Source organism: Eumetopias jubatus, unplaced genomic scaffold (genome assembly GCF_037043125.1).
Source record: "Eumetopias jubatus isolate StellerSeaLion01/CBP00866 unplaced genomic scaffold, mEumJub1_p1.0 scaffold_14, whole genome shotgun sequence".
NCBI lineage: Eukaryota > Metazoa > Chordata > Mammalia > Carnivora > Otariidae > Eumetopias > Eumetopias jubatus.
In genome coordinates, this window is record NW_028274820.1 from 9,612,011 (window position 1) to 9,848,094 (window position 236,084).

Genomic DNA, 236,084 nt, shown 5'->3' on the forward strand with positions numbered 1-236,084 from the left:
TGCTGCTGCTCGCGTGGCTGGCGCACCGGGGGCAGAGGACATCCGCGGAACCTGTCGGCTGGTGAAAATGCAGACTGATGATGGCGCGTCTAGGGACGCGCTTTCCCTGGTCTGCAAACGGCACACACTTGAGTGACAGCGAATTATTCTCTACAGGCTTTTCCTGCGGGAAGCGCCACGCGCGGTCCTTCGGCTTTCTCTGAAAATCTGGAGAGGGTCTCGGACGCAGAAGAGGAGCCGGGCGCGGCGATCACGGGAGCGATTCCAGAGCCCGGAGACTCCGACCCCTGCCGTGCGCGTCGCCGCGGACCGGCTGTGCAAGCCGCGGGTCCCTGTCCCCGCGGGGGCCGCAGCCTGAGAGCGGGCGGCGGCGGCGAAGGGGCGATGCGGCCAGGCGTGTGCGGACTCTGAGCTGCCTAGCGCCGCGGAGGCTCCGGCCTGAGCGCCCCCCGCGGAGCCTGCTCGCTCCCCGCCGGGCAGCTTTACCCGAGCCCGCGCCACCGGGCATCGGCGGCCCAGTCGGCGTCCGGGCGGGGCGGGGGCAGCACGTGCAGCACAACAGCTGCCGCCAGATGTGCCGGCGCCCCGCCGCGAGGCCGGCCCCCCCAGAGAGGCTCCCGCCCGCTCCGAAGCCCCGCTCGTCCTCGCAGCTGGCAGCCTTCGTAGAGAAAGCCGTCGACCCCCGCCGCGCAGGGTCGCGGAGAGAGGGCGCCGGGAGCACTCCCGGGCTCCCAGAGCGTTGCTCGAAGCGAAGCGCCTCGCCAGGAGGTTTGTCCCCGCCCGCTCGCCGTGCCGCGCGGCCCCAGGGGTAGGGAAAGAGCGCGCGGCTGAGATGGGCGAGACCATGTCAAAGAGACTGAAGTTCCATCTGGGCGGGGAAGCAGAGATGGAGGAGCGGGCGTTCACCAACCCCTTCCCGGACTACGAGGCCGCTGCCTCCGCGGTGTTCGCCGCCGGAGCGGCCGAGGAGACGGGCTGTACTCGCCCCCCACCCACCACCGACGAGCTTGGCCTCCCTTTTCACAACGACGGAAAGGTGAGTCGGCGGTCGGCGGTCGGCGCCGGCCGAGCCTTGGGCCGCGCCAGGTTGGGGGGGGTGGCGATGGTAGCGTCCACCCGTCCCGCCCCGCCCCCAAGGCGCGCTTACGTCACCTCTCCGCGCCGGGCGCCGCGCGAGTCCCAACCTGGGAGCGCGAGGGAATCGGGAAGAACGGCTTGTGGGCGCACGTTCTGTTAGCAAGCCCTGCGTCCTGGAGGAAGGGTTATGGATTTCTGTTTTGTTGACAGCTTGCCTTTTGATAGGCGCCTCCTGGCCTCTCATGCCTTTGAAATACATTGATGAAGCCTCTGTTTCTTGGCACGTGGAAGCGAATATCAGGGCTGTAGTGGCGGTTGACATGCAGCTTTATTTCTATCGGGGGCCCTCGCACGCGCTCCAGCCTCTGGAGCTGCAAGCGTACCCCCTGACAGTCTCTTCCTCGTCTCCCTGAGACCGATTTTATCATCAGGCCTGGCCCCTGGTCCCCTGCCCTTGGGATTTACGGCATAGGAACAACAACAACAAAAGCGTTGTTCATGAACAGTAGTGTCATTCGGATTGGTCTTGTTTGAGTGCCCAGGACTTTGAAACGGGGTATTTGAACAAACGTTCATTTCGCAGGGGAAAAGTGAAAATAAAGGACGTGAATATCAGCATAACTGTTCATGTTTGGTAAAAGCAGACGTTTACCAGTTAGGTTATTGTTTTTTTCACTGACCTAAGTGTTCCAAGTCCCAATTCCCCTCCCTGGTTCCCCAATGTATTTTGTATCTTTAAGTCACAAGTAGCGTAAGAGTAAAGAGGTTTCTTAAATCTGGAGGAAAAAAAAAATATTAAGGAACCAGCAACGCTTCAAAGAAAAAGTTGTAAGAAAAAATTATAATCTTCATCAGTTCATTCAGTCCCATGTTGTTAATTCTTGTTCTGCTCGAGTCCAGTTTTTTTCATTAGTTTTGGAAATTCTTACCTAGTTCAGTTTTATGATCTTAAAGTTAGGTGAAATCTGTATTCTAGACTACTTGCCAGAGTTTTTACCATTGTGTAGCTCTCTGAAGATGAAGCACATTTGCAGAAGGATCAGAGTAAAACAATGACTGTAAATGACAAAACACTTAAAAAATGGCCATGGTTAAAGATGTGATGAGAGTTCATTTGATAAAGAAATGTAGTTATTTCTGTGGTGTGAAACAGTTTAAGATAATTGGACATATTGGAACATATATCCATACACATACACCTGTTGAGGAGGAAGATCTTCCTTTGCCCTGTGGTCCTTCTAGCTGGACTTAGAATCAAACCCACGTAAGAGAGATTAACAGGAAAAAATCAAATTTAATAGGTGTACTTACAGGGAATCCATACAGACAGGCGATTCCAAAGACAATTAGGCACCGGGAAGCTTTTAAGAGCTAAGGAGAGGCGTGTGTGTGTGTGGGGGGGGGGGTGTCTGAGGACACAAAGGGGGAGAGAGACCATTAGCAAGGAGGTGAAAGGGGGTGTTTGGGAAAACAAGGTTGCCATATTATGCAGATGAGTTCCTTAGGTAAAAGGGAGTGTTTTTTACTAGCTTTCTTCCCGTTACAGGCTCTCCGTTACAATGTAAATTTAGGCAGTTGTGGGGGAGGCAGAGAGCTTTTCCTGCATCTGCTTGGTTTTGATTACTTTAAAAAAAAAAAGGTTTAATTTTAGAGCATGGGTGGGGGGTGGGGACAGAGGGGTAAGGAGAAGCAGATTCCCCGCTGAGCAGGAAGCCCAATGCGGGGTTCCATCCCAGGGCCCTGGGATGGTGATCTGAGCCACTCAGCCACCCCTGGGTTTTGATTACTTTTAACTCAAAATAATGTTTATGCCAAAGGGGCCCATCTTGGGGTTGCCTCCTCTTGCACCCTAATACCCTAAGAAGGTTTATCATCACTTATTTGTCAGTGCTTCCCATGTAATTTAACATGCCCAATAAATGTATTTCGTTCTACATCTATTTTTTACAATGTAAGAGACAAATCCTTTGAGATTTTTCAGGGACCCTCAGAGAAATCTAGGTTGTTATAATGGCAAAGACACCATTTAGAATTTGATTTTGGAAAGTTGTCAAAATGTCAAAAATTTTGAGCACTTGACTAAATAGGATCGTAGATCGTTATGAAATAGTGATTCACATAACCAAAGTGGCAACACAAGATTTTAAAGGCAAATCCAAAAGGTTACATAGTTGAGAACAAAATTTAACTCGGAAATATAGAAGACTCCCTTCGAAGTAATTAAAATCTTGATACAGATGACACTTAAGCACAGAAAATTACTTTGATAAGACACAAAATCTTTGCTTTCTGGGCACATTACTTAAAAAGTAAAGACAAACCTTTCACAGCCTCTCTATAGACCAATATTTCAAGAAAAGTTTGTCCTTTGAACAGGGAGAAGACCGAATTCTAATTTTGCATGTGTACTTGTGATATTTAGACTCATTCTTTAAAAACTTAAATTCATTCCAGTCTTAGCCTGCTTGCTCACGCAGAAAATTCCTTTCCCAAGACTCCTTTTCTACAACCTTCCCATCCATTCAGGTTTTACCTCTTTCTTATCCTGGAACAACCAGTCATTTTACTCTAGGACACAGTTACACTTTTTTTCTTTTTTTTAAAAATTTTTTTATTGTTATGTTAATCACCATATATTACATCATTAGTTTTTGATGTAGTGTTCCATGATTCATTGTTTGTTCATAACACCCAGTGCTCCATGCAGAATGTGCCCTCTTTAATACCATCACCAGGCTAACCCATCCCCCTACCCTCCTCCCCTCTAGAACCCTCAGTTTGTTTTTCAGAGTCCATCATCTCCCATGGTTTGTCTCCCCCTCCGACTTACTCCCCTTCATTCTTACTCTCCTGCTATCTTCTTCTTTTTCTTTTTTCTTAAAATATGTTGCGTTATTTGTTTCAGAAGTACAGATCTGTGATTCAACAGTCTTGCACAATTCACAGCGCTCACCGTAGCACATACCCTCCCCAATGTCTATCACCCAGCCACCCCATCCCTCCCACCCCCCACCACTCCAGCAACCCTCAGATTGTTTCCTGAGATTAAGAATTCCTCATATCAGTGAGGTCATATGATACATGTCTTTCTTTGATTGACTTATTTCACTAAGCATAACACCCTCCAGTTCCATCCATGTCGTTGCAAATGGCAAGATCTCATTCCTTTTGATGGCTGCATAATATTCCATTGTGTATATATACCACTTCTTCTTTATCCATTCATCTGTCGATGGACATTTTGTCTCTTTCCATAGTTTGGCTATTGTGGACATTGCTGCTATAAACATTGGGGTGCACGTACCCCTTCGGGTCCCTACATTTGTATCTTTGGGGTAAATACCCAGTAGTGCAATTGCTGGATCTAATGGTAGCTCTATTTTCAACTGTTTGAGGAACCTCCATACTGTTTTCCAGAGTGGTTGCACCAGCTTGCATTCCCACCAACAATGTGGGAGGGTTCCCCTTTCTCCACATCCCCGCCAACATCTCTCGTTCCCTGACTTGTCAATTTTAGCCATTCTGACGGGTGTGAGGTGGTATCTCATTGAGGTTTTGATTTGGATTTCCCTGATGCCGAGCGATGTTGAGCACTTTTTCATGTGCCTGTTGGCCATTTGGATGTCTTCTTTGGAAAAATGTCTGTTCATGTCTTCTGCCCATTTCTTGATTGGATTATTTGTTCTTTGGGTGTTGAGTTTGATAAGTTCTTTATAGATTTTGAATACTAGCCCTTTATCTGATATGTCATTTGCAAATATTTTCTCCCATTCTGTCGCTTGTCTTTTGGTTTTGTGGACTGTTTCTTTTGCTGTGCAAAAGCTTTTTATCTTGATGAAATCCCAATAGTTCATTTTTGCCCTGGCTTCCCTTGCCTTTGGCGATGTTTCTAGGAAGAAGTTGCTGCGGCTGAGGTCGAAGAGGTTGCTACCTGTGTTCTCCTTTAGGATTTTGATGGACTCCGGTCTCACGTTTAGGTCTTTCAACCATTTGGAGTCTATTTTTGTGTGTGGTGTAAGGAAATGGTCCAGTTTCATTCTTCTGCATGTGGCTGTCCAATTTCCCCAACACCATTTGTTGAAGAGACTGTCTTTTTTCCATTGGACATTCTTTCCTGCTTTGTCAAAGATGAGTTGACCATAGAGTTGAGGGTCCATTTCTGGGCTCTCGATTCTGTTCCATTGATCTATGTGTCTCTTTTTCTGCCAGTACCATACTGTCTTGATGATGACAGCTTTGTAATAGAGCTGGAAGTCCGGAATTGTGATGTCGCCAGCTTTCCTTTTCTTTTTCAATATTCCTCTGGCTATTCGGGGTCTCTTCTAGTTCCATACAAATTTTAGGATTCTTTGTTCCATTTCTTTGAAAAAAGTGGATGGTATTTTGATGGGGATTGCATTGAATGTGTAGATTGCTCTAGGTAGCATTGACATCTTCACAATGTTGGTTCTTCCAGTCCATGAACATGGAACGTTTTTCCATTTCTTTGTGTCTTCTTCAATTTCTTTCATGAGTATTTTATAGTTTTCTGAGTACAGATCCTTTGCCTCCTTGGTTAAATTTATTCCTAGGTATCTAATGGTTTTGGGTGCAATTGTAAATGGGATCGACTCCTTGATTTGTCTCTCTTCTGTCTTGTTGTTGGTGTATGGGAATGCCACTGATTTCTGTGCATTGATTTTGTATCCTGCTACTTTACTGAATTCCTGTATGAGTTCTAGCAGTTTTGGGGTGGAGTCTTTTGGGTTTTCCACATACAGTATCCTATCATCTGCAAAGAGTGAGAGTTTGACTTCCTCTTTGCCGATTTGGATGCCTTTGATTTCTGTGTGTTGTCTGATTGCTGTGGCTAGGACTTCTAATACTATGTTGAATAGCAGTGGTGAGAGTGGACATCCCTGCCGCATTCCTGACCTTAGGGGAAAAGCTCTCAGCCTTTCCCCATTGAGAATGATATTCACTGTAGGTTTTTCATAGATGGCTTTTAGGATATTGAGGTATGTACCCTCTAACCCTATACTCTGAAGAGTTTTGATCAAGAAAGGATGCTGTACTTTGTCAAATGCTTTTTCTGCATCTATTGAGAGGATCATATGATTCTTGTTCATTCTTTTGTTAATGTATTGTATCACGTTGATTGATTTGCAGATGTTGAACCAGCCTTGCAGCCCAGGGATAAATCCCACTTGCTCCTGGTGAATAATCCTTTTAATGTACTGTTGGATCCTATTGGCTAGTATTTTGGTGAGAATTTTTGCATCCATGTTCATCAAGGATATTGGTCTGTAATTCTCCTTTTTGATGGGGTCTTTGTCTGGTTTTGGGATCAAGGTAATGCTGGCCTCATAAAATGAGTTTGGAAGTTTTCCTTCCATTTCTATTTTTTGGAACAGTTTCAGGAGAAGAGGTATTAATTCTTCTTTAAATGTCTGATAGAATTCCCCTGGGAAGCCATCTGGCCCTGGGCTTTTTTTTCTTGGGAGATTTTTGATGACTGCTTCAATTTCCTTAGTGGCTATAGGACGGTTCAGGTGTTCTATTTCTTCCTGGTTCAATTTTGGTAGTTGATACATCTCTAGGAATGCACCCATTTCTTCCAGGTTATCTAATTTGCTGGCATAGAGTTGCTCATAATATGTTCTTATAATTGTTTGTATTTCTTTGGTGTTGGTTGTGATCTCTCCTCTTTCATTCATGATTTTGTTGATTTGGGTCATTTCTCTTTTCTTTTTGATAAGTCTGGCCAGGAGTTTATCAATCTTGTTCATTCTTTCAAAGAACCAGCTCCTAGTTTCGTTGATCTGTTCTACTGTTCTTTTGGTTTCTAGTTCATTGATTTCTGCTCTGATCTTTATTACTTCTCTTCTCCTGCTGGGTTTAGGCTTTATTTGCTGTTCTTTCTCCAGCTCCTTTAGGTGTAGGGCTAGGTTGTGTATTTGAGACCTTTCTTGTTTCTTGAGAAAGGCTTGTATTGCTATATACTTTCCTCTCAGGACTGCCTTTGCTGTATCCCAAAGATTTTGAACAGTTGTGTTTTCATTTGCATTGGTTTCCATGAATTTTTTAAATTCTTCTTTAATTTCCTGGTTGACCCATTCATTCTTTAGTAGGATGCTCTTTAGCCTCCATGTATTTGAGTTCTTTCCGACTTTCCTCTTGTGGTTGAGTTCTAGTGTCAAAGCATTGTGGACTGAAAATATGCAGGGAATGATCCCAATCTTTTGGTACCAGTTGAGACCTGATTTGTGACCTAGGATGTGATCAATTCTGGAAAATGTTCCATGGGCACTAGAGAAGAATTTGTATTCCGTTGCTTTGGGATGGAATGTTCTGAATATGTCTGTGAAGTCCATTTGGTCCAGTGTGTCATTTAAAGTCTTTATTTCCTTGTTCATCTTTTGCTTAGATGATCTGTCCATTTCAGTCAGGGGGGTGTTAAAGTCCCCCACTATTATTGTATTGTTGTCAATGTGTTTCTTTGCTTTTGTTATTAATTGCTTTATAATTAATTGTTATTAATTTGTAATTAATTAATAATTAATATAATTGGCTGCTCCCATGTTCGGGGCATAGATATTTATAATTGTTAGATCTTCTTGTTGGATAGACCCTTTAAGTATGATATAGTGTCCTTCTTCATCTCTTATTACAGTCTTTGTTTTAAAATCTAGTTTGTCTGATATAAGGATTGCCACCCCAGCTTTCTTTTGGTGTCCATTAGCATGGTGAATGGTTTTCCACCCCCTCACTTTCAATGTGGGGGTGTCTTTGGGTCTAAAATGAGTCTCTTGCAGACAGCATATTGATGGGTCTTGTTTTTTAATCCAATCTGATATCCTGTGTCTTTTGATTGGGGCATTTAGCCCATTTACATTCAAGGTAACTATTGAAAGATATGAATTTAGTGCCATTGTATTGCCTGTAAGGTTACTGTTAACTGTATGTTGTCTGTGTTCCTTTCTGATCTTTGCTGCTTTTAGGCTCTCTCTCTTTGCTTAGAGGACCCCTTTCAATATTTCTTGTAGGGCTGGTTTCGTGTTTGCAAATTCCTTTAGTTTTTGTTTGTTCTGGAAGATTTTAATCTCTCCTTCTATTTTCAATGACAGCCTAGCTGGATATAGTATTCTTGGCTGCATATTTTTCTCGTTTAGTGCTCTGAAGATATCTTGCCAGTCCTTTCTGGCCTGTCAGGTCTCTGTGGATAGGTCTGTTGCCAATCTAATGTTTCTACCATTGTAGGTTACATATCTCTTCTCCAGAGCTGCTTTCAGCATTTTCTCTTTGTCTCTGAGACTCGTAAGTTTTACTATTAGATGTCGGGGTGTTGACCTATTATTATTGATTTTGAGAGGGGTTCTCTGTGCCTCCTGGATTTTGGTGCCTGTTTCCTTCCTCACATTAGGGAAGTTCTCTGCTATTATTTGCTCCAATATACCTTCTGCCCCTCTCTCTCTCTCCTTTTTCTGGGATCCCAATTATTCTAATGTTGTTTCGTCTTATCGTATCACTTATTTCTCGAATTCTGCCCTCGTGATCCTGTAGTTGTTTCTCTCTCTTTTTCTCAGCCTCTTTATTTTCCATCATTTGGTCTTCTATATCAGATTCTCTCTTCTGCCTCATTTATCCTAGCATTTAGTGCCCCCATTTTTGATTGCACCTCATCAATAGCCTTTTTGATTTCGACTTGGTTAGATTTTCGTTCTTTTATTTCTCCAGAAAGGGTTTCTCTAATAACTTCCACGCTTTTTTCAAGCCCAGCTAGTATCTTTAAAGTCATGATTCTGAACTCTAGGTCCGAAATCGTACTAATGTCCGTATTGAGTAGGTCCCTGGCTGACGGTACTACCTCTTGTTCTTTTTGCTGAGGTGATTTTTTTCGTCTTGTCATTTTGTCCAGAGGAGACTAGATGAACGAGAGAACAAAATGCTAACATGTTTACAATGTCCCCAGCAAATATACTGCATACAAATCAGAAAAGACCTGAAACCAGGGGAAAAGAAAGGGAAAGAAAGAAAAAAGAAAGAGAAAAAAAAAAGAAAAAAAAGATAAAAACAAAAACAGAACAAAACAAAAAAAGCAGAATATGATCAAATATGATCAGGCTAGTGCATAGATCAGTGCCACACACTAGATTTTGGGCGTATTTTGGTCTGTTAGAAAAAAGTTCCTCCTAAAATTTTAAAGGAAGAAAGACATATATGTACAAAATAAGGGTTTATACAATGAAGGGATGGAAGATGACTGTAAAGATGAAAATTATAAAAGATTTTATAAAAGGACTTGATAAGAAGTTGTTTGAAAAAAGAAAGAAGATTTAAGAAAAAAAAAAGGAAAAAGGGAGAGAATTTGACCAGGCAGGAGACTAGAACAAAGCCATACACTAGTGATTTAGGGTATATTTTGATTTGTTAGAAGAAACTGTATCTCAAAATTTTAAAGAGGGAACAACTTATATATATATGCCAAAAATAAGGGTAACTACTATGAAGGGATAAAATATGATTCTAAAAATGAAAAATAAAAAAAAATTTTTTTTTTTAAAAAGGGATTGATAAGATGTTGGTTGAAAAAGGGAAAAGAAAAATAAAAAAAAACAGTTAACAAAAATTAACTTTGATGAACTAATGAATCATGGTAAAAAAAAAAAGCCATGAATTCTATGTGCAGTAATCCCCTAGCCCTGGAGTTCTCCCGTTCTCCTTGATCGGTAAACTTGGTCTTGGCTTGCTGGCTGTTCGTGCTGATCTTCTGGGGGAGGGGCCTGTTGCTGTGGTTTCCAAATGTCTGCCGGAGGCGGAATTGCCCCGCCCTTGTCGGTCCGGGCTAAGCAAGCTGCTCGGGTTTGCTCTCAGGAGCTTTTGTTCCCTGCAAGCTCTTGGTACAGCTTTGGAGGACTAGGGCAAAAATGGTGGCCTCCCAATCTCCGCCCGGAGGAGCTGAGAACTCGGGGCCCCGCTCCTCAGTGCGCCCCCAGAGAAAAGCAGTCACTTCCGTGTCCCCGGTCTCCGGCCGCACTCCGTGCTCACCCGGCCTGTGACCGAGCGTTGCTATCTCTGGCACCCGACCCCGTGTGGAGTCTGCAAACCCAGCAGATCCCTGCAGTGCGCTCCCGCGCCGCTCCTCCCGGGGGAGGAAGGGGAGTCTCCCCAGCTCTGCCGCTTGTTGGGTCCCTGCTGGAGGAGCAGTGGCCCAACTGTCACTGATCACAGTTTATGGCCATCCCGAGCTTAGAGCCCGCGCCTCGGCTCCGTCTCTGTAGCTGGCTTCCCCGCTCCGATCCCTGGGAGCTCTGCCGCACTCAGGCATCCCCGGTCTTTCTGTGACCCCGAGGGTCCTGAGACCGCACTGTCCCGACAGGGTTCCACCCCTGCTTAGCCACTGGAGCGACGTGCCTCAGCGGAGCCGACTTCTAAAAGGTCCGATTTTGTGCTCCGCGGCTCTAGCACTTGCCAGAAGCGGCCACGGAGGCCCCTCCCCCGCCGTCTATCCTCCCGAATATCGCCTCGGATTCACTTCTCCGCACGTCCTACCTTCCAGTAAGTGGTCGCTTCTCTGTTCAGAGAGTTGTTGCTACTCTCCTCTTCGATCTCCTGTTGAGTTCGTAGGTGTTCAGAATGGTTTGATCCCTATTCAGCTGAATTCCTGAGACCAGACGAAATCTAGGTCTCCTACTCCTCCGCCATCTTGCTCCGCCTTTACACTTTTTTTCTTTAACAAAAATATGTTCTTCATATCTTTCCTTATCCAAAAGAATTCTACTTTTTCTTAGCCTTTTAATAACAGTTGTTTCCTTTTAGTCTTGTTATTTCTATCAGTTTTAATGGCATGTATTGTTTAGAATTCTTAACCCTTAGGGACCTTAATTTCTAGTGAAAACTAAGAAGTAAACAATTACGGATTGTCTGTTCCACAAGCATTCTGTGAATTGGCTATTTTATGAATACATTTCACAATTCTAGAAGTATATTCTTCCTCATAGTAGATTTTTCAGTGTGGCAAACCTGTTTACCAATGGACCCAGATATTTTTAGTTCCTTGGTAATAAGAAGCCAAAAGTAGATAAACCTGTGCCCAGTAATCATGTCTCAGAATTCCAGCACTTTGAATATATGATCCTAGTCTCTCCTAGACTGTAAGATTTCTGCTGAGAAACCCCATCGGAGGTTCCTTTGTAGGTTATCTATAATCTTTTCTCTTGATATCTTTAGGTTTCTCTCTTTGTGTTGTGTTAGAAGGTAGGAGAAGGACAGTAAAGTATCCCTGATGTGGGAAACAGAGACAGAAGAAAAGAAAAGAAATTATTAAATTTCCTTATTACTCACAGCCCATGGACAAGTCCTTGAAACAGGCAGAGTGACAATTTCTCCAGGGACTCCACTGCCTCAATGTCAACACCTTGCTAAGGGCAGAAGGCCCACTTAGCCCAACCCCCTGCCCCCCATAAGTCTGCTTTAACATATAAAAATTCCTTCAGAAACTTTCCTTTCTCTCTAAACCCTGCAAGATATGTGTTGGCAATCATCCCCCAAGCATATGACCCATCTGAAGGGTCTCAGGACTAAGATTTTATTAAACGGTAATAAATGACCTTTTCCCAACAATGGCTAAGTCCCTTCAAGGTCCTGAAAACCTTGTTTTCAAAATTCCTTAGAGACTTACACTATCCCTAAACCTCCTCCCAACTTGTGGGTATATAATTGCCATCCCTCACGACCTCTTTGCAGCTCTTTCTGCCCACAGATCCTGTCCCCGGCTTTAACAAAATCACCTTTTTACACCAAAGATGTCTCAAGAATTCTTTCTTGGCCGTCGGCTTTGAACCCTGACGTCTTTCCTACATCATCCCCCAAGTGGAGAAGGGACTTTGAGACTGGGAAGCAAAGCAGGCGACTTCATACAGTTTACAGTGCTTTATTCAGGGGAACTTACTGTTGGGGGATCGGGTGGAGAATGACCCAGACATTAGTCCAGAGATTTTATAGAGGGAGGGGACACAAAGAAGGGCATTGTAGTGAGATTACAGAGGGTTTGCCTGCATTTCAAAGGGCTTGCCTGTATCTAATTGGCGGTTAATCTTTAATTACATCTTATGCCACCACCTGTGCATCAGGAAGGGGTGAGACTATGTTATCTCTAACAGATTCATGGGAGGTCAAAGCAAGCCTCCCCCCATCCTGGCCTTGATGGGCATTTCTAAGGTATGTATGTTAATCTTCCGGGGCCCAGAACATGTAGCTTCAACAGAGGTCATCAAGTGAACATGAAGAACAAGATGGAGGGCCAAAGATCGAGTCAGTGTTGTCAGCACTCCTACAGTTTGATTTTTGCTAGTTTTATTATAGTGTGTCTTAGACAGGGACATTTCAGATTAAAATAATGGGGTGATCTATTTATTATGTCCAGATCTTTTAAGAGGTTTGGGAAGTTCTCTGCTATCATTTCTTTAAATAAGGTTTTGCCCCCTTTGTGGAACTGATGCAGATATTGTTGTTTTGTTTTGAAGGTGTCCTGTAGATCACATAGGTTTTCTTAAATCTTTTTACTGTTTTTTTTCTTTTTTGTCTTCAGGCTGGGTTGTTTTGAAGTTCCTATCTTCTCAGTGATTTTATCTTCTGTTTGGTCTACCCTTTGCTGTGTTTTCTATTTCATTAAATTCTTCAGCTCTAGAATTTATCTTTGATTCTTGTCTATGATTCCCATCTCTTTGTTAAATTTCTCATTTTGGTCATGTGTTCTTTTTCTGATTTCATTAAATTTTCTTTCTGTATTTTCTTTTTTTTGTTTTTATTTTTATTTTTTGAAGATTTTTATTTATTCATTTGACAGAGAGAGAGAACACAAGCAGAGGGAGCGGGAGAGGGAGAAGCAGGCTTCCCGCAGAGCATGGAGCCCGATGCGGGGCTCGATCCCAGGACCCTGGGATCATGACCTTAGCCAAAGGCAGATGCTTAACGACTGAGCCACCCAGGAGCCCTTTCTGTATTTCCTTGTAGCTCACTGAGTTTCCTTAAGACAGCTATTTTGAATTCTTTATTGGATAAATCATACATTTTCATGTCTTTGGGTTTGGTTAGTGGAAGATTATTGTGATCTTTTGGGCATGTCATGTATCCTTGATTTTTCATTAACCTGATTTTTCATTAACCTGCGTCTGAGTCCAGAACACATTTGCAGGAACTGTATCCTTTTCATGCGCTCTCCTCTGGGAATCTTATATGCTATTGCCCCAATTTTCCTTTTCTCCCCAGTCATAGAGCTCTCTCAGTAATGCTCTGAATGCCATGAAAGAAGAATGAGTCTCTTCAGCAGAGTCCTGCACAGATTTGAAAACTGGGCATTCACTCAAGGTCTCTCCCTTTTCCCTGTGGGAGAAAACATGGGCCATATATTTAGTCCTATACTGTTCCACCTTTGGGAAGCAGTAATGCTGATAAAGACAAGCTCTTTCCCAATTTAATGCATACAAACTCATTTTTTTTCCTCTAATGGACTGTTGGAACATTTCCTCTGAAAATCTGGACTTCTCCAAAGGTTTTCTGATCTGAAAGTGATTGCTCAACTTGGGGTTCTGCATGCACTCTCAGATCACAGCTTGGGGGTTGGGGGCGACAACTAGTTCCCAGTCTCCTGTAGGTTCCACAGCCAGTACCAAAATCTCTGCTTATTACCTAATAGACTGGTGGGCGAGACCTCCCACGGGTCCCTTGGTGTAAGGTGCTGGGTTCCACAGCTCACACAAAAGCACTTCTGTTTGTGGATGGATGCCTAATTTTTGTTAAAGGGAGGACAAAAACAAGGGATGCCTAATCCTAATGCTGCAGTGACGCTGATGTCACCCTGGTTTAGGTCTTTGATCTTTATCTGTTATTTTTTTCCTGAATGTACACAAGAGGTTTCTGGATCAGAGATTTGTTATTTATCAGACAGACTATAACCAGTGTCTCAGCTCTTCCCTGTGGGGCAACACAATGAAACCTATGCCAAATGTCCTCCATACACAACGTCTGTGTATTGTAGGCAAATAAGGGAGAAAAGTAACCTTTCTCTGCTTTTTACAAATGGAAAAGAGGCAACTGTCTTCCCTTCTCCTTCTGGGAGAGTTTCATTAAAAATATCATACTCTAAGTCTTTGGAATGTAAATCGATTTCTCTATGAAAAAGATAAGCGCGTTACTTTTCAGTTATACAACTCAGAAATGTCTCCCTGTTTTATTTTTAATTTTTTTAAAGATTTTATGTATTTATTTGATAGAGAGAGCACAAGCAGGGGGAGTGGCAGGCAGAGGCGGAGGGAGAAGCAGGCTCCCCGCAGAGCAGGGGGAGCCCGATGCGGGGCTCCATCCCAGGACCCCCGGATCATGACCTGAGCCAAAGGCAGTTGCTTAACCGACTGAGCCACTCAGGCGCCCAGTGTCTCCCTGTTTTAAGGCCTCATCCCCGTCAAATATAAACACACACCTCCAGGGTTAAGTAAACCTCTCTGGACTTCTTACAATGTATACAATTGTAACTTAATTCCTAAGGGTTGCTTTTAGTCTAGAATCCCAAGTTTCAGGAAAATTTGCCCTGAAAGCGCTAAACTGTGTGGTAACACAAAAACATTTTCTCCATAGTCTCATAGAGGGACATTTTTATAACAAGTCAGTCCTTCAGTAAGACGCACAGTCATAAATTTGTGTCTAATAACAGAACTACAAAATACATGAAAGCAAAAAATAGTAAAGGGTTAAATAGAAAATTCCACGATCATAGTCATGGATTTTAATATATCTCAGCAGTTTCTCTCTCAGCTAGATTTTTCAGAAATCATCAAAGACAGAAAAATCTGAACACTAATGGGGTGCCTGGGTGGCTCAGTCATTAAGCGTCTGCCTTCGGCTCAGGTCATGATCCCAAGGTCCTGGGATCTAGTCCCACATCAGGCTCCCTGCTCAGCGGGAAGCCTGCTTCTCCCTCCCACTCCCCCTGCTTGTGTTCCCTCTCTCGCTAAATAAATAAATAAAATTAAAAAAAAAAAATCTGAACACTATCAACTACTTATTTAAGAATGCTGCTAAATTTCTCTTGAGAAAGGCTACCAGTGAATAAGAATACTTGTTTCCTTAGCTCTTAGCAGCCTTGGGACTTAATATTTTTAAATTTTTTTATTATTTGTTAATCTGATAAGGCAAACTGTGGTACTTACATTTATTTGCATTTCATTAATTGCTAAGTAATTTAACATTTTTTATATGTTTGTCATTTCATATTTTTCTTTTTGTAAGGTACATTGATAATTTTAGGTCTATTTCTGTATTGTTGTGGTCTTTTTTTACTTATAATGTTTTATATTGCAGATGTTTCCCCCTTGTCATTAATTTTTAAGCCATCTTTCTTATATTCTTTAACTTACAGAAGTTAACATGTTTGTGTAGTCAAATCCATCTTTTTTTTTTTAATTTTTATTTCCTTTGGTTTCTGCAACTTATTTTTTGTAATCCTACCAATGCCTATAGTCCATATAGGGCATTATCTCATTTAAAAACTTACCTTATGAAATCAAGGTAGACACCAATGAAGCATTGAAATGGGCCAGGTAATATAATTTCTACCTCTTACGTTCTAACGTCTTATTTAAGTATTTATTATATATTAAATAATTATTTAAGTATTTATTATAATATTGCTCATTCTTATGCAATATAAATTTCTGTGTTCTTTTGGTTCTCAGATCATTCATAATTTCACAAGGCGAATCCAGACCAAAATCAAAGATCTTTTACAGCAAATGGAGGAGGGGCTGAAGACAGCCGACCCACATGATTGCTCTGCTTATACCGGTTGGACAGGTGAGAATGTGGGATACAAGTAATTGGTATGTTCTATTTTGGATTTATAATTATAAGACTTGAATTAAAATTTTTCTTCTTTGAAAATAGTCAAGTTTTATACCCTTCAAATGATACCTTGAACTTCTTCAGTGATGAGTGCTTTGGAGTTTTATTTCTAAGAAATATTTTCTGCTTGAAGTTTGATGTTTAGTATGTCAGATTTTTATAGCATATATGACCTAATATATGGGTATCTATGAAAATGCATAATAAGAGAACACTTGCTCTAGGGTCAGTTTTTTGTTTGCCTTTATTACTTTGATCTTTGGGACAAGTTGTAGTATGTGATTTCTCTGTTATGCATAAACTGTTTAACCCATTGCTTGTACTCATTTGACTCATTTGTACACATAAAGATTTCGATTTTGAATTTAGTGATAATAATTGAATAAGCAACCTGTAGTACACATTACATCAAAAAACTTAATTTCAAAATTAGCTTGCCTTAACTATTCTTTACATTCTTATTATTTTACCATATAGCCCGAACATTGTAATAACTATTTAGGGAGTATAAAAGAAATAAAAGACCTTCTTCTGAGAGATGAGACTGCAGTATGGTTACTGCTAATAACAATTTACGTATCCATTTACAGCCCTTGTTAAGTTTTTATAGTGTAGTCAATGAACAGCATAGACATAAGTATTCATGTTAGAATTACTGAGAACTGATTGATACCTGCTTTTGCAGTGCGCAACCAAACATGATGGCCCTGATCTTTTTTTTGTGTTCATTTTTATATTTATTTCTGTGATGCTTTATTTGTATTTCCCTATTATGAATACAACATTTACATAATGACATTAAAATTAAATTTTTCAAAACTATTAAACTCAGAAAGACATGAAGCTAGTTCAACTTACAGAACCAAAGAAATTTACCTTAAATGTAAATTCAGATAATTTTAGCTAACTTGAATTACAATGCAAAGAAGGATTTTTAAAAAATATTTATTTTAGAGAGAGTGCCTGTGAGTGGGGAGAGGGGCAGAGGGGGAGAGAGAGAGAGAGAACCTCAAGCAGACTCCCTGCTGAGTGCAGAGCCTGATACAAGGCTCGATCTCACAACCCTGAGATCATGACCTGAGCTGAACAAGAGTCAGATGCTCAGCTGACTGAGCCACCCAGGAGCCCCAAGATAATTTTAGCTAACTTGAAGTAAAAAGCAAAGAAGGATATTTTTATTTATATTTATTTATTTATTTTAAGATTTTATTTATTTGAGAGAGAGAAAAAGAGCGTCAGCTGGGGGGAGGGGCAGAGGGAGAAGGAGAAGCAGACACCCACTGAGCAGCGAGCCCAATACAGGACTGGAACCCAATGCAGGACTCAGTCCCAGACGTAGAGATCATGACCCGAGCTAAAGGCAGATGCTCAACCTGACTGCACCACCCAGGCGCCCCAAGAAGGATATTTTTAAAGGAAAAATAACTTAGTTATTTTTTAGGGGAAATCACAGATTTCCCCTAAAAAGTCTTTTACTTAAAACATTTCTTGTTCAAATAGGGGTTTTAAGTCCATGATTAGTAGGTTCTAAATTAGCTATGCATCAGAAACAGAGGGCTTTATAATAACATATTATCAGCCTCCATCCCAGAATGATTACATGAGGATCTCTGGCAGAGGAGTCCAAGAATCAGTATTTCTTAAAAATCCCCATTTGTTGTCATCTTTTGGAATCAATGATAGAGCCATCATGGAGGTATTTGGTGTGAATGGTTAAAAATAATATTTAGGGCTTTGGGATTCAGGTAGCACTATGGAATCTACTTACACCCATACCTCCTATCTTTTCTCCTAAAACTGTACAGTACAAGAAGAATGAATAAAGCACCCACAACTTATTTTTTTTTTAGCAAAATTGTGAGATAGAGAATACACCGAATAATAATGTATGAAAAACAAATAGAATCCAAAATAACTGTAGAAAGTGAGAGTGGTGTCCAGGTGAGGAAGCCAAATGACCCATGGGTGGCAAAATATATTCTGCACTTCCCCCTCTCCCAAATCAATTAATAATTATCCTCGGAAGGATGAGACACACCTCTGGGGGAATTTTTGAGGGCATATCTGAACACGAAGTGGGCAAGGAAGAGAGGCAGAGAAAAATGGTATGGAGAGCATACAGGGAACAGATGTTACAGAATTTTTTTAAACAGCATTATTCAGGAACTTCATCCCTGGTGGCACTGGCTGGTAGTGTAGTCAAAAAGGAAACGTCAGTGAGTCAGTGGTAGGAGCCCTTGTGAAACATAAGGATATGAGAATCAAAGGAAATCTGGTCACCACAAGTCACCATATACAAATAAACTGTCACTTAGTAAGAAGAGGATGCCCTTGAGATTAAAAAAACAGGGAAAGCTATCCTAACGTTTTCCCTCTTTTAGAGAGTCCTCCTGTTAATAGTTGATTCAGAAAAATTCACCTAATTGAAACTTAAGAAAAAATTCAGTTGTATACGTAATACTAGAAACAAAGGAATATCAAATTTTGTCAGTGGAAGAAGAAAAAAACACCAGGAAAATGCCATTACAATGTGGAGAAGAATTGCAGCATTTTCAACATTAATTTTGGAACTTAATCAAGCAATTGTATCACAGAGTGGAAATAAAAGGAACCCAGAAAAGAGATGGCAAGACGATAAGATGATGTGAAATAAGAACTGAAAGAACTAAAAGAAATTGAAGGACAAGAAAAAAATCACTTCAGAAATAAAGTCCAAATGATAAGGGGCTGAAGAAAGAACTGACACTACAGAAAGCACAGCAATACCATAAAAATGAAAAAACATAAAATGAAGAGAGAACTCTAGTTTCTGGTCTGGGAAATGAGTTTAGAAGTTGTCACTGCAGGGCACCTGGGTGGCTCAGTCGGTTAAGCAACTGCCTTCGGCTCAGGTCATGATCCTGGAGTCCCGGGATCAAATCCCACATCAGGCTCCCCGCTCAGTGGGGAGTCTGCTTCTCCCTCTGACCCTCCCCCCTCTCGTGCTATCTCTCACTCTCTCTCTCTCAAATAAATAAATAAAATCTTTAAAAAAAAAAAAAAGTCAGGGCAGAGTAAAGAGCTGAACAAACTGAAAGATAAACAATTCTTAGATCCATTAACGAAGTGAGGTCATAGGGCAGATGTCTACACCAAAAATAGGAGAGATAGACAGGGAGATACAGAAAATCACAATTTACTGGAGCAGAGATCCACACAAAGGAACATCCATGGGAACGAGTGTGGGGATAAGAAATTTAAACCTTAATTGATGAATTGCTAGAGGCTGAGTGTGAACAGTTATGAGAGTTAAATGCCTCTAAATGGACCCAGTTATAAGGACCCTTCACTTTTTCAAGTTTAACTCCAGGAGTTCTCTCGGGTTCTCACTGAGATTGGAGAAGAATCCCTTTGTGCTTCTGGAAGGGCTGGAAAGAGGAACCATTTTGAAATATGTGAGAGCATTGTTTTTCTTCACCAGATGGGCCCTCGGGAGAAACTGTTTCACCAGAACCTAACCTACTGGAGTTTTATTGAAGCCAGACTTCCCTGCAGGAAGGGAAGTACCCAACTCCAGCCCCCTGTAACTGTCCTGTCCAACCTACAGGAAAGAACACTGAAAAGCACTAGTAAAGGTCATAGTCCAGGGGCACACCAAAAGACTGAGACCTAATCATAGGACCATAGAATGCTTCTACTCCCCTATTCCTTACCACCACATTACTAAAGGACGGGTTACTGCAGTTTCTTTTACCCAGTACATTATGTTCACCTTGCAATAAAAATTTACAAGGAATACTAAAAGGCAAAAAAGTAAAACAGAATTAAAACAGTTTGAAGTGACTTAAGTAAACGTCAGACCCAGAATCAGATACGGCAGGAATGTTGACATTATCAAAGCGGGAATTTTCAAATACTATGATTAATAATGCTGAGGATTTTAGTGGAAAAGGAAACATGTAAGAATACATTAATAATGTAAGTAGAGAGATGGAAATTCTTTTTTTATTGTTTTTATTTAAATTCCAATTAACATACAGTAGTATAATATTAGCTTTGATATATAATATAGTGATCCAACATTTCCGTACAACACCCAGTGCTCATCACAACCAGGGTACTCCTTAATCCCCATCACCTGTGTAACCCAACACCCCCACCAACCTCCCTACTGATAACCATCACTTTGTTCCCTGTAGTTAAAAGTCCGTTTCTTTGTTTGCTTTGTTTGTTTTTGCTAAATTGCACATATGAGTGAAATCATATGGTATTTGTTTTTCTCTGACTTATTTTGCTTAACACAATACCCTCTAGCTGCATCCATGTCAATGCAAGTGACAAGATCTCATTCCTTCTTATGGCTGAGTAACATTCCTTTATATATATATATACCACATCTTCTTTATTCATCAGTCGATGGACACTTGGGCTGTGTCCATACTTTGGCTATTATAGATAATACTGCTATAAGCATTGGGGTGCATGTATCCCTTTGAATTAGTATTTCTGTATCTTGTGGGTAAATACCTAGTAGTGCAATTGCTGGGTCGTATAGTAGCTCTATTTTTAACTTCTTAAGGAACCTACATACTGTTCTCCAGATTGGCTGTGCCAGTTTGCTTTCCCACCAGTAGTGCAAGAGGGTTGCCCTTTCTCCACATCCTCACCAGCATCTGTTGCCTCTTGTGTTATTGATTTTATCCGTTCTGACAGGTGTGAGGTGGTATCTCATTATAGTTTTGATTTGCATTTGCCTGATGATCAGTGACGTTGAACATCTTTTCATGTGTTTGTTGGCCATCTGGATGTCTTCTTTGGAGAAATGTCTGTTCATGTTTCTGCTGGGATCTCTGCCCCCCCACACACATTGTTATCAAAAATCTGCCCATGTTTTAATTGGATTGTTTGTCTTTTTGGTGTTGAGTTTTATAAATTCCTTATATATTTTGGACACTAGCCCTTTATCACATATGTCATTTGAAAGTATCTTCTTCCATTCCATTGGTTGCATTTTAGTTTTGTTGATTGTTTCCTTTGCTGTACAGAAGCTTTTTATTTTGATGTAGTCCCAGTAGTTAATTTTTGCTTTTGTCCTTGCTTCAGGAGACATACCTAAAAAGAAGTTGCTATGGCTGATGTCACACGACTTACTGCCTATATTCTCTTCTGGGATTCTTACGGTTTCAGCTCTCACATTTAGGTCTTTCATCGATTTTGAATTTATTTTTGTGTATGATGTAAGAAAATGGTCTGGTTTTATTCTTTGGTTTGTTGCTATCCAGTCTTCCAAGCACCCTTTGTTGAACGGTCTTTTTCCCATTGGACATTCTTCTCCGCTTTGTCAAGGATTAATTGACCATATAGCTGTGGGTTCATTTCTGGGTTTTCCATTCTGTTCCAATGATCTGTGTGTCTGTTTTTGTGTCAGTATCATTCTGTTTTGATTACTACAGCTTTGTAATATAAGTTGAATTGAATTGTGATGCCTCCAGCTTTGCTTTTCTTTTTTAAGGTCACTTTGGCTATTCAGGGTCTTTCGTGATTCCATACAAATTTTAGGATTGTTTGTTCTAGCTCTGAAAAATACTGTTGTCATTTTGATAGAGATTGCATTAAATGTGTAGATTGCTTTGGGTAGTATAGACATTTTAACACTTTGTTCTTCCAATCTATGAACATGAAATATCTTTCCATTTCTTTGTGTCATATTCACTTTATTTCATCAGTGTTTTATAGTTTTCAGAGTACACATCTTTCACCTTTTTGGTTAGGTTTATTCCTAGGTATCTTATTATGTTTGGTGTAAACTGTAAATGGGATTCATTCCTTAATTTCTCTTTCTGCTGCGTCATTATTGGTGTGTAGAAATGCAACAGATTTCTGTACGTTTATTATGTATCCTACAACTTTACTGAATTCTTGTGTCAGTTTGAGCAATTTTTTGGTGGAGTCTTTTGGATTTTCTATATAAAGTATCATGTCATCTGGAAATAGCGAAAGTTTGACTTCTTCCTTGCCAATTTGGTTGCCTTTTATTTCTTTTTCTTATCTAATTACTGTGGCTAGGATTTCCAGTACTGTTATAAATAACAGTGGTGAGAGTGGACGTCCTTGCCTTGTTCCTGACCATTAAGGAAACGCTCTCAGATTTTCCCCATTGTGGATGATATTAGCAGATGATATTTTCCATAGATGGCCTTTATTATCTTGAGGTATGTTCCCTCTAAAACTACTTTGCTGAGGGTTTTTATCATGAATGGATGTACTTTGTCAAATGCTTGTTCTGCAGAAGATCCAATGGTTCTTATCCTTTCTTTTATTAATGTGATGTATCATGCTGATTTATTTGTAAATATTCAACCACCCTTACAAGCCAGGAATAAATCCAGCTTGATGGTGGTGAATGGATTAGGTCGGATTGGATGAATCGGTGAATGGATTTTGTTGGATTAGGTCGGCTCCTATTTTATTGAGAATTTCTGTATCCATTCTCATCAGGGATATTGGCCTATAGTTCTCTTTTTTAGTGGAATTCTTACCTGGCTTTGGTAGCAGGGTATTGCCGGCCTCACAAGATGAAGTTGGAAGTTCTCCTTCCATTTCTATTTTTCGGAATAGTTTGAGAAGAATAAGTATTAACTCTTCTTTAAAAGTTGGGCAAAATTCTCCTATGAAACCACCTGGTCCTAGACTTCTATTTGTTAGGAGATTTTTGATTACTGATTCAATTTCTCTGCTGGTTATTGGTCTGTTCATATTTTCTATTTCTTCCTGTTTCAGCTTTGGTAGTTTATGTGTTTCTAGAAATTTATCCGTTTCTCCCAGGTTGTTCATTTTTTTTGGCATATACATTTCATAATAGTTTGTATTTCTGTGGTATTAGTTGTTATTTGTCCTCTCTCATTTCTGATTTTATTTATTTGGATCCTTTCTCTTTTCTTTTTGATAAGTTTGGCTAGGGGTTTATCAACTTTATTAATATTTTCAAAGAACTCTTGTTTTTTGTTGTTGGTGTTTAGTTTCTATATCATTTATTTCTGCTCACATCTTTATTATTTCCTTTATTCTGCTGGCTTTAGGCTTCGTTTGTTGTTCTTTTTCTAGCTCCTTCAGTTAGGTTATGTTGTTTCTTTGAGATATTTCTTCATTCTTGAGGTAGACATATATTGCTATACACTTCTCTCTTAGGACAGCTTTTGCTGCATCTTAAAGGTTTTGGACTGTTATGTTTTAATTTTCATTTGATTCCATTACTTCTTTGTTTTGTTTTGTTTTTTAAGATTTTATTTATTTATTGAGAGAGAGAGAAATAGTGAGAAAGAGCACAAGTGGGGGTGGGGAGAGGGAGAAGCAGTTTTTCCACTGAACAGGGAGCCTGATGCAGGGCTTGATCCCAGGACCCTGGGATCATGACCTGAGCTGAAGGTAGACACTTAACCGACTGAGCCACCCAGGCGCCCCCCCCCCATGTACTTCTTTGATTTCCTGGTTCACTCATTCATTGCTTAGTAGCATGTTGTTTAACCTCCATGTATTTATGGTCATTCAAGATTTTTTTCTTCTTGTTCACTTCTAGTGTCATAGTGTTGTGGTCAGAAAAGGGGCATGGTATGACTTCAGTCTTTTTGTGTTTGTTGAAGCCTGTTGTGTGATCTAATACATGAAAAATTGTTTTATATATTTGGGTGCTCCCATGTTGGGTGTATAAATATTTACAATTATTATATCTTCTTATTGGATTGTCCCCTTTATGATTATATAGTCCCCTTCTTTTTTTTTTTTCTTTCAATTTCAGTCTTAATGAACATGCAGTGCAATATTGGTTTATGGAGTAGAATTCACTGATTCATTCACTTACATACAACAACCAGTGATCATCACAACAATTGCCCTCTTTAATCTCCATCACCTGTCTAGCCCATCCTGCCCTCTTTCCTCCATCAACCCTCAGTTTGTTCTCTATTGTTAAGAGTCATTTATGACTTGTTTCACTCTCACCTTTTTTTCTTGCCCTGTCCCATATGTTTGTTTTCTTACTTGAATTCCATATATGAGTGAGATCCTATGGTATTTGTCTTTCTCTGACCTGTTTCACTTAGAATAATACACTGGAGCTCCATCCACATTGTTGCAAATGGCAAGATTTCATTCTTTTTGATGGCTGAATAATATTTTTTTCCATTTTACATATAACTCACACCTTCTTTATCCATTCATCAAATGATGGACATTTGGGCTCTTTCCATAGTTTGGCTATTGTTGATAATGCTGCCATAAATATTGGGGTGCATGTGCCCTTTCAAATCTGTATTTTTGTATCCTTTGGGTAAATACCTAGTAGTATAATTACTGCCTCGTAGGGGTACTTCTATTTTTAACTTTTTAAGGAACCTTCAAACTGTTCAGATTGGCTGTGCCAGTTTGCATTCCCACCAACAGTGCAAGAGGGTTCCCCTTTCTCCGTGTTCTCACCAACATTTGTTGTTTCCTGTGTTGTTAATTTTAGTCATTCTGACAGGTGTGAGGTAGTATCTCATCATAGTTTTGATTGTAGTTCCCTGTTGATGATTGATGTTGAGCATCTTTTCATGTGTCTGTAAGCCATCTGGATGTCTTCTTTGGAAAACTGTCTGTTCATGTCTTCTGCCCATTTTTTTCTTTTTCTTTCTTCTTTTCTTTTTTTTTTTTAATTTAGAGAGAGAGAGAGCAGGAGCAGGAGGGGCAGAGGGAGAGGGAGAGAGAATCTGAAGCAGAATCCAAGCTGAACACAGAGCCTGAAGCGGGGCTTGATCTCACAACCCTGAGACCACAACCTGAGCCAAAACTGAAAGTTGGACACTTAAGCGAATGTGCCACCCAGGCACCCTGTCTTCTCCCTATTTCTTAACTGGAATATTTGTTTTTTGGATGTTGAGTTTGATAAGCTCTTTATAGATTTTGGATACTAACGCCTTATCAGATATATCATTTGCAAATATCTTCTCCCATTTCGCCAGCTGCCTTTTAATTTTGTTGATTGTTTCCTTTGCTGTGCAGAAGGTTATATCTTGATGAATCCTAATAATTCATTTTTGCTTTTGTTTCCCTTGCCTCCGGCAACGTGTCTAATAAATAAGTTGCTATGGCTGAGCTCAGAGAGGTTTCTGCCTGTGCTTTCCTCTAGGATTTTGATGATTTCCTGTCTCACATTTAGGTGTTCCATCCATTTTTAATTTATTTTTGTGTATGGTGTAAGAAAGTGGTCCAGTTTCGTTCCTTTGAATGTGGCTGTCCTGTTTTCCCAACACCATTTGTTGAACAGAATTTTTCCCATTGGATCTTCTTTCCTGCTCTGGCAAAGATTAATTGACCGTATAGCTGTGGGTCCATTTCTGGTTTCTCTATCTGTCCCATTGATCTATGTGTCTGATTTTGTGCCAGTACCATACTGTCTTTATGATTGCAGCTTTGTAAAATAGCTTGAAATCTGGAATAAGTGATACCTCCAGTTTTGTTTTTATCAGAATTGCTTCGGCTATTTGGGGTCTTTTCTGGTTCCATACACATTTTAATATTTTATTCTAGCTCCGTGAGAAATGCTGGTGGTATGTAGATTGCTTTGGGTAGCATAGCCAAAACATTTTAACAATGTTTGTTCTTCCAGTCCCTGAGCATGGAAAGCTTTCCATTTCTTTGTGTCCTTTTCAATTTATTTCATAAGTGATCTATAGTTTTCAGAATACAAATTTTTTATCACTTTACTTAGGTTTATTCCTAGGTATCTTATTTGGGGGGGGCATTACACATGGGATCGATTCCCTGATTTCTTTTTTTGCTGCTTTGATATTGGTGTATAGAAATGCAATAGATTTGTGCACATTGATTTTATATTCTGCAATACTGATGAATGCACATATTAGTTCTAGTGATTTTTTGGTGGAGTCTTTCAGATTTTCTTTTTCTTTTTTTTTTTTTTAAGACTTTATTTATTTGAGAGAGAGGGCAAGTCTGTGCACAGAGTGAGAGGGAGAAGCAGACTCCGCTGAGCAGGGAGCTCGATCCCAGGACTCCAGGATCATGACCCGAGCTGAAGGCAGAGGCTTAACCAACTGAGCCACCCAGGTTCCCCGTCTTTTGGATTTTCTACATAGATTTTCTCTATGTCATCTGCAAAGAGTGAAAGTTTGACTTTTTCCTTGCAATTTGGATGCTTTTTATTTTTGTTTTCTGATTGCTGAGGCTTAGACTGCCAGTCCTATGTTAAATAGTAATGGGGACAGTGGAAATCCCTCTCTTGTTCCTGACAGTAGGGGAAAAGCTCTCAGTTTTTCCCCATTGAGGATAATATTAGCTGTGAGTCTTTCGTATATGGCCTTTATGATGGTGGGGTATGTTCCATCTATCCCTACTTTGTTGAGAGTTTTTATCCAGAATGGATGCTGCATTTTGTCAAATGCTTCTTCTGCATCTATTGACAGGATCACATAGTTCTCATCCTTTTATTAATGAGGTGTATTGTGTTGACTGATTTGCGAATATTGAACCACCTCTGCAGCCCAGGAATAAATCCCACTTGATCTTGGTGAATAATTCTTTTAATGTACTGTTGGATTTGATGTGCTAGTATCTTGTTGAGAATTTTTGTATCCATGTTCATCAGGAATATTGGTCTGTAATTCTTTTTAGTGTCTTTGTCTGGTTTTGGGATCAAGGTAGTGCTGGCTTCATAGAATGAATGGAACTTTTCCTTCCATTTCTATTTTTGGGAACAGTTTGAGTATTCACATTTAAATGTTTGGTAGAATTCCCCTGGGAATCTGTCCGGCCCAAGACTTTGTGTGTTGGGAGATTTTTTGATGACTGATTCAGTTTCTTTGCTGGTTATTGATCTGTTCAAATTTTCTATTTCTTCCTGTTTTAGATTTGATAGTTTGTAGGTTTCTAGGACTTTGTCCATTTCTTCCAGGTTGCCTAGTTTGTTGGCATATGATTTTTCATAGTATTCTCTTATAATTGTTTGTATTTCTGTGTTGTTAGTTATGATCTCTCTGCTTTCATTCATGATTTCATGTATTTGGGTCCTTTCTCTTTTCTTTCTGATAAATCTGGCTAGGGGTTTATCAATTTTATTAATTCTCTCGAGGAACCAGCTCTTGTTAAATTGTTCTACTGATTTTTTTTTGTTTCTATATCGTTTATTTCTGCACTCATGTTTATTATTTCCCTTTTGCTGGCTTTAGGCTTTATTTGCTATTCCTTTTCTAGTTCCTTTAAGTGTAAGGTTTTTTTGTGTATATTTGAGATTTTTCTTGCTTCTTGAGGTATGCCTGTATTGCAATATACTTCTCTCTTAGTCTTTGCTGCGTCCCAAAGGTTTTTAAATGTCTTTTCATTTTCATTTGGTTCCATATATTTTTTTTATTCTTTCTTTAATATCCTGGTTAAGCCATTCATTTTTTAATAGGATGTTCTTTAACCTCCATGTATTTGTGGTCTTTCCAGTTTTTTTCTTGTGATTGACTTCTAGTTTCATAGCATTGTGGTCTGAAAATATGCATGATATGATCTCAGTCTTTTTGTACTTGTTGAGGGTTGATTTGTGACCCTGTATATGATCTATTCTGGAGAATGTTCCATGTAAACTCAAAGAATGTGTATTCTGCTGCTTTAGGATGAAATGTTCTGAAACTATCTATTAAGTTCATCTGATCCAGCGTGTTATTCAAAGCCATTGTTTCTTTGTTGATTTTCTGCTTAGATGAGGTGTCCATTGCTGTTAGTGGGGTGTTAAAGTCTCCTTTTATTGTATTGTTATCAATGAGTTTCTTTATGTTTATTATTAATTGTTTTACATATTTGGATGTTCCAAGTTGGGGGCATAAATATTTATAATTGTTAGATCTTCTTGATGGATATAGATCCCTTCATTTTGATATACTGCCCTTCTTTGTCTCTTGTTACAGTTTTTATTTTAAAGTCGATTTTGTCTGATATAAGTATGGCTACTCCCAGCTTTCTTTTGATGCCCATTAGCATGATACATGGTTCTGCATTTCTCACTTCCTATCTGCAGGTGTCTGCACTCTATGATCAGGAAGCTTAGTGCGAGCAAGTTGTTCGTGCTGGTCTTCTGGAGGAGAGGTCGGCTGTGCTGATTCTCAGGCTGACTTGTTTCAGTGGAAATGCACCTCCAGGGCACGGGGTGCAGGGCTTGGTGTAAGCAGCTCCGGCCTCCACTAGGTGGTGCTGTTTTCCTCCCTGAAGGCTTTCAGCACTGATGGGTAGGATGAATATGGCAGTATCCCACTTTCTAGCCTGGGAGGTGAAAGTTCATGCCCACACTCTTCAGTGAGGCCTCACAGAAGAACAGTCAATCACTCTTGTGTCCTCTGTTTTCATCAGAACCCTACATTCACCTTGCCTGTGTCTGAGGTTTTTCTTCCTCAGGTGCAAAACTGAGTTTCAAAACTCCAAATTTTATCGACTTCTCTAGCGCAGATCCATACTGTTCCTCCAGGGAAGGGTGTCACCATGCTTTTGCCATTTGCTGGGCCATGCCAGGAAAGTGGTCACACAACCATCCAGCCTTTCTAAATTTATGTCCAAACAGAGCAGAAAACTGGCACCAACACTCGCTGTTCTCAGCTGGCTGCCATACTCCAGTGCCTGGGAACAATGCAGCACTTAGGCACCACCCGTTCTTGCAAACCAAGGGATCCTCAGACCACGGTGTCACACCTGGGATTCTGCCCCACTTCACACCTGAGCACCTTTGAGCCTGGCATGTTCCCCACTGTAGCAGACTTCTGAAAGTTCAGATTTTGCTTATAATGCTTTGTGGTAGCTTCTGTGAGTAGGCTTCCTCCCTGCCACTGTTTCCATAGCTTTATCTCTCCCAGTTCAACTCTCCGCACCTCCTAACCTCCAAAAGATGGTCGCTTTTCTGCTTGTAGACTTGCAGTTTTCGTTCTCTCAGACTTCTGACTGATTTCTTGGGTGTTCAGAATGATTTGATAAATATCTAGCTGTGTCTGAGGGACGACACAAGCTTAGGGTCCCCCTAATCTTTTGCCACCTTAACTCCTACCCTATAGTGTCCTTCTTTGTCTCTTATTACAGTCTTGGGTTTAAAATCTAGTTTGATATAAATATTGCTAACTCTGGCTTTCTTTTGTCATCTCTTTGCATTATAAATATTTCTCCGTCCCTTCACTTTCCGTCCCTTCACTTTCAATGTACATGTCACTTTAGATCTAAAGTGAGTCCTTTCAATTATATGGTTCCACTTATATGTGGAATATAAGAATTAGTGCGGAGGATCATAGGGGAAGGGAGGGAAAACTGAATGGGAAGAAATCAGAGAGGGAGACAGACCATGAGAGACTCTGGACTTCGGGAACCAAACTGAGGGTTGTGGAAAGGGAGGTGGGTGGGGGATGGGGTAACTGGGTGATGGGCATTAAGGAGGGCACGTGATGTGATGAGCACTGGGTGTTATGCGCAACTGATGAATCATTGAACACTACATCAACAACTAATTATGTACTATATGTTGGCTACTTGAATTTATATAAAATAAAGTCAGTCTTTTGTAGGCAGCATATGATGAGTCTTGTTTTTTTTTTTTAATGCGTTCTGTTACTCTGTGTCTGTGGATTGGAGCATTTAGTCCATTTACAAATATTCAGAGTAATTATTGATAGATAATGTATTTAGTGCCATTTTATTACTTGTTTTGTCATTCTTTCTAGAGATTTTTTTTCTAATCTTTTCTTGTATTTTTCAATTTTGGTCTCTCCTTTCCACTCAAAAAGTCCCCTTTAATGTTTCTTGCAGGGCTGGTTTAGTGGTTTTAGTTTTTGTCTGGAAAACTCTTTATCTCTCCTTCTAGTCTGAATGATAGCTTTGCTTGATAGATTATTCCTGGCTGCATACTTTTCCCATTCAGCATGTTGAATGTATCATTCCACTCCCATCTGGCTTGCCATGTTTCTGTTGAAAAAAAATCTCCTGCTAGCCTTATGGGGTTTCCCTTGTAAGTCAAAGACTTTTTTTGTCTCACTGCTTTTAAGATTTTTTTCTTTATCAATATGTTTTGCAAATATAGTTACAGTATGTCTTGGTATTGACCTTCTTTTGTTGATTTTGCTCAGGGTTCTCTGTGCCTCCTGTATCTGGCTTTCTGTTTTCTACCCCAATTTAGGGACGTTTTCAGCTATTATTTTTTCAAATAAATTTTCTTTCCCCTTTTCTTTCTCTTCTTCTGGGACCTCTATAATAAAGATATTACTACATTTGATGGAGTTACTGAGTTCCCTAAATCTATTCTCATGTTGCATAATTCTCCTTTTTCTCTTTCATGCAGCTTCATTTCTTTCCGTTACATTGTCTTCTGGGTCATTAGTTTGTTCCTCTACTTCTTCCAGCCTGCTCTTTATTTCTTAATTGTGTTTCTGATCTCTTTTATTGCACTCTTCATCTCTGATTGATTCTTTTTTAACTTTTGTCTCTATGGTAAGGATCTCACTGATGTCTTCTGTGCTTTGCCCCAAGCCCAGTGAGTATCCTTATAATCATTGCTTTAAATTCTCCATCAGGCATGTTACTTATATCTGTTTCACTTAGATCTCTGGCCATGGCCTTATCTTGTTCATTTGTGACAAATTCTTCTGTCTTCGCATTTTGTCTAAATCTCTGCCTTCTTCTGTGTGTTAGAAAAGCCATTTATGTTTCATGCTCCTGAATGTAATGGCCTTATGAAAAGTGTTCATGTAGTGCCCAAGGCCTGGCACTTCAGGGAGTGTGTCTGGTGTGTGCTGCATGCACTGTACTGATGTTTTTGGCTTCTCTGTCCTTCAGACCAGTCGCTTGCAGAGGCTGTCCTTGCCTGCTGTGAGCAGTGTTTGGTGCCTGGCCTGAATGTGGCAAGTTTTAACTAGGCGTGCTCTTCTGCTTTTGAAATGAAGCCTGTCACTACCTCCACTGGAACTGAGGCCCTGCGGAACTCCCTGTTTGGGAGAGGTGATGTGGGCATGAGTTTTTGCTGGTCTTTGGAGGAAGGACCCACTGGGACTGAAGGAAGTGTGACTGGAAGGGCAGTCTCACCAGAGCACAGGGGGGTAGGGCTTCTTGGTGCAAAAGTTAGGCAGCCAGTGTTTGCCACTGCACTGCTTCCTACAAGTGACTCTCTTTATGCTTCAGGTCAGGAGAGAGAAATGGCACCAGCTAGCTCCTTTGTTCCTGGAGAGGCATCCGCTTAAATACAGCTCTTCAGGGGCATGTTCCAAGAAGAGCAAATAATCTCTCCACTGTGTGCCCCAGACACTCTTCAGATCCGTTTCCATGCTGTCTGTCCCTCAGGTTGTTTGCTTGTCTTCCTTCTAGGATTTGGACAGTGCCCTCTGGGCTCTATTGCAGCCAAGTCCGCTGACCTCTAAAACAACAGATTTTAAGCCCTGCTGATTTCAAGAACTCACGAAATTTAGCCCCTCTCATTTTCCAAGTCAGTGGCTTTGGGGAAATGTTTTTTGTCCGTCCCCCTGTGTGCTCCTCTCTCTTGCCCTTCTCTGCCGCCTCTGCTCCCTCCCTCCCACAACACTCATGATCGGTTTCTCCCCTAAACCATGTCTCTGCACTTCCTACCTCTTCGATGTGGCCTCTTTTCTTCCCTTCGTTTTGGAGTTTGTTCCTTCAGTCTTCAGGTTGATTTCTGAGGTGTTCAGGATGATTCAATAGTTACCTAGTTGTATTTTTCAGGTGAGGCAAGTCTAGGGTCTGCCTACTCCACCGCCATCTTTGAAACCCTAGGAGAGATGGAAATTCTAAGAAAGAATAAAACAGAAATGCTTAGAAATCAAATGTACTATAACAGAAATGAAGAATTCCTTTGATAGGTTTATTATAGACAAGACACAATTAAGGAAAGAATTAGTGACCTTGAGAATGACATAGAAACTTCCAAAACTGAAAATGAAATTGAAAAAAAGTCTAAAAAATATCCAATAGAGAATATTCAAGTACTGTGGGACAGTGACAAAAGGCATAACATATATGAAATGGGAATATCAGAAGGAGAAGGAACAGAGAAAAAAACAGGAGCAATATTTAAAGCTATAGTGACTGACAGTTTCTAGAAATTAACATCAGACACCAAACCATAAATCCAGGAAGCTCAGAGAACACCAAATAGGATAGATGCCCTCCAACCAAAAAAAAAAACCTCCACAGGTAGACCAAAAATAAAAAACTTCACATAGGCCTATTATACTCAAACTTCATAAAACCATAAATAATCTTCAAAGACAGAAGGAAAAAAAATGTCCTACTTATAGCAGAGCAAAAATAAGAATTACACCAGACTTCTTTTCAGCAACCATGTAAGCAAGGTGAGGGTGGAGTGACGTATATAAAATACTGAGAGGAAAGAATCAGGGTCCTAGAATTCTGTAACCTCCTCGGTTAGCCTTACAAAGTTAGTGAAAAATAAAAACCTCAAACAAAAATTAAGGGAATTTATTGCCAGTAGACCTACCTGCAAGAATGTTGAAACAAGTTATTTTGAGAAGGAAATGATATAGGTCAGAAACTTGGATCTACATAAAGAAAAGAACATCAGAGAATGAATAAGTGAAAGTGGAATAATAATTTTTATTTTTTTATTCTTAATTACTCTAATGGGTCAAACTCTATGTTCAAAATAACATTTGTGTAAAATATTTGTTCAAAATAATAACATTACTCAATCATGCATGTTTATGTGATATATATGCTTAAATGTGTGTAATATATATAAGTAAATTGAATGACATCGAGATACAAGGGACGAGAGGGAGGAATTAGGAATATTTTGTTATTATGAGGTGCTGGCTCTATCCTTGAAATGATACAGTGTGATATGAGAGTGGAGTGGGATTAAATAAGAAAAATCACATCATCATATCAATAAATGCAGAAAAACATTTGACAAAATCTACCACCTATTCTTGATAGGAAATCTCTAGAAACTTAGGAATAGTTCTTCTATTTAGTGAAGAACATCCACAAAGAGCCTAAAACTAACATCATATTTAATGATAAGACACTTGAAGCTTTCCTGCTAAGGTCAGCAACAAGACAAGAAGGTTCTCTCTCACAACCACTTTCATCATTGTACCAGAAGTTCTAACTAATGCAATAAGACTGTAAAAGGAAATAAAAAGGTATACAAATTGGGAAGGAAGAAATAAAACTGTCTTTGCAGATGACATGATCATTCTATGCAGAAAATCAGAAATACCAAAAAAAAGTCAAGCAGTTATTGCAAGGTTACAGGATATGAGGTTAATATAGAAAAGTGAGTCACTTTCCTATGTAAGTGCAATGAGTAAGTGGTATTTGAAATTAAAAACAATGCCATTTGTGATCATTTTGGCAGCACATATACTAAAGTTGGAACGATACAGAGAAGATTAGCATGGCCCCTGCGCAGGGATGACACACACATTCATGAAGCAGTCCATTAAAAAAAAAAAAAAACACAATACCATTCATATTAGCAGTCTGCCCCAAATGAAATGGTTAGGTATGAATGTAACAAAATATGTACAAAGTTTGTGTGAGGTAAACTACAAAATCACAACATATCTAAAAGGCCCTCACCAAAAAAGATAATACAGATGTGAAGTAAGTATATGAAAAGATGTTCAGCATCGTATGTTATTAGGGAATTGACAAACTCCAAAACACTGACAATACCAATTCCTGATGACAATGTGCAGCAGCCAGAGCTTTCACTTATTGCTAGTATATATTTATATTCTTTTTTTTTATTCTAAAGAATTTTGAGATAAACAGAAGAGTATGCAATGAGACTGAATGGGGACATTAAAGAGTAACATAAAGTTGCCATCTGGCCCTTTACAAGAAAAGGGGGGGTGGCCAACCCTGTAGTAGAGGACCATATCCAAGATATGATTGAGGGAACGTAGGCACAAACTTATAGTGACATTGATTACTTTTAATTATATAATTAAGATCCAAACAGAAGTTTGCAGATAGGGGAAGCAGGTACAGAAACATTATAAATGAGGTAGATAAACCATTGAAACAGGAAATTTTAGAAGCCACACTCCTTTTCACCATGTATAAATTTATTTCACAATGTAAATGAAATGGATAATTCTCTGTGAATACATAATCTACCAAACCTCACCCCAGGAGAGGTGTAATGTCTAAATAGACAAACTTCCAAATAAAAACTTGAGAATGTTGTTCAAGATCTACCCCCAAAATTTCACTGGGAAATTTTACCAAACCTTGGAAGAACAGGAAATCCAAGGAGAATGGCATCAGCAAGCTGGTGGAACAGGAGTTTTCTACCATCTTTACCCCAAAGAACACTGATGGTGGCAATCACACACAGGTGAGAGTACCTTTGTGGGACCCAGGAATCCAGGAGAGAACTTCCAGCACACCACTGGGAGGACAAAAAAATCTTGAGATTGGGAACACTGAAGAGAGTAAGCAGAACAGTTTCACTTTTGCTATGTCACCCCATTTCCAAGGTGACACAGCTCAGTGCGAAAAGACGAACTTGGCCTGCAGTTTCTCCCACAGGGAAGAGTGAGAGCATGTGAGTGAGCTTCCTACTTCCCCAGCTGTGAAGGATGCTGTCAAAGACACTTCTCTCTCACTCTTTCACAATACAGGGGTGATCTACATGACTGAGGGGCAGGGAGAGACTGGGAGCATAACAGCCAGTGTTCAGAACTCAACAAGGAACACAGATCTTACTAATCACACACTCCATTAGGAAGCCTGGCCACTAGCTGATGGGAACACTTGACCTGTGAATCCCCCCATCTGACCCACGGGCATCTCTGACATTTCATTCTCCTTACCCACATGGTGCTCCACCCTATAACTGCAGAGTACAAGTCTTTGAGGACAGTTAGAATAAGTAGAAAGCCAGCTCAACCCTGTTGAAGTGAAAGAGAACATACAAACTTGGGCATTTAGCACTGCTGTAGGGAAAGCAAACAGGAGACTCATAGCATGTAGCCTGGCTTCGTGGAATTAGGAGAAGGCATACAATCATAAGAATTCACTCCTAAGAGGGGACAAGAAGTTTGGAGTAGGCATATTCGTAGAGAAGGTATGATAAAGCCTCAGAATCCCTAGCAGGGCTGACAGAAGGCATTTTTCCCCCCGAAGGCAGTTAGTAAAGACTGGAGGAGGTGAGTAGTTCTTCAAATGCTAAGACGACAATGTAAGGCTTAAAGAAACATGAAAAATCAAAGAAATAATACCAGTAAAGGAACAAAATAATATTCTAGTAACTACTCCAAAAGAAATGGAGATCTACAATTTGCTTGAGAAAGAATTCAAATTAGTTGTTTTGAAGAAGCTCAGTGAGCTTCCAGAAAACACAGAAAGACACCCCAGCAAAATCAGGAAAACAATATATAAAACAAGAAGTTTAACAGAGAGATAGAAATCATAAAAACAAAACAAAACAAAAGAACCAAAGAGTAATTGGGGAGCTGAAGAATACAATGAATGAAATGAAAATAATGCAATAGAAAGCATCAGCAGTAGAAAGAAACAGAACAAAAGACTCTGTGAACTTGAAGACACGTAATTTATAATTATAAAGTCAGAGGAGAAAAAAGTAAAAAGAATGAAGAAAAAGTGAAGAAAGCCTATGTGAATTATGGGATATCATCAAGTGAAACAATGCATACGCATTAGAGGAATCACCGAAGGACAAAGAGGGAGAAAAGACAGAAAGCTTATTTGAAGAAATAATGGCTGACAGTTTTCCAAATCTGCGGAGAGAAATGAGCATCAAAGTTCATGAAGCCTGTAATTCCCGTATATTTTCAACCCAAAGAGTACTTCACTGAGACACATTATAATAAAATGTCTAAAATCAAAGACACAGATAATTTTGTAATTTTGAAAGCAGCAAGAGACAAAAAACTCCTTATGTCAAAGGAACACCCATCAACCTACCAGTGGATTTCTCAGCAAAAACCTTATAGGCTGGGAGGAGAGTAGGTTGATATATTTGGTCCTTAAAGGATAAAAATACCAAGTAAAAATACTATACCCAGCAAAGCTGTCCTTCCAAAATGAAGGAGAGACAAAGATTTCCACAGACAGACAAAAGCTGAGGGAGTTCATTACCACAAGACCTGCCTTCCAGGAAATGCTGAAATTAGTTCTTTATGTTGAAATGAAAGGATGCAAACATGAAAATATAAAACACTGATAAAGCAAGTGTATAGTCAAACTCAGGCACTGTAATAATGTAGATCACTTTACCACAAAAGTTAAAGGACAAAAATATTAGTCATACTATAGCTATGGCATTTTTAAACGCATATACAATATAGAATATGTAAATTGTGACATTAGAAACAAAATGTTGAAGGGAGTAGAGTTTTTGTATGAGGTCAGAGTTAGCTTATCAGCTGAAAATAGAATGTTATATGTTATAGAAACCATAAGGGAAAAACTTATAGTAGTATTCAAGCAATTTTTAAAAAGGAACCAAAGTGTACCAATACAGAGAATCATCAGATTACAAGGGAAGACAGCAAAAGAGGAAGAAAGAAAATATAAAATAGCCAGAATATGAATAAAATGACGTGTAAGACCTTACATATTAGTAAGTACTTTAAATGGGTTATCAAACCAAAAGAAATAGAGTGATTGAATGGATAAAAAGCAAGACCTAACTATATGCTGCTTACAAGAGACTCACGTCAGCTTTAATGGACTGCTGAAAGTGAAAGAGCTGAAAGTAAAGAGATGGAAAAAATAACATTTGATGCAAATGAAAACCAAAATAGAGCAGGGGTGGATATACTTATGAAGAAATACACTTCAACTTCAAAAACTTTAACAAGAGACAAAGATGGTTATTATGTAATGATAAAGGAGTTAGTTCATCAAGAGGAAATACCAAATATATACATGTACCCGGAGCAGTTAGGGAAGAAAAAGAAATAAAAGCTATCCAGATCAGAAAGAAAAAGTGAAATTGTTTCTGTTTGCAGGTAACATGATCTTGTATACAGAAAACCCTAAAGATCCTACCAAAAAATTGTTAAAACTGATGAACAAATTCAGTACAAAATTAATATACAAAAATCAGTTGTGTTTCTATAGACTAACAGTAAACTATTAGAGAAAGAAATTAAGAAAACAATTCCATTTATAATAGCATCAAAGAAAAGTCCTTAGGAATAAATTTAATCAAGGAGGGGAAAGACCTATATGCTAAAAATTGTAGGACATTGATAAAAGAATTGAAGAAGATGCAGATAAATGGAACAATATCCCATTGTTGTGGATTGGAAGTATTAATGTTATTAAAATATTCATGCTTCCCAAAGAGATCTATAGATAATATAATCTCTATTAAATTTTTTGGTATTTTTCACAGAAATTGAAAGAAAAAATCCTAAAATTTGCATAGAACTACGAAACAACCAGAATAACAATAGCAGTCTTCAGAAAGAACAAAGCTGGAGGTATCACACTTCTGATCTCAGAATATATTGCAGAGGTATAGTAATCAAAACAATATGGTACTGGCATGAAAACAGACACATAGCAGAATGGGACACAATAGAGAGCCCAGAAATAAACCCAGCATAAATGGTTAATAATCCTTGACAAAGGGAACAAGAACACACAGTGGAGAAAAATCATCTCTTCAATAAATCATATTGGGAAAACTGGAGAGTCATATGCAAAAGAATGAAACTGGACCTCTGTCTTATACCACTCTCAAAAATTAACCCAAAATGGATTAGAGACTTTAAATGTAATGCCTGAAACCATGAAACTCTAAGGAGAATACATAGGGGTAAAGCTCCTTGACAGGGGTCTTGGCAATGGTTATTTGTATACCCAAAGCTTAGGCAACAAAAGAAAAAATAAACAAGGGGGACTACATCAAACTAAAAAGTTCTGCACGGCAAGGGAAGCAATTAATAAAAAAGGTAGCTTACAGAACGGGAGAAAATGTTTGCAAACCATATTTATGCTAAAGGGTCATTGTCCAAAATATATAAAAAATTTATACAACTCAATAGTAAAAATGATCATCATCATCATCCAATTTAAAAAATGGGCCAAGGACCAAAGAAGGCAAATCAAGACCATAATGAGATATCACCTCACACCTGTTAACATGGCTTTTAATTAAAGATAGAAGAGATGACAAATGTTGGCAAGGATGTGGAGAAAGGGGAACCCTAGTACACTTTTGGTGAGAATGTAAATGTAAAAAATTAAAAATAGAACTACCAGATGATCCAGCAATTCTACTTCTGGGTATTTTTCCACGGGGAGAAAACTTAACTCGAAAAGATACATGCACCCCTGTGTTCATTGCATCATTCACAATAGCCAAAATACGGAAACAACCTTAGTATCCACCAGTGGTTGAATGGATAAAGAAGTTGTGGTATTTTTTATCTATTTCTATCTATATTTACATGTACCTGTACATCTGTATCTGTACCTACATCTATGTGGATGTAATGAAACAGCCATGAGAAAGAACACAATCCTGTCATTGGTGACAACATGGACGGTCCTAGAGGACATTATGCTACGTGAAATAAACCAGACGGAACCATGATCTCACATATATATGAAGTCTTAAAAAAAAACAAATGAACTAACAGAAACAGAGTTGAATGGTGATTACCACAGGTTGCGGGGTGGGAAAAATGGAAGAGATGGTGGTCAAAGAGTACAAACCTTCAGGTACAAGATATAGCAGTTCTTTAGGTCTAATGTAGAGCATTATGACTATGGTTCATGATGCTGTATTGCACACTTGTAATTTGCCAAGAGAGTAGATCTTAAGTGTTCTCATCACACACATTAAATAAATGGTATGTGAGGTGATGGAGTTGTTAACCTGAGGGTGGTAATATTTTCACAGTGCATAAATATATCAAAGCACTCTGTTGTACACTTACATATACAGTTTTGTCACTTATACCTTAATAAAACTAGGGGGAAGCAAACAATAAACTAATTAAGAGACAGTTTCTTTCAAAGAACAGGATATGCCAGTGCTACTCTTTTTGTGGGACTACATCAAAATAAAAAGCTTCTACACAGCAAAGGAAACAGTCAACAAAACCAAAAGACAGCGTACAGAATGGGAGGTATTTGCAAATGACTTATCTGATAAAGGGATAGTATCCAAAATATGTCAAGAATTTACACAACTCATGGCACCTGGGTGGCTCAGTCAGTTAAGCATCTGCCTTTGGCTCAGGTCATGATCCCAGGGTCCTGGGATCAAGCCCCGCATTGGGCTCCCTGCTTGATGGGGAGCCTGCTTCTCCCTCTTCCTCTGCTGCTCCCCCTGCTTGTGCTCTCTCTCTCTGTCAAATAAATAAATAAAATATTTTAAAAAATTTACACAACTCAACACCAGATAAACAAATTATCCAATTAAAAATGGGCAGAAGACATGAAGAGACATTTCTCCAAAGAAGAAAATAAGGAATACTTCCTATTATCCTATGAAACAAGGATGATACTGGTACCAAAACTGACATAAAGATTTACTAAAAAATATACCACAGCTCAGTCTCACTTACTAATTATTAGTTTGGTAGTTATAATGCTATAATGCTATTTTGGCTTTATATATTTTAGATATCCATACTGAAGTATTCAAGGGCAGAATGTTAGGATGACTTTTTTAAAAAATATTTTGCCTATCATTTACTTTAAACTATTTAAGCACTGGGATGCCTGGCTGGCTCAGTTGGAAGAGCATGCGACTCTTGATCTCATGGTTGAGAGTCCGAGCCCCACGTTGGGTGTGGAGATTGCTTAAAAATAAATTAATTAACTTAAAAAAAGACCTGGCTATAACATTTAAAAAAATAAATAGGGCGCCGGGGCGGCTCAGTCAGTTAAGCGTTCCACTCTTGATTTTGATCTCGGGGTTGTGAGATTGAGCCCCACATTGGGCCCTGTGCTGGACATGGAGCCTGCTTGAGATTCTCCCTCTGCCCCTCCCCCCCAAAATAATTATTTAATTAATTAAAATAAGCATTGAATGCATATATAACTATAGGTTTTAAGGTTCATAGGCTGACCACATCATCATTCTATTTTTTAAGGATTTCTGAGTCAGTCATGAAGTACTTATTTGTAAACCTTTTAAAATGAGCATGTTTGAAATTTCTAGGTACTTAACTTTTAGCCTGCTTTCTCTATGTTTGTAATTTCAATTTCTTGAATACAAAAACAACTTAAATACAGGACCTCAAAAATAATTCATATGGAAGGATACTTTTCCAAGGCTTACAAATGTGGTACTTTTACATTTGTCTGACTTAAACAACTTTCAAGAATTGGATAATGAGAAAAGAACTTTCCAAATACATGTAGAGAGAGATGTGGAGCATTTGAAAGGGAAGTAGGGTACTCTGAAGTAGAGAATTAAAGGACCAAAAGAAACCCTACCTATTTAGAGAAATTTAAAAAGCAAAGTGCCTAGCAGAACATAGATGGTGTGTTGTACACGTGAAAGTGCTGTAATATTGTGTGTCGGTTATACGCACGTGAAACAATTAAAACAACACAAACTAAAAAGCAAAATGAAAAATAATAGAAGTGAGAGTAGGATATTAGACAAAGAACATAATATTAGAGAATCCCAGTTCAAACATGAATAAATGTTCTGTTTGGCCTTTTCACCATCATATCCTTTTCTTCAATACTTTCTCTGTAATATATTTTATTAAGTATATATTTATACAGGTTTTTTTTGTTGTTGTTATTGTTTTTACTTAGCCATCAGAGTGACTGGAGTCCAGGAATAATAGCAGGCCTCTTTCAGAAGCTTTATAGGTCCTCCTCTGTAGATTTTCAGAAAAAGACCCCTCTCTGGTTCACTTAAGTGTCTGGATTTGTTCTTTAAAATAGGAAGGTTATGGGGCACCTGGGTGGCTCAGTCGGTTAAGCACCCGACTCTTGATTTCAGCTCAGGTCGTGATCTCAGGGTCGTGAGATTGAGCCCTGCGTGGGGCTCATGCTCAGCTCAGAGTCTGCTCTCTCCCTCAGTAATAAATAAATAAAATCTTTAAGATAGGAAGGTTGCATAGGTGGTAAACTCTGTCTTCTGTGTTTGTTACCTTACTCTGCATCATATGGCTGTCGCATAAACAGTGAGTTGACTAACTCACTGGTTGGTTGTTCATTGGGATAGCTTGGTCACTAAAGAAGATTGCAAACTTGTAAGAAATAGAAGAATTAGAAAGAAAGGGGTGTACAATTTAGAAAGTAATGATTTAATTTGGAAATGATTATATGAGAAGTAAAAAGAAGAGGATCCAAGTTAGCTTAAAATACAGTGGAGAAGGAATAAAATCTTGAAATGAACGTACAGAAAATGGGAATGTGTGGGAAGTCTTAATATTTTACCTTGTCTAGGAGGTACTGAATCACTGTAACAGAGCAATTAGCAAGATAATGGATTTAAACTTGGTTTACGCCTTTTCTACCCTGAAGGGTTTTTTTTTTCTCTTTCTGTTTTTAAAAGATGTATCAGATGTAACTTGTTTGATGATGCCCCTTCAGAAACTTAGAGTTTATGTAAGTTTTTCATGTGATCATAAAACAATGTCGCGAAGGTGGAAAAAGAAAGGTAATGATGCTTTTCTTTGGGGCCGGGTGGGGGGCATTTTCCAGGCATAGCCCTTTTGTACCTGCAGTTGTACCGGGTCACGTGTGACCAGACCTACCTGCTCCGATCCCTGGATTACGTAAAGAGAACGCTTCGGAACCTGAATGGCCGCAGGGTCACTTTCCTCTGTGGAGACGCCGGACCCCTTGCTGTAGGAGCTGTGGTGTATCACAAACTCAGGAGCGACTGTGAGTCCCAGGAATGCATCGCTAAGTGAGTTTTTCAAACTGGAAGTATTTTCTCTAAATTCTCAATTCGAGGTCTTACTGTAGAAAGACATTCAAAAAGGAAATTATTTTTTAATTCATCTGCTGTTGGCAACAGATCTTTCCAAGAAGTGAAGGAGGTTTGTGTGTTAACGCTGAGCGTAACGAGATCACATGCCTCCTTTCTATCCAAGCTTGTGTCTGCCTTAATCTGGGGAGAAATAGACATGTTTCTTCGTGTTACCTTACTCTTTTTCCTAAATAATTTTTGGTTGCCTTCATTGCATGAAAATTAGCTTATATCTATGCCTTAGATTCACTGTCCTAACTAAGTTATTTTTTAGGTTCTTTTGTTTTGGGACAGTTAGAGAGTGTAAAACTTTTATTGCACCTATTGGTTTATATTCTTTTTCGAAGTAGAAATCAGGGCCTACTCCCATGGTCTGGTGGAGTGTCTGGCACACGCTAGTCAGTTGATGTTTGTTGAAAGAATGAGTCAAGCTAATTCCCAAACATTGACTACATTTTAGTACTATTTCTTTTAATTTCTTTTAAGTTTTAAATCACTTTCTTCTAATTCTTATTTCAAAATTGAGTATCATCTCTTACATGGTTTAGACTAGGTATCAAGGTAGATAGTCTGAACAGAAAGGTGTGTTGTTATTAATGTGCTGTCTGAGAGGGAAATTAGTGTAGTGGTGAAGTTTTTATTGTTTGAGTTTTGTTTGTATTTCTTAGAATCAGTTTTAAATTAAAAATAAATAACAGGTAGTTTCTAAAGTGATAGGGTTACTAACAGTTTCAGGAAGAGGAGTTTCACAGGAATTTCTCCAGGAAAACAGAATTTTTCTTATTGGGTAGACTTTTGCAGCTCCAGAGAACCATCGTGTGCCGAGATTCAGACCTCCCTGATGAGCTGCTTTATGGACGGGCAGGTTATCTGTATGCCTTACTCTACCTGAACACGGAGATCGGTCCAGGCACCGTGTGTGAGTCAGCTATTAAAGAGGTACTGTGGGGTTGCCGTCAGCCCATGGGCATCCTGTCGTCTCTACCATCCCAACCTATCTGTTAGCACAGAGCTATGTTAGTGGCTGGACTCTGTTTCTAGCTAGGAGTAAAATCTTAAGGCATCTCATAAAAGCAATAAATAGCTGCTTTTTTTTCCTTTCTAGGAAGGTTTTGTTTTTTTTTTAATCTGTCCTCCTCTTAGGCCTATTAATTCACCTGTTTTTCCTAGTACCAAACAACAGCAGCTTCAAAAAGATAGAATCTTTATTTCTCTTTCCTGAAGCATCTGCACTGGTAGGCAGTCGCAGCGAATATGGCTAAGGAGCTGGGTTCTTCTCTTGTCTCCTACCCTATCCTAGGCGCATGCCCTTATCTGCATGCCCATAGCTAATTGAGCACCCCTCGGCTCAAGACCGGGGAAAAGTAGAGGATAAGCAGCTCCTTTTCTTTTTTTTTTTTTTTTTAAGGCCACGATCCAGAAGTGGTCTACTTCACTTCTGCTCACATCCTACTTCCAGAACTTAGCCAAAGGACCATCCGTGTCTTTCTGTAGCTGAGAGGCCAGACGCCCAGCTAAAACTTGGAGCACTGTTACCAAAAGGATGGAGGGAGAAAGGATATGAGGGAACGATCGTGTCTTTGCTACATAGTCGTTACAGATATGATATTCGTTTGACTTAACTAAAATCTACATGCCACAAGAGACCTCATTTCATTAGCCTTTCATAAATACGGCTAAATTCCTCCAGCCTTTCCTAGAAGATGTACTGCCAGTCTTTTGGAGAAAACATTGCAGTTACAAGGCAACTAAGTAGTCTAGGGTAGTTTTTATAGGAAGTTTTTCTAGATTCTAGTAAACTGTTCATACAAAGCACTTTTTTTAATGTTCTTTAAATCTATTTTTTTATTATTATGTTAATCACCATACATTACATCATTAGTTTTTGATGTAGTGTTCCATGATTCATTGTTTGCGTGTAACACCCAGTGCTCCATGCAATACGTGCCCTCTTTAATACCCATCACCAGGCTAACCCATCCACCCCCTCCCCTCTAGAACCCTCAGTTTGTTTCTCAGAGTCCATCGTCTCTTGTGGTTCATCTCCCCCTCTGATTCCGCCTCCCTTCATTCTTCCCCTCCTGCTGTCTTCTTTTTTTAACATATAATATATTATTTGCTTCAGAGGTACCGATCTGTGACACAAAGGACTTTTAACGTTGTGGTTTGACTTCCTAATTTCTTTTTGTCTTCTGAGATCGTCTTCTGATTTCTCTCTGCGTGTATTTATTAATTTATAAACTAAAGATAACGGGGTGGCTACTGACTGCTTCTAGATTTTTGGGTTAAGAAATCTGTATAGAATTGTTAGTGTTAAGTAGACGAAAGCAGGATACACGTCAGTTCTTTAGGCATATGCTGTCTCCTTATCTCCATAGGTAGTCAGTGCTATCATCGAGTCCGGCAAGACTCTGTCGAGGGAAGAGAGGAAGGCCGAGCGCTGCCCGCTGCTATACCAGTGGCACAGGAAGCAGTATGTTGGAGCGGCTCACGGCATGGCTGGGATTTACTACATGCTAATGCAGGTAAAGAAGGGTACTCGGAAACACTAATACAGTGACTATGGTATACAAATATTCGGCCAGATAGGAAATGGGGACTGAAATTTTAGTATAAGTCAAGCAGGCTGAAATAAGGATCCTGCATTGAATCGTGGATACTTAAGCTCTGCTTCGTGAACCCCAAGCACTGAAGTGCTAAGAGCGCATTTTTTTTTTTTTTTATTTGAGAGAGAGAGAGAGAGCACATGACGGGGGAGCAGGAGAGGGAGAAGCAGGGAGCCCGATGCAGGACTCGATCCCGGGACTCTGGGACCTGAGCCAAAGGCAGCCGCTTAACCAACCGAGCCACCCAGGTGCCCTAAGAGCACATTCTACGTGTGGTTTTGTACTGGGTTAGTTGTCTAGTGGCCACATTTTTCTTTGGTCCATGTCCTTCTGCTCATCGGAGTCGTTAACTCTTTGAATAGAGGGGAACCTTCAGGGAGCAGAAAGGGCCTCCAGGATCCCGACTGAGGCAGAGACTTTTCCTATTCACATACCCCCAACTTGCTTTCGGTTGTGTTCTAAACTTTCAACTAGTTTATTGTTGTGGTTGTGATCTTGTCTCTCAGTCATGCCTGACATTGCGTGAATTGAGTAGTCCCCGATCCGTCAAGCGGGCAGAGACTCCACCCCAGATCGTGCTTCAACCTGCTTCCAGCCTTTTGGCCCGTGGTGCCCTTCCCTGCTGGGTACACAGACTTTTTTTTTCCCCCCCAATTAAGCCTTTCTTTATCGACCACACCCATAACAGAGTGACTAATGCTCAAAAATCACAAAGCTAGCAAGTCAAGGACCCTTCTCCAAAGAAGACATACGAATGGCTAAGAGACACATGAAAAAATGTTCATCATCATTAGCCATCAGGGAAATTCAAATCAAAACCACATTGAGATACCACCTTACACCAGTTAGAATGGCAAAAATTGACAAGGAAAGAACAAATGTTGGAGAGGTTGTGGAGAAAGGGGAACCCTCTTACACTGTTGGTGGGAAGGCTGGTTGGTACAGCCACTTTGGAAAACAGTGTGGAGGTGCCTCAAAAAATTAAAAATAGAGCTACCTTATGACCCAGCAATTGCACTCCTGGGTATTTACCCCAAAGACACAGATGTAGTGAAAAGAAGGACCACATGCACCCCAATGTTCATAGCAGCAATGTCGGCAATAGCCAAACTGTGGAAAGGGCCGAGATGCCCTTCAACAGATGAATGAATAAAGAAGATGTGGTCCATTTATACAATGGAATATCACTCAGCCATCAAAAAGGAGGAATACCTACCATTTACACTGACATGGATAGAACTGGAGGGTAATTATGCTAAGTGAAGTAAGTTAAGCAGAGAAAGACAATTATCATATGGTTTCACTTATTTGTGGAACATAAGGAATAGCATGGAGGACATTAGGAGAAGGAAGGGAAAAATGAAGGGGGGGAATCGGAGGGAGAGATGAACCATGAGAGATTATGGACTCTGAGAAACAAACTGAGGGTTCTAGAGGGGAGGGGGGTGGGGGGATGGGTTAGCCTGGTGATGGGTAGTAAGGAGGGCACGTTCTGCATGGAGCACTGGGTGTTATATGCAAACAGTGAAGCGTGGATCACTACGTCAACAACTAATGATGTAATGTATGGTGACTAACGTAACAAAATTTAAAAAAAAACTTAAGAAAAAATAAATGTTTTGTTTTTTTTTATTTGTTTTAAAGCCGGCAGCAAAAGTGGACCAAGAAACCTTGACAGAAATGGTGAAACCTAGTATTGATTATGTGCGCCACAAAAGATTCCGATCTGGGAATTATCCGTCATCATTAAGCAATGAAACAGATCGCTTGGTCCACTGGTGCCATGGTGCACCAGGTGTCATCCACATGCTTATGCAAGCTTACAAGGTCAGTACCTCCATTTGTATCATAATCATTTAATGTTTAGAAATCCACTTTTCTCCACCAGGTTCTGAGTTTGATTTTGGCCAGCACATTTGCTTGCAAACTAAAAACCTTTTTGAATTAATGTGTTTACAAAGTAAAGTCTCCCTGTTTCACTTTATCATCCCTGTAGTTGGAGCTGTAAGGGTATGTATGTGTGTTTTAACAGGGATTATATTCATATGTAAAAAGAAAACCTGGGGGACAGCATAGTAATGATTTTTATTCTGCGTGTGAATATCCGAGAAGGCCGTAGGCACTATTATAACTAAGCGCTTTTTTGTTTGACTTCACGTCATTTATTTTCTTGGTTGAATAAGCCTTTATTGTTGGATGAGGATGCTTATTTGGGGCCCTTTAAGTTTGAGTTTAAAATTGTTATAAAATTATTCATAAGGGAGAAGTGTGATGTTCAAAGTTTTACACATATGGGGTATTATAGAAAAATAGGCAGTCCCTTTACTGAATAATTCTGGTAGTCTCAAGATACTATTTGGGCACAATATTAAGAATGCATTCGATTTTTCTCCTGGACTAAGAATTAACCTTGTAAGTTGAAAGCAAACAATGCTTCTTTTTTTTTTTTTTAAGTTGTCTTTAAATGTGTTTTCTTTTTCTTTTTCTTTAAGAAGAGAGAGAAAGAGCGAGCGTGAGAGGGGGGAGGGTCAGAGAGAGAAGCAGACTCCCTGCTGAGCCAGGAGCCTGATGGAGGACTCCATCCTGGGACTCCAGGATCATGACCGGAGCCGAAGGCAGTCGCTTTAACCAACTGAGCCACCAGGCGCCCCATAAATGCGTTCTCTTAATATTTTATTACATAGAAGTTGAAATTACAAACAGCTTTACTGTATCCTGTAACATTTAAGTTTTTTAACATTTCTTGGAAAAATAATTCACGTTTAAAGAAAACAATGTTTTCAAGCAAGTTTTTTAGAACACTATGCCACATTTGTTTTTATTTTTTAAATTTCTTATTTGAGGGCGCCTGGGTGGCTCAGTTGGTTAAGCGTCAGCCTTTGGCTTGGGTCATGATCCCGAAGTCCTGGGATTGAGCCCCGCGTTGAGCTCCCTGCTCAGCGGGGAGCCTGCTTCTACCTCTGCCTCTGCCCCTCCCCTCAGGCTCACTCTCTCTCTTAATAAATAAAATCTTGAAAAAAATGTTTTTATTTGAATGTAGTTGACACACAATGTTGTATTAGTTTCAAATGTACAACATAGTGATTCTACAAGTTTATACGTTATGCTGTGACTACCACAAGCGTAGCCACCATCTGTCACCATGCAGTGCTGTTACGGTATCATTAACTATATTCCTTATGCTGTGCCTTTTATTCCTGTGACTTTTTCATTCCATAACCGGAAGCCCGTATCTACTACTCCCTTCACCTATTTTGCCCAGCCCCCCCAACAACCATCAGTTTGTTCTCTGTATTTACAGGTATGAGTCTGCTTTTTGTTTGTTTATTCATTTTTCTGTTTTAGATTCCACATATGAATGAAATCTTATGGTATTTGCCTTTCTCAGTCTGACTTATTTCGCTTAGCATAATACCCTCTTGGTCCACCCATGTTGTACCAAATGGCATGATCTCATCCTTTTTTATGGCCGAGTGATATATTACAAACACACACACACACACACACACACACACACACACACACACACACCACATCTTATTCATTTGTCTGTCAGTGCACATTCAGGTTGTTTCCATATCTTAGCTATTATAAATAATGCTGCAATAAACAGAGGTGCATATATCTTTTTGAATTAGTGTTTTTGTTTTCTTTGGGTAAATACCCAGTAGTCAAATTAATGGATCGTATGTTATCTCTGTTTTTAAATTTTTAAGGAACCTCCATACTGTTTTCCACAGTGGCTGAACCAATTTTCATTCCCATCAATAGTGTGCACGGGTTTCTTTTTCTCCATATCCTCTCCGACACTTGTGATTTCTTGTCTTTTTGATTTTAGCCATTCCAACAGGTGTGAGATGATATCTCGTTATGATTTTGATTTGTACTTCCCTGCTAATCTGATTAGTGATGTTGAATATCTTTTCATTGTCTGTTAGCCATCTGTATGTCTTCTTTGCAAGAGTGTCTATTCAGGTCCTCTGCCCATTTTTTAATTGGATTGTAAATAATGCTTCTTTTGTAATTTTATCCTTTTAATGCATCTTTATTTGTAATATTTGATGTTGGAGGTGTTGTTCATATATCAAAGTATATAACAGTAACCACAATGATTGATTAGTGTTTTGGCAAAGTCTCTTAGTTTTGTAGAAATAGATAGAATTAATGAAGCAGAATTCATATTTCTACCTAGAAATAACAAAAGAACTAATCCCCGAATCAATTTTATTTTCCCTTTGTGACTAACCATAATAATTTAGAAAAATTGTGGGGAATCTCATGATTTTGCCTAATTTTTCAGAATTTTTTTAGTCCTCCTACAAGAGTAACACCTAAGATATTCAAATACAAAAGTCAGGTATGAGCATTTAAGAAAATAACTCAGAAAGTTATGATAAAAAGAAAAAGCATAGTGAAATATACTCTTTGGAAATCAAAAGAACTTAAGGATTCATCTTCTTAACAATACCTCAGTCTTTATTTTTATTTTGATTTTTTTTTTTAAGATTTTATTTATTCGTTTAAGAGAGAGCACGAGGAGGGGGAGCAGCAGAGGGAGAAGCAGACTCCCCACTGAGCAGGGAGCCGGATGCGGGGGCTCGATCCCAGGACCCTGCGCTCATGACCTGAGCCGAAGGCAGACGCTCAACCAACCTGAGCCACCCAGGCATCCAATACCTCAGTCTTTAAATTAAAATAAAATTCTGTTCAAATCAGTGCCTCCCATTTTTAGAGCCTTAGAATGATTGTTGTAACTTCAGTGACATCGAGATAAGTCTCTAATGTTATAATTGTCCAACCATGACGAGTATATTGTTGACAAACAAGGACCCTTCGATATTTAAAACAGATGTATGACTTCGAGAAAAAGTGAAAGCTTTTGTTTGTCAGACGCCTTTTGCTCTTTCACATTAAGGAGGGCAAGCAGTGCAGGTGGGTCCTCCTGGTGGCCAACGGTCTCGGCTTCTGAGGGTCCCGTCCGTCCCCCCCCCCCCCCGCGAGCCAGCGGTATGCAGGTAATCGGGAGCCAGCACGTCCAGTGGGGCCATCAGCCTAAGGAGATCCATTTCTCCTAGCCCCGTTGGCAGTCATGCCGTCTGTTTCTACGGCCGCTGGTAACACACGGGGAGCACACAAACCACCCATAGCAGAGCCTGCTCGCGGCAGTACCACAGATGCCTCCCAGCAGCTGCTGCCTATCCGGCTTTGGCTCAGAATATCATCGGAATGTCTGTCCCTGCCTTACTTCTTCTGAAACAGCAAGTTCCCTCTTCTCTTAAGCATAGAGCAAAGACATTATGATCCCATACTTAGTCACTAAAACTTAATTCTGTCCATTTACATCAAGATTCTCAAACACGAGGAAGGCAAGGAATATCAGAATCTTTGGGGGCAGAAGGCTTCAGTGGTAATTTAAAAAGGCATAAATAATATAATTTTACAATATATGAGTGACGTGTGAGATTGGTGTTCGGCCAAGGTGGAGGATGGGGTGGGCAGAGACAGGGTAGGGGGTGGGGTGGAAATGCAAAGCTAGAGAAACACAGCTCGAGGGTCCATTTTCTCTCAAGTTATTGTTAAATTAAGAGCAATATCTGCATTCATTGAGGCTGTCTCAGAATTAGGAAGTGCTTGCATTTTATGTAAGTTTTCAACATTTTCTCTTGCTGGCATGTGAACTCATAAGTTCTTCAAGAATGCTGATGAAAACATAAGGTTTTCAAGTGTTTGCAAAATTATTAATATCCTTCACAAATAAAACTATAAATTGAGTCTAGTTTCACTTAATTTGTTTTCCCTTCCTAGAGATGCCAATCATGTGTGTTAGTTGGGTGGACTTTACTTTGTATGAATATATACTATTAATTTAAAATTATATTGTATTCTAGATGATCCTTGAAAAATGTCAGGATTTTAATAGTATTCTATGCTATATTAGGAATTATATTACTTGCAAATGATTTTCTAGCAGAGTACATTTGTGGGCCCTATAACCGGAACCTATGTTGCTGAGCAGTTCTTGATTATCTGACAGTAAACTACAGGTGATGGTAACCAATTCTTCCTTCTAACTACACACATGGGCCTGCCAGCATTAGCAGTATGTGGATTCAGCCACTGTAAACAGATGCTAACACTGGTCAAATGAAAATTGTATTTGGAAAGGTATTTACAAATATGCGGCCCAGGAAAACCATGTAAGTCATACCAAAGTGATATTGATATAATCTTTTGATTCCGTAAAGTAGGAAACCACCACACCTTCCCCACTCCTGTACTTGCGTGCCTATGCTGAAAACCCCAAAATAGAGCTGTATTAGAAATGCTCTCGGAGGGCGCCTAGGTGGCTCAGTTGGTTAAGCGACTGCCTTCGGCTCAGGTCATGATCCTGGAGTCCCGGGATCGAGTCCCGCATCGGGCTCCCTGCTCAGCGGGGGGTCTGCTTCTCCCTCTGACCCTCCCCCCTCTCATGCTCTCTTTCTCATTCTCTCTCTCTCAAATAAATAAATAAAATCTTAAAAAAAAAAAGAAAGAAATGCTCTCCAATGGTCAGCCATTGACCAGACATCAGAAATTGTTTTCATATAAACGGTGTTCCAAAAGCTCATTTGTAAGTTGATTATTTGAAACATGGAATATCTTGAAGGAGTGCATATCAGAATCAGCTGGAGAGAGTCTTTCAAATTATACTTCTTTCCTTCTTCCTCAAGATGGTTGATACCTTCCTGAGTGTAAGCATCCCTTATATAAATCTACCACTTTATCAATTTGTTTTCCAGTTGTTTCTAGTTTTTTACTCTTACGAATAAGCTGCTTGGAACATTCTTGTACAGGTCTTTTTGTAGACATGTGTTTTCATTCCTTTTGGACCAGTACCCAGGAGTAAAATTGCTGGATCACAGAGTGAGTGTAAGAAACTGTCAAGACCTTTTCACAAAGTAACAGCTGTTCCATCAACAATGTAAGAGAGTTCACATCTTTGGCAACATGTGGTACTGAAAGGCTTTTTAATTATACTCTGGCTGATATTTCATTGTAGTTTCTAATGGATAGCAATTTTGCTTGTGTTCATGGCTCATTTATGTATCTTGCTTTGTTGAACGTCTGTTCATTCCTTTTACCCACGTTGTTTTATAGTCTTTTATCTTTTTATTATTGAGTTGTAAGGATTCTTCCTATGTTCTGGTTACAAGTCTTTGTCAGATAGATGTTTTGGAAATAATTTTTTTTTAAAGATTTTTCATTTATTTGGCAGAGAGAGACACAGTGAGAGAGGGAACACAAGCAGGGGGAGTGGGAGAGGGAGAAGCAGGCTTCCCGCGGAGCAGGGAGCCCGATGCGGGGCTCGATCCTGGAAATAATCTTGTAGTTGGCCTAATCGTAATCCTTCTGGTATCTTTTGAGGAATAGAGTTTTTAATTCTGATAAAGTCTGTGTTTTATCAAGTTTTTTATGGTAATTTCTTTCTGTATCTTGTCTAAGAAATTGTTAACCAAAAAAAAATAAACAGCCAGTTATTTTACCAGCAAAATGGGCTTATTCAAGAATAGCGGAGAATTACATTTTGGGATATGCAAGCTATGACAAAACCGTAGGCAAGTCCAACAAACAAAGGAGATGAACATTATTTTATGGAGGAGAAGGAGGAGTCGGGGAGAGGTTGTTTTGAATGTAAGTCCATTGGAAAAAAGCAGGAGTTCAGGGTCATGACAGTTTCTCATTGGCTGAGTTGCAGGGATAGTCGATTTCTTGTAGGAGATGCGGTGAACCTTTTTTCCCTGTTGGGGCCTATAATCGATGATTCTTTCCTGTTTCCTCTTCTGTTGGGGTCTGTAATTGACAAGTCTTTCTGGAATTGAGTAGAGTGGCAGGCTTGCCCTTCTAACCTCCCAACTCCACTTTAGTGAGGTTTCCCTTTATTAATTGTCACAAAATTTTACTTACCCCCAGGTTATACAGGTAGTATTCTTCTCCAAGCTGCACGGATTTCGATTTAGAACTATGAGCTATCTCTAACTACGGTTTATATATTACATGTGTATTTTGTATATTAGGTTTGTATATGTGATGTAAGAAGAGAGATTCTTTTTTGTAAGCATCAGGATATCTGATTGTTCCTACATTGTTTCTTGGAAAGACTTTTCTTTTCCCCCATTTGATTGATTTGGTGTCATTAATACTCATAACAAGCCACTGACTTGAAGAACCAGTATCCTTTTAGAGTTGAGAAAACTGAGACATTGAGCCACTTGTCCAAGGCCAGGCTGCACAGTTACAAGGTGACAGAGCTGAGATTCAAACTCAGGCAGTCTGACCCCAGAGCACACATCTCAGTTGCTTTCATGAGTTAGAGTCTTGCTTCTGACCCTGCTGAATAGATTCTACATCAGGAATAGTGAGTGAAATGCAAATGTCTCTCTGTTTCCCCTTCTACCCTCTGCATACACTGGTGCACATACTTCATCTCTCTTTTTTTTTTTTTTTTTTTTGTGAGGTCACTACTAATCAGTCACAGGTAGATGAATCCTGTTTGCTGCGCCCAAGGAGATCATCTCTAGGACCCTTTTGCCTCTAATTCATTTACGCTAGCGTGGAATGAGCTAAGCAAGTGGAGATTACTGACAGCAGATTCTGAGGGAAGGACTAGAGAAAATAAATGAAACATGAGGGGAAAGAAAGGAAAATTTAAAAGGGAATTTGAGGAGGCAAAAACAGACAGCCTCCTCCTGCTGGGCATTTGTCTTCGTCAAGCTCATCTGTCTCTTTACATAGAAACCACTCAGTGGAGACCGTGCCAGTATGTTGTGCATCCCAGGCATGTCTGCTCCAGGAACTGCAGGCAGCTTCGTGCTGGTTTCCGTGGGATGGATTATGACAGGTCTCACCAGCCCCGATAGTGCCAGGCCATCAGGGTCTTACTGATAATGTGGCTGACCCAGGATATTGAGTATTCTCGACCTAGCTGACAGGATATTGTGGAACCATCAGTCCCTCAGTTGACTTCACCAGGAGCGTAGTTAGTGCTGGAGGGCATGTTGCTCCAGGAATTAGAGAATGCTTCCTGGTTTCTGGTAGCTTTTGTTTTAATTTTTTAGCTAAATTTTAGAACTAGTTTTGCAAAACCATGAACTGGGAGGACGAGGGGAAGAGGTGGGGAGATTAAGGTTGTGAGGTGCGGTACTGTGGTGTTGGCTGGTGGTGTTTGTGGTTCCCCCCAGAGCGGTTTCAGGTTTCCTGATGCGTCATTGACTAGCCTGAAAGGGAAGCTGTTTGGCTAACTCATGATCGAAAACATCTTTCTCACACTCTTTTGCTTTCCACTGCGCAGGTCTTTAAGGAGGAGAAATACTTGAAAGATGCCATGGAGTGTAGTGATGTCATCTGGCAGCGAGGTTTGCTTCGGAAGGGCTATGGGGTCTGCCACGGGGCGGCCGGGAATGGCTATTCGTTCCTGTCCCTGTACCGTCTCACGCAGGAGAAGAAGTATCTCTACCGAGCTTGCAAAGTAAGGAGTCTTTTTTTTTTTTTTTTTAAAGATTTTATTTATCTGAGAGAGAGAATGAGAGATAGCACGAGAGGGAAGAGGGTCAGAGGGAAAAGCAGACTCCCTGCCGAGCAGGGAGCAGAGTAAGGAGTCTTTATCGAGACCACTTTGGAATACCCCCGAGCACGCACAAAATCCAGAACTACAGCTCCTCTCCTTCTCTTAACTGGTTTCTCCCAGCTCTGTGGTCTCCCCTGTTTCTCCTGGCCCAGCAGTACCCCTTGCCCGGGAATCCTTTTCCCTGAGTGCTTGGTGAATTCACTGCAGTGTCTCATTTGCTGCCTTTTCACCAAGCGAAATCTCTGCTCTTAAATATGTTTCCTCTTAGTTTGCAGAGTGGTGTCTAGAATATGGAGCACATGGGTGCCGCATCCCCGACAGACCCTACTCTCTCTTTGAAGGTAAGTGTGAGCAGAAAACGCTAGGTTTAAATATCTGGGTGAGTGAATTTGGTCCTTCTGTGTGTCTCTGCACTGGCCCTATTGCATTTGCCCTTCTTTGAGTAATAACTCCACAACTGTAAAACAACTGTGAACAAAGTAGTTTATCGCTGAAAATTATGTCGAGTCTCTGTGCCTTACCTATTTCGTGCACCCGTGAGCGTCCTTCCAATATTTCTGAAGAATATGTGCAGACAACATAGAATGTTTGCTGCTCAGTAATAGAAGAAATAATAAGGTTACTCCTCTGCATTTTGTCTATAACACTGTGTATATAATATTGATCTATTCACAGGAAACTTGTTTAGTTATTTAAATAATGTTTAATTATTTCAGATATATAAAGAAGTATGACTAATCGATATTAGTAACTTAAAAGTATTAGTAGTTAGGAAAATAGGTAGTTGGAAAAAATAGTAGCACACTCAAGAACAAGCAAAGACAGGAAATGAGCAAACGCAGTAAGTCTGCTGCAAAGCACCTTATATAGACTATAATTCAGGAAAACAAAATAGAAACCCTACAGAGAGGACTCATACATTTTTTGTATTTATATTGTGTGTGTGCCTCTGTGTGTGAATTAGATAATTTGTAATGTAAGCCACAGAAATCAAAGGGCAAAGGTTGAATGGTATTAGGATAAATTGGTGATAACTTTTGATTACTTTAGAGCTACATCTTGTACTAATTCCAAAGTAAACTTCAAAAGGAATAAATGATTGAATATTTTTTTAAAAAATCAAACAATAGATGGGTGTTGAACTTTGTCAAATGCTTTTTTCTGCATCAGTTGATAATGATCGTGTGAATTTTTTTTCCTTCTTTATTAACATTGTGGATTATATTGGTTGATTTTCAAATATTAAGCCAGCCTTGCATCTCTGGGATAAACCTCACTTGGTCTTCTTATATATCGCTGAATTGTATTTGCTAATATTTTGTTGAGGATTTTTGCATCTGTATTAATGAGGGATTTGGCCTAGAGTTTTCCCTTTTTGTACTATCTTTGCCTGCTTTTCGCATCAGAGTAATACCGACCTAATAAACGGTATTGAGAAGTATCCTTTGCTCTTCTGTTTTCTGGAACAGATAATGTATTACCTGGTGGAAGAATTGGTGTTGATTCTAACATAAATGTTTGGTAGAATTCTCCAGTGAAACCTTGGAGTAGAGATTTGGGTGGGGACTAGTTAGTTTATAGGGCTGTTCAAGTTATCCATTTCACATATGGTAAGTTTCAGTAGTTTGTATTTCTGAGACATTGTACTGTTTCACCTACGTGTCAAGTTGATGTGCGTAAAGCTAATCCTTTATTTCCCTTCTGATGTCTGAATTATCTGTAGTGATAGGCCCTATTCTGCTTCTGCTCTTGGGTATATTTTTTAATCATATATTAGAAATATAAGCAGAAAATAGAGCACTTGCCATTATCTTTTGCAGATTAATATCCTTTTAATATTCAAAGCAGTCATAATGAAAAAATAATCCTCAGAAAAAAATTTCAGTCTTTTACATCATTAAAATGCAGTGTATTTGCATTAGATAGAACAGAGTTAATACCTGAACTCTCAGTGGAGTGCATTCAGGTCTATTAATGGCAGCTCCAAAGTCCGAGTAGGTCAAAATCTTTGAATGTACAACTTCCTAAAGGCTGGGAAGTTAGATTCATCTGTTCCCCTATGCCTCCCAAGTGCCTGGAAGTGGGCTCTAGGTAGATCCTTGTGGGGTGGGTGGAGAGTACTTCTAGTGCCTTTGGGGAGGCGACTAGGCTGAAAGGGTCACTGACACCGGTAACCCCTTCTGGAGCTTTCTCCTGTCCAAGCGCCCCGTCGAGGGCAATCTGCTGCTCCACCCCACCAAAACAGGAAAACAAATGGACCACACTCTAGGGTGTCATGGGTCATCGTCTTTTTGTAATAGGTTCTAATAAGTCAGTGTTTTTCAGATTTCTTAAGCTACTGGAACCCTTTCTTCAAATAAAAACTTACAGGGTTAGTCTGAGAACAACCAAAATGTAGGAAAACAGCTAATGACACACACAAAATGTGAATGAATTGCAAAATCATTGAGGGAAGAAACCACACAGAGCAGGCTATATATACTGTGGGGTTCCATTCAAAGGACATTCTGAAACGGGCCAGACTACTCCGTGCTCGGGATGGCGGCAGGGGTAAGCTAGAGAGGGACACACAGTGGGGAGGCGATGGAGATGGTCCATATCTCTTGATAGGAGTTTGATTTACACAAGTGTGTGCATTTGTCAGACTCAGAGGAGTCCACTGAGGACTTGGGTGTTTCGGGGCATGTAAATTTTACGTCAAAAGAAAAGCTATAAACAAAAATCCAATAAGGGAGGAATTGTTCTGATTGAAAAGGGAGATAAGGGGCCTAGAGGCTGGAGCCAGCCAGCTCGCAGGCTTCCTCACCCACCTTCCTGTAGGTCTATTTAAAGCCCGATCTTGGTGCAGACTACAGTGATTTGCGGTGGGGATTTCGATGAAAACAAAGTTCATTTTATTTATTTTTAAGATTCTATTTATTTATTTGAGTCTCAGCGAGAGCATGAGCAGGGGGAGGGGCAGAGACAAACAGACTCTCCCCCCCCCCACACACACCCCCACCCCTGAGCACAGAGCTCAACACAGGGCTCCATCCCAAGACCCTGAGATTATGACGTGAGCTGAAGTCAGATGCTTAACCGACTGAGCCAACCAGGCGCCTCGAAAACAAAGTTCATTTTAAAGTAGCATTCGTGTGTGTGTGTGTGTGTGTGTGTGTGTGTGTGTGTGTGTGTGTGTGTAATGGAATATTTATTCAACCATAAAAAAGAATGAAATCTTGTCATTTGCAACAACATAAATGGAGCTAGACAGTATTGTACTAAAGCAAACTAAGTCAGAGAAAGACACCATATGATTTCACTCATATGTGGAATTTAAGAAACAAAAGAAAGGGAAAAAAAGAAAGACAAACCAAGAATCAGACTCTTAACTACAGAGAACAAACTGAAGGTTGCCGGAGGGCAGGTGGGCGGGGAACAGGTGACCGGGCTGAAGAGTACACGTGAGGAGCGCCGAGGAACGGAGAGAAGTGTTGAATCATTACATCGTACACCTAAAGCTATAACACACCTATAGTGTGTTAACTCTACTGGAATTAAACTTTAAAAAGTTTTTAAAAATTAAAGTGGCATTCTTAAAATTCAAAGAAGATACAAAATGCAACCTTTTTGTTTGGACTAGGAATAAAGCTCTGAGAGAGGAAGTTTTATAGTTGAAATAGCACAATAGCAGCACCCGTAACTTTTTAGGTGGCCATTCTATGAGATCATCTTAGAGTTGCAAGATACAAGATTAAAGCCCAGAACCCAATTTAAAAAAAAAAAAAAAAAAGAAGGGAAGAACAACTGGTATTGTTATCTGCTGGGTGCTAATATAAGGATTTCTTTGTGTTTTTTTTTGGTTTTGGTTTTGTTTTTTTGTGAAGTCGTTTGTAAAGTCCTCAGCACCTTTTCCATCATCCCTGTCGCCCCTGGTACAGGCAGTGATTACAGGTCACTTTGTTTCAGACGCTCCCCTAATGCCCTTGAATAAAAGGATCCACGTTGTATGTTGCAGGCATGGCTGGCGCCATTCACTTTCTCTCCGACATCTTGGCACCGGAGACATCCCAGTTCCCAGCATTTGAACTTGCTCCTTCGCAGAGGAACAAAAAGATGTGAAGAGACTACTAAGACACCTGTTTGGACCAAAAGCCAGATTGCTTAGTGCCTGACACAGAACCAACTGTGAATCTTGAAGAAGGCCAAAAAAAAAAAAAAGAGAGAGAAGCAGACACCTTCACGGGCCCCCTTTGTTGCAAAGACCCTCAAGTTAGAGCATGAATGACAGAAACCATCCCGTCAGCGTTTTGTAACAGTGTTCCCCTCACTGGTGTAAAATATGAATTCTTCACCTCCGGCCTTCTGTAGCATTTGCATGTTTCTTGGTGTTCGTTGTCTATAGGTGTAAGTTGTTCCAAACAGAAAGCCCTTCCCTTCCCATGAGCCCGGAGCCGACCGCACACGAGGGCACGGCGGCAGCCACTTCTCTGTATATGAGATTTCAAGGGACGGGTCTCCTGTGTTGACAGACGGGGAATAGGCAGGCGGTGTCTCTCTCATATACCACAAAGCGTCTCTAAGGTGATATCCTCATGATGCTTTGTCAGCACTCTCTGTGAGTACCTTTCAGACAAGCACGAGGGAAAGACCATTCCTAAAACCGAAAAGAAAGAAGACAGATTAAGAGGGGGGTTTGGCTGGAATGGTTGGGGGTGGGGGGTGTGGGTTGAGCCTTTGCACCAGGTCGCCAAACACTCCGCTCCCTCTTTGTGTTTTGTTCCCCCTTAGTGTTTTTCAGAAGCCAGAGGGCATGCATTGCAGCTCTGCTGGGGCGCTCTGTTCTCAGCTGAAGTTCCGGGAACCTGTGTGGAGTTCCAGAGGCGCCTGTCAGTCCCAGTCCAGACCAGCCAGTGCCCTGGGCGCTGGACTTCATGATACCAGAAAACATCCAAGGGAAGCCTCACCATGACCACATTGTAAATCAAGTAGGGATGACTAAGCATTGGCAGTTCTAGATTTGGCTTACATTATTAAAACAGACTACACCTCAATTTTATCATCATCATAACCTATTATAAGTTCAGTGGATAAAATTCCAGATGGAGATAAGCAGATATTCACCTGTTGCCATGTCCCTGCAATTACACTACTTCAAAATTTAATAAGTTATCTCAGTGTAAATTTGGGAGGAATACGGTCATTTTTGGTCATTGAAATCTCACATCTGATTGAAATATATGAAGCAATAAAAGGACTAGTCTGCATTTATACATATGGGAAACATAATCTAACCAAGAAAATTGTGCTGTTAATCTGCCTGACCTGTTTTATCTAAAAAGATGGACATTAATTTGGATTAGCATATTCTCAATAATCCTGTCGTGTGGATTTCAGGTTTTAGAAGAGTTTTGTCATCACCGTACCAGTGGCCTAGGACTTTCCAGGCACTTCTCCTCTTGTGAGCTAAGGCACGGGTCATAAAAGCCTAGATAGGTTTCTCTGCTGGTCTGGTCCTTGTCCGTAAGGGTCTTTCTAATCACTTATCAGCCCTAGTTTCCACTCCTTTCATAAAAGAGCAGGAATACCCATGCAGAAGACAAATCTTCATGCATATGCAGTTCGTCAGGTGTTGCTGAACCTTCTTTGTGGGCCTGGCAGCCAAACATGGGGACCTTCATTTTTTTTTATTTTATTTTATTTACTTATTTGACAGACACAGCGAGAGAGGGAACACAAGCAGGGGGAGTGGCAGAGGGAGAAGCAGGCTTCCAGCAGAACAGGGAGCCCGATGCGGGGCTCGATCCCAGGACCCCGGGACCATGACCTGAGCCGAAGGCAGACGCTTAACCAACTGAGCCACCCAGGCGCCCCGGGACCTTCATTTTCTAAATGAAGCCTCATGGATGCCTTCATTGCAGACACTGTTTCTAAGTCATGACTATCTTCTCTCAAGTTAGGTAGATGGCTTCCATGGGCATAAATGCTCATGGTTATATTTTAACCGACTTCCTGGGCCGGCCCAGTACTTCTCAGGCAGCCCAGTACCCCATTCCTAAAGTCAGGATATGCCGTCCTGAGTCAGTTGAGGGGGACTGTTTGGCAGGAGAGCCAAACAACCGTGCACCCTCCCTCCCTTGCCGCCCACCTCCTCCAAACCACACACACACAGCTCAGGAGGTCTTGCCTGCCTCAAGGCTTCGGCCAACAGCTTTGCCCAAACTGAATTCCTCAGGGGAAGCCAGTGGGACTGCACAGGGCTTGGCCCCAGACGCCCCCGGTACATCCTGCCTCAGCCAGGGGGAGCACGTCAAAGCCCCTGATTCTGGGCACATGTCTCCAGACCAGAAACAGCAAGGGAGACTCACTCACTTACCTGGGCATCTCACCATCTATGAGAAGTTAAGTGTCAGCCTTCTTTCCAGCTAATGTGCTGAGGGAAAGATAAAGTGTTTGTGGAATAAATGGAGCTTTTATTTATGGGGTTTCCTTTTTTAAGTCAACCGGGTCGACGCCTTCCTGCTTACCCACTAGATGTTAACAGATGCGCAGCTCTTGGACTCTCCGTTACCCCCCTTCCTAGCACCTGTTACGTAGCTGCTGCAGAAGGGACGGTTCCAGGGTCAGTCCCTGAAGGCAGAGAAGAAGCGGCATCCACTTCAAGGAACAGAAGACTTAATGGAGGTCGGTTCAGTAATTCTAAGTGTTGGAATTCAGATCTCAGAACATCTCACAGTGATCTCTTGATTTGTTTGTGATCTCCAAAATGTGTCTAAATTTAAAAACTATGTGTGTGCACAATACCATTTTAAAATTTGAAAGAAAAAAAAAGTTGATGGCCACAAAAAGTGTGTGGGGTTCTTTGGTTTCGTTAGTAAAGACAGTTTCACGGATGGCGACTTGCGGGCTCTTCATTCGTTCTCACCTCCGTCTGCATTTGAGAGTGAGGTTGGGTGGGAGCATTGGTCACCATTCTGAAGATTTCATTCTTCACTTAAAAATGTGGCAATTGCCCACATCACGAGGTACTGAATAATTCATTAGAACGATAACAAGGTATCCACACATGCGTTCTTTTTTTTTAATCCCAAGGCTTCCTGAAAGCTGGACGATGATGGTAAGAGCAGCCTATATTTAGCTGGCATAGTGTGACGGGCCTTTGCCCTCACCGTCCTTAACGGTGACAAATGGTGACAACACTGCTGGAGGTGGGCACTGTTATCCCTGTTTTACAACTGAGAAAGCTGACAGCCTTGCCCAGGATAACCGCTAGAATGGAGGACAGGCGGGTTTTGCCATTGGTCATACTCTCTTGCACCCAATACCCCTTCCCCTAGGTGCCCCCTACAGAAAGTAAGAATTGAAACCTGGGAGAGGCCTTGCACAAGAGCACATGCCTAGGGAAGGAGGAACAGGGCCTCTTTCTCTGTCCTTGTCACCTGCTCGAGCTTACTGCCCTCCAGGCTGGGTTGGGGGACTGCAACCGTTAGTGTAATTGTGTAGTGCTTTTAGCGTCTGTTACTTCATTTGCTGAATTCACAAGAGCAGTGATTCAAATTTACAGTCCAGGTTCCCTGAACATTTTGACAGACTGTCCTTACTCCATCCCAGGCTCTCTGCTGCAGCTTAGAGGGTCTCTTCCTTTCCTGGGCCTTAAGTCCGGCATGAGGCTAGGTTTGTAGGGGGTGCTGGGGCCATGGTTGTTTTGGGGATCCTAGGTGTGTGCAATGTTTTTTGTGCATATGCATATGAATATTTATCCGGAGAGAGGGTTCCTAGTTTCATCAGAGCTTTGAAGTGGCCTTTGACTCCAAAAGGTAAAAAGTTCAGGTTCTGGAGTAAAGAATGCATGTTAGCAAGCTGGGTTTCAAAACAGGGAGCAGGGACGCGGTGGAAGATGGGCATGGCAGGGGTATCTGGAATCACAAGGCACCCGCGCATTTAGGAAGACCCCTATCACGGTGGAAGATGCTACCTTCAGGTCTCAACTTTTCCATATCACGTTGACTTGAGGAGAGTCAGCTGTCAATTTTCAAAATGACTGTCACCTCCTGATGCCCGTCAGCCTGCTCTTCAACGGGCCCATGGCCCTGGAAGGCTGTGTTGCATCATTGCCCTTCCTGATCAGAGCAAGGTTGCAGTCTCCTTCAAGGCCCCGTTTTAACCAAGACTGGCTCCCTGGAGCTGGATCGCTAGAAGCACCAGTGATCCCAGATGCTTGGGGCTATTATGAGGTCCAGTTGCTTCACAAATACCACTGCACCCATTTTCCCCTCCCACTTAAGTGGTGGGAGGCTTGAGTGCTTCATTCAGCACGCGTTTAATTGCACACCTACAGTGTGCCAGGCATTGGGCTAAGTGCTGAGAGTGAACTGACAAACGGTCATGGATACTGGCCTCCTGCATTCACGGTCCTGCTTGGTGAACACCTGCTGGGAGCGAGTAGCATTGAGCTCAGATGCAGGGGAGGCCCTCCCTTAATAGGACATCAGACAGCTCCTCTGCATTGGGGGGTGGGGGCAGTAAGCCTCCTGGGTGAAGAAGGCGGTGTGCGTCTTCCAGGTACGGCAGGAGAGGACCCCAGGTGAGTAATCACCCAGCTGTGCAGTATGACGCCCTCTGGCATGATGATGAGGCTGGTCCCAGCCACCAAGGGGCATATGTACTGGGCGTTGGGAAGCTGAATGCCTATGTTTACCTCTGAATTCAACCACTTGTGTGAACTTAGACAAGAAATTTCCTGAGCCTCAAGTTTTGTTTTGTTTTGTTTCCAGAAAATCAGGACGATAATCAGGACAACTTCATTTGGTTGGTGGGAGGATTAAAATGAAATAAGTAGAGAAAGTGTCTAGCCACATGTGAGTGCTCTGCTGGGGCAAGTGAAGGTGTTGGTGTAGTGCTTTTAAAATGTGAGGAAACAGGCTCACTCTCCTAAGTAGTTGAATGAAAACCCAGAACTGTCCAGCTCCAAAATCCCATGCTTCATGACAATGCTGGAGCTTCCTGCAACCTGTGCGTGTGCGCGCGCGTGCACGCGCACCTCACTGCCCCAGGGTCTTTCAAGGGGAGGAAATCCCATAGGGGCAAGGAGTAACCAAGCAACAATTTCAGGCCTATGACAAATCTGAAAGGTGAGAGAGGTTGGGTCCTCTACTTCGCTGGCCTATTCTTTGTTTAGTGACCCACAGAGACCTTCCCAGTTCTGTATCAGGTGGCCTGTCGTGGCCTTCATAGGATCTTCACTAGACAGAAGCAGTGCAGGTCACATGTCAATGGAGTTCACCCCACCCTCTAAAGTACTGCCCGCAAGAGAATAAAACAGGTACCAAGCAACGCAATCACACATCCTCCCATAATCATAAATATTCCCCATGGTCCCAAGAATGGATGAGGCCGGCTTTTCAAACCATTTCTTTACAGAGGAAGTTATCACAGACTGTATCAGCTGTTGGGGACTAAAAGGGGGATAAGTTAGGCCCTGAGTCGGGAAGGAGTAGTGGGGAGGAGGAGCACATTTCCTCTTGGCACCTGGGCTAAATGTCGGGAGACCTTGCATGCCTGAAAGATGTCTTTGTTCTGCTCTGACACTTAAATCACAGATTGTTTATAGAATTCTGGACTGGAAATCACTTTTCTGCTGAAATTTCAAGGCATTGCTGCACTGTCATCTAGCTTCCGGCATTGCCTCTGACACTAAGTCATATCTGTCAGTAATCACTCTGAATGTAAATGGACTAAATGCTCCAATCAACAGACATAGGGTGTCAAAAAGGATAAAAAAAAACAAGACCCTTCTATATGCTGCCTACAAGAGACTCATTAAAGACATCTGCAGATTGAAAGTGAGGAAATGGAAAAACATTTATCATGTAATGGACATCAGAAGGAAGCCAGAGTAGCCCTACTTATATCAGACAAACTAGATTTTAAACCAAGGATTTTATTTATTTATTTATTTATTTATTTATTTATTTATTTATTTATTTATTAGAGAGAGGGGGAGAGAGAGAGAGAGGGAACACGAGCAGGGGGAGTGGGAGAGGGAGAAGCAGGCCTCCCGCGGAGCAGGGAGCCCGATGCGGGGCTCGATCCCAGGACCCCGGGACCATGACCTGAGCCGAAGGCTGACGCTCAACGACTGAGCCACCCAGGCGCCCTTAAACCAAGGATTGTAGCAAGAGATGAAGGAGGGCACTATATCTTCATAATAATCTATCCAACAAGAAGATCTAACAATTGTAAATATTTATGCCCCCAACTTGGGAGCACCCAAATATATAAATCAATTAAAAACGAACACAAAGGAACTCATTGATAATAATACAATACTAGTAGGGTATTTTAACACCCCACTCACAGCAACGGACAGATCATCTAAGCAGAAGATCAGCAAGGACAAAGCTCTGCACTCTTGTCCCATAGCCCACCGTGTGCGCTCTCATGGCTCCGTGTACGCCTTCGCTCTGTGCCTGCTGCCTGGGTTCTCTGTGGGGCAAGGTGCTGCTCATGGAGAATGTAGTGCCAGATGAAGGAGCTGTAGCGGGGTCTTGGGCCCAGGGCCTGGTCAAACTCGGCTTCCCAGGCAAACAGTTCCGGCATCAGGAGAATGCCAAGAAGGAAGAGATGCTGAATTCCCTCAAGTACATCCCACCCCCACCCAAGTGATAGTGGGAGCCAACCTGAACTCTTGCCCTGGTACAGAAGCACCTGCAGAACTCAGGGGGCAGGGCGTGGCATAAGAGGCTCAAGTCTCCACTGTGGGTGCTGTGCTGCTCACTGAAGTCTGTGCTGATGGGTGGGGGAGAAAAATGGTGCCAGGCGGCTCCCCTGTCCCAGAGCGGGGAGTTTGTGCCCTCCGCTATACAGGAAGCCCTCACAGAAGAGCAAACAATCTCCACTCGTGTGTTCCAGGGATCCCTCAGATAGATCCCTGCGTTCACCCTGTCTCTGTCTGGGCTGGTAGCTCAGTGCACTTGTGTTTTATCTCAGGCACACAGGCTGAGTTTCAAAACTCCACATTTTAGGGGCCCAGGGCAGCGTGGACCCATGCTGATCCTCTGGGGGGCGAGTCTCACGGCGCTGCGGCTGGTGCCAGTTTGTCCCAGAAGGGTAATCACACCAACACACAGGAGGTTGGAGTTTAGGGTAAAGCACAGCAAAACGCAGGCATCCAGGTTGGCTGCCGTTAGCAGGTGTCTCTGCCCTTGTCCTAATGAATGCAGGGGCACCCACTGGCTCTTCTGTCCCTTGAGAGACAGTGCCACGCCTCCCAAATGCACTCCAAAAAGGGGAACTATCGCTCCCAGTGTGTCCCAGGGGATCCAGAGACCATGCTGTCTGCTCCCAGGCCTCTGCCCTCTTTCTCCACAGGAACAACGCTGCACATCCCAGGCTCCACACTGGCCATGGCATGGACTTCTAAAACTTCAGTTTTTGAGGTCCACTGATTGTACAAACTCATGATAATCAGCCCCTCTTGTTTTCCCAGTCAACGGTTTGAGAAAGTATTTTTCTTGTGCAATTCCCTGTGTGCTGTGCATGTTTTCTCTCTCTCGCTCTCTCTCTCTCTCTCTCTCTCTCTCTCCTCTCTCCATGATCAGGGCTCCCTTCCCTCTGCAGCACCCATGATCCTTTTCTTCCCCAAATTATGAGTCTCTGCATCTCCTATCTTCCGCAAAGTGGCCTCTTTTCTCCCTCTAGTTGTGCAGTTTGTTCTCTCAGTCCTCAGATTGATTTCTTGGGTGTTCAGAATGACTTGATATTTATCTAGCTGTGTTTGAGGGACGAGGCAAGCATAGGGTCCCCCTGCTACTGTGCCTTCTTAACTCCCTCAACTCAAAAACTGCTGAGTTATGAAGAGACTGAAGCTGATGGAAATTCTGGTCCATGTGGTGTGATCTCATCGACCTCTCTGTTGGGGAACTGCGGGGGTCAGTCCCTACTAAGATGACCTTCTGCAGGTGGCAGAAGGAAGTAGGGGCAGGAAGCTGGGTGGCCACCGTCATCAGATGGCAGTCTGACCTTCAGCCAGATCTAGTGTCCTCTGGGCCAAAGACCAGAACTCTTTTCAGAAAAAAAGTTTTCAATTTTGTGCGAGGGTTGGGGAGGGGGCTGTGATGCCATTGGGTAGGTGCGGGAAGCACATGGAGAGCGGACTAGGTTTAAACCAACTAGACTCAGTCTCCTCACTGCCACCCAGAGGCCCTGGAGCTGTCAGTCCCACAGCCTTGAGCAGGGTCCGGGTACCTGACCAGGCACCTCTTGCTCTCCTTCCTGGGGACTCTGGACTCTCTTTGCTCCTCCTTCCCTCAGCCTTCCTCTGCTCAGTCATTAATCACTCATCCATCTGCTTTTTGGCTTCCCCAAATGCGTGGCTGTTTCCTCCCCTGCTGATCTCATTCTCTTTATCAAAATAAACTGGGGGTTGAGGGAGGGCATGCTGCACTCCAGCAGACCTTGGGAGGGAGCCCAAGTGTGCCCCTCAACCTTGCAGCTTCACTCTCCCAAGGTTCCCTGGCTGGCTTGAAAGGCCAGGAATGGCTCAATATTTTTGAGCCCCCGAGAGTTTTTATCTCCATAATTTTTCTGGGACTCTTCCTAAGCTATACTAAGCACTGCCCAGCCACCATGATCATCACAGATTGAGCAGATTTTAAACTTCTTTTTACTCAATTGTCAGCATCACTATCATGTGTTCAAACAGGGACTAGTGAAAGACGGGCGCTGCTTGCCGCGCGGCACACCCCAGACCACTCTGGCTTTCTGAATTTTTCTTACATTGAATTATCTTGCTAACATCTTAATTTTGTGATTTCGTCCCCTGTGGAAAACCTGCTAGTTTTGTCAAATGGGAAAATTCATAAATGAAGAAGTCAAGTGTTTGCAAAACACCGTAGTTTCTCAATCGTTTTACCATCACAAATATTAGCCATTTCTGAAAGAATAGACCTGGAAGGTCAGTAAGAACAGAAGCTAGGTGGCTAGGGGTGCGGGAAGCAGAGAGGAAATAGGAGCTGCAATGGGCCTGCAGCACAGCCGCAAAGCCAGCCACCCTCCCTCCCCCTCGACCTCCCCTGCTTCGAAAAGTATTCAACCTTACAGACATATGCTGACACCTGAAATTCCCGTATTCCACATCCAGAGAGAAGCTGTAAAGGTGAAGTGCCCTGGGGAGATGGCGGTACATTTTATTCAATATCTCATCAACATTTACAGGCCCTGAGATAAGAATAGTCTCTAATGCCAGACTCTCTGGGTTCCAGTCTGGGCTCTGCCACACTCAGTACTTCCTTACAGGGTTGTTGGGGGGGATTAAATAAAATAATCTGAGCAAAGCAGCTAACACAGTACAAACGTTCACAAAATCAATGTCACCTTTAAAAATTAGGAATGATTCTCTAAGGAAAGAAGTTTTTAATAATGCTTCTGAGCTGGCACTACCCCAGAAGTAAGCCAGGTAAGGCAGATGTCATCATCATTTGCCCATTCCAGCACCACTGGCCTGCTTCTTCTGGTAATCACAAGACCTTTTCTCAGGGAGTTGCTTGCTCCTCCCACTTAGGTGCTGCAGCTTCAGCACACACCCACCCCACATATGGCTAACTCTTTCCAGAAAGATGTGGTATTTAATTTAAAACTAGCACCTTCTGAGTTATTGGTAATGTTCCCAGTGGCCCACTCAAGAGATATAACAATAGGGATTCTTCACATTCTTTCTTCTAGGCTCTCATATCTTTAATGGGCTTAATCACTTGAGTGCATTTCATTTCTAATGTATGGTAGTAATAGCGATCATTTATTGAGCCGGGCACTGTGTGAAGCACTTGATAAGCATCATTGCATTCAATTACCCCACTCAGGCCTGACAAAAGTCTGTGCAGAGCTTTCTGAGCCACATTTTACTAGCTATGAGACAACTCAGGATCAGGAGAGGTGCCCAATGTAACTGAGTTGTAGGGCAGAGATTCAACCAGACCCAAATTAATGGGAGTAGCATCGGATATTTCAAGGTCCAGGATAAAAATGGAGCTAATTTCCATCCTTGCTGAAGGGTGAGGGTAGTGAAGGAAGACAAGCCGTTAGGATGAGCCGTACAGTGACAGCAAAGCATCTAAAGCTTAGTAAGCTTAGTGGACAGAGACAACAAAGCAGCAGCTAAAAGATGTGCTCAAAATTGAAGCATTTCAATCATGCACATGAGCTTCATATTCTTGTCTTATACCCTATTCAAACAAGCATGGTTCTCACAGATTCACCCTATTATACATTGCAGGGAACAATAGAATGTAAATGTTACTGCTTTGCCCCTTAATTACTTAGTGAGTCTAGGCAATGATCACCAATGGCTATCTGGAGACAAGTAGACATTTTATATACCTTCTGATAGAAATATACACCACCACTTCTCAAGTAGACCTTCATAACAAAACAAAAAAAAAGGATCTGAATCTTATCAAGCTTCTCTATTTACTAGTTTATAAGAAATACCAATATCATGGAGATGCTTTTAGCAAACTCCAGACTGTGGATATATCTGCAGGATAAATAACCTGGTTTGTTTTACAAAAAGATAAAAAAGAGATGGAAAGGAAACCTGCAGATTCAAAGAGATTTAGAAATCCATTTCATGGTATGACTTTATCTGAATCCTGATACAAACAAATTTATTTTAAGAAACTGCAAGACAATCAGGAACAATGTAAATATTCATTGGATCTTTAAAGATATTAAAGAATGATTGTTGAGTTTAAGTGTGATAATGCTATATGCTTAAATAATTATAGACAAAATGTCTGACATTTGCTTCAAAATAGTGTAGGAAAGGGTCACAAGTAATATAGATGGATAACACAAGATTAGTCATGAACTTATAATTTTTGATGGTTTGTGATGGGTACCTAAGAGTTCATAATTCTAATCCTTGTTCTGATGTATTTTTAAAAATTTCCTATAATTGGGATCTAACTGAAATTGGGACCATGGAGATACAATGATTTGGAGAAGAATGGTGCGAAACCAGGACTGTGACACAGAAGACTAGTGGCTGGACAAGAAGGAATAAGGTTAGAGAGGAAGGGACGTGTCTCTTGGAAAGAACTGAAAGAAAAGCAGTGTTCAGAGGAAAGCCAAGAATGAATGGCTCAGGATTCAGTGCCTGTGGAATGGAATTATAGTCCTTCAACCGTGCTTAAGGCCATGCCATTTTCCCAAACTGCTGTTTCTGATAATCTGTTTCAGTTGATCACTCAAGATAAGTGTCCAAACCATCATCAAAGCTCTAGACCAGAGCACATAATTTATCAAATATATAAGTGAACTTATTTATTCATTGAAAGGTATGGCCTTCCCGCAAGATCCTTACAGTATTACTGATCTATTGCTGTGTAGCAAGTTACCCCAAAGTTTAGTGGGTTAAAATAACAATAAACATATTTGTGTCCATAGGACAGAAATTCACGATCAACTTAGCTGAGCAATTCTGGCTCAGGGTCTCCTATGAGGTTGCAATTAGATGTCACCTGGAGCTGGAGGAACACTTCCAAGATGGCTCACCCACTTGGCTGTCAGTTTGGTGCTACTGCTGGCAGGAGGCCTCACTTACGGTCTGTGTTCATTTCCTGGCGCTGGCACACAAAGTTCCACAATCTGGGTGACTTAGAACAATAGCTTTGTTCTCTCACAGTTCTGGAGGCTAGAAATCTGAAGTCACGGTGTTTTCAGAGCCATGCTCCCCCTGAGAGATCTAGAGATCTGGTCCACTGCTTTCTCTTGGCTTCTGCTATTGCCATCCATCCTTGGCACTCTTGGCCTTGCAGACACATCACTCCAATTCCTGCTTCTGTCTTCACGTGTGTTCTACCGTGTGCATGTGTGCCTTTTTTTTTTTTAGACAGACAGTAATATGTGTGTGCATGTGAGTGGGCGGGGAGGGGCAGAGGGAGAGGGAGGCAGAGAGAATCTTTTAAAAAATTTTTTTATTTAAATTCAATTTAATTAACATATACTGTATTATTAGTTTCAGAGGTAGAACTCAGTGATTCATCAGTTGCCTACAACACCTCGTGCTCATTACTTCAAGTGCCCTCCTTAATGCCCATCACCTAATTACCCCATCACCCCTCCAGCAACTCTTAGTTTGTTTCCTATAGTTAAGATCTTATGGTTTGCCTCCCTCTCTGTTTTCATCTTATTTTATTTTGAGAGAGAGAGAATCCTAAGCAGGCTCCACACCCAGCACAGTGCCTGAGATGGAGCTTGATCTCATGACCCTGAGATCATGAACTGAGCCTAAATCAAGAGTTAGATGCTCAACGGACTGAGCCCCCAGGTGCCCCAGTCTGTTGCTCCTTTTTTAACTCTTACAAGGACACTGGTCGTATTGGATCACGGGCCTACCCTGCTCCAGTAAGACATCATCTTAACTAATTACATCTGCAATGACCCTATTTCCAAATAAGGTCATGTCTGGGTCTGGAAAGAACATAAATTAGGGGGGTGGTGTCTCTTCATAGAGCTGCTTGAGAGTCCAAATGACATGGCCAATGGATCTCCCAGAGCAAGGATCTAAGAGAGCCAAGGCCTTTCATTGATGGCCAGACATCAAATGTCATATACCATCACTTCCACTGTGTTGTATTCATTGTGGGGGGATTAGACCAAGGCACAAATATCAGGAGACCAGGACCACTGAGGGCCACCCTGGAGCTGGCTACATGATACACATTTCTTCAATTGAAAAATACACTCATCCCTTCCCCAGGCCTCCTAAATGCTCATCTCATTACAACATTAGCTTCTGTTAGGTTGTTAAATACAATGACCTTCAGGTTTTTAGCTCTTGTTTATCTGAACAATTGTCTGAGGTTTGACCCTAGAAGTTTCTTTTAACACAACTCCTAAAAAAAGATTTTATAGCTACACTCTTGCCTTCCATCTTTATACCATAGTTTTCTGACAATACCCTGAATTTTATCTTTGCTTGGAAACTATTTCTTAATTTTAACATTATTTGCCAACTAGAGGTCTGAGAATTTCCAAAACCAGCAAGTCCTGACCCCTTTGAGAGTCCTCTGTTTAGCTTCTTTCTCAGCTCATACATTTTGCAGGCATACCTTGGAGATATTGCAGATTAGGTTCCAGACCACTTCAATAAAGCAAATATCACAATAAAGCGAGCCAAATGGATGTTTTGGTATCCCAGTGCATATAAAAAATATGATTACACTATACTGAAGTCTATTAGGTGCACAATAGCTTTTTTTCTAAAAAAGATAATGTACATACCTTAATTAAAAATACTTTATTGTTGGGACGCCTGGGTGGCTCATTCGTTAAGCATCTGCCTTCAGCTCAGGTCATGATCCCAGGGTCCTGGGATCGAGCCCCTCATTGGGTTCCCTGCTCAGTGGGAAGCCGGCTTTTCCCTCTCCCAATCCCCCTACTTGTGTTCCCTCTCTCGCTGTCTCGCTCTCTCTCTGTCAAAAAATAAATAAAATCTTAAAAAAATACTTTATTGTTAAAAAATATTGTTAGCCATCATGTCAGCATTCAGCAAGTCAATCCCTGATCAAAAGTCACCATAACAAATATAATAATGATGAAACAGTTTGAAACATTCTGAGAATTACCAATGACCTAGAGATATGAATTGAGCAAATGCTACTGGTGCTAATAGACTAGCTTGACATGAGGTTGCCACAGACCTTCAATTTGTAAAAAATCCAATATCTGCAAAGCATAATAAAGCAAACTATAATAAAACAAGGCATGCCTGTACTCTAAAGAGTAAGAAGCAGCCAGGCAGCATCTTTAAGATTCTGCTTGGAAATCTTGTAAGTCACTCAGTTCAATAGATACATTTTCTACTCTCTTAGAAGAGATATCATGTAAGATAGGACTATTAAAAAAAATTTTATCTGCTTTAGGTTTCTCTCTCTCTCTTCACACATATGTACGCATACATCTGCTGCATCGTTTGAAAGTGAGGTGTAGACAGTATGACCCTTTGCTCATAAATGCTTCATTATGCATCATCTAAAAATAATATCCTGCCACATAATTACAATACCAATATCATACCTGAGAAAACTAACAATGATTTTGTAATACTATGTTGTGTCTGTCCTTTAAGTTTGTATTGTTGTTGTTGTTGTTTTTCAGTCAGGATCCAATCCAGGTGAATGCTTTATATTTTCTTCATCTCTTCTCACCTAAGATAATCCCCCTGTCCCCACCTGTTTTTTGTTTTTTGTTTTTTATTTTGTTTTTATGGCATTGACTTTCTGAGGACTCCTGTATTATTGTCTTACAAAACTTCCCCCTATGGATTTGTCTGATTCTTTCCCCATGGTGTCATTTAACATGTTCTGCCATCTCCCACTTCCTGTAACTTAGAAGATAGGCCTAGACTCTAGAGCTACATTTCCAGTGTGGTAGCCACTAGCCACATACAAATATTTGAATTTCAATTACTTTATGAAGATTAACTTAAATTTAAAAATTCAGTTGCTCCATCTCACTGACCTCATTTCAAGTTGCCCATAGCCGCATGTAGCTAGTAGTGACCGTATTGGACAGCGCAAGTACAGTACATTTCCATCATCGTAGAATGTTCTATTGGATAACACAGCACTAGACTGTTCTATATAGAATAAACTTTTTTGGCATGGCTACTTTTTTTTAAGTTTTTATTTTAATTCCAGTTAGTTAGCGTACAGTGTAATATTAGGTTTCTGTGTATAATATAGTGATTCAAAAATTCCATAAATCACCCTGTGCGCGTCATGATAAGTGAACTCCTTGATCCCCATCACCTGTTTAACTCATCTGCCCTCCCCACTCCCCGCTGGTAGCCATCAGTTTCTTCTCTACGGTTAAGAGTCTCTTTCTTAATTTGTATTTCCCTCTCTTTTTTCCCCTTTGCTCATCTGTTTTGTTTCTTGAATTACACATGAGTGAAATCATATGGGATTTGCCTTTCTCTGACCGACTTATTTCACTAGCATTATACACGCTAGTAGATGCATGTCACTACAATTGGCAAGATTTCACTCTGTTTTATGGCTGAATAATATTCCATTATGGATGGATATAGATGTAGGTATCTCACATCTTGTTTATCCATGCGCAAGTTCATGGACAAATGGGCTGCTTTCGTACCCTGGCCATTGTGAATCATGCTGCTATAAATAGGGCTGCCTGTATCACTTTGATTTAGTGTTTTTGTATTCTTTGGGTAAATACCCAGTAGTGCAATTGCCGGATCACAGGGTAGATCTATTTTTAACATTTTTTTTAATTCAAGTTGGTTAACATATAGTGCATTATTAGTTTCGGAGGTAGGATTTAGCGATTCATCAGTTGCGTATAACACCCAGTGCTCATTACATCAAGTGCCCTCCTTAATGCCCATCACCCAGTTACCCCATCTCCCCACCTGCCTCCCCTCCAGTTTGTTCCCTATAGTTTGCCTCACCCTCTGTTTTTATCTTATTTTATTTTTCCCTCCCTTCCCTGATGTTCATCTGTTTTGTTTATTAAATTCCACATATGAGTGAAATCATTTGGTATTTGTCCTTCTCTGATTGACTTATTTTACTAAACATAATACCCCCTAGTTCTATCCACGTCATTGTAATTGGCAAGATTTCATTCTTTTTGATGGCTAATATTCCATTGTCTATATGCACCATATCTTTATCCATTCAGCTGTTGATGGACATCTGGGCTCTTTCCATAGTTTGGTCATAGTGGACATTGCTGCTATAAACATGTGGGTGCATGTGTCCCTTTGGATCACTATTTTTGTATCCTTTGAATAAATACCTAGTAGTGTGTGTCATTCAAAGCCCTTGTTCCCTGGTTAGTCTTCTGCTTAGATGATCTGTCCATTGCTGTGAGTGGGGTGTTAAAGTTCCCTACTATTATTGTATTATTATCAATGAGTTCATTTAATTTTGTTTTAATTGATTTATGTATTTGGCTGTTCCCAAGTTAGGGGCATAAATATTTACAATTGTTAGATCTTCTTGTTGGATAGACCCTTTAAGTAGGATATAGTGTCCTTCTTCATCTCTTATTCTAGTCTTTGGTTTAAAATCTAGTTTGTCTGATATAAGGATGGTTACTCCAGCTTTCTTTTGATGTCCATTGGCATGATAAATTGTTCTCCACCCCCCTACTTTCAATCGGGAGGTGTCTTTGGGTCTAAAATGAGTCTTGTGTAGGCACCATATCAATGCGTCTTGTTTTTTAATCCATTTTCCTACCCCATGTCTTTTAATTGGAGCGTTTAGTCCATTTACATTCAGAGTAATTACCAAAAGATAGAATCTAGTGCCATTGTACTACCTGTAAAGTTGCAATTTCTGTAGATCATCTCTGTTTCTTTCTGGTCTTCTTTACTTCTGGTCTCTCTCTCCACTCAAAGTGTCTCCTTTAACATTTCTTGCAGGGCTGGTTTAGTGTTCACGAATTCCTTTAGTTTTTGTTTGTCCTCTAAACTCTTTATCTCTCCTATTCTGAATGACAGCCTTGCTAGATAAAGTATTCTTGCCTGTATATTTTTTCACACTTAGCACATTGAATATATCATGTTAGTCTTTTCTGGCCTGCCAGGTCTCTGTGGATAGGTCTGATGCCAGCCTTAAGTGTCTACCCTTGTATGTTAAGGACCTCTTGTCCCAAGCTGCTTTCAGGATTTTCTTTATCTTTGAAATTTGCAACCTTCACTATTATATATTGAGGTGTTGACCTATTTTTTTTTTTTTTTTGAGGGGGGTTCTCTGTCCTCCTGGACTTGAATGCCTGTTTCCTTCCCCAGATTAGGGAAGTTCTCAGCTACAATTTGTTTAAATAAACATTTTGCCCCTCTCCCACTCCTCATCTTCTGGGACCCCGATAATCCAGATAGTATTTTACTTTATGGAATCCCTGAGTTCTGTAAGTCTCCCTTTGTGACCTATAGTTTTTTTCTCTCTTCTTTTTAGCTTCCTTATTTTCCATCATTTTATCTTCTATATCACTGACTTTTTTCTTCTACTTCATTCATCCTTATTTTCATGGTCTCCACTTGGGACTGCGTTTTTAATTGTTCATTTCTGCCTGACTAGATTTACTTCTTTTGTCTCTATAGTAAGGGACTCTCTAGTGTCTTCTATGCTTTTTTCAAGCCCAGCTAGTATCTTTAAAATCGTTGTTTTAAATTTTAGTTCAGACATCTTACTTACATCCATGGTGATTAAATCCCTGGTTGTGAGTACTACCTCCTGCTCTTTCTTTTGTGGTGAATTTCTCTGTCTTGTCATTTTTCTAGAAAAGAAAGGAAGAAAGAAACAAGAACAACAACAAGAAGAACAAAAACTTCAGGAAGTGTTTCTGGTATAAGCTGCATACACCTGTTCTGTTGCATTTTGGCTACTCTTTCCCACTGGTCTGTCCTCTACAGAGTTCCTCCTTGCTTGTAGTGGGGAGAGTGTTTGGACCTTTAACTAGGTGTGCTTTGATTTGTTTGCAAGATAAGCCTGTAAAAGAAAAAAAGAAAAAAAAAAAAGCCTGATCCAAGACAAAAGGAAAAGGAGCAAAAATGCAAACAAACAAACAAAAACTACAAGCCTGATTTCAAAGCATAAGAAAGAAAGAATGAAAAAGAGTAAGGAAAGAAAAAAAGAGAAAAAAAATTAGAAACCTGATCCATAAAATAAGAGAAGGAAACAAACCAACAAATGAACTATAAGCCTGAATTATAATGAATTATAAGCCTGAAACAAACAAAAAAAGATGAAGAGAAAAGAAAAAAAATGAAAAAATACATATAAGATAAAATATTGAAAATATGAAATAGAAAAATTCAAAAATTTTAAATTTAAACATTAAGAGAAGAAGAAAAAGAAAAAAAAAAAAAAGAAGCAAGCCTAGTCCTATTTCCACCAGAAGCTGGTGTACTGGAGCATCCTTTAATCAGGAGACGCGGTGGATGCAGGGGCATGTGTTGGTCTTCTGAGGGAGAGGCCCGTAGGTTGGCTTACAAGGTTACTTGCCCTTGTAAAGATGTTCCTGCCTGGTACAGGGTGGCAGGGTTTAATGTAGGGGACTCCAGCCTCCACTGGACATGCTGTGTTTCTCTTTGCAGTCTGACTGTGCTGGTGGGGTGGGGGAGTGGTGAAGGAGGAAGAATATGGTGTCACCCCGCCCTTTTGTCCCTGGCAAGGGGAACTCCTTGCCACTGATGTTCAGAAGGCCCTCTCAGAAAAGCAAACAATCTCCTCTGTCCCGTGCTTTTGTCAGTTCCCTGCCTTAACCTGTCTGTTCCTGGGCCATTGGCACTCCTAGAGCCACAGATCTCCCGTACTTTATCTCAGGCTGGTCGCTGGGATCAAAACTCCGAGTTTTAAAGGGCCTGGCAAGCTGTGTTCCCACTCTCCACCCCCTGTCCCCGGAGAAGAGGCTCACAGCCTGCACTGTCCCGTCCGGTCCCCAAAAAGCAGTTGCATAGTGTGCACAAATAGGCTAGAGTTTATTGTAACGCTCAGTGCAAAGCTGAAACCAGCTTATTGGCCGTCTGCTCCCTACTCGGTACCCTACTCTGTTCTGTCCCAGAAAAGCAGTCGCGGAGGTTTGATTCTACTGTGGCAGACAGTGAAAAGAAGCAGTCAGGTTATCTGCAGTCTGCCACTGTCTCTGCTCAGTTCTGCTGCAGAAAAGCAGTCACTCTTGTGTGCACACAGAGATTTAGGCCTATTGTGGCTCACAGCGAAAAGTTGTTAAGAGGCTTTCTGCCCACTGTGCACATCTCTGACCCTGCTGTTGAACACCGCTCAGTGGCTCCCAGCTGGCCTTTTGTCCTTGGAGAAGCAAAAAACGCTCTTCCAAATGTACTCTGGGATGGGGAGCGATCTCTCCCAGCACAACCCAGGGGATCTCCTTGGTGTGGCTTATTGTGCAATCCCTGCCTGCTCCGCTCTCTCCCACTTTCTCCCTCTCCCTGACTTTGCTCTGCAAAAAGGGTTCCCTCCCCTTTGCAGCTGCATGGCTTTCCTCTCCCCCAATTCACAGCTCTGAACCTTGCATTTGCCATGTCTCTCCCTCCAACTGTGCAGATTGTTTTTGTAATCCTCAGTCCTTAATTCCTAGTTGTTCGAGATGTTTGGATGTTGATCTACCTATGTTTGAAGGATGAGGCAAGCTCTAGGTCCCCATACTACTCCACCATCTTAACTCTGCCCCGCCCCCCTCTTGTTACAGCCTTTGTTGTAAGTCTGTTTTGTCCCATATAAATATTGCTATTTTGGCTTTCTTTTGATATCCACCTGCATGATAGATGTTTCTCCATCTCCTCACTTTCAATCTTCAGATTTCTTCAGATTTCTTTTGGTCTAAAATGAGTCTCTTCTAGGCAGCATATATATGGGTCTTGCTTTCTTTTAATCCAATCTGTCAACCTATGTCTTTTGATTGGAGTGTTTAGTCCACTTACATTCAAAGTAATTATTGACAGATATGTATTTATTGTCATTTTTTAACTTGTTTTGTGGTTCTGAAGATTTTCTCTGATCCCTTTTTCTCTTTCATGGTTTGCTAATTTCTTTATTAATATTTGGATTTCTTTATTCTTTGCATGTGTATTAGTGGTTTTTGATTTGTGGTTAGCATTAGGTTTGTATATAACTCCATCTCATATAGCCATCTACATTAAATTGATGGTCATTTACATTTGAATCCATTCTTTATCCCTCTCCTCCCCATGTTTTAGGTATATGCTATTATATTTTATATCCTTTTATTTTGTGAGGTCCTTGACTGACTTTTCATAGAAATATTCATTTTTACTGCTTTTGTGTTTCCTACCTCTATGCTGTCACTTTTGGTCTCTCCTTTCCTTTCAAAGAGTCCCTTTTAATATTTCTTGCAGGACTGGTTTCATGGTCATGAATTCCTTCAGTTTTTGTTTGGGAAACTCTATCTCTCCTTCTAGTCTGAATGATAGCCTTGCTAGATTGAGTATTCTTGGCTTCAGATTTTTCCCATTCAGCACTTTGAATATATCATGCATCTCCCTTCTAGCTTGCAAAGTTTCTGTTTAAAAATATCCTACTTGTGTTATGGGTTTTCCCTTGTTAGTTACTCTCTTCTTTTGTCTCACTGCTTTTAAAATTTTTTCTTTATCACTATATTTTGCCAGTTTAATTATCGTAAGTCTTGGTGTGGGTCTGTTTTGTTGATTTTTTAAAAAGATTTTTTATTACTTATTTGACAGAAAGAGACAGCAAGAGAGGGAACACAAGCAGGGGGAGTAGGAGAGTGAGAAGCAGGCCTCCCGCTGAGCAGGGAGCCCGATGCGGGGCTCAAACCCAGGACCCTGGGATCGTGACCTGAGCCAAAGACAGAGGCTTAACAACTGAGCCACTCAGACACCCCTGCTTTTGTTGATTTTGGTGGAGATTCCCTGGGCCTCCTGGATCTGGATGTCTGTTTCCTCCCCCAGATTCAGGAAGTTTTCAGCTATTGTTTCTTCAAATAATTTTTCTGCTCCCTTTTCTTTCTCTTCCTCCGTGACTCCTACAATATGAATATTACTACATTTGATGGAGTCACTGAATTCCTTAAGTCTATTCTCATTTTGCCTAATTCTTTTCTCTCTCTTTTGTTCAGCTTGATTACTTTCATTACTCTGTCTTCTAGTCATTAATTCATTCTTGTTTGTTTCAGCCTTCTCTTCCTTCCATCAAGCTTGTTTCTGATTTCATTTACTGTGTCCTTTATCTCTGCTATGTTATTCTTTATCTCTGTATTAAGGGTCTCACTCATGTTTTCCCCTCTTTTCTCAAGTCCAGTGAGTATCCTTATGATCGTTACTTTAAATTCTTTATCAGGCATGTTACTTACATCTGTTTTACTTATATCTCTGGCTGTGGCCTTGTTTTGTTCTTTCATTTGGGATAAATTTCTCTGTCTTTTCATTTTGTTTAAGTCTCTGTGCCTGTTCCTGTGTTTTAGGAAAGTCAGCTACATCTGTTCTTGAGGTCAATGTCCTTATGAAGAAGAGGTCCTGTAGTGACCTATTATGTAGTGCCCCCTGTTCTCCAGGGCCTGGCACTTCCAGGAGTGTCTCCCGTGTGTGCTGCATGCACTCTGCTGTTGTGTCCTGGCCACTGTACCCTTAAGCCAGTCATCTGCAGAGGCTCTCTTTGTCTGTTGAGGGCAGTGTTTGGTGACTGGCCTGAATGTGGCATGCTTTAACTAGGTGTGCTCTGGTGTGTTTATGGAATGAGTTTTGTTGCCACTGCCACCAGAACTGAGGTTCTGCAAAACTTGCAAGTGGGGAGACACATTGTGAGCATTGGTTTGGGTGGTCTTCTGAGGCAGGGGGTCCACCAGGCTGGGACTGAGGTAGGTGTGACTGGGAGGGGCAGTTCCACAGGAATGTGGGGTATGCAGGCTTGGTGTATGCAAGTTAGGTAGTGAGTATCTGTGCTGTGCTGGTTCTGGCAAGTGGCTCTATTTATGCTGATGGGCTGGGGAAGAAAATGGCACCTGCCAGTTTCTTTGTTCCCAGAGGGATCTGTACATGAATGCTGTCTCTCTGGGACATGCTCTGACATGAGCAAATAACCTCCCCGCTATGTCCCAGGTACTCTTCAGATGACTGTTTCGATGCTGTGTGTTCCCAGGTTGTTTGCCTGCCTTTTCTCCAAGAGCAGTTCCAATGCCTCTGACCTCTCCCAGAGCTAAGCATGCTGACCTTTAAAACTCCAGGCTTTAAGCCCTACTCATTGCAAGAACTCATGAAATTCAGCCCCTCTCACTTTCCAAGCCAATTGCTATGGGGTTTCATTTTCCCTATGATCTGTGTGCTAGTCTGTCTCTTGCATTTCTCCACGACCACAGCTCCTTCCCCACTGCAGCAGCCATGATCTATTTCTCTCCCAAACCATGTCTTCACATTTCCTGTCTTCTTCCATGTGGCCTCTTCTCTACCGTTAGTTGTGGAGTTTGTCCTGCCAGTCTTCAGGACAATTTTGGGGATATTAAGGATGATTTAATAGTTATCTAGTTGTATTCATGGGACAAGAGCTTAGGGTCCTCCTGTTTAGCTGCCATCTTCTTTGATCCCATGATGACTTCTTAGCTGATATTTGGTACTTCATATTGTACCACATGAGGAGACCTGGCTGGGAGTTCTAATGTGCCCCAAGTGACTTATAAATTGTATACATGTAACTAGAAATATCACACTCTTCCCTACTCTAGACATCCTTCTCTGGTCGTGTCAGCCTGGATCTTACATCCTGTGATGGAAAAGATTTGTAAGGAAAATAAAACAGAATAAAAGAATTTTAGATCTGAAAGGGAATTTTGATATCATTTTTATAAACATGTGAGGAAACTGAGGCCCACAGAGGCTCAAGACTTGTCCTAGGTCACTGATGCTAGTATGAAGCAAAGAAATGACCTTCAACAAATATCTTCTTACTCCTGGCCAGACTCATACATCAGAGTTGAAAATATCTTGTGGCACCTGAGGTCAGTTGGTACTGCTAACCCCACAACTAATAATCATAAAATACCTTTTATTGACTACTTAGGTGTTAGGCACTGTACTTAGTCTTTTAAAAAAATTACTTTCCACAATTCTCACAACCACCCAAGAGGTACACTATGAACAGAAAATCTGATTAACAGGAATTTATTTTTTCAGGTAATAAGAAATGGCTCACTGGTTCAGCAATTCAACAATGTGAAAGCAGGTACCTCTGTGATTTTCTTGGTAATTATCTTTTCATCTTGGTCATAGGATAGCTGCTGCCGCTTTAGATATCACATCAATGATGAAAGCAGAATGAACTGGCATGTGGTAGTGCCAGCAACTTTGGTCTCATTCACGAGAAAAGTTCAATCTCTCCCAGAAGTCCCAGAGTAGACTTCCATAGTATCTTTCATTGGCCAAAACTGTCATGATCACCCATATGAATATGACGGGAAAATGACAATGATGTGCAGCTCATCCAGCTTCTGTAGAACAGACAGGCAAGGAAATGGTGGTAATGAAGGTGTTTCCTCATGGTTCAGATAAGGAAGCTGATGCTCAGAGTGGCAAAATACCTCACCCCAGGTTACCAAGTGAGTAAGTGGCAGAAATGTTTTGATTCCAAAGCCCATGATGAGTAAGGCATGCTCACTGAAGAATGGTGATGAAAACTGATGTTGCCTGAGTCTGAGGTGATTTGAACACTTAAGAAGAGGTAGGATCTGTGTAGTCTCAAAGAACAGAAGAGACACTGCTCCCAGACAGTGATGTTGACACTTGGATAATGAACTGAAGAAGGCCATTCAGTAGAAGAGATGCCTGCTAGTGTCCACAGGTATCTAAGTGGATACCTTAAAAGACTTCTATTTATTCCACCCTTAATATATATTTAATGTATATTTCATGTCTCTATATATTTAATGTTATATATATATATCCAGTGCTATATTTCACATATATTTCGTAAATACATATTTAATGCTATATCTCATATTCTTCCTAACCTTCTCTTCTCTCTCTTTTTTTTAAGATTTTATTTATTTATTTGTCAGAGAGAGAGGGAGAGAGAGAAACAGTAAGCACAAGCAGGGGGAATGGCAGGCAGAGGGAGAAGCAGGCTCCCCACGTAGCAAGAAGCCCAATGCGGGACTTGATCGCAGGACCCTGGGATCATGACCTGAGTCAAAGGCAGCCGCTTAACTGACTGAGCCACCCAGGCGCCCCTAAACTTCTCTTTTCTGTGAGAGCTTAATCTTGCCACTCTTTGTCTTGGCAACTACACACACTTCAAGCAGTTATTTTCCACAGTTGGTGAGGGATACATATAATAAAATAATGCAAACTTGAACAAAAAATGGGGCTTCTTGTTCCCCCTTCAAATTGGTAATTTTATATGGACTAACAATCATATACAGTATTGGCAAAGGCTGGTGGAATAAATCAGTATAATCTTTCTAAAGGTAATATGTATCAAAAGCCCTAAAATATCTACATATGCTTTGACCCAGCAATTTAAGGAAATAAATGTGGATGCACATAAAAAATAGTAACAAGCATACTCAGTACAATATTATGCACAATAGAGAAAAATGAGCAACAACTTGTGCGAAAAAGCAAGTTGGAGAACTATATTATTACCACAAATTTAAAAAGGAAGCAAAAGACATATATGGTAAAATTATAAAGAAAAGTAAGGGGATTTTAACACAAAATTCAGGATAATGGTAGGGGGCGCAATAAGGTAGAGAGTCCTAGGGACCTCTGTTTTCTTAAGTGGGAAGGCAATGTGGTGTGTTCATGTTATTATTGAATTTGGTCTGCGTCATCCAGTTATGCTAACAAACTATGAGCCATCACAATGAAGACTGATTTTCACTGGAGTCCCTTTCCTGGCAGTTTGTAGATCTCAGCCCCACGGCCATCCAGGGACCCCGATGCTGCCAGCTTCCACAGTGTGAGACTCTGAATCCAGGCTCCAGAACGGGGAGGGAGAGCTCGTAGGCCTGGGTTACCAGCATCCTCACTCCACAACTAGCATAGCCCCCTGCCTGGCTGCCAGGGAGAGGTGGGCACAGCTGAAGATGGATGCTCTCCTCTAAGCATCTAGCCAGCATCTACCACAACATCTTATCCTAAGTTACACTCATTCTTTGGAATGTGGAGAATATTTTCTTATTTAAAAATGAAAAACAGAGGAGGAATTAAGATGGCAGAAAAGTAGGGGGACCCAAAGCTTGTCTCATTCATCGACTATAGCTAGATGGTATTAATTAAACCATTCTGAACACCCAAGAAATCAACTGGAGGTCTGAGAGAACAAAAAGTGCAAGTCTACAAGTAGAAACACCTCCTACATTTCGGAAGGTAGGAGGTGTGAAGAGCTGATGTGGGGGAGATGTAGCTGTGGGTATGGGAGCTCTGCTTAAGGATACCACGGCCACCGCAAAACACTATAAGCAGCGGAGCACAGAATCTGAACTTTCAGAAGTCTGCTACCCTTGGGTGATGTGCCTGGCTTAAAGGTGCTCAGGTGGAGAAGCTGGTCAGAATCCCGGGAGTCAAGTGTGGTCTGAGAATCCCCTGGGTCACAAGAAGAATGGATGGTGCCAACCTGCTACACTGTTTCCAGGCATAGGAGTGAGGAGCCAGCTGAGAACAGCAGGTCTTGGTGCCAGCTTTCTGCTCTGTTTTGCCATAAACGGCAAACTGCTGTGTGGTTGTGTAACTGCTTTCCTGGGACCAGCTGGCAACTGGCAAAAGCTTGGCAAGACCCCCCCCCCATCCATAGGAACAGTACGGGTCTTCACCACGGGGAGTCCCTAAAATTTGGAGTTTTGAAACTCAGTCATGCTCCTGAAATAAAAAAGCTCAGACACAGGCAGGATGAACACAGGTTTCAGACGGAAACCAGGAACACAAGAGGGGTGATTGATTGCTCTTCTGTGAGGTCTCACTGAAGAGTGGGGGTGCAAACTTTCAACTCCTGGGCTGGAGACCAGGACTCCACCTTATTAATCCCACTCATCAGCACTGAAACCTTTCAGGGAACAAAACAGCACCACCTAGTGGAAGCCAGAGCTGCTTAAACCAAGCCCCATCCCCCTGTGCCCTGGAGGTGGATTTCCACTGAAACAAGTCAGCCTGAGAATTAGCACAGCAGGCTCCCTACCTCAGAAGATTAGCACAAACAACTGCATGACACAAAGTCTACTGGTCATAAAGTGCTGCAAAGCTTCAGCTCTAGGGGAAATGGGACCTAGTTTCCTTTTTACTTTTTAATTTTTTTTCAATTCTCTTTTTAAACTTTTTATTATTAATTTGTAAATAAAAATGTATACATTTTTATTTATATATTTTAACATTTTTAGTTTTTTTTTCCTTTTTTCTTTTGGGATCTAGATTCGTTTAACAAGCAGACCAAAACACACCCAGGTTCTAGGTTTTGTTGTTGTTGTTTTCTTTGTTTTTTTTTTGTTTGTTTGTTTTGCTTTTTTCTTTCTTCTTTTCTTTTCTGTACAAAATGACGAGAAAGAGAAATTCATTTCAAAAGAAGAACAGGAAGTAGAACTCATGGCCGGGGATTTAATCAATACAGAGATAAGAAATGTCTGAACAGAATTTAAAACAGTGATTATAAGGATACTAGCTGGGCTTGAAAAAAGCATAAAGGACACTACAGAATCCCTTACTGCATACATAAAAGAACTAAAATCTAGTCAGGCCAAAATTAAAAATGCTATAACCAAGATGAAATCCCAACTAAAAGTCATAAAAATGAGGATGGACGAATCAGAGGAGCAAATTAGTAATACAGAAGATAAAAGTATGAAAAAAAAATGAAGCTGAGAAAAAGAGAAAAGGAAAGGTAATAGACCATGAATGTAGATTTAGGGAACTCAGCAACTTATTAAAACCTAATAACATTTATATCATAGGAGTCCTAGAAGAAGAAGACAGAGATAAAGGGGCAGAAGTTTTATTCAAACAAATTATAGCTGAAAACTTCTCTAATCTGGGGAAGGACACAGACATCAAAATCCAAGAAGCACAGAGAACTCCCATGAAATTCAACAAAAGCTGACTATCGCCAAGGCATATCACAGTCAAATTCACAAAATACAGACAAGAATATTGTAGCAGCAAGGGAAAAAAAGTCCTTAACCTACAAGGGAAGACAGATCGGGTTTGCAGCAGATCTGTCCACAGAAATGTGGCAGGCCAGAAAAAAGTGGAAGGAAATATTCAACTTGCTGAATGGGAAAAATATGCAGCCAATAATTCTTTATGCAGCAAAGCTGTCATTCAGAATAGAAGGAGAGATAAAGAGTTTCCCAGACAGGGGTGCCCCTGTGGCTCAGTCAGTTGAGCATCTGACTCTTAATTTCTACTCAGGTCATGGTCTCAGGGTCATGGGATCAAGCCCTGTCCCAGGCCCCACACTCAGCAGGGAGTCTGCTTGAAATTCTCTCTACCTCTCCCTTTGTCCCTGCCCCCTGCTCTGTCTCTCTCTCTCTCAAATAAATAAATCTTAAAAAAAAAAAAAAAGCTTCCCAGACACAAACTAAAGGAGTTTGTGATCACTAAACCAACGCTGCAAGAAATTTTAAGGGGGACTTTTTGGAGAAAAAAAGACCAAAATCAACAAAGACCAGAGAACATCACCAGAAACACCAACTTTACAGGTAACACAATGGCACTAGATTCATATCTTTCAATAATCACTCTGAATGTAAATAGACTAAATGTGCCAATCAAAAGATATAGGGTATCAGAATGGATAGAAACCAGATCCATCTATATGCTGCCTACAAGAGACTCACTTTAGACCTAAAGACACCTGCAGATTTAAAGTAAGAATTGGAGAACCATCTATCATGCTAATGGACATCAAAAGAAAGCCAGAGTAACCATACTTATATCAGATAAACTAGATTTTAAAACAAAGACTGTAACAAGAGATGATGATGGACATTATATCATAATGAAGGGGTCTATCCATCAAGAAGATCTAGCAATGGTAAATATTTATGCCCCCAACTTAGGAGTACCCAAATATATAAATCAATTAATATTAAACATAAAGAAACTCACTGATAATAATACAATACTAGTTAGGGGACTTTTACACCCCATTCACAGCAATGGACAGATCATCTAAGCAGAAGACCAACAAGGAAACAGGGCTTTGAATGACACTCTGGACTGGAAGGACTTAACAGATATATTCAGAATATTTCATCTGAAAGTAACAGAATACACATTGTTTTCCAGTGCCTATGGAATATTTTCCAGAATAGATCACATACTGGGTCACAAATCAACCTTCAACAAGTACAAAAAAAATCAGGATCATGCCATGCATATTTTCAGACCACAATGCTATGAAACTGGAAGTCAACCACAAGAAAAAAATTGGGAAGACCTCAAATACATGGAGGTTAAAGAACATGCTACTCAGGAATGAATGGCTTACCCAGAAAATTAAAGAAGAAATAAAAAAAAAATACATGGAAGCAAATGAAAATGAAAAAAAATGGCAGTCAGAGAACTTTGATATATACTAAAGGCAGTTCTAAGAGGGAAGTATATTGCAATACAGGCCCACCTCAAGAAGCAAGAGAAGTCTTAAATACACAAATTAACCTTACACCTAAGGAGCTAGAAAACGACAGCGAATAAAGCCTAAAGCCAGCAGACGAAGGGAAATAATAAAGATTAGCACAGAAACAAATGATATAGAAACAACAAAAATCAGTAGAACAATTTAATAAAACTAAGAGTTTGTTTTTGGGGAGAATTAATAAAATTAATAAACCCCTAGCCAGACTTATCAGAAAGAAAAGAGAAAGGACCCAAATACATAAAGTCATGAATGAAAGAGGAGAGATCATAATCAACAACACAGAAATGCAAACAAATATAAGAGGATACTATGAAAAATTATATGCCAACAAACTGGGCAACCTAGAAGAAATGGACAAAGTCCTAGAAATCTACAAACTACCAAATCTGAAACAGGAAGAAATAGAAAGTTTGAATAGACTAATAACTAGCAAAGAAATTGAATCAGTCATCAAAAATCTCCCAACCCACACAAAAGTCCTCAGCCAGATGGATTCCCAGGGGAATGCTACCAGACATTTAAACAAGAGTTAATACCTATTCTTCTGAAACGGTTCCCAAAATAGAGATGGAAAGTCCGAAACTCATTCTACAAAGCCAGCACTACCTTGGTCCCAAAACCAAAGACTCCACTAAAAAGGAGAATTACAAACCAATATCCCTGATGAACATGGATGCAAAAATTCTCAGTAAAATACTAGCAAATCAACTTCAACAGTATATTAAAAGAATTATTCACCATGAGCAAGTGGGATCTATTCCTGGTTGCAGCGGTAGTTCAATATTCACAAATCAATCAATGTGATATACCACATTAATACAAGAAAGGATAAAAACCATAGGATCCTCTCAGTAGATGCAGAAAAAGCATTTGACAAAATACGGTATCCTTTCTTGATAAAAACCCTCAGCAGAGTAGGGATAGATGGAACATACAGCAACATCATAAAAGCCATATATGAAAGACCCACAGCTAATATCATCCTCCATGGGGAGAAAACTGAGAGCCTTTTCCCTAAGGTCAGGAACAAGACAGGGATGTCCACTCTCACCATTAGAATTTAACATAGTACCAGCAGTCCTAGCCTCAACAATCAGAAAACAAAAAGAAATAAAAGGCATACAAATTGGCAAGGAAGGAATCAAACTTTCACTATTTGTAGATGACTTGATGGTCTATGTAGAAAGATTCCACCAAAAAATTGCTAGAACTAATATATGAATTCATCAAAGTTGATAGATATAAAATCAATGTGCAGAAATCTGTTGCATTTTTATACACCAATGACAAAGCAGCAGAAAAAGAAATCAAGGAATCAATCCCATGTTCAGTTGCACCAAATACAATAAGATACCTAGAAATAAACCTAACTGAAAAGGTAAAAGATCTGTACTCTGAAAACTATAGATCACTTATGAAAGAAATTGAAAAGGACACAAAGAAATAGAAAAGCATTCCATGTTCATGGATTGGAAGAATAAACATCATTAAAATGTCTGTGCTACCCAAAGCAACCTACACACTTAATGCAATCCCTATTAAAATACCACCAGCATTCTACACAGAGCTAGAATAAACAACCTTAAAATTTGTATGGCCCACAAAAGACCCCAAATAGGCAAAGCAGTTCTGAAAAAGAAAAACAAAACTGGAGGCATTACAATTCCAGATTTCAGGCTATATTACAAAGCTGTAGTCATCAAGACAGTATGGTACTGGCACAAAAACAGACACATTGATCAATGGAACAGAATAGAAAACCTAGAAATGGACCCCAAACTATATGGTCAACTAATCTTTGACAAAGCAGTAAAGAATATCCAATGGAAAAAAGTGTCTTCAGCAAATGGTGTTGGGAAAACTGGACAGCAACATGCAGAAGAATGAAACTCCCTTACACCATAAACAAAAATAAACTCAAAATGGATGAAAGACCTAAATGTGAGACAGGAATCCATCAAAATCCTAGAGGAGAACACAGGCAGAGACCTCTTTGATCTTAGCCACAGCAACTTCTTACTAGACATATCTCCTGAGGCAAAGGAAACAAAAGCAAAAATGAACTATTGGGACCTCATGAAGAAATAACCTTTTTGCACAGTGAAGGAAACAATGAACAAAACTAAAAGGCAGCCAACAGACTGGAAGAAGATATTTGCAAATGACTTATCTGATAAAGGGTTAGTATCCAAAATATATAAAGAACTTATCAAACTCAACACCCAAAAACAAATAATCCAGTCATAAATGGGCAGAAGACATGAATAGACATTTTTCCAAAGAAGACATGCAGATGGCTAACAGACATATGAAAAGATGCTCAACATCACTCATCATCAGTGAAATACAAATCAAAACCATGATGAGATACCACCTCATACCTATCAGAATGGCTAAAATGAACAACCCAAGAAATAACAGGTGTTGGCAGGGATGCGGAGAAAAGGGAATCCCCTTGCCCTGTTGGTGGGAATGCAAACTGGTGCAGCCACTCTGGAGAACAGTTTGGAGATTCCTCAAAAAGTTAAAAAATAGAACTACCCTGGATCTAGCAATTGTACTACAAGGTATTTACCTAAAGGATACAAAAATATAGATTTGAAGGGCTATATACACCCCAATGTTTATAGCAGCATTATTAACAATAGCCAAACTATGGAGAGAACCCAAATGTCCATCGACTGATGAATGGATAAAGATATGGCATGCCTATATATATTCCATTATATATATATATATAATCCATTACATGTATATATAATTCCATTTTATATATATAATGGAATGTTACTCAGCCATCAGAAAATGGCATCTTGTCATTTGCAGCAATGTGGATGGAGCTAGAGTATATTATGCTAAGTGAAATAAGTCAGAGAAAGACAAATACCATATGATTTCACTCATACATGGAATTTAAGAACATATGGGAAGGTGGAAAAGAAAAAAAGGAGTGAGGGAAACAAACCATGAGAGACTCTTAATGGTAGAGCATAAATTGAGGGTTGATAGAGGGAGTTGGGTGGGGGATGGGCTAGACGGATGACGGGTATCAAAGAGGGCACTTGTTATGATGAGCACTGGGTGTTGTATCTAAGTGATGAATCACTGAATTCTACTCCAGATACCAATATTGCACTGTATGTTCACTAACTAAAATTTAAATTTAAAAAAATGAACAAAATGGAACAAAAACCTGAAAGTTAGATTATAGAGAATGGAGCATAAGTAAACTGTGTAGCAGCCATATGGTAGGCTACTATTTAATCTTTACAGGGAAGAGGAAGGGAAATGTTTTAATGCCATGAAAAAAAATGTTGGAGTAAAACAGGGTACAAAATATTCCTATTTTATTCCCATGTGTGTCCTTAAAGCAAGAGAGCTAGAAAGCCTGGAGAGGTACCCAACTGTTATCTTGGGACAGTTGCCAGTGATGTTCCTTTTCCTTAGTGCTTTGTGTTCAGTCTACATTACATTTTCTGTAGTGAGCACATATTACTTTCATAATTAGATTAAAAAAACAAATCCGTGGGTTTGGCTTCTTTTGAATGAAGACTATTAGCAGGGATCTTGTCAAGATGCATGAAGCAGGATCTTCTGTGGGCGCCCCCTTGGGCCCTTCCCCGCCCCCACCCCTACTTCCACCCCCGCCCCTGCACCCTTGCAGTGGCCCCAGGAGGCGTGGGCCCTGAGCTCAACTGGTTGGGGCCGGCCTGCCCACCCCCCACCCCCGCTCCCCTTGTGCCTCCCCCTCTCCGAGTAGTGCCGGTGGGACCCCAAGTGCTCTGTTTAGTCCTCACCCCACCTGTGTGCCTCCATAGCCCTATTTTCCAGAGGGCGAAACGGAGACATCTGGAGCTCCCAGGACCCCAGCGGTGGGGTGACACGCTGGAGTCGCTGTACCCAGGGACTGGCCCTGCCTCGCACCCCGCGGTCACATTGCGGCTCTGCCTGGGCCCCGATCTCTCTAGGACAGGGTGCACACCAAGAACACCTATCCCACTGTGTCCTCTCTCCTAGAGTGCAAAGCCGGTGTCTTTGCCCCGGCCCCGGCCTGAGGGCGATGAGGCCAGGCCTTCTGAGGAAGGATGACTTGAGCAAGAGCAGAAGGCAGGAAAATGGAGATGATCTCCAAGGTCAGCACGGCCAGCGTGTCCTTTGCAGGTTGTGGGGTTAACACAGCAGGCAGTGACCTGGGCTAGAAGGGGAGCTGTAAGGGGGACATGCCTTCCCCAGGACTTCCCAGAACGGAGATACCCCTTCAGGGCACTAGACCAACAGACTATCCCTGCTAGGCCTCCAAGTCTCTGTGAGGGCTAGGGGTCACCTAGAAGGGTCCCTGGCTTTGCCTCTTCCCTGGGGAGCACAGAGAAGGGGGTGGAGAGACCACAGTTCTTAGGTAATTGCTCGCACAGAGGGCTTTTCCACACAGGGCCTGTCCTGGCAGGTAGTAGCAAAGGACAGCATGGGGGACAGCCAGCCTGGCCCCAGGAGGCCGGAGCCCTCACCACCCATCAGACTCTGTTGATTCTGTCCCCCCCTTACTTAGTCCCCCTCTGCACCACCACCCCTTCTGTACCTGTATTCTAGGGCTTAGTCATAGAGGTCAGATGCAAGAGGTCCCGGACAACTTTTAGGTCAACCTTGTCATATTTTAGAGGAAACACTTGTCCAAGGGCACTCAAGTGGCCAGCAGTTTTAGGGATGAGCACTCTTGACGGGAGGGCATGATTTCTGCAATTTTATCTTAGATCTCTTTGTGCATCCACACTGTCACACTGGGAAGTTCTTCCAGACAATGACAAGCTTGAAGTGATGGAACTATGATTGCCTTGTCCTCCCTTCAGTTGCTGATAACAACCTGCTCCTTCCAGAGACATCCGAGCATCCGAGTTCCTTGGAGAACTTGGTGAGAACCAAAGGAGTGACAGACTTGTGTCTGGCACACGTTTGGGGCAGGAGACCTCAGGGCTGGTCCTGGCATCATCTACCAGACCAGGAACACATGATTTTAGAAGCAATTTTGGGGTCCCACTAAAGCTGTCTCTTGGGTATTCCTTAGCAGCACCTTGATGCTGTTTTAGGACTGACCATCCAGCACCTTTGGACATTGGAATGAAACAGTGAGCTACAATGGAGGGCAACAACCCTCATGCACAGTGTACAGAGTGCCAAGAAGCAGTTCAACCTTTCACCTCCCAAGACTGACTTGTAACTGTGTTGTTACAGGGATCTGCAATATCAGATACCCAGAGAATTGTGTTGGTTCACTACAAGTTGCAAACTAGGTCACAGGAGGTTGGATTTTACCTTCAACCTTTTTATAATTAACCTAATTTTTAACCTTACTGGATTATGCTGTAAGTAACCTGCAAGAACCTAAGAGCTGAACATTTTCTTATGCAGTCTTGTCCTACACTGTCCAAGAAAGTAGCCACTAGGGCTGTGGAGTTACTGCACACTGGAGATTGTGCTAGAGAGCATAAAATTCATACTGGATTTTGGTGACAGTGTGGAATAAAAAAGATGTTAACATTTCTTTTTAATAAATTTTCTATTATTATATGTTGACATGATGAAAATAAATTTCATTTTTCTTTTTTAACGAAAAGCTGTTGAAAATTTAATATATTTGGCTCACAGTATGTTTTTCATGGATGATGCTGGTCTAGAATATCTATCTAAAAGTATTTCTCCCTGTAAACTTTAAAGCAAAATGCAACATTCCTTTCTTCCACAAAACATGAAGAATTTTAAGTGTCCAGGCACTTTTCAAAGGTACATGCTTGATATCATTCTCCTGTTCCTGTACGATGAGTACCAGGTCCGTGGCAAATGATTTCAGGATCTCGGGACTGTTTGTGATTTCCAGAGTCGAGAGAGAGAGAGACAAATGCAGCTCACTCCAGCATTCCTGTTACTGTTGAAAAGAGATGGAGTGATGCTCCTCCTCTCTCAACACACTCTTGGGACCAGCACAAGAACTCCCTTCTTCAAGGATGGTAGCAGGGAGGGAAGCGTGTTGATAATCATCCCTGCACCCCCAGAGCATTTTAGGAGGGCTTTGTGCCCAGGAATGAGCAGGATCCTTCCTGGACAGTGCAAGACAGCCAATCCAAAACAGGAACATTACAATAAAAAGTTGTGGGGGGATGGAAGGCAGCAAAAGAAATACCCAAAGTAATATAAACATACAAACATATTGCTTGTAATTCATGGCTTATTCTGTGGTGCTCACAATCTCATCGTAAATAAATGGTGAGGGAAAACACACCCATTGCTGAGCAGTAGATAGATAACAAGTAGATAACCACTTGTTATCTACCTTTACGTAATCAAGGTCTGAAAGATGGGAACTACACGGAGGATGTATTCAAGGATCTTCTCCCCCACACCCCGGGTCTCATCAGACGGGCAAAGGATTAGGTGAGAGTTTTCTTTCCCACTGTGCTTCAATTTCTCCTGCTCAAGGAACTGTGAAGTGAGGGAGAACAGAGGATTTTAACTATTTGTTGACTCTCCACAATGTGCCGGGTACAAGCCTGGTGTAAAGTTGAGGAAACAGACTTGAGATCATTCGAGTGATTGAAACTTAAGTCATTTGTCTGAGGACACATGGCTAACAAACAGTAGACTCAGGACTGGAGCAAGGCTGTCCATCCTCAGAGCCCAGAGTCTCGCCATGATACCACAATGGGTAGTTATGCCCCTGTGGCTTGCCCTCATGTCTACTTTGTGCTGTCATCTTTGGCATTCAGAGTGTTAGCAGTTGAGAACTCAAATTATTAAGGATCATTTCAGCTGAGAGATGCTTGGCCAGTTGGGTGGAAAGGCTGGTGTAGTGCAAGTCAGGAGAAAGCTCGGCTGAGCTTCTTTCCTCTGGTGCCAGAGAAAACCTCCACATCTGTGGTGCTGGTGACTGGGTCATGATTTCTCACAGGTGCTTGGGTTTCCACTTTGCAGGCCTCTCTCTACAACGTTGCATCCAGGGGCTGTGGGAAAGGGATGGCAGCCCAGCTCATGAATGTTTTAAGTGACTGACACATTAGAAAATACTTGTTTTAATTGACTGATACATTAGAAGATGCTTAACTCAGTTTTTAAAAATTAAATAATGATACCACTTAGCCCACCTCCCAACACCTTGCAATGCAGAGCGTCCCCTTTGTGAGAAAGCAGGCTGCGGGGCCGTTAGTTCCTGCAATTGGCTGTCCCCCTTACCTGGGGGCCAGGGGCAGAGAACACGGCACACCCACAGGTCAACGTTACCCTGGCATAGGCCCCTTGCCCATGCTTGCTCTCGGCCCTTGCTGGCTTCCCTGTGAGTTTTTGTAAAGCCCTCACCTCCCCAGCCACCTTAACATTCCTGCTTCAGTCTTTATTATTCAACCTGACCTGCCATCTTCTATTTCAGAATTACTCAGAATTTCTGCCCTTGTACCTTTTTTTTTTTTGCCTTGAGAGCCATTATAGATTTCTTGAAGTTCAATGAAATTTGGGAGGAACAGATAAAAGTGAGCACTCAGTCACTGTTTGCCATCTCAAGTCATGACCTTTGACATAAATGAGGCTGCTTCCAATTTGCTGGGGCAAGTTGATAACCTGGTGGGGTGTCCTGTACATTAGGTAAGGTGTGTAAATCAGCCCTGACTTCGCCAGAGGGAGCTGTTTGACCCCCTCTGGCTTATTTCCTGTCCTGTTTTAAAATCATATGCTTCTTTATAAATACTATCTCACTTAGGGATTCATCTAAAATGCAGCCTGTAGCAGCTTTCTCCTTCAATAGATCTGCGAGAGAAATATGGTTTCTGACCCAGTAGAGCTGTATTTTTTTTTCCTTTCTCTTCTCTCCTCTCCTCTCCCCCTCCCCTCCCCACCCCCTTCCCCTCCTTCCTTTTTTTTTTTATTAAGTAGGCTCTACGCCCAGCGTGGAGCCCAACACAGGACTTGGACGCACGACCCTAAGATCAAGACCTGAGCCGGGATCAAGAGTTGGATGGACGCTTAACCGACTGAGCCACCCAGGCACCTGAAGAGCTGCATTTTTAAAATCAAGGCTCACCTACCTGTGGAAAGCAGATCCAGGCCCCCTGGATAACTAATGTCAGTGTTACCTGTGAGTTTATCTAATTAATGCTTCTGTCTTTCTACTTGCCTCAGATTATTTTTTCCTTAGCCAGATTTTTAAAATGTGTTGAGGCACCAAACGTTCCTTACATTCTTTGACGGCCTCTAACTTCTGGAGCTCCTGAGGCTGAGTGCACCATGCAGCCTCCTCCATGCCACCCCCACCTGGCTGAACCCATGACCCACTGTGGGCCCTTCCTCCTTAGAACCCTTACCTCTACCCTCTTCCCCACTTCCCAACAAAACAATCGGAGCATGTGCCCAAATTCATTTTTTTTATTTTGCACACATAGGAAATGGGACCCTATGAAAAGAGAACAAAAAAAGAGGTGTGAGCCAAATGTTGCAGAGGAAAAACATGCACAGATCTGCTCCCAGTTTACTCCTAACCACCGACTCTATAAGACTTCAACACACCAGGAGCTGGACTCACTCCAGGAGGGGGACACAGTCCACTGCCAGCACAGACGGAATGAGAATGGCCAAGAAATGTCACCACAAGTGGAATTTCTACACACAGTATCAGCGTTCACTGTAGAAGGGTTCTCACCCAGGTTCAAGGGAAACCAAAATTTATCTTCACAAACATGGAATACAAAATTGTTGAGCACTACCTAAATCATTCAATCTCTGAGATCATTTGCTATCAAAAAGATAAATAAAATTTAGTCACGGATATCTGGGTGCTTTTTCAACCGCACCCTGATCCAATTCCGGGGCAGCTCTTACTGTGCTTCGTTATTAAAAAAAAAAAAAAGTGAAGGGAGAAATTTCAGTCAAAAATGCAAAACGAATGACCCGGAAGAAGAGGAACCTTCTGGACCCATGTAGTTGTCCTTGGCTGTAAACAGCAAATGTTGTGCTTTGTTGCCTCATTTGGATCAAGGACCAGAGTGAGGAGAGGTACTGCCATCAGGGGCAGGAGTTGGGAGGTCACACGAGGGTAGCTGAAGACTCCAGCAGCACCATCTGCGTTTAAAAACTGTGTTTCCGAGGGTTTGTGTTTGGCTCCCAGCATTTCCTGTGGAATTCCCTGGGAGGCTTGCAGATTCTCCATCTTTGCAGGAAGGTAAGTCTGAGCAGTTGCTGCAGTCCTGTTCTGATTTCTCACCCTTACCCTACATAAACATCCCGGTAGCAAAGGGACACCCAGACTCCTGGTCTGGGGAGATGAAAACTCCAGCGAGATGTTCTGATGCTCAGGTTCAATGAGTAACAACTTCTCAAGAGGCTCCAATTAGTTTTTACAAAAATAAGCTCCCCCCCCCCGCCCATTCCACTACTACACACACAGGAGATCTACCCATCTTGGCTACGTTGCTTTGTCTTCCTATACACAACTGGTCAGATCTCAATCTGGGTTTAAATGCACCACCAGCATTATTTGCTGCAGAGGAACAGAACTTCCTTATAACCCGGTGACTACTTGTTAGATCCCAGGGTGACACATGTTTCTTAGCCAGGGTTTGCATTTCCAACCACATCTTTGATTCTAATTTTGATTACGTTGTCAGTGAATCCTATTCAGTACTTTTTGAAGAGATCTTCTGGCAGTCCTGGGATTTTGCATTCCTGTCTTTTTTTCAGCAAGCTTTTCCTCTTCAGAGGCTGACACACACACACACACACACACACACACACACACACACACACACACACACACACACACACACACACACACACACACACACACACACCCTGCTGAGATCAAACCACTGGCTGCCCGTCAAAACCGTTGGCCGGACCCTGCCAGGACACTCTCCCCAAGGGGCTGATGTGACTTCCCAGCCAGATGTGCCTCTCCGCTTTGAAAGTGTCCATCACAACCACCACCAGGGCTGCCACAGGGAAGGGCGTGGAGACCTCTGGTCAGGCACCAAGGCCAGACAGCTGCTGACGTTCAGAGAAGACACTCTGAGTCTGACTTTCAAGGACGGGACTCTACATGAGCTTCCACAAACTCACTAAAAAGGGGGGGAAACATTTTATTTCTGCCAAGTCAGACCAAGAGTTCATAAAATGCAATATCTCAGTTTGACGCAGGAAATCAATTTCCCACAAATTTAAGTAACTTTCCTTAGTGATTTTCAGGTAACTGTAGACATCCAACCTGACCTAACCTGGATCCTCATCTCCTCGATGATGTACACAGTCTTCTCCCAGCCCTGGCTTTGCAGAAGGGATGCCGCTCTCATCTCTAGGAAGTGAATGGACATAGAAAGTGCTATGAAGCTTCTCCCACACCGGAGTCTAACAGCTTCTTGAAGAGGAAGACTGACAGGACACGTGGGGCTCCAAGAGTGGACCCCGCGGGCCCTCACTTCTGTGAGCTGACTGCTGTGTGCCTGGGAGGAAGCTGCCTAGGCCAGAACAGCCCCTCCTTGTGCTCCGCCTACACACATGGGCCCTGCTGTGGCTCCTTCTCCTTAGTCTCTCTCCCGAGGATCTTGGGTGTCAACCCTTGGGGACTGTCCACACGCTGCCAGAGCTCAGATTACGTCAGAAACAGAAGCAACAGAGGAGACACAGGATAAATTCAAATACTGGTTCTCCACAGAAAACTTGAAAGGGAGCTGTGCTTGCTTTGAAGATATCAATGAGGAATTTGCCCTTAGTGGCTCAGAAGACAATTCCTGGAAGCGAACATCGATGGGGACAGAGAGGTGGGGTGAAAGCGCCCCTCCCTGTTCCCCTGTGAGGTCGCACAGGCCGTGCCCCCTGCTACTTGGCCTTCACCACCTGTTCATATGGGGGCGGGGGCGTATTGCAGTAAGAGGGGGGCGGAGGGTAGGCTGTGCTTCCCTGGGGTGAGCTGGGTTGGACCTGGAAAGCCATCGCCATGGGATTTCCAGCAGGATTCATCCCTGGTCCTCCAGGGTCGGTGTAATACGGCAGCCCCGGCTGCTGGGCTCCTGAAAAGACAGATGAGCAGATGTGAACAGAGTGGAAAAAAGGCAAACTGCCTATCACCCCCGGCCATCCCCTGAGCTGACATGGACTGAGGGCCAAATGCCCAGACACAGTGGGGCACCCGGGACATGGGAACGAACCAGAGCCACACATGAGTCCCCAGCCTCATGCTGCCCATGCTCTGGGGGTGCAGACGGCTGAAAGGGCACCCACAAACTCCCCAGGGTGGCTAAGCGACAGGACGGACATTAACAGGATCAGGTACAGTAGGTGGTGGGGCTCCCATGTCGCTAACCCAAAGCCTGAATGATAAACCAAGGAGGCTCTGCAAAGAGCTGGGGAAGTGCGTGCTGAAAAAAATTACCAACAGAGAAGGCCGTGTCCACTTTCAAGTGAAGAAGACCAGGGCCACAGTAAGGTAAGCCAATTCGAAGCTCCCTACTGGTTTCCTGACTCTTGCCAGAATTATCACTGGCAGCTCCATAAGCCCTTTGAGAACACAGTTTGCTGAAGTCCATTCCTGAAGTCTGGCCTCCATTTCCATCCGCTGGGCTAACATTTTATCAGGGTGGCGGATATTGGTCATCCAGGTGAGCCCAAGTTCACAGACAGGGAGACCATGGGAGCAAATGCCAGAAGGGTGGGTTGATGCATCTATGGAATCTCCATTTGTCTTTGGCACTGCTGGAGGAGACGGTTTTCTCCACGGGTGAGGCTATAGGATGCAGGCTGACTCCCCTGCTTCAGGCCAGGGTGCAGGACATGGGAGGGGGGCACCCAGAAAACAAAGAAGGTGACAAGCTGGCCACCCTGTCCCAGATCGAGTCGTAACTCTCATTTTAATGGGCAGGAATATTTGAGCTGCTACTTTCGAGTCTATGTTTTAGATTTGCTCACTCTGATCATGTGGATAATGCTACAGAGTACAGAATATATAAAGAAAGAATCGAGAAAAACAAAACAAAACAAAACTGTGAGCTTTGGGTGTGTCCCGGGCTAAGCTAATTTTGTGGGTAGACTCAGGTCTATTGGAGTTAGGCCTCATTTAACCCAGAAAGCTACTCGGAGTGTCAGAGAAATCATCCCTGTGTGTATATCGGTTAGGGCTTTTATTTTTTTTTTTCCTTTTTTCAAATGTCTCTTGCCACAGTTTAACTGAATAAAGGTCAGTTTACTAAGAAAGATGCCCACCAACCTGCGTAAGATGTTGCAAACCTGGCCTGTGTCAGATCTGGGAAATCTACAAATGTGCGAAAGGAGAGAATGTAAGACAGAAGCTGAAGACCAGAAATGCATTCCCGGGTGTCAGTAGGAGAGCCAGCAGCCACAAATGCCAGCTTTATCAATCACTGCCTCATCTCACACCTGTACGGCCCAGCAGTTAGCACCTGCTCCTATCTGTGCATCTTCCCACTGCCTTGGGCTGCATTTGCTTACAAGCCCATGACCAGCCACGACCATGAGTTTCCCAAGGGCAGAGATTGCAATTTATTTATCTCTGGATCCCTGTATATTTTATATAAACAAAAAGTTACTTAAAGATTAAAAAAAAAAAAAAAACCAGGCAATTGTAATAGTTTGGAAAAGACTGACTATGAGAGAAATCCGTGACTATGAGAGAAGGAGAGAATGAGAGGTATTCAGGGGAATAACCCAAAGGCCCTGGGGACCAATTCAGTGTGAAATGCTTGAGGATAGAAAGAGGCCTGCCTCGAACAGACCCTGGTTTCCCGTCTTGAGAAAAGGGCCCAACAAGAAAGACAGGGGATATAAGGAAAGAGGGGGTGCAGGGGAAGAGGGGGTGCAGGGGAAGGGCAGGGCCAATGAAAGCTCCATGCTGGGCCTGCTGGAGCCTCAGGACTCTCCTGTAAAAGTGGGGACAAAAACGTGGGTGTGGTTAAAACCAGGCAGGAATTGTGCAGGGAGGGAGAAAAGTCGGCTGAGGAGGGAACTGCAGGAAAGACCACCATTCAAGACAGGAAGAAAACACCAAGCGTGCAGGTGGTAGAATGCAAAGGAGACTGGGCAGAAATACTGAAGCACAGTGAAGTAGGGGCTGTGTTATGGCAGCAAAGGGAAAGGAGAATTTTTAAGGAAGAAGTGATTGGTCCTCTACAATGCCAAAGAGACAAAGTTTGCAAACCAAGCCAGTGTGACTGATCCTAAAGAACAAAATTGAAAAGTGCACCTATCACCAGAATGGAACCAGGTAAAATAAAATCCAGTGGAGCTAAGGGTTGACACAAAACTGAACAAAAAAGAACCTTTTCAAAAATGTATGCATGGAGGATAAAGAAGATTCAGAAAGAAAACAAATGGCCCAAAGAAAAACATTCAGTCTGATTCTCTTGTTAAAATGGTTTGAAATGTAAATGGAGATTAAAATGAGGGAAAATAAAACTCTAAGATAAGTAATAACAGGGTGGGTTTGGGGAGAACAATCGGATGGTCTGACTCTTGACAAAGTACCACTGTGTAGGAAGTGAGGAAGAAAACCAGCATTCAAGCCCTGCATTAATACTATGAGATGCGCATCACTTATTCCCGTTTTGCAGATGCAAAAGCTCAAGGCCAAAAATTGTACATAATTTGCCCAGGAGGATCTTCTTCTACTGGACGATATTTGGATCTGTAAGAAACAAGGAGTCCATCCCGCAGCAAGTGAGGGGAAGTAGCTAAGAGTGAGCTGGGGTGGGCAGCGTACTCAGATGGAAGGAAAGAGCTTGAGTGCCTGTATGCTGCAAAGTAAGCCACGGAGTTAAACCAGGAGCCTCCCTCTTTGTGACTTTTTATCACAAGAGGTAACTCTTAAAAACTGGGGTGTCAGTTGCTGCCAAAATACCAGAACGAATTCTTGCAGAGAACATTTTCGTGATTGATAGACAAGTCTCCCCCCGCCTTCATTACTTGCCCCTTTCTTTCTTCTTATACTATATCTATTCATTTTGCTAAATTGTCTCAGCTACTAAAAATATTTTTCCGTTCATTCTCTAGGATTTTTTTAGATATGTAATGATATATTGTTTACAATTAGAAATAGTTTTATGTCTCCTTCCTAATGGTAAAATATTATCTTTCATGTTAATACTTTAGCCAGAAGTTCTAGAACAACGTTAAATATTGGTGATAGTAAATATTCTAATTTTTTAATGGGGATACTTTTACTGTTGCACTAAAAATGACGTTGGCAGCAGGCCCAGAGTATAAATTTACTTCATCCTTACTGAACATCAAAAGGCACAGCTGGTAATACTGGGGGTATATCACTGAGGACTTGATCCTTGCCTTCCAGGACCCTGAAGGAACACAGTCTTTATTATATTAAGAAAAAGCCTTACAATACCAGTTACATTACTAGTTTACAGTACACTAATGGTTTTGAAAGAGTTGTGATAAGGGATTTATACTGAATTTTATCAAATTTTATCAACAGCTTTTTCAGCATCTACTGAGGTACTCATTTTTTGTTTTGTTTTGCATTTTTTATTGTGGTAAAATATACATAACCTAAAATTTACCACCTCGACCATTTTTAAGTTTACAATACAGTGGTATTAAATATACTCACAGTGTTGTGCAATCATCACCATGATAGGTCCCATAACTCTTTTCATCTTGTAAAAATGAAATCTTATACCCATTAAACAATAACTCCCCATTATCCCCTTTCCCTAGCCCTGGGCAACCACCAGTGTACTTTCTGTCTTTATGATTCTGACTACTCTAAGTGCCTCATATAAGTGGAATCATACAATATTTGTCTTTTTGTGGCTGACTTATTTCACTTAGGACAGTATCTTCAAAGTTCACCCATGTTGTAGTACATCATACTTCCTTTCTAAATTAATATCCCATTGTGTATGTGTGTACATGCCACATTTTGTTTATCCATTCATTTGTCAATGGACACTTGTGTTACTTCTATGTGTCAGCAATTGTCAATAACGCTGCTATGAACTTGGGTGCACAAATTTATCTTCGAAACTGCTTTCAGTTCTTCTGGCTTTATACCCAAGAAGTGAAATTGCTGGATCATGTATGATGGTAATTATATTTTTAACTTTTAGGAATTGACATACTGTTCCCATAGTGGCTATATTATTTCACATTCCCGCCAACGGTGCAAAAGGGTTCCAATTTCTCCACATTCTTGCCCACACTTGTTTTCTGCTTTTTGACAGTACCTATCTTAGTGGGTATGAGGTGGTTATCTTGTAGCCTTGATTTGCATTTCCCTAATGATTAGTGATCTTGAGCATGTATTCATGTGCTTGTTGGCCATTCGTATATCTTCTTTGGAGAAATGTCTATTCAAGTCCATTGCCTATTTTTGAATAGGGTTATTTGATTTTTTGTTTTGGTTGAGTTTTACGAGTTCTCTCTATATTCCAGATATTAATTGCTTTATTAGATATGATTTGCAAATATTTTCTCCTATTGTGGGGATAGCCTTTTTACTCTAGTGATAGTGTCTTTTGATACATAAAATATTTAAATTTTCATGAAGTCCAACTTGCATTTTTTTTTTCTTTTATCATTTCTTTTTCTTTTATTTCTTTCTTTGGTGTCATATCCAAGAAATCATCGCCAAATCCAGTGTTGTGATACTTTTGTCGTTTTCGTCTTCTTCTTTTTAAAGATTTTATTTATTCATCTGAGAGAGAGGGACAGAGAGAACACACAAGCAGGGGGAGAGGCAGAGGCAGAGGCAGAGGGAGAAGCAGGCTCCCCGCTGAGCCAGGAGCCCGATGTGGGGCTCGATCCCAGGACTCGGAGATCACGACCTGAGCTGAAGGCAGACACCCTACCATCTGAGCCACCCAGGCGCCCCTGTCCTTGTTTCCTTCTAAGAGTTTTATTGTTTTAGGTCTTACATTTAGGTCCTTGATCCACTTATTTTTTAAGATTTCTTTTTCTTTTTAAGTAGGTTCCACACCTAGCATGGAGCCCAACATGGGGCTTGAACTCATGACCCTGAGATCAAGACCTAAGCTGAGATCAAAAGTTGGTCATCTAACTGAATGAGCCACCCAGGCACCCCTTAAAGATTTTATTTTCAAGTAATCTCTACATCCAATGTGGGGTTTGACCTTACAACCCCGAGATCAAGAGTCACATGCCCTACCAACTGAGCCAGCCAGGCACCCCAAGTCCTTGATCCATTTTAAGTTAATTTTTGTACACAGTGTTAGGTAAGGGTCCAACTCCATTCTTGTGCATAGGGATTTCCAGTTTTCCCAGCATAATTTGTTGACCAGACCATCCTTTGCCCATTGAATGGCCTTTGGCACTCCTACTAAAAGTAATTTGATCAAATACGCATGGGTTTATTATGGGGCTCTCTATTCTTTTCCATTGGTTTGCTTATCTGTCTTTATGCCAATACCACACTGTTTTGATTAGGGTAGCTATTTAGTAAGTTCTGAAATCAGGAAGTGTGAATCCTTCAATTTTTGCCTACTCTTTCAAGACTGTTGGCTAATCAATGTCCTTTGAGATTCCATATGAATTTTAGGATGGGTTTTTCTATTTCTGTAAAAAACATCATCGGGACTTTGATAGGGTTTGCCTAGACTCTGTAGAATGCTTTGGGTAGTACTGACATTTTAACAATATTAAGTCTTCCAATCCATGGACATGAGGTCAGTTTCCATTTATGTCCTTTAAAATTTCTTGCAGCAATGTTTATAGTTTCCACTGTACAAGTCTTTCACCTCCTTGGTTAAACCACTAATTATTTTATGTTGTACTGCTACTATAAGTGGAACTGTTTTTTAATTTCCTTGTCAGACTGTTCACTGCTCATGTATAGAAATTTAACTGATTTTTCTGTTGATTGTTTCTTGATACTTTGCTGAATTCATTTATTATATCTTTTTTTGGTCAAATCTTTAGAATTTTCTACATATAAGATCATATCATCTGTAGTTTCCTTCCTTCCTTTCTTTTTTTTCCTCTCCTCTTCTTCTTTCCTTTCTCACCCCCCGCCCCCCAATCTCTCTTTCTTTCATCTCTGTCTGGTTTTGGCATCAGGGTGATGCTGGCCCTGTAGATGTATTTGGAAGTTTTCCTACCTCTCCCATTTTTTGGAATAGTTGAAAAATAGGTATTAACTCTTCTTTAAATGTTCAGTAGAATTCACCTATGAATCCATCTGGTCCTCAACTTTTGTTTGTTGGGAGTTTTTTGATTACCAACTCAAATTCAGTACTAGTAATTGGTCTGTTCAGATTTTCTATTTCTTCATGATTTAGCTTTGAAAAATTATACGTTTCTAGGAATTTATTCATTTCTTCCAGGTTGTCCAATTTGTTGGCATGATTTTTGTGGTATTCCCTTATAATCATTCATATTTCTATAATGTCAGGTTTTACTTCTCTTTTGTTTCTGATTTTATTTATTTGGGTCCTTTCTCTTTTTTTCTTGATAAATATGGCTAAGGGCTTACCAATTTTATATTTTCAAAGAACCAGCTCTTGGTTTCATTGATTTTTTTCTATTGTTTTGATGAGGTAGTTACCTCCTATTCCTAGTTTGCTGATTGTGTGTGTGTTTTATTATAAAAGGGTGTTGAATTTCATCAAATGCTTTTTCTGCATCAATTGAGATGATTATGTGGTTTTTTTCCTTCATTCTGTTGATGTGGTTTATTACACTGATTTCTATTTGTTGAACAGTCTTTGCAATTCAGGAATAAATGCCATTTGGTCACTGTGTATAATCCTTTAAAAATACTCCTGAATTCTGTTTGCTAGTATTTTGTTGAGGGGTTTTTCATCAATGTTCACTGAGGACAATGGTCACCTACAATTGTCTTGTAGTGTCTTTGTCTGACTTTGGTGTCAAGGTTATTAATGTTGGCCTCATATAATGCGTTAGGAAGAGTTGCTTCCTCTCCAATTTTTGGGAAAGTATGAGAAATGAAATCACCAGATTCAGGGCTTTTTTTGTTGGGAATTTTCTTTTTCTTTCTTTTTTTTTTTTAAAGATTTTATTTATTTCTTTGACACACAGAGAGAGATCACAAGTAGGCAGAGTGGCAAGCAGAGGGAGAAACAGGCTCCCTGCTGAGCAGGGAGCCCAGTGTGGGACTCGATCCCAGGGCCCTGGGATCATGACCTGAGCCGAAGGCAGACGCTTAACCAACTGAGCCACCCAGGTGTCCCTACAATAATACTTTCTTTAAAAGATTTATTTATTTGAGAGAAAGAGAGAGTGCCCGTGTGCAAGCAGGAGGAGGGGCAGAGGAAGAGGGGGAGAGAGAGAATCCTCAAGCAGACTCCCCACTGAGCACGGAGCCCAACTTGGGGCTGGACCTCAGGACCCTGAGATCATGACCTAAGCCGAGGTTGGATGCTTAACCGGCTGAGCCACCCAGGCATCCCCTATAATACTTTTTATATTGCCAAGGAACCTACCTTTACTGAGATGTTTATTTCTCCATATGGCTTCGAGTTACTGTCTAGTGTCCTTTCATCTCAACCTGCCGGACTCCCTTGAGCATTTCCGGCAGGGCAAGTCTACCGGTTGCAAAGTCCTTCAGCTTTTGTTTATCTGGGAATGTCTTAGTTTCTTCCTCACTTTTGAAGGAAAGTTTTGCCTAGATAGAGTATTCTTGGTTGACAGATTTATTTTAGCACTCTGAATATGTCAGCCCACTGTCCTGTCCTCCATAGTTTCTGATGAGAAATCTGCTTATATTCTCACTGAGCGATGATCCCTGTGGTTTTCAAGATTCTCTCTTGGTCTCTGGCATTTGAAAGACTGACTATAATGTGTCTTGGTGTGGCGGAGTTTGTTGAGGTTCTTGGATGTTGATATTCATGTCTTTCATCAAATTTTGGAAGTTTTCAACCATTATTTCTTCAAATATTCTCTGTGCCCTCTTTTCTCCCTCTTCTCCTTCTGAAACTTCCATGATGCAAATGCTGGTCTGCTTGATGCTGCCCTACAAGCCCCTTAGGCTCTCTTCACTTTTCTTCAATCTTTTTTCTTTGTGTTCCTCAGACTTGATCAATTCTATTGTCTTGTCTTCAGTTTGCTGATTCTCTCTTCTGCTTGTTCAGACCTGTCTTTGAATCCATGTGGTGAATTTTTCATTTCACTTATTGTACCTTTTAGTTCCAGAATTTCTTGTTGGCATCTTTTTAGGTTATCTCTTTAATATTTCCACTTGTTAATACGTCGTTTTCTTTACCTTCTCCACATATTCCTGTAGTTCTCTGAGTATCTTTAAAACAAATGTTTTAAATATCTGTTTAGCAGATATGGCATTAGGTCTTTTTCATGAACAGTCTGTTGATTTAATTTTTTCTTTGAATGGGCCATGCTTTCTTATTTCTTTGTATGATTTGTGATTTTTTTTGTTGAACACTGGACATTTGAATCTAATAATGTGGTAACTCTGGAAATCACATCCTCCTCTTTCCCCAGAGTCTGCTGTCTTTGCTACTATTTTTATTTTTATTTTTTAAAATTAATTGTTGTAGGCTGTCTCTGTGCTGAGAATCAGCCTGAGATATAAACTTATAGTCTTCTCCCTGGGATGTGCAGTCACGTTCTAATTTTTTGTATATGCAGTTGTTTTTGAACATCTTAGCCTTTAATGTCTGGCTCTAAAAGGAGAAAAAGTGAAAAATGAAGGGACAGGGAGAAGGGCACTGGCCATTTAAATTCCCCAGAGGTCACTTCAGCTGGAGGAGGAAGGCCTTGGAACAGTGTGGGGAGGTGCCTCTTAAACCAGTACTAGCAAATAGCTATCAGAGTGCAGAGCCCCCATATTTGGAGGGCAGGGTTCTTTTTGCCCACCCTGCTCCTGCACACTATGCACAAGCTCCTCAAGGAGTACGTGCTCATCTGCCTATCAAGTGGCCTGCATTGAGGATGGGTAGCTGCTAGAGTGCTAAGAGTTGAAATTGACCAAATTAACTGCAATTTAACCTCCAAGTCTTCCCCAAAAGTTACAAGCTTTCAACAGACTGAAAAATTCCAAGAAAACAGTTAAAATCCATGTATAACTTTTGATTCTCTCACAACTTAACTAGTAATAGCCAATTGCGGACTGGCAAGCTTACTGATAACATAGTCAATTAACACATACTTTGTATGTTATATGTATTATATATATATGGCATTCTTACAATAAAGTAAGCTGGAGAAAATGTTATTAAGAATATTGTAAAGAAGAGAAAACACATTTACAGAACTGTACGGTATTAATTGAAAAAAAAAAAAAACCCACACATATAAATGGACCTGCACAGTTCAAACTTGTATTGTTCAAGGGTCTTCCTGTGTAGTTACATCAGACAGTTTCTGCAATTTTTGGCTAGATGGGGAGAGAAGTTCCTGGTGCTTCCTACTCCAACTTCTTCCCGGAATTCTCTGCCAATCACGCTTTTTGATCTAACTTACAATGTTAACAGTTTGCCTAATATTAGACTATCCTTGCTCTCTTAGGAAGATCAATGCTTGGTTATGGTGGTTTCCTTCTTTGACACACTGTTTAATTTAGCTTTCTAGGACTTTTGTATTTATGCTCATTAAATGCATTTCAGTATAAGTTAATTCTGCTGTTGTTTCCAAGTCATACCAGCTTCATAAAGCAAATAATAGATTTCTATATTTTTTTCCATGATTTTCTATATACTTAAAAGTTTCAAAGATATCTTATGAATTTACAGCCATTTTAGAAGTTAATTCTTTGAAAAGTTCTTCAAACTCTTGCTAGGTCCACTGAAATTTTCAAGGTTCTGATGCCTCTTTGGTAATACACTTTCCTATCTTACCAAGGCTTTCCAATCTTACCAAGGCTTTCCATTTCATGAATACTTCCTTATAACGTTTAATCTTCTCTGTTTTAATTTATGATTTTATTTTTTCCTTGTTTTACGGATGAGATACATCAAGGGTAGGACTTGCAATGACATTTACTTTTATTGCTTTTGTACTGAGTACTAACTTTTAAATTTGCAAATCTATTCTTCTGCTTTGTGCAATTAATTTATATTTTTATTATTTGCTTCTTACTGCTTTCTGTGAGTTTATTAGTTTCTGAATCTCTTTTAAGGAGAGGTCAATTCATTTGCTTTCATATTTTAAACTTTTAGCAAAGAATAAGGCTATGAATGTACCTCTAGAAGTCAACTTACATACACTGCATATGTTTTTGTATTAACATTCATACTGATTCCTATATTCACTTGTGTATTCAACAAATATCGAATCCCTACCATGTGCCAGCACTGTTCCAGGCATTTAGGACACAGCAATGACAAAAACAAAATCTCAGTCTTTATGATGCTTGCAGCAAAGAGAGACAATAAGCAAGGTAAATAATAAAAAATACAGTACCTTGATATTAAGCATTAAAACTGAAAACAAAGCAGGGATGTTGGAAAAAAGCAAAGAACAGAGGAGGAAAGGGAATGCAATTTTCCACTGTGTAAACAGGGAGGGTCTCATGAGAAGGTGAAAGACCTAAAAGAAATGAAGAAATCCACCCTGAGTGTATGGGGGAAGGTAATGGAGAAGCATGCCGTGTGTATATGGCAGGGAGGGTTTAGATGGAGAAAGACCCTTTCAGGCAAAAGGAATCACAGTGCAAAAAACACCAACATAGCAGCCTGGAAGGTCTGAGGAAAAGCAAGAGGCCGGTGTGCAGTGGGAGTGGAATGAGCTGGGAAGACAGCAGCAGGAGAGGCAAGTGGGAACAGAAGAGCAGTAGGAGGGGGAGAGACAGGGAGGGGCCTTGTTGACCACTGTAAAGACTTCTGACTGTGAGCACAGTGTGTGGTCTCTAGAGAGCTGTGAGCCTTCCACTTAGGAAGCGCTGACCTCTCTGACAGTGTCTGCTTTGTAGGAAATAGACCAAAGCAGGGGAAGTGGGAAGCAAGAAGACTAGCTGGGAGGCTCCGGTGAGAATCTGAATAAAAGGTGGCAGATGGGAGAAAACGTCAAGATGGCTTTAGGACCAAGCAGCTGGAAGAACAGAGCTGCCATTCGCTGAGATGGGAAGACTGGGTGGGCAGGCTTGGGGTAAGGAGCGGTAAATACCAGGCCCTCACTCCTACCCTTCATTTGCTTGACAAATGATTTAGGGAGTATTCTTTTATTTCCAAGTGGGAGCAGGTTATTTATTTGCTCATTTGTAGATTTCTTAAAACTACAAATTTAGAACCACTAATAGTAGCAGTTACTGCCACTTATGGAGCGTTGCCTCAGGCCTGGAGCTAACCACTGTCTGTGGATCATCTCAGATGCAATCGCCCCTAGAAAGTCTCTTATGAGCTCAGCCTCACAGCTGAGGAGCTTGAAGCTTAGGGAAACCAAGTCACATTCCCAAGATGTGCTAGAGGGGCATGAAGTTAGAAATGAAACTGTGATCACCCTAGCCCAGACCCTGAGGTATATGATTTCTGCTTTTGTAAACTTATTTAGATTTTCTTGGTAGTGTACAACTCGACAAATTCTTTTAAATGCGCCAGGAACTTTTATACTTTGATCAGATTCATAGTAATACATGGGCACTCCTCCAGTTCACAGCATGCTTTCCCCTCATTTCTAAGTTTTCGTGTTATACACTTGAATTTATTCAATACATAACTCAAGTTACATCATCACAATACAAAATTATTTAAGATTTTTTTTTTAAGATTTTAATTATTTATTTGACAGAGAGAGAGACAGCGAGAGCAGGAACACAAGCAGGGGGAGTGGCAGAGGGAGAAGCAGGCTTCCCGCTGAGCAAGGAGCCCGATGCGGGGCTCGATCCCAGGACCCTGGGATCATGACCTGAGCCAAAGGCAGCCACCTAACGACTGAGCCACCCAGGCGCCGTCAAAATTATTTTTATCAGCGTTAAAAAGACTTCTTTTATATATGTGTATATATTCAGAAAATCACGGGTTATTTCTTGAAGGATAAACAAAAGACTGGGAATACTGGTAAGCTGCAAAAAAAAGAGAACCAGGGAAGAAATGGCTTTGTATACTTCCTCTTGCATTTATTACCCATTACAAAAAAAAGGGGGGGGGGGCCTTTTTCTACTGCTTCTTTGGGAGGAGGAGGAGGAGGGGAGGGAGTTAAAAGGAGTATCTGTATTAGGTACCTAATACCTTCATGCTGACCTGCCAGGGTTTATAGAGATTATGTATGGAGTTGAAATACAGCTGAGACACACATGAACACTGGGGCCCCAATGTCTCACGAGAAAAGGCAGCCACAAGCTTTGTGAGCAAGGTAAGTAGGAAATAAAACCCTTCCACCAAAACCCTTTCACTTTTTCTTTCCTGGCTGTATAAATCAGAAGTTGAGTGAAGAAAAGTTTTGCTCACTACTGAAAATTTTTTACAACAGAAGCCAAAATAATTGTTCTAAGAATACAGTGGTATTCCAAGGAGCAAATCCTAGAGCACAAGGCAGAAAAAGAGCAACAGTGATCACATCCCAACAGAGATAAGGACCAAATTCTACTCTAGTCCTGTGGATCTCGAAGGTTCTTACACAGGCTTTAATGCTTAGCTCGTATGAGATCGGTTATTACCACCAAGGCCCACCCCTCCTTTTTTGTTGTTGTTGTTTCTTATCAAACATCTAGACTCCTCTGTGTGGGTACTATTCTATAGCACCTGGGGATCTTGTTAAAATACAGATGTTGGTAGAGCATCTCTGCAGTACCACAGAGTCTGCACTTCTAACAAGCTCCCAGGGATGCACTTATGTCTCCAGCTCAAACTTTGAGTAGCAAGAACTAGACACTTTAGAAGTATCTATCGATCTTCCTAACATTATTCTTCCTCTTAGAAGAGAAATCTGAGTCCTAAAGAGATTAGGTCCCTCGGTTCACTGGAACTCTTCCGTAAGTCCTGTCAACTCTAGGCCCAGATGGACCCCCCCCCACCCCGGTTCTGTTGCCACCGACCTCCTGGCCCAGACCACCACTGCCTCCTCCTGAGATGGTGACAGCCAGTCTGGTTCCTCTTCTTCCATCTGTGATTCTCACGGAAAGTTCTCCCATGTGGCTATCAAATCACCTTTGATCATTCTCCGCTAAACACCCCCTAATGCACTCCTATTACTTTTCTGTTACATTCTTCAGCTGTCTCTCTCTAAAGCAGTATGTAATTGGATTTTTAACACAACTTGATGATATCTTAACACATTCAGAGCCACTGGAATATATATTGTAGGTAATCTTCCACTTTCATATTCTGCTTTTATGTCTCCTCAATGTTTCTCATCTACTCTGTTTTCTTGCCTTAAAAAATGTTTATTACTATCTTTGATGCTGATTTAGAATGCAGACATGTCACTTTTTTGGGGGGAGGGAACAGTGGCAGAGGGAGAGGGAGAGAATCATAAGCAGGCTCCACTCCCAGGGCAGAGCCTGACATCGGGCTTGACCTCACATCCCTGAGATCACGACCTGAGCCAAAATCAAAAGTCGGACGCTTAATCGACTGAGCCACCCAGATGCCCCAACATGTTACTTTTAATTCCAAGACTAGGTACTATAAAGATGAATAAGGCATCAAACTCAATGCTGGGGTTCCTTTTGTGGAAAATTAGCATTACTGACTTCCTTCTACCCCTTTGCCAGTCTTTAACTGAACCTGGGGACAAACATGTTCTTTCCCCTTTCCACCCCATCATGTGCTTCTCCAGTTTGTAGAAGCCTCATGAACAAAAATGCTGTGCAGAAGTGCCCAAAGATGGCAAAGGTAATGTTGGAGCTGGCTTCCTTTTACTGAAGCTTCTGGTGACAGGCGGGAGGCCAATTTGAGGGTGTGGAGCGAACCCGATGACCTACTGGTGTCTACTGTGACTTTCTACGATTTTTCTCTCTTGTGTGCCTATAATAAATCAAAAGGAACTAATAAAATATCCCTGCTTGGCTACATACCCACCGCTAAGCTCACTTTGTTTTCAGTAATAATAATTTGAGACCATTCATGGGTCTCAAATGAGTAGCCAGCCTAGCTTCCTACCAGACAGCTTTTCCTCCACAGAGATGTAAGGTTAAAATATTTTTTCTTTCAAATTTTTATTTAAATTCTATTAGTTAACATATAGTGTAATATTGGTTTCAGGAGATTTTAGTGATTCATCACTTACACATTACACTCAGTGCTCATCATAATCAGTGCCCTCCTTAATGCCCATCACCCATCTAGCCCATCCCCCACCCACCTCCCTCCTTCAACCCTCAGTTTGTTCTCTGTCATTAAGAGTCTCTTATGGTTTGCTTCCCTCTCTTTTTTTCCTTTGCATGTATTCATTTGTTTGTTTCTTAAATTCCACATATGAATGAAATCATATGGTATCTTACTCTGACCTATTTCCCTTAGCATAATACACTGTAGCTTCATTCACATTGCAAATGGCAAGACTGTATTCTTCTGATGGCTGAGTAATATTCCACTATGTATACATACCACATCTTCTTCATCCATTCAACGGTCGATGGACATCTGGGCTCTCTCCACAGTTTGGCTATTGCTGATAATACTGCTATAAACATCAGGGTGCACGTGCCCCTCCGAGTCTGTATTTTTGTATCCTTTGGGTAAATACCTAGTAGTGCAAATGTTGGGTCATAGGGTAGTTCTATTTTTAACTTTTTGAGGAACCTCCATACCGTTTTCCAGAGTGGCTGCATGAGTTTGCATTCCCAAAAACAGTGTAAGAGAATTCCCCTTTCTCCGCATCCCTGCCAACACCTGTTGTTTCCTGACTCGTTAATCTTAGCCATTCTGACAGGTGTGAGGTGGTATCTCATTGTGGTTTTGATTTGTATTTTGTAAGGGTTAAAATATTAATACACAACAAAGAGCAAGCAGAAAAACATTTTAAAGTATTTCCCCAAGACATTAAAAGTCTTCTAAAAAAAAGATGAAATGTATTAGAGGACACTGAAAGTTTATAAAAGGTCAACTGAAAAGGTAAAAGGCAGATCAGGTGGAAAATGCATGTTGTATTATTTTTGCTGAAGTTCCATATGCAACCCGAATATGTAAGATAAGAGAATAAAAATTTCAAACTTCATAATTTTTAACTTCAGGATCTACAGCTTCCACATTTTTCTGTTAGATCAGAGGTCAGGAGTTACTACTGCTGTCATTCTGCTTCGCTGTCCTTCTTGAGGAGCCCAGAGGCAGGGGCCGTCTGTTTGATCTCCACTGTATGCACTTGGCTAAGCACAGCACTTGGCACACAGTGCATGTGCTTGAAGCACACTGACAGGTGACAGAAGGAGACTTTGTGTGTACAAAACATCATTTGGGGACCTCTCTGCAACAAGGAGCCCTCTGTCTAGTTTGGCCCAAGTCTGCCCTTACTTCAGCTCTGAAAGGACTAATCACAGCCATTTTGAATACATTTAGGGAGAAAAGTTCATGATGACAGGCCTGTGAGGCAGTCGGGACAGATGAAACAGCAGACCTGAAAGGTAATCTAAGGATCTTAAATGCAAATGAAGTGAGTGGGAACAGTCTGTCCGACTAGCTTTGCACTTAGGAACCACGTAAGGAGCACACTTCAAACGCGTGTCATCTTCCCTTAAGTATGAGTGGTTTTTAAGAACGTGCACTGGGCAGGAAAGGGGATCAAACTCTGTCTTTGCTCTGTCATTGGCAGAGCAGAGAATAATAAGCATGTGCTAGAAGTTTCTGTCCCCGATGATCAAAGATTATAAATGGCAACATTGCTGTCATTAAAGTAACAATATGAACTGCCTACCAACAGGGCAGGCTATAAAAAATGCCTTTCCTTTTGCATTGCATTGCACTCTGTGTGAAGTGTGTCATCTATCTGTAGTAGCTAAGGATATTAAATGTTTTTATGGGGGGGAAAACCCTCACATTTTCAAATGGCAGGAAAAAAATTAAGCTCCCATTTTTATATGGTAGAACATTCTAGATGTATGTACTTTATATGAACTGAGTAATGCAAATCATACAAAATAGCAATTGAGTTGTCACAGAAAAGGAAAGGGTGGAATCAAAGTTAGAAAGAATTACCAGAGTAAGAATGACAGAAAGAGTAAGACACAGAAGCAGAAAATCAGAAAGACAGACACATGGAACTTTCTGGAAAAAATATTTCTGGTTAGCAAGGAGGAACTCCACGCTGTGAGGCCATAATCTCAAAACCACACCTCCTCCCTCGCCCTAATTATCTGGTCAACGAGTCACCTTCCGTCATCGGGGATGAACCGGTAAGGAGTATTCCGGTAGCTGTGAAAGTATGTATTAGGACACTGGCATTTGCGACTTTTAAACAAATAAATATTTCCAGTTATTTTCTTTTACCAAAACCATAAATTCTGAGATGACTTCATCCTGAAGGGGGTGCCCCAGAGCACCACAGTGGAGGGCCATGGGTGAGACTCCCAGGGGGCAGCTGGTAGAGCGTCTCTTCACCCAGTTTCTTCAGAAAATAAACAACGTAACCCTTAGAGCTGCCGAGGTTAGAGACGGCAACAGGCTGTCCGATCTCCGTCTCCACACACCTGAAGCACTGTCACACTGACGTAGAACCATGCTTACCCCACCTGCTCTAAAAAAAGAGATCGTCCCCAGAACCAAAGCAGCTCTGTTCGTGGTTCAGCTCTGTCACACATACTCCCTGCTGTTTCCATTTTCCTGCAGTTGGCGTCATGCAGTCGGACCACTAGAGTCACTGCAGGTCACGGCAAGTATAAGACTGAGCCATTAGAACTACCAGAAAACCATCAACAAACTCTCCATAAATGCAAATGACGCAAGTGTACCTCCTAATGGAACACTGGATGGAATACTCCATCTTCTTCTGTTTTATTATTTTCTTAAATCAGTGTTAGTCACATTAATCAGTATTAAAGGAAACCATTTTAAAAGAAAACAAGCCACATTAACACCGCAGATGTCATTATTGCTTATTCTCTCTGTGCGTTTCTGTGATTACACAGTCAGGATCCACACTCTAAATAACACACCGCCCACCGCCCTCCTCCCCAAATAAGGACAAGCTTTATTCGTGTCTTGCCAGTTACGTGGCCTTGATCTTCACTATTAACTCTGGTGACCACATAATATCCTATAAAGAAGAGAGGCCATAATTGAATCTTCTTCTTGGTGGCCCCCTTCGCCCCCCGTTCCCTACATGCATCTCGTGCACACCAAGGTCAGTTGAGACCAGCACTCAGGGTTTCCTGAAATCCAGCCCCCGCTAGCCTCCAGACCCACAGCCCTGCTCTAGCCAAGGTTTTTATGTTTTTTCTTTTCCCATGGTTCTAAAAGTTCTTCTTTTCTTCCAGTTTTATGGAGGTGTAACTGACAGAGACCCTCGTGTAAGTTTAAGATATAAACATAATGATTTGATACATACATGTTTATATTGCAAAATGATCGCTACAGTAAGTTACTTAACAGACCACCTTGCATGGCGGCATCTTTTTTTCTTTGTGATGAGAACTTCTAAGATCGACCCTCTTAGCAGCTTCCAAATATGCAATAAAGTATTAACTAGAGTCACCATGCTGTGCATTACCTCCGCAGCCCGTATTGAACTTGTTACTGGAAGTCTGTACGTTTTAACCCTCCTCCCCAGCCCCCCCTTTCTACAGGTTCTTGAAGGGCAGCAGTGACAGTATCTTGGTCCTGCATCTCCTCCTGTATGAACACAGTGGAGGCTGCCCGTCAGCTCGTTTTCTGAACGAAGGAAGGAAGTCTATCTTTCCTCTACCCAGGAGGACGTGTCCGTGGGCCCTGCCAGCTAGCATGATGTGGGAAGATTCGGGGGGGGGGGGGCTGCAGCATTTAGGGAGCTCTGACTTTCTCCGGTCACATGTCGGCTACCTCCGTATATAAAGACGAACTAAAGCGAGGAGTGCTGCTCTTCATCTGATTCCATTTTTCAGATTAAGCGCCTACCTAGACTCAGAAAGGACAGGGGCCCACCGTGATCTCAGAGGCCTGAGGCCCCCTAACGCCCTGTCCAGGTGCCTTTTTCTGTTCCCCAAACCACAGCTTCTCCAACAGTCCTCAGTTGGCTCAAGGCCCAAATGAGCCAATGGGAGGCCCTGGGCTGCAGCCTTTGTCTCTTTTGGGAGCGCTACCTTTGAACTTCAGTTGCATACCTGGTTTGTCTGTCTCCTTCCCCAGGGCCTTGCTCCCACCCGCATCAGCCCCCTAAAGCCACGATGCTGCCACAGTCCTCTCTGTGCCCCCGTCAGGAGCCACCTCTGCAATGTGTAGGTCTGCTTTTCTTCACTCAGCCGCACTGGACCGGGATGCTGGTCCGGATGGAACGCCGCCGTGTGCCCCTTCGCAAACCAGGATATGAGCCGCTACCCTCCCCCTGTCCTCCTGTGCATGAGTATGGGTTCTCCAAGACCTTCTGCTTGTTCTTCTTCACAAATAAGCAAAGCTCACCAGAATCCACTCCCCCCCCCGCAGGCCAACAGAAGAGAAATGGAGCCACCCCAGCAAATTCACAAACACGTGTGTTTCCCTGAGCACCCAGCAGTCTATTCCTGGGCGTAATATTTATCCTGTGAACCTACCGTGTAATGTTAGTTCACTGAGTTTCTCTTCCTACGCTGCCGAGACCTGCATGGCCTTCTCCCACTGCACATCCCCAGGGGCACAGTGCCCTGAGCGTTACAGGATCTCAACAAAGTGCTGCAGAGGGGATGAAGCCCACCGACAGCATGAGATGGGTATCTCCACCTGAATCACTAAAAAGCCAACAGACCCTATTTTTTTTTTTTTTTATGACTAGTTCTAAAGAATCAAATCAAAGGACTTACATTGCTTCCAAGCTCAGCGCTGTGACCAAATGACACAGACCTTGATCTTGTAGTGCAATTATGGAAACCACCCAACCCCCACGGAACACAAGCAAACCCTCTTCTCATTCGATGCCCTGCTATATTTTGGGATTGGCGATTGCATACTGCTACAGGCCCACATGAAGCGTACAAATGGAAGAAAGAAGGTGATGACTCACTGCAGAGACATAGGAGCACCCAAATCAGTGTCTCTCGACAGGTGGTGAATGACGCAGCTCCAGTGTGGATGCATCATGGGAGGTCTTGGAGAAAATGAATGGCCCCCACTTCTCTGGATGCCTCCAACCACAAGGTAGCACGGGGTCAAACCACACTCCCCGAGACGCTTAAGTGCCTGTGCTTCATCCCCAACAGCTGCTCCCTGGCGTTTCTGATCTTTCTCTGCTGTCTATAAAGGGACAGTTTTGTACTGGGGACTCTCCTACATTTATGCCACCTTCAGTAGTATCCTGCGGGGGTGGAAGGGGGGTGTTGTGGTCACAGGACAGACAACAGCTGTTTGGAGCTCTGCAGCTCCAGAGACCTGGAGGGCGTGTTAAAGGCTGGTGGGAAAAGAAGACCACAGGGGCCTCTCTGCCCACCTCCTGGCCCCTCACTACTCCCCTGCTCACCCCCACTTACACATTCATTCCCATCTACCCATACTGCAGAGAGCCTCCCACATACATGGCTTCCCCGCATCCTGACCTTTTCTGCCACAGGTCTCACCGTGGCTGGTGACTAGATAGTCATTTGTGCAATCACACAGGCTCTCACACACAGTTGTGCAAACGACGCAATGCAAAAGCGGGTGGGTGAGCGCTGGAACCCAGGCTCGCTGCGGTGTCCCATGCCCCTGTTGCACCTCAGCAGCTGTGCAGTATATATGGGCTGAAGGAGCACTTCAAGCCGGCCAGGGCTCCAGGCTCTGAGGGCGGCCACAGTAAATCCTGACCCCAGGCTGACCAGTTCACTCAGCTGCCTGGTGCCTGAGATGTAAATCCTACTGAAGCAGGGCTCGGTGGGGGGACCAAAGTATACACAAGGGATTAAAACTCACCACAATCAATGCTGTTAAAGCACTTGGCAAAGCACCCACGAGAGAAAGGCAATGAAGGGCCTGGGACAATTTCACCCAGGGGGCATTTACCAGGCAAACAGAGGGCATATGCAGCATCTCATAAGACGGCAGGGCTTGACAGAGCAGGTGGCTCACACAGGGCACTGAGCAGAAGCAAGGCCATGGGGGGAGGGATGAGGTTGTAAAGGCTTCTGAGTCCTTGGCTAAGGAGTGTGGACTTGCAGGGAGCAAAGTGAGCTGGCAGAGAACCTTAAAGCCGAAGAATAACATGACCTACGTGCTTTTTAATTTTTTTATAAAGAACTTTCTGGTCGCACTGTGGTAGACAAAGAGCTAGAAGATATCAGTGACTGGGAAACTTTCAGCAGCCATTGCTCAGGGGTAAGAGTCTGAAATAAGACCTGGTAGGATCTGACACCTATTTACTGGGTGTGGTTGATAAGGGGACTGAGGACCCCAGGCAGGGAGCACCGAGATGCAGAATGAGGAAAGATGGCACACACAGAGCGTTCTCATTTGGAAAGACTGAGACACCATAGACATTCAAGGGGAGTATGTGTCAGGCAGCTGGGGGCTTCACCTGCTCACCGCATTCACCCTGACAGGAAAGGAATGGCAGACCTGACACTTGGCCAGCACTGTGGACAAAGGACATGTGGCATCTTGCATCTGTGGCCACGTGGGACATGGACTGCTTTTCCCTGCGCGCTACAGATTGACATAGTGATCACAGACAGAAGAAGAGGAAATTTGTGTTTGGCCCATTTCTCTGATTTACTGTTTCGTTCTTGGAAAAGAAAAAAAAAAATCAAAGGACTGACTCAAATTAATCCAGATGAAATCTAATTTTGCGCCCTCCCCAATTTTAACGGAAAATTTGCACCTCACCCTATGCTAGGGAGCACATTTAAAGCTATTCAGATATTTCCAAATATGAAAGAATAAAGTCCATTTACACGTGAAAAGTCATACTATCCTGACTGAAAGTTCAAGTACAGCAACCTCTGAACTGTTATGGAAAATCCATATTCAGATCTTTTAGTAACATTTAGAAAAATAATAAAGATTATTCTTTAAAAAAAAACTGGGGAGTATCTGGTGTAAAAGAAGTAATCAACAGATGTCCATCTCCACTCCCTTTGCATCTTGAGAACAGCACGTCCTCCATGCGAACAGGAGAGAGAAAACTTTTTACACTAAATTCCCCTAATTTAAAAAAAACAAAAACAAAAACACTTTTTTGAGTTATGCCTGACATACAAAAAGCTGAATGTATTTAATGTATACAATGCGGTGAGTTTGGAGATAAATATATATTGTGAACTCATCAGCACAATATATGCCATAAATCTATTCACTACCTCCAAATTTATTATTATGATAAGAACACTTAATATAAGATCTACCCTCTTCACAAAATCTTAACAGTGCTGTTAACTATAAACCCTACACTGTATAGCACATCTCTAGGATGTAAAAACCATGGCAGGAACTGCTCCCAGAATTCTGTCTACTTGTCGTGTGCAATCAATAGAGAGAACCCCTGCCCTCCACTCCCCAGGGGGGCAACTGTGACAGAGAGCAGGAGAGCAGGGTGCACGGGAGTGATGCCTGCCACGTAGCCTCAGCACACAGTGGCCGAAAGACAGGACCTCGAATGAGCAATGCCTCACCACCCCTCTATCCCTTCCTCCTCAGGAGGTTCCCTCAAAGGGAAGGAAAACATCTCACATCTCACATCAATGTCAAAAATAGGGAACCAGCCTATGTCCCAAGGGAAGCTTGAATTCACCCACCACCGTCCCTGAGAGTTTTTAGATAGTTAAAGCAATTTTGTAAGAATTAAGAAACCACCAATTTTTTTTGACTCTGTGGCCTCACTTTGGGTAATGTTCCCTAACTAGGCCAAATGTAACTTGTACAGAAATGTCTCTAGCAGCACTGTTTATAAGTATTCAGAATACGAGCAAATTGCATCAATACTTGTTGAATGAATGAAAAAACAAATGATCAGCAATGACAGACTATCTGAGCAAATCACCATTTAAAGTGGCATAATTAATATTTAGTCCAGATGCATTATAAATAACAGGGACACTACTGTTTGTACATAGGAATTTCTACACGGAATGATTTTTAAGGAAAAAGAGCAAACGACATGCATATGTGAACGGCATAAATATGCATAAAAGGCACACCACTATTTAGGTAAGAAGATGAGGTAACAGAAATACAATCCAATAGATGCTGCATTTTTCCTTAGCACAAATGCACGGTAAGGCTGATCCTCAGAACTTAAATGAATAAACATGGCCTGAATTTTTTTCTTCTAGCAGACATGGCAGCAGGGACCTTTTCAAATGCTTGCAGGGGACACAAACACTGCAGAGAGGAGACAAGGACAGACGGACGGGCTGACCTGGCGCGGGGTTCGGGGGCTGCCTGGTGTAGGACACGTTGAACGCAGGCTCCTCGATCAGCGGCGGGGGGTACATGCGCCTCCGGATAAAGAAGCCAGCTCCGCAGCAGAAGAGCACGCCCATCATCAGGAGGAACCTGAGCAAGAGCACAGTGGTGAGGTGGTGCTTGGGGCAGGCAGTGGCTTGGCCCAGGCTCAAAGGCCCTAGGACTCGGGGGTCCGCCAGCAGGGACTCGCGATGCAGGGGTCACAGGGGCTCAGCACCTGGCTCCTCAGGCTGGCCTTCCCTTGACGTTTCTACCAGGACATTCTTGGGTGGATAACACCGGGGAGACTTCTAGCACACCCCTGAACAGAGCTCTCTTAGCTTCTCAGTGTGAGTCAGCTGTGTGCAGGGGTGTCCCAGAAGTCTCAAATGCTCCAAATGGTTAGCTGCCTTCAAAGGGTTGGTGCAATCACTTCCCGTCCATGGCGCTGACCTCAATTCAAAAAGTTCCGTCAAAACGGGAGATGCCTTCTCAATCTCGTTGGACGCAGGCCGTGGCTGATCCGGCTTTGCCTCACTGTCCATGCCCCCCACCTCCCATGTTTCACCGGGAAAGCCACAAGGATAAGCACTTTTATCCTTCCTAGCAGTTTTCTCTCCATTATTACAGGAATATTGACAAAGAGATTTTAAATGGTGGCCTTCCTAGAGCACACCTTAATTATAGAAACACTACAGGACTAGAGGAAATACAGTCGATAAAAAAGCTGCAGATGTGAAATCTCTAAGGATGGCTGACATTCTCCTACCGTGACCTTAAAGTCTAACAAACAGTAGAGCTGACTGCTTTAATGACAGAATCTTCGTCCAACTCATCTAAGACTTCTCAGAGACTGTCACGTTGCTGGCATTCGATAAATGACTGACAAATGAATAAATGGCTTCTTCCCACCTCACATTTGCGCTGTACCTTGTCTTTCTAGAAACAAGGGGAGTCATTCTGAGAAGAGCCAAGCTGTCTGTCCTGCACACACATAGCTGGGAAACTCTGACATTACTATGGGACTCATGGAATCTTCCAGAACCTCACCCAAGATACCCACACTATGTGGGCAGCTTACTGCCTTGTGAAAGATGAACATGGGGCAGAGACGCTGCATCATGGTTAAAGGCATCTGACCACACATGAATGAAATTTAGGAAAAAAGCAGACAATAAAGATTTTAAGAATATTAATATGATGCTAGGTGTAAGTCCATCAGTCAGTCAATAAGTATTTACTGGACAACCTTGGAACACGGAGTAGGAAGAAAGATCAGAGGCACAAGACAGGAAATGATTCAGGAAAGGGCTGAAATTGTGGCTTGCTGACCTGTCTTCTAATTCATTATTCATGCAACAATTTTTAAGCAGCTGCTCTGCTCCCAGCACCATGTTGTGCATTATAGAGAGTAAGGTGAGTCCCTCCCCACCAGTTAAACCTGAGTTCTGGTAGAGGAGGGAAACAGCAAACCACAAAGTTACAAAATCAGTGATTTACAACTCTGGTAAGTGCTATGAAAGAAAAACGAAGGTGCAATCATAGGGTGTGTGTGTGTGTGTGTGTGTGTGTGTGTTATATAACGTAAAATTGACCGTCTCCACCAGTTTTAAGCATACAAGTCAGTGCAACAAGAGGTTTTAAACAAGGGTATGTGTTATAGTGAGGCAATCGGAAAAACTTCTTTCCCTTCAACATCCGAGCTGAGTTCTGAAGGATAGAAAGAAAGAAGCAAGCTGGAGAAGAGGAAAGGCACGTTCTGGGGGGAAAGAACAGCACCTGAGCCCCAGCAGGGAGCTGGGTGAGCAAGAGGCCCCAGGGGGTGGCTGTGGGCTGCAGTCTTGGGGAGCTAAGAGATCCCCACTGTGCAGGGGCCTGCCATCTCAGCACTGGGATGCTGGAATCACAAAGGGAACTGTTTCAGCTCTTAAAACTAATTTCCCTCGGGGGGACTCAATTATAATCTTACATTCAACAGTGGGTCCAACTGTAAGTATCTGAGCAGGAATATAAAGCACAGAGAGGCTGACTGTATATAAGGGTTTACCTTTTCAAATAACACTACCACTCACTCCCAAGAGACTCACCCCCTGGCTCCCTGGATTGGAAAATGCAGAAGCCATCTGAGATATGGGTCTGTTCCAGGAGATAAGCTGACATGCGGATTACACTATCAAATGGAATTCTTCTTCTCCTAGCCAAATAAGAACGATATTGCACCTGAGACTTTAGACGGATGGCAAGTAAGTACAAGGCAAGGACAGGACAAAGTCACACGGCAGGAGACCAACGGCCAATATCAATCATCATCAGGTTCATTCCTCATTGAAATATGAGTCTGAAAGAACTTATTTTAAGAGACAAACTGGTAAGGGACAGGGAAATGAGCTTATAGAACAACGAAAGAGAGGAAGCAGGACTTCAGTTAGGGAAAAGGAGTGGTAGAGTAAGAAAGGCAGTTCTTTGAAGTACCAGAGATTGATTGCTGAGCGGGTTTGGGGAGCTTTCCAGGGATTAAGAGAGGAACTTTCTGCCTTCTCTATCATCAAAAGTAAGCTGGTTTGTTCAATTCACAATTTGTTTTTTCCAAGCTCTTTCTGTCCTCCCCCTAGCATGTGGTTCTCTCCCTGAACTACTACGCAGACCCAGGTGCATCCAGATCTCCTGAGTGGGAGCCCCCAGCAGCAGGGCTCATGCACGGTGCTAACCCTGCCAGGTTTTACTTTCTAGTGTGCTTCCCAGCTCTAGCAAGGGTGCTACCGGTCTAGTTTTTCTAATCCCAATGATTTCATTCAGACTGTGTCGGTTAAAGATTACTCAAGATTTTAGAACTGGCAGGGACTTTTGAAAGTATTTTCCTCCAAAACCTTTGTTCTATGGTAAGGAGACAGACTTCCTCAAAAACAAGGTGGGACCCAGGTTGGAGGCAGCCCTTCCTTCCCTCCACGGTTCGCATCCCCTGTCCCTCTCCCCCAAACACTTGCCGCCCACATGAATTTCCTGCCACTCTCTTACCACATTGGCTCTTCTTATGTCTCTGTCCCAACAATGTGCTGGTCCCTTTGCACAGAACACCCTCTCTTGAGACCCAGTCAGAAGCTTTGCAAGCTTTCCTCAACTTCTCTGGCATCAGAGGCTCCATCTTGTGTTTCCAGAACACTGGTTTACAACTCTCCACCTGGGTGGCTCAGTCGGTTAAGCATCTGCCTTTGGCTCAGGTCGTGATCTTGGTCCGAGGACAGAGCCCCGCATCGGGCTCCCTGCTTAGCAGGGAGTCTGCTTCTCCCTCTCCCTCTGCTCCTCCCCTCTGCTCATGCTCTCTCTCTTTCTCAAATAAATAAATAAAAAATCTTTAAAAAGAAACAAAACTTTCCACATATAATTACCTATTTAGACCTATCTGTCTCTTTTAGGAGACTGACTACTGTAAGTGCCTCTCCATGGGGCCCTGGTGCATACAGACACTTAATGTTTACCAAGAGAAGGAATGCATTGAGCAGAAAGAACCCAGGCATCCTTTGACTGCAGCTGGGGCACCTCAAAATTATACCTCAAGGTGTTCTCTGGCTATATCCCCACTTTAGAACCTCTTGTCAGAATATCAACACTAAGAGCTTGGCCACATCTTCTGGCATCTGGCACCCCTCATTTGATGGCACTTACAAGATGTCTCTGTGTAGGGATCCCACTAACTCACTGCATGCCATCTTACTAATGTGCCCCAACTCTGACAAGTGACTCTGGCCAGGAGCTCAATGGTTCAGGTAAAGCTTCCTGGGAAAGCCAAAAGAAAATGCTCTAGCTTCTAGGCCCTCACATTTTTCCTGGACTCTCAGTTTTTTTTCAAGAGAGAGAACAAGCAAGCGAGCGTGGGGGTGGGGGGGGAGAGGGAGACAGAGGGAGAGAGGGAGAGGGAGGGAGAGAGAGAGAGAGAGAGAGAGAGAGAGAGAGAATCCTGAGCAGGCTCCACATCCAGCACGGAGCCCAAGGCAGGACTCAATCTCATGACCCTGAGAGCGTGACCTGAGCTGAAATTGAGAGTCAGATGCTTAACTGAATGACACTCCCTGGTGCCCCTTGGACTCTCCATTTTTTAAAAAAATCACATAATACCTAAACTTTGACGAGTTTTTTTCATTTTTAGGTCAGGTTTTCCGCTGCTTGAGGCAACCTGGCATAACTTCCTAACTACTTCAGGATTCTTGCCCCAGATGGTCCTGTCTCCTTCTACTACACAAGGCCCCATGGAGGAAAATTCTGAGGGCAAGTATGCATGAAGCTAGGCAAAGCTCTGAAAGGTCACCCCCCCCGCTCCTCCTTTCCCCTGCTTTGGTACTAGTCCACTCCACCTTAAAGTGCACCCAGAGATGTTCACATTTAGAAAATCTTAGGCTAAAAAAAATTTACCTTCTACTACAGAGTTTTAGGCACCAACATGGCACTTGGTTCAGTAGGGCTTGCCAGAAGCAGTGACATCAAGACAAGGGATGTCCAAACCAGCTGTTTGGGAGGCCAGGCCAGGGCCAGATGTGACAGGTGAGCTGAGCCCCCAAGTGGCTGATGCCCCATCAAGGAGGTCGTGACAGTAACAGGAAAGCAACCTTTCCTATCAAAGACAACGTGACATGTGGAATCCCCACGTACTGGTGTTTTCCCTGATGAAATGCTCTTTTGGTTTCATGCAAACCCTCTCCCGCCCATGCCCTGCCATCCCTGAGATCTGAAGCAGTATCTCTCATCTACAGAGTCAAATACATTTTCAGACATACCCCCAAACGGGCATCCCCTGAGGAGAGCAACACGTGGGGGGTTCCCGTTAACGGAAACAGCACCCCTATCCTTCTAGGATGCTCTGTCAGCGATACTCCCTCACTCCCTCTCAAGGTAGAATTTTAAAGACTGCAGACAGCTCCTGATCTCCCTCAGCAGAGCTGGAAGATCATCAGCAGGCTGTCTGTCCTGAAAGGTAGGATTCGGCTGACACGGCGTGAATGGGAACGGCCTTCAGGCAGCAGAAACGTTGTACCAAGATTCGCTAACTCTGAGTCCTCCAGACAGTCATCCTCAGTTCCATCCCAGCACCTGGCGAAGCAGCTGCTGAAGGACAACACTGTCATCCCTCCCACCTTCCAAAAGATTAACTCCTCTTTCCCGGCTGCAGCCTGTGAAAATGGGAACGAGCTTTCTGCAAACTCTGTGAGCAGAAGTGCTTGTCACGAAGCCAAGCTGAACATACCTGTTTTCCTGACAGAGGCTGTCCCTGAGACTGAGAGCTCAGGTGAAGGTGATGTAATAATACGGAGTGTGGCAGAGCCCCTGGGGGGGGGGGCGGGTATGGGTGACGGGTGGGAGAGCAAAGCATTCGAGACCAGGAAGAGTTGTGACCTACCAAAAATACCACAGCCTCTGTATGGAGAGGGCCCGCACGCAGCACCTGGAACCACAGCAGTCCTCGTAGGGGCGGCATCTGTGGAGAGAGGGGGCAACACGGGCGGGTCAGTGTCCCGGCTCGGAAGGAATACCGAACCAGTCATGAGGTCCAGGCTGATTTCAGAGCAAAGGACGGGACTGGCACCGTCTCATCACAAACTGGCGGAGCTGACTGCTGTCAGTTCGGACGCCCAGACAGGAAGTACTCAGATGGACGCAGTGAGCGTCATTCAAAGTGCCATGTCTCCTATACATCTCCATGTGCTGGATCACAGGGGCTTCCTTCTGGTGAGGCCTGTGACCAAAGACCAGCACGAAACCCATCAGCTCTGCAGCTGGAAGGAAGCTCCACCACAGACCCGCGTCCATGCGCCCTAGATCCTGCTCAGTGCCCGATCCCTGATGAGGGTCACGAGACAGCCCTACGGCACTGGCAAGTCCAGTGAGGTTAAAAGCAGAGGTTACGAAGTCAGACGACATAGGAGGGGTAGTCCTGGGCTCGCCACTTAATGGCTGTGGGGCTTCTGACAAGTCACTCAACCTCTGTGAGCCTCAGTTTCCCGTAACGGAGTTTTTGCAGTCCCAGTAAAGTGGGTGGGAGGCCAGGCCCCCTTACAGTGCTGCTTTAAGTTTTAAGGCCATCATCCTTGTACAATCTGCTGACGGGACTGTCCTTGCCTTTGCTGCCCCTGCCCCTCCCCAGTGCCTGAGGCTGGGGGCCCTGCGGGACACAGGCTGTGCTCAGGGGCTGTTCCTCCCCTGGAATTGCTCTGCCCATTCAAGGCCCTCAGGACTCAGTGTGGACTCTAAAGAGTTACGTTAGCTTCCTTTAATACTCCACTCCCCAACCTTTTTTTGGAAAAGAGAGACTACCATGAAAGCTGAAGCCCCTTGGTTCTGCACGTTGGTATTTATAGAGACACTTTCACTACAGTGACTTGAGTCCAAGCGGTAGTAGGTGGGGAAAGGGAGCAAGGTGGGTTGTTTCTCAATAATACTACGTGATCATATAGTTGTGATCTAGGTTCCTGCCAGTTTTCTTCTCTTAAAAATTTAAGGAGGAAACATTCCACGTGTTTGGAGGAAGAGAGTGCTAAATGTGATTTTTTTTTTTAAAGCAAAAACACAGCTTCCTCTAGCTGAAATAGTTGCCAGTTCAGAAAATTTTTTTTTCCTTTTGGAATAAAATAATACTTCAAATAAAAAAAAAAAATAGCTGGGAGAAACACACAGTTTGATCCAGGATCTTGGACACTGAATTTGTAGATAATTCCAGTACAAATTGGCTTGTTTTATGAAGAAAAATGTGTAGAAGATAGCTCCCTAGGAAATATAAGTGAAGACCAGTTGAGATGGAGAGTTATGAGTTCAGTGAAACTCAGCAAAGCTGAGCTCCAATGCCGTTTCTCCTTGGTTGGCTCCCAGGGTTTGTGTCTGTGTTTTTAAACACCCAGCACCCGACTGCTGCTAAATCCTCTATCATTTCAAGGACAAACTGAGCTGAGAGACTCCCGCTGAACCACCACCACCGCCACCACCACCACCACCACCACCACCACCAGAACCACGCACACACACATTCTCCACATGATACACGTTTTCACATCCAATCCTCCCACAGCCCACAAACATGAACTTGTACGTACTAGGTAGAACTCGTTATGATTCCTACGAGATGCTCCCATAAGTTGGTGACAGAAGGTAATCTGTTTAACTTGCTTTAATCAACCAACAAATAGCAGAGCACCGAAGTGTGTGCTCAAAAATGCTGCCAGTCGAACAAAGAAAAAAAGAGACAAACAAAAAACAGGCTCTTATCTACAGAGAATAAACGGGTGGTTGCCAGGGGGGAGCTAGGCCGGGGAATGGGGGATAGGTGACGGAGATTTCGAGTACACTTATCGTGATGAGTAATGCGTAGGATTGTTGAATCATTATATTGTACACCTGAGACTAATGTAACACTGTATATGAATTCTACTTGAATTAAACAATTTAAAAAAACGCTGCTGGTTCTTACAACCTATGCACCCATCAAAAAGCCACTAAGGTGCTACTAGGAACTTGCTGGATCCTGGGGGGTGGAGCAATGAAAAGCCAGACAGAAGTCCCTGCCATGGAGAAGCTTTCTTTCTAGAAGAGAAAGACAAACAAGAAAAATATGAACTATGTTGGACAGCAATACGTCCTACTCTGGTGAAAAGGAAAGTAGAAGCTGGAAGGTTGAAAGCGAGGGAGACGGGGTGGTAGGTAATACAAGTTCAAACAGGGTGTTCAGGGATGACTCACTGAGAAGGTGACACCTGAGTGGAGACCACGCAGAAACCCGGCCTGGCAATGACCCGGCCTGGCACGAGGCCCTCAGTGTTGGTGGAGGAGTGCTAGCCCTCCAGTCCTAGCGCTCACACACCATGGCTGCACTGTGGGAAAGAACGGTTAAGCACAGAATGTGAGGGGAAATGAAGTGCCCCGTTCAGGCGGCTGGGGGAGTCTGGGCCAGGGCTGGAGCAGCAAGGACCCCCTACCACCCAAACAGCACACTCTGCTCGCGTGATGCACAGCACTGTCCACAGGAACTCCTTGGTGTCCTCCTCCTCAAGAATCTCAATGGTCTTGGGTAACCAGTATATGTGTGCGCGTGTGCGTGTGTGCATGTTTGCGCACATCTGTGTGGAAGAAGGGGGGGTATTCAAGGGAGAAAAAGGACCTCCTGCTTTTAGGGTAGGTGGTGTTCAAACAATGAATGGTAAACAAAGGAGATTAAACTATTTTCTATCACGAATCTGTAAAGAGAAGAATCCTCAGCAATCGTGTCAGATTCATGATAACTGTGATGCTGTGATGGGCAGGATTCAAAGATGGCCCCAATATCCCCACCCCTTAGAGAACATGGCCTGCGTGATCCTGGAGGATCCCATGAATATGATGGAATGGCCATGCCCACAAGTATGGTATGCTACGTGAGGTGGTATGTAATGTAAGACTCTCCTGCTGGCTTTAAGAAGTAGCTGCTGTGTGGTAAGACGGCCATGTGGCTCGGACTGGGGGTGGTCTCCAGGAGCTGGGTGCAACCCCCAACCGGCCAGCAAGGGAACGGGGACAGCCTGACAACCACGGGAACTGGATTCTGCCAACAACCTGCCTGAACTTGCAGGAGAACCCCAAGCCACAGATGAGGACCCAACTCGGCCAACTCCTGATTTCAGCTTCATGAGAACCAGAGCAAAGGACCCCTAGTGGCTGTTGTGCCTAGACTTGTGATCTATAAAAATTATAAGATAATAAATACATATAGTTTCAATCTGCTAACTTTGTAGTAATTTATTATGTAGCAACAGAATACTAATACAAATAAGAACAAAGCTTACAGGTTATGAGAGCACTTCTTACATTCTAGATACCAGGTCAGGTGCTTTACCACTATCTCATTTAACACTCAGCGCATCCACACACAAGGGAAGTATTATTAGCCTCATGTTTGAAGGAAGCTCAGAAAACAGGACATTTGGGACATCATGCCTCATTTCAGTCCAGGGCACTATCTGCTAAAGCCAAGAATGGACCTGGCCGGCGTTTCAAGAAAGTGTTCGGCACAGACACTGCCTCTTGGGTAATACTGAGTCTGCCATTACCAAAGGGTAACTTCTTTGTCCCCACTTCTTCCTTGGCCCTGCTTTTACAAGCTGCTATGGACCGATCCATTACAGTGAAGGTGTGTGGGGACTATACTTATTAAGAGTGACTCCATAACCATTTGGCTCATGTGAATGCACCAACTGGAAGAGACAAAGGGAAGCAAGGCAGTGAAGGGATGCCTAAGAACCAGCAAAAGAGGCTGAGAAGATGTCGAAGGTGAAGGTGAAGTTTAATGTGGTGAGGGCCATTCCCAGAGGGCAAATCAAGCCCGAGGAAGTAGGAGGGGTATTCAGCAAGACTACAGAAACTGAGACAATGTGAAACAAGCACTGAATCCTCAGGCAAATGGCAGCGGGTCCCCGGGACAGAGCCTACAGACAGAAATTCGGCAACCATTCTTTAATAATGCCTGTAGGGGTTCTTGCTTTAACTTGGAACTGTATATTGACCACAGAGATTCCCCCAAAATGCCTATACCACCCTATATCAAGAACTCTCTACAACTGGCAGATAACTTAATCATAAAAGATAGAAATAATGCAGTAAGAGGTGATATTAGGTAAAAGTATGATGTTCATTTGGAAAGAATTACCAGTGCTACGACAATATTATACATCGGAACAGTGTTTTTCAACTACTGTGACCCACTAGTGGATTGTGAAATCAAGTTGGTAGGTTGTGATATCCATTTTATAAAGGTTAAGATTGATTTAAAAAAATCAGAGGGTGTCACATACAAGAACTGTTTTGTGAAATTGATCTTTTGCTCACATATACACCCATACAGATAGGTGTGTACTAGGTCGCAACACAAAGGATATTTCTTCAAAGCTTCTGCTGTGTAAGCCCCCAAAATGGACAAGCTCAAGTTTCTGTTGTATCTAGATGAGCTTCTTTCGTCCTCCTGGTAGGTTGAGGGCAGCTTTCAGGTCCAACTAGAATCTTACTTCCCGTTGTCATTGGTGGTGGGCTAAAATAAAGTCTTGTTTTTAGGTCCCCCATGACCTCTGCCTGGGTGACACTGGTCAAATGGCTGTTGCATTTTTATTCCTAATTCTGAAAGATGCCTTGCAATGATTAAATTCTAGAAGATGAAACTCTCATGAAGGCCCTCTCAAGTGGGAATGCCCCCTGCTTACCCACCTACTTATGAGCACCCCCTGAAGGAGGGCTGGAGGTGGCTGTGGTGGGCTGGAGGACAGAGATGGCAGATACCTGCAGCTTATGAGAAATGAGACTGTTCATCTCTCCATTGCTCTACTGGAACCATGAGGTTTCCTGTGTCCCTCCCTCTGGGCTTTGCCCCTAACTCTAACTAGAGCTGCCTCGGGCACAGTTCAGAGCTGAAGGTATACTCAGGGAGTCCATCCAATTTTGGTAAATGTAAACTTGGTAAAAAAAAAAAAAAAAAAAGGAAAGCAGGTATAGGGATAAACATTTGGTGAATGGAGGGCGCCTGGGTGGCTCAGATGGTTAAGCATCTGCCTTCAGCTCAGGTCATGATCCCGAGGTCCTGGGATCGAGTCCCGCATCGGGCTCCCTGCTCCTTGGGAGCCTGCTTCTCCCTCTGTTCTCTCTCTCTCTCTCTCTCTCTCTCTACCCCCCCTCTGTCTCTCATGAATAAATAAATAAAATCTTTAAAAAAAAAAACATTTGGTGAATGGATCATCTTTCAAGAGCTGATTTTGATAAAATGCTTCCCTTTCACAGCTATACTTACAAGCAAGCATTTGCTACTTTGAAACCTAAGCCCCTGCAGCATCCTATTTCCCAGGTTAGAAAAAAAACGCGTAAGACTTGAACCTCTATAAGCCTCTTGTCTCTAATTCTACACACACACACACACACACACACACACACACACACACACACACACTCTCTCTCTCTCTCTCTCTCTCTCTCCCCTCAGCCTGAGAATAGAGATAGAAGGATAATGATTTTGAGTTCCTAATTCAAATTACTCTCTATTGGCAAGATTCAACATCTAAGTGCTCTAGCTCTTTTCAGGATCCAAATTTGGAACACTAGCAGTAAATATTTGTTGTCAACTGATTATCTGCTTTCTTTTCTCAAAACAGAGCAAGCTTTATGTTTCCTTGTTTAGCTGAAGACCCATTCACTCCAAGCGTACTTGTTGCTCATCAGCAATCCTGGCCTGGCTCCCAGTGTGGATGCTGATGAGTGCCAACCTCTTGAAGGAGCACGTAATTACCCATAGGGTGACACTATTACCCCCTTTCTTTCTGCTACTTTTTCCCCAGTGAACCTGCTGGCAAATGGGAGCCCTCAGAACATACCTACCGGCATTCCAAACAGCTGTGATTATAAAAGGAAAGTTAAGTGTAACACTGAACTGAATTAAAAGTAGTAAAACATCAACAGGCAGGCCAGCACATTAAATAAGCCATCATCTGACACATCAGGTCTAGTGCTCCCAGTGCCTAAGCCTGAAATAGCACTGGTGTTCCAAAAGACAGCTAAAGACTAACTAGGCCCACTACCTTCTCTGTGCTGCACACAGAAAAAAATCAGGGTGGAGACAACAGAATGGAATTTTCCTTCTTGTTCTACTCTGTGTGCCACCTCTCAGACTTGCAGTGGAAAGGAACAAACATTACTTTTAAGTAAATCCACTCCTCAACATAACTAATTTTAAGTCCAGGACTCTAAAACACACACAACTGCTTCAAAGATGTAAAAACAGCATGTACATCAGCAGCATCGGGTTCCTGGTATTGCTTCCCGTTAGCCAGGTATTCTTCACTGTATCCCAGGATCCGAACACAAATTTCTGATGAGGTCAGAGAAGGGGGTGTTAATTTGTAATTAAGTACATTACAGAGATAGAATGAGACTGTCCAGCCTCTCTCGTCCAGTAAGTGATAGGTGCTGAGGTCCTGAGGATATGTAATGTAAAAGGAAGCATGAGCCTGCAGTTAGAAATGTGTCACAGCAGCGATGAAATGCAAATATGACAGGATGGCGCCCCTGGGTGTTTCAGGAGTCTGCGAAGTAAGCACACGTCACACCTGGCACCGTCCAGGAGGGAAGTGGGTCTGGGCACTGGACATGTGTTTTCTTAGCTGTTGAGTCTGAATCTCAAGAGCAGAAAAGGATTACATCCCGGGGCAGGGAATGCTCAATATTAATGAAGTCACAAAATCTTTGCAGGAAAGAAAAATGATCAGATGTTGATATGTTAACTCTTTCATGTGGCATAAAATGGTCATTAATACTTAAACTGATTCATGGAAAAATCATCTCAGCCATCTGGTAGAACAACTAAAGTATCAGTTAAGTATTCAGAGTGGAGGTCTAGAGATGGAGTTTGTGGGGTCTGTTCATTTTTTTAGTGTTCAATAGAGAACAGGGCATGGTTAACAAATGACAACTTTAGAGTTTTAAGTAACTTCCCATCAACATCATGTCATTTAAAATGCCAATCTATCCCATTACCTGCTGGATTAAGTCTCAGTGAACCATTCCCTTCAAGTTTCTGCCAGTACAACTCATTTTCCTCATCCAACCTCAAGCTTCTTACTATGACAGGTGATCTGGTCTCCTGAATCATGTACTTCATGTTGCTTCTTACACTACTTTTATTATCATCTGTTTGCTCCCACAGAGCAAAGCACACGGCAGATGCCTGAAGAAGACTTACTGAGTCAGAATTAGGGAAAGCATTCAGCATTACCTGTGAGAAACTGGACTCCTTGGAAAAATGAAACACAGCCCCACAAGGTTTGGAGAGAACTCCAAAAGGTAAGTAAAACTCTGAGGGGACAGAGCAGAGGTAAGCTTGATCCTCAGCATACCCGATGCCCCTGAGGCATCTCCCTGGCCCATCTCTTCAAGAGCTCTGTGCCTTACTTGTATGGAGGACGCTGGCCTCTGACCATAGGCCATGATGGACTTTCCTTTCCACTTTCTCACACACAGGCTGTCCACTCCCTACTGCAGGATCCTGAAAGTACATGCCTTTCATGGTTTCAGGGCATTCTTCCTCATGTAGAATCCATGACTGGCCCTCACTGGTCCAATTCCCACCTTACAGTGCCACCACAGAATGAGTGGCCCTGTCAATGTCTGAAAGAATTCTCATGGTTTCCAGAGTCTTCTTTTCTCCAGGAAAGGGTTAAGTATAGTTTTCGTACAGTCTCCGTTTCCTATCCTCAGGAAGAATGTCCACTCACTCTCATTTTTACACTTACTACAGCCTTAGGCATGTAGTAAGGTTTAGCATGTTTAGCAACCATATAACACAGCTGAATCATAATGACAGTCCATCAGCTAAAACTTCCAGGCTTTTTAAGATGTCCATTGACAGATGAATGGATAAAGAAAATGTGGTGTATATACACAATGGAATATTATACAGCCATCAAAAGGAATGAGATCTTGCCATTTGCAACGACGTGGATGGAACTGGAGGGTGTTATGCTGAGTGAAATAAGTCAATCCGAGAAAGACATGTATCATATGACCTCACTGATAGGAGGAGTTCTTAATCTCAGGAAACAAACTGAGGGTTGCTGGAGTGGTGGGGGGTGGAAGGGAGGGGGTGGCTGGGTGATAAGACATTGGGGAGGGTATGTGCTATGGTGAGCGCTGTGAATTGTGCAAGACTGTTGAATCACAGATCTGTACTTCTGAAACAAATAATGTAATATATGTTAAGAAAAAAAAAGAAGAAGAAGATAGCAGGAGGGGAAGAATGAAGGGGGGGAAATCAGAGGGGGAGACCAACCATGAGAGATGATGGACTCTGAGAAACAAACTGAGGGTTCTAGAGGGGAGGGGGGGTGGGGGGATGGGTTAGCCTGGTGATGGGTATTAAAGAGGGCACGTTCTGCGTGGAGCACTGGGTGTTATGCACAAACAATGAATCATGGAACACTACATCCAAAACTAATGATGTAATGTGTGGTGATTAACATAACAATAAAAAAATAAAAATAAAAAACAAAAAAACTTCCAGGCTTTTTTCAGTCAGTAAGTTGGGTCTTCCCATCCTGTACTGTAGCGCTACGGTGCCTACATCCGCTACGGGATCTAAGAGTTATCTATAATTAAATTTCATGTTTGAAATCTGGTCCATTGTTTCAGTCAGTCGGGAGCTTCTGAAACCTCATTCTGTCACTCCAAGCATTCACTATTCCTTCTACTTTTCTGTCATTTAAGTGGAAGAATCCGAGTCAAGTGTTCTTGGGACCCAGGAATGTCCATCACTACCCAGCCCATTCTGCTCTTCCTGTCCGCCCCGACCCTGCGACAGATGATGTGGCACAGCAGTAGGCCAATAATGCCACAGTAAGGTCAGGTGGATGGAGAATGAGGCTTGGGCCTGCCCATGAAGCGGACTCTTTCCACACCTTAATGCTGACATCTAGAGCCAGAGATCTTCCCAAAGTCCAACAGGCTGCCTGGAATAAGAAAATCAAAGGAAGAGAAAAAAAGAAACCCACCCTGCTAAGTAAGTGATTCGTGGCCTGGCCGCATGGAATGTTGGGGGGTGGGCAGGGGCGTGCACAAAAATTGAGCGCTTATGCAGGAGGAGTGGGGGCATGACCACCCTCGCAGGTGCAGTACCAACCCGCCACTAAGTGGTCTTCTAATCAGCTGTCCTAGACGTTGACCAATCAGATCAGTTCACTGCCTGGATAAAAAGAAAGTGGTATTTGAATTATATACTCACTTAGAAAGGAAAGAAGAATGGATCCAAGACCTACCTGCCCTCCCTACAACTTGTATGATCGCTACAGCATGACTTCCACACTGTCACTCAAATCAGTGACAAAGTACTGAGGATGGAGTGAATGGTGAACTCCATTAGACACCTTCCTTCCATTTTGGTATTTTATTAATCATCATTTTATCAGTACAGCTCTTGTACCAGTTACAAATCCACCTAACTGGCCTATTTATTTCGATTAGAATTCCCTGTCTTACTGTTGAGCTATTGTGTGAGAGGCCATTAAATGTCCCCATGAAACTCAGGCACACTGTCAAGTCACAGATCTCCCAGTCTTATGGTCCCTTTGAAAAAATTAGGCCAACTTCACAGGACATTAGAGGGGCAAACCCTAATTAGTTGTAAATGATCACAAAATAACCCTTTAAAAATCTCTTCTAGATGATTCTCCTGAAGCCTCCACTTTCCCATATGCCCCTTTTTTTTTAATTTTATTTTATTATGTTAGTCACCATACATTACCTCATTAGTTTTTGATGTAGTGTTCCATGATTCATTGTTTGTGCATAACACCCAGTGCTCCATGCAGAACGTGCCCTCTTTAATACCCATCACCATGCTAACCCATCCCCCAAACCCCCTCCCCTCTAGAACCCTCAGTTTGTTTCTCAGAGTCCACAGTCTCTCATGGTTCGTCTCCCCCTCTGATTTGCCCCCCTTCATTTTTCCCTTTCTACTATCTTCTGCTTTTTTTAATATAATTTTTTATTTTCATTATGAAATTTTTCATTATTTCAATTCATTAATGAAATTTTTCATTTTCAGCCTTATGAAGGCATAATATGGCAGATCATATCTGCATTTAATATGTGCAGTTTGCTGTTTGGACATATGCAAACACCCGTGATACAATCATCACAACCAAAATAATAGACATATTCTGGTCAGTTTCAATACTGAACATCTGTGAGAAAAAGACTTTTTTTTTAAAGGACGTTCATCTCTCCAATCACAGGTTTTAAACCTTTTATCTGGCTGTCAAGTCAAAAACTTCAGACTTGAGGATGAACTGATGGTTCATTCCTTCTGTCCACCTCAGCTGACCATTGATATGTCAGCCTCTTTTCCTTCCTGGTGTGATGTATTCTCCCTGACAGGCAGAGCTGTGCCCATCTGATGAGACAAGGTCCTGTTGTAATGATCTTTTAACTGTGGATCTGGCTGACATACCTCATGGCAAAGTCAAACACCTCTGGGCCTTAAAGAGACCACAGTGACTCTGATGAAAACCAACCTTCAGACTTTGAGGGTCTGCCCTGTGAGTTTCTTCTCCAGAGACACATTCACATCACAAACTTAGATAAACTAGAACTGGTTGTACTTAGGGTGGCATATGGGATCTACCTAGAGAATTTTTACCTTTACCTTTACTATGGGAGAAAATACTATCAGTGCTTATCATAAGTTCTAAAATTAACAGATTAAATGGGTTACAAAGGGCTCATTCCCCGGCCTTCTGGCCTTCACTGCTGCCTCAGAGCAGGTGCACCTAGAGTTGAGGAGGTGAGGTAAAATGGACCAAGAAGCTTTAGCTACTGCTGACCTTTGCTAACTCCAAGTTTGGAGACTCTAACCTTGTGTTTCCGGGATAGAGATTTCTCCTTTTTTCTCCTCTCAGCAAATTGCTGATCACTTAAAATCAGTTCTGTTCAACTCTACCCTGAAAAACAAAGGATTTATTCCCTGTAGCACTGGGTTAGCTCTCAGATCGAGAAACCAAATTCTGGCCAGAATAATGAATTACTATGGAAAATGAAAAACAAGGGTTCTCCTACGATCTTACAGAATTTAAATCTGATAATAAATTTCATCTTACTGAAATACACAGGCACGGAAAATAAAAATGGAACGATATGAATTCGCCAATAAAATCTTGAAAACAGACAGATTCTAGTCCCCATTAGCTCAAAAATCATGAAAGTTAGTCAGGCTGACACCTGGCTTACTTTCTCAGCTCTACTTTTACTTGAGTTGGTTAACTATTATTTACATGCTCAGAACTCTTAAATCTACACTCTGTCTCTGGACTTCCTCCTGAGCCGCAAAAACAAAGCTTCGGGATGTTCGGCAAGAACTTCAAAGTCAGCGTGCACAGAGCTGACATCCTCCACTCCTTCTTCTGCTAAATTCCTCCCTGAACCTGTTCTCTTCATGGTCTCTCTCACTGTCCGCCCAAGTAAAAGTGTCTGGAGTAACTGAGTCCCTTTTCCCCACATCTTCTGTGAAATACTCTTTAAGCCCACCACTGTGTTCTTTAGCTCCACCTTCACTGAGTCAGAGCTTCCATATTTTGCCCTAACTACGGCAAAAACCTCCTCACTTCCTGTCTCCACCTCTCACCCCCGTACTGTCCTGACAGCCTTCTGAAAGAGCAAGCGGATGCACCGTGCAGAAGGGAGTCTCAACCACTCAGACCCCTTCTCAACGAGCCTCACCTTCTTCCTCTGTCTTATCTCCTCACACTTGCCAGGCACCCTAAACTCTAGCCTTGTGGTTCCCCAAATATACGATGCATCTTCATACTTCCATGCCTTACACCTTCACCATAGCCTCTGAAACTGCTCCTCACCCTTCAAAGATCAGTTCTGTGAAATTCTTCCCTCATGCCATCCCCTCATCCTCCCCCATACACCATGATCCTCCCTTTGCTGGATCTCCATTTCCACAGCTCTCATCGTGTTCACTGCTAGTAGCATCTGTCCTTCACACAGGACCCTGAGCTTAAGAGCAATCCTATCTCATTCCTTTAAGTACTGCCCAGGGGCCTGCCATGGCTCCTGGCACGTCATAAGTGGTTTTGCCTTAAGCAGAAGTGACAATGCAGCAGAAAGGAGACTCCTTCAAACATAAGAGCACAGTAACTAACATGAACTCAGAGTACGAAGGGCACTTCGATTATAACATTACACCCAGAGCTGGTGAGGATGGTTGGAAACAAGTGTCTTCTATACTCTTGGCTGATTGTATCATGATCACTTTCGGGAGGTTAGTCCCGCAGTGTTCATTAAAATTATAAAATAAGCATAACCTTTGCCAACACAATTCTATTTTTGCAAAATTATCCCATGACAAACATAAGTTCTGGCACATAAAGATACAGTAGGTAAAAAGATGTTCACTGAGTAGTGGGGCACGCTAAAATCCTTTCTCCAAACTCCTGGGACCAGATACATGGAGAACTCAGAACCGTCTGGATTCATGAACGATAAGATAGGCAATGCCACGTATTATATGATGCAACCGAGCAGAATCTGCACTGAAATATACAAAACATCTGCTAAAATAATCAAACAAGGACGCCATTAGACTGAGGTGGCATCAGAACCTATGTAAGCAAACCAAAATCTAAGCCAGAGTCAATTCCTGTAAATGCCTCCAGGTTAAGAACAACCACTTACAAACAGTCAGCTAGGGTTTCCCAAATAATGCAACCACTTAAACCACAGCCAATTCAATAATTTCCTTGCTTTGCTTCTCTATAAAATCCTTGCCCCAGGCTCCTGTTGGCGGACTGCTCCTAACTACTTCCATTATGAGACTGCCCAATGTGAATCACTGTTTACTCAAATAAACTCAAGAATTCTAATATGCCTCAGTTAATCTTTTAACACATCATACTAAATGGAATTTTAAAAAGAACAACCTTATGTCTATTCAAATCCATTTTTGCTACCAAATGAATTATTTAAAAATTTGTTTACACGGAACATTCTCTAGGATAGCTCATATGTTGGGCCACAAAACAAATCTCCATAAATTGAAGAATAGTGAAATCATATAGTGCATATCTTCTGACCACAATGGAATGAACTAGAAATCAATTACAAGAAAAAATAATGGAAAAAAACACAAACACGTGGAGAATAAACAGCACACTATTAAACAACCAGTGGGTCAATGAAGAGATCAAAGAGGAAATAAAAAATACATGGAGACAAATAAAAATGAAAATACAATGGTGCATAGTCTCTGGGATGCAGTGAAAGCAATTCTGAGAGGAATTTATAGTGATACAGGCCTCCCTCAAGAAATAAGGAAAATCTTAAACAATCTAACCTTACATCTAAAGACACTAGGGAAAAAAAAAAGGAACAAAGCCCAAAGTCAGTAGAAGGAAGGAAGTAGTAAAGATCAGAGAATAAATAAATGAACTAGCAACTAAAAAGAACAGCAGAAAAGATCAATGAAACCAAAAATAGTTTCTTTTGAAAAGATAAACAACATTGATAAAACTTTAGCAAGACTCCTCAAGAAAAAAAAGAGAGAGGACCGAAATAAATAAAATCAGAGATGAAAGCGAAGTAACAACTGACACCACCAGAAATGCAAAGCTTTATAAAAGACTACTATGAAAAATTATATGCCAACAAAGTAGACAACCTAGAAGAAGGATAAATTCCTAGAAACATAAAATCTTCCAAAACTGGCATTTCAAAGAAATAGAAAATTTCTATTTTCTGTTGGTCAACAGACCAACACTGGTAATGAAATTGAATCAACAATCAAGAAGCTCCAACAAACAAAAGTCCAGGACCAAACGGATTCGCAGGCAAACTCTATGAAACATTTTATTCTCCTCAAGCTAGTCCAAAAAAATAAGAGGAAGGGAAGCTTCCAAATATATTCTACGAGGTCACCATTACCCTGACACCAAAACCAGACAAGGGCACTACAAAATAAGAAAACTACAGGCCAATATTCCTGATGAACATAGATGTAAAAACTCTCAATAAAATATTAGCACATCACACTCATTAAAAGGATCATTCACCATGATCAGGTGGGATTTATTCTGGGGATGCAAAGATGATTCAACATTCGCAAATGAACCTATGTGCTATCCCACGTTAACAAAATGAAGGATAAAAATCATATGATCATCTCAATACATGTAGAAAAAGCACTTGACAAAATTCAAGATTTGTTCACGATAAAAACTCTCAACAAAGTGGGTTTAGAGGGAACATATCTCAACATAATAAAAGGCCATATATGAAAAATCCACAACTAACATCATACTCCATGGTGAAAAACTGAGAGCTTTTCCTCTAAGATCAGGAAGAAGACAAGGATGTCCACTCTTACCACTTTTATTCAACATAGCACTGGAAATCCTAGCCACAGCAGTCAGACGGGAAAAAGAAGTAAAAGGCATCCAAATCAATAAGGAATAAGTAAAGAAGTTATATGTAGATATATAGAAAACCCTAATGACTCCACCAAATAAAAAGAAAACTATTAGAAGTAATAAATTCAGTAAAGTTGAAGGATACAAAATTAAGAGCGATATGTTGCATTTCTATATGCTGATAATGAAGTAGCAGAAAGAGAGATGAAGAAAAAAATTTCATTTACAATTGCACCAAAAAGAATAAAATATCTAAGAATAAACTTAACCAAGGAAGTGAAAGACCTGTACTCTGAAAACTATAAAACACTGATGAAATAAATTAAAGACAACACACGAAAATGAAAAGTACCTATAATGCTCATGAATTACAAGAACTAATAGTGAATGTCTGTACTGCACGAAGCAATCTATAGAGTCAATGCAATCCCTATCAAAATACCAATAATATTTTTCACAGAACTAGAATATATAATCCTAAAATTTATATGGAAACAAAAAAGACACAAAAGAGACACCAAAAAATGGCCAAAATAATCACCTTTGGGGGTTAGGATTCAACGTATGAATTTGGGGAGCGATGGGAGGACACAAACATTCAGACCACAGCAGGAGTCTAGAGATCTTCAGGGTGGAGAACCAGGGAAATATTTCTCCCTGCTCTGAGGACAAGAAAATGCCTCTACCTTACACCAAGAATCTTCCTTGATAAAGCCAACAGTAAGAACAGAGAAAGAAGAAAAATTCCTCCTTAGAATATCTGTCCCTAGACTAGACCAGACACCTCCTCTCCCAAGGCTGCTAAGCAAAGGCTATGCTCAGCTGGCTCCATCATGGCAGAACAGCAAGGGTTCAGTAAAGGGGCACGCAGAGCAATGCACAGTGAAGGGAGTGCACCGGCTCCCTACCACCACCAGTCCTTTCCACTCTGCACACCCCTCAAGCTCCCAGTGCTGCGGGGAAGAGAGCGGGCCACATGGAGTCCAGCCGATGTGGCAGAGAGGCAGCTCTCCGAAAGGCTTAGGATCTGACAACAGAATAGGGAGGGGTGGTGCACACCAGCACTTCCTATTCCTCAGAGGTAGCCTTGTGTTTCAGAGCCCCTGGAACTGAATCCTTCATACATGGTCTTTTCATATATGGATTTTTCATATATGGCCTTTATTATGTTGAGATACGTTCCCTCTAAACCCACTTTGTTGAGAGTTTTTATCATGAGCAAATCTTGATCAGTTCCAGGGGCTCTGAAACACAAGGCCAGGCAGGGAAGGCAGCCCAGCCTGGCCCGGCTCTGGCTCGGCAAAGCCTGTTTTCTGGGCTGTTGATCTGACATCGGCAAATAACACTCCATCCACTCACACCAGTAATTATTCACAACAGAGAAATGGACCCAGAGAGATACAATAAACCAGGGTAATGTGAGTGCTTTACAAGAAGCTTCAACACTCCAGTGGGAGACCCGGGGCTAGGGCCTGAAAATGGCCTGGTCAAAATCAACAGGAAGGGAAGAGGAAGAGCAGTACTGGAAGGAACGGCCTCTACCCGAGCTGCCCAGAGCTGGGCACACACTGCTGCCCAATAGGCCGTGGCCCGTGAACTCCTGGACGGCAGGTCCCGGCTCCCTCACCTTTACTTCCCATGGTCCCTCCCCTCACTCCCTCCTCCTTTGGTGGTGGTGTGGAAATAGCAGGTACTCAACAAATGTTAGCAGAATTAACGCATGACCCTGATGGTGTCTCCTTTCATTATCTGTCATGTATCCTATCTTCCTTTTGCATTTGACCAAAACACTCTCCATCCATATGTTCCATTCCATTCTCTTCTTTGAGCTAGGCGTGGTGTGGACTCCCTTGAGTCTCGGTGGGGCTGACTTCCGAGAAATTTCCCCACATTCTCTCCTTCAGTGGTACTTAGATCTGGGCTAAAATAAGTGAGTAAACGGAACATCTAGAATTCAGATGCTCTGCAGCCCTGTTCTAGCCGCGTGGCAGCCACAGATGTGACCAGTTATGCAAAAGGCCCCCGAAGAGGATACAGGCCCTGGTGAATGCCTTAACCTCTCCTGTTGCCAGTGATTTCATTGGTAAAACTAGGTAGGAATGGTTTTAAGGTTTCCTTAGTTTTCTAAGAAAATATAGATAAATCAAGGACCGCCTTTGGGGTCAAACCTTTCCCACCTGCCAGCTCTGCAGAGGGCCACTAGGTTATCTCACTTCAAAATCACTGGTGTCTAGGTGAGAAGACACAACCCACTTCTAACCTACCCTCAATTTTCTGGAAAGAATTACTAGATTCATTTCTATTCATAAAGAACAGGAAATATGCACACCTAAATCACAAGCTTTCTCTGGCTTGTTTAAAATCACATGAAAAAAGTCACTGTCCAAATTAACATCCATGTACCTGACTGTCGCAAAGCTTCAGCTCAGCACCTAGGACGATGCCTTAGGAACCTCAAAATGTGAAAGAGTGAGTGGTCACAGGCTCCTAGATCCATTCCACTCTCTGACTGTGTGACTCACATCTACTTCCTACTGTTGTGTCAATACTAAGACCTGAGGAAGAAAGATGATTCATTCCTTTGAAAGAAAATATTCGGTGGTTTTGTATTTGGCAAGACGGGTGGGCCCCTAATGAGCTAAAATCCAGCCCACATCTGCAGGCTTGTTTCTGCTACAATTCCTAAGCCTACTTGGTCATTCATCTTTTATTGCCTATGCTCTACATTATTTTGCACAGACAGCCGGAGGGTGTCACTGAATAAGCAGGATGAGACCTTGCAAGACTACTTAGCATAGGAAACTAGGACCCAGGAGGTTAGGAGATTTGCCCATGATCACACAGCGACCGAATGGCAGAGGAGGACTAGAGAAGGTCTTTACTTCCAGGCCCTAAAACATCTTCCATCACTAAAGACTGGCAGTGACTCGCTCTTGCCTTCTCCAAGGTTACAAACGTGCACTGAAAGCCTCCTGTGTCAGGCCCTGTGTTAGCACAGAGACATGAAAGTCAGCAAGACAGAACTCGTGTCCTCAACAGACTCCCAGTCTAGGAAGGAGACAGTGAGTCTGATGATGGTTCGAACATGGTACCAAAGGACCAGAGAAGGATAGACGCCCCTCAGCTGAAACAGAGATAGAGGATGAGAGTCCACCATCAGAAGCTTTCTGGAGGAGATCATACATATAACAAGCTTCGAAAGGGCACTGCACAGAGTGAGCACTCAATCCGTGTCAGCTGTTGTCATTTTTAGTCTCTGAATTATAATTAATTCCCCTGATGTCGTGGAGGGCCCTGTCTCAGCTGCAGTCTGGGAAAACTCAGGGACACACTCTGCTCTGTCTTGATCTGAGGGAGACATGGAAACGTGGGTGGATCTTGGTGACCACTGCAGAGCGAGCCAGGGCCCTCCAATGTGAGGTTCCTCCACCACTGTCAACTTTGGAGAAGGCCCTGAGGTCCCTAGCCCCACACTTGGAAACTCACCCATCTACATGCCCATCATAGACTCGGCACTGGAACACTTTCCACTGGCTTCTGCTTCCCAAGCTGTCTCCCCCCTCCGCCCTTGAAGATGCGTGTCCATTCATGGATGGCGGTTCTGGGCAAGAGAGCTGCTGGGGCCAGCCTCAGGCTGCAAATCTTAGCAGAAAGGATGACGTTTCTTGTAGAGAGGGGAGACACTGCTCCTGATCTGTGAGCACCGCCCCCCCACCAACCTCCACCCAGGAAGGGGTCAGTTATGGCCATGGCGCTACCCACTCAGGCACGAAGTGCACCCTGTGCCAATCTCTGGATCCCGGAGCCAGGCTGGGAAGGGCCCTTCTGAGAATCACCAAGGGCATGCCCCACGCCAAACTCATCCAGTCCTCCCGTCCCTCTGGGGCGGCAATCCTTGTATGTTAAGTCAGGGGTCCCACCTGGTCATCTATGGACACACACCCCCAGCCCTCTCCAGGCCATAATGCAACTACGTATTAGTGACGATACACACATTATGAACACGCACAGCAGTATCTACCCTGACTGCAACTGAATACAGTAGTTATTACCACATCTCCTTTATAACAGGAGAATGAAGGCCCAGAGGCCAAGTGATCTGCCGAGCTGCTCAGTGGGTGAGGGCAGGTGAGCCCAGAACTACCTCTCCTGCATTGCCTGGCTGCCCTCTGCACACTCAGGAGCACTGGGTGCACTACCTGACACAGAAGAGCAGTTCCCAGGCACCTGACAAGGCACAAGGAACTGAGCACTGCCTGCAGCTACCTGGGCATATAAAGGGAGCTCCAGGATGCAAGGCTGCCTTTAGATAAACGCCACCTTTGACTGCAGTACTTTCTGGATGCTACACAAACAGAGAGCAAAGAGTGCTCCTTCAGATCTATGTGGCCCTGTGCCTGCCACTGCCCCAGGACGTGCTCCTCGGCAAGGTCCTTCTGTTATCTTCTTATCTCCTGCCTCCCGCGGCTCACATTGAGTTCTAAGCTATGTGGACAAAGAGGGTTGAATGCACAAGTCCTTGGTAGAAGACCAATTCAAGCAGAGGGAGAATGAAAGTGAAGGAACTCGATTTGGTGAGGCCACGTGACCACCTAGCTATTTTTAATTCATACTGTTGCTAGGAGGAGATACAAGGAAGCTCTGAACCAAAGTACAAAGAAGGCACGTTTTAATTAAAGGCTTTTGAAAGGGCAGCCTGTAGATAAGAAAGAAAGGTAGTAGAATGAAGGGTGGGGGAAAGGAAAAAAAATTTGAAACATGTGCTTTTCCTCTGTTTGGATTTTAAAGGGACTTTTTCTTCAAAAATAAGGAGAATATTTTGTTTGTACATATATGTATGCAGGCTTCCAGCTCAACAGAGGTTAAAAAAAAAAAAAACAAATGAAAGAAATAAAAAAATTGACTGAAGGGAGAGGGCAGTGAGAGAAAGATAATTTAGCATAAAGAGATCTAAACAGGCGATGGTAATTTTGTACAACTAGGTAGCTACAGTGGAAGCCCAATTATCTTAAAAAGTGAGCCCCCATTAGCTCAGTACCTTTAATGCTGAAATAAAATTCAGGAACATGCAGAAAAGCAGGAAAAGTAGGAGTACCATATGGGATTTCTGGTGAGACAAATGGAATTAGATTTCAAATATAAGAGTAAAATCTCTAAAACAAGTTTGCAAACTAGATGTTCTCTCCCTAGTGCATTCCAGGGTAAATTATAGGCCCAAAACAGAGGTATCATTTGAAATAGATTTTCTGCAGGGGAAAAAACCCTGTCACGGGGTGAGAGGACGCCATCTTGAGTCAACATATCTTCAAGAAATTATCTACCTTGAAGACTTCTCATATAAAAAGCACTTTACCCAGAAGAAATGAAAGGCAGAATATACCAGAAGTGTATTTTTCCAAGTGAGATCTGTTAACTCATGGGTTTTAAACTTAACGGTAAAGGTGCTTCAAAAATAACGGCTCCGTCACACATTATTATACTGCAGCTTCCAGGAGCACGAGTGCCTTCCCTACACCAGAGTCTCCCAGCAACAAACACGCTGGCAGACACTCCACAAGTGTCTGGGGACAGAACGAATGAAGCGCAGCTGGCTCAGTCCCTCAAGATGCTGCACGCGACACGTGTGTTGTGAGGCAGGCCTGGCTCTCCGGTGGAGAGACCATATGGCACTAGCCTGGATGCTGCATGCTGACATCCAGGCTCCCAGTGAGGGTGAGCTCAAGCTGGATCCAAGTCACCTTTACCTGTACCACCACCTGTGCCAACCCCGTGGAAACCATGAGAGTTGGCTTTGGGGAACAAGAGTTGCTCCCCGTGTCTTCCACAGACCTAAGTGCTTCTAGTCAGGGTTGTGATCTTTCTGGGCCTATCATCTGGCCTGCAGCAAATCCGTCCTCGAGCAGCATAAGCTTGGATGGAGTAGAATACATCTAAGCCACTTCTCCTCACTCCTCACTCATCCCCAGCTGGATGGAAAGCAGGGAGGAGAAGCTTCATGTGGAAATACCTCACAGGTGCAGCATAGTGGAAAGCTCAGCTTGTAGAACCAACCCCGTGTGCACACAGAGGAGAAGCAAACGGGCCGTGGGGGTGTATATGTCTGCGTACGATTTCAGTGCTGACCACACACAGGCCCCATGCTACACACCCTGGTCAACACTCACGTTCACATTTCATGAAGAAGCTAACTGAGAATCAGGTCCAAAGGCCGGTAAAGAATGGAGTGCAGTGGCTGTAATGTGCGGAACTAGATAAAGGCAGTGACCTCACCACGCTGTGAATATACTATAGGCCACTGAACTGTTCACTTGAAAATGCTAACTTTTGCTATGTGAATTTCACCTCAATTAAACAGAAAGTCATAGAGCAAATACTTGAACTCTGATCTTCGGGACCCTGGAGTGCTTAAAGTCTATGATTAAGGAAAAGGTGCCAGAGGGGCACCTGGGTGGCTCAGTCAGTGAAGCGTCTGCCTTCGGCTCAGGTCATGGTCTCAGGGTCCTGGGATCGAGCCCTGCATCGGGCTCCCTGCTCAACGGGGAGCCTGCTTCTCCCACCCCCTGCTCATGCTCGTTCTCTGTCTCTCTCAAATAAATAAATAAAATCTTTAAAAAGAAAAGGTGGCAGAACATGGGAAATAAAAACGGGGAGAACCAAGCAGGTAGGAAATCAACTGTGCAAACATGACAGTTAACACCCAATGCCACACACTGTGTCAGGCAGCAGGGTTGAGTAGATGTACAAGCCCATCCTGGAAGCACCCACAGGACATACAACACTGTGTGAGGACTATCCCAGATGCTACATCAGAGCCAAAATGAGGAAGGAGGAATGAATTCTGAAGGGAAGCTTTCCAGCCAGCAAAGAGCCCGCCAGCCAGAGAACTAGGAAGGATGCAGGGCCGCCTGCAGAAGTCAGCGTGGGCCCTACCGTAGGGGCTGAAAAGAAAGGCACCCACTCAACATTCAGGGATGTCCGCTGGGTGCCAGGCACTATCTTAGGCACTGGGAATTCAAATATTCAAAAGTCATAGTCCGGTCCTCATGGGACTGACAATAAAGAAAGAAGACAAAACCAGACAAATATCTTGGAAATCTACTGTTAAAGATGGCTAAAAATTTGGACTTTGTTCCTGACATTTTTAAGCAGGAAAGTGACATGAAAATTTCAGTAACTTAGAAAGAAGTGAGAATTTGATGAGAGAAAGGAATGAAAGAAGACCCATTAGAAAGCCATCTGTATATTCAACGCAATCCCTATCAAAACTCCAACGGCACTTTTCACAGAAATAGAAAAAACAATCCTAAAATTTGCAAGGAACAAGAGACCAGGAGTGGCCGAAGCAATCCTGAGAAAGAACAACACTGGATGTGTCACACTTGCTGATTTCAAACCACTACTATAAAGACAGAGTAATGAAAACAGTATGGTACTGGCAGAAAAACAGACCCATTGACCAAAACAACAGAACAGAAAGCCCAGACACAAGCCCTCCCATTTATAGTCAATTAGTATTTCACAAGGGAGCCAAGACTCAGGGGAGAAAGAACGGTCCCTTCAACAAATGGTGCTGGGGAAACCAAAGAAATGCTTGCAGGACAATGAAACTGGATCTCCACCTCACACCAATCACAAAAATTAACTTGGAATGGATCCAGGACTCCCAACACCTGATAAACCAAAAATCCTAGAAATATAGGGAAGAAGCTCCTCAACTCCTGGCAATGATTTTTTTGGATCTGACACCAAAAGCACAAACAACAAACGCAAACATCAACAGAAAGGGCGACACTACATCAAACTAAAAAGCTACTCTAAGCAAAAGGAACAATCAACAAAATAAAGAGGCAACCTATGGAAGGGGAGAAAATATGTGTAAACCACTTATCAGATAAGGGGTTAATACCCAAAATACACAAGGAACTCATACAACTCAATAGGGGAAAATAACAATAATAATAATAATAATAATAATAATCTGATTAAAATGGGCAGAGGAACTGAATAGACAGTTTTCCAAAGAAGACAAACAAATGGCCAACAAGTACATGAAAAAGTGCTCAACATCACTCATCATCAGGGAAATGCAAATCAAACCACACAGAGGTATCACCTCATACATGTTAAAATGGCTATCACCAAAAAGGTTAAGAGATAACAAGCGTCAGTCAGGGTATGGAGACAGGGGAACCCGGAACCCCATGCACATGTAGAGTTGTAAACTGGTATAGCCACTACGGAAAGCAGTATGCAGAGTCCTCAAAAAATTAAGAATAAAATTACAATATATGATCTAGCAATCCCACTCATAGCTAAACCTGCAAAGGAAATGAAAAGAGGATCTTGAAGAGAGATCTGCACCCCCGTGTTCACTGAAGCATTATTCACAATAGCTATGATATTGAAGCAACCAAAATGTCCATCAACAGATGAACAGATAAAAAAGCTGTGATGTACACATAAAATGAAATATTAACCACCCACAAGAAAGACGGAAATTCTGCCCTTTGTAACGACATGGATGTACCGTGAGGGCATTATGGTAAGTGAAATAAGTCAGAAAACGACACTCTATGATCTCATTTATATGTGGAATTCAAAAAAGCCAAACTCAAGAGAGCAGAATGGTGGTTGCCAGAGCCTGGGGGTGGGGGAAATGAGATATGGGTCAAAGAGTAAAAATTTCCAGTTATCAGATGAGTAAGTTCTGGGGATTTTAGGCACAGTACGGTTATTATAGTTAACAATACTGTATTATATACTTTAAAGTTGCTAAGGAGAGTCAATCTAAGTAGTCTCACCACAAAAAAAAAAAATGGCAATTATGGGATATAATGGAGGCATTAGCTAAAGCTATGGTGGTGTTCATTTTGCAATATATATCAAATCAACACGCTGTACACCTTAAATTTACACAAACTTATGCATCAGTTATATCTCGATAAAGCTGGATAAAACAAAGTGTATGCAATGGTTCACAAGAGCGTTTAACACAGGTGTGGATTCAGGTGAAGCAGTGGGAACGGAGAGAGCAGGGGTCAGGTCAGGAAGACCAGTGTGTATGCTTGGGGTTTTTAAGTGGCTGTGGGTTAAATGACATTGATTCATGTAAGGGGCACAGGACAATGCCTAGACTATAGTAAATGCTCAACGTTACTATTATTACTTTTTTATATTAGCTTCAGCACTCAAATAAGAGCGTGACTTTACTTTCTAATTTCTAGAACCCGCCCTCACCAGTGGTAAAGAGATGTGAAAGGAAACCAAACCAGGAGACAAACCACACTCAAGACAAGAACAGGGCTTGTCTCTGTGCTGTCAATACAAAAACCTTTCCCAAATATGGAAGGAATAAGTAAATGAATAAAGGCAAAAACAAACACGCAAACACAAGAAGAGCAATGACCTCCAACTCCCAAACTCTAAAAGACCAGGAAATTGGAGCACCTGGGTGGCTCAGTGGGTTAGGTGACCAACTCTTGGTATTGGCTCAGGTCATGATCTCAGGGTCCTGAGACTAAGCCTGCCTCAGGCTTCACGCTCAGCAGGGATTCCGCTTGGGATTCTCTCTCTCTCTCTTCCTCTGCTCACATGCTCACCTGCGTGCATGTTCTCGCTCTCTCAAATAAATAAATAAATATTTTTAAAAACCACCAGGAAATGATTCATCAGCTGATCTACAAAACAATTTGAGAAAGATTTGTTTTCAGGGGCGCCTGGGTGGCACAGCCATTAAGCGTCCGACTCATGATTTTGGCTCAGGTCGTGAGATTGAGCCTCGTGTCAAGCTCTGTGCTGGGCGTGGAGGCCGCTTAGGATTCTGCCTCTCCCTCTCCCTCTCTCCTCCTCCCCCCCCCACCCCGTTGTGGCACACACTCTCTCTAAAAAAACAACTAAAGTTTACTAAGGAATATACATTGTTCTAAGAACCAGAATATTTTATCTTCACGTTATCCCATAACCGTGTTTCTTCAAGCTGACAACTCTGTAATTAAAGTCCTTATGCTGCTTTATTTTCCAAGTGGGTTTTGTCTTTTTGCAGCTGTGGAGGCCTTCTGCCAGGACTCCTCCAATGTGAGGCATCAAGGACCCCTGCTTGTCAGTATGTCCCCATTCACAGGCAGGCAACATTTCTCCTCCTATAGTGGTTTCTTTCAGATCAGAAATTCCACAAGAATGGCAGGTAATAAAAATGTACATCTTGGCCAATTAAGAAATAACATTCTTTGCTACTATTATGTATTTCCTGTCCAATCTCCTTATATGCTAAGATATACAGTGCTTCTGCTCTAATACAATTACATACATTACTGAAAGATCTCATGTTTTACAGAATTTACTACCAAAAAGAAGTTTCAGAAAAAAACTGGTTTGGGGCATTCCTCTCAAAACCTGTGGAGCTTCAAAACACACACACAAAAAATAATAACTGGTAACCTGGAGAGTTAATCTGACCACCTAGGCAGGTGGCTGAGCATAGCCAGTGGCTAACTCAGCCAATATTATAAATAAATAAATAAATAAATAAATAAATAAATAAATAAATAAAATAAAAACAACAGGGGTAAAATACAATAATGCTTTAATTAGAGCAATACTGGCAGACACCCAGGCACAGGAAGAAGCATAACCTGCTCTGAGCCAAGAGCCATGAAAGGCTAACTGTCCCTGACTAGGGAGGGGGCCCAGGGCCAGGTAGCCTTTCTGATTACTGTCAACACACACATATGCACACACACACTCACAGCAACGGACCCTTTTCCTATCCAACTCAAGTTCAGAATTCTACTCCCCCTACACTCATTCCCTTTGCCTAGGAAAGTCTGTATACACCAACACAACTCTGGCCCTTTTGACCAATTATGTATGAGTGGACATGTCTCCCAGGACAAAGCACCTGGTATTTCATGCTGTCTTCAGAGTAAGTGATCTGAGCCGACTAAAGTGTCCTTAGAGAGGTTGCCTGCACATTTGTGAGCAGAGGCAGGTGAAACCAAGGGTGATGGCCTCCACAAACTGAGTTTTCCCCCATCCTATAACAAGTCCTATAACCTATGAAAGAAATAATTCCCAGAGAAAGACGTGACCACAGAATCAAACCAACAGAAAAATGCAAATACTTACATATAATATGTTGGATAGAGTCCTTCAAAATACCAGCAATGTTTTTTGGCCTCTGTGCACTGAAAATAGAAGAAAAACTGTCAGTGGAAAGTCATCTGCATATTGTTAAGATCTGACAAAAAGACACAAGGACGGGTGAATTGATATACCTTGAAGTGTGGAAAACAGAGGGTTAGGGGAGACAAGAAATCAGAGGGAGATCCATCCCCACGACGACTTTTTTTTTTTTTTAAAGATTTTATTTATTTATTTGAGAGAGAGAAAGCAAGAGAGAGCGCACAAGCAGGGAGAGGGGGAGGGGGAGAGGGAGAGGGAGAAGCAGACTCCCCGCTGAGCAGGGAGCCCCACGCGGGGCTCGATCCCAGGACCCTGCGCTCATGACCTGAGCCGAAGGCAGACGCTTAACCAACTGAGCCGCCCAGGCGTCCCCATGATGACTTTTTAACTTCTTTAATTTTTTAAAAGGGAAGAAAACATGGGAAAACATCAATTTCCCTATAATTTTTCTAGGCTTTTATATCCCTAAAAATATGGGCATGACCAGTTCATTAAAAAGGTAAAGACAACCCATTTTCTTAAATTCATATGGTCCCATATTTCAAATATCTAAAATATGCTAAAAATAAAATATGACAAATATTTCCATTTTCCCCAACTGTCATTTTTGAAAAGTATTTCCCACAGTTTTAACATTTCTAGATCTTTATATTTCAGAGTATTCCAAAAGCCATATTCAAATCACGGCTCTCCCGGTGGGGATGTACATGTGCAGGGCTTCGTAAATCAGGATTCACTTGCCAGCATCCAGAGCGCCCCCGCCCTCGTTCCCAGGAAGTAGAAATGGAGGAGGACCAGGAAAGATAACAGAGCCTCCCCAGTGCTTTCCAAGGAAGTCTGACACTGGACACGGAGGGCAGAGCAGGTGTAATGCGACCCTGGTGGACTGGACTACCTCACGCACCTCCAACAACCGAGAGTACGTGCACCAAGTGCTGAGTGAGAGCTCCAAGCAGAAACACTCTCATGGACCTGCACAAGATTTTTCTAAAATTCTTCAGCTTGTGCTATCATTTTTTTCAATTCACAACTTCCCACATTCATGATCCAGTTCATTGGACCCTATGTATAAACAATAGCTTCAAAATATTATAGTGCAAAGCCACCAGCAGGAAAACAAGGAAAGGCATAATGAAAACTAAGCTTTCTTTGGGCAAGGCAGGGGCTAACTGCCTCACCCAACCCCCCACCCCTGGGCATCCTTCCTCTGCCTTTTCTAGCCCTAGCAGGTGGATGGCAATGCCCTCCTGCAACAGTCTTCCTGACAGTTAAAAGGAAGTTTCAGAAACAGACCCCAACTCTAAAGCAGAGTGTCAAGGGAAAGGTGAATGCAAATATTATGTGTTACACTGGCTAAATCAAATGGGTTATGAAAAGAGCGTGAAACACTGGGTTTTTTAAAATGTGCTTCAGGACACTCAGAAACACACTCAGGCAGCCTGAAGTGACCCAGTTTTATTAATGGAAAATGAGTTTAATTTAGACTACGTTAGTTCTGCCCAGTTCAAGAAATGAAGTTCAGACAACCAAAGAAATCAATTTATTTAGGCAAGGAAGAGCAATTTCAGGTCTCTGCCCTAAATTACAATTCATTTCACTAGCGTCCTCTATGATAAGCTGAGAAACCAGGTCGTTCTTCCAGGTAGCATGTTAAATGTTTCTTCTTTATTCTCCATCCCTACTGGAGATAGGCACACTTCTCTTTGAACTTGACACCTAACTCTCCCTAGACTGTCCTTTGACTACAGGATGGCAGAAAGAAAAGCCAATCAAGACAGAGGATCCTGCTCCCAGATCTGCCATGACCAGGCTGACCAACTCTGGGAAAGGCAGTGCTCCCTCACCTCAACACCCAGCTGCCTGCATGGTGGTGGTATGTGACATACACAGAGGCGTCTCTCTCTAATACATAAAATCTTTAAAAAGAAAAAAAAAAAAAAAAGAAAATTTTATGGTCACGCTTCCTGAAACAGAAAACACCTTGAGAACTGAGCTACCTACCACTAAAACATAGTTTCATTTTATCGTTACTTGGAATTAGTTTAAGCTTTTGAAATGTGCAACTATCCAGGCAACTTCTCATCGTTTTTGGTAGCTGGACTTTTACAACGGCTTTCTTAGTAAGGAACGTTAACACTGTAATAACACACACACATATTATACTTCACTAAAGGTAAAATGGGGTATTATTCCATTTTACAGCTGGATAATAGGAAGAACACAGAGTCACATACTTCATTACTCAATTGAAAACACTGAATGAGGACTAAGAAGTCCTGGGAATTTTCATTGTTGAGCCTTTCCTTCGCTAAATGCTTGTTAACTGAACCCCAGGTGTCAAAATCAGCTTGCACACCAATCCAAGAGCCTGACAGTAAGACTGAAGATTAGGTTCCATAGGATAGGAGGTGGAGAGGAAGATCCCTATTACAAACCACCCAGGGTTGAGAGCCAGGTTCTGCCAAGTGTAAGTCTACCGGCAAACCCTATAAATTCCAGTCCCCAAATCTAGCATAAGCACTGGGATTCAGGGCAGAGCCAGAGAGCTGGAACTTCGGATATGTGGTCAAAATGAGAGTTTGTGAGGGATGCGTAAGGGGGAGGGGGGTTTCCAAAGCATTCCCAAACAGTGGTGGGCTCTCACGAGTGACCTAATGAGCAAGCAGAGGGGTGGATATGGGGAGAGGCAGAAGAAAGGCACTGTGCTAGGGTCCCCTGGAAAAACATCCAAGTCAAGAGGACTGGATGTATCCGTCCCACAGAAGAAAGATGAATCAAAACCTAGAGAGCTGGGTTCTCATGCTGAGAATTTACCAGCCATGGTGCCAGTCAGTCTGGACCTCAGCCTTCTTATTTTTAAAACAGGACAGACTCCCTTCTGTGCTGAATTTATAAGATGGCTTTATAAAGTAACCGAGATTGAATGCATCAAATGCCTGGCCAGATCAGGGTATAGTTCACTGAATCTCACACCCAGCCAACAATTCTATCTCTAAATGTGTGTCCTGAATCAAGCTTTCCTAATTCTCTGCAACAAATGACTTCCAAGTCTCATTCTACTGTGATTACCTATCATCTAAAGAGAAGCAATGCTTCCAAACCTCTTGAGGACAAAGCTTCTATGTATCTAGTACCTTACATTTGCATGGAAAGTTTTCCAAAATCACCCTAAAATAAACAAGCCCCTCTCTAAAAAAAATTTAAGTATATAAACTAAGGGGAAAAAAAAAAACCTTTTCAGGGTCATGTCCACCCTAAAAGCAGGCCTACCCATTCTACCATAGTTACTGCCGTGATGCTATCATGGGTTCCTAAGGATTGGCCATCTACTGAAACAGAAGATATATTTTGTTAGGAAAGGTCAGGTCAGCTGCTCTCTGTTAGTGATGGGGCATCCTCAACAGCCAGGGTGCTCTAGGGTTCTGGGTAAACAGTACACTCTCAATGCACTCATAACGTAATACTCCTTCCATGTGTACAACGAAAGTAATAATAAGCATAACCATCTATTTCTCAAAGAGATCATAAAGAATAGCAACAATTTATAAACTATTAACAAAGTAGAATATGCAGGATTGTGAGAACCACGTCGTGTAAGGAGCCATTCAATCGAGGGTAATCTAAGAGTTAGCCTGGAAAGGCTTGTAAGACATCTGCAGTCAGGGAAGAATCCCAGTGATCTATTATTCAAGCACTAGGATATTTATAAAAGTAGTTGAGCTCTCCTAAATATAGTCATCCATATTGAGCCAGGATCTAAGTAAGCCCAAGGAACAAATCCTTGCTAATCCCCAACAGTAATATAAATTATTCTATGCCCATCTGTGCTGAATACAGGAGGCCCCAGACACCACCGTTTAAAAAAAGGGCACACCCTTCTCCTGATCCAAGGTAAAAGAAAGGTTGCACGACAGTAATAAACGGGTGACTCTGAGAGAACTGAAGCTGTGACTTGGGGACACACCCAAGTGGAGAGTTAAGGGACGAAAGGATTCAAAACACTATGGATTTTATCGGAATTCCACCCTCTCTCCTTCTGTTCAAAGGGCGGTGGAGCAGGATCTTTAAATGAGTAGCAAACTGGTAACCTAGTGCTTCACTAACAGAACGAATCCCACTGACACCTGGAAAGCAAGGATTCTTTTTTTTTTTTTTTTTTTTAACTTACTTCACTAGTATGTCCTGGGCAAATAAGTTCACAACTTGCTTCACAATGGAGGGAAGGCCCTAGGAGGACCAATTTGATGACTCTCTTTGTCAAAGGGGAAAGATGCCCTGCTGCGCCTCAGTGCTGCCTTCTCACTCATCAAAGGCTGAACTTCAGACACACGCCCCAGGATCTAGGCTGCAGCCAGTTCCAGCCCAATTAGAGTGGGCACTGACACTCAGCACAGACTCTGAACAAAGGGAGCCTCCTGGATGCTGGCAGCATTGGTGCTCAGGACCAGGGACAGAGGCAGAGGGCGGGGGAGAGTCCTTGTTGAAGTGAGGGCAAGAATTTATGGAGGCAGTAACAGGTAATTTTTAGTAACACATAATGTATTATTGGTTTCAGGAGTACAAGTCTGTGATTCATCAGCCTTACACAATTCACAGCGCTCACCATAGCACATACCCTCCCCAATGTCCATCACCCAGGTAATTATAGCAAAGTCTCTGAATTTCAAATAATATATAGGAGTGAACATGCTGGACTAAAACAGGAGTAAAAATTCCTGTATTGGAATTTTAATCAACTCCCTAAGTGCTAATTACTTAATCCTTTGGCGTATGGACATTTTCTTTTTCAGAACATCTCATCTCCAAGGAACGTTGATTTTTTTAGAAATAAGAGTATGAGGCTTCTCACAAGCATCATTTATTAAAGGAAAGAAAGATGAGAAACTCTTTAAACAATAGAAATAAAAGATCCTCTACTGTCTTACAGAAGAAATCAATCAGCCATTCCTATATTGCCAGCAAATAATCATTAGAGATGTAGCACTGTCTAAAGATTCTAGGGGCACGTAGACAAGACACAAATCAGGCCCAGCTGCATATCCCTGGGAAAATTCTGCGGACTCTCATAACTTATTCTGAAGATAGTCTCCTTATTAGCTTTATCTGCTCAATGGAAGAATGGTAGGGGAGCTTCATCAAGGTCCTTAATGCAAGTAGGAAAAAAATCCTCATCTCCAGGAAATGAAAATTAATCAATAACCAAAATTAAAAGGCAGACAATAGAAGAAACTATCCAAATATAATAAAGTTAATATCTTTAAGCAATAAAGAGCTTATATAATTCAATAAGAAAAAGATAAATATCCCAATAGGAAAAAAATAAAAGTAACAGATATAACAATTCTTCAGAGAAGAAACACAAAAGGTCGATAAAGCTATTTAATAGATAAAATCCACTAGTAATAAAATAAATGTAAATTACAATGGTACGGTTTTCACTACCAAATTGTGAAAAAGAAAAAACAACCTAGTATCAACTGTTGATGAGGGTATGAGGGAAAAGACATATCACATAATAGTGTTGGAAATATTGTCTCAGGAAGACAATTTTTCAGTACATATCAAAAAACCTTGAAATGCGCTACCCAAAGCAACCTACACATTCAATGCAATCCCTATCAAAATACCATCAACATTTTTCACAGGGCTGGAACAAACAATCCTAAAATTTGCATGGAACCAGAAAAGACCCCTAATAGCCAGAGGAATGTTGAAAAAGAAAACCAAAGCTGGGGGCATCACAATTCCTGACTCCAAGCTAAATTACAAAGCTGCGATCATCAAGACAGCAGGGTACTGGCACAAAAACAGACACATAGATCAATGGAACAGAACAGAGAGCCCAGATATGGACCCTCAACTCTATGGTCAACTAATCTTTGACAAATCAGGAAAGAATATCCAATAGAAAAAAGTCTCTTCAATAAATGGTGCTGGGAAAATTGGACAGCTACATACAGAAGAATAAACCTCGACCATTCTCTTACACCATACACAAAGATAAACTCTAAAAATGGATGAAAGACCTAAATGGGAGACAGGAATCCAACAAAATCCTAGAGGAGAACCTATGCAGTAACCTCTTCGACATCAGCCACAGCAACTTCTTTCAAGACACATCTCCAAAGGCAAGAGAAACAAAAGCGAAAATGAACTTTTGGGATTTCATCAAGATAAAAAGCTTCTGCACGGCAAAGAAAACAGTCAACAAAACATAGAGGCAACCCACAGAATGGGAGAAGATATTTGCAAATGACACTACAGATAAAGAGCTGATATCCAAGATCTATAAAGAACTCAAACTCAACACCCAAAAAACAAATGGGCACAAGACATGAACAGATATTTCTCCAAAGACATACAAATGGCCAAAAGACACATGAAAAAATGTTCCACATCACTTGTCATCAGAGACATATAAATCAAAACCACAATGAGATACCACCTCACACCAATTAGAATGGCTAAAATTAACAAATCAGGAAACAACAAATGTTGATGAGGATGAGGAGAAAGGGGAACCTCTTACACTGTTGGTGGGAATGCAAGCTGGTACAGCCACTCTGGAAACCAGTATGGAGTTTCCTCGAGACATTAAAAATAGAGCTACCCTATGACCCAGCAATTGCACTACTGGGTATTTACCCCAAAGATACAGATGTAGTGAAAAGAAGGGGCACCTGCACCTCAATGTTCATAGCAGCAATGTCCACAATAGCCAAACTGTGGAAGGAGCCGAGATGTCTTTCAACAGATGTATGGATAAAGAAGGTGTGGTCCATATATACAATGGAATACTACACAGCGTTCAGAAAGGATGAATACCTGCCATTTACATCGACCGGCATGGAACTGGAGGGTATTATGCTAAGTGAAATAAGTCAATCATAGAAAGACAATTATCATATGGTTTCACTCATATGTGGAACATAAGAAACAGCACAGAGGACCATACGGGAAGGGAGGGAACACTGAATGGAAGAAATCAGAGAGGGAGAGAAACCATGAGAGACTCTGGACTCTGGCAAACAAACTGAGGGTTGCAGAAGGGACGGGGGTGAGGGGATGGGGTAACTGGGGGCTGGGCATTAAGGAGGGCACATGATGTGATGAGCACTCGGTATAATACGCAACCAATGAATCCCTGAACACTACATCTGAAACTAATGATGTACTATATGTATTAAGTTTTAATGCACCTACTTAAGGTTTGGTTAACAAAATCATAATACATCCAAAAGATGTATCAGTAGGCATATACCATCAAATTCTAGAAAAATATACAATTGTATGGAAGCACTTTGCTAAGAAAAATAAAGCCAATAAAATAGCATAACTGGGATTGCATATAATTGTTATACATCACAGGAGAGAGGAAATAATATATAAAGATATATGCCAAAGTAATGACAATAAGTTACGTTTTTGGTGGCATTAGAGAGGATTTTTTTCATTATTCATTTTGGTAATCAAATTTCTAAGTTTTCTCTATGTAATTTCTGTATGGAACATTTTGTTTCTAAATTTCTGTTAAATTTTACTTTAAAAAGCAGATCACTGGGGCACCTGGGTGGCTCAGTCAGTTGAGTGTCTGTCTTTGGCTCAGGTCAGGATCGTAGGGTCCCGGGATCGAGCCCCTCATCGGGCTCCCTGCTCGGTGGGGAGCCTGCTTCTCCCTTTCCTCCCTGCTCATACTCTCTCTCAAATAAATAAAATCATAAATAAAATCATAAATAAATAAATAAACAAACAAACAAATAAATGAATAGATAGATAGATAGCAGATCACTTACAGCCTAATAAAGAAGTGGAGAGTGGGCATAAAGAGACATTTAAAATGAGGAAATATAATTGGTTAACAAAAGTGAACATTATTCTACTACAAATTAAATAAAAAGTAACAGATGAACAAAGTTTGTGAAAAATAATATACAAAGCTAGAAAGGGTGTATTGAAACAAATACTCATACAGTCAGCAATTAAAACTGTATTTATAAAAAGTTTAACATCATGAAAAATGTTCATCTTATGCAGTCATTTTAAAAACATTATATACATTTAATTTTAACAATGTAAAAAAATATGTATTTTTTTAGGAAAAAATGGGACGGTACAAGTCTAAATTTATAGTGTTATTTTGGGACAGTGTGCTTTCTTTTGGGTTACTTTGCAAAAATCTCTTTACCTGAGCCTTAAATTCTTCTAACAATATTCAGAAGCTGTTGTGGCATGATGCAAAGGGCACGTGAGTCCTAAATTAGTTTAAAAGACGGGATCCACTGAAAGACTCAAGACCCTTAGGCACACAGGCATTCCTAGTCATGCCATTTGAACACAAGAGTTCTGAAAAACATGTTATTTTTTTAAAACAGTTATCAACATAAAGTATAATTTATGAGACAGTCATGGGATCCAAGTTCTAGCTCAACATGAGGTTCAATGTATATACCATTATGTCGGAAAACTTACACTCCTATGTTTCTCCAATACTCTCCATGACTCACAACACTTCTGACACCAGATGTGTGGGGGCTTTCCCCGCACCACCAAGCAACTCCGCGACACCAGCTGGGTGTCCTACAATTTAACTCAGTTCTGACACTGTGTAGCAGGAGACAGCATTAGATCACACAGGTCAAGGGTTCAGTCCCACAAGAGTGCCCCTTCCCACCTTCCCCCTTGTCCCTTGGGCTTCTGGTCTACTGGCTATAGATCAGAGGTTCCCACAACCCCCTCCTTAGGTTCCATTAGTTTGCTAATATGGCCCACAGAACATTTTACTCACTAGATCGCTGGTTTATTATAAAAAGATATAACTCAGGAACAGCCAGAAGGAAAAGATGCACAGGGCACGATAAAAGGAAGGGGTGTGAAGCTTCCATGCCCTCTCTGAACACACCACTCTCCCCAAATCTCTACGTGTTCACCAACCCAGAAGTTCTCTGAACCCAGTCCTTTTGGGTTTTTATGGAGTCTTCGTCACGTAGGCATTAGTGATTAAACCAACAACCACTGGTAATCATTCAACCACCAGCCCCTTTCCCCTCCTGGGGAATCAGGGGAAGGCCTGAAAATTCCATCATATGGTTGGTTCTCCAGTCAACCAGCCTCTCCATCCTTAGATGCTTTCCAAAAGTCAAGTCATTAATATAACAACAGATGCCTTTACTGGAATGAAAACCAAATACATATTTCTTAGCATAAATCACGGTATCATAACCATAAACGTCACCCACCCATTTTCAATGCACAGTTTGGCGAGATTTTAGAAATTTATATACTTTGTACATTCAACACCACAATCCAGTTTTAGAGCATTTCCATCACCCCAAAATGTTCTCTTTTCCTTCTGTAGTCGATTCTAGCTCCTATCCCAGCCCCAGGCCACACTGATCAGTCCTTTAGCTTTGTCTTCCCTTTTCCACAAGGTTCAATTACATGAAATCATAAACTTATAGCCTTTTATGTCTAGATTCTGTCCATCTAGTTGTTAACTAGATCGGCAGTGCACTCACTGCTAGTGCTGAATACTATTCCATTGAATGAATGCACCACATTTTGTTTATCCATTCATCTGAGTTGTTTCTTTGTTTGGGCTATTGTGAACAAGGTGCTATGAATATTTGCATGCAGATACATCTTTATTTCTTGGACACATACCCAGGAGTGGACCTGCCAGGCCATCTGGTGACTCAATGTTTAGCTTCTTGAGGAATCTCCACACTGTCTTCCTCAGCAGCTAAACTATCTTCCATTCCCACCTGCAGTGTGTCAGGGCTCCAGTTCCTCCACAGCCTCACCAACAGTTGCTATTACCTGGCTTTTTTATCTCAACCATCTGATACTCTACTGGTATCCTGTTGTGGTTTTAGCTGGCATTTCCCTAAGGACTAATGAGGTAGAGCATCTTTTCACTCTATCTCCGTTTATGCAATGCCTACTCTCCTCCGGGTACTCTTCGTATGGAATCTCACCGAACAGCCTAACAACCCTGAGAGTTAGGCGGTGTGTGTACTTACAAGCGCGTAAATGAAGGTCTCAGATAGGTGACTTCACCTGGCAAGGTGACACAGGAAATGAGCAGAAAGTTGGGGTCTGGATAAGGTCTGCAGGTTTCTAACGTCTGTGCATTTTTTTCTGGTGAGGTACAGATGTGTCACAATAATTCATAATCCCAGTCTTAGTTAATGTCTGTCAAATCTCTCTCAGGGAGCCGGAATGAGATTTATCTCAGGCCTTATTTCATTGCCTAGAAGAAAACTAAAATGACGACTGAAACCACATGAAAGACCCCACTTCCAGGGCGCCTGGGTGGCTCAGTCAGTTAAGTGGCTGCCTTCGGCTCAGGTCATGATCCCGGGGTCCTGGGATCGAGCCCCACGTCCGGCTCCCTGCTCAGCGGGGAGTCTGCTTCTCCCCCTCCCTCTGCCTGCCGCTCTGCCTACTTGTGCTCTCTCTCTCTCTCTCTCTCTCTCTCTGTCAAATAAATAAAATCTTTAAAAAGAAAGACCCCACTTCCATCCTCCCCAAAATAAACTTTCCGAGTCATTAGAAATTAGACCTTAGAACACCCCTCAAGTCTCAGCACTATCACTGACTGCATCTCCAAGAGCAAAATAAAAGACACGAGCACTTAGCAGCGTGGCCAAGACTCGGCCAACCCGCCACAAACCACCACAAACCCAAGGAGCCCAAAGCCTGTCCAGGGGCCAAACCAACCACCTTCACGCTCAGGAAGTGTTCTTAGCTGCTAAAAAGACACAGAGGTGCTACTTGCTAGCACAGCACAAAGGGAATACACAAGCTGCAGCCAAAAAAGTTTATGTGACAAATTTTCCAAATGCCACGAAACATCATTCATTCAAAAAACTGATGACTGGGAGATTTAATTAGAATGGTCTGAAAGCAGTGATAACAGATGGAAATAGTAGAGCTACTGTTATTTGCTGGCAACAAATGAATATAATCAACCTTAGTCACGGACCCAATTCTAAAAAAAACATGGAGCAGAGATGAAACCTTTGGATACTCTCCCTCAGGGCCTAACCCAGGAAGGGCCCCCCTTTCAACGTGACTGCAGAGGGCAAGAGCTAAGTCATGAGAAGGTCAACAGCTCGGCTCGGCAACCACCTGATCTATAACGTGGGCACCCTGCTTGGATGCCATGTATCACAGGAAGTGACTGAGCATAGTAAAGTCAGTCGTTTCCAACCATCACACATTGCCCCCCAAATGGATAACACACACACGCTTAAAAAGGCCACTCTTCTCCAGTTGGGCCTAAATCTCTTTCAGCAGATCCAAAACTTAACCACCAGACTAATGAGAAAATATCAACTTCTTATCTTTTGTTGATAGAAATGCCTACAAAGGTTAATAAGCACAGCAGCTTCAAGGGCAAAACGCCAAAAAGTAAATAAGGGCTTCCTAACTTAGGCTGTGTACTAGCCTCCCTGCGTGACTTACACTTTAGATGGAAAGTATGCTGGATTCTCTGATAGCATATAAAGTGCTCAAAGTCTGGATTCTAACTGTAAGGAGCCACAAGAGCCTAAAAAGAGCTGAGATTTGGCTAAGCTCAATGAGAGGCTGAACGACCATGGGGTCACCCACATTCAAAAGGCAGTCCAACTTATGCCTCATCTCATGCCAAGCACCGCCAGCCCATTCTTTGTCCCCAGAAAGTCCCACACCGTTGTTCCCTGGGTCTTCAAGTTACCAGGGCAGCCCCACATTAACCCCCCAGCACCCACTGCAATTTCACCGAACAGCTACTCACCCTTCAGGTCTCAGCTGCAATATGAATTTCTTCCTAAGTCTGAACGTAAAAGCGGAACTCTGCAGACCACCCCCAATACAGTCTGACCCTACCATTTATACATTCTGGACTTCTCCTTTGTAATTACATAGAGTTTAGTAATTGGGTGTTAACTGGGGCTCACCACCCCTTATTCTCCTAAACACAAAGGCAGGCACATATCAGCCTAACTCATGTTTGGTTCCCCAATGCTACTACACTGCTTTGCATGTACAGGGTACTTAATACGTGTGTTCAGAGGACAAAAGGCAATACGCCCCCAACACAGTCCCCGGGTATGTGCTCTGACGGACCTGCCTTAGGCACCTCTAACCTGCAGCTACACTCAATTCATGTGTTGAGCATTTTTACCTCACCCTCTTGATGCTCTGTTTTTGGGTACGTGTAACCCTCCCAGAATTTTCCTCCTTACCTTTTCTCCTGTTGAGTATGTGGGATGGGGGTGGGGGATGAATGAAAATAGGAAGGAGAATGGCAGAATTCTGGTCTGCAAGGTAAACAATTCTTTGTTTTAACTGTTGCAGAGAGCAATGGCATTCCATCCAAGACACCACATTTCTGGAAGAATATCAGCAAATTTTTCATCGCTCTGTCTCCTAACTCTGCCAACTATCATTTCTAATAGCTGTCACTGTGTCCTGTTTTTTATTTTTTTTAATTTTTATTTTTAAAGACTTTATTTATTTATTTGACAGAGAGAGAGAGAGCACAAGCAGGGGGAGTGGCAGAGGGAGAAGCAGGGCTCCCGTGGAGCAGGGAGCCCGATGTGGGGCTCGATCCCAGGACCCTGGGATCATGACCTGAGCCGAAGGCAGACACTTAACCGACTGAGCCACCCAGGTGCCCCTCCATCATAGATTTTAAAAAACAGGACACAGGGGCACCTGGGTGGCTCAGTCGGTTAAGCATCTGCCTTCGGCTCAGGTCATGATCCCAGGGTCCTGGGATCGAGCTTCCCATCAGGCTCCCCGCTCTGCAGAAAGCCTGCTTCTCCCTCTCCCACACCCCCTGCTTGTGTTCCCTCTCTCGCTGTGTCGCTTTCTGTCAAATAAATAAATAAAATCTTTAAAATAAATAAATAAAATCTATGATGGATATCATTTTGTGTGGGGATTTTTTTTGGGGGGGTCGGTGGGGGATGGACAAAGAAAAGGAATGTGACGCAGGAGCATAGTGAAAAAGCAGATGCAAGCAGATGGCAAAAAGCATTCTACAAACATGTGGCAGACAGACATTCTTTGGTGTTTTCTAGTTCAAATATCTAAATTCCACTGGCCTGTCTTGGCTTCATTTCTCACGTATAATTTTCTAAACCCTTGTCTTGGCAAGTGCGTGGTCCTGTGATGGTCACCAGCGGCACGTGCCAGTTCTCACTCACCATGGTGAGCAGCTGTGTCTGGGAAGCTGGGGCTGCCTACAGCTTTACCCTGGTTGGAGGCATCTCTGTCTCCATCCTTCGGAGTCCGATGTTCAATACTTCCACTGACCGGGCTTCTGCTTTTGAGCTCACTCTGCAGTTACTCCATTTCTGACCTAACGACCCCCACATTTCTCCATAGTAGCTCTCTCGCACGTGTCTTGACCACAACAAAATGCCAGGATACAATGCTGTGCAGGTTCTGTCACAAGCCAAGGGCCTTTTCCCAGCGGGCCCCTGGCATCTTGACCATGTGCCTGCAGGACTGTGAGACTCAGACATCCGGAACGGAGAGCCTCTGCCTATTCCCCGACCCCTGGGTTCCCTATTTCCAAGAATAGCACCGCCCCCCATCACGGCACAATCAGCCAAATGCTGCGTCCACTGCTCCTCTTCTTCTCACTCCACCCCACGTGCTCCTCAAGCTCTGTCCCTCCCCAGCACCTCTCTCCTCGGTGGCAATCGAGGCCAGGAGGCGAGTGGAAAGAGAGTGTAAGCCTGCCTGTGGGGGAGGAAGAAGATGAGGGTGCAGGAGGAGACCAGTGGAGATAGGAGAGCAGAGCTCCAGGCTGGGCAGACATCCTCGACAGCCCACATGACCTTCCACGCCTCAGAAGGCCTGGCTGAGTGGCTGTTGACACTGTCCTCGCCTCCCTCACTTCTCATGAGACTTGATCATGCTCAGATGGCTACACAGCGTTCTGCTCGAGACAACCCAAGAGAACCTAGCACAGCACATCAAGTGCTTGCTTTGAAATCTCCAGTGGCTCCCCATTCATGACAGTGTCTTTCATTTTTTTTTCTTGAGGTCACAAATCCCTTTCTTCTGAATACAATTTTATCCTATATAGGGCTCCCTCACACAAACACAAAAAAGTGGGGGCGCTCCTACAGCACAAGCTCCTGTTCGAACCCTGAAAATGCCTCACTGGCAGATTAAACTCGAGACTCACAGGGAAGGTCCTGCCTCAGCCTGGCCATGCCCCCTCATTCACCAGTGCCTCCTATCTCTGCTCCCTCTTCAGCCACCTTCCATCCACCTGCCTCCAGGAGGCAAGTGCCTGATTGATGGCAAGTCTAGATCCTCTCTCTCCGCCTGCAACGCTCTTCCCTGGAGTTTCCATCATGTGGGGCTTGGAAGAAAACTTCCTGAAATTCCAGAAAATGAGATGCTACTTATTCTCCTTGGGGCTATGACTGAAATTTAATAAAACAATAAGCACTTAGGCACCCAAGGGTTTTCATGTGCATTATCTTCTTTTATTTTTAAGGTTTTATTTATCTGACAGAGAGAGACACAGCGAGAGAGGGAACACAAGCAGGGGGAGTGGGAGAGGGAGAAGCAGGCTTCCCACTGAGCAAGCAGCCCAATGCGGGGCTCGATCCCAGGACCCCAGGATCACGACCTGAGCCGAAGGCAGACACTTAACAACTGAGCCACCCAGGCGCCCTGTTGTGCTTTATCTTCTTATTTGGTCCTAAAATGTTGCATGAATGGGCAGGCTGCTCAGCCAGGAGGCATGGTTAGCCCTGTGCATGCTGTCCCATGATTCGATCAGAAAGGGGCTGCCCCTTTGTGGCCACCATCCTGCTGCCGGTCTGAGGCCGTCTCCAAGAGCCTTCATTCTTTCCCTGGTGACAGTGCACTGTTTCACACTCTTGCCCACCCACTTGAGCAGTGTCTAGCCTCTTCTCCCACAGACCAGGCCTCTGAAGTTCAAGGGCCCTGCCTTATTCACCCTATTAGCTCCAGTTTCTGGCCCAGGATAGGGGTTCAGGAAATGCTCCCCTCCTCCTCCTCTGCCTGCTCAAAAGTTTTAATTCGCTTTGACTAAACAGACGGTAGTTTGGAAACTGGCCCTGCTTGCTTTCCAATTAAGACCCAGCCGGGTAAGATTTCACGTAGCAAGGACAGGGAACTTAGAAAGCGCCTCATATGCTGTGGGAGGGGCTGAGGGAGACAGAGATGGATAAAATTCCATACTGTCTCTGAAAGTTTTCATGAGGGTAAAAAGATAAAGAATGATGGAAATCATATGACACGTGGCAGAGGAAAACGGTTGGAAAAACAAAGCACTGGTGGTCGAGGAACACGGAGCTGAGTGGTAACAGGGGCAGGGCATCGGCCACAGGGAAAGGGCATGCGTTACCCACCTGAATTAATGCAGGCACCCAGCTTCACTCTCAGCAGGACAGGAAATTCACCATAACTACCCCAAATGTTAACAGAAAGTGAACAGAATGAAATTCAGATGGTGTGAAATCCATGGCTCTTGCAGCACAACCAGATTTAAAGTTATGTCTAAGAAATGTGGAAGGTTCGACAGAAACTCTAGTCAGAAGCTTCTGGAGGGAAGGAGTTGGCAGTGGACAGAATGCAGAAGGTTAATCAAGAATTTTTCAACGGACCCTGTCTAATTATCTAACTGGGCAGGACTTTAAGAACCCCTCCTCCAGACCAAGTGGGACCTCCATGGAAAGAAAGGCTGCTCATAATTGGCTCTGATACTCTCTGCTCTGACAGCTTCTTCTGGTTTCCTCAGGCCAAACCCACATGCTTTTCATCCCGAGCACTCAGAGTGCTCAGCTGTGTCATGGAAGATTGCGCCAAGCATCTCACTAAAGTCTCTCTCCTCAGTAAGTCTGATGGGCACGTTAGCTCACATATTATACCCAGGGCTGTTTTTACTAAGAGAAAATCTACATGAACCAAATCCAGTAGTTACAGCTTTAGGCTTTTTTTTTTTTCTTTTTAAGGATTTATTATGTGAGAGAGAAAGAGAGAGGGAGAATGTGCAGAGGGGGAGAAACCCTCAAGCAGAGTCCCCGCTGAGTGTGAAACCCAATGCGGGACTCAATCCCAGGACCCTGAGATCATGACCTGAGCCAAAATCAAGAGGTGCATAACCAGCTGAGGCACCCAGATACCCCACATGTGAGAATATCCTGTGTTCAGTTCAGCACTGCACTGGCTGGCCCACAGCTACTTGCCATTGATTAGGTCACACGGATGAAACCAATTACAGAATGATCATCAATAAAACGGTGGTAATACCCTCATCCATTAAAATATAGACAACAATATCTACCTCACTGACGGTATTATAAGGATTCAGTGAGGATACAATGTTTTGTAAAAGCACAAAAAAATGGGGCTGTCCCTGCTTGCCCAGGCCAGTAAGAAACAATCATCTCCCAACAGCTCCCACTTCAAACTATGCCAAAGCATTTAAAGGAAAATCCAATTCTCAAACCACCCGCAAAAGTTCACTCTCCTAAAATCCACTCAGTAAGCACTAGTAAGTGTTGCAGGCTATACCAGGTCCTAGGTGGAGGCCTGGATACATCCGAGCAGTGATCTGCCCACATCCTTCATCTCTCTCCTTAGCTCCTTTCCACAAGCCAATGAGGAAGCCAGAGGGCCCCACGTGGGAAACTGCAGCTCACAGTGAGCCGGACCTCAAACATTAGCTCCAGCCTAACTCAGTCACAACGCACTGCCTTCTGCCTCCCCCTCAGCTGCCCTCAGACCTCCCAGGGTTCGAGACACCTCTCTTCTTCAGCTGCCAGGGTGGAGACTTTTACTGCTAATCTAGAGATTCTGTCTCCAGGACCTGCTCACTGTATAAGTGTTTCCAGAACATGAACTATTGAAAAGTCTATTACTACAAACCAGAATGGGTAGGTGCTATTCACAAATGCTATCTCTTACACAATCTGCATTTGGGACAGCTACCTGTTTCCTATTTGGAAGTATCTTCTCTAACCAAGCTACACTGGTCCTTCCGTCTGTCTCCAAGCCCAAGCAAAACTTAGTCATGATCCATCCAGCCTCCAAAGTAATACAAAGATGCAAAGAATAAGTTCAACACCCTGAAATGGACAATATATTTGGGTCTTTTTCTTTCTTTTTTTTTTTTTAAGAGAGAGAGCACACATGCAGTGGCGGGGGGGGGGGGGGCGGTGAGAATCTTAAGCAGGCTCCACACCTAGCACGGAGCCCAAACCAAGAACACAGGGCCCAATCTCACAACCCTGAGATCATGACCTGGGCCAAAATTAAGAGTTGGATACTCAATTGACTGAGCCACCCAGGTGCCCCTATTTTGGTCCTTTTCTAACTAATGTTCGAGTATTTTCTCAAAATCTGAGTATGAGCTTTTCCTACCAGGCTGCACCCAAACCACATACAATTAATCACACTACCACCCGAATCCTCACAATTCCTCAGCCAGCTGAAAATCACTTAAACTATGACCTTTCATGGCTTAATGACATACATAATAATCCATTAATGCAAACTTGCAGAAGAGCATGAGATAGACACTTGTCCAAAAGTTTCACAGGGCACTGTGTGTAACAGCAAAAAGGTAGAAACTACCTAAATGTCCATCAAAAGAGAGCTGATTGAGTCATCATCATTCACATAAAGGAGCACTCTGTAATTCTAAGGGGAATGCAGTGGGTTTTTACACATTGATATAGAAATATCTCTGAAGAAAAAAAGAAACAAGATGCAGAACACTGTGTCTGATATGATCTGTGTACTTTTAACAAAGTATCTGAGTACATAAATTAGAAAATAAAAATTCAGAGGGCTGCAAAAGAGACTAGTCGTAGCTCCCTGTGCAGAGAAGGTCTAGGGCTGGGGAGGTAATAGGGAGAAGAGAAACCCTCACCTTCTGCCTAATACCTTTTTTAACCATATACATGCATTCATTTTGTTTAAAAAATTAAAACCATCAAATCAATTATCTATAAAGAGCAAGATCAACATAGATGAAATCCCCAGATAAGTTAAGAATGCCATTTCAACTGGTATTCACCCCTTTACAACAAAGCTTCAAACAAACTGAATTCAGTTTCTCCCTATTCTTCTCTCTCCACCCATCCTTAAAACAAAACTAATGAGCTGTGAAATGACCAAAAGGAAGACAAACAAAGGCTCTGAGTGATTCACAGCTGGATAATCAGCTCCTTCATGGGTGAGACCCACTGCTTACAGCGGACCCTGCTGCGGGGAGAGTTCATGTTCTCCTGCAACAGACTGTGTGGTCTTGAAGGACAGAAGTCTCGGTATTCTGCCTTCTGGCCACCGTCCTGGGACAGCAACAGCCCCAGGCAGGCTCAATAAATGGTTGCTGAACCAACTATATGGATGAATGGATGAGCATGATTATACACATACACACATATATACATATATCACACACAATTGCACACGCGCGTGCGTGTGCACACACAGAGTCCCCCACGTGATGGAAAAGCTACTGGAAAGGGTTTTTTTGGGGGGGAGTGATGAAAATGTTCTTAAGCTGATGGTAGTGATTCTTGCACAACTCTGATTGTATTAAAAACCACTGAATTGTACACTTTAAGTGAATTACACGGATGTGAATGATTTGTCAATAAAGATACTATATTTTCAGAGGCAAAGGATTTGAGTAGACCCTTCTCAAAGAAGATATACAAATGGCCAGTAAGCACATGAAAAGATGCTCAGCAGCATTAGTATTAGGGAAAAGCAAGTCAAAACCACAGTGAGGTAGCACTCCACACTCCCTAGGATTGCTAGGCTAAAAGAGACAGACAATAACACGTTTGGACAAGGATGTGAGAAATCAGAACCCTCAAACACTGCTGGTGAGAATATAAAAGTATAGCCGCTCTAAAAAAATGTCTGGCTGCTCCTCAAAGACGAAAGAGAGTTACCATATGACTCAGCAATTTCACTCCTAGGTATTAATATACTCAAGAGAAATTACAACATACCCAAATGTTTGTAGCAGCATTCTTCATAATAGCCAAAAGTGGAATTAACTCAAATGTATTGGAATGAAGTAAGATACATGCTGTAACAAGGAAGAAGCCAATCACAAGAGACCACATGGTGCATGATTCAGTTTATACAACTTGACCAGAATGAGTAAACTTATAGAGACAGAAAGCAGATTAGCGGTTGCTTAGGGCTAGGTGAGGGGCCTACCCTCACCTAGAATGGGGAGTGACTGCTAACGGGTATGGGTTTCTTTTAGGACATGAACAATATTCTAAATTTAGATCATGGTGATGACTGCACGAGGCTATGAATACTAAAATATACTGAACTGTACATTTTAAATGTACAAAGTGTATGGTATGTGAATTACATCTCAATAAAGCTGTTTTTAAAAATACAAGAAAAATCTGCATGTATGAATTTGTGTTGGTTTGTAAAATACGGTTTTAGAAAGATGACGGCTGAGTGAAAGGGAACAAGGGGAGGAAAATGTGATCAAATGGGAATAAAATAAATATACAGGATGGCGTGGTGTTGTCAGTTTGGGGCAGTGTGGGGCGGGGGGGGGATGACCACCCTCAGCTCTCAGAGGCCAACACACACAGATGGAAAGATGATCAGCCACAGTATTGCAGGGGCCATCAGATGGAAAAAAAAAAAATTTCAGAGAAGAGACAGTCCTTCTCAAGAGAACAGTCTTTCTGATATTGGAATGTGATGAAAATTTTCCTTTGGGTCTTCCCAAGGAGAAGAGTCGTGACCGGCCTGGGGGAATGGAGGCTTCTGGGAGAATCTCCCCAGAAGGTAACTGGGACTGACAGATATAATCTGATATTTAACTCTGGAAATTTTTGTTGAGTTCTGTAGAGCTGGTGGAGACCTTGGGAACTCCACCAAACATTTGAAATAAACTAAGCTAATGAAAACATGAGGCCAGCTTGAACTCAAGGAAAAACAAAAAAGTTGTACAATAAAAGAAGTAAAGTATTAGTATTCTGCATGGCAAGAGTCGCAACATTTAAACAGTCATAATAATGAGGATACTGAGTATGGATCTGACTGAATACCGTGTGTGTGTGTGAGTGTGTGTGTGTGTGTGTGTGTGTTGATAAAACGAAACACACCGAGAGAGAGGAAAGATGGAACAGATAATGGCTAGCACCACTGAATCAAGAGCTAGATATATGTGTATTGTTTTAAAATTTGAAGGCAAATATTAAAAGAACCAGCTAAAAAAGGTTGAAAACGGTTGTCTTTGAGAAGCAGACCATAATAGAAGTATGACGGAGTTATTATTTTTAGTTTTAAACTCTGGCCCTATTAACCTTGCCAATTTATATTACTCTATTACTTTCTTAAAAATAAAAACATAATTTAGAAAAACAGAATCAAGTCGTTGCTTACAGCAAAAACCATTTAGTCAACATTACCCATGATCACCGCTTCTATCAAAGAAGGTACCAGATGAGACCAGGTTGGGAGAGAAATACTCTCATCAGGAGGGGCATCCTTCTGGACCATTCCAGCCCCTGGTGCTGCAATGGGGAAGACCCCGCGGTTCCTGGACAATGTCCCACCACCCCCAACACAAAGCAGCACACAACCAACACATGTCAGGCCTGGGCACAGTCAAAGGTGCACCAGCTGGGGAGGGAGAAGTGTATTCTTTCCTGCCCCATCACCACCCCTTCTGGCTAGCATGCATGACTGAATTCACCCAGAGATAAACACAGGTATGCTTATACTCTGGTATGACTGAAAAAATAAAACAGACATGACTGCAGTTGGGAGTCCCAGCTTGTGAGTCACACTGGTCACCTTTCCCACAGAGCTCAGGGATGGATAAAGTGTGCCCAGGTACCACCTGCTCCTATTCTGTTCCAAAGGCTCCTGAGAAGCCACCATTCACCTTTGTTTTGGGTGCTATGCCTTCTCAGCCAATAGACCTATCATTTGGCAGGGGGTTTAAAGCTCTTGTGTTCAAAAGTTAGCCCACAAATGAATATGTAATTATCCCCAGGGCATTCACCAAGCTGAGAATGGTTGTACAAAGTGAACACCTAATGAAAAGGGAAAGATGATGGCAGGAAGCAGGAAGTTTTGGCAAAACTGAATTATGCCTACATTCAGTATGGGGTCCTGGAGCAGATCCTGGAACAGAAAAATTGGGAAAAATGGTGAAATTCAAACAAAGCCTGAAGTTCAATTAATGGTAATATATCAATGGAGGTCTCTTCTTGTGGCAAATATACCATGGCACTATAAGATGTTAAATCAGTGGAAACTGGGTAAGAGAACACACAGGAACTCTATATTAGCTTTGCAAGTTTTCTATGAATCCAAAATTATTCCAAAACTAAGTATATGTTTATTTTGGGGGTACCCAAAACAAATATACAACAACAAAAACCTGAAGCAGAGTCCCTGGCTTTGAAATACAGAGAGCAACGGTAGCAGCCGGAGAGAAGAGGCTGCAGCAGGAGTGAAGGGCCAGGTCAGCCAGGGCCTTAAAGGCCACCTTTGTAAGGACTACAGTCTTTTTCCAGAGGCTGACAGAAAGTCACTCAATTCCTGGAAGCTTCTGTTGGGCACTCTCCTCAGCATGCCTCCAGGACACGGGGAGATGGGCAGCCTTCAGCGTAGAGGAGTGAACCAGCAGGAGAGAGATGACTCAGCGTGTGAGCAGAGAAGTGAGGGAAGAATCAGCTCTCTGGACCCACATTATGCCAACTGCCCAATCCGGCAGAAGGCCAGGCAATTCGTCATCCCTCTGACCTGGATGTTTAGCAGCCCCAGGTCAGCTGTAAGGTTGTGGAAGGCGCCAGCACCGCTCCAGGAATATCGTAGTGGGGTGGGTATTACTCCACAGCACTCCATTAGGCACACCTAATGCCTACGAACATCCAGGTCAGACCCCATCACATCTCTGAGACTGTGGAGTATTAGCAAGGTAACCTCTGAGGCTCTTTCTAACGAGGATGCCATATAAGGCACTGACACTAGGCAGGGCATTTGACTAATTTTATAATGAAATTCTGTTCTTCTCTGACATTTAGGAATTCCTTAATACAAGTATCTGTAATTTAAACTTAAGTCTCTATATACCAATAAATCTTGCCCGCTTCTTGGGAGTTACAGAATCATGCAAATTGGAGAAAGAGTAGGGAAAACCTTGACAGAGACCTCTGTATACAGAGAACTGAATGTGCCAAGCCCTTACTAGGAATTGATTGAGAATGGTCATCTCCACTAGCCACCCATGGGTGTGTTTTGTTTGGCCCACAATAGTTTGAAGATAGGGAAACTTTACAGAAAAATCTCCATTTCCAACCTGTGAAAAATCCAAAAACCTGTCAACAGTCAGCTAGCTCTGAGTGGTGCCTCCCCGCCACACCTTTCCCATGATGAGACCTTTGCTAACTATCTACACTTCCTCCCTATCACTGCCTACTAGATGGAGCTAGTCGGTCACACAAGTTCATTTACCTCCTGGGCCCTGTGTCTTCCACACACACAATCTCATCCTTCCACACAAGCACACCAGCAGTTTCACAGTGACTGCTTCATTTCCTTGTCAATAATTCTCAAACCTTTTCACCAAAGTACCCCTGACAGTACCCAAGAGCATGAAGACAAGATTCTGGGAATGGAAGCAAGTAAATGGAGATGTGGTCTTCAATCACACTCCTCAGTAGAATTCAAACTCTTTTATTATTATTATTATTATTATTATGTTATGTTAGTCACCATACATTACCTCATTAGTTTTTGATGCAGTGTTCCATGTTTCACTGTTTGCATAGAACACCCAGTGCTCCACGCAGAACGTGCCCTCCTTAATACCCATCACCAGGCTAACCCATCCCCCCACCCCCCTCCCCTCTAGAACCTTCAGTTTGTTTTTCAGAGTCCATCGTCTCCCATGGTTCGTCTCCCCCTCCGATTCCCCCCCTTCATTTTTCCCTTCCTTCTCCTAATGTCCTCCATGCTCCTCCTTATGTTCCACAAATAAGTGAAACCATATGATAATTGACTTTCTCTGCTTGACTTATTTCACTTAGCATCATCTCCTCCAGTTTGGGATAGTGTTGAAAGTACAGAGAGCAATCTATACTTTCAACGCCATCCCGATCAAAATACCAATGGCATTTTTCAAAGAGCTGGAACAAACAATCCTAAAATTTGTATGGCACCAGAGAAGACCCCAAATCGCCAAGGAAATGTTGAAAGAGAAAAACAAAGCTGGGGGCATCACATTGCCCAATTTCAAACTATATTACAAAGCTGTGATCACCAAGACAGCAGGGTACTGGCACAAAAACAGACACACAGATCAATGGAACAGAACAGAGAGCCCAGAAATGGACCCTCAACTCTATGGTCAACTCATCTTTGACAAAGCAGGAAAGAATGTCCAATGGAAAAAAGACAGTCTCTTCAATAAATGGTGCTGGGGAAATTGGACAGCCACATGCAGAAGAATGAAACTCGACCATTCTCTTACACAACACACAAAGATAAACTCTAAAAATGGATGAAAGACCTAAATGGGAGACAGGAATCCATCAAAATCCTAGAGGAGGACATAGGCAGTATCCTTTTCCACATCAGCCACAGCAACTTCTTTCAAGACACATCTCCAAAGGCAAGAGAAACAAAAGCGAAAATGAATTTTTGGGACTTCATCAAGATAAAAAGCTTCTGCACAGCAAAGGAAACAGTCAACAAAACAAAGAGGCAACCCACAGAATGGGAGAAGATATTTGCAAATGACACTACAGATAAAGAGCTGGTATCCAAGATCTACAAAGAATTTCTCAAACTCAACACCCCAAAAAACAAATAATCAAGTCAAAAAATGGGTATTCAAATTATTTTGACACCTTGAGCTTTATCTTAAATACTCATACCTACTGCATTCTATTCCATGATACGGCTGCATTAGATTTCATGAATAATGTTTTCAGTTATTTATAAACTAAAGGACTACCTCCCCCTCCCCTCCCCACTAAAAACTTGAAGTTCTAAGGAGGCTCCAGGCAGATATGCTAGGTTTATGCTGTGTTCTTCTTTTCTCCTATCACATCACAGTGCCCCCACTTTGGGAAGATCAGATGCCAACTGACTGGACCTCAAAGGCTCAAGTCCTCCATCCCTCAGGACTTCGGAATACCTAGAAGGGTGCCTACCAAGCCTCCCTGCTCATTTTCTCAAAATACAGGCTTTAAAATGTATCTTTGTCATCCCTCACAGTGACCTACAGTAGTTCCATTAGCAGCAAACCTACTATCTTGCATTCAGATATCACACATGCTCCCAAAGAGACTGGCTTCTCTGTGCTGGCTGGCTAATAATACATATCATGCGGGTGATCAAGTTTGCTATTGGTAATTATAAAGCTCTCTTTTATGTGTACTCTCTCTAATGGGCTTTAATCATCTTTACTTTCATCAGCCTTGTGCTGGAATTTACTATATTCCTCTTGGCCCAAGACTGCATATAGAAATCTGGGAAACATAGTCCATAATTACCAGCACCCTTACCATGACAGATTTCTAATCTATGAAGCTTTGATAATCTATGATAATACATGAAAGACGGGGGAAAGATGGCACACATGGGTTCTGTAATAGGTACTTCACAATGATGAAATCCCAGCATCTCCAACACCCAACAAAATCTACAGTCTTTGGGGAAGGAGGGATCTTGTTTGATGACCATTTGTGTCTAGGAACAGCCTGGGGTGATCACAGAGGGACTGGCCCCCTGGAGATACAGGTGTTGGGACAGACCCACCTGCGAGGCATGACAGCTAGGTGAAGGGACAAGGGGAAGGATACAGGAGGTCCTGCCTAGCAGGGAGAATACCACATCCGAGAGATCTGCCAGTAGATAATGGCAGATCTAAGCAAAGATCTAAGCAAAGGCCCATTGACACAGACAGTCACAGGACAAGAAGGTTAGCAAGTGGCCCAAGTCCCCTAACCATTCGTTCTTCACTCAGGGCAGGTGACCCTTAAGGTCAGGCACACATACTCCTTTTGGAACAGTAGACTGATGACAGATGCATATGGCCCATGCCTTAATTTCTACTAAAATGCCCAAATCTGTGGCTCATCTGGACAAAAGCTGAGGAAGGCAAAGACCCTCAAACATCACTTTTGCAACTGGGCCTGAAGCAGAACACCATGTTATTAGGGACTTTTACCCTTTTTTCCATCCTCAGAAACAGGGTCTGCTCCATATTCTCCATCTTCCCTACAGTGACTGTTAGAAGAAGGGCCACAATGGCTGACACTTTGGGCACTGAGTGTAAACTTACCCTGTGAGCAAAAGCAAAAGAAGGTAAAAATGAGCCTTTTCCTCATTTGAGAGCAGTATGTTTTTCCATCTGCTGATGAGTACTGTTTTATCTACTTCCTTTACCCCAGACACTACACTCTAAACAGACCATATCCATATCCAACTGTATGAACAACACTTTACCTTCTTTCCAGAAAAGAGTGTGTAGAAGTTTTCTATTAAAAAAAAAATCCTATATTAAAAAGCCTGCACTCCTCTCCTTTCTGAAGAAAAAACATACTGCTCTCAAATGAGGAAAAGGCTCATTTTTCCATTTTTAGAAATCTATCCTTAAAAAAAAAACAAAAACCAAACGCACAAAGATGTTTATCTTAGGATTCTTAAGATAGAGGAAAATAGGCAACAAGCTAAATATTCAACATCAGAACTGATGAGTCAATCAATAGCCATATCATAAAAGATTATATGACCACTAAAATGTTTAGGAGTATTTGTTAACGGAATGGCAGTGCTCATGAGAGAAGAATGCAAAGCGGCATACACGTTACAACTACTAGGTGAAAAGTGCAAAAAAAAAAAAAAAAATTGGCCGGACAGAAAAGCTTACGCTATGCTAAGTTGCTTTCTAAGAATGGTGAATTAGGAGTACCTTGTTCTTGTTTCTTTGTGTATTTCTCTCTTTTCCAATGATTTCACAATTAGAATGAATCGTTTTAACTTTCATAATGAATAAAGCAATGTTTCAACCATGAATTTTGAAAATCAGACCGCATTGGCTTGAGGGATCAGGACAAGCTTCCTGGAGAAGGTCGTATTTGAAATGGGAACTGGCAGACAGAGGGAGAGGGCATTCCCAGAGGAGGGCACAGCACAAGCAAAAGCAAGTGGGTAGGTTCTAGTATGAACACACAGCACTCTGGCTTGCCTGGTAAATTACCAACAGAAAACACACACGCCCTCCTCCTCCCCCAGAGCTGACTCCACCCCTCAATCAGAGCAGCGTTTCTTCAGACTTCTTTTCAGCAAGGCCCTCCTTGGTGAATGCTGGCTGTGGCTTCCATAAAGATTAGCCGGAGCTTACAGGATGCAACCCACAAGCGGCCATGCTTTGCTGGAGTCTGGCCACTTCTACAGTCAATGTAAGTTTTCGTTAGATCAAAGTAATGCCCTAGCATATTAGGATACGAAACTTTAGAAACCATTGTTTACAGTAAGCACACCCTTCTGAATACCTGTGCTGGTGAAAATTCCCTACTGTTTAGTGCCAACTCTGATTCAGAGAACTCCTCGAGGCATATCCCAAAGGTCAACTGTCCCATCCAAGCGAAATGTCTAAGTGCACAAAAACAGAGAGAGAAAGGTCTTATTCCTTTCTCCTAAGGGAAACATGGAGTGGTGAGGGAGTCAGGTAGGCAGAGAAAGAGGGTCTGTGTTTCACTTTGCACACAGTAGGAGGGTAAACAGGAAAACACTGAAGGAAAAACGGAGAGTTCAGGCAGAAAAACAGTAAAACATGGGTGTTGAAATGACAATGGGTGGAGAGGTGGGGGGCCGTGTTAGGAGCCAGGTTAGGGACCAGTGAAAGGGGAGGAAAGGAAGGAGTGGGGCCCATTATCGTCAAGGTCTGTGCCCTCTGCTGGTTTTTACTGTGCCCCGTATGGGGAAGGCAGTCCTTTAAAGAACTAGGAAAGATGACCAATACAGGCACCTTCTGGACTTAGAAACATCAACGAGAGAAGGAACACAAGTCAGCTGATGCCTCCTCCCAAGCAGCCCAAAGGGGCTTTTTAAAAAGCTGTTCTCGTCACACTGACTCTGGGGATGGGGTTAGCAAAGATTTTCTCATTACCATCTGAAATTAAGTGGCTGTCCCTATCGAAAAACACATGACACATTTTAAGGACAGCAACCACCATTTATTGGACATCTATTATTTGGCAGACCTCCCCACGCACACAAGATCTCTAAGATCTCTCATATACCCTGCGATACAAGCATGATTTCCCTCCCCAGTGTTACAAATGAAGTCCAGGAAAGCTGTGACATGCCCAGAAAGAAAATGCTGGAATCAGTTTAAAACAGATCTGTCTGGCTCCAAAGCTGCCCTTTTCCTACCACATTACACCCAAAAAAGGGGAGACCTCAGGTCGTGTAGACCAACGTCCCTCCTAACGCAGGAGTCTAATCTACCAGATCAATGACATAGGATATTCACTGACGGAAGCGAGAATGCAGCCAAGGGAGCCCGATTCCCCCAGGAGACCTCCCAGTGCCTGAGTCGCTCAACTCTGCCAAATCCAGAAAGGCGACAGAACACCATGGAGACAAGACACAGGATTTCCTAGAATCTACCCTTGAACCCAAAGGAGAAAGTAGTCACACTGCTGACTGCAGACTTCAACAGCTGCTCACACACTTTAGAAAAGACATGCAACCAAGATCTGTGCCTTGCGCTATTCTAATCCAAGTCAGGGCGGAGCGTTTTGTCTGGGTTTTAATGTTGTTGCTACAGCAAAATGACAAATGCTTGACAACATAATTACAACTGCCGATCTTCCTAAAATAAAGTAAACTTGGGAGCACTCAGGGAGCAACAGTATAGGTACAGAACTTAAGTATTTCATAACCTCGCTCCTAATATTTGTGTCCCCCGACCAGGAGGCACTGTTAGAAAAGACCTGCAGTTCATCTCTTAGATTGCCTATTTTTAAATTTGAGATTCAAGAATCTGTTTTTTCAAAAAGGAAGGGTTTGGGGGACAGTTTTAAATGTAATTCCTAACAATCAGTTCCACCGCGTTGCAGAATTTAATGGGGATGTATTTTCATTTCCACTTTTGCACCACTTGGGAGGAGGAGTCAGAATGTGCTAATGGAATTTTCATAAATACAAATCTCTGTAAGGGGCCCGCTTCCCAAGTGAGGAAAATAAAAGACTAGCCAGGGACACGGAGGGTGTTTACCTATGATACAGACCCAAAGACAGGGTTACTAGGTCTGGTTGTAAGCTCCAATTCATCTACTACAAAACAGATAATATTTAGATTATAGATCTAGGCCTAACAATTTTGGGTTTGGTTTAAATATTTCCCTTAAGGAAACCAATGAAACAAAGTAGGGGCAGAGGTAGATTACTTCCCTCAATCCTACATAAGTCTCTCTGCCCCTGTTCTCCACCCTACCACCCACCCCCCCCACACACTCCCGTGTACACGTGTACCCGTGCACCCATACCTCCGTTCACATTCTTCCTAGGCCTAGCAGCCAGGCATCATTCCCGTCCAGACCCTGGAGCCTCACAGCAGGGCTGCTCCCAGGTCTGTCCTGTTTGGCACCACAGGCTGTACACTGTGCAACTCGGGGAATGCCATTCAGAGAGACTATACTGTGACAGGCACATCCTAGAGGGATGCACCTTGGCAACCCTGGTTGCTACTCTCCGTGTTCAAAATTTATAATCTTGGGTCTCTTTCCCTCCCATCTTTTGCCATTTCCAAAATGCAAACGCTTATGCCGGAATGTGATCAAGGGTAAAAAGGAGAGGCAGAGAGAACTACCCACACAAAGGTACTTCTCCTTACCTACTTCCTGTCTATAAGACAGACTCCAAAACCTGTAAAGTGATCAGTTAATTCTCGAAAGAAACATACACAAACGTGCAATGCCTGCTACCTCACTATTGGACACAGCACCTGGTTAGGGCAAGAGCATGGAGTCACAGAGGCTTGGGACAGAACAGTTCAACCACAGAGCATCTAAGGAGATAACAGGGCACTGAAGGGCACCGTGACTTAAGATTGGCTGGAATTTTAGGTCCATTAATGTTTTCAGTTAGGGAAGTGACAGGTTGCATTCGAGTTTCAAAAGATCACGCAGGTAGAAGGAGGCGGATTATACACAGGCAGAATGGCCTGGAATGAGGCAGGTATAGAGAAACGAGAGGCCTGGGGGAGGAGCATTCTCCAAATTGGAAGGACAAAGAGTTGACAGGACTCAGAGACTGCAGAGGATGCAACAAGGGTGGGGCTGGAATGGCCCTAGGTTTCTGGGGCAGCATCCTGGGTGAGTGGTATGGCCACTGAGATAGAAACAGGGGACACGTGGGAGAAAGGATGAACTGTTTCAGGTACAGGATCTGAGACGTCAGCTGCCCTGGCAGAAATTTCTGTTATGCAACTGGATCAACAGAGGCTGGAGCTCAGCAGGGTATTCCTGGGCTAGAGACATAGATTTTGGAGACGTGAGGATAAATATGGTCACTGAAGACTTAGCCGTGGAGGAGATTCCCCAGGACCTTTCAGAGAATGAGGGTAGAAAGTTCCTCAACTAAACCGCAGAGACACCAACATCTAAGGTACAAAGGAGTGGTCTGGGAAGGTAATGGAGGAGGGGATGCTCCGCTGTGTGCTAGAAAAGAGAAAAGCAGGTGCAAGGTTATCTTCCTGAAGAGATGCTCCTTCCAAGTTAAACCATGACATTAAAGCACGCTTCTAAGCCAAATCCATCTGAAACTTAAGTTCCACAGAGACATACGCGTTTTAAAAATCTCTTAAAAAACTATCCATCTGTCTGCAGACTTTGGAGAAGTACCAGAAAAGAAAAAGAAGGAAAGCTGTAAAACATGGGAGCCGGGACGGGGGGGGGGGGGGGGCAGGAGGGGACAGGGAGAGCAGGGGCTGTGTTGACACACCCAGCTGCCATGATGAACTGCGTCCCACCCATCAGCACCGCCGCTCCCTCCCTTCTCCCCAACCCAAACACCAGCCCTTGAAGGCTAATACTGCACAGACACTGTGACAGTCCCTAACGTTTAGTGCCTCACACACAAAAACTGGAAAAAAGCAACCCCTACTACCTCCTTTTACTGCCCGCAGGATCTCTGATAAATCACAGAACTTCTTGACTTTGGTTTGTGCATCTGTAAAGTGGAGTGACAAGACTCACAGGGTTACTGTGGGGAACACAGGTAAGGTATACAACCAGAACAATACCAGGTGCCAGGTCAGATCCAGCTGTAATTGGTGGTTCTAGATGGCCCTTCTTCTAAGCTTCAAAGTACCAAAAGCTCTTTAGGTACAGGATTCTCCTAGTTTCTGTGCCCTTCACCTCATTAATTATAGTAATAGTGGTCAATTATCTTCATGTGAGCAGCATGCCCTTGGCTAAGAATATAATTCCTTATGAAAAGTTTTAAAAAAGAAAACCAAACTCCATTCACATAATTTCTTACAAAGACCTTTCAAGAACTATAATCCTAAGGAAATAAGAGAATACTTACACCAGGATTCTTCCAATGAGGTCTACTAATGAAAATAAAATAGAGAAAATAAATATAAATTTTAAAATACTCAAAATAGTTCATGAACCAAAACTGACTTTTTGCTTTCTTTCATATGTATTCTAATTTCCTAGATTTTCCCTTCCTAGTAATTTGTACCTGGCAATGAGAAAATGGATTTGTGTGCCAGGAGCCTCTCCGTTTACCTATGCCAGGACCAAGCATTCACACTTATGAAGCAGAATGCCACCGCATTCACCAAGCACCTCTGCAGGCTCTGTCTGGAGTCATCAGCTGCCAGACAGTCTGCCAAGCCCCTCTGGACCTCCCATCATGAACAGGCTGGGCCCCTGACCGCAACCCAGTGGAAGATGATAATTTGCACAGGACTCAAAGGCCTCCAAGACAACCCAATGAAGCATACTGTTTTTTGAGCCACCATTCAGTTCTTAAGCTTATTTATCTGCTTCTGGATACCATGAGCCAAAATTACCATCTTCTAGATTTCCATTTCCTATTTACAATAAAGACACATCACTTAGGAAAACAAGACTGAATTTCAAAAAGCCCAAAATATGAGTCATCCTGCAGGAACCTTTTCCAGGCCAGGCCCCAACGAACCTGCATGGAAGAAAATGCTATCATGACACAAACTTATAAACATGAGGCAGAGGTGAAGCACGGTATTTAAGAACAAAGACTCAGAGGTCAAACTGATGCAGGGGGAGAATACTGGCTTTAGCTAGAAAATCTTGGTCAAGCTTCTTAATCACTTGTACTTCATTTGGCTCATTTGAAAAATGGACTGAACTTGTAGGCCGTTGAGAGGAAATGTCAAGTGCTTAAAACAGTGCTTGCAGGACATCAGCAAGATGGTGGAAGAGCAGGTGCCCAGCTCACATGCCCCAACACAAACAAGCACTTGGCAGCCATCCACGGACAAAAGTCTCTTTGTGGGAATTTAGGGATCTAAGCAGGAAGCTGCAAAACCCAATGAAGCCTAAGACCAAGAAGCATCACTTGGAGAAGGCAGGCCCATGCCCCAGTGGTATGCTCACTGGCAGGGATCCCAGCTACAGACTGAAAGCAGCCCTGTCCCCATGGACTTGGCTCCAACCCAGCTTGACCATGGTCCTGAAACCAGCTACAACTACCAGAGGACCCCAGAGGAGCCACACCCACCCATGGCCCTTTTATCACACCTGCCAACCTCAGACCTGACTGTACCTCCTGTGACCTGACCCCAAACCCCACTAGAAGGAGGTCTAGAGACACTCCTCCTGGCCCAGGGACCCAGAAACACCCATCTTTTCCCCTGGCAGCGGGTCCTTTGACCTCACACCTAGCTGTGGCATCTGTGGCAGCCCTCCGACTCAGTTCTAGGACTGATCTCTGTGGTCTAAAGGCAATACTGTGCAGTCGTGGAACTGGAGGAGACATGCCTGTATGGGCCCCCCAAGGGCAGGTCTGCCAACCTCAGTCCCAACTTAGATCCTGAAGAACGCTGTGACCCTACTCCAGCCCTGTTCTATAAGGCAGTGTTGCCCACCCAGAAACCTGGTACAAGTGTACTCAGGATATAGCTGGAGCCACACCCATCCATATCCTCCCTGGTCAGAGGCTCACCAGCTGCAGACCTGAAAATGGCCCCATGACCAGCCTCTAGACCTACTCAACTAAGTTCCAGAGTCAGTGCTGTCTACCTGGGATAGAGGCAGGATCCATAACCACCCATGCCCCTGGAACAGGCCAATGTTGGACCCAACTGCAGACCCAGCAGCAGCCAGGTTACCCTGCTCAACTGCAATCCTGAAGGCAATCCCATCAGTACAGGAACATAGAAGAAGAAGGCCTTTACCTGTTAAAGCCAGCCTGTAAAGACAGGAAGAAGTGTTTACTGCCTTAAAGACACAGACATCGGCGCAAGGTTACAAGGATCATGAAGAATCAGGCAAACTGACACCACTACAGAAAACTAAAAAAGCCCCAGGAACCAACACAAAAGAAATGGATATATATAAATTTCCTGACAAAGAATTCAAAACAATTGTCTTAAGGAAGCTCAGTGAGGTTCAAGAAAATACAAATAGCTCAACAAAATCAGGGGGAAAAATTCATGAACAAAATGAAAATTTCAACAAAAAGGAAAAGAACCAAACAGAAATTCTCAAACTGAAGAATACAACGAAAGAAAAGAGAAATACAATAGAGACCTCAACACTATGAAGCAGAAGAAAGAATCTGTAAACTCAAAGACAGGTCATTTGACATGATTCAGTCGGAGAGAAAAAAAGTGAAAAAGAGTGAAGAAAGCCTATAGGATTTATAGGATGCCAACAAGTGAATCAATATATGTGTTATGGGACCTGGAGAAGGAAACTAGGACAAACGAAAGGAGAAGAGAGTTTGTTAAAGGAAAAATGGCTGAAAATCTCCCAGATCTTCCCAGGCTCCTCAAGCTCAAAAGTTCCCATATAGGAGCAACCCAAAGATTACACCAAGACATATTATAATTAAATGATCAAAAGCCAAAGATAAAAGAGACTATTTTTAAGGCAGCAAGAGAAAAAAAGACTTGTCACATATAAAGGAACCCCTATAAGGCTATAAGCAAGTTTCTCAGCAGAAACTGTGCAAGCCAGGAGACAGTGGGATGATATATTCAAAGTGCTGAAGAAAAAACTGCCAATTAAAAATAACATACCCAGCAAAGCTGTCCTCCAGAAATGAAGGTGAGATAAATACTTTCTCAGACAAACAAAAGCTATGGGAGATTACCACCACCAGACCTGTCTTGCAAGAAATGCTAAATGAAGCTCTTCAATTTGAAATGAAAGAATACTAATTGGTAACGCAAAAACACACAAAACATAAAACTTACTGGTAGAGGTGAAGTATTCTAAGTCAAACTTAGAATACTCCAATATCATAATGCTAGTAAGTAATTTTTAACTAGTATAAAAAGTTAAACACAAAAATATAAAAAATAACTATAGTTACAATAGTGTGGTAATGGATAAACAACATAAAAAGAAACGTGACATCAATAGCACAAAATGTGGGCGGAGGGGAGTAGAAGTGTATTTTTTGTAGCAACTGCAGGTAAGTTCAGAGCTTACACTATAAGGTGTTTCATGTGAGCCTCCTGACAACCACAATGCAAAATCCTATACTAGATACACAAAAGATTAAGAGAAATGATTCGGAGCATTTGAAACTTGAAGATGCTATTCTTTGAAGATGAGAGAAGGGACCAGCAGTCAAGAAACGGGGGCAGCCTTTAGAAACTGAAAAGGCAAGGAAACAGATTCTCCAGGAGAGCCTCCAGTAGGAATGCAGCCCAGGAGCCCTGTGGACACCCTAACTTTAGTGAGTCCAATTTAAGACTCCTGACCTCCAAAACTTTAAGATAATAAGTTTGTGTTGTTTTAAGCCATTGAGTTTGAGCTCATTTGTGACAACAGTAACAGAAAACTAATACACCCCACAAATCATCAAATCACAAAGGAAGACCATAAGAAAAGAGGAAAGGAACAAAAACTACCACAAAGTCAGAAAATGATGAACAAAATGGCAAGAGAAAGTTCTTACCTATCAATAACAACTTTAAATGTAAATGGATTAAATTCTCCAATCAAAAAACACAGAGTGGCTGAACAGATTTTGAAAAAAAAAAAGACCCAACTATATGCTGCATACAAGAGACTCACTTAAGCTTTGAAGGCACACATAGGCTCAAAGTAAAGGGATGGAAAAAGATAGTCCATGCAAAAGGTAACCAAAAGAGAGCAGGGGTGGCTAATACTTATACAGACAAAAGATACTTTCAATCATAAACTGTCAAAAGAGACAAAGAAGGTCATCATGTAAAGATAAAAGCATATAAATACATAAAGCTAACACTGATAGATCTGAAGGAGAAAATACATAGCAATATAATAATACTCAGATAGCAATACAATAATACTCTCTATAATGGACAGATCACAGAGAGAGTATCAATAAAGAAACAGCAGAACTGAACAACACTATAGATCATATGGACCTAACAGGCATATACAGTACTTCCCACCAACAGCAGAAGAGCAGACATTCTTCTCAAGTGCAGATGGAACATTCTGCAAGATAGATTCATGTTATTTCACAAAACAAGTCTCAACAAATTCAAGCAGAGAAAAATCATTTCAAGGTTAGATTTATTTTTTTTAAAGATTTTATTTATTTGTTTGACAGAGAGAGAGAGAGCACAAGCAGGGGGAACTGCAGAGGAAGAGGGAGAAGCAGGCTCCTCACAGAGCAAGGAGCCCGATGTGGGACTCAATCCCAGGACCCTGGGATCATGACCTGAGCCAAAGGCAGATGCTTAACCCACTGAGCCACCCAGGTGCCCCAAGGTTAGATTTAAATGTAAGACCTGAAACTGTAAAATTCCTAGAAGAAAATATAGGGGGAAAGCTCCTTGATATTGGTCTTGGCAATTATTTTTTTTAATATGACAATAAGAGCCCAGGCAACAAAAGCAAAAAGAAACAAGGGGGACTGTATTTTACTTAAAAAACTTCTGCACAGCAAAGACTCCATAAAATGAAAAGGCAACCTATGGAATGGCGAAAAATACTTGCAAACCATATTATCTAATCTGTAAAATATACAAGGAATAATTCCATAGCAAAGAAACAAATAACCCAATTAAAAAATAGGCAGAGTATCTGAGTTGACATTTTCCCAAAGAACACATACTAAGGGTCAACAAGTACATGAAAAGATGCTCAACATCACTAAAAGGACAGGAAATCAAAACCACAATGAGATGTCACCTCACACCTATTAGGATGGCTATTATCAAAGACACAAGAAATAACAACTGTTGGCGATGGTGTGAAGAAAAGGGAACTGTTTTACACTGTTCGTGATAATATAAATCGGTGCACCTGTTATGGAAAACACTACAGAGGTTCCTCAAAAAATTAAAAATAGAACTACCGTATCATCCAGCAACCTCACTTCCAGGTAGAAATCCAAAAGAAATAAAATCACTATCTTGAAGAGATATCTGAACCCTCATGTTCATTGCATTACTCACAATAGCTAAGGAAACAACCTAAGTGTCAATGGGTGAATGGATTTAAAAAAAAAAAAAAGCTTATATATAAAAAATTATCATCCTTAAAAAAGAAAGAAATTCAGCCATTTTCACAACAAAAATGAACCTGGAGGACATTATACTGAGCAAAACAAGCCAGACACGTAAATGACTACATTATTTCAATCATATATGGAATCTAAAAAAGTCAAACTCACAAAAGCAGAGAATAGAATAATAGTTACCAAGGATTGGGAGAAGGGGAAAAATGGGGAAATATTGTTCAAAGAGTACAAAAATTCAGTTACACATGATGTGTAAGGTCTGGACAGCTAATGTACAGCATGTGGACCTCCTTGGGTTGATTCTGTTGGGGGCTCTCCATGCCTCCTGAATCTGAGTGGCTGTTTCCTTGGTCTAGATTAGGAAAGTTTTCAGCTATTATTTCCTCAAAAAAATTTTCTGCCCCCACTTCTCTCTTCTCTTTCTGGGATCGCTACGATGCCAATGTTATTAAGCTTGATGGTGTTGCTGAGTTCCCTTAACCTAGTCTCATTTTTTATTATCCTTTTTCTTCTTCTTGCTGTTCAGCTAGATTGCTTTCCATTACTCTGTCTTCCAGCTTGCTGATCTGTTCTTCTGCTTCCTCTAGTCTATGATTTATTCTCTCTAGTGTGTTTTTAATTTCAGTTACTGAGTTCTTCACCTCTGATTGGTTCTTAAAAAATAGAGGTAGAAAACATAAAAAAGAACCCATCAGAGATGAAATTTCTATCAGGAATATTGCTTTATCTCCATTTCATTTAGTTCTTTTGCTGTAATTTTGTCCTGTTCTTTCATTTGGGACATAGTCCTCTCCTGATTTTGTCTTAACGCTCTGTGTTTGTTTCTGTGTATTAGGAAAGTCATTTATGTCTCTTGATCTTAAAAGTAGTGGCCTTATGAAGAAGAGGTCCTATAGTGCTCGACGGTGCAGTGTTCCCGCTTCACCAGAACCTGGCACTTCAGGAGTGTCTCCTATGTGTGCTGCATGCACCCTACTCCCGTGGTTGAGCCATGTTTGCCTTCAGTTCACTTAGTTACAATGGCTCTCTTTGCTTGTTGTGGTCAGTGTTTGGTCACTGCACTGTTAAGGGGTCAGTCTGGGGCCACACTGGGCTTGTAGTTCTGTCAGACCAGATGCCTGCCCTCAGCCCATTTGCCAGGGCTGCAGGCACACTTAACTGCAGAGTGCTCTCACTGAGCTGTTCCCTGAAAGGCTTTCGTTGGTGGGCAGGGCCTGCAGTCAGACTAGGCGTCTGCCCCGAGTCCATCTCTTGGGGTTGCAGTGACTACAGGGCTCCCCCTTTGTGTTGCTCTCTGTGAAGTTTTTGTTGGTGTGTGGGGGTGGCAGTCAGCTTGAATGTGTGACTCCAGCCCACGGCGGGGGCTGCAGTGGAACTGGTGTGTGGGGTTATCTTCTCTTCTCCCTGACAGGAGTCCCTTTGGAGTGGCGCTGGCCACTGCTGGGACTGCTTGAAGAATGAGAAGCTTCTGGAGCTGCTTTGGAGAGACTCCTGCCTAGTGGGGCTGCTTGGATAGGGAAGTCTGCAGAATGTGGGGGCAGGACACATGGTGTCAGTCAGCAAGATACACGCTGGTCTTCTTGCAGGATGAGACGTGGAGCTGCTCTGGAGGGACTCCTGCCAAGTGGGGCCAGTTGGATGGGGCAAGTCCACAGCACATGGGGGCAGGGCATGTTGTATTAGCAAGGTCTATGCAGGTGCTTACTGGTACTGCTTGAAGGATGAGATCTGACCAGGCTGCTCTGGTGGGACTTCTTTCAGGTAGGGTAGGCTGGACAGGGCAAATTCAGAGGAGAACACAAGGTAGGACACATGGTGTTAACAAGCTATATGGAGAGTGTTCAAGCTGGTTCTTGCAGGTGTCTGGGTATTTAGCCCAGGCAGGGGGCGGGTGTGAGAAATGGCTTCCGCCAGCTCTTTTATTCTTGGGAGAAAAGTCTCACTGACTATAAAAACTCACAAAGTTAAGCCCCTCTGGCTTTCAAAGCCAAATGCTATGGAGATTTATCTTCCCAGTGCAGGTGCCCCGTGTCTGGGGTACCTCGTGTGGGGTGTGTTCCTGTCCCTTCGTGCTCCATGCTCCATGGTATTCCTCCCATTTGGGGTTCGTCTCACTGGTTAGTTCGGCTCCTGACTGGCCAGGACCCTGTCCCTCTTACCATTTTTCAATGTGGCTTCTCTACGATTAATTGTGGAGCGTCTGTTCTTCCAGTCTTTGCTTCATTTTCTGGGTTAGTTACACTAGTGTGGCTGTTAGTAGGTATATCTGTGGTAGAGGTGAACTTAGGATCCTCCTACTCTGCCATCTTCCCAGACTCCTTGTTAACCCCTTTAGTCTCACAGGAATAGTATGACTCCTGTCCCGAAGGAAGTCTCCAAGGGCAGCCATTGGCCACAGAGATGATCATGTGGCAGCCAGAGCAGCCACCACAGTGATGGCCCCTGACATCCAGCTCAGGTGACCAGTGTGCCCAGGTGTCGTAATTTTTAAGACCAGTTCCTTTCTTGCAAGGAAGTGGAAAAAGCATCAAGTGCATGAAGTTACCTGTGGTCTCAATTCCACTATGACAGAAACCTTTTCCCTATCTGTGATTTGTCCTCTTGTGCAACTCAGAAAAGTAGGAAATGAACCTCAACTTCCACAGGGGTGACCACCACATATTTTTTTTACTCTTTCTACCAAGAACTCAAAGCATGAAACAGACGTAAGACTTATATTAATAAACCCTCACTTCAGCCCAGTGCAGTGAATCGTGGTACACACTCACTCATTCACTCACTCCACTGGCCATCTCAGCAAGGCTTTGGACTGCACAAGTCAGTTTCCCACAGAATAACCTTGTAATGTGGTAATGGACTGTAAAAAACTTCACTGACAGCTGATTTAGCTACAGTATTTATCTTAAGCAGTATTTTTTTCAACCTTGTGTTAGGCAAAATAATGCCTCTTCCTCTCCCCCAAAGATGTGCACAAACTAATGTCTGGAACCTGTATGTCACCTTACATGGCAAAAAGACTTTGCAGATGTGATTAAGTTAAGGATCTTGATGGGGCGCCTGGTGGCTCAGTCGTTAAGCGTTTGCCTTCGGCTCAGGTCACGATCCCGAGGTCATGGGATCGAGCCCCACATCAGGCTCCCTGCTCCGTGGGAAGCCTGCTTCTCCCTCTCCCACTCCCCCTGCTTGTGTTCCCTCTCTCCCTGTGTCTCTGTCAAATAAATAGATAAAATCTTACAAAAAAAAAAAGTTAAGGATCTAGAGATGGAGAGATTATCCTGGCTAACTTGGGTAGGCACCTTGTACTCACAAGAGCCTATATAAGTGATAGAGGGGGAGACCGAAGTGAGAGAAACTTGAAGATGCTATTCTTTGAAGATGAGAGAAGGGACCAGCAGTCAAGAAACGGGGGCAGCCTTTAGAAACTGAAAAGGCAGGGAAACAGATTCTCCAGGAGAGCCTCCAGTAGGAATGCAGCCCAGGAGCCCTGTGGACACCCTAACTTTAGTGAGTCCAATTTAAGACTCCTGACCTCCAAAACTTTAAGATAATAAGTTTGTGTTGTTTTAAGCCATTGAGTTTGAGCTCATTTGTGACAGCAGTAACAGAAAACTAATACAGACCTCATAGCAAGTTCTTTTTCCTTAGCACAATATCCTCACTGTCTTCTCCCAAGGGCTCACATTTATGGGGATCTGCCCCATACCCTCATCTCACTTCCACATGACCAATTTTCTTCATTTTCCAATCCATGACCCCCTTTCTAATTTTATAGCTTCGGGACTGACCCTAAATCAGCCACCTTCACAATAACCTCCTAGAACTCTCATACTCCTGACGTACTACTATGGTCCCAGCGCCAATCCCCTCCAGTAGCTACCTCCTCATTCCTCTGCTCCCGTGCCATTCAGAGGCAAGCCAGGACACGTGGCTGTATCCACAGGACTATGAGAAATGTTCATTTAAATCTCACCCATCAGTGCTCTGCGATGCATGGGTATACAGCATCTGAGTGGCCCTTCCCACAATGGCTCTCTCAGACCTTTGCCATTACTTAAATTTCAGATCCTTTCCAACTCACCTTCTTGGATTACTTTAACAACAACAACAACAACAACAACAAGATATCTCACCACAGTTGCCCCACTAAACCTAAAATATATCTGCACCTTCCCCCCTGCTCATCTCCTCCTTTCCCAACTCAAACCATATTCTCTTTCCTGAGGGAAACCTCTACAGCCAAGCTCTTGATCTCATTCCGCTCCCCCCAACCCTTGCCCCGCCTCTGCTTAACTCTTTGGAACCAAGGTCCCCTAGGAGCTTAAGATCTAACGGGTTCACAGACCACAAACAGGCAATTAAAATACTTGAGCTAGGAGGTCCTGGAAGTGGCTTGTCCAGGTCTGGCACTTAACTCATACCTGAGCGGACAAATAGCAGAGTCTTCCTAGGCCACCTGATCCTCTTCAGCAATGGTGGGAGTTCAGATGGAAAAGTAAGAGGGAAGGGAGACAAGCAGAGATCCTGTGGTGCCTTCAGGGACCTGCGGCAAACAGTTTAGTCTGGCTGGGCTGACTAAAGACTGTCATCTCATCATCTCATCAGAAACACTGTGCATCTGTTAAAAAATAAAGATGCCTGGGGCCTGCCTAGAGAAAATGTTCACAATCTGTTGATCCAGCCTACACAAAGAGGTTTCAAGTGGGGGATTTTCCCAGGGCCTCCCTCAACACTGAGGCATTTCTCTTTCTACAGGTGAATTAACTGAGTCAATGAGAGCGTAAGTAATTTCCTCAAAGACTCCCAGCCAATACACAAAGAGCTGAGATTCTCCAACACATGGTCATGTCATCATCTGTTATGGTCTGAATGCTCATGTCCCCTCAAAATTCCTATGTTGAAACCCTACTGCCTGATGTGATGGTATTGGGAGGTGGGGCCTCTGGGAGGTGATTACCTCGCAAGGCCCTCATGAATGAGATTAGTGCAGTTTTATAAAAGAGATCCCACAGGGCGCCTGGGTGGCTCAGATTGTTAAGCATCTGCCTTCGGCTCAGGTCAGGATCCCAGGGTCCTGGGATCGAGTCCAGCATCGGGCTCCCTGCTCCTTGGCAGCCTGTTTCTCCTGCTGCTTCTCTCTCTCTCTGTCTCTCATGAATAAATAAATAAATAAAAATAAAATAAATTAAAAAAAAGAGATCCCACAGAGACCCCTTGCCCCTTCCGCCAAGTGAGGACACAGCCAGAATGTGCTTCGCTATGAATCAGGAAGAGGGCCCTCACTAGGATTCAACCATGCTCAAACCAAGTCCAAGCCTTGATCTTGGGACTTCTCAGCCTCTGCAGCCATAAGAAATAAATTTCTGTTGTTTATACCAGTAGTTGGTATTTTGTGATAGCAGCCCAAATGGACTGAGACACCATCCAAACAGATGTTGGCAAGTTTAACAAGATGAGATGAAGAATGTAATGTGAAATATAATTAGAATAAATATATAGTCCTCAATTTCAGTTTTTAAAATTACAATAAATTATAATAAACATCTCCACAACTGCTGTGAGGATTTATGGGTTACCAGGAGCACCGATTAAAAAGATTGAAGTGCCACTGAAAATTCAGTGTGAATCTCTTGGTTTATCTTATCTGCGTAAGACAAGGTCCTCACCAGGGTTGTGACAGAGCCAGTCAGTCAGTCACACCCACAGAACAGTGTCCTTATTGTTCAAATAAGTCACAACGGGGAAGAGATAGGAGGCAAGCCAAAGGCTTCATGACAAAACATACTTACCACTGAACTCATTGCTTCTAAAGTAGTGCATCAACAAGCCAGCTAAGTATAGCAGCATCTTTGATGACAGGATCACAGGAGAGTAAAACACAAATACCACACAAATGGACAACAAAATGACCTTGTAGATCTCACAAAGATGCCGTATGTCATAAAGCCTATGGAAGGGACAAGAGAATCTGGCAGTTGAGTCATTGATAATGACCAGAGGAGAATGATATGAGTAAAAAAGACCATGAGAAGCTAGAGGTGGGAACTGGGGGTGAAGGGTTGATTACTAGAGCACATAATTCTGAAGAAAAAAAGAAGAAAACTTCACTATGATCATGTCTCTAACTTCCAATGTCAAGTGAAGACTACCCTATTATTCATCATAGATTTTTGTCAGAAAAATTAATCTCTCCCCACCCCCAAAATTGATTCATAATTATAAAAGATACTTAGATAAAATTAGCTTATTATTATAACTTGGGCTTTGTTTTTTTCCCCCCACTATTAACCACAAAATTTTGGTCTTTGTTTTAAGTGGATTCGCTTTGACTTTTTCTAGGACCAATCATTTTCAGACAGTGAGAATTTCTTGAGCTTGACAGAATTCCAGAGTTTTCAAAGGGCAGCTGTGAGGATGGTAAGATGATTCAAAACCAGATCTTCGGAGAAATGACAGAAGGGAATGAACCTCGAGAAGAACACATTGGGGACTATTACAGCTGTGTTCAAATACTGAAGGGTTGACACTGTGATTCTATTTCTTCTGAAAAGCCCAAGAATGCGGAACTAAAACCAGGTAAAAATAATGCAAACATTTCTCCTCAATATAACAGAAAACTTTAACAACTGAATTTGTCCAAAAAGTTGATGCATTGTTTTTGAGAGACAGTAAGTTTCCATCACTACAGGTGTTCAAACAGATTAGAACTAAGTCCTAGTATAGGTGCTCCATTCTTCAGAGTCCACAGCTAATCAATGACCTTCCCCTCTCCTACTATAGATCTACTCAGCTCCTTCACCCATGGTCATTACCCACTAATCTGTTTACTCATTCAAATATTTACTGAGTCCTATTCTGTGGCAGGTACTGTTCTAGGAGCTGGGGATATTTCAGGTAACAAAATGGAGCAAACCTTTGCCCCTATAATGTAAATTCCATCATATCTTAGAGGTAATAGATACAGAGAAAGGAGGGAATTGGTCTGAGCAAGGGGACTGGGAGGGGAATTGGGCTGGAATTTTATATAGGGTGATCAAGACAGGCCTCAATGAGGGTGACATGTGGGAGGCCTCATCAAGAAGAGATGACAAACATGAGTTCCAGGAAAATTACTTGTCATCCTATGGCTAGATCAAGTGACCACTAGGCTAATCCATGTACTTCGAGAGTCACTTGCCCCCAGTTGGCCTTTAGAGCTGTGCCCAAGAGAAAAGAGATCAAGGGCCAATTAGAGCCCCAAGTCTGGCCCCCCTCACATACCTGGAGCCAGGTTTTCCCTACTTCAGAGCGAGTGCTTGCCCCTGGGATCATTTATCACTGCCAACTCTCATCCATCAGCACCCAGCCTCCCACGGAGCCTCTAGAGATAACAAACTCCCTAGAGTCTTCTTTTTCATTCAAATTGCACGTTGCTCACATTCCAAAAGCTCTAAGAAGTGGGAGGGTTGAAAAGGTTTATTTCAGAGAACTGGCACCCAAGGGCTGCCACAATTGCTGGCAATCCAGGGCACAAGAAACATTTGGCAAGAAAAAAAAAAACACTCTTAAACATGACTTGGTTCTAATTTCAAGACTCCCAGGCACCAAAATACATAGGACTTTAGAAAAATACTCAGTAATCCTCTTATTTTCCTTAGTTGCAAAAGACAATGTTCACCATAGCACATACCCTCCCCAATGTCTATCACCCAGCCACCCCATCCTAGAGGGGAGGGGGGTGGGGCGATGGGTTAGCCCAGTGATGGGTATTAAGGAGGGCACGCACTGCATGGAGCACTGGGTGTTATACACAAACAATGAATCATGGAACACTACATCAAAAACTAATGATGTCATGTATGGTGATTAACATAACATAATAAAATAAAATTTAAAAAGAAGAAACGAATGGGTAATTGGAAGATTTTCCCATAAAACTGAAGTTATTCATATTAAAGTCTGTCCTTATGGCAAAAAAAAAAAAAAAAAAAGACAATGTTCACTTTCCAACCCTCTCTTTCTAGGAGAAGACCTCTCCTTTTTCTAGCCTAAGAAGGGTTGTTCTTTTGTGGGAACAACTTTGAAACACACAGAGCAGCCTCACTCAAAGGTTTCCAGTTTGGGGTTCCAGGGGAGAAACAGAAAGATACTGATGCCAGACCCTCCAATACAGTAACCCAGCAGAATTCGTTCCCCACCCCCCCGCAGTGAATGGATGCAACAGAACAGCCAGCACTTGCACTGGGGAACGTTATACTAAAGAGTACACTACATATTTCTCGGCTCATTTCAGAACCCTTAGAACAAATACTACTAAAGCCTATTATAAAAGTGTCAACAACCTGACCTCCAGAAAGAGCCTGCAATGACAATATCTGGAAAATGAGTCACTGTGATAAAAAGCCCCTGGGGGAGGCACATACCCTTAGGGCCTAATTACTCCCCAGGTTCAACGAAAGCACAGTCAGATTTGAAACTTTTTTTTTTTCTTCTGGTTTCTCAGGTGCTGTTGCAGCTCACTGAAGGCCCCTGGGAATTACTTTACCAGCTTAGCACATTCAGTCTTCCTGGAGGCTCTGTTCTCAGGGCAGAAGCATAGAACTTTAGAATTTTACTACCCAAAAAAGGCTTGGGGGGACTTCCCGAGTCTGTGACCACATTCATGACCTGGGTGCCTGGGGCCTAAGCTTCTAGCAAAGTGACAGGGGAGTCAGGAAGATCAAGTAAGAGCCCTCCTCAGCTTCTCATGCAATTCGTAGGAAGCTCTCGGTTAATAGAAAGGAAAGGTCACCTCAGTAATGAGCTCCCGAGAAGCCTCCCTGGGGAAGGGTTGGTGCTCTCAACAGCCTGTTCCTACTTAAAGCCCTGTCCAGGCTGCAGGGTGAGCACACAACCCAGTTTCCTAGGGCAACCCTGTTGATGGATGCTTGCTGAGCAAGTCCGGTTATTAAGAGCTCCCAATTTCATTCTCCTAAGTGTCATAGTTTGGATGCTAAATTATATGAGTCCCCTAAGGAAGGGCGACTGAGTTCTAGAGCATATTTTGCAGGTTTACCTGTTTCATGGAACACATACCTCTCCAAGTCCACCACTGGTTTCAGGACATACTCTGGGCAAATTCTTTCCACGTCTCTGTAGACCCAGCAGTAGGAGAGCCAGGAGAACAGCAGGGTGAGGTGGAGCCCAGCTGCCTGGGTTTTTATATCAAATCCCTCACATTTAACAGCAGTGAGACCATGGACTTCTAAGAGCTTCCATTTGAAATCAAAATGGCGATAAAAGTAATTGCTAAGGGAATATTCGTAATCAGCACTCTATAAATATTTGATACGTAAAAAACAAATATGCAGTCTTTATGTCTAATATGTAAGTGAATTTCTATAAAGGGATGGTGAGCTTCTAGTTCCCCTCCCTACTCAAGGACTTCTTGCTGACACAAATAAAACCTCCCTGCCCAATCCTGGGTGGTGCTGGCTAGGAACAGAGTGCTGCGGGTTTGGAATGGAGTAACCGCTGCTAGGAGGGTGCCCTTTTCCTAGGCAGTATATAATCAACTACACTACCACTACAATTAAACCAGTTCAAGCAGAACAAAGAAACAGAGGCAACTCTCCTGGGTTGCAGTTGGCTGTCAGAGATCACCAAATATCTCCATCAGTACTTTTACGTGCTTAACGTGAAGAGAACTCTGCCTCCTCACATATTTGGCAACTGCTATTGCACACTTACTGCATGTGATTCAGGACTTCAAGAGCGTCAAAGGTGCTCTGACAACAACCAATTTTAGATGAAATTCAGAGCAATCAATTTAAGATGAAAACATCTCTGAATCTATCTCATGTATAAAATTCCATGTGCTGAATAAAAAAAAAAAAATCTCAATTCTTCAGAGAGACACCTCTCCACCAGAGACAAAATAGGTGCTTAGGATAATCATCTCATAAAAGTGGGCTACACCACCCATCCTATTGAAAACACAAATTACCAATCATCTAGATTTTTGACTTTGGGAAAACATCAGCTTAGTCATTTCCTTTTCACGGCTGTCACAGTTCTGCCGTTGAGATCGTTTCAACCTTTCAGACATGATTTGAACACTCTACTAAGAGGATAAATTCCTATGCAACAGCTTCTTTGGAAAGAACTGGGTCCCTGAAGCGGCCTCAGCTACCTAACAGGGCACAGCACCGCACACACTAAAGACCTGGGAGAGGCAGGACAATGGAATGCTAGATAATTTTATCAAGAGCTGATTTTAAAAGGTGGCTGGGAGGCGGGCATTGCATGCATAAGTACGGATGCATTGGTTTTCAGCTAAACAGTCCTCTCAGATTCACTTCACCATCGTTCTGTCTAGTGAGTCACAGAGATGTGATTCCTAAGGTCTTAAAATTCTGAACAAATGCAAAGAATGCAAGTGAGGAGGCACCACACAAAAATATTAAATAAGAAGGCAGAGGGATATTAAGAACAAAAACAGGGGTGCCTGGGTGGCTCAGTCGGTTAACCATCAGCCTTCATTCACTTCAGTTCATGATCCCAGACTCCTGGGATCCAGCCCCCCATCGGGCTCCCTGCTCAAAAGGAAGTCAGCTTCTCCCTCTCCCTTTGCCCCTCCCCCCTGCTCGTACGCTTGCGCCTCTCTCTCTCTCTCTCTCTCTCTCTCCTCCAAATAATCTTAAAAAAAAGAAAAGAAAAACAAAAAGTCGGCCTGGCGCAAGAAGCTTTTCCATCAACCTTATTTTCGAGGGCTAAAAAGACGTTCCCATCCAACATTTCCTAATAATTACTTTTTAATCAACTAAGAAAACCAGTCATTTCCAGCACAGATACCTAACTATTAAAAGAGTTTTACGGACCTCTAAAATACGAAAGACAGAAAGGAGTGTAAGTATTCATCACCCATTCACTCTGATTTCATTAATTTAATGCAAATTTCCTTCAAAATAATGAAGATGAGCAGGGAATCGGACAAACCCTAATTCAGACTCCACACCCCAAAATCCTACTAGCTCACATTTTAAAGTACCCGCTTTAGCAAAAACGGGGAACTCCCCCCGCCACACACACACATCAGGGGGCGCAACTTTCCAGCCCGGGGCGGGGCGGGGCGGGGTGGGCTGGAGGGAGGGCAGGAGCGTTGCGTTCAACCCGGCGCCTCCACTCTCAATCGCTTCCACAAGTTCCCTCTCTAGGCTCCGGCAAATCACGCCCACCACCCAAACTCTCCGTGGAATTTTTCTCTCGAAACTGAAGACTATGCGCTTCATTTTCACACGCAGGAATGTTTCCTCGCGCTCACTCCTGCTACTTCCCTGGTATTCCGTGACATTTTCCCACAACTACGGGTCCGCGCGTTCGCACCTCCACCCTCCAACCCACTCCAACCCCAAGCCGCACGCGGCCTGGATTCTGCGCCTGCGCCGCTCCCGGGACCACCGCCCCCCCGCCTCGGCGCGCACAGCCCCCTCCCCACTCCCGCCCTCCTTGAGGGAACTTGGGGTACAACGCATAAAGGTCACTCCTCAGTCTTCCAGACCCCGCCGCGAGAAGCGAGAGAAATAAGCAACCCCGGAGCGCGGGAGAAGGGAGGGTGGGGAAGGGTAGGCGGTGTTGGGTGGGGATGGGAGCGGAGGGCAGAGGGGAGCAGGGGGGAGGCCGGATGGGACCTTGTCACCAGGAACCCCACACAGTCAGCACCCGGACTTAGGCAGGTCCGCGAGGCTGGGGCTCTCCGCCGCTCGACCTTTCGGGTTCTCCCAGATGGTCTTTCGGGGGCGTCTCGGCACTGCACCCCGCTCAGCCCCCGGCATTGTTCGCGCTCCGCTAGCGCATCTGAGAGGCGCCGGGGGAAGCGCGGCCCGGGCCTCGGCCCCTACCTCCACGAGCAGCCCGAGCAGCAGCGCCGCCACCCTCCGGGGCAGGCGGCTCATGGCTCCGTGTCCTCTCCGGGTGTGCCCTGCTATCGAGTCGCAGGCGCGAGTCAGCAGCACGTCCCCCGTGGGGCTGGCGACCGGGCGGGGGTTCGGACCCCGCGCCAGCCGGATTTGGGGGCGCGGGGCGGCCGGCGGTGGCAAAGCTTAGACGCGCCGCGCTGCCCTCGCTGAGCTCCGCCCCGCGCTCCGCCCCCGACTCGCGCGCGCTCCCGGCACGCCCGCTTGGGCTCGCGCCCGCGGGCGCCCGGATCCCAGCCCAGGCGGGTCCACACCGCTGCTGGGAGCCCGGGTCCGCAACGCCTCGAGGCGCCCGCGGGGAGCCGGGATAGGGGTTGCAGGGCCAGGCGAGCGGGAGAGGAGCTATCGGGTGTCTTCTTCTCCCTCGATGGAGACCGTCCTGTCACCCTCGAATAGACCCAGGAAGGTTTTGCAAAGACGCCAAGTCTTCGCGTGGTGAAGCTTGTTTCGGAGGGAGGTGGCTGTAGATCAGCCTGTCGCTCCGTCTTGCATCCTGTGCTTCTGTGTTCTTCACTCTCCCTCCTATTCCTACCAACCGCGGGCGCCGGCAGCCGTGCCCCCTACCCACGTGTGACAGAAAGGACAGCCAAAGGGAGAGGGAGACGGACTGTGAATAGAAGGCTCCTTACACCTCACTTCTCATTAAGATGTCGGTGCTTTCTGTCTGCGTTCTTTCCCCCTGGTCCCACGTTCAAGTCCACCCTCCCACTGCTGAGTTTGTGATGTCCTTCAGCTCTGCTGAATCACCCTTCCACCTCCACTGCCTAGCACCCACCATATTTTTTTTTTTCACAACGTGGCTCGGATCTCAACTCATCAGTGCAGTTATTCAACAAGCATTTATTGAACTTGTAAGATGTACCAGACCCTGAGCCGGAAGGCCAGTATGTAGAGGCGGGCTTCTTGAAAACTTAATGCCTGAAGTTTAAAGGGATAGTCACTTACATGACTATGACATATCCAGGGTGCTGAGTGGGGAGACCAAGGGGTCAAGGGTAATAAAGGAGCATAAAGGACATAAATGATGACTGGAGGTAGAGGAGGGAGTCGTGGAAATACATTATCACCTAACGCTAATCCCAGACACTTTCTAGCCTTCATCACGTGTACTCATCTGACGATTTTAAAATACGCAAACTCATGGTCCAAACCATGGCGGAGAAGGCTCAAAAGAGTGTGAAGACTGCTCCTAGAGCAGTTGCGTTGCGTGTGCAGAAAGTGAAATCCGGGGTGATGTAACTGTAGGACCTAGGACGGTGATTCACTCTAAAGCACGAATTATTGCAGACGCTGGGCCGATAATGATTGCTCAAGGTAACCTCATAGAAAAACAGGTGCTTATCATAAATGCTCACCCCGATAATATCACTCCTGAGGCTGAAGATCCAGAACAGAAACCTATGATCATTGGTTGGCTGTTATTCCCAAGCCATGAAAATGGGAGATAATGTTATCGAATCAAAAGCATATGTGGGCATCACTGGGGCTTGCTGCAACCTGAATACGTTTGAAGTCATCCCTGAGAATACAGTGATCTATGGTGCAGACTGCCTTCATCAGGTGCAGACTGGGCGACCACAGCCCCAGACACTACAGTTGGATTTCCTGATGAAAATCTTGCCAAACTACCACCGCTTAGAGAAGACTATGAAAGGAAGCTCAACTCCAGCTAAGAACTACGTATGGCATCAAGATAATAGTCTTTGACCACTATGTTTTGAAAGGGCCACACTGTTCATGCACTCTTAGCAGCTAGTTTACAGAATACATGTTGACTTTATTTTGTAAAATTGAGTCAGAGGAAGGTAATGGATTTTCACCGTTAACTGTCTTTTGTAATTTATATAAAATACATTATTTTCCTATATCCTTGCTCTTTTCCTGAGAATTTACAGGTGTAGTTTATTTTTCTTTTGTCATATAAAACGTTGGCCATGAATTTTAGTTGTATAAGGGACTCCCCATGATAAGAAAGGGCATATTGTTATTATATTCTAGCATATATTGTACTAAATAAAAATGCTAATGATAAGACTTCTAGTGAACATAATTTTAATTGATTTTTCTATTTCTGTTAACCTTCCCAAAATAAATCTTTCCATTTTTATTGCACGATATCTATATTAAAGCTAATGTGTTTATCGTCTCCTTTTGTGGCTTTGGAGCTGTTTAAAATTTCAGGTGAAGTTTCAGCAGCTGTTGAATTAATTTGACTTCATTTTGTTTCCAAAAAAATTGTTCTAATTTTCATTTTAGCAAAACAGGAATAATTAGGGAAAGAGTATTCAGTAGCATACAAAATCAGTAAGAATGATCTCTGATGAAAATGACAAGTAAATGAACATTGAGTGGTCCTGGGTTTCTGAGGATAATAAAACAAAAGAAATCTTGACATATTTATAAACTTATGCCATGATTTTGGCACACTACTAGTGACTGTTGATGTTGTTGTTATTTATCTAATTACATAATGGCAGCATATTGAGGATTTTATTATAATTCTAAATTTTAATAATTCAAGCGTGTACATTTGATGGAACATTTTAACTCTTGAATCAATAGCTGTTGATTAATACTAAGACATTAAATACTAAAATATTTTCTCTTGAAATTAATTAATTAATTAAAATAAAATAATAAAATAAAATATGCACCACTGGACTGTACCTGCTAGAACCAGAACTTGCAAGAAAATCAGGAAAGATGACTGTGGGCTTCAGCGTCATGGTAAAGGCACCATCAGTTGAGCCCACCAAGGGTCTCTGGACTCTCCTAACGTTGACTTACTCTTTACAATTAGGGCATTTTACTACTCTTTTAAGCGCAGAAGTTAACTTAGAGAAAACTAAGCTGCAAGCCTTGTTATAGGGCAGAGGTACAAAAAATTTTTTCTCCAATGGCAATGTAAATCCCATAAAAATACAAATGACCTCTGCTAGGGTCAGAACCTTAGCCAATTTGTGTCTAATTTAGCAATCTCATCCCAAGAGTTGTCCCTTCCTCCCCCTTGCTTCTTCAGCTGTATACACACCAGTTGCCTGCCTTCTCCTTTGAAGCAGCTTCGTATCCGACCAGTTCCTTCGTTAATAGAACCCTGACATGTGTATACTATGTATCGGCATGTATTGACATGTATGTGAATTACATTTCTATTCCATTTTGAACATTATGCTGATGCCTGTCTCCTGGTTCTGTATCTCCACTAAGAAGGTTGTTTTGCTGAGTTTAACTTCCTATAATGTATATAAATTTCCTTCAAAATACAAAGCTAAAACTTTGTGATGCTTTCTTCCCAGTCTGATATGTCTTCTGTGTGCCCTCTGCCTGGTCCTAGATGATGAGTGGCTGCTTGGCATAAGCGGGTAACAGAATGAGGGCTGGCCGGCCAGGCTGTTTCCCTGAATACAAATCATAAGAGCACACAAAGGCTCTGAAAAAGTATCAAGATGAAGAAAACTCTACTACAACAACTCTCAGGTAGGATATGACTTGGGGTTGGAGAAGAAATTCTCTGATCCTTGGTTTGGGGCAGGACTAGACATAGCCCAGGACTGCTCACCTGCCTCTGATGAAGGAAGACCCAAGAACCTGGGCTTTTGTGTTGTCAAAGGAAGCAAATATATATATATATATATATATATATATATATATATATATATAAAAAGGAAGCAAATACAGGAAGGACTCGGCTTGACCTGTAGTCCCATTGCAAAGCTCAACTCTCCTCACATGGAGTGTGCATGAATGATGGACATGTATTTCATTTATTCCACAAATGTTTATCTACACTTTCTTTCAGCCAGGCACTCTTGTGGACATTGGGGATAATAGCAGTAAAAAAAAAAAAAAAATAGACATAATAGCTGCCCTCTAGATTGAAGTATAGACTTTAATCCAGTGAGCGGCAAGGGATAATTAGAAAGAAATAAATGTGTATATGTCAAATTATAAGTGCCAGGAAGAAAAGTAAGTGACACGAAACATTTAGGAGGTATGGCAGGTATCATTGAAAAGAAGAGTGTCAGGCCAGGCCTCTATGGCAAATTGCCAGGAGCAGAGACCCAAAGAGAGGGAAGAGAACTGAATATGACTGTTAATCAAAGGCCCTAAGGCAGGAACAGCTGGGGCCTGGGGAGCTTTCAGACAGAATCAGTGGGACGAGGCCCTGTGGTCCTCTAGATGTGGTAGAACTTGAATTCAAAGACAAGATGAGACCTAGATTGATAGTCCATTATAAGGATTTGAGGTTTAGTTCTGAAAGAAATGTGATGTTTGAGGATTTCGAGTTGGAAAGTAACATGATCTGGCCTGTGCTTTAAAAGGATCACCCCTTTTCCATGTTGAAAACAGACTGCAGCTCAGTGGAGAAAGACTAAGGGAAGGGCAGAGACTAGAAGATCAGTGAGGAAACTGACCCAATAGTCCAGGCAAGAGGTGGGATGACTTATAATAGGAATGGAAGCGGAGAGAAGTACTTGGATTCTGGCTATAGCTTGACCCCGATGATGGGTATAGCTGTTCTAATAAAAAAAAAGATGACAACAAATCTTTAGGGAGTTGTTCAGTACAACACATCTATAGGATACTGCCTGAAAAGTTAACAGGAGTCAGATTTAGGAGTCCTGTTCTAGGTGAATTACAAGAAAGTTGTGATCCATTCATGTACACAAAATTATAAGCTCAGCAAACAGCTTAATAATAAAAATGAGGTCTGCCTATTTAGACAAGATTTGAGAGGTTTATCTTAAATACCCTCCAAAATGTGTGTGTGAGGAGGGATGATGATGATGATGATGAGTGTGTATTACAAAATTGACAAGGATGCTAAAAAGATTTCTGGTGAATCAGTTAACAGCACAAATTTGCAAACCAGATGAAAAAAACAAAAACAAAAACCTTCTTATCTCCCATTTATTCTCCTAGAATCCACTGTCTTTTTTAAAGAAACCTCTTCGTTCTTCCCACAGAAGTTCTTTCCCCAACTCCCTTTCACCTATTAAGTACGTAAACCTCTAACATTAACCATTTAGTAAGCTAGCTACATGTTTTGTTAGTTCTTCTATATAAGAATAAATCTTTTTTTTTCTCATGTTAACCTGCTACTTAGTTTAATTTGCAGGTCCTCAGTGAATTAACCTAAGAAGATAGAGGAAAAGTTTTACTTCCCTGAAATGGCTGATGTAAGAGAATAAGAATGAAAAATTGACGAGACTGGATGAGAAATAGAATGGTTTGGAGATAAAGATTTAGTCAATAATCATAGATTTTAATAATCAGATTTTTAAAAACAAAACAGTGGTGGTAGCTTTGACACCCCATAGATTGGCTTTGCAAAACTGACCCTACAGTTCTTAAAAAAAAAAAAAAAAAATTTCCTACTGGATGTGAACAGATCACAATTCCACATAGTATGCCTTTTCTTTATATTTTTTGTGTCTATTTTTATTTTTTAAAGTTTATTTTAATTCCAGTATAGTTAATATACAGTGTTCTATTAGTTTCAGGTGTACAATACAGTAATTTAACAGTATAGTAACTTCAACAATTCTCCACATCATTCAGTGCTCATCATGATAAGCCTACTCTTTAATCCCTATTACCCATTTCACACATTCCCCCCCACCCACTTCCCCTCTGGTAACATCAGTTTGCTCTCTATAGTTAAGAGCCTGTTTCTTGGTTTGTCTTCTCTTTTTTCCTTATGCTCTTATTCTTATTTGTTTCTTAAATTCCACTTATGAGTGAGATCATATGGCATTTGTCTTTCTCTGACATATTTTGCTCAGCATTATACCCAGCTCTATCCATGTTGTTGTTGCAAATGGCAAGATTTCATTCTTTTTTGTGGCTGAATAATATTCCATTGTATATACGGAATATATATATATATCCACTTCTTCTTTATCCGTTCACCAGTGGACACTTGGGCTGCTTCCATAATTTGGCTATTGTAAATAATGTTGCAGGGGCACTTGGGTAGCTCAGCCAGTTAAGTGTCTGCCTTCAGCTCAGGTTATACCAGGGTCCTGGGATCGAGCCCCATGTCGGGCTCCTGCTCAGCAGGGAGCCTATTTCTCAAATAAATAAATAAAATCTTGGGGCGCCTGGGTGGCTCAGTCAGTTAAGCGGCTGCCTTTGGCTCAGGTCGTGATCCCGGGGTCCTGGGATCGAGCCCCATGTCCGGCTCCCTGCTTCTCCCTCTCCCTCTGCCTGCCACTCTGCCTACTTGTGCTCTCTATCTCTCTGTCAAATAAATAAATAAAATCTTTAAAATAAATAAATAAATAAATAAATAAATAAATAAATAAAATCTTTAAAAAACAAACCAAAAAATAATGCTGCAGTAAACATAGGGATGCATGTACCCCTTTGAATTAGTGTTTTTGTATTTTGGGGGTTAATACTCAGTGGTGAATTCCTGGATTTAGGGTAGTTCTAATTTTAATCTTTTTGAGGAACCTTCATACTGTTTTCTACAGTGGCTGCGCCAATTTGCATTCCCACCTATTTCTTTACATCCTCACCAACACTTGTTGTTTCTTGTGTTTATTTTAGCCATTCTGACAGGTGTGAGCTGATATCTCATTGCAGTTTTGATTTGCATTTCCTTTAAATTAAAGCAACATCATTTGTTAAATACTAAGGGCAAGGGAGGAAATTGCAGTAATTGGACATATATTATGCTATACCTACCTTTTGAATACAATATAGAATTTAATTTTTTAACAGGTGTGGAAAGTGGATAACATTATGCCTTTTTCACAGATTCGGTACTACCATTCAGAGACAAAAAGTAACCTTCCCAAACCTGTCAACTAGTATAAGGTGATACTAGGCCTGAATTTTATCTGGCTCCAAAGCCTATACATCCTTTTTACACTAAAGAAAAAGTTCCTTTAAGAGCAGTGTTTCCACTCATTAAATCCTCAGTAACTGTAGAACTGCAGAGAAGCACTTTTAATAAGAAAAAACAAGCATCTTAGATTCTTACTTTGTTTCATTGTTTGAGGATGGTCTTAAATTATCTTGATCCAATGAGCCAAAAGGGAGAATTAAAGCCATACTTTTCACTTGATTTGTTTGCTACTAACAGCTTTTCTGAAAAGCTACTCGAGTAATAACTAGAAGTAAGGTACATTAGGACTCTGGTTTTGCTTCATGAGTAAATGTCCTTGGATTCATGTTTGGCACCAAAGGCCTGACACATGTTTTACGATGACCAGACAAGCTGGTACCTCCGAGTACCAGGCAAGAACACGTCACATCCCTAAAAATGGGGGGGGGGGGGCGGGCAACCCTGTTGGAACCCCTCTCACTCTTGAGAGCTTTTTCTGTATCTTCACTTAATAAACTTCTATTGCTTTACTCGCTAAAAAAAAAAAGAAAAAAGAAAGGACAGGTCATATCCCTGCTCCATTGTAGCACTTCTGCCTAAATTTTATTGATGAGTTATGAGAGCAACTTCTTGCTCTCAGTGAGCTGCAGCAGAGTCTAGACTGATTTAGTCGGATGAGGTCTTCTGAGATGTTTCAAAAGACAAAGACCTAAAGGTTTAGTGGATGCCTCTCACTTTCATAGATTTGATCTAACACAAAATTGACACATCTTTTTGTAAACTTTACTTCCCTCAATGCCTGCCTCAAAACTAAGCTGTGTACTTTGAGTACATATGTATGTCAGATTCATTTTTGTGTCCCTAAACATTGGTACAATGTCAAAGACAACAGTAGGCATTAAATAAATATTTAAGGAAGGAAGAATATGTTAGAGAAGTTAAAGGAAGAAAGGTGGTTAGGAGTATCAAGTATGTGCTATAAATGGAGTTTTAAAGTCCTGCTAAATCCCCTCCTGGAGATGTCTTTTTGCTAAATTTTGCAATCTTAGTGAAATGTCTACATTATTATTCTGAGTCAAAGTTTAAAGTGTTGGGGAAGTTTTCGTTGTCAGAACCTTTGAAACAATTTAGCGAATAAAATCCACCTCAATAATCCACTAAAAGTTGTGCTAAGCATAACCTAAGCTTAAGCCTAAGCATAGCCTTGCTTATTCCATTGTCCTCTAGAAATCCCCTTGACCGTGTTTCAAAGCCCAGGTCTGCACAAAGGGTTGCTGGGTGAGCTGTGCACATTCAGCCAAGTGATCTTTGGCTGCTTGCCTTGATCTGATAGTTCCTGATTTATATCTGCTCTGTCCTGTCAGTTCCTTAATGCTATTTTCCTCCTTTCTGTCTCTCCCAAATAACCATAAAGTCACTATGTTGAGGGCCACTGATTTTCTGCTTAAGCAAACTCTCCTGATTAAGATCATATAACTTCAAGACAATGTCTATCTCTTAATGCCATAGAGAAGAGACAAATGGTAGAGAATAGCTCTGAGATAATTCAGACAACCCTTGGCCTTGTACATTTTGTTCTCATGTTATATAGTACACACTAGGAAGAGCCAATGCAAATGACTGCATGATTGAGACATCAGTCAATGTCTAAGCAGGAAGAAGCTTAGTATAAAGCAACAGGGAGAGTTGAGGACTATGGCCAAAATAAAAAGTAGGTGTCTAGCAAAAGGTTCATTCAGTTACCTTTAGAACATTGAACTGGCTATATAAATCATATTTACAATTACTGCGGGCTATGTTCAGTTTGTGATTCTTGGTCTGTAATATAAAGTTTGGCCTAAATAAATCCTAACTATGAAGGGAAATTTGGAACGTCTTCCTACCAAATCCACACCATACGTCCCAATTCTTGACTCTTAAGGCACCGTTCGAGTCTTACCTTTATCCAGTTTTTTTTAGGCCTATGCTACCTGGCACAGTTGGCACTCAACCATTATTAATTAAACAATTGAAAGAATTGCAAGTTCTCATTCTTAGGTTACTAAAGCACTTGCCAAGTGAGTACAAAATAATTTGGCCCCTAACTGCAGATGTTATTCCACTTCAGCGTTTAACAATCTTAAGCATTATATGAACCTTTTTAAAAAGAAAAAGTTCTCAGCATCCAGAATCTCTGTAGGGGTTGTGAGAGAATCCAAGAGATAATCCCACCATATCAGTTCTCCTCTGCTTCCATAAAAATAAATCCACACTTTTTAGAATAGTGAAGATTATACTTTTTAGTCTCCCTTGTGCTAGGTATTTGCAGGTAACCCACGGGAAGAATTTTTTCAGGTTGCTGTAACAAAATACCACAGACTGGGTGGCTTTAACAATAGAAATATATTTCCACATAGTTTTGAGGACTAGAAATTCAAGATCAAGGTGTCAACGGGGTTGGTTTTCTCTGAGGATTCTCTCCTTAGTTTGCAGATAGCTGCCTTCTTAATTATTGCCTCTTCATGTGATCGACCTTTGTGTATGTGGCCCTGGTGTCCCTCTCTGTGTAAAAATTTCATCTTATGAGATCACCAGTCAGTTTGAATTCTAATGGCCACACTAGTGGCCTCATTTAATTGGATCACCTCTATGGGGCGCCTGGGTGGCTCAGTTAGTTGGGTGGCTGCCTTCGGCTCAGGTCATGATCCCAGGGTCCTGGGATCGAGCCCCGCATCGGGCTCCCTGCTCAGAGGGAAGCCTGCTTCTCCCTCTCCCTCTGCCTGCCTCTCTGCCTGCTTGTGCTCTCTCTCTATCTCTGTCAAATAAATAAATAAAATCTTAAAAAAATAATAGTCGGATCACCTCTTTAAAGGCCTTATCTCACACTCTGCGGTGTAGGTGTTGAGAACTTCAACGTATGAATTGGCGGGGGGGGGGGATAAAATTCAGCTCATTATATTCCACCCATTGGCCTTTCTTTCATGTCTTTCTCACATGCAAAATACATTCACTTCCATCCCAACAGCCCCCTAAATCTTAACCCATTCCTGGATAAACGCTAAGTCCCAAATCTCATCTAAACATCATCTAACTCCGGTGTGGGTTAAGAGTGAAAATGTGATGCATCGTCAGGTAAAATTCCTTTCTAGCTGTGGATCGGAGAAACCAGACACCCTATCTGTTCCCAAAATACAGTGGTGGGACAGGCATAGGACAGACAGTCCCATTCCAAAAGGGAGAAATAGGAGAGATGGGTGACAGGCTCTAAGCAAGTTCAAATCCTAGCAGGGCAAATTCTTTATATTTTAAGGCTTAAGAATAATTCTTTTTAGCTCAATGTTCTGTCCTCTGGGTAGCCCTGTCCTAATTTGGGTCCATTTCTGGGGGGCAGAATTGCCTCCTCAGCCCTGGGTTGCAACTCCTCAACTATAAGGCCTTGGGTAGTGGCCATCCGGCCCACTGAGACCTAGGTGGTGGTCCCACCCTCTGGAACTGAAGAGAAGAAATATTTCCAACATCAGAGTCATCCTTCCATTTTCTTGAAGGATAATGCCTGTTCACAGCCAGATAGTTATCCATATTGCAAACAGTGAGAAAGTGTGTTCTAGAGAGAACCCCAAGAGCGGTCAGACAGTCACTCCACAAAGAAACTACAGGTGTGACTCATGGATTTAATCAGCCATCTCAGCAGTAGCCTGGGATAGAAATGGGGTTAAACCAGCAGAAACATTGCCTTATTGAACTAAAGGGACAGAAACGAGATAAAATAGAAGAAGGCTGTTGGACTTCTGGAATTCTTCAGGATGGGACAATAGAGCTATCTGGCTATGAGCATGTAACTATATATCTAAGTTTGTCATTCATGATTTCTCCTTTCCACAAAACACTAGAACACATTCAGCCAAGTTCTTTGCCATACTTTATGAGAAGGATCATCTTTCCTCCAGTGTCTAATAACATGTTCTTCCTTTCCGTATGAAGCCTCACTAGAAGGAATTTCAATGTCCATAGTTCTACCAACAATCTCTTCAAGGCAATCTAGGGCTTACCTAACATATACCTCAAAACTCTTCCAGCCTTTATCCATTATTCAGTTCCAAAGCCACTTCCAGATTTTTAGGTTTGTTGTTCCAACAGCAGCAGTATTTGCATTAGTTCATTAGGGCTGCTATAACAAAGTTATCACAGACTTTGTGGTTTAAACAACAGAAATTTATTTTCTAACAATTCTGGAGGCTGGACGTCAGTCTCAGATCAGAGTGCTGGCAGGATTGGTTTTACTGAGGCCTCACTCTTTGCTGCCTTTTCACGTGGTTGTCTCTCTGTGCCCTGATGTCTCTTTGTGTGTCCAAATTCTCTCTTCTTCTTTCTTCCATTTAAATTCAATTAGCCAACATAACTAACATCATTAGTTTCAGATGTAGTGTTCAATGATTCATCATTTGGGTATAACACCCAGTGCTCATCACATCACATGCCCTCCTACATATAGGGTGGCTCAGTCGTTGGGCGTCTGCCGTCGGCTTGGGTCGTGGTCCCGGGGTCCTGGGATCGAGTCCCGCGTCAGGCTCCCTGCTCGGCGGGAAGCCTGCTTCTCCCTCTCCCACTCTCCCTGCTTGTGTTCCCTCTCTCGCTGTGTCTCTCTCTGTCAAATAAATAAATAAAATCTCAAAAAAAAAATATAAGTGAAACCATATGATAATTGTCTTTCTCTGATTGACTTACATCACTTAACATAATCCCCTCCTGTTCCGTCCACATTGATGTAAATGGCAGGTATTCACCCTTTCTGATAGCTGAGTAACATTCCATTGTATATATGAACCACATCTTTATCCATTTATCTGTTGAAGGGCATCTCGGCTCCTTCCACAGTTTGGCTATTGTGGACATTGCTGCTATGAACATTGGGGTGCATATGGCCCTTCTTTTCACCACATCTGTGGCTTTGGGGTAAATACCCAGTAGTGCAACTGCTGGGTCGTAGGGTAGCTCTAATTTTAACTTCTTAAGGAATCTCCATACTGTTTTCCAGAGTGGCTGTACCAGCTTGCAAAACACGCTCTCTAAAGGCCAGGGAAACAAGCAAAGTGAACCATTGGCACCTTATCAAGATCAACAAAACTAAAGGGCAACCTACAGAATGGGAGAAGATATTTGCAAATGACATATCAGAAAAAGGGCTGGTATCCAAGATCTACAAATTCTCTCTTCTTATGAGACACCAACCAGATTGGATTCTAACAGCCTCATTTTAACCTAATCATCTCTTTAAGGGCTTTATTTCCAAATACGGTGTTAATCTGAGGTACTCAAAGTTAGTACTTCAACATATGAATTTCCATGTGGGGGAACACAAAGCCATAACACACACTAGTGGAATGTAAGCATCCAGGAATCTTTCTTCCCTGAAGCACCACGTTCTGGTGAAGAGGGGACATTGTACTACAGGGCACTACAGGACTTCTTCATAAGGCCACTGCTTAAGAGCCGGAGATGTAGCTGACTTTCCTAACACACAGAAACAAACACAGAGAGTTATACAAAATGAGGAGACAGACAGATATGTCTCAAATAGCACTGGGTGTTATACACAACTGATTAATTGTTGAACACTCCATCTGAAACTAATGATGTACTATGTGTGGGCTAATTGAATTTAAATTAAAAAAAGAGTTTCCCAGATAAACAAAAGCTAAAGGAGTTCATCACCATTAAACCAGCCTTACAGTAAATGTTAAAGAAATTCTCTGAGTGGAAAGGAAAGACCATAAACAGGGGTAAAAAAAAAAAAAAAGTAGAAAGCACAAAAGCAGTAAAATTAAGTATATCTATAAAAAGAAATCAAGGGATTCACAAAATAAAAGGATGTCAAGTATGACACCATATACCAAAAACGTGGGGAGGGGGAGTAAAGAACGAGTTGAAATTTAGTGACCATCAACTTAATATAGATTGCCACATGCAGAAGATGTTACATACAAACCTAATGGAACTGCAAATCAAAAACTGGTAATAGATGTGCAAAAAGTAAAGTGAAAGGAATTCAAGTATATCACTAAAGAGCGCCGACAAACCATTGAAGGAGAGAGCAAGAAAAGAAAGGAACAGAGAACTACAAAAACAAAAATAAAAGTAACAAAATGGCAATAAATACATACCTATCAATAGTTACTTTGAATGTAAATGGATTGAACACTCCAGTCAAAGGAAATAGGGTGATAGAATGGATAGAAAACAAGACCCATCTATATGCTGCCTACAAAAGACTCATTTCAGACCTAGAGACACATGCAGACTGAAAGTGAAAGGAAGGAAAAGTATTTATCATGCAAATGGAAGTAATAAGTAAACCAAAGTAGCAATACTTACATTGTTCAAGGTAGACTTTAAAACAGACTGTAACAGGAGACAAAGAAGGACACTATATAATCATAAAGGGAACAATCCAACAAGAAGATATAATTGTAAATATTTAAGCACCCAACATGGGAGCACCCGAATACATAAAGCAGCTAAACAGCATAAAGAAAATGATTGACAGTAATACAATGATAGTAGGGGACCATCACACCCCACTTACGTCAATGGACAGAATATACAAACAGAAAGTCAACAGGGAAACAGTGGCTTAGGTTTTTATTTTAATTTTAAAATTTTTTTTTTCTGGAGAAAAGCTTTTATTTTATTATGTTCTAAAGTTATGCTTAAACATTATTCAGCTGGGTCTGTTTTTATACATCAAGAAAAAGGATCCTTCGATGTAGTATGCAATGAGACAGTGAACATGTATGGAAAATGATTTTGGGTCCTTACACAGAATTATATACACAGAGGGGAAAGCATGGTGATTATCAGTGAATTCGTAGAAGTGCTGTGGCAAAACTGCAGGCAGCCTTTTATCTTTTCTTTTTTTAAATTTAAATTCAATGAACCGGGCGCCTGGGTGGCTCAGTTGGTTAAGCGACTGCCTTCGGCTCAGGTCATGATCCTGGAGTCCTGGGATCGAGTCCTGCATCGGGCTCCCTGCTCAGCGGGGAGTCTGCTTCTCCTCTGACCCTCTTCCTTCTTCCCTCTCGTGCTTTCTATCTCTCATTCTCTCTTAAATAAATAAATAAAATCTTTAAAAAAAAATAAAAAAAATAAATTCAATGAACCAACACCTACTACATCATTCATTTGTGAGATAGTGTTCAATATTTCACCAGTGGCCTATAACACCCAGTGCTCATCACCTCATGTGCCCTCCTTAATGCCCATCACCCAGTTGTTCCATCCCCCCACCCACCTCCTTTCCATAAGCCTCAGTTTGTTTCCTACAGTCCAGAGTCTCTCATGATTTGTCTCCCTTTCTGATTTCTTCCCATTCAGTTTTCCCTTCCTTGCCCTATGATACTCTGAACTGTTTCTTATGTTCCATATGAGTGAAAGCATATAATAATTGTCTTTCTGTGATTTATTTCACTTAGCATAATCCCCTCCAGTTCCATCTATGTTGATGCAAATTGTAGGTATTCATCCTTTCGGATGGCTGAGTAATATTTCATTGTATATACGAACCACATCTTCTTTATCCATTCATCTGTTGAAGGACAACTTGGCTCCTTTACAGCTTGGCTGTTTGTGGACATCGCCACTATGAACATTGCAGGGGTAGCAGGTGCCCCTTATTTTCACTACATCTGTATCTTTGGGGTAAATACCCCAGTAGTGCAATTGCTGGGTCATAGAGTAGCTCTACTTTTAACATCTTGAGGAACCTCCATACTGTTTTCCAGAGTGGCTGCACCAGCTTGCATTCCCACCAGCAGTGTAAGAGGTTCCCCTTTTTCCTCATCCTTGCTAACATTTGTTGTTTCCTGTCTTGTTAATTTTAGCCATTCTGACTGGTGTAAAGTGGTAACTCATTGAGGTTTTGATTTATATTTCTCTGATGACAAGTGATGTGGGGCATTTTTTCATGTGTCTGTTGGCCGTTTGTATGTCTTCTTTGGAGAAATGTCTGTGCGTGTCTTCTGCCCATTTCTTGACTGGATTCTTTGTTTTTTTTTTTTCTTTTGGTGTTGAGTTGATAAGATCTTTATGGATCTTGGATACCAGCTCTTTATCTGATATGATATTTGCAACTATCTTCTCCCATTCCGTAGGTTACCTTTTAGATTTGTTGACTGTTTCCTTTGCTGTGCAGAAGCTTTTTATCTTGATGAAGTACCAATAGTAAATTTTTGCTTTTCTTTCCTTTGCCTTTGGAGACGTATCTAGCAAGAAGTTGCTGTGGCCGAGGTTGAAGATGTTGCTTCCTGTGTTCTGCTTGAGGATTTTGATGGATTCCCGTCCACCATTTAGGTCTTTCACCCATTTTGAGTTTGTCTTTGTGTATGGTGTAAGAAAATGGTCCAATTTCATTCTTCTGCATGTGGCTGTCCAATTTTCCCAGCACCATTTATTGAAAAGACTATCTTCTTTCCACTGGATATTCTTTCCTGCTTTGTCAAAGATTAGTTGACCATAGAGTTGAGGGTCCATTTCTAGGCTCTCTATTCTGTTCCATTGATCTATGTGTCTGTTTTTGAGCCAATACTATGCTGTCTTGATGATCAGAGCTTTGTAATAGAGTTTTGAATCAGACATTGTGATGCCCCCAGCTTTGGTTTTCTTTTTCAACATTCCCCTAGTGATTCGGGGTCTTTTAATATCTTGGTGAGTATTTTGGCATCCATGTTCATCAGGGAATTTGGTCTGTAATTCTCTTTTTTGATGGGGACTTTGTTTGGTTTTGGGATAAAAGTAATGCTGATTTCAGAGAACGAATTTGGAAGTTTTCCCTCCATTTCTATTTTTGAAACAACTTCAGAAGAATAGGTATTATTTCTTTTTTAAATGTTTGGTAGAATTCTCTTGGGAAGCCATCTGGCCCTGGACTCTTTTTTTTTGCGGGGTGGGGGGCTTTTGATTACTGCTTCAATTTCCTTGCTGGTTATTGGTCTGTTCAGATTGTCTATTCCTTCCTGTTTCAGTCTTGGTAGTTTATAAGTTCCCAGGAGTGCATCCATTTCTTCCAGATTGCCAAATTTTTGGCTCATAGTATGTTCTTAAAATTATCTGTATTTCCTTGGTGTTGTCATGATCTCTCCCTTTTAATTCTTGATTTTATTGACTTGGGTCCTTTCTCTTTTCTTTTAGATAATTGGGCCAAAAGTTTATCAGTCTTATTAATTCTTTCAAAGAACCAGTTTCTAGTTTTGTTCATCTGTTCTACTGTTCTTCTGGTTTCTATTTCATTGATTTTTGCTCTAATCTGTACTATTTGTCTTCTCCTGCTTGGCTTAGGTTTTATTTGTTGTTTTTTCTCCAGGTCCTTTAGGTGTCATGTTAGCTTGCATATTTGAGACTTTTCTAATTTTTTGAGAGAGGCTTGTATTGCTATGTGCTTCTCTCTTAGGACTGCCTTTGCTGTATCCGAAAGGTTTTGAACAGTTGTGTTTGCATTTTCATTGTTTTCCATGAATTTTTTAAAATTCTTCTTTAATTTCCTGGTTGACATATTCATTCTTTAGTAGGATGCTCTTTAACCTCCAAGTGTTTGAGTTCCTTCCAAATTTCCTCTTGTGATTGAGTTAAAGTTTCAAAGCATTTTGGTCTGAAATTATGCAGGGAAGAATCCCAATTATAATCTAATTATAATACTGATCTTTTAATATCAGTCAAGACCTGATTTCTGACCCAATATGTGATCTATTCTGGAGGTTTCATGTGTACTTGAAATAATACATATTCTCTTGCTTTAGGATGGAATGCCCTGAATATATCTGTGAAGTCCATCTGGTCCAATATATCATTAAAAGCCCTTGTTTCCCTCTTGATCTTCTGCTTAGATGATCTTTCCATTGCTGTATGTGGGGAGGGAAGTCTCCTACTATTATTCTCGTATTATCAATGTGTTTCTTTAATTTGGTTTTTAATAGGTTTATATAATGGCTGCTTCCAAGTTAGGAGCATAAATATTTATAATTTTAGATCTTCTTGTGGAAAGACTCTTTAAGTATAATATAGTGTCCCTCTTCATCCCTTACTACAGTCTTTTGTTTAAAATCTAACTTCTCTGATATAAGGATTGCTACCTCAGCTTTCTTTTGAGGTACATTGGCATGAAAAATGGTTCTCCACCCCCTCACTTTCAGTCTCGAGTTGTCTTTAGGTCTAAAATGAATCTCTTGTAGATAGCATATGGATGGGTCTTGCTTTTCATCCAATCAGACACCCTGTGTCTTTTGATTGGAACCCTTAGCCTGTTTGCATTCACAGTAACTATTGAAAGATATGAATTTAGTGCCATTTTATTATCTGTAAAGTCCTTGTTTCTATAGATTGTCTCTGTTTCTTTCTGATCTATGTTACTTTTGGGCTCTCTTTTCACTTATAGAATCCCCTTTACTATATCTTGCAGGGATGGTTTAGTGATCACAAATTCTTTAGTTTCTTTTTGTCCTGGAAGCTGTTTATCTCTCCTTCCATTCTGAATGACAGCCTTGCTGTATAAAGTATTCTTGGCTGCATGTTTTTCTCATTTAGTACCCTGAATATGTCAATGCCAGCCCTTTCTGGCCTGCCAGATCTCTGTGGATAGGTCTTTTGCCAGCCTAATGTTCCTCCCCCTGTAGGCTAAGAACATCTTGTCCTGAGCTGCTTTTAGGATTTTCTCTATATCTCTGCAATTTGCAAGCTTCACTATTATATGTCAAGGTGTTGATCTATTTTTATTGATTTTAGGAGGAGTCTTCTCTACCTCTTGGACTTGAATGCCTGTTTCCTTCCCCAAATTAGGGAAGTTCTCAGCTATGGTTTGCTCAAATATACCTTCTGTCTCTCTCTCTCTCTTTCTTCTTCCTCAGGAACCCAAGTAATTCTAATATTGTTTAGCTTTATTGGTATCACTGATTTCTTGAAGACTCCCACCTTGGTCCATTAGTTGTTTTTCTGTTTTCCTCAGCTTTCTTCTTTTCCATCAATTTGTCTTCTATGTCACTTACTCTGTCTTCTGACCCAATTATCCTAGGTGTTAGAGCACCCAATTTATGCTGCATCTCAGTTAAAGCATTTTTAATTTTGGCCTGATTAGATTTTATTTCTGCTAAGAGATTCTCTAGGTTCTTTTATGCCTTTTTCAAACCCAGCTAGTAACTCTATAATTGTTATCCTGAATTTCAGCTCTGATATTTCACTTATATCCATATCGAGTAGCTCTGTGGCAGAATATTACCTCTGGTTCTTTCTTTTGTTGTGATTTCCTCCTTCTAGTCATTTTGTCCAGAGAAGAATGGATGTAAGAGAATAAAATAAATAATATAAACCATGACCCAAGTGAAATACACACTAGACAAATCCTAAGAGGTCAGAAGGTAAAAAAGAAAGAAAGAAAAAAGGTGGGGAGAGAATATAATCTCCCAGGTGGACAAAACAGGGTGATGCACTTGGTCCTGAGTGCATTTTGGTCTGTGTGTTAGAAGATACTAAATCCCAATATTGCAAAGAAAGCAAAACTTGTATATATACAAAAATAAAATTGAATTGAGTGAAAAGAAGCCAAAAATGAAGAATATATCTATAAAATATAAATGTAAAAAGTGAAAGTTAAAAAAAGGACTTAAAAACAAAGAGTTGATAAAATAAGAAACAAGTTGAAAAGGAAAAAAAAAGAAAAAAGAAAAGGAAAATTTTGAACTGAAAGATAAATGAATCATGAGAAGAAACCTCAATTTCTATATACTATTTTCCCCTAGCACTGGAGTTTTGCAGTTCTGTGTGCTCTGTAAACTTGGTGTTCCCTGTCCTTCCAGCTGGTCTTCTTGGGGAGGGGTTGGCTGCGTTGATTCTCAGGTGTTTTTGTCTGGGCAGAGTTGCACCACCCCTTGCCAGGGGTTGGGGCTCAGTGTAAGGTGCTTCAGGTTGTTCTATGTGTCTTTTCTTCACTGAAGGCTTTCCTGGCCTCTTTAGAAGTTGAAAATAAAAATGGCCGGCCCCGATCTCCAGTTCTGGAGCTGAATGATCACAGTCCCCTGTCTTCAAGTAAATCTTCAGGGATAAGTGGTCTTCACTTTTGTGTGTGTGTCAAACTCTGCAGACCCCTGTGGTTGGTGCCCACACTGATCCTCCCAGGGAAGGTGGACGTTTGCGGAGTTTCTGTCCTTTGCAGGGCTCCTGCATGGAGAGTGGTCACTGATTGTGCTGTGGTTCACAATTTATGGCAAACCGAGCTGAGGCCTCCTTCCCAGGCTCACTGAACTTCATCAGTTTCCCTGCTCCAGTGCTTGGGAACTCTGCCGGCTCAGACACCCTGTTCTTTCTGCGACCCTGGGGATTCTGAGACCACACTGTCCCACCTAGGATTCTGCCCCACTTCACCACCTGACTACTTTTCAAGCAGGGATGTCTCTCACTGGAGCAGACTTCTATAGGTTCTAATTTTGTGCTCCAGGGCTATCTCACTTTCTGGTAGCCAGCTTACAGAACCTCACTCCCCCCACCATTCAGCTTCCAATATATCCCCTCAGATTCACTTCTCCACACCTCCTACCTTGCAAAAAGTGGTTGCTTTCCTATTTGTAGAATTCCAGCAATTCTTTTCTTACATCTCAGGTTGAAGTCACAGGTGTTCGGAAAGATTTGATAGTTATCTAGCTAAATTCTGGAGACCAGATAAAACTAGGTCCCCGACTTTTCTGCCATCTTGCCTCCTTCTCTCCCGATAGCATTTAGATATATGAAGACTCCTAAGATGTTTTATTCTAATTTTGGCCTCCAAAGGTCCATCAGGATTTTTTCTCTGGACACTCCAGTCACACTGGTCTCTCTGGAAAGCTCTGCCCAACATGTTCAATGTGCTATTTATCACTGAATGAAATCTTGGGTAACTACAGAGATGAGTCCTCCGAGAGTATTTGCCAAAGTGAACTGCCAATTTCTGCATCCCAAAACTCAGAGATAATTCTCTCCCCCACTATCATAGCCTTCTCTAAACCATGAATTACCATAGTGCTATGGGTATGTCTCACTTTCCTTCTACAGATTTGACTCCAAGAATATTTATGGACTACTTGATGGTTAACTCCTATCCAAGGAGGAAAATCACTACCTTTTCATGGTGTTCAACAAGAAACCTTTCCCAATATTGACACCCTCCTTGAAGAACTGCTGACCACTTACTACAGAATAGTTTCTGCAAAAACAAAACAAAACATTTTAGTGTTTGGCTCCGCAAAGGTTTTGTTAGGAGAGAAAATGTATTCCTCAATAACTCTGCCTTCAGGCTGCCTAAACTCCTTATCATAAATACAGCTAATATTCTACCAGTTCCTACCATTTTCATAGAACTAGATGTTTCTAATAATTAGAATAATTAGCTATTAAATTTTGGACTAAGTAGAAAAATTGCAAGTGTATGTTTTCTAAGAATATGTGCTATGACGTTATTGCACTACTTCCAAACATGCAATATCCACAGATATTAATAGACTATTTTTTTAAATTTAAATTTTAGTTAACATAGAGTGCAGTATTGGTTTCTGGAGTAGAATTCAGTGATTCACCACTTACATACAACACCCAGTGTTCATCCCAAGTGCCCTCTTTAATATCCATCACCCATCAAGCCCATCCCCCACCCACCTCCTTCTATCAACCCTCAGTTTGTCCCCTATTGTTAAGAGTTTCTTATAGCTTCTTTCCATTTCTTCCTTTTTTTCTTCCCCCCTTCCCATATGTTCATCTATCATTCCACATGAGGGGGATCATATGGTATTTGTCTTTCTCCAACTGACTTATTTCACTTAGCATAATACACTCTAGCTCCAACCACATTGTTGCAAATAACAAGATTTCAATTTTTTGATGGCTGAGTAATATTCCATTATATATATAATTATATCTATAAATCTCACATCTTCTTTATCTATTCATCAGTCGATGGACACTGGGCTCTCTCCGTAGTTTGACTATTATTGATAATGCTGCTATAAACATTGGGGTGCAAGTGTCCCTTTGAATCAGTATTTTTGTATCCTTTGGGTAAACACCCAGTACTGCAATTGCTGGATCATAGGGTAGTTCTATTTTTACCTTTTTGAGTTCCCTCCAAACTGTTCTCCAGAGTGGCTGCATCAGTTTGCATTCCCACGAACAGTGTACCTTCGCCAACACCTATTGTTTCTTGTGTTGAGAATATTTTTTTAATTAAGGTTATAACTCTTACCCCCTCAGAGGATTTATTTTCTTATCAAAAACTATAGTTACTTGCAGATTTATAGTGTGAAAAATAATTCCTAGAAAAGTATTAATCATTATTTCACATCAAATTAAAGGTTTAATTCAAGTAAATATATAAGAAAAATTTTAGTAAGGGACTTGTACTTTGGGAAAGATGAAATACTCCTTTTACCTCTTGTGGAATATCTGTGGAGCCTCTGTGGATTATTTCTTTCATTTTCAGATTTTTACCATTGATATGGTCATGATCCTCAAATCTTTATCTCAATCCACAGTATTTCTGAGCATGACATTAACATGGCCACATCCAGTGTCCTACTAGAGAATTTCATTTGGGTAATATATCTCCAAGCTTATGTAAAACCCTGAACTTTATATCTTCTTTGTCAGCCCCTTTTCCTGTTTTCTCCACCTTGTAAAGGTTACCAGACCAAATCCTGAGAGCTTCCCATCTATTTCTCTGTCTCTTACCTCTCAAGGTGCGTATTAATTTTATTGCACAGGAGTCTCTTGAGTGTGCCCTTTACTTACAAAAAAAAAATATATTCCTAGTTCAGGTCTTTACATCTTCTCTCAATATTTTCTGTGTTACTTGCTTTCAATCTGTTCTCCATGCTGCTGACAAAATAATCTTCCTAAAATACAGGGGGGAAAAAAATCATCTCCTTCTTTGCTTAAAAACTCCCGAATTTCTTCCCATTGCTTTCTGTTTTCTTCTAATAACATATTTTGACCTTGGTAAAATACCCTTAATATAACTTTACCATCTTAATCATTTTAAGTGTACAGTCTGGTGCTATTATGTATGTTTCATATGGTGAAACCATCATCACCATCCATCTCCAGAACGCTTTTCATCTTTCAAAACTGAAACTGTATTCATTAAACAATGATTCCCCTTTTTCCTTCTCCTCCCAACACTTGGCAACTACGATTCTACTTTTTATCTCTATGCATCTAACTATTCTAGGTATTTTGTATAAACGGAATCACAAAGTAATAATCTTTTTGTGACTGGCTTATTTCACTTGGTATAATGTCATCAAGGTTTATCCATGTTATATGTCAAAAGTTCCTGCTTTTTCAAAGTTAAATCATATTCTACTGTAGGTATAGAGCACATGTTGTTTATTTGTCAGTGGACCCTTGGGTTACTTCCATATTAGAGATATCATGAATAATGCTGTTATAAACATAATTGTACAGATATCTTTTTGAGAATCTGCTTTCGATTCTTTTAGATATATACCTAGAAGTAGAATGGCTAGATCATAGGGTAATTTTATATTTAATTTTTGGTGAAAATGGGAGATTGATTTCACAGAAGCTGTACCATTTTACATTACCAACAACTGAACAAAGATTCCAATTTCTCCACTTTCTTGCTAATAGCCACACTTGTTATTTTCTATTTTTTCTCTTCTTTTTTTTTAAGATTTATTTATTTAAGAGAGAGAGAGTGCATGAGAACGCAGGGGGAGGGACAGTGGGGAGGGAGAGAAAATCTCAAGCAGACTCCCCACTGAATGTGGAACACAACCTGGGACTCAATCTCATGACCCTGAAATCATAATCTAAGCCAAAACCAAGAGTCAGAGAGTTAACTGACTGAGCTACCCAGGTGCTCCTCTATTTTTTCTTAATAATATTTATTGTACTAGGTGTGAGGTGATACCTCACTGTTGTTTTGATTTGCATTTCCCTAACAATTAGTAATGTTGAGTATCTTCTACTGTGCTTATTAGGCATTTATATATCTTCCTAGAAGAAGTGTTTATTCCAGTACTTTGTCCATTTTTAATTGGGTTGCTTGTTTGGAGTTTTAGGAGTTCTTTATATATATTCTGTATATTAATCCCTTATCAGAGATATATATATATTTAAAATTATTTTTATATGTAATTTTTAAAATATTTTATTTTATTTAAAGTCAATTAATTAACATATAGTGTATTATTAGTTTCAGAGGTAGAGTTCAGTGATTCATCAGTTGTATATAACATGCAGTGCTCATTATATCATGTGCCCTCCTTAATACCCATCAACCAGTTACCCATATTTATTTATTCTAGGGAAAGAGAGAGCACATGAGTCGGGGGAGGGCTAGAGGGAAAGGAAGAGAGAGGGAGAGGGAGAAAGTAGACTCCCCACTGAGCACAGATCTGACACAGGGCTTGATCTCCTGACCCTGAGATCACAACCTGAGCCGAAATTGAGAGTTGGACACACTTAACTGACTGAGCCACCCAGGTGCCCCTCAGATATATAATTTATAAATATTTTCTCCCATTCAACAGAACAAATCTATCTATAATAAACTTACGATCTCCATTGAAAGCAAAATCAATAAAGAGTTCCTTATCTGAAGAACCAGTAAAGACACTTCAAATGTGAAAACAGCAATATAGTAATACAAAGAATTTCAGAGTCAAGAAATTATGCCATTGTCAAAAGCTATCAGCATTTCTCCAGCAACTGGAAAAAAACAAATCTGCAATCTAGCTGATAAAAAATTCAAAATAGCAATGCTGAAGAAACTCGACAAGCTACAAGTAAACTCGGAAAGACAGTTAAATAAAATCCATAAGAAGGTACATAAACATGTCCTTTGAAGTTGTAAATCTTATGTCTTTGAAATGTAAACGCCCCAGCAGGTAATCAAAACATTGCCCACAGAGGCTGAAGAAAATAAAAGTGGGGTAGAGGAAGACTCTAACATACAGATCACTGTACCTTGTCAACTGCATTCTAATGAACTCTTATAAAATCTTTTAACTCTGGCCATTTTTAAGTCTTTCATTAAATGTCTGTTGTTGCTGTTCTGATGCTTTGGCAAGAAAAACGTTCTCTGCCAAATGGCTTCATCTTTTAGGAAATCCATAGAGAAGACTTTGGTGAGTACAGTTCTGATAACTAAGATCAATTTGCTTTCATGTGGAAGGGACAATGATGAGCTTTCCAATCCCCTCTCCCCCGACAGGTACCTGAATAGCCCCTCCCCCCCCCGCAATATGTCATGGATGGTATCTGGGCATCTATCTCTGTCCTTTTCCACATTGGTGAGAAGGGACCGTTATATTTATGATCTCAATCTAACGTGTAAAGATTTGCCTCTCCTCCAGGGCACATTGCCGTCTTTGCTGGACCATCTGCAAGAGAAAGGATGTAAAATAAATCCATGGAAAATTCAAGGCACAGTCACTACTTTAAGGTTTTAGCTAGGCAAGATTCATATTATTCCAGAAGATGTGATTTATAAGATGCAAGCCTACACAAACTCTAAGAATGTGAAAGAGGCACGAGCTTTTGTAGGGATTTGGGGGTTTTGGAAGACTTTTATTCCCCACCTGGCACAGTGCCTCCATACTTTATATCACCTGATTAAAAAAAAAAAACATATATGGGATGGGGGATCAGACCAGCAAGCCAACTTTGAGAAAGTAAAAATAATAGTAAAGCAGATTAAAGCTCTTTGTTCTGTCAAGCAAGGTTCCTATTTGAGTTAGATATGTCTTTGACTCCAGAAGGCATGGGTTGGGCATTGTGGCAGGGACAACAGAAGGAGTGAGTACCTTTAGGATTTTGGTGAAAATCCTACATACCACCATAGAACAACAGTTTCTAGCAGTGTTCACAGCACTCCTCCAGATGGAGCCTCTCACTAAAAGCATTATGATGAGAATTTCTATGCCTATCAAGGAGAGGATTGAAAATATGTCCACCAACCCCTCTCTGCTATGGCTCAAACCTGTACTTTGACTAAGTGGCATGCCCATTTTCAGCAGAGGAGCACCCTGTCCACCAGCCCTCTGTCTCTAGAAATACAGGCACTACCAGGCCCCGTGGAGTATATAGAACTTCCAGATGCCCCGCACCTATACCTAATGGTGGCTTCTGCAGCCTATAAAGAGTGCGTAGGGGAGATTCCCACTGATACTTGGTATACTGATGGGTCTAGTCAAGGGCAGCTACTCACAAAGACGGCAATCACTATTCAGCCCAATACTGACACCATCTGGATGGAAACAGGAAAAAACCATAGCAGTCAGTGGGTGGAAAGCAGCAGTCTGGCTGTTAACTCTTTGCACTGTAGTTGGGCTTTTCTAAAGAGATTAACCATAGGGCTCAGACAATGGAAAGCTGAATGTTTGGATGATTATGAATAAACACTTATGGAGTCAAGATATGTGGAAAGATAGTTGGGTCTGTCTGTAGGAGCCTAAGGCAGCCTTCACTGTTTTCATTGTACAAGCTTACAAGACACTGACATCTCCTGGCAATCAGAAAGCTGATGCCCTAGCTTGGGTATAAGCTTTAACTACTGGCCCTTCAATAGATACATCATTGGATGCATAGAAAGAATGGCCACTGCAATACCCAGATGAAATGGCATTTTGCCAGGCATGCTGAATTGCCCTTGAAGTACATTGACTTGGTTAATGCAGTAACAGCCTGTCCTGGGAGTTCTAAATAATGTCCAAAGAAACTGCCCAAAACATCTGGAGCCATTCCCTGGAATTCCTAACCAGTAAGAGATTGCAATGCAAATTGATTGTCCTTTGAGTGAATGTTCTAAATATGCCCTGGTTTCTGTGGTCACTGCATCTGGCCTAACCCAAGCTTTCCCTTGCTGCCATACAATCCAGGCTGCCACCACTAGGGAATTAGAGAAACTGAATACTCTGTATGGATACCTTCTTCATAAAATAGACAGTGATTGGGGGGACTCACATTTCAAGGGTATAATATGCAAGAATGGGCAAAAGAACACGACACTGAATGGAAGTTTTACCTCCCCTATAGCTCACAAATCGCAGGGTTAGTAGAAAATAAAAAAAGGAATATTAAAGTAACAAATTAAATTACTAACAAGAAAAATGATCTTGGCTGGTGTACTAAAGTACTGTCTCAGACTTCAATACATTTAGGTAATGAACCAGTAGGGCATATTGCTCCATATACCAGACTGCCCCCCTGATGAAATAACTAGCACAATAAAGGAGTCAAAATTGTGGGAAACAGCCTTTACCCTGACTCTCACTTAGGATCAACATGTTATGCTGTTGAGAATACCAAGCCCTAGGAATTATCTGGAAAATGAATTATCTGTTGAAATTTACAAGGGGACATTCCTCTGGGATGGGTAAGCTACTTTGCACCCTTGGGTGAAGGGAAACTGCTCAACCCCCTGCTTGGATCTCATCATCCATCTGCAAGCTGGACTTGTTGAAATACCCTACACTTGAAATGGAAGAAACACCTTGAAAGAGGGGAGAACGTGGGCATCTCAGAATGACATAGCCCATCCCCAGTTTATCTTCTCATGCTTGCCGATTTTCTCTAGCCTGGCCAGCACGTATGGTTTACACAATCAAGTCAAGTTTCTAAAGCTGCCAACCTCCCTCTCCTTAAGGCCAGAGGGAAATGCTTTTTCACTGGTATGACCATTTGGCCACTGTCTTTGTTCCTTCCACAGGCCAGGGGGATGTTATAGCACACATAGAAACCTACTAAATTCATTCAGCAAGCATTAAATAATAGCCAACAAATCCTGTTCTTACTGAAAAGCCTCTGATGAGAAAAGTTGTCCTCCAAAATAAAATGGTCTTAGACATTATTACTGCCTCACAAGGAGACACCTGTGCCATTAGCCAAACAGTGGTGTGGGCTAATACCTGGTGAGTCTGCTAATATATCATCTTTATTAAACCACATGAGGACAAAAGTGAGTTATCCTGAGTTATCCCTGAGTTATCCAACCCCCAGCCTAGGAGATTTAAAAAGTGTATGGTTTGGATCCTGGGGCTCTTGATGGAAAAAGTTGTCACTAATTTTGGGAATTGTTTTCTTAATGTGTGTTTTCCCTTTCATATGCCTGGGCTGTGGCTTAGCATCAGCCTCCAATGCAACAAGACAACAACCATAGAGCCACCTCCATGCTAGTGAAACACCTTGCTGACCACTCAGAGCCCATTGCAGGAAAGGGAGCAGATGAGATTGTAAAAGCCAGTCGTGAGGGGTAGCATTTTGGGGAATATCATCAAAAAGATGTGACCACCAATTGACCTGTAAGCCAGATCCAGGCTTCTCATTCCATCTGTTGTCCTTAAATGTGGGTTCTGTTTACCTTTACCACTCCTAGAAGCTGCTCCAAGAACATAGCCTTGAAATGGTGATGTCGTGTGGAAAATACCTGCACAGTATATGTGACTGAGGTCAGGTGGGGCCTCTTTTTAACTTCTAATATTTGGTAGGCAGGTGTGGGAATTCTTTTTTCTTGTTGCCACTCAAGACAAGCCTTATATGTAAGTTCACTTTGCTTATTGACACTGTCACCTACCAACCTGGAGTGGCCTGTCTCCTTCTTTGACCTCTTCCTGCTCTCTGCTCATAGCGGCCATTTTCATATTACAAATGGGAAGCTCTTGAAAGGTTCTCAAGAATAGGCCATATGTCACGTCACAAATTAAATCTCAATAGATTTAGAAAGATGTTATCATGATATCTTTGACAATGATGGGTTGAGTTAGAAATAAATAACAACAACAACAAAAACCCCTGGAATGTTCACAAAATTTTGGAAATTAGACAAGAGACTTAAATAACCAAGGGATCAAAGAAGAAATCACAAGGGAAATTAAAATACTTAGAGATAAATGAAAAAGAAAACAGAACATACCAAAACTTATGGGATGCAGCAGTTTTGCTGGCAAAGGGAACTTTATAGCCATAAGGCTTATATTAATAAATAAGAACTAACAATGAAATTATATGTTGGTTAATTGAATTTAAATTAAAAAATAAAATCTATGTAAAATAAATAAGAAAGATTTCAAATTAATTACCACTTTATAATTTACTTTTTATTTTTTTAAGTTTTAATTTAAATTGTAGGTACTTAATATATACTGCAATATTGGTTTCAGGAGTAAAATTTAGTGATTCATCAATTATGTATAAAAACTAGTGTTCATCACAAGTACCCTCCTTAATTCCCATAACCCATTTATTTTTTTCTACTTTTTAAAATTTAAATTCAATTTACATATACTGTGTTATTATTTTCTGAGCTAAGATTTAGTTGCATACTGATACTATAAACATTGGGGTTAGTTGAAAGATGCTTTTACACAGTATTGTTTCATTAAGCACTTTCCTTTAGTTTCCACACGTACATTAGAAAACACTTCTATCTTCATTTAAGAGGGTGTTTGGAAACATACCTATATCGTGAGAGAACAGGTTAGTAGAAAGATCCTTCCCACACAGTGTTGTTTCACGGAGAATATAGCATTTTCCTTATGTATCCACATAAACTATTTATTTTATTTTTTATTGTTATGTTAATCATCATATATTACATCATTAGTTTTTGATGTAGTGTTCCATGATTCATTGTTTGTGCATAACACCCAGTGCTCCATGCAGAATGTGCCCTCTTTAATACCCATCACCAGGCTAACCCATCCCCCTACCCCCCTCCCCTCTAGAACCCTCAGTTTGTTTCTCAGAGTCCATCGTCTCTCATGGTTCGTCTCCCCCTCTGACTTACTCCCCCTCATTCTTCCCCTCCTGCTATCTTCTTCTTTTTCTTTTTTCTTAACATATGTTGCATTATTTGTTTCAGAAGTACAGATCTGTGATTCAACAGTCTTGCACAATTCACAGCGCTCACCATAGCACATACCCTCCCCAATGTCTATCACCCAGCCACCCCATCCCTCCCACCCCCCACCACTCCAGCAACCCTCAGTTTGTTTCTTGAGATTAAGAATTCCTCATATCAGTGAGGTCATATGATACATGTCTTTCTCTGATTGACTTATTTCACTCAGCATAACACCCTCCAGTTCCATCCACGTCATTGCAAATAGCAAGATCTCATTCCTTTTGATGGCTGCATAATATTCCATTGTGTATAGTTACCACATCTTCTTTATCCATTCATCTGTCGATGGACATCTTGGCTCTTTCCATAGTTTGGCTATTGTAGACGTTGCTGCTATAAACATCGGGGTGCACATACCCCTTCTGATCCCTACATTCGTATCTTTGGGGTAAATGCCCAGTAGTGCAATTGCTGGGTCATATGGTAGCTCTATTTTCAACTGTTTGAGGAACCTCCATACTGTTTTCCAGAGTGGCTGCACCAGCTTGCATTCCCCCCAACAGTGTAGGAGTGTTCCCCTTTCTCTGCATCCCCACCAACATCTGTCATTTCCTGACTTGTTAATTTTAGCCATTCTGACTGATGTGAGGTGGTATCTCATTGAGGTTTTGATTTGGATTTCCCTGATGCCAAGTGATGTTGAGCACTTTTTCATGTGTCTGTTGGCCACCTCTTGTTTGTTAGGAGATTTTTGATTACTGCTTCCATTTCCTTGCTGGTTATGGGTCTGTTGAGGTTTTCTATTCCTGTTTCAGTTATGGTAGAATATGTTTCTAGGAATTTATGCATTTCTTCCAGATTGCCTAATTTCTTTGGTGTTGGTTGTGACCTCTCCTCTTTCATTCATGATTTTATTTGGGTCCTTTCTCTTTTCTTTTTGATAAGTCCAGCTAGAGATTTATGGATTTTATTAATTCTTTCAAAGAACCAGCTCCTAGGTTTGTTGATCTGTTCTACAGTTCTTTTGGTTTCTATTTCATTAATTTCTGCTTTAATCTTTATTATTTCTCTTCTCCTGCAAGATTGAGGCTTATTTGCTGTTCTTTCTGCAGCTCCTTTAAGGTGTAAGGTCAGGTTATGTATTTGAGACTCTTCCTGGTTCTTGAGAAAGGCTTGTATTGCTATATACTTTGTTGCATCCCAGTGGTTTTGAATTGTTGTGTTTCCATTTTCATTTGTTTCCATGAATTTGTTTAATTCTTCCTTAATTTCCTGGTTGACCCATTCATTCTTTAGTAGGATGTTCTTTAACCTCCAAGTATTTGAGTTCCTTCTAAATTTCCTCTTGTGATTGAGTTCAAGTTTTAAAGCATTGTGATCTGCAAATATGCAGGGAATAATCCAATCTTTTGGTACCACTTGAGACCTGATTTTTGACCCAATATATGATCTATCCTGGAGAACGTTCCATGTGCACTCAAGAAGAATGTATATTCTGTTGCTTTAGGATGAAATGCTCTGAATATATCTGTGAAGTCCATCTGGTCCAGAGTATTATTCAAAGCCCTTGTTTCCTTTTTCATCTTCTGCTTCGATGATCTGTCCTTTGTTGTGCATGGATATTACAATCTTCTACTATTGTATTATTATCAATGTGTTTCTTTAACTTTGTTATTAATTGGTAAATGGAATTGGCTGCTGTTAAGTTAGACGTAAATATTTATAGTTCTTAGATCTTCTTGTTGGATAGACCCTTTAAGTATAATATAGTGTCCCTCTTCATCCCTTACTACAATCTTTAGTTTAAAATCTAATTTGTCTGATGTGAGGATTGCTACCCCAGCTTTCTTTTGAGGTCCATTAGTATGTTAAATTGTTCTTCATCCCCTCACTTTCAATCTGGAGGTATCCTTAGGTCTAAAATGAGTCTCTTTTGTCCTTGACAGATGAATGGATAAAGAAGATGTGGTATATATATATATATACAATGGAATATTATGCAGCCATCAAAAAGAATGAAATCTTGCCATTTGCAACGACATGGATGGAACTGGAGGGTATTATGCTGAGCGAAATAAGTCAATCAGAGAAAGACATGTATCATATGACCTCACTGATATGAGGAATTCTTAATCTCAGGAAACAAACTGAGGGTTGCTGGAGTGGTGGGGGGTGGGAGGGAGCAGGTGGCTGTGTGATAGACATTGGGGAGGGTATGCGCTATGGTGAGTGCTGTAAATTGTGCAAGATTGTTGAATCACAGATCTGTACCTCTGAAACAAATAATACATTATATGTTAAAAAAAAAAAGAAGATAGGGGAAGAATGAAGGGGGGGAATCAGAGGGGGAGACGAACCACGAGAGACTATGGACTCTGAAAAACAAACTGAGGGTTCTAGAGGGGAGGGGGATGGGAGGATGGGTTAGCCTGGTGATGGGTAGTAAAGAGGGCACGTTCTGCAAACAATGAATCATGGAACACTACATCAAAAACTAATGATGTAATGTATGGTGATTAACATAATAAAAAAGAATATGAAAAGACATAAATAAATAAATATAAATAAATAAATAAATAAATAAATAAATAAATAAATAAATAAATAAAATGAGTCTCTTCTAGACCGCATATGGATGGGTCTTGCTTTTTATCCAATCTGAACCCCTGTGTCTTTTGATGGGAAGATTAAGCCCATTTACATTCAGAGTAACAATTGAAATAATGACTTTAGTGCCATTCTGTTGCCTGCAAAGTCCCTGTTTTTGTTTTCTTGTTTTTGTTTTTTGTAGATTGTCTCTGTTTCTTTCTGGTCTTTGTGACTCTTGGGCTCTCTCTTAACTTTCAGGATTCCCCTTAGTATTTCTTTCAGGGCTTGGTGGTCACATATGCTTTCAGTTTCTGTCTGTCCTGGAAGCTCTTTATCTCTGAATGGCAGCCTTGCTGGATAAAGTATTCTTGGCTGCATGTTCTTCTCTTAGAATACCCTGAATATATCATGCCAGTCCTTTCTGGCTTGCCAGATTTCTGTAGCTAGGTCTCATGTTAGCCTGATGTTCCTCCCTCTGTAGGTAAGGAGCCTCCTGTCTTGAGCCGCTCTCAGTATTCTCTTTTGCTCTAAAATTTGCAAGCTTCACTTATATATTTGTCGGGTGTTGATCTATTTTTATGGATTTTGGGAGGGGTCTTCTCTTCCTCCTGGACAGGAATACTTGTTTCCTTTCCCAGATTAGGGAAGTTCTCAGCTATGATTTGCTCAAATATACCTTCTAGCCCTCTCTCTCTCCACCCCCTCTAGGATCCCAATAATTCTAACATTGTTTCATTTCAAGACATCATTAAATTCTTGAAATCTTTCTTCATGGGCTCTGATTTGTCTTTCTCTCTTTTCCTCAGCTTCCTTCCTTTCCATCAGCCTGTTCTCTAGATCACTTATTCTCTCTTCTACCTCATTTACACTAGCTGTTAGAGCATCCAATTTAGACTGCATCTCATTCATAGCATTTTTAAGGTCAGCCTGAGTAGATCTTACTTCCACCCTTAGAGATTCTCTACTGTCATTTATGCTTTTTTCAAGTCCAGCTATTAACTTTATAATTGCTATCCTGAATTCCATCTCTGACATCTTGCTTATATCCATATCGATTAGCTCTGTAGCAGAGACTACTGCCTCTGGTTCTTTCCTTTGTGGTGAATTCCTCCTTCTAGTCATTCTGCCCAGAGAATCATGGGTGAGCGAGTGAGCAGAGTCCAAAATATCAACCACAACCCAAGCAAAATACACCCTACAGAAATCTGAAGCAGTTGGAAACCACAAAAGAAAAGCACACAAAACCAAACCAAACCAAACCAAAAAACAAAATAAAAAGGGGTGGGCAAAGGGAGACTATAATCTCACAGGGTGGACAAAGCAAAGTGATCCACTTGTTCCTGACTGAATTTTGGTCTGTGTTAGAAGAGGCTACATCTGAAAATTGCAAAGAAAGCAAAACTTGTATATATATAACTGGATAGGGGGGGAAAAAAGGACAAGAATGAAGCATAAATCTATAAAATGTAGATGTGAAAAAATGAAAGTTAAAAAGCAACTTAAAAACACAAGTTGATAAAATAAGAATATAGTTGAAACAGGAATAAGGTAAAAAAAAAAAAGAAAGAAAAGGAAAATTTTAGACTGAAGGAAAATGAGTCATGACGAAACACCTGGAGCTCAATATACTATTTTCCCCTGGCTCTGGAGTTTTGTAGTCTTGTGGGATCCCTAAGCGTGTCGTTCACTTGTTCTTCCCGGCTCTCTTCCGGGGGAGGGGCCTGCTCTGCTGCTTCTCAGGTGTGGAGTTGGGTGGAGTTGCCCCACCCCTTGTCAGGGGGAGGGGCTCAGTGTAACTGGTCCTCCGTGTGGCTTTTGTTCTCTAGGAGCTTTCCATGCCTCTTCAGAGGGTCAGAGCAAGAATGACTGTGTCGGTATCTCCAGCCCAGAGCCACAAGATCGTGGTCCCCCTTCAATAAACCTTCCGGGTCAAACAGTCTCCATTTCTGTGTGCACCAAACTCTGCAGACTCCCACGGTTCGCACCCACTGCAATCCTCCAGGGGGAGTCCCAGGGACCCGCGAGTGTCACTGTGCTTTGTGCCTTTGTGACCACGAGCGGTTGTGGGCTCCTACTCGCATCATTCTCCGCTGCCCCCAGGTTATGGTTACGCCCTACTGTCATTTCCAGGGCCACTGCCACCCTGAGAGCTGTTGCTCAGTCATGGGCGCAGCCATTTTGTCCCTCTCACAGGATGGTAAATGGCCTACACACTCCAGTCCTTTTCAGGGTGCTCAGGCAAAGAGCGGTCTCCCTACTGGCCTGGCTCACGGTTTACGGCAACCCGAGCCGAGGGTCCCTTCCTGGACTCTCTGACCTTAACCAGTTTCTCTGCTCCGTTGCTCGGGCACCCTACCGGTTAGGCACCCCCATTTGTTCTGAGTCGATCCTGAGACCACAGTGACCCACCTGGAATTCTGCCCTTCTCGTCCCCTAAGCCCCTTGCAGAGAGGGATGTCTCTCACCGGAGCAGATTGCAAAGGGTTCCAAAATTGCACTCCGGTGTTACGCTTTCCGGTAGCCATCTTATGGAGACTTCCTCCTGCCTCCATTTATCTTCCAACCTCTCCCCGCAGATTTACTTGACTCTGCACCTCTTACCTTGCGAAAAGCAGTCATATTTCTGCTTGTAGAGTTCCAGATGTATTTTCTTACAAGTCAGGCTGAATCTGTGTGTGTGCATAATGGTTTGCTATCCAGCTAAATTTGACGGACCAGATGAATGAGGTCCCCCTACTCTTCCATCAGATCTGTATTTTTTAATTACTAAGCTTATCTTTGTCACATTAAACAGCAGGGCTGATCGTTGAGTTTGTTATTTGAAAATAACAGCAAAAACTAATGATGTAATGTATGGTGATTAACATAATAAAAAAATTAAAAAGAAAAAAAAATAAAGTAACAGCAACTTTTCTGTGTGAGGCAGTTTATGCCAAAACATTTCCATTTGCTCCCAAGTATAATTTGCAATGATATCAGGTCTATAAGCAGCTGAAGAAACCAGAGAAATGTTACAAGACTTCAAAGGAATTTAGGACGTTAAGTTCATTCAATGTCTTGCATTTGACTAGTCATTTAAATTTCAGAAACCCCTTCACAAACCTGTAGATCAGGACTTCAGTGCATTTTTTAGGAAGGCTTTCCTAACTTCTTGCCTAGAAAAACCCTCCCTAGTACAAGATTTTTAAAATCCACTTCTTAACATTTTTCATAGTTGTGCTTTAACTTTTATTCTTTGAGTAACATTTTTCTTCCTTACTAGTCCACAAGCTCCAAGAGACTGATATGCACATGAGTCACCACGCAACCCTCTTAAAATACAGATTCTGGTTCAGTAGGTCTAAGGTGGGCCCGAGAATTTACATTTCTAACAAGTTTCCAGGCCAAGCCAAAGCCAAGGGTGCTGGCCAGCAGACCCTATTTTTGAGTGTCAAGGACTTAGCTGTCTGGGATCTCTTACTCCCCTCTTCCCATTAAATCCCTGTTAATTACTTTTGCAGAGAGATGTGCCCATTTTTTTTTTCCCCTTTCAACCCATCAACCTAGGTCCCCAAGGCTTCCTCTTCTATTACAGTCCCCCCTCCTCCATCTCCAACATCAACTCTATTAATAGACTGGCTTAGCAGGGACTTTCCCAAAAAGAAGCCTCCTCTTGAGGAGCTCTAGTGTCATTGACTAAAATGTTTTCTTTCTTTTTTTTTTCCACTTGATTCCTTCAGACCATAAGGAGAGAATTTACTGTTGGTATTTAAGGGACCAGCAAGGAATATTCCCTTTTCTCCTTTCCAATTCTGGGGACCAATTCAGCTATAAATGCAGGAGAGGGATGAAATTTTTTTAAGTCAGTTTTATTATGATAAAGCTGATTGGGGAATGTGGCTGGGGTCTATAGCCAAAAAGGTTTGCTACTCTGCCCTCTCTTAGAGTAACTTAACTTTCTTTCAAAGCCTCAGGCCACCCCACTGCAGCAGAACAGCCTACCCCTGTCACCTACCACATGGACAGAGAACTCAGGGACACCTAGAGGGTGACTGGGCTTTGTTGCTTAGTCTCTTTCTCAGCTTTACCGCTAAGGCAGGTTGCTCCTACCATAGAACTGGGGGGTAAGGAGCAGAGAGGGATCAAGGGCACTACTGTTATTTTCCTCCTGGAAGACCCCCTAACACTTACAAACATAGTGGGATAAAATACAGGTACAGTCCAAGACCTCCTAGCACTTACAAGTACAGTGGGATAAAGGGCTTTTTCTAGTTGGACAGAAGGCCAAGTTTGTTCTGAAATCTCAGACCTCAAATCCCCCCTTTCCCACTAAGCCTTCTAAGGAAGTCAAGACAGCCTTAAGACAAGGGAGAAAGCAAAGCTCACCATATTTCGGGTACTTCATACAAATGGCAATGGATGCTTGCAGCTTTATGTCAGTGAAACCCTGGAAGAGTTAGGATTGGGGGGGTGGCCTTCAGAGGAAGGAGTATTCGGGAAATGCTGCAGTGGGGGAGTGCCAAGAGGGCTCCAGCAGCCCCAAAGGAACAGGAGGGCAGTTGTAAACAGCAGAGTAAGAAGGACTGCTTGCTGCTCCATGACGTGGATGGAACTAAATGGTAGTATGCTAAGCAAAATAAGCCAGGCAGAGAAAGACAACTACCATATTTCACTCATATGTGGGGTGTAAGAAACAAAACAGATGAACATAGGGGAAGGGAAGGAAAAATAAAATAAGGTTAAAATAGAGAGGGAGGCAAACCACAGGAGACTTTTAAATACAGGGAACAAACTGAGGGTTGCTAGAGGGCAGGTGGGGGGGATGGGGTAACTGGGTGATGGGCATTAAGGAGGGCACTGGTTGTGATGAGCACTGCGTGTTGTATGCAACTGATGAATCACTAAATTCTACCCCTGGAACTATAATACAGTATGTTAACTAAATTGAATTTTTTTTAAAGATTTTATTTGACAGAGACAGCGAAAGAGGGAACACAAGCGGGGGGAATGGGAGAGGGAGAAGGGAGAAGCAGGCTTCTCGCAGAGCGGGGAGCCCGATGCGGGGCTCGATCCCAGGACCCTGGGATCATGACCTGAGCCAAAGGCAGATGCTCAACCGACTGAGCCACCCAGGCGCCCCTAAACTGAATATAAATGTTTTTTTTAAAGAAAAGACTGCTTCTCCATCTCTCCAGGTTCTGTTTTCTCCTAGCTCCCCTTCCTTCTCCTTCTGCAATTCTTGCCAATTCGTAAAACTAATGGATGTTTCCATTTTTAATCTCACGAAACAAGCTTGAGATGAGTAGTCATCAGTTAGTAACTACATATCCCATGACAAAGGCTATGACCAAACTTCAGTCAGGCTCCTCAGAACCCTCTTCTCAACTAGGCCTTGACCTTTGGATTTCCATGTCTGTCTTTGCATCGCCTAACTTAGCAAAAATCCTACAAAGTCCGTTCTGTAAGAATCCCTAACCTTAAAATCCAACCAGATCCCTCATCCCGCACTCCTGGTATCTGATCATGCTGACCTGCCTTCAACAAGAACCTCATCAAGTTAGTTTAAACAGAATCCCCTCACCCTTGATGTTTCCTCTTAGTAATTTTCCATCCCGACCCCCACCGTGCCCCTTGGCTATAAATCCCCCACTTGTCCCTCTTGTATTTGGAACTGGGCCTGGTTCTGTACTGAGGTCTGTTTTCCTCTATTGCAGGAATCTTGAATAAAACTGGTTTATACCACTTTACAGATCTGGTTTTAATACCCATCTCCACCTCTAATATCAAATATGGCCAATATTTTTGAAACAGCAGAGTTATCAGGCCCAAATGGGAGATGCTATTGCACTACACTTTAATCATATTTGATATTTGCCTCATGCTCGATGCTGTACGAAAACAGATATAATATTTCCTGGCCTCAAGGGATATTCGATGTGAATAATAAAACAAGAGAACCAACTGACCACTATTTATTAAATTGTTTTACATGGCAAATAAAGGAAGAACCTTAAGGATTTTTGTCTATTTAAATTAATATATCTGCCTGCTTACCTTGTGGTATATGGTGATAGATTAATAGACATCAAGGTAGAAAATAGAGTGCTGACTTCAATGACTGCCTAGCTCCTGAACTGATTAAAGCTCACAGTGGGGTGGCAGTAGGTAAAAAGCAAGAGGGAGACATTTACAAAGGCAAGAAATCTAAAACAGGCTTTGAAGAAAATGCAACAGGACCACCAATGAAAGGAAAAAGCAGGTCTGCATCAAGGTCAGCACTCTCTCAACAGGAGCAGTGAGTCTAGGTAAGTCAAGGGCTGCAACTATGAACACAGTTGTTGGGTCTCAACTGGACGCCTCCTCCTTGGTCTCCAGTATCATCTCCTCCTGGCAGCCTTCCGAGGGCTTTACCTAAATTGGAAA

At 42.2% G+C, this 236,084-nt stretch overlaps 2 protein-coding genes, 1 non-coding gene and 1 pseudogene across 3 annotated transcripts; 3 read left to right on the forward strand and 1 right to left on the reverse strand.

Moving 5' to 3' along the window:
• The first annotated feature begins 755 nt into the window (after nt 1–755).
• On the forward strand, nt 756–58,466 carry LANCL2 (LanC like glutathione S-transferase 2). Its single transcript, XM_028108968.2, has 9 exons — nt 756–1,036; nt 15,789–15,906; nt 41,632–41,839; nt 42,694–42,841; nt 44,281–44,427; nt 46,153–46,335; nt 53,837–54,013; nt 54,381–54,453; nt 58,110–58,466. The coding sequence occupies exons 1-9, from the start codon at nt 833–835 to the stop codon at nt 58,211–58,213; spliced, it is 1,362 nt and encodes a 453-aa protein (XP_027964769.1). The 5' UTR covers nt 756–832; the 3' UTR covers nt 58,214–58,466.
• Nucleotides 33,310–33,416, forward strand: LOC114213721 (U6 spliceosomal RNA). Its single transcript, XR_003610261.1, has one exon. It is a non-coding gene; the product is annotated as a U6 spliceosomal RNA (small nuclear RNA).
• Nucleotides 58,467–96,323: 37,857 nt separating the features above from the next.
• On the reverse strand, nt 96,324–198,556 carry VOPP1 (VOPP1 WW domain binding protein). Its single transcript, XM_028108973.2, has 5 exons — nt 198,334–198,556; nt 150,680–150,738; nt 124,999–125,076; nt 119,584–119,720; nt 96,324–97,274 (listed from the first exon to the last, which is right to left on the reverse strand). Exons 1-5 carry the CDS (start codon nt 198,385–198,387, stop codon nt 97,084–97,086), a joined length of 519 nt encoding a protein of 172 aa, XP_027964774.1. The 5' UTR covers nt 198,388–198,556; the 3' UTR covers nt 96,324–97,083.
• A 1,004-nt stretch (nt 198,557–199,560) lies between these two features.
• Nucleotides 199,561–200,115, forward strand: LOC114213671 (dynactin subunit 6 pseudogene; annotated as a pseudogene).
• Nucleotides 200,116–236,084: the final 35,969 nt, after the last annotated feature.

Bases quoted from the DNA above. Each gene is read 5' to 3' on its own strand.
- LANCL2 (XM_028108968.2), top strand. From the start codon at position 833: ATGGGCGAGACCATGTCAAAGAGACTGAAGTTCCATCTGGGCGGGGAA. The intron at 1,037-15,788 runs GTGAGTCGGCGG...TTTGGTTCTCAG, and splicing joins CTTTTCACAACGACGGAAAG to ATCATTCATAATTTCACAAG. The intron at 44,428-46,152 runs GTAAAGAAGGGT...TTTGTTTTAAAG, and splicing joins TTTACTACATGCTAATGCAG to CCGGCAGCAAAAGTGGACCA.
- VOPP1 (XM_028108973.2), bottom strand. From the start codon at position 198,387: ATGAGCCGCCTGCCCCGGAGGGTGGCGGCGCTGCTGCTCGGGCTGCTC. The intron at 150,739-198,333 runs GTAGGGGCCGAG...TTCTATTTTCAG, and splicing joins TGCTCGGGCTGCTCGTGGAG to TGCACAGAGGCCAAAAAACA. The intron at 119,721-124,998 runs GTAGGTCACAAC...GCTCTTGCTCAG, and splicing joins CAGAGGCTGTGGTATTTTTG to GTTCCTCCTGATGATGGGCG.